Source organism: Mobula birostris, chromosome 3, assembly GCF_030028105.1.
Source record: "Mobula birostris isolate sMobBir1 chromosome 3, sMobBir1.hap1, whole genome shotgun sequence".
Lineage (NCBI taxonomy): Eukaryota > Metazoa > Chordata > Chondrichthyes > Myliobatiformes > Myliobatidae > Mobula > Mobula birostris.
This window is the reverse complement of record NC_092372.1, coordinates 149,987,797-150,276,154: the sequence shown is the minus strand read 5'-3', so window position 1 is coordinate 150,276,154 and position 288,358 is coordinate 149,987,797. Positions and strand designations below refer to the sequence as shown.

The following is a 288,358-nucleotide window of genomic DNA, read 5'->3' as shown; positions in this document are numbered from 1 at the left end:
ATTCTGAGAACAGAAGGGGTGATTTTGAAAATTTTGGCCTGCTCTGTTTAGAGTAGGAGGAACTAAATAATCTTTGATCTTAGGAAAAATAATACACCAGATGGTACCATTTCAGTTCCATTTTATATAAACACAACATTCTAAAATTCAAAGCTATTTTGATTGTTCACACACCACAAGTTATTATTACTCTGCAATCCAATGGATTTTCTTAGTAGCAGTTCTCTATATGTATTCAATTTGTTTTATCACTATTATCCAATAATCTCATCTGACTAATTTCCCTGGTGATCTAGGGATTACAAATCTAATCAATCTACCTGATATTATGGCCCATAAATTGTATCTTGGAGGCATTTTATATGAACAGAGAAAACTTTCCTTCCTTCTGCTTTTATACTTACTGCAGACAGGACTTCCAGAGCCAAGCAGGGATGAACTCCTTGTTCATCATCTTAATCTTCATTTAGAATAATAGTTATAGTAGCAGATTCTCATGGGGAATTTTGCATTGCATCTGATAAGTATTTTATTTAAACAGACTTCCTAAAAGTGAAAATATTCAATATGCTAGTGTTATAGTAAACATTGATATGTGGACTTTCAAACTGTGAGTATTGTAGGATCCAAATTCAACCCACCCAGTAAGCTTAGAGGCTGGGCACAGTTAACTTAACTCAACTTAGCTGTCAAACCACTGTGATCCCAATCACACTGAATTCCCCATCACCACCATCTGCTCCCTCTGCCTCAATCACCTTCTTGGGAGTGAAAGACAAGCTCTGACATCCACCGATGGTACTCAATTTCAACAGCTGAGTATCAGAGAGAGAGAGAAAGAGACAAAGGAAAAAGAACCTTATGCCTCCTTCACTGTCATCCCAATGGATGGAACCTTTGAACTTCTGAGATGCATAATTTCCATTCTAGGTATTGTAATTTATGAGTCTATGGAAGCCTCCAAGCTTGCTGGCTCTGGACAACGCTAAATCACAACAATACAACAAGTGGCAGTACTCCAACAACTGAAACAGAAAGTCGTGGGATCAGGTCTCATTCCAGAGGGGCCAAAAGAGCTGACCACTGCTTCTTTTTCCTGTGTTGCCACGGTCATCATTATATTCCTATCGGTGGGATATTTCTCTGCACCAGTTATTAGATTGCTTAATTACTCTGTTGGTTAGCTTCTGGTTCCTTGTGTAGTTTCACAGATATGAACAGCATTGCATTTATAAATAGAATCAATTATTAAGGAAGTAATAGCAGCACATTTGGAAAGTCGTACACTAATCTAGCAGTCAATATAGCTTAACAAAAGGGAACATTGCTTGCAAATTCATTAGGGCTTTCTGAGGAAGTCTTTACCAGAGAGGATAAAGAGAACCAGCAGAGAGATTATTTTGGGACTTCAGGAAGACAAAAAGCTGAGTCATAGTGAGAGAGTACATGATGTTGGGGATAAAATATCATGCAGATGCAGGATTGGCTAATGCAAAGGAAGCAGCAGATGGGGACAACTGAGGAGTGCAGTAGAACAGAATGATCTGGGAATACAGATCAATAGTTCCTTGAAAGTGGTATCACAAGTAGAAAGGGCCATAAATAGAGCTTTTGATACATTGGCCTTCATAAATCAAGTTATTGGGTTGAGATGTTAAGTTAAAGTTGTACAAGATGTTATTAATGCAGATCAATCTGATTCGTTGCTCTTTGGGAGGACAACACAGGGTAGGACTCATGGTAGGGCACTGAGGAGTGCAGTCAAACTGAGAGATCAGGGAATACAGATCCATAATCCCTTGGAAGTGGCTTCACAACTGGATAGCCTCATAAGGAGAGCTTTTGTCACACTGGTCTTCATAAATCAAAGTAATGAGTATAGGAGTTGATGTGTTATGTTGAAGTTGTCTGAGACATTGGTAAGGCCTAATTTGGAGTACTGGATGCAGATTTGGCCACCTACCTACAGAAAAAATATCAAAAAGTTTGAAAGTGTGCAGAGAATATTTACAAGAATGTTGCCATGAATTGAGGACCTGAGTTATAGGGAAATGCTTAATAGGTTAGGTCTTTATTCCCTTGAGTGTAGGAGAATGAAGGGAAATTTGATGAGTTATACAAAATTATGAGGATAAAAGCAAGCAGGCAGTTTCCACTGAGGTTGGGTGAGACTAGAACTAGAAGTCACAGCTTAAGGGTGAAATGTTTAAGGGGAAGCTCAGGGGGAACATCTTCACTCAGAGGATGGTTAGAATGCAGAACGTGCTACCAGCCAAAGTGGTGGATGCTGGTTCAATTTCAACATTTAAGAGACATTTGGATAATACATGGTTGGGAGAGGTGTGGGGGGCTATGGTCCAGGTGCAGATTGATGGAAGTAGGCAGATTAATAGTTCGGCATTAAGTATGTAGGCCGACGAGCCCTTTTCTGTGCTGTAGTGCTCTGACTACTATGAGCAGTCAGACAACTATGACTACCATGAGTCTTTTTCAGGTTCCGGAGGGATCAGTGCAGAGACCACAACTATTTATAATTTATGTTACCAACTTGAAGGAAGGGAAACAAACTTAAAAAACAATACAACAGTAGGTGAGAATGCAAATTGTGAGATGGATGCACACAATTTACAGAGAGATATTGATTGGTTAGGTAGGTGGGCACAAAAGGTGGCAGATGGAGTATAATATTGGCAGGCTGTGTGATGTTACTCATTCTGGAAGTAAGAACAAATTGAATGTATTAGTTAAATAGATAAAACTTGCAGAAAGGAATTGAAGCACAGAGTATAGAAAGTATTACAGAAGTAGAGCAGATAAATGGGAATAATGGAATGCTGGGTTTGGAATATAAACATAGGAAAGTCTTTCTTCAGCAGGACAAAGCACTAGTGATATCACATCTAGAAAAGGCAACTTATCCCGGTCACCCTATTTAAAGAAAAATAACATTGTATTGGAGGTAGCTCTGGAATGCCTCATGAGCATTATTCTGGATATTCTGGGAAACAGCAACCGTGGCTGACAAAGGAAGTCAAAGGCAGCATATAATATATCAGAAATTAGTTTGAAGGATTTCAAAGCCATCAGAAGGCAACTAAAAGAGACCTAAGGAGTGAAAAGATTAAATATGAAGGTAAACTAGCCAATAATATAAAAGAAGATACCAAAAGACTTTTCAGATATGTGAAGAGTAAGAGAAAGGCTAGACTGGATATCAGAGCACTGGAAAGTGAGGTTGGAGTGGTAGCAATGGGGAATAAAGAAATGGCAGATGAACTTAATAAGGATATTGTGTCAGTCTTCACTGTGGAAGACATTAGCAGTATGCCAGAAATCTGATATTGGCAGGGGGCAGAAGTGAGTGTGGTTGCTATTAATAAGACAAGATGCTTGAGAAGCTGAAAGGTCTGAATGTAGATGGACTAAATGGACTACACCCCAAAGTTCTGAGAGAGGTAGCTGAAGAGATTGTGGAGGCATTAGTAATGATCTTCAAAGAGTCACTATTTTCTGGAATGGTTCTGGGGGAATGGAAAATTGCAGATGTCATTCCACTCTTTAAGAAGGGAGGGAAACAGAAGAAAGAAAATTATAGGCCAATTAGCCTGACTTCAGTGGTTGGGAAGATGTTGGACTCCATTATTAAGGATGTGGTTTCAGGTTATTTGAAGGCACATGATAAAATAGGCCAAAGTCAGAATGGTTTCCTTAAGGGGAAATCTTGCCTGACAAATCGGTTGGAATTGTTTGAGGAAATAGCAAGCAGAATAGACAAAGCAGAGTCAATGGATGTTGTTTACTTGGATTTTTAGAAGACCTTTGACAAGGTGCCACACATGAGACAGCTTAACACAATTAGAGCCCATGGTATTGCAGTAAAGATACCAGCATGGATAGAAGATTGACTGGTTGACAGGAGGCAAAGACTAGGAATAAAGAGGGCCTTTTCTGGTTGTCTACCGTGACTACTGGTATTCCACAGCGGTCAGTACTGGAACCATTTCTTTTCACATTATATGTCAGTGATTAGAATGATGGAATTGATGGCTTTGGTGCCAAGTTTGTGGATGATATGAAATAGTTGGAAGGGCTTGTAGTGTTAAGAAGGGAAACTGCAGAAGGACAAATTAGAAGAATGGGCAAGGAAGTGGCATATGGAATGTAATATAGGAAAATGTATGGTCATGCACTTTGGTAGAAGGAATAAAGGTGTAGACTATTCCTAAATGGAAAGAAAATTCAAAAATCAGAGGTGCAAAAGGACTTTTCAGAGGGCTATGGGTAACCCTAGGTAATTTCTAAAGTAAGTACAAGTTTGACACAGCATTGTGGGCCGAAGGACCTGTACTGTGCTGTAGTTTTTCTATGTATTTATGACTTGCGAGTCCTTGTGCAGGATTCCATACAGGTTAACTTGCAAGTTGGTTTGGTGGTAAGAAAGGCAAGTGCAATGTTAACATTCATTTTGTGAGAACTAGAATAGAGCCAATGTCTGCCTTTATGACATACCGGACATAACCAAATCAAAAGCTATGGATGAACCACAAGATTCATTAACTGCTGAGGGCTAGATCTGTGGCCTTCAGGACCAGTGATCCACAACCGTACAAGAAGACTAGGTATGTCCTACTGAGGGCTAGCTGAAGGATAAAGAAACAATTCCATTTGAAGTTAAAGAAGTGTCAGCTCGGGCAGGGCTTGGAGGCCATTTCTTTCATCATGAATTGCAATGATGCTTCATGCACAGATGAGCTCAACACCTTTTATGCATGCTTTTTAAGGGAGAGTGAAACAATTCCTGTGCAAATCCCTGCAACATCCCGTGACCATGCGATCTCTATCTCAGAAGCCAATATCAGAACATCTTTCAAGAAGGTAAACCCTCACAAGGCGTCAGGCCCTACTGGCGTACCTGGTAGGGCTCTGAAAACCTATAGCAAACAACAGGTGGGTGTGTTCAAGGACATCTCCAATCTCTAACTGCTGCAGTCGGAGATTCAAAAGGGTGACAGTCATACCAGTGCCCAGGAAGAGCAGAGTGAGCTGCCTCAATGACAATCACACAATGGCACGCACATCTACATTGATGAAGTTTGAGAGATTGGTGATGGCCCTGCTGAGGCAAGGAGCTGGACCCACTGCAATTTGCCTATCGGCCCAATAGGTCTACAGTGGATGCAATCTCTCCTCTGCAAGCCCTTTGAGAGATGGATTGTTTCTAAGGCCCTGCAACCCAAAGTAGTAACATCTCTGGGCAGCCTGTTGGCATCCAGGCCATTGGAAGTGGTGGCAATGGACTTCACAGTGCTTGAACCATCTTCAGATGGGCAGGAGAAAGTGATGGTTTTGACAGATGGATTCTCCAAGTTTACTGTCGCTCTGCCAAATTATGATCGGCAGGCTGCCACTGTAGCCAAGTGCTTGGTGGACACTGGATTCAGCCGTATGGGGAGCTGGCTCGCATACACTCAGACTAAGGGAGGTGTTCCAAAGCTGAGGTGGTCCAGTCCCTGTGTAAACTCTATGGCATCCAGAAGAGCAAAACAACTCTATATCACCCCTGCACAACGGGCAATATGAAGGGTTTAACCAGATGCTTCACGACCTCCTTTGCACCCTTTACCCAGAGAAGAAGAAGAAATGGGTGGAGCATGTGCCTGAGGTTGTCTTGCCTATAACACCTACGAGCATCAAAGCACTAGGTATTCTCCATATTTTCTCTTCATCAGACAGACTCCCAACATACCCCAAGACATCATATTGGGAGCTGAAGAAGATGACTTTGTGGGGGAGGAGTGGAGGAGTGGATTCAGCAGCACCAGCTCCAATTGCAGGCGGCCGATAGCCAGGCTGTGCTCAGCTGGAAAGGTAGCAGAGCCTGGGTATCAGTGCTCCAGGCACCCCAAGATAGATGCAGAATTGCGCCCAGGACAGTTAGTGTATGTGCGGAATCGGCAATTCTCATTGGCTCTCCACTCAGCCTTGGATCACCTGGACAATAGTATTAGTTACGTCCAGCTGCTTTTTACTGACTACAGCTCAGCCTTCAACATAATCATACACTCAGTTCCAATCAGCAAGCTCTAAAACCTGGGCCTCAGTACCTCCCTCTGTAGCTGGATCCTTGACTTCTTCACTGAGAGACCATAGCCAGTGTGAATCAGAAATAAAACCTCTTCCTCTCCGACAATCAACACGGGCACACCTCAAGAATGTGTGCTAAGCCCATTGCCCTACTCTCTCTACACCCAAAACTGTGTGGCTGGGCACAGCTCAAGTGCCATCTATAAATTTGACAATGACACAACTATTGTTGGCAAGATTTCAGATGATGATGAGGAGATGTACAGGAGCAAGATATATCAGCTGGTTGAGTGCTGTTGCAGCACCGCAAAAAGGTGGCATCCATCATTAAAGAGCCTCATCACCTAGATCATGCCCTCTTCTCATTGCTATCATCAAGGAGGAAGTACAGGAGCCTGAAGACACATGCTCAAAGTTTCAGGAACAGCTTCCTTCCATCTGCCATCAGATTTCTGAATGGACAAAGAACCTAAGGACACACCCCAGTATTTTTCCCTCTCTTTTTGCACTACTTATTTATTTTTTATGTTTTTTATTGTAATTTATAATTTTTATTATTGTGTATTGCAACATACTGCTGCTGCAAAACAACAAAATTCAAGACCTATGCCAATGATATTAAACCTGACTTTAATAAACCTGATACTGTATAAGGCATTAAAATGACCACACCGCACTTGGAGTATTGCGAGCAGTTTTGGGCCTTTTATCAAAGTAAAGATGTGCTGGTATTGGAGAGGGTCCAGAGGAGGTTCACAAGAACGATTCCAGGAAGGAAAGAGTTAACATATGAGGAGTATTTGATGGCTCTGGCCTGTACTCGCTAGCATTTAGAAGAATCAAAAGGGATCTCATTGAAACCAATCAAATATTGAAAGGTCTAGATAGAGTGGATGTGGAGAGGATGTTTTCTGTAGTAGCAGAGTCTAGAAGCAGAAGGCACAGCCTCAGAATAGAGGGATGTCTATTTAAAACAGAGATGTGGAGAAGTTCTTTTTTAGCCAGAGGGTGGCGATTCATTGCCACAGATGGCTGTGGAGGTCAAGCTATTGAACATATTTAATGCAGTGGTCGGTAGGTTCTTGATTCATCAGGCTGTCAAAGGTTATGAGGAGAATGAAGTTGAGAGGGACAATAAATCAGCCGTGATGGAATAGTGGAGCAGACTTGATGGATCAAATGGTCTGATTCTGCTCCTGTGCCTTATGCTCTTATCTTCAGAGGTTGCCCTCTAGAGAAAAGTTGAGCAGATTGGGGCTCATTGGAGTTTGGGAGAATGAGGGGTGATCATAAATGTATATTATCCTTAAAAAGGAAGTATGATAAATGTTGGCACCCATGTTTCCTCACGTGGAAGAGCCCATAACCTGAGGGCATGATTCCTCAGAATTTTTTCTTTCCTATGATTATGAGTCTTTAGAAGTCCTTGCTACAGAGATCAGTGGGGATATACCTAATGCTGAGCTAGGTACACTTCTAGTGATTCAGAGAAGCAAATGTTATGGGGAAAATGGTAGGGAAGTGGACGAGGAATATCAGATCAGCCGTGATCCTATTGAGTGGTGAAACATGCTGAAGGGGCTAAACGTTCTCTCCTGTTCTTCTACTCATGATCTTGCAGTTCAAAAAGTCTTGATTATATACCAGCAGGGCCATACTTGTAGGAGAGGTCAGTACCAATGACAGCAATCATTTTATTGCTGTTTTTTTAGCGAGCAAGAAAACTGAAAGCTGGTCAGAACAGAAGTGGAAAATGTCAGCCAATATTATTAGCACAGTTCTGGTGCATAATATGTGTATATATATCAATGTTTTCATTTCAGAAGAATATTTTTTAAATGTTCAAAAGAAATCTTAATTATAAGATCTTCAAATTTCCACCTTTGATTTATTTTGAATGAAGTCTCCATGGTAACTGCTCAATGTACTGAGACTACAATGTTATTTTACTGCTTCCCCAGCTCTTTCCCTCACTGTCACAGTGGCTTGACTTTACATTTTTGCATGCCCTGTTGTACTTTATTTCACTGTTTCAAAGTTGTAAGGTATGAATGGAAAGGGGGCATTTGGTTCATCTTCTAACTCAATTGCCATATAAAAAATCTATTCATATGATGTGAATGGCCTTGAATAAACTGAATTCATCTATTGATGTAGCTTTTAATGGTGTGGTAAAACACAAACACAGAAGAACATCCTAAGTAACAATGCTTCAATTTTCTGGGTACGAGTTTCTAACTAGTGATGCATAAAACTAGCTAATAGAAGTATGAAATACACACTGTAATTCTGAGGATCATAAATTAGATTTCTGTGAAACCGATTATCAGTGTTCAATACACCTGTGTAACTACATTGTACATTTAGTACATACTGTATAGAGGAGGCTGAATTTCTAACTCATGGAGCTTCTGCAGATCTCCTGCTAAATTTATGCTGGGCAGCACATTGGTTCATATGCTTACATTTACTGAGACAGAGTATGCATTTCCTCAGGACACTTACAAGGACAAACCAATCATGTGCATGTATTCTGAATCTGAAAAGATTCCGGTATGCTTCTCAGACGTAAAAGGATGCCAGTTGTGTTTCTGTAAATTTTACACTTTTACCTCAAACTGGTGTCTGGAAATTAAATTTGTGCATTGGAGATCATTTCAGTAGTTTTCAGAATAATTTTTTAAATGATATAAGTTGTAAAGAGAGAATTTTTACCTTTTTTCCAACTGTTTAACTGTTTTAAAAACATAGCTAGGATGAAGAATTATTTAAGATGAATTATTGTAGGTAGAGCAGAGTTAACCTTTAAATAAGCAAATTCAGTGTTTTGTTCTCAGCAAAATTCAACAAAGAATGAAATAGTTGTTCTAGCCAAACTGCTCTTGATTAAGGAGGAATGTCTGCCAGGCTATCAAAACAAAGCCCTTTGCACTTTAGGTAGCATTGCCAGATCATGAACGATCATTGTATCAGGGAGAGTCTCAGTTTGATACTTTAATAGCATCATAGACAAAGTCATAGAGCAATCCAATATGGATACTCGTTCTTTGGTCCAACAAGTCCATGCTGACTACAGTGCCCAACCAGCTGGTCCCAATTTCCTGTGTTAAACCCATATCTCTCTAAGCTCAACCCTCCATCTACCTGTCCAAGTGTCTTTTTAATGATACTATTGAACCTGCCCTAAACACTTCTACTAGTAGCTCATTTCATATAATCACCATCTTCTGAGTGGGAAATAAATGTCCCTCAGGTCTCCCCTTCTCTGGGAAAAGTCTGCCACTATCCACCTTACCTATGCCTCACATAATTTTAAATGTTTCTATCAGGTCACCTTTCACTCTGCTGTGTTCCAAGGGATAAGGGCCTAAGCTTGACAAACCTCTCCCTGTAGTCCTGGCAATATCTTCGTAAATCTTTTCTTAACTTTTTTCCAGCTTAACCACCTCTTCCTTATAAATTTAGTGTGTTTTCTGAGTTAATCATATTGCAATGCAAAACCAACAGTGCTAAAAAAAAACTGATTTAATAAGGATGTACAAACATGCAACCATCCAACTTAAAAGCAAGAGTACAACAATCAAGCCAAACGACATTTAAGGCCCCCAAACAAAAATGCTTTCAGAAGGTTTTATTTTGCACAATGTTATAGCCGTTCTTCCAAACTATACACGTTTAATGCATTGTTCCCCTCATGAAGCACACATTGTACCATTTTTATTAAAGAAGCAACATGCTTTAAGGAGTATTTGATGACTCAATCATTGAGTCTCACAGCACAGAAAAAGATCTTTCAGCCTGCTATCCACATGCCGGCCATCTGTGCTAATTCATTCAGTGTCCACATTATTAGGTACTCCTGTACACCTGCTTGTTAATGTACATACCTAATCAGCAAACGTATGACAGCAACTCAATGCATGAAAACATCCATACATGGTCAACGGCTTCAGTTGTTGTTCAGACCAAACACCAGAATGAGGAAGAAATATAATCAAGATAACTTTGACCATGGAATGATAGTTGGTCCAGACAGGGTGGTTTAAGCATCTCCAAAAATGCCAACTTCCTGCAATTTTCACACACAGCAGTCTCGAGTTTACACAGAATGGTGCGGCAAACTAAAAACATCCAGTCAGCGGCAAATCTGTGGGTGAAAATGCCTTTTTTACTGAGAGAGGTCACGGGGGAATGGCCAGACTTGCTCAAGCTGACAGGAAGGCAGCGGTAACTCAAATAACCATGCATTACAGCAGCGGTATGCAGGAGAGCATCTCTGAATGCACAACACGTAAAATGTTGAAGTGGATGAGCTACAGCATCAGACACATGCCCATCCAGATACTCAACTATTGTGAGAGTCTCTGCTTCCAACACCTCTGTGGCCCACTCTTACCTATATGCGGATCTAATGAAATTCAGCTAGTGGCTGAAGGCTCATTATTTTGGTTAAGCTTGACTTTGTGCCCATTTGCCTTTCTACGTAAAATTAGATATTTGAGTTTCTCACCCTCCATGATGACAGAGTACAGATCAGAGATTACAATATGGCAATATGGTATTTGATTTTGAGTGGGCGTCATTTCACTCAATCGGATTCCTAAATGCCAAGTTGTTGCAAAACCTGCTGACACCTGGTATTTCCATATTTTATACTAAATACATTTTGTTCCAATTCATCCTGAATTCATTGCTCTGCTTGTATAATCATCAACTGATTTCAATGTTCTTGTAATGTAGATGATTGCATGATCCATTTGTCCCAAAGTTCTCAGGATCTCAGAGGAAGTGCATCCATGTGATAGCATTCTGATCAATCATTTCTTTACAGGAGTAAGATTAATATTTTTACCAGTTTCTCAATTATCATCACCACTAGTGGCTTATCTAATATTCAAGCTTCTGTCCTGATATCACTCATCAAGCTCACTGATGTTTGCACCTCACTTCTGTAGCTTTCTACAATAATTATTTCCCTTGTACTGGTGGCCATCCTAGTTTACAGTGTCAATCTCACCTTGCATTTGAAGGTTATGTACCCTTGCGTCACTGATAGCATTTTGCAGTTCTAAACTGACGGGCTTGAGTTGAGTGGTTTCCATGGCAATGGTAGCAGTATTTTCTGCCGTAGTTATGTTTTGCCCCATTTGTGTACACATGACTCAGACTTTATGTCGGAGGGTCTGCAAATTTTCCTGCCATTGGTCCATAAACTCCCCTTTCACTTAACACTTGTATATCTCTCTCTCTCTACATTTTTAAACATCATTTCCATAGATATGGCTATCCTGCATTGCCAAATTAAATGTGCAATCTTGAACATTTAGTAACTTGTTCAGGATAACTTAGTCTACACACAAAACTATCTCACAGCACTGGTAAGATGGCAGTATGCTCAGTGGCAGCAAACACTCCAGGTCCAGTCAAAAGGTGATTTTGTTCATCTTATAGGTCTTTTTTATGATCACAGGTCACTGCTAGATACTAAGAAGATCAAATACTGCAGGACTATCCTATCAGCGAGTTGCTCGATTTTGATGGAGCCAGGTTTATTGCGTACTGTTGTTGTGTTGTTGCCTGGAATTGTTGTGCACCATTGTGCCAAGAAAGTCAGAACAGTGATTGTCTTAGACAATTTATTTGTGATTGTAAGACCCTCTTGGACATTGGTAACGTAGAATACTACAATTCCAGTTTACTGGTTCATTGATGATACCAACAGTGGGGAAGCTGCATTGTCTTCGTTGTAGCAAAGACTAGGCCTAGGCCAGGGCTGCCTATGGTAGGGGTCCCCAACCCTTTTTTGCACCGCGGACCGGTTTAATATTGACAATATTCTTGCGGGCCGGCCAACCGGGGGGTGGTTTTCAAGCAGGGTTAAACTCACCTCAACTTGTCAGTTACAGTTAGGTTTGCCAACTTTCTCACTCCCAAATAAGGGACAAAAGTAGCAGTCAAATACAGGACACTTGGGTTTACCCCGAGAAAGACTACCATGATCACGAAGCCTTGCACAGGCACTTGTGTGCGCCTGCGTGATGTGCACATATGTGACGTGAGCATGCCCGTACGTGCCGATTTTTTTCTCACAAATAGGTTTTGGTTTAATCTTCCCAACTACACTGTACATACATTATTTCTACTTTATATAGGCTGTGAATTTATCATATCATTCCTGCTTTTACTATATGTTAGTGTTATTTTAGGTTTTATGTGTCATTCGTTATGATTTGGTAGGTTATTTTTTGTGTCTGGGAACACTCAAATTTTTTCCCATATAAATTAATGGTAATTGCTTCTTCGCTTTACGCCATTTCAGCACGAAGGGTTTCATAGGAATGCTCTACCTTAGCGGGGGAAATACGGGACAAAGGTGGTCCTGTATGGGACAAACCAATTTAGCCCAATGTACGGGATGTCCCGGCAAATACGGTTCAGTTGGCAACCCTATGTTCAAGTTCAACAGTGCATGACAGGCAATGAGGAAAGGTGCAGCTGACTCATATCGTTTCCTCGCCGCCCGGTAACACGTTTTGCGGCCCGGTACCAGTCTGCAGCCCGGTGGTTGAGGACCGCTGGCCTATGGCAGTCACCCAGGAGAGGAAATGCTGTGGTAGTACTGCCCTCCAGTGTCTGCTCACTGGAAGAGCAAGCCGGAGCAAGATAACTTTCCATCAATCTAGTTATGCTGAACAGGGACTTGGGCAATATTATTTTATTTTCTCTGTGTGACCGTATCTTTTTTTTCTGAAATCATAACTATTTGTGCTGTGTGCTATGTGCAATATGCTGTGTGCTGTCAATACGCTTTCCACCTTGGCCCCGGAGGAACACTTTCATTTGGTGATATTTGTGTAAGGTTGAATGATAATTGAAGTTGAACTTTAACTTGAACATTCCAAAATTCCTCAAGCTATCCTGCCACTGTGGCTTTTCAGAACAGCTATACAGTATGTTAGTCATCTTTCCTGTTCTCTCATTGTAGGTCTGGAGCTTATAACCCTCTGTGATTGAAGAGATTTTGCAAATCTCAATTGCTTTGTAAATGGTTATTGATTATCCCACAGGCACAGATAGACTTGCCAGAATCACATAGGCACCAGGTCGTATTCCTTTCTACAAACTTTCATTTTCATATTCACATAGAACCACAATATGAGCCTCCTTAACCTTGCCCCCGTTCCAATAATACCATACACCTGGAAGAAGCTCTGTGGTTTTTTTGCTATATAAATTGAAGGATCCCTCCACCTTGAAAGGATTCTCAATATACCCAGTCTAGGACTGTCTGTCAATTTGTATTGAATACCACTTGGGCAGTCCAAGACTGGTCTATTGCATGCAGTCAATTTTGATCTTTAGGGGTTGTGCTTGGGACCGCACCTCAGCTCATGATAAATGATCAGTATTTTTCTGGACACACCTTACTGACGCAGAATACTTTGGTTTGATTTTATGCCTGTGATTCCTTGTCCTTCTGTTCCTGTTGCCAGCATAGAAAGTATGTTCTTTCTGGATTCCCCAAATCCACAGATCCATTGTGCAGCTAACTACAAAGAAAACACACAGACTTTGAGACAAGGCATGATATTCTTGCAAAAATAATCCTCTCAGGTATTGCATCCCAGAAAGATCATGAAATATAGGGCCAGAATTAGGCTATTCAGCCCATTGAGTTACTCTGTTGTTTGATCATGGATGATTTATTTTCTCCCTCAACCCCATTCTCCTGCCTTCACCCCATAAGCTTCGGCACCCTTACTAATTAAGAACCTATGAACATCTGTTTTAAATATAATCAATAACTTGGCCTTCACAGCTATCCATGGCTACGAATTCCGCCTTCTGGCTAAAAAATATCTTCCTCCTGTCTCTGATCTAAAGGGATGTCCTTGTATTCTGAGGCTGAGCCCTCTGGTCCTAGACTCTCCCACTTTTGGAAGCATCATCTCACATCCACTCTATCTAGGCCTTTCAATATTTAGTATGTTTCAATCAGATTTCCCCCTCATTGTTCTCAACTCCAGCGGGTTTCTTAGATATGGGTCCCAAAACTGCTCACGATGCTCCAAATGTGATCTGACTAATGCCTTATACAGCGTCAGCATTACATCCTTGGTTTTATTTTAATATTCTTGAAATGAATGCTACCATTGCATTTACCTTCCTTACTACTGACTCAAACTACAAGTTACCCGATAGGGAATCTTGCACTAAAATTCCCAAGGCCCTTTGCACTTCCAATTTCTGAATTTGCCCCCAATCTAGAAAATAGTCTACTCCTTTATTCCTTTTACCAAAGTGCATAATCTTATACTTTCCTACACTGTATTCCATCTGCTACGCCTTTGCCCATTTTCCTAATCTGTCCAGGTCCTTCTGCAGATTCCCTGCTTCGTCAACACTATTTGCCCTTCCAGCTATTTTTGTATCATCCACAAACCTGGCCACAAAGCCATCAATTCCATCATCCAGATTATTAACAAATAGCATGAAAGGTAGTGGACCCAACACCAACCTCTACTTCCTGAGGAGACTGAGTATGTAGGCTTCTTCTTTACATGTTCTACCAGTCTGTTATCACCAGTAGAATCTTCCCTCTGCAGTGGTGTGCTGGGGCAATATCATCAACATGGGTGATACCAACAGGCTCAGTAAACTGATTAGAAAGGCTGTCTCTGTTATAGGAGTCAAACTGCACACGCTAGAGGCTGTGGTAGAACAAAGGACCCTGTAGAAAATCCTGGCAATTCTGGACAATGTTTTTCACCCTCTGCGTGCCACCTTAGCTGAACAGAGGAGCACCTTTAGTAAAAGACTAAGACAAATGCATTGCCCCAAAGACTACCATATGAGGTCATTCTTACTCTCGGCCATTATGCTCCAGAATGAGTCAACACAGAGCCGGGGAAGTGGTGACCCCATTCTGTTAGATTGTTTGAGGTAACTTATTTTTATTCTTTCTACTTTTCTTCTAATATTTGTATATATGTGCAGTTGTAATGCTATCGTGACACTGTATTTCCTTTTGGGATCAATAAAGTATCTACCTACCTACTTATCCATCTATCTGACCCTCTGGAACACCACTAGTCACTGGTAGCCAACCAGAAAAGGATCCTTTATTCCCACTCTTTGCTTTCTGCCAGTCAGCCAAGCTTCTGTCTATGTTAATATCTTCTCTGTAATACTATGGGCTCTTGTTTAGCCACATGTGCAGCACCTTGCCATAGGCCCAAGTTAACAACAGTGCATCACATCTGCCACTTCTTTGACCATTCAGCTTTTCTGACCTACTGCAGACTCCTTACTTCCTCTTCTGTCTATACCAATATCTTTCCTGTAATACCATGGGCTCTTATCTTGTTTAGCAGTCTCATATCTTGTCTAATGCCTTCTGAAAATCCAAGTAAGCAACATCCACTGACTCTTCTTTGCCTATCCTGCCTGTTATTTCCTCAAAAAAATCCCAGATTTGTCAGGCAAGATTCCCCATAAAAGAAACCATGGTAATTTCAGCCTATTTTTATCATGTATCAGGTATGCTGAAAACTTAATAATGGACTTTAACATCTTGCCAACCACTGAAGTCAAACTAACTGGCCTATAATTTCCTACCTTTTCCTTCCCTCTCTTTTTACTTGACACAATCCTTAAAGAACTAATGCCCTTAAAGTAGTTGCATAATGCATAACCCAAAAGATTACAGCTGCCTTTTTAAGTTTGAAGATTAAGAAGTACTTCCTCAGACCCAGGGTGGTGGTCTGTTGTTCTGTTTCTCAAAAAGCTGGTGAGGTTGAGTTAACTAAGTTTGATAATAGATTTTTTAGGTTGTATGTATTAAGAATCAAAATCAGAATCAGAATCTGATTGTTAAGACTGTGAACAAAGTCACTGGAGAGACACTGAACTGGGGGAAATAGAAGTCTTTATGCAGCAAAACAAGCAGGCGTCATTGGAGACACTCTCAGCGAGGCCTCCTTGACCAAATATTAAAAATCAAAGGTAACAGTAGGACAATGCTTCCTTTGCATTACATATAATTTTCAAACACCTAGATCTTCACACAAACACCTCAGTCACCTGAAATGAATGTCAATCGTAGTTGTTTCTGAGCTGCATTCATGCACATGCAGACATCTCAGGTCTATGAGTGTTCCTTGGTTTGCAATCAACACCAATCTGCAGCTCCAAGAACAGCATTGTTGTGAGCTGCATTTTAAACTCAGTTCACAATCAGGCCTGAAGACGAGCTGTAGTTGAAATTAATATTTTCTATATTCCATAACTCCAGTGTATGCCCTAATAATTATTACTGACATATGTCATGAAATTCAGTGTTTTGTGGCAGCTGCGTAGTGCATGACATAAAATTGCTATGAGCTACAAAAACAAATATATAGTGCAAAACAAGAGTTTTGGGGTAGTGTTCATGGACTGTTCAGAAATATGACAGAGGGGAAGAATCTGTTCTTAGCATGTTGACTGTGTCTTCACCCCCATGGAGGTAATATGAAGAGGGTATGTTCTGGGTAGCAAGGGCCCTTATCGTTGGATGTCACCTTCTTGAAACGCTGCCTCTTGAAGATGCTGTCAGTGGAGGGAAGGGTCATGCTCATGATGGAACTGGTTGGGTAAACAACCCTCTGCAGCCTCTTGTGACCCCGTGCCTTGGTGGCTCCATGCCAAGCTGTGATGCAATCAGTCAGAATGCTCTACAGTGTACATCTATAGAAATGTTCATGAGTTTTTGGCAGCATATCAAATCTCCTCAAACTACCGTTGAAGTAGAGCCAGTGCTCCACCTTAGATAATGGAACCAGTTCAAGTAAATGAATTAAAATGCAAATCTGCCATCAGATAACTGAATTTAAGGCCAAGTCAGAGTGTTGGATGCCCAGTCTCTGTGACTATTTTCACAAGGAATATAACGTACAGACCACAAAATAGGTCATCTATTTAAATTAACAGCACGACATACCTGTGCAATTGAACAATGAATATTGGCCACCTTCAGGACAGTTGAAGATGTTCTGCGCCTGGGACTCTGCTGGATCAAGATGTAACAGTAAACAAGACAGAGCCAGTGAATTGATATCCCCAACTGTAACTTTCACAAATCTCATTCGCCAGGCAATGCTTCTCAATCGTGAATTCTGGCACATAATAATGTTCCAGGCCACAAGACCAACCTGGAGCACTGTGAAATCTTAAGATCAATTTTAACTTATATTTTCTTGTATTATAGACAAGATTTAACAATAATGTCCTGTTATTTTTATGCCTCACCTCATGAAAAGAAAAGTGGGAAAGGTAAGAGACTGTGACAAAGGCCTATCACTAACTACAGACAGCACATGGCAGACTCAGTAAAACACTCATCCCCAGCAGCAATAGTGACTGGGTCTGAAACAGAGCTGCTACATGGAGCTGTCTCATATAGAGGCAGCAGCAACCTGCACAGGTGTGCAGATGGTGGAGGATACCATCTTTAATTAGATAATTGAGTTAATTAGCTTTTGGTTGGTCTGGGGGAGGGGCTTAGCAGTTATAAGCCTCAGGTTACCAAGGCTTTGGGGTTGATTTAGAATGTATGTCTAGTGTACATTCTGGAGCAGAGGGTGGTGGTAATGCACCATTAGGCTGGATGTCAACTGCTGTAAAACAAGATACAGACAGACAAGGTTTTGGGGTTAGTTCTTTTTTGTGTTTAGTTTGAGGGTGGCTTTATATATATCTTGTTTTCTTCCCCCAGTTTTTGTCTTGTTTTGAGGTAAATAAAAGCACATCAATTTATTTTTGTGACTCAAGCCATCTGGTTATTTTTCTTAAACAATTGACTCACAGTTTTTTGTGACAGAGGCCAAACTATAATGAGCTGATAGCAACCACTGAGCAGTGGCACAGATAATAGAACTCAAACCTTCAGTGACTTGGGTATGATGTGACATCTTTTGCTGTCTGTGGGGAGTTTGCATATTCTCTGGGTGCTGCAATTTCCTCCATATGTGCCTTGGTAGGTTAATTGTCCACTGCAAATTGCCCCAGTGAGGAGCTGACAAGAGTAAAATGGCATCAGTTTAAAGTGGTGCTTGATGCTCAACCCAGTCTCAGTGGCCTGAAAGGCTGTTTCCAGGTACTATGACTCAAACTCACTGACCCTCGCCACAATGCTGGTATAAATACAAGCAATTTAGTATTGGCAGGCACAGGAGTACATTCAGCCAGAGACTCATTCTACCGAGATGCAGCACTAAGCGTTGTAGGAAGTCATTCCTGCCTGTGGCCATCAAACTTTACAACTCCTCCCTTGGAGGGTCAGACACCCTGAGCCAATAGGCTGGTCCTGGACTTATTTCATAATTTACTGGCATAATTTACATGTTACTATTTAACTATTTATAGTTCTATTACTATTTATTACTTATGGAGCAACTGTAACAAAAACCAATTGCCCCTGGGATTAATAAAGTATGACTATGACTAAATATTATGATTATTACTTGGAAATGCCTGTTTCACTGCTTTAGTTAGGCATTCATGACAAATATAGTAAACAAGTCCTTGGCACTCTGAGATTGTTGCCTGAATGACGTGGCTGAACATTGAGAACTGATATAATTCCTGATGTCACGTGTAGGGGTTTGACAGTATTGAACGTTAATGCAGCATAACTCTGAATGTGGTTGGCATAACATAATTTCTAATTGCTTTGCATTCAGGTTGTCACCTTATCTTGACAGAGATTGTGTTTCATTTCCCTGTCTGAACTCTACCTTCTGAAGCATGCAGTTGGAATAGCAATTGTTTGAAGTCAGGTCAACAGATGATTTCCTATCTCTGATCTCGCAAAGCAAAATATATATCCCTGCAATTCTGAATGGGACAAGGGCAAACCGCATGAAATCTTTCCCTCAATTCCTGCATTTATCATGCAGAGCTTGCAGTTACTAAAGTAACAAATGATCTCTACTGTCAAAATGGGATTAGTAAATCTTGTTTGGGTAATGTTTGTTGACTAAAATGAGTCAGAAACACTGACTTGTACATTATGAAATGTGTTAGTTTTGCAGCAGCAGTACAGAGCAAACACATAAAATTGCTAAAAGTTACAAAATAAATGAATAGAGCAAAGAATAAAGCAATAATGGAGTAGTATTCATGGATTCATAAATCATTCAGAAATCTGATGGCAGAAGGGAAGAAGTTGTTCCTAAATTGTGATGAGTGGGTCTTCCTCAATGGTAGCAGATCATACACACTTTTCTTTATGAATTAAACGAGACAGCATCTGTAAGGTATCAACAAAAGGTCCCCTTTCCCCTATCTTAAGCATTCCTTAGTCTGCTTATGAACATAAGGGAACTTGTATCTGTTTCTCATCCTGGGTACAACTTAAATATGTTCCAAGGCAGCCAATGCTATTTTTCCCAAATGCCAGTGAAATTAAATTCAAGTCACCAATATACAGTGCTGTGCAAAAGTATCAGACGCCCAGGAGTTTTAAAATAAAGTTTGTTATAGATGTTTAGTGTTTTGTCTTGTGCATTAGTGTGTCAGTAGAAAAGAGCAAATTTTAGGTTTCTGAGCATTCATTTTCCAAAAAAATTAATGTCACAGAGAATTTCTTTGTATTTCATTAAAGAAGGTAACATATTAAGTAATAGACCACATTTCAAATAAAAACTTGATCTCCTTGTAGGTATGTAGCCCAGTACATGATTAAACAAAGATAACAAACAGGCACTAGTTATCATTGATATAATAAGTTGAATGAACTGAACCAAACCAGAAGGGGTGTAGAAGGAAACAAACTGGGAAAAGGACAATCAAACTAAAAAGAGAGGGCGTGGCAGATGGGACAGTTCAGATCATCAGTTCTTATACCATGGCAAGAGTGAGTAACAAGACACAAGGTGGTCATCTGCATCAGGAAGGTCTCTCTCAAGCAGAAATTTGCGGCAGCAAGTGTTTCAAGATGTGCTGCCCAAGCTCTTCTGAAGAAGCAGAAAGAAATGAGCCAGGCTGAGGACTAGAACTGCAGTGGTCGGCCGTAGAAACTGAGTGCAGCAGATGAGAGATACATCAAACTGACATCCCTTCTAAATTAGAATAAGTCTGGCACTGTTATCAGCTCTGAATTCTGAAATTTTTAAGATACTGAGAGGGATAGACAGAGCAGAGAGCCAGTATCTTTCTCCCAAAGTTGAAATATCTAATACTAGATGGTGTGTGTTTAAGGTTGGATGGGATAAACTCAAAGAAGATATGCGGGGCAAGTTATTTATACAGAGAGAGGGTGGTGGGTGCCTGGTGGTAGTGGAGGCAAATGTGATAAAGGTGATTATGGGCACATAACTTTGTAGAAAATGGGGGGAAGCAGATATTCATATTGTAAAGGCAGAGGGAATTAGTTTAGTTGGACATTTATTTACTAATTCAATTAGATTGGGACAAAATCATGGGCTGAGGAGCCTGTTCCTGTGCTATGCTGTTCTGTGTTACCCTCACCTGAAGGCATGTACACACAAGGCTTCACTGTTCAGAATCAGAATCAGGTTTATTATCACCGGCATGTGTCATGGAATTTGACAGCAACGGGGATTGGCTTGAAATTTCCCAGTGCTATATGCACCTAAATTAAGCTTAAGCCTTTTCATACATTACTGGTGAGTGAGGGTAGCTCACCACTGTCGAGTAAGTCTGTCCAAATTCAGAAAAAGGCTTCACAAACTATACTGAAAGTAGAGGTGTTAGATACACGAGTTAAGACAACATGAAAAATGGTTGCAGTTACTTAGCATTTTAGTACAGGGATGTTTAATCGGTGTGTCAAAAATCAAGCGTACAAAAAATTAATGAATATAATGGAAAGAAAACTGCCAATATTTACAAAAGGTACCTACCAGAAAACAAAATAATAGCTTCATGCTTTGTCCATTATGGACTCCTGGCAGCTCCAAACTCTTTCCCCTACTGAGGGTGAAGAGCTCCTTTTTTTTAGGGACTAAGACGTATCATCTTATAAACCAACAAAGTTAACTTAAGACTAGACAACACAAGAATTAGAATATGGTGCACCCCACTTACAAAATAAACAGAAGTATCTACCTTAAATACAGTGTACAAACTACATATTCTCATTTACACATCCCCATTACTAAAGAAGTGGAATATTGCACCATGTATGGTGGGAAAGGCATTGTTAAGCCAACCCAAGCACATCAGCTTGGTTTAGGGCCCATTATGAGACAATATCGGGGAAGACTTTGGAGTGCACACACTCTGCGCTGCGAGAGCAGAATGACAAGGCAACGCTTGTTGGTGTTTGTATGTGTGTGTGTGTATATATAAGGAGTTTGTTTACCACGTGCTCTCTATCACAAGAGGTAATATCAGAGTTAGGTCGATTCCCTGTATGACTCTACTTCCGACATAAGAATGACAATACACAACTCTCCTCTGCAAAATTTGTATTGCGTGTAATTGATTATGCCAAATTTATTCTAAATTATTGCAACATTCAGATTTCCTTGACTGTGAATTATCTGAGATAAACATGATAAATTTTCTGCCATTTATTTACATTGCTCTTCCTTCCTAAGTAAAAGCCACGCTTACACTTTTTTTTGTAGATTTACACACCATGCCAATGACCTTTTCTGGGGTCACTTGATTGTGATGGAGCTAACATTCAAATCCTTCTTCTATGATGTGGCACTATATTTAAATAAAATGCTGACAAATTCATTAAGCTTGAAATAAATTTAATTCCTGCAGTGCTAGCCGTCCTATCAACCCGAATGGTCTTCCTAGTGTAATGTGTGGTAATGGCTGGAAAATGGAAGGACAGAGGCAGGAAGCTCTAGGAGGAGATTCTTCAGCCATATGATGGAAGGCAACTATTTCCTTATACAAACATTTGTACATCTACCATTCTTAGTGTCACTTCGCTTTTCTAGTCTAATTGTCAACACCAAAGAATTTTGAAGGCAGGTAGTATATGCAGAGGAAATATTTCATATTTGATTCATTATTTCAGATCATTTTTTTCTCCACTTCATTAGAACTTTGCAGAGTATAGGCATTGCATCTAAAACTTTGACAAATTTCCATAGATGTGTGGTTAAGAGTATATTGACTGGCTGCATCACAGCCTGGTATGGAAACACCAATGCTCTTGAATAGAAAATCCTACAAAAAGTAATCAATACAGCCCTGGCCATCACAGGTAATGCCTTCCCCACCATTGATTGCATCTACACAGAGCATTGCAACAAAATGCAGCATGCATCAGTAGGGACCTCCACCACCCAGGTTATGCTTTCTTCTCATTGCTGCCATGAGGAAGAAGGTACAGAAGCCTCAGGGCTCACACCACCAGGTTCAGGAACAGTTATTACCCCTCAACCATCAGGCTCTTGAACAGGAGGGGATAACTTCACTCAACTTAATTTGCCCCATCACTGAACTGTTCCCATACCTTATGGACTCACGTTCAAGGACTCTTCATCTCATGTTCTCAATATTTATTGCTTATTTACTTACTATTATTATTTTCTTTTGTATTAACTTTTGCACATGGGTTGTTTGTCCATCCTGTTGGATGCAGTCTTTCATTGATTCTATTTCATTTCTTGCATTTAATATATACACCTGCAAAAAAATGATTCTCAGGGTTGTATATGGTGACAGGTATGTATTTTGATAATACTTTTACTTTGAGCTTTGAAATTTGAATTACAGTGATGATGATGTTCTGACTAACAATATAGATACCAAGCTTATGTGCAAATGTTTGGGTTGTACTGTCGTTGCTGATAACTGGAATCAGAACATGTGCACACTTTTGACTCAATCATACTGTATTTTACTTGTGCAATGGCGGGTGCAGACTCGATGTGCCAAATGGCCAAATTTTGCTCCTGTGTCCAATGGTCTCATTGGTCCAACAGCGCTGTCACCACACTGTTCTGAAGCCAGGACAGAAAAATGCTATTTTTATACAGAATTGGCTTTTCAGTTATGGATATTGACCATTTGGTAAACTCCGTATGTTTGATTTCCTTACTTGCAAGATGATTCCCCATTCACATAAAGGTGTTCAATGTCAACAACTAATGATACTTTGAAGTTAGTAAAACAATTGTCCCTTAGTCGTTGGGTATGCTTCACATCCTTCTGTTATATTCCTTTCCCGTATGTCTCCAGCACTCCTTATTGTATAAAAAGAAGCAATGTTCTTCAAAGACCTTTCTGGAAAAGGTCTCACTTCAGATGTCCCATTCATCTAGGTTGATTGCCCACCACTGCAGTCATCCTCGCCCAACTCATCTGTAGTAAGCAGGGGTGGCTCTGGTTGTCTCACTTATCTAGGTTGACTACACACCACCACTGTCCTCCCCACCTGGATGTTGCCTTTAAACTTTGCTTTACTGCACATCCCACTTCCTCCATTTTGTCCTGTAGAGGACAACACAAATCTTACTGACTTTCAATAGCACAATCTCTGAAACTCTGTGCAGTTTCATCAGGGGCAATTGGCCGTTGTACCATGATGGAGGTAGCTGCTCTGTGGGCCAACATTCCACAGAGTACTCTCAGATGGAGATTAAAATGGATATGGCAACTAGCAAAATGACAACTCCCATTGCCCACTGTACAAAGGAGTTACCCCAGCCCCCTAGTAAAGACTGAACCCAGCTAAAGGGTCCCCAAGATAAGAATGAAGTCCTGTGCAGCTCCTTGCCTATTGCCCGAACCTTATCTGCTTCTACTCAGATGTGCACAGCTAAATTAGTGATATTCTCAGACATGTCAGGGATGTACATGGAACACCCCTGGCCAATGATGGCACAAGTAGCACCCTTCTTTGTCCAACAAAAAGACTAGTGCTAATCGACTTTGAAGGACCACAGTACAGATTGCCATTATTTCAGCAGTAGCGTCATTAAAGGCCAGGCTCATGTCATGTCACGCTAAGGATGTGTTAGCTTCTCCTGCTGAACTGAGGCCATGTCAATACGTTCACAAGTGAGTCTAACAGGTCCCCAATCTCCTTTCAACAGTCTCACTTGTCTGGCTTGACTGCACACCGTCGCTGTCCACCACACCTGGATGTTGTCTTTAACCCTTTCCTTGCCACAACTCCTGCAGTATGATGGTTCGCAGGAGCGGGCCTTATCTTTCCTGCCTCTGTGGTTACTGTCATCACTTGATAGATATCACACACTCTGTAAGTAACTACCAGCAAATTCTAAAGCAGTGTCAAATGAACATGGTTTACCTACACAACATTTGAACTTTAAGTTGAATAACTTAACCTGTGTCAGCTTTAAGGCTTAAAAAAAATTGTGTGAAACAAATGTATGAGTACTGGGAGCATCATGGAGTGTTTTTCTTTCACCAGATCATCAAGGACCAGAAGCTGCTCATCATTGTCGGTGGGATGCTTCTCATCGATCTCTGCATCCTTATTTGCTGGCAGGTTGTAGATCCTCTGAAGCGGACTGTAGAAGACTATCCTTTAGAGGTCAGTTTACAGAGAGTAACTGGAAACGCTGGAGTCTGGGTTGATACGCCTTTCGTGTCGGGGTGGATGCAATTGATCATTTGAAATATAAGCTTAACTATAAACTGAAGAAGACAAACTACCTGTAGAATGTTCTCAGGTGACCTAAACTCATAAATAAAACCAAAATGCAATTGTAAAGTGGAAAATGTGGAGAATTAAAAGATCTATTTAGGATTGGAATTTGCAAAGCATAGAAGGCCACGGGCCAAGCGCTTGGAAATGGGATTATTATAGATAGCTACTTGATGGTTGGCATGGACAGGGTGAGCCAAAGCATGTGTTTCTGTGTGGTATGACTCCATGCCTCTTTAAGCATGATTCTTCATTCCACCAACTTCTTTGATTCTATTTTGCAGCATTAAAACTACATTACAGTACATTGCTGGGTATAATAAAAAAGCACTAGGAAATGAAATTAAAGGTTGCAAATCTATTTTAATGCACTTAAAAATGATCGCTCAATTCATCTGTGTATTAGGAATTGGCAGAAAATTACCCTGAGAGAAAGCCAATTGATGCTTACTTCTAATAGTCCCTTTTTATAAAAAGAAATTAAGCAATAAAGCTTGTAACCAGTATTTCAAGATTGTCCTCAGTTGCACAGGAATGCTGTCAGTTGAGGGTGGAATGATGATCGGAAACTTCTGAATTGTTGAGTTAGTCAGAAGTAGACATACGTTAATTCATCCTTTGGAAACTTCAAGAATTCCCCATATTTATAATGAATTTTGGGAGATGTAGAGGTTAGGCTGAAAAAAAGTCCCTGGAGAAGGGAGTAAAGAGGAGCGAGGCAGTGAATCTTAAAATAAGTAAACCTTAACATGGTTCACTGGAAAATAAACAGTCAATAGAAATTCTTGGCAGCAGGAATAATTAGTATGTGGAAAGGTGTGAAGGCACTACGCAGTGTTGCAAGAGTTCAGGGGTCAAGCAAAGTTTATAAATAATGAAAGTCATGTTATCAAGGAGACCATTTGAAAATTTATTCTCAAAAATGATAAGGGATTTTAATGGGGATTGGGTTAAAGTATAACCAGATGTGCACAATATTTCAGCTGAAAGACAGCTTTAGAAATGGATTGGATATGAGGTTAAAGCTCAGATCAGTGAAACAGAATGACTATATACCCAGTGATATATATAAAAGCCTAAGTATGTTCTTAGAGATATAATGTGGCAAATTTTCAGTGATTATACCAATTTCCCAGAGTTTTGTGGCTCACTGAGTAAAGATATAGTACTTGAACTTGTTCAGTAACTTGCCCCGCCTATAAACTAGAGCATAGTTACAAGATAAAATTACCACAACTGAATCAAATATAAAAATACAATGAATTGCTTCATTAACTTACTGAGTAAATCAGCAATTTTTAAAGGGATGTTGGACAAAACTGATGAAAATTAGAAGAGTTACACATTTAAGTTTAAAATATCCAAGTATTGTCAATATCAAAGAGAAATCATTCCAGGATTTTTACTACAGCTCAACTACGAATCTTTATGGCACTTTTAATATGATAAAATGTAACAAAGCCTTTGAATGATAAGTTGTATTTCACAGTACCAAAAAGCCTTCAAGGCAATTTTATAGCTCCATATACATAAAGAAAATGATCAAGACAAAAATTGACCTTGTGCCTGCTTGCCTGCCATGAAAAAAAAGTGAGCAACTTCTGACTGAAACAATCCTCAAGGTTAATTCTAATTTTATATTAAATCGGTATTTAGACATCCCAGGAAATCAAAACTGATACAAAATCTTTAGAATACAGCGATGAAGGTCTCAAACATTTTTCAAGGAACTTTTTCTTATGATTTGTTGCAATTGAGCAAAATTAGTACCAGGTTTACAGTGCCCAGTTTTGTGCACCATAATACCATAGCCATTCATTGTGATCTTAGTCTCCAAAATGAGCAGATGGCTACACCTCACTAAGCAACCAATCAAAATTCTTCTGAACCTGATATATTTAAAGTCAAAGTAAAATTTATTTTCAGGGTGCATACACGTCAACACATACTACCCCAAGATTCTTTTTCCTGCGGGCATACTTAGCAAATCTATAGAATAGTAACTGTAAACGGGACCGATGAACAGCAAGCTGTGCAAATGCAAATATAAATAAATAGCAATAAGTAATGAGGGCGTGAAATAACAAGATAAAGAGTCCTTAAAGTGAGACCATCAGTTGTGGGAGCATCAGAAATAGAATGAGTGTAGTTACCACCTTTTGTTCAAGAGTCTGATTGTTGAGGGGTAGTAACTGTTCTTGAACCTGATGGTGCAAGTCCTGAGGCACATATATCTTCTACCTGATAGCAGCAGCGAGAAAAGAGTATGGCCTAGAATGTGAGGATCTTTGATGATGGATTCTGCTTTTCCACACCAATGTTCCATGTAGATGTGCCCAATGGTTGGGAGGGCTTTACCTATTATGTACTGGGCTGATTCCACTACCTTTTGTGGGATTTTCCACTCAAAGGCATTGGTGTTCCTATACCAGGTCCTAATGCAGCCAGTCAAGCACTCTTTCCACCACACATCTATAGAAGTTTGTCAAGGTTTTTGATGGCATACCAAATCTCCCCAGATTTAAGTTTTTTTTTAAATCTTCTGCAGTGTCAAATTTAATATGTTTAGAAATTTATTATTTCTGCAACATTTAAATGGCTATCAAGGAATAATATCCTACTAGGTCAATCTTATTAGTGCTATATAATATATATCTAATTACCACATTATGAAAACCTGTTCCCAGTGAAGTATCCGGTGGCATGTTGTGTGGAATTTCTAATGAGCATCTAAATTAATGTTGATTTCTCTGACATGATTGGCCATACCGAAGAAACTGCAGTAACAATGGCCAGGTCAGAAATTATTTCTCATTGAGGAAGGAAAAGCAGCTTGAAAAAGTATAGATAGTTTCTTCAGTTTGTATCTCTGTTGCTAGTATCCTATATTCTGAGTCAGAAGAATATGAGTTCAAGTATCACTCCAGGAACTTGAGTTTAAAAATCTAGACCAAGTCTCTAGTGTCACATTTCAAATGAAAATGCCACATCTATTCACTTTATGAGATTCCACAACACCATAATGAAGAAGGGAAATTATCCCAAAATAGCAGATTGTATAAGCGTAATAAAATTGTTGTTTGTATTAGATTGTTATGCTATGTGGTGGCTGTGTTTTCCACATTGCAATAGTAGTTGTGCTTCAAAAAGTATTAATTGGCAGTGGCCAGGTTTGGGATATCGTAGGTTTGTGAAAGTTATAAGTTCAGATCTTTGATTTCTGTCTGAAAATTGCTGTGAAAAAGAAACACATTAGAAGATAAATAACTGATCACAGTGGAGAGGGAACTATCAAGGGCTATTTGCTGAAGCAGAAGTTGATTGGTATTCCCTTTCAGTCAGTGATCAGTAACCCATCAGAGAGAGAAATATGCTTTACTCTCTGGTGTGTTGAAACCAGGTGTGCTTGCATCTTTGCCTGTTTAGCAGCAGAAATCGTTTGTTCACCCTCTTACTAGGATACTAATTAAACTGAGAAAAATCTCTGAAGTGAACGAGAAACCAGCTAATGAAAGGTGTGCGTAAGTACTCGTATATTGACACTTCAGAGTGATACTGCTACTAAAACAAATTAATGAAAATGTCACTGGCACATTTTATGTTCCAGGGGAATTAAAGCACTAAAATAATAATCAATCTGCAGCATTTTCTATTCTGTAGTTATTTCACTGATGTTATTAGTGGAATATAAAGAAATCTAATCATTGTATCCAAGTTGGACATTGTCCCCAAATCTCATATAAAAGAACAATGCCAGCAGAAAGTTATAACTATACCTGGAACTCCTCCAGCGGACCCAGATAAATTGAATTACTGGTTGAACAGCAAATGTATAAGCTATCAATGAACCCTATAATTCGATTACAACTTAAAGCAGTAAAGCTCCATGAACAGTGGTGGGTCATTACTATGAAAGACAATGCCATCCACTAGTTGCAGTGCCCTCAAGTTACAAGCACTAAGGTCCTTATTACCAGCATGTCATGCTGCAGGATGAGGAGTAACGTGGTAAAGTAGTCTCTCTCAGACCTTCTGCTCTGGCCCAAATCCACCATTAATAGTGGAGACACAAGAGACTTCAGATGCTGGAATCTCGAGCAACAAACAATTTTCAGGGCCTGTAGTAGAGAGTTTTGACCTGGAATTTCCACAATTCCTTTCCTCCCATGGATGCAGCTCGACCTGCTGAGTTCTTCCAGTAGATTATTGCTGTAGCATTGATTATCCAGTCACTTAATCTAGGGGCTAATCTAGGGGCTAAATTAGTCAACTCAGATTCTGGAAAGCACCCAAAATGCATGCACAAATTACTTAAGATCACATAAGCATATCAAAGTTCAAGAGTGCCGCATTCTAGCTGTAAAAAGAAGAGAAGGAAGATGGTCCCAAGTTCAGGTCGAAATACTGGCTAGGATGAAGTTGACTTGTAAATTGGGTGGAAATCTACAGTTATCACTTGATGTTCTTCTTTTGATGTTACAGTGCCTATAAAAAATATTCACCCTCCCCCTTGAAAGTTTTCATGTTTTATTGTTTTACAACATTGAATCACAATAGATTTAATTTGGCTTTTTTAACACTGATCAACAGAAAAAGATCCTTTCGTGTCAAAGTGAAAACAGATCTCTACAAAGTGATTTAAATTAATTACAGTGGTGCATTGTGTTCATATTTGAGCATTAGAATGGCCTACTGGTAAAGCAAATGCACATAAAAGTTGCTGGTGAACGCAGCAGGCCAGGCAGCATCTCTAGGAAGAGGTACAGTCAACGTTGTTTGTGTGGTAAAGCAAATGGTTTTGTTCTGCATAGTGTTTAAGTTTTTTAGTTGCAGCTGCAACCATCCAGGTAAATAGGGAGTTCTTGTGTTACAAAATTATATGGAGGTTTAATAATCAAATAGTACCACTCACTTGCTTATGAAAGTGGAAGCAAGCTTTTCCCAACATCCCAAAGTTGTACATGTTGGAAGGTTATTTGACAGCTAGAAATTATCCTTAGTGTGTAGGTAAGCAAAAAAGTTTGGGAAGAATTGAATAGAATGTGGAGGGTTCTACCATAGCAGTGTGCAGAGGATCTCAGATCCTATTGATTTCAAAGGGTGTATCTGTGGATATATAGCCAAGTTACTATTTCTAAAAAAATCGTTCAGTTTAGATTTATATTTAATGCAGAAGTTGGTGCATATGTGGAACAAGCTCCACAGAAATTAGTTGAGTCAGATACAATAACAGCACTGAAAAGATATTTGAATCAGTACCCAGACAGGAAAGGTTTACGGTTATAAAAAATAGAAAATAGAAAATCTACAGCACATTACAGGCCATTCGGCCCACAATGTTGTGCCAACCATGTAACCTACTCTAGAAGCTGCCTAGAATTTCCCTAGCGCATAGCCCTCTATTTTTCTAAGCTCCATGGACTTATCTAAGAGTCTCTGAAAAGACTCTGTTGTATCTTTATAGTTATATGGAGCAAATGTGGGAAAATGGGAACTAGCTTAGGTGGGTGCCTTGGTCAGGATGCGTTGGGCTGAAGGGTTCTGTTCCCAAACTGAATTACTATATGACTTTAATTGTTTATGTGCTTTCAGATAATATTTCAATCTGTACAAAATATATACTTCTAATATGTGTTTCATTATAATGGTTTTGAAATACTATAAAACATGAGAGCCATTTTAAAAACTACTGAATGGCCCTCAGAGCTTGGACTGCTGACAAAGTTGCGATAGAATTTTGGCAGCTGGCAAAGAGTTCAGGGACAGGGCTTCCTTGGTGCACTCGTGAAGGTCCTGCACCACTTGATACAGCCTACTTGACTTTGGGATGCTTGGAGTCAGCTGCATACAGCTGTGCTAAGTTTAGTCTACATATGTGAGTATAGGTATGGAAAAACTATATCCGTAAAGTTTGGGCAGAAGGACTGAACCAATAAGATTTGTTCCAACAAATACTAATTTTAAAAGGAATTATTTTTAAGAAATGTTTGAAGATTTTAAAATTTTTGAATAGTTAAGTGCAGTGGTCCCCAACCTCCGGGTCGCAGACTGATACTGGGCCACGAAGCATGCAGGGATGCAGTGGTAGCCGGAGCACACCCAGCACATCTTTAAGAAAAAAGCAGAAATAAACAAGCTAATTAATTAGGTGCCACCCAGAAGCCAGTCTTCATTAGAGGAACTGAGGTGGAGAGGGTCAATAATTTTAAATTCTTCGGCATTAAGGATCGACGTTTCTCTCTCTGAAAAGTGTCAGAGGATCTGTCCTGGGACCAGCACGTAACTGTCATTACAAAGAAAGCACAGCAGCGCCTATACTTTATTAGAAGTTTGTGTAGATTCAACATATCACCTCGATCCTGACAGCCCTGTCTTTTCAACCTGTCTGGACTGGTGTTTAAATTGACCAAACAATGGAACAGCTAAAGGCTCCAGCGCCCTGGAAAGAGGAGTGAACATTGTATAGAGCAAGTGAAATCAGCAATTGCCTCTGATCTGGGCCGACATTTACATGCTGGGCAGCACTAATTAATTAACTTGTTTATTTCGGCTTTTCTCTTAAAGATGTGCTGGGTGCGCTCCGGCTACCGCTGCACCGCTGCACCCCTGCGTGCTTTGCGGTCTGTGTCCCAGAGGTTGGGGACCACTGGTTAAGTGGATTATAATATTAAATAGTATGTCTGCTTCAATTGTCATGTATGAATTCGGTTGAGATCTGACAAATTTTCAATATACAATTGTGACACTGCTCCTATAGAATGATTTCATTTGCATTAGCTTGTGCTGTGGATGCCTTTGCCAGTAAGATACAGGAAGGAGAGTGTAAAGGAAATAAAAATCAAATAAATTATTCAAAACAGCTTTCTATACATCATATCCTGCTGTCCAATGTACATCTGTGCTAATTAAACCACCTGCATCCATCAAAATCAGTTTATAGTTACAGTATATATAAATAATAAAGCCTTGTATTTCAAGGGTATTGAAATATATGAGTATTTAAAGGTCTGAAATGTTTTAAAAATCAAACATCGTTATAGGAATTGTCTGTTATAAACGATCTCCGGACTTCAATCTTCATTGAATTTCCATGGCCATGTGTTCATACATGATAATGCTTTTCAGGATTAGATCTGAGTTGCAAGCAATGACATTTTTATTCTGTGCATGTATCTAGTGAAGCCTCGGATTACTAAATTTGCTAACTGAAGCTGAATTAACCCCTTCCATTTCAGCAAGTCTATTAGCTTAAGTACAATCAGGGTAAAGAGCTGATTATTCATTATTTAACTTACTCCTGTTGACATTTTTTCAAAAAGGATCAGAGAATTTAATTGAAGATTTCGCCTTTCGGTGTTCAGTAGTTTTGCTCCCGTGATGTTTCATATGTTCTTCACAAACTCACGGTTACTTCAGTTAGATGATCCAATTTCTTTGTGGTCTCTCAGCCTGGACATTGAGATCTCTTTTTTTCATGAGATCCACTTACTGATATCTTAATTTTCCTCCACATCAGGTCCTCTCTATTTGCCTCTCTTTAAAGCCACCTCAGTTACCTGCAGCCGACTCCCAAAACTACAACTTACTGCACTGAAAACACATTTTTATACCATCTTTGACTGCTGCCCCTGTTCCCCTCAGGGGCCTTTGAGTATGTTTCTACCTCAGCTTGTTGCTCCAGTGTCGCAGTGTTCAGAGGCTGAACCACTTCAGAATTTTGCTCTTGATGAAATGTTTTGATTTCTCCCTCTGGGCAGCACTTCAGATCTCCATGATTCGGTCAAAAATCCAAATGACACTCCACTTTTTCATTTTTGCATCCTTTTAAATCCGACCTCAGGAATTTGAAGCTGAACTACATGCACATACTACTGAGCTGTAAGTTAACTGCCCAGCAATAAACCACATTAAAATACTGTACATTCCAATGTATCATAACGCTGAAAATATGTCCTAATCCTGGGACACAGGTTAGACAAGAGGAAGAGAATTGTTTTTTTTCTCTTTTATCTTGATCACATTGACGCTAACAATGGGGTTGGTGTTAAATTCAATACGTATCTTTATTTGGAGGGCCGCGAAATCCAAATGAGGCTAACTTCCAGGATAACTTCCTTGCATAAAGGTAGTATTCAGTCTAGGAGTGAAAGATCATTTTTGGGTTTTACCTTCTTGTTTAAATTATTGATTGGAGGAGTTTTGAAGCAATGAGGAATGAACTAAAAACTCAAACCGGACGGAATTCTTAAATGCCATTAAGCTGCCATAATGTTTCAGAATGTTAAACAAGGGGGGCTGATAAGCATCTCACTCATTACTGGCCAGTGGTGTAGTGGCATCAGCACCGGACTTCGAGACCAATGGTCCTGGGTTTGAATCCAACCGGCTCCCTGCATGCTTTCCATCTGTGCTGGGTTGAGCATCGAGCTAGCAACTCGTCCTTGTAAAAAATGGACAAATGCTAAGGAAATGGCAAAAAAGGCGCCTGATGTGCCACAAGGCCCAAAAATGAACAACAGTACAAACTCTGAGAATGAAAAGGGAAATAATGCAGAAGTTGGTGCTTATGTGACAAGCTGACATTTCACATGAGCCTCATCGAACAGAATGAGGAAAATTATTTTTTTAAATAACTGCACGAGTTGGAAATCTGAAATAAAATCAGGAATGCTGATAATACTCAGCTAGTCAGGCAGCATTTATGGACAAAGATATATGTAATGTTTCAGACCTGACACTACTCATTAGAACAGAGAAAAAGAGAAATCAAGTTAATTTTTAATTGCAGAGAAGCCGGTTGAAGGATAATAGGACAAAGGAATAAAATCAAATGTAAATCTAGCAATTCGAGGCAGATTATATTTCTTTGTATAAGAGATGCTCGTAGCCAAAAAGTAAGATGTGATCAGCAGCCAGGCTAAGCTCATTGAGCTGGAAAACTGAACCAAAACCATGGATAGATGGACCGTGTTGACCATTTCTGATTCCGAGAAAGAATAGGGTGCTTAGCCAAAGCTGAAGCCCAGGGAAATGACAAGGTCTTGTTTCTCAAGACTGCATTGGGCCTCATTGGAATGATGATGATCAAAGTGAGAGTGCAATGAAGAATTGCAGTAGCAAACAACCAGGACCTCAGGGTTACTCCTACAGGCTGCATATATTTAAGGAATTTTCTTTCCTTATAGACTAATGCTGCTTTTCAAGGCTTATTATTAGCCAGTTAGAAATAGACCAGTCCTAATACAGAGCACAAGGAAATAGCAGGGGAAGGCCCCAAGCTCCTGAAGTCTGCCCTACTATTCAATATTCAGTGTGAGCATACCTGATTAACTCCAAGCCTCAACTGCTTCTCCATGCCAGATCCACAGAGCCCTCAAGCCCCCAGCCCCCAAGCTTTCAAAATATTATCTCTTCCACTTGAAATACATCTAATGAACTTTCTCCCGCAACTCTTTAGGGGGCAGAATTCCAGAGAGTTGTCACTGCCATCTGTGAGAAAACAAATTCCACATACTTCTGTTTTACATACCCTGCCCCTTACCTTGAAGCTCTAACCCTCATTCAAGACCCTCCCACATGTGAAAACATCTCCATCTGTGGTGTCTCCTTAGGATCTATATGCTTCAGTAAGAACACCCATCAGTCTTCTAAATTCTAAACAATTCAAACCCAACCTCGTTAGCCCTTCTTTAAAGTTCAATCCTCTCATCCCAAAAATTAGCTTGATGAATCACATATGGACTGCCTCTACTCTCTTCTTAGGATAGGTGACCAAAACTGTGCACATTATTCCATGTGTAGAATCATCAATCACTCAGCACAATTGTAACAAATCTCCAGTCCTTTTGTAATAAAGACCAAAGTGCTATTTGCCTTCCACACTACTTGTTGTACGTCAGTTGACTAGCTTTGACTCAGGGATTTCCTGATTTTAAAAGTGCACCTCAAGCAAAAGGCCCAATGCCAACCAGGAGTTTGTCATTTCAACTCATATCACCCTGTGTGCAAATTGTTCGCATTTGCTTGCCTGCACAGGCATTCCTGCTTTTGAGCAGAACAATGTTGGGATGGTATTGGTTAGGTTTTATCTATATCCCTGGAATCTGGGGATAATTGTTCGTCCTGTCTGCACAAAATGATTTTTGCTTTTAAGGTACTACAATTGTAAGAATTACCTCTCATGGATGACCTCTGATGATTTACAAGTGCTACACTAGAATACTGAGCAGAACAAGTCATTTCCCATTCATGAAAGGTGAGACCACAAGAGGAACTCAGAGGCTTGAGCATAAAATATGGAGGTGGTGGGGGCGGGGATGATTGAAGTGGCAATGACAGTTCTTTTCCCCCTACAGATTTTTTGATAATTCCTTTCCTGGCCTGCTCATTACAGTCAACTCTCGGTGCAAAACTAAACAAAGAGTTTTGCACATAGAGATTGATTCATATATCAACTTACACCATACTTAGCAATGTTTGAACATAATTAAAACCATAAAATAAGGTTTAGTGAAAAATCATTTAGAAACAATGCTTTCTTTATAGCTATCTTTAGATATTGGAAAGCCTGGTGTACATTTCAAACATTTCCTGTTTTTCAGTCAATAAAATATGGTTCTAGGAGTTAGAAACTTGAAAAGTTCAAGCTAGGTGTATCTATCCCGGCTTAATTTCTGGATTATTCCTGACTGTGGATTCTAATACTAGTCTCACTGAAGTACACAGGTCAGGGACAGGTTCTTTTCCTATGATGACAGTGACATATGTCAACAGGTCCAGAATAGATTTAGGGTAGCTGTCTAATGAAAGCAAACTGACACACTGGGTCAGTCAACCTCCTTGTGCGAAAAGGCCACCCTTCTCCCATTCTGTCCATAACGCTGCTTTTTATCAGAAAGCTGAAAGTTTTGCTCAGAATGGACACTTGCCTTGATTCTTGTTCATGTATACATCCTTCGGTTGTCCAGTTTACCTGAATGTCCAGGAAAAACCTGGGCATCTTTGAACAAAGGGATATAGATTTTGGGAAGTTTCTTCCTAGCTCACTCATCCTAACATAAAAAGTCTCCAATAGAGTGAATAGATGATTTTCTCTGATAAAAACCAGTGGAAATTATTTCAGTGAACTGGGAGCTCCTATGCTTGGATGCTGATCTAATTCTTGGATCTTTGCCATGGTCACTATTTGAAAAGATATGCTTTTTCAGCTTCAAGTACTTTTTAAAGGAACATATGTGTGCTGATTAAACAAGTAATCACAAATAAACATACCCATAATATTGGCAATAATAAGTTTTATGCTCTTTTGTCTCAGATGATTTTCTTGTATATGAAGTAAAGAGTCACTGTTTGTGTGTGACCTTTGATAAGTAGCTGCATATAAGCTACACGTTGGTTCATAGGTACAAGTATAATAAGCTCACTAATTTCAGGAGGAACCAACAAACGCATAACATTTGAGATTTATGTGGATTGATGTTAGTTACTCTTCTCATGGACGTTAACCATTCTAATATAAATTGTACAGCCTTTCCACTTAACCACTTCATGTATTTGTTAAAAGGTGCTTCCATTATGAACTTCAATCCACAACCTGGCTGGTGATCTACAAGACATGCAATACATTGAAGTAAATTATAGTGAAACTTCATTGCCACTTGAGTAAAATATCGCCAATTGTTTAACCAGTATGCAGACAAAGCTGAATAATATCAGTGCCCAGGAGAACTGTGCCCTTTTTCTCAAAAAGAACAAATAGCTACCTAAGTTTTGAAAATATGAAAATTCACAAAGCAACAACTGACATAGTCTGTAGTACTTGGAGAACTAAAAACTGCATGTATCTGCAGCAATTAGATAGCTAGGGACAAACTGCATCAAGACATCTGTCACCGCAAGTCTCAGAAACCATTATCTCGTCTTAAAATATGTCCACCTCAGGATTGTGTGTTACAGTTGTGAGAAAGCAGTATTTTATTGAATCAGGAAGTGTCTGCTTGTGACCTTCCAATAACCTGATACAAAAGCAAAGGCTGTAAATCCTGGAGAAAAAGCAAAAGAATATTTGTTGTCTTCACAGCTTCACCTTAATCACCGTTTATCTCATGAGGCCACAGTTGGAAAATTGCTGGAGTATTTGAAGGTGGATTTCATCTTAATGATTTCCACACCTCTTAACTTCCATGTCACAGTTCCTTCCACGTTTGACACGCCCTGTCACCATTCCCTTAAGCTTGTCACAACTGTGAACTAACCATGTGGAGAAATGCAAGGAGCGTGAATTTGCATGCACATGTTCCATAATACATTAATATACGAGCATGCAGCATAACCAGAGCACCCAGTCATCATTATGTTTGTAACGTGCAAGCACAGTTGAAATCACAGCTGCGTTCTCTCTATATGCCGACTCCAGGGTCAATGAAGTTTTATTACGAGATCTGTCAGTGAATGATTCTGGAGCCATAGTGACTAGTTCTCCTCCTGTCAGCCATCTGCATGCTAATTAACCTTCCCTACACAGGTTAGCTCAACTCACATGTTCTCAGAATCAATACAGAGCTTGCAAATCCATCCATTTAATTTCCCATAAATGCTTTTTAAAGATGATGCAGATTGGCCATTCAACTTCTTGACAAAATTGTCTGAACTACCTTAAGCTCTAACAGACCTGGAAATATTTTAAGGCTTTCTTTTAATGAAACAAAATTATATTCCAAGTTTTAAATTGCAAGGTATATAATCTATATGAAAGAATTATGTCATTATTGTTTCAAACAAACATTTTGATGAACATAAAAGCAATTTCTATCTCCATATTCTGCCTCTCTGTTAAATGAGTGTTTTAGCTAGTTTTATATTTCAATTTTAAAATATGTTATTTACGATTTTGAAAACCAGCTCTTTGATATTTTTAAATTCCTTCAGATGTTAGGGATGTTCAATAATAATTAAACATCCTCAGCTGTTTCAGCTGACAAACCTAGGACTGGGACTCCACTGAGCTGTGGGAGGCCCTGACAATAGGAATCCAGCAGACTTCAAGCTAACAAAATAGGCTCCTGCATCAAACCAGGCAAATGTGGGTGTTGGGCAACCAAGGAGATGATGGCTTTTGTAATGTGCAAGTAAATTGCTGAAATAGAAACCAAAATACTAGAAACTCCTAGAAACATGTTGAAATAATTTATTGTTAAAATGCATTTCTGTAGAAATTAGGAGATATGGTGTTTTTGTTCAAAGTTCAAGGTAAACTTATCATCAAAGTACAAATATGTCACCATATACAACTTGGGCACGTGACCAAGTAGTTAAGGCATTGACTAGCAACCTGAAGGTCGTGAGTTCGAGCCCCTGCCAAGGCAACGTGTTGTGTCCTTAAGCAAGGCACTTAACCACACAGTGCTCAGCGATGACCCTGGTGCCAAGCTGTATCAGCCCTTGCCCGTCCCTTGGACAACATCGGTGTCATGGAGAGGGGAGACTTGCAGCATGGGCAACTGCCGGTCTTCCATACAACCATGCCCAGGCCTGCGCCCTGGAGAGTGAAGACTTTCCAGGCGCAGATCCATGGTCTCGCAAGACTAATGGATGCCTTAAAGATACAACATGAGATTCATTTCCTTGCAGCCATTTGCAATAAGTACATGAATCACTATAGAATCAATGAAAGGCCACACCCAACAGGAACAAACAACCAATGTGCAAAAGTCAACAAATTGTGCAAATACAAAACAAAAATAAATTTAAAATAAATAAATAAGCAATAAATATCAAGAATATGTGACGAAGAGTCCTTGAAAGTGAGTCCATAGTTTGTGGGAATAGTTCAGCGATGGTGTGAGTAAAGTTGTCCCCTTTGGTTCAAGAGCTTGATGATTGAGAGGTTGTAACTGTTCCTGAACTTGGTGGTGTGGGTCCTGAGGCTCCTGTACCACCTTCCTTATTGCAGCAGCAAGAAAAGAACATGGCCTCGGTGGTGAGAGTTCTTGATGGTGGATGCTGCTTCCCTGAAACAGTGCTCCACATAGATATGCACAGTGGTAGGGTGGGCTTTACCCATGATGGACTGGGCTGGTTAACTACTTCTTGAATGATTATCCGTTCAGAGACATTGATGTTTCCATACCAGGCTGTGATGTAGCCAGTCAATATACTCTCCACCACACATCTATAGAAGTTTGTCAAAGTTCTAGATATCATGCTGAATCTTTACAATCTTCTAAGGAAGCAGAGGTGCAGCCATGCTCTCTTCATAATTGCACTTATGTGCTGGATCCAGGACAGGTCCGCTGAAATGATAACACTGAGAAATTAAAAGTTGCTGATCTTCTCCTCCTCTGATCCCCCAACGAGGACTGGCTCATGGACCTCTGGTTTCCCTCTCCCAAAGTCTATAATCAGTTCCTTGGTCTTGCTGACATTTTTAATCTCCCTCCTATATGCTGATTCGCCATCACCTTTGGTTCAGCCTGTGACAGTGGTGTCATCAGCCATCTTAAATGTGACATTGAAGCTGTGCTTAGCCACAGAGTCATAAGTGTACAGCAAGTAGAGGAGGGGGCTAAGCACACAGTCTTGTGGTGCTCCTGTTCAGATGGAGATTGTGGAAGAGATGTTGTTTTCAATCCAAAATTACTAGGTCTGGAAGTGAGGAAATCGAGGATCATATTCCACAAGGGGTATTGAGGCCAAGTTCTTGAAGGTTATTGATTAATTTTGAGGGCATGATCATATTGAACGCCGAGCTGTAGACAATAAAGAGCATCCTGATGTATGCATCTTTGCTGTCCAGATGTTCCAGGGTTGTGTGAAGAGCCAATGAAATGCTGTGCCAGTCCGCAGCAGTTGCCATTTCAGTATATACTGTATACTGGGGTTTCTGCAAAAATTAAAACATTCATGAAAGCCAGGAATGTCAAGAAGTCCACGGATTTTGTTCCAGCTTCCTTCATCCACGTGAGGTGTAACACCTGTTGAGCCTTGCATTCCACAAGCATCCGTTAGACACCAGATCCAGCAAGTTCATTCACAGTGGGATGGTCCGTCTCACAGAGCCTCAGGATCAGCCATTACCTTATTGAATAGTGGCTGCTAACACAAGGGGTTGTCTGACCTTGCTTGTATTTCTTTCATTCTGAAGTTAAGTCCACAAGACAGTTGTCAGGGTTTGGTTTGGGTGCTGGGTTTTGGGTAGTATTATCAGTGATCAGAAATCGTAGGAGATACAGGCAGAGGGTTTGGATTTGGGGAAGAGGGTAGTGTGGGGGGGGGTGTCAGTGGTCCAGTGGAGGGGCAGCATTAGCGGATCAACGGGTGAAGGTTTACGGGTAAAACAGATAAGTAAGTTACACAAAGGGAAGCTCATCAGCACAGGGAGTGAAGCAGGCATCACAGATACTGTGGAATGATTAATGGCCAAGAGACTTGATTGTCAAGCATGTGGGTGAAAATGACAGAAGTGCTACCTGGCTACGTGTTCCACTGCACAGTTTGGGTTGTTCCATATCAGGCGCATGTTAAGTTTTATATTTTCAGTTGTACTCTTCACTGAAATTGAATCATGCAGGCAAGTTTTTATTTATGTAAACTTCAATGATACATAGGGTTGGTTTATGTAAAATTGGTTTGACTTGATGTTATTTTGACCAGAGATACTTTTACAATGTGCAACAATTTCTCACTCACTTCCTGCTCACCTGCAATATAGAGGTTAAGTGGTTTGTGGTGTTCTCCATATTATTGCTCTGATGTGGGAAAGGAGGATAAAAAAATTGCTTGTGTCCATTTGTCACAATTTGCTTGTCGGGTTTGGGTAATTTAATAGGGACCAGAATCAGAACTGGCATGCACGATTGTGGACAAATTGACTGAAATAAAAATAGCTGACGCTTTAAGCTCCTTAAATGCTAACAAGATCTCAGAAGCAGATGGCTCTCATTGGCTGTTGTGCAAGTTCATAAATAATGTGGGTAACCTTTCTAAAAAAGTTGAAATTTTGCCTTGCAAGTAGGACAGTATAATTTGACCTATTTTTGAATTGCTGCCTAGAACTGTTCTTACTGAAGGAAATTATTCATTGTTCATGTACTCCGTGATTAAAGGTTTTTAGTGTCTTAGCATTCCAGCATAAAAGTGTAAACCTCATTACCCTGCTGTGCCATATAATTTCATCACTCTCTGAGGAGAACTCCAGAAGTCAAGACATTACCAGAATATCCTGAAACTTATTGAAAAAGGTTCTATGGTTGTCAAAACTTTTCAGTTTTCAAATGCCAGTAGCAAGGTTTATTCTAATTCCAATTTGATTACTCTGCTGAAGATTCCTCTAGTCTGGGGTCAAATCTGAATCATTCACAAGGTGCCAAAGGCTTTTGCCTGCACACTCCTTTATGCCAGGTGCTAAGAGCAGAGGCAATACTTTCTGTGTCTCAGACCCATCTGACAGGGAGATCCCAAATTGATTATTAATCTTAGATGAATCAATTACTTTTTGATTTGATCTTGTGAAATTTCCACAGTATATAAATAGTAAATTTGTCTCTCAAAGTCTGGACCAAATGGCCTTCGATGATCAGAAAATGATCATCACCTTGAAGTGCTGTGGTGTTCAGTAAAGGGACGTTGGTGTTACGGAACATTTTAGATAGTGAAATATTATTGCTAGAAACTGGACTCCAGAATCTTAGTACAAAAAGCTGAGAATTGACATTGAGAGTTATTACTTTGAATAGAGCACGTGTAGTTTTCATTAATCAGGCAACGATTCTCTTTTTATTCACCATGTAATACCTAGCGGAACAAAATACACTCAGTGACCACTTTATTAGACACAGAAATAAAATCCATTCTGGCCTTCTGCTGCTGTAGACCACCCACTTCAAGGTTCAACATGTTGTGCATTCAGAAATGCTTTTCTGCACACCACCGTAGTAACGTGTGATTATTTGAATTACTGTCACCTTTGTGTCAGTTTGAACCAGTCTGGCCATTCTCTTCTGACCTCTCTCATTAACAACTTGTTTTGGCCCACAGAATTAACATAGAAACATAGAAAATAGGTACAGGAGTAGGACATTCGGCCCTTTGAGCCTGCACCGCCATTCAGTATGATCATGGCTGATCATCCAACTCAGAATTCTGTACCTGCCTTCTCTCAATACCGCTTGATCCCTTTAGCCACAAGAGCCATATCTAACACCCTCTTAAGTATAGCCAATGAACTGGCCTCAACTGTTTCCTGTGGCCGAGAATTCCACAGATTCACCGGTCTCTGTGTGAAGAAGTTTTTCCTCATCTCGGTCCTAAAAGGCTTCCCTTTTATCCTTAAACTGTGACTCCTCGTTCTGGACTTCCCCAACATCGGAAATAATCTTCCTGCATCCAGCCTGTCCAATCCCTTTAGAATTTTATACGTTTCAATAAGATCCACCCTCAATCTTCTAAATTCCAGCGAGTATAACCTTATTCAATCCAGTCTTTCATCATATGAAAGTCCTGCCGTCCCAGGAATCAATCTGGTGGACCTTCTTTGTACTCCCTCTATGGCAAGAATGTCTTTCCTCAGATTAAGGGACCAAAACTGCACACAATGCTCCAGGTGTGGTCTCACCAAGGCCTTGTACAACTGCAGTAGCACCTCCCTGCTCCTGTGCTCAAATCCTCTTGCTATGAATGCCAGCATACCATTCGCCTTTTTCACCGCCTGCTGTACCTGCATGCCCACATTCAATGACTGGTGTACAGTGACACCCAGGTCTCGTTGCACCTCCCCTTTTCCTAATCGGCCACCATTCAGATAATAATCTGTTTTCCTGTTCTTGCCACCAAAGTGGATAACTTCACATTTATCCACATTAAATTGCATCTGCCATGAATTTGCCCACTCACCTAACCTATCCAAGTCACCCTGCATCCTCTTAGCATCCTCCCCACAGCTAACACTGCCGCCCAGCTTCGTGTCATCCGCAAACTTGGAGGTGCTGCATTTAATTCCCTCGTCTAAGTCATTAATATATATTGTAAACAACTGGGGTCCCAGCGCTGAGCCTTGCGGTACCCCACTCATCATTGCCTGCCATTCTGAAAAGGTCCCGTTTATTCGCACTCTTTGCTTCCTGTCTGCCAACCAATTCTCTATCCACATCAGTATCATGCCCCCTTTACCGTGTGCTTTAAGTTTGCACACTAATCTCCTGTGTGGGACCTTGTCAAAAGCCTTTTGAAAATCCAAATATACCACATCCACTGTTGATTGCCACTCACTGGATGTGTTTTTTTTTTTATTTTTGCACCATTCTCTGTAAACTCCAGAGAATGTTGTGCATGAAAATCCCAGGAGATCAGCAGTTTCTGAGATACTCAAAGCACCCCATCTGGCACTAGTAATCATTCCCCGTCACTTAATACACATTTCTTCCCCATTTGGATGCTTTGTCTGAATAGCAACTGAGCCGCTTGACCATGACTGCATGGTTTTGGGCATTGAGTTGCTGCCACGTGATATTTGCATTAATAAGCAGGTGTACCTAATAAAGTAGCCACTGAGTGCATTTGACAAGCTTTTGCTTGTGTCCTTGCTGCTTTTTGCATGTTTCAACAATTGTTATAACTTGATAAAGAAATGTAACTGGATTTTTCATTGATAATTTCTTTGTACCGTTGATCAACTTTGCTCCTAAAAATGTTTAAGTTCAGATGAGAATTTTACCAAAATTAACTTTGGACAGTCCCCTAACTATTCTGTGTTGGGCACATGGCCAATTGGTTAAGGCGTTCGTCTAGTGATCTGAAGGTCGCTAGTTCGAGCCTCAGCTGTGTCCTTGAGCAAGGCACTTAACCACACATTGCTCTAGTGTCTGTGTGAGGAGTGGTGCCCCACACAGACTTCCAATCTGTGCCTTGTATGGTATGAAAATGCCCGACACAGGCCTCTCATGGTCTGAGTTGATGTTCCCTCACTCCCCCTCCCCTCCCTAACTATTCTCCAGTCTGCTTGGCTGTATCTCCACTACCAAGATGATAACTAATAGAAATTTATTTTAGTTGAAATCTGGTGTTGGCTTTGACTGGGGAGAAAACTTGGGCAAGCTTGGAAATGTGAACTGAGAAATTGAGCTGTTTTTGCATTGCATTTCCCACTGGTGAAACCAAGTATCTGAAATTATCAGTCCCTGCACATGACATAAATTTTAAAAATTGTGCAACAAATATTGCTCTGCTTTATAAGATTAGAAATTTAAATTATTTCTTCAATGTATTTCATTAACTGTTTGCACTCATTGGGTGATGCATTTGGCATCTATTTGAGAAATACGATCGATTGACTATACTATAGCAGTATTGAATGTTAGAGGTGCAGGAAAATTCACAGATGCTATTATATGGTACAGTTTGTGTGAGTGACTAAAACCAAGTGTCTACTCTGTTACAAAATGCTATAGATATTAACTCACTTTGAAAGATATATAATTCAAATATTACGTGAAGGAGAATATTGCAACAGAATGGTGTCACATTTAAGAATTAATGTTCTGTTTTCCTGTACTAGAGAAGCCACCATATGATGGAACTGAGGGTCAATATAAATTAAACCAGAAATCTCATCTGCAACCAACCTGCTTACCTCAAATCCCACTGCAGTGCAGATGGAGTCTATTATGAGTCCATTAGGTCTTAACTGTTAGCTTTTACATTACATCCTTTGTAACAGTTTGAAGGATTACTTTGTTTTTAGACCTTTATAGCAATCAGGAATTGATTACTTGTTCAAGTACTTGTTGTGACAGTGTGGTTGGCTGAATATGTAAGAGTAACTTTTGCAGGTATGTTCAGCAGATTTTATTCAGGTTTGTTTTCTTTGCTTAATCATGTCAGAATGATCTTCTTCTAACACTCCTGTTTAATTTGTAGGGGTTAAAACTTAAATTAGCTCACATGAGAACCCCTTTCCAAAGGTACATTAAATTAAAATTCAAAGTAAAATTTATTATCAAAATAGATATATGTTGCCATATACTACTCTGAGGTTCATTTTCTTACAGGCATTTACAGAGAAACAAGAAATAGTATAGAATTTTATGAAAAACTTCTCATAGAGAATAGCTGACTACAACCCACATACAAAAGAAGACAAACTTTCCAAATTAAAATAATACTAAGAACATGAGTTGTAAAGAGCCCTTGAAAGTAAGTCTGTAGGTCATAGAATCCGTAGGGTCAAAATAGCGATGAATGAAATTATCCATGCCAGTTCAGGAGTCTGATGGCTGGTAGAGATGCTAACTGTTCAGGAACTTGGTAGTATGGGACCATTGCAGAATAGTATACCAGAGAGGGGTCATCTCATCCACTCCAACTTTTTCAAAGAACATTTTGGTTTTATCTCCCTCCCTCCCTGTATTCCTGCAATGTATAAAACATTTTTTCCAAATCTTTTCTGAAGCTTATCCTTAAATCTGTTTTTACCATACTTTGACGCAGAGCATTCCATTTGTTGGGTGAAAAATATTATCCTCTTCCCCTTTAGTTCTTTTGTCAATCACTTGAATCTGATCTCTCATTATTGTCTGTTAATAATTGAAAGTTTATCTAAACCCTTTGTAATTTCTAACGCTTCCATCAAATCTCCTCTGAGCCTTCTCTGCTCATAGGACTGCAACTTTGAATTCCCAATTTGGTCACATAATTGCAATCCCTCAACCCAGGAATAGCTTTGGTAAAATAGCAAAAATCTATGGATTCTGGATTGCAATGCATCTCTGCTAAGCCCTCATATTCTTTCTGAAAAATGTTGCCAGTATGTAATGCAGCAGTCAGCTGGTGTGGAGGGAATGCATTGTTTTCAAGTGACACTGGATAAAAATGCTCATTCTAGCAATAGTCATGCCTTATTTGCTATTGGTCCATTTTTATTTAAAATATATTGAACCAAGCAGACTTGATTCTTAAATAACCGCAATTATTTTGAAAATTGGCTTGACTGGATGTACACAAAATCTGGCATTATGGCTTGCACATTATCAAAAGGGAGAATGATCCTTAATTTCTATTCCCTTACATTAATTGGAAAGAAAAACAAGGCGGTTATTTTCCAGTTGAATTCTGTTGGTCTAATTCTTTACTTCGATAGGTAATAATCAATTAAATCTGAGTGGATTTGTTAAATTTGCCATTTATTCGGAAAATATTACCACATTATTATTTGGGAGTTGCATGTATTTCTCAGTCCCGTCATGAAAGAGAATGATAGATAGTCAAGGGGATAGATAGATAGATAGATGTGTGTAGATAGAAATTCTAACTTGAGACTTCATTCAGATCAGACATAAATGAATAGCAGAGGAGGTTTGATAAATGAATGGCCATCTCCTGCTCATTGTTGATAAACTTGTAGCCTACTAATGAGAATTCGGCATTTGGTGGTAGCTATTTGGTGCTAGTCTTAGATATTCCTTGGCTGCCTGAGGGATCCTCTCAGAAATACCACTGAGGACACCATCTATTAAGAAAATAGATAGTGCTCAGGAACAAGTGAAGGCCTTGTACAGAAAAATCCAGTACTAATTACTCTATTGATTAACTGAGGACATTGTGCAGCAAACCTGTTTCTTGCTGATAGTTGTATGGTTCTTTGTTTCATCTCTGATTTGGTCACTTCAAATCAAATGCAATTTATGGCTTTTGTTGGTCAAAAAAAGGTACTAGGACCCTGTAGGATATTTAATATTTCATTATTGTTGTAAAATATATTATTTGTTAAGCATTCTTCATTGTTTACATAATCCATTACGGGTTATATGTACGAAATACATGAATGCATACGTCATTAAACCACCACTTCTCAACTGTTCACCTCACTAAAAGTAAAAGTAAAACAGATGCACATCTCCCAGTTCCTCATGCTTTACTTTCAATTAGTTGTAATTTAATGAGTTACAAAACAAAACAGTGGTGATTAGTAAATTTTGAAATGAACACAAGATGGCAGCCGACCTGTTGAAGCAGTGAGATGTTCAAGTCTTTAAAAAAAGTGCAACATATTTTTTTCACAAGAAGAGAAGATGGTCATTTTAAAAAAGGCTGAAAACCAACAAAATTCATGGGTTCATAAACAGTATTGGGTGATAATAATCGGGAATAAAAATAAACAGAAATGGATAACGGATAGCTACATCAGAAAGATAGATGCATTCAATTGCGCGAGGTAACTGGATATTATACTCTGAGTGAATTGAGCAGTATTTTGAAGAAAATTAAATTACCAATGAAAAGCAAGTGCCACTTTTGATGAGTGCATTGGGTGGAAAGACATACAGTTTGCTTAGAAGTTTAATTGTTCCAACTAAACCAGCCGAAATGAGCTTTGCTGATATTGTGAGAATAATGCAGGAACATTTAGAAATAAGACCATTGTTGACTGAAGAAGGCTTTAGGTTTCATAAGCAGAATCAAAAGGAATTGGAGTTCATTTCAGCTTTCATTGCTGAACTGAAGGCATTGTTTGAGCATTATGAGTTGAGTAAGTTTAATGATGCACTGAGAGATCATTTTGTTTCTGGAATCTTACAGGAAAGCATTCAAAAATGGTTCCTAACTGAAGCACAACTCACATTTAACGAGCAGTTGAAATAGCTGTGTCAATGGAAACAGCAATTAGAGACATAATTGAGTTGCAATCAGGAATAAAAGTGAGTGTGAACAAAAGTGCAATGTCTAGACAGAAACCTGCCTGGCTGAACAAATTGTATTACTGATGTGGCAGAGGCTCACATACGCCAGAACATTGCAGATTTAAAGGCAAAACTTGCAGAAATGCAACAAAATAAGACACATACAAACAGAATATCGGGCAGACAAGATAGATGGACTGCACAGGGAATTGAAAAAGTTAAAAACTCAAGTTACAGGCTGCATGCTACTGATGAAAAATCTGATCATGATGACAGTGACACACAATTGGATACCCTTGAGATTTACAATATGAAAACTAACATTAAACAGGCAATACGGCTGATACCAGAAAAGAATGGCAATTTAATTAAGATGGAATTGGACACTGGCTCAGTTGTTTCACAAAATGAGTTTGAAGGGCCTTTCAAAGTTGTTGAACTGAAGCTTGAAGATATCCAACTAAGAACTTATGCTAGAGAAAAGATAACTCCTGTGGGAATGACATTTATAACAGTGAAATATGACAACCAGCAGGCCACATTGAGCTTGTATGTGATAAAAACAGGAGGACCAGCATTGTGGTGGCATGATTGCCTGAGACAACTACAATTTGATTGGAGATCCTTCAACCACTTACATGCTACATCTCCTGCAACAGAGTCAACTGAATGCAAATTAAGGAAGGCACTGGATGATGCCACAGCAGTGTACAAGGATGGCATTTGAAACTCAAACATATCAAGGGTAAAACAATGAAAATGCTACACCCAAGTTTTACAAAGCTCATTCTGTTCCTTAGTCCATCTGTGATCAAGTAGCCAGTGAGCTAGATTGCATGGAGAGTGAACTAATTCTTTTCAGGATTGATTGGAACTCATGGGCAACACCAGTTGTCCCAGTAACTAGGAAAAATGGGTCAGTCAGGATCTGTGATGATTTTAAGGTCACCATCAACCCAGTACTGAGATTAGGTAAGTACCTACTGCACAAGATATCTTCGCAAAATTTTCTGAAGCAAAACACTTTGGCAAAGTAGACTTAGCTGAGGCCTACTTACGGATGGAAATGGAAGACAAGCCCATAGTGTTTCTCACCATAAACACTCACAAAGGGCTTTATTGCTGTTGTAGGTTTATTTTTGGAGTAGCTTCTGCACCTGCACTCTGGCAGGAAGCTGTGGACCAGGTGCTGCAAGGCTGCCCAGGCACTCAGTGCTACCTGGATGACATCATTGTTATCAGTAAAGATGACAAAGAACATCTCCAAAATCTCAAATCAGTCTTAAAAAGATTAGAAGATTATGGGGTCACAGAACAACACAGCAACTGTGAATACTTTAATCCAAGCATCATTAACTGTGGTCACACTATTGAAGCACAAGAATTACACAAGTGTGCTACGAAAATCCAAGCAGTGGTGGATGCCCCAAGGCCAAAGGATGTGTCACAACTGGGATTCTTTTTAGGATTTGTCAATTAGTATAAGAGACCCCTGCCAAAACCGGCTACTGCGCTCCACCCCTTCAACTCATTGCTACAGATTGGGAGGATATGTTAGTAGACAAAGCAGTGCAATGTGGCTTTCCAAAAGGTAAAGGAAATGGCGATGAGAGACAGTGTACTCACACATTATGATCCACATCATACAGTGAAGCTTGCCTGTGACATGTCATGTTGTGGTATAGGTGCAGTCATGTCACAAGTTATGAGTGATGGAAATGAAGCCTTTGCATCACGTTCCCTTACCAGTGCAGAGAAAAATTATGCACAGATTGACAGAGAGGCTTTGAGACTTGTTCTGGTGTAAAATGTTTGAACCAGTATTTGTATAGAAATGAGTTTACCCTCTTTACTGATCATCAACCACTAGTGTCCATTTTCAATCTACAGAAGGGTGTTCCAAATAGCAGCAGCTCGAATGCAGAGATGGGCTCTCTTTCTTAGAGAACACAATTACAAGATTGAAATTAGAGGATGACTGATCATGGAAAAGCTGATAGATTGTTCCATTTACCTTTGGAACACGAATTGCCTGAAAAATTTAAAACAGAGGACATCCCACTTGATGTATTCTCCCTAATGTAAATCGAATCACTTTCTATTACAGCAGAGATAATCAAAAGAGAAACCAGAAAAGATCCCACACGCTCTCAACTTGACATGGCCAGCCAAAATGGCTGGAACGTGCAGTGGAAATTCTAGTTCTCCATTTTTACCAGCTCCAGGATGAACCTACCCTTGTGGGGATTGATATTTGTTGTACCATACAAGCTGAGAGTTAAAGTGCTAGAGGAGCCACAAGCCTGTCATCTAGGCATGATCAAAATGAAATGCTGCCTTGAAGCTTTTGCTGGTGGCCTGGGAAAGGTTAGCAGATCAATCAGCTTGCCATGTACTGTGAGGGATGCCAACACATGCAGTAGTTGCCAAGAGCAGTACCCCTCCATCCCTGGGAATGGGCTGCATTGCCTGGCAGAGGATTCATGTGGATGTTGCTGGAAATTTCTTGGTAGTAGTGGATGCAACTACAAAGTGGCCAGAAGTCTTCCTGATAGCCTCCTCTCCAATCTCACACACTGTTGATGTGTTAAGAAGCTTCTTCTCAAGGATTGGCGTTCCAGAGCGCTCAGTCAGTGGCAATGGACCACAATTTGTTGCAGAACAGTTTCAGTCATTCCTAACTATGAATGGAGTAAGACATATTACATTTGCACCATACAACCCTGTTACAAATGGTTTGCTGGAAAGGTTTGTCCAGAGTCTAAAGAACGCACTGCGAGCAATGTCAGCAGAGCACACTACACTGACACCGAATTAGAAGCTCACCAATATCCTCCTTGCATATCGCAATGCAACACGCTGCACAACCAACAAATCATGAGCTGTGCTGTCCCTGAGTCACCTCTTGCGCTCACACTTGGACTGCAAACCCACCTCTGAAGTAGTACAATCACAAAGGAGAGAAAATCTGCAGATGCTGGAAATCCAGACAACACACACAAAATGGACGTCATCGGGTCTCGGCCCAAAACGTCGACTATACTCTTTTCCATAGATGATGCCTGACCTGCTGAGTTCCTCCAGCATTTTGTGTGCGTTGCTCCGAAGTAGTACGCAGGAAAAGCAGTTGAGACAAATTGAGACCTCCTCAAATAAGGAAGTTCAATGTCTCACTCCTAGACCAGCAGACTTGGTGAGGGACTACAGAGATGATCAAAAGTGGGTACTTGGAAAGATTAAGGGGAGTACTGGACCACTGTCCTCCACAGTGGAGATGGCAACTGATGTTATCTGCAGGAGACACATCAATCAGTTGAGGAAAGTGCAGTTAATTGTTAGAGGAGAAAGTTGTCCGCGCTGTCAGAACCACTCCTGTAGTCCCAGAGTCAACTCCTACAAACACCATGGAGTAGGCCCCAGAACCCGTGGTTGTTTCACAGCCACAAGTCTCTCCAGAGACAGGAAGACAGGAGTAAGAAATCCTCCACAACGATTAAAGCTTTAGACCTGAGTGGGACTGTTCAAAATTTATTGTACTGTGGATGTCTGTATAATTGTTGTATTACATGCTATGCGGTATGTATATATGCATATATAGAGATATATTCTATATTGATTTGGAGTTTATAGCTAAGGAGGGAGGAATATTGTCTTTAATATTTCAGTAATATTTGAGTAATATAAATATATTGTTTGATTAAGCATTCTTTGTTGTTATTTCAGGTTTATATGAAGTACATGATTGGCATATGTCATTATGCCAGCATGTCATAAATTTTTATAAGTAAAACCAAACTAGGCTCTCAGTTACTGGTTCTCCATATTTTCCTTTGATGTACACAATAATGTAATTTGTTAGAATGCATGCCACATTCTAGTTTTACTGAACAATGATTTCTATTTTCAGTTGTCTTTTTAAGACAGTTGTATAATTCATCAGTGGTTTATTTCAGATCAGGCAGGGCAAAAAGAAAATGTTGGCCTTCTTACTACTTTAATGGTCACGTTACATTTTCCCTATGCTTCCTTCCTCAACTCCTATCAATCCTTTCACGCCCATCTCTAAGGAATGGTGAATATACTGGCTCTTAGGAGTTCCTTCCTGTCTGGTGGCAAATTGACAAGTGCCCTCAGATTCTTGTGGGAGTCTAATATGCCAATGAACTGAGCATTCAACTAATCATTTACAATAGTCTTTGGGAAAAGGGAAAAAGTACTTCCATGTCCACAATAAGTACTGAAGTAAGTTCTGAATCCTTGCAAGGACCGAGTTTTAGCAATAAATGTTTTAAATGAAATTTTTGGAGCAAGTACAGTGCAGAAAATTTCCAATAGTCTCCGATGAACTCGAGGCCAGCAACTGGGACAACAGGTCACAAGTTTGTCAACAGTTATACTCTCCTCAATGCCATATGCCAATGCTAGAGCCTGTCAAGAGATGAGATTTTGCTTCAGCTAACCTGATACAATTTTCCTCTGGACTACCAAAGCACACATTCTGTTGTGTTACATGTTATGCATATCCAGAATGTGACAGACAAGTGGTGAGGGGCACAGAGGATCTGCACCATTACATTCATTATTACTTCAAGCTGAGCAAGTATTTTATCATGATCATTAGAGTTTCAATTGCAATGCAATCAATATACCATTAAATACCTTGTGATTCATTACTAAATGACCAAGACTACTTTTTAAATGTATTTTGGTTTTTCTTGCTTTGTTGTTTTTCACTCTTTTAACATTCCCTCTATTCATAGCTAACAATTCATTCATTTTATTCAATGAAATTAATTTAATTGCTTTTAATACCATGGTTAAATGTTATAGGCATTCCACAGTTAGTTTACTACATATAATATTAATGTATTTTGTTATGTTATTCCAGATTTGCAAATGATGTGTTCTTTAAATAATACTTGTGAAAATGTGAAATGTCCAATAGAAGACAAGATGCACAAGTCTTCTTAAAAGTACACAATTCAAAATATTGTCAAGCGAGTATGAATTTTTAAGTAGTATAATATTAAATTATAAAAAAGGCAAAGACATTGACTGGAAGAAGGAATTGCTTATTTAAAGTACTAATCAATAATGCAACAGTTGCCCACTCAGAATTCACTTAGCTGAACTGGTATATAAATGAGATTTTGTCAGAATTTGGACTCAGACTTCATCTACTCTAAACATGGTCATCCATTTGATAGGGTAGATGGATAATGAAAGCAGATACCTTAATTCTCTGTTTAATCAATGACTGGCGAGTTAGCTGTTGATGTGAAGCGGGTTACAAGCTAACATCCAGAGGAAACAGCAACTTGTGAAGCTCATGAAGAAGCCCAGCTCGGGCCAGGATGGCATTTGGCATTCACTGTACTTGTTTGCCTGTTACATTAAAAACCACATTAATCTGTTCAATGTAAACATAAAAATACAGGTTTTCAATCTAGCAATCTGACTTTCCATTTCTTTAGGAAGTAATATTGCACCATTTCATACCAGTATCATTAATTTGAAGTGGAAAGCAAGACTTTGAGATCATGTATACACCAGTTAAAATGAATCCTGAATTATTTACCCTAATGAAGTTCCTGAACTGGGCACCAAACTGCACTTGGCTAAGTACATTCATCGGAAATTACCCTCTTGGATAAAATTCCACTTACCTTAGCTGCCGCTGGGAAGTTTCATATTCATTTTCTTGCTGTTTGCTGCCTGCTTGCTCTCTTTTATTTATCGATTGCTTAATTGAGGTATAGTGTGGTGTAGGGCCTTCCAGCCCTTCAAGCTGTGCTACCCCAGCAACCTTAGCCTAATCATGGTACAATTTACAATGACCAATTAACCTACCAATCAGTATGTCTTTGGCCTATTGGAGGAAATCAGAGCACCCAGAGGAAATAAAATATCATGGATAGTTTCCATGCCAAAATTCTGATAGAGAACATATAAGCTTTCCTCCTTGTGACTTGTTGAAAAATGAGTAAAGTCAGTTTTTTTTAACACAGAGACCTCAGAGGTCGCTACTTGGATAAATATGAAAGACATTGCAGTACCAGGAAAATGTGTAACCGAAATGGTTGGTTGATCCATCTAAGTTTCCTTGTTGTATATTAGAAAGGCTGACAGGTTTAGCATATTTGAATAAGTAGCACAAATTACCTGCAAAGCTTTACCCTTCCAGTAGTTACTTGCCCTATAGGGCAGTGCAAAATCCAGACTATGAGTCAAGTGAAAAAGAATATGCTGATTTAAAACCAAGTGGCTCCATTTAGTTTGGCTTATTTGTCAGCTTCTGATAAATTAAATGAGTTGCTGAGAGTATGGGTAACGGAATTAGGAAAGAGTTTCTGTGGGCAAGAAGTGACCTATATCTGGAGTGCTGGTATTTCATTAAAATGATATGATTGAGGGATAACTTGCGAATGTTCAAAGCAAGTTCAGCCAGATGGGAAAGATGACTGAGAGCTTGAATCAGTGTTCACAAATAAGCAGATGGTCTATTGGATGTCATGCTCTAAAGTGACTGTCCATTGTAAGAGAGAAACAGTTTGGACCAGAAAGTGCTGAAGAGCATCAAAGGGATATAATAGGTAAGAATAATGGGGTGGAGGTGATGGAGTCAAGATGACAGGAATGTATGTAGGTGGTGTAGGTAGAAGATGAAATAATTTATTCTGTTTGAGGATCTTAAGGGTAAAGATAGAAGCTGAATATTCAGGTTCTGTTAATTGTGTATTGAATTTATTTTGCAACATCCAAATGTTTGTGAAATATTTTGTATTATTTTAATAGTGCAAGATAGATTATCTTTCAGTTACTTATTGCTCTCCTCACCAAGAATCCAATCACTTGCCACGTTCTTGCAATCTGCTTTTATGAAAGTTTGCAACACAAAACACTTCCTTGCAAAATGTGTTGTTTACTTTAAGAAAACAATGTTCAGCCTCAGTATTTTTGAATGGATTATGTGTTCTCCATTAGGCTGCTTTAAAACAAAATAAGATTAGTTGCATCAGACATAAATAGAGGGGAAAAAAGATGAAATGTAATTATACATTCCAAAAGGTGGCAACACAAACGTTCACTAAATTGATGCCTATATCCCTAGTGATGCTGAATTAGATTTAATCCAGATAATTATGACTTGAAAAGCTGGATTCCTTTGAGATCAATGGTAGATCTGGCAGTGGAAGAGGTTGTTGGATGCATAAGACAGTGCCACCTCCATTTTGAAGCTTTGTTGCTGCGATCATCACTGCTGATACGTCATTGATGTCGGGCATCATTCCTGCTGGCAAAAGAGGAACGTCTGGTTGAGAACAGTAAGAGGCAAGAACCAAGACAGATGAAGTCTGAACAGATGGCTGTTTTCTAAAGCTACTTTAAATGTAATATGGAGCTTAAAAATAAAAGGATAATATCAGTTTCAGGTATTTCAGAGAACTATGAACGTCAGAGGAGGATGAAAGAAAAGTCATCCTAGAAAAATGAGGTTATAAATAGTTTTCTCAGTTTTATTGTTGCTTGTAGCATTCATTGCTGATTAACACATGAACTAAGCTAATATATTATCCCACAAACCAGGTTTAAATGCAACTGATAGTGATTGGATACAAGGTTCATCTATTCAATAGTGTAAGCAGTGCAATTCCTAGTGGAAATATGGCCTCTGTTAAAACTCCTAGCATTTTGGTAGAGATGAGCATTCTCAGTCAAAAAGCTTCTCAGAACAGGTAATGTCAGAACTGGAAAAATTCATAGTGCAACAGCGGTAATTAATTATCCTCTGTTTACAAATAAATATTTAAACTCAAGGTTTGCAATTATGTTTCATGCCAGTTATTTCTTAAACCAAATATTTGTCTCCTGAGTTAAATTATTTATATTAGCACCTGTGAATTAAATTTTTCCTCATATTTATGATTACAATAAAACTGCAATAATATTCTGTGCAAATCCCACTGGTTCAGTATCTGCCTCACTGCACTTCCTTCACATTCTCTGAGCCCCAGCTCCCATGCTCTCTTTATACTCACCAGTAGGGGGGAGAGCACAGTAACTGTTGTGTCTCTCTTTTAATTTCCTCCAATCTCACTGTCTATTGCAGGTGGTTTGCTTGGAATCATTAGTTTCTGGTCATTGAATTTGCAGTAAGTCCCAGACTTCTGCATATGCATTAAAGTCTAGGGCCTGCAGTCAAATTCACAGATTCAAATTTGTCTGCTTGTTCTAGAGTGGAACAGAGGTAACCGGGCTTGTTGGGATTTTGCAACATTGCACAGGGGAATTAATACCCAAGACTCCCCCAGTTTCGGTGGTGACTTTGAAATGAAAGACAAAACAGAAATGTAACTTGATGGTTCTACTTACATTACTTAGACTTTGATGTGCTTAATGACTGATGGGTGATATTCGACATTTTAACTTTTGAAAATGCTTTAATGTTTTTATTGGAATAGTTTTAAATTCTGTGTATGTTACAGATATTTATTAACCTCTAAATATCAATAACAGTGTTTGCAGCTGTCAAATTCAATCTGGCGTGTTTCAGGAGTGACACTGTCAGTGATGCGGCCCCTCCTCATCCTGACCAGTGCAGACTTTGGGGAACAGAGGATGATGTCACCAGATTGAGGGACTGGGCCAGAAGGATCTGTTCCCTTGACTAACTGTGATCTGGATAATTGATCAGAGTATTCATAATTATAAAACCAGGTTGTTTCATGTGAAGAGGGAATATGGGAGCTTCAATGTAATAAAGTTTGAGAAAAGGATAGCAGCAAAGGCTTGAAAAGTGATGAAGGTCAATTTTACCAGACTATAATCTAGCATAGTCCTGGGTATGACTCTAAACTGCAACCGGTGATGAGGCTCTGATTGGGGACTTTCAGAACGTTGGGGAAAATGGAGTTATCCCTTAGTCATTCATTGCTCCCAGGGCCACTCTGACCCGACATGATAGCACCTGCAAGGGTAGAATGGTGCAAAATGAATAATCAGGTCATTATGAATGCCTACTTTAAAAACCATTCAAGACACTTTTGGACCTGGAAAAGTCCAGGTGATAACACCAGAAATCAAATTGATTTTATTACTATAAACCAAAGATTTAGAAACTCAGTTACTCAATGCAAAACATATCCAGGTGCAGACTGTAATAGTGACCATAACCCAGTAGTATGCCATGTAAAAGTAAAACTTAGAAAAACTAAAGAAGCAAAAACTTGAACAATTCCTTGACTACTCGCAATTAATTAAAGGAGAAAACTTAAGACAAAAATTTATGATTGAAGTAAGGAATAGATTTCAAAGTCTAGAAAAAGAATCTGTTGATGATGATAGCAATCATGTAGAAATGAAGGTTAACTCTCTACAGGATGCCTTGGTAGAATCAGTGATTCCTAAAAAAGAAAAAAGCACAAAGAATAAATGGATGACAGATGAAATCAAAAATCTAATGGAAGAAAGGAGACAGAAGAAAGCAAATCCTATGGAATATAAGTCCTTAGATAAAAAAGTTAAAAGCTGATGTCAAAAAGCCAAAGAAGAATGGTTAAACTAGGAATGTGAACAAATAGAAAGAATCCCTATTACTGATCCAAAAAGGTTGCATCAACAAATCAAGAATATCACTGGTAAAAAGCTCTTCTGTTCTTCAGGGGGATGTTTGAAAGCAAAGGACAGTACCATTATCATGGAAAAAGATGAGATTATGAACAGATGGACTGAGTATATTTAGGAATTGTTTGAAAACGATCAGGCGAGAAACCAGAAATTAAGAAGAACATTGAAGGTCCAAGTATTTTAAAATCTGAAGTTCGTAATGCAATAAATAAGATGAAGAAAGGAAAGGCAGCAGGTCCTGATGAATTAATAATAGAACAAATTATCGCCATTGAAGATTATGGAATTGAAAAACTTACTGATTTAATCAATGACATTTATGAGACTGGAATAATACCAGAAGAGATGAAAAAATCAATATTTATCACTCTTCCTAAGAAACCTGGAGCAATACAATGTGAATTACATAGGACCATAAGTTTAATGAGTCATATCACTAAGATGCTTCTAAGAATTTTGATGACAAGAGCTAAAAGTAAGATACAAGCTGAAGTAGGTAAAGAACAATGTGGTTTTGTGAAAGACAAAGGTACAAGAAACGCAATATTGATGTTAAGGATACTATCAGAACGAGCTATTCAAGTGCAAAAAAGATTTGTTTGTTTGTTTTATTGACTATACAAAAGCTCTCTCTCTCTCTCTCTATATATATATATATATATATATATATATATATATAAAGACTATATAAAGTGAAGCACAAAAAGTTATTTGAAATATTACAGGAAACTCTAGATCTATATTTGAAAGACATCTGCCGAATCAGAAATCTGTACTGGGAACAAACTGCCGCTGTAAGAATAGTTTACGAAAATGAAGAGAGGCATTAGACAAGGGTGTGTTTTCTCCCCTGATTTGTTTAATGTGTACAGTGAAACAATTTTACAAAAAATAAGAGACATCTTGGGAATCAAAGTTGGCAGTGAAAACATCAATAATTTCAGATACGCGGATGACAATTTGTTAATTGCAAGTATGGAGGAAGAACTACAAAACTTAATTCATATAGTTGTTGAAGAAAGTGCAAAAATGGGTCTATCAATTGCAAAAAGACAGAATGTATGGTGATATCCAAAAAGAAGGAGAATCCTATCTGCAGGCTGAGAATAAATGGGGAAGACATAAAACAAGTACAGAACTTTTGCTACTTAGGAAGTTGGGTGACATCAGATGGCAAGTGCAACATGGACATCAAAAGAAGAATAGGGATGGCAAAAGACACCTTTACAAGAATGAAAAGTATACTGACCAATACTAAACTAGGCATGACAACCCGCCTCAGAGTACTGAAATGTAACGTTTATCCAGTTATGTTATATGGCTCAGAATGTTGGACATGAGGAAACGAATTGAAGCAGCAGAAATGTGGTTTATGAGGAGGATGCAAAAAATATCATGGACAAAACAAATATCTAACAGGGATGTCATGAACAGAGGAAGCACAAAAAGAGAAATAATGTATGAGATCAGGAAAAGGCAAAATAACTTCATTGGACATGTGACTAAGAAAGAGGAATTAGAATGCACGGTAATTATGGGAAAGATTGAAGGGAAGAAAGCAAGTGGAAGGAAAAGACAAATGATGATGGAGACAGCAGCCAGAGAATTGGAAATGAATACCAATGAATTGATCCACTTGACATGAAACAGGAGTGTGTGGGCCATGGCAGTCAAAGCTCAAACTGGGCATGGCACCTGATGATGATGATGATGATGATAACCTTGCAAAAGTGGACATGTAAGTAAATTATTCTGAAAGGAACAGGGCATGCTCTCGGAGACAATTTGGAAATTCTGGCTGAGTTGAGCCCACAGGAGGATAGGTGTGCCAAATCTGGAGTTCTGTGTATGGTAAGGTGCATAAGAGACTCGGATCAGGCAAATAAAGGAAGCTTGTGTCAGACACCAAGTGTTCAATACTTAAGGAATCATAACAGGTTATTGCAAGTGTAGGAGTGGAATTAAAGGGGAAATTCATCATCCAATTAAAATCCAAAAGTGATTGGTAAGTACACAAAGAGCAAAACGATATCTAAGGGAAGAAATAGTGTCTATTAGAGCCTAAGACAATAATCTGCATGAGAAGGCTTAGGAGTCCTAAATGAATATTTTCATTACTTACTGAACACTCTCATCACAAAAGAAGGGGACAGTTCTATTGTTGTAGTTGGAAGGAAGAATGTGAGATGTTGGATAAATGCCACAAGGAGTAGGTGTTAAAGAGTTCAACATCTTTGAAAGTGGAAAAAATTACAAAGTCCAGTCAAAATATCCCTGGCTGCTAAACGAAGCAAGGGAGGAAATTGTCTTGGTTCTGAGATTTTTCATATTCCCTGGCTGCAGCAGTATTGTCAGAAATTTAGAAAGCACTGATGCTGTGCTACTGTTTCAAAAGGAGAGGAAGGGATAGAATGAATAATTGCAAACTAGTTAGTTTATCTTCAGCAATGGGTATATTATCTGAGAGACAGTGCAAATATTTAGAAAGGCACAAATTAATCAGAGACAGTCAAACTAGATTTAATAAGGTGCGCTAGAGGAACTCAGTGGGTCAGGCAGCATCAGGAATTGTCAATGTTTCAGGTCAAAACATCAGCAGATTATCTGTTGCTCGAGGCTACGGAATCAACAGTTTCTTGTGCCTCACTAGAAGCTGACAGGATCCAAGGGAGGGTGGCAAAAAGGATATGAAATTGGCTCAATGGAAGTTAAAGGATGATTGTTAACAGGTGTTTTTCATCCAGTAGGCTCACACAGGACTCAGTATTCAGTTCTTGCATTTTGTAATGTAAGGGTGTGATAAATAAGATTGCAGATTGTGCAAATATTGCTCATGTGGCTGCCAGAAGGGAAGGAAAATTTAGAACATAGAACATAGTACAACACAATAAAAGCCTTTGGCCCATGATATTGTGCCACCCTTGTAACTCCAAAATAAATCTACTGCTTCCCTCCCTCATGGCTTCCATTTTCCTCTCATAAGACGTAAGAGTAAAATTAGGCAATTCAGCTCATTGAATCTGCTCAACCATTATATTATGGCTGGTTTATTATCCCTCCCAACTCCATTATCCTGCCTTCTCCCCATATCATTTGACACCTTTACTAATCAAGAACCTTTTAATCTCTGCTTTAAATATATCTGATGACTTGGCCTCCACGTGTGTCTGTAGTAATGAATTCTACAGATTCACTATTCTCTATCTAAAGAAATTCCTGCCCATCTCTGTTCTAAAGGAATATCCCTCTATTCTGAGGTTGTGCCCTCTGGTCCTAGACTCCCCCAGTAGAGAAAACATTCTCTCCACATCTCCTTTATCTAGGTTTTTCAATATTCAATAGGTTTCAATGAGATTCCCCTCATCCTTCAAAAACTTCAGTGAGTACAGGCCCAGAGCTGTCAAATTCTCCTCATATATTAATCCTTTCATTCCCACAATCATTCCCATGAAATTCCTCTGGATCCTCCATGTGGCTATCTATGAATCTTTTAAATAACTCTAATGGATCTGATTGTACCAACCTCCCGGCTGCACATTCCATGCAGCCACTGTAGTATATTCAGTAATATTTGAGTAATATTGTACGTATATTGTTTGATTAATCATGTTTTCTTCTTTACATAATTTATTACAGGTTATAAATTATGTAAATAAGAAGAACGTGAATGTCATAATATACGTCATTATGCCACCATTTGGAGCTCATTAAAGTAGATACTTTTGCCAGCTCCCGTGCTCTTCTTTCAACTAGTTTTTAGTTACAAAACATAACAGTGGCAATGAGGAATTTTAAAATAAACCTGAGATGACTACCTACCTGTTGAAGCGCAGCGCATGTTTTCTTTGGAAGTTGGAGAGAGAGAGAGACATTTGAGTTTTAAAAAAAAAGGCCGAAAATTGACAGATTTCATGGCTTCATAACAAGTGAGTACCAGGTGACAATAATAATAAATAAACAAGTAGCAGAAATGGCTGGCTACTTTAAGAAGATAGATGTGTTTGATTGCCCAAATGATAACTGGATGATATATACTGAACAAATGGAATGTGTTTGGTACCACTTTCGCTTAACAATTCCACACACAATGGGCCGAGTTGCCTCTAATGTTGTAAATATATATTGTTTCTATTAACAATTACAGTTAAACCTAATTATGGAAACTTACTGTTCATTTCTATTAACTGCGGCGATTTGCAAAAATTAATAGGCAGATCCATTTCTTGGGCTAGACTATTATTATTGTCAAATCATTTAAATTATACCATGAAACCATATCAATGGACTGTTTTACTTCAGTAACTATCACTTACTTTTAATACATTTATTATTCTGGTTCAGCATGCGATTGACTTGGTTCCTGGAAATTGCTGCAGAATTAGTTTGCAGTCTATAATTGATTGGGTTGATTGAAACTGGAACCTCAGAAAAGATAGTATATTTGGTGACCCATTCCATTGTAATAAGGAGCATGTTGACCATAGTCTTGGGAGGGTGCCCAGGGTTCATTCTCCCGTGCTTGGGCTCCCATATGATGACTAGGCTGGCAGGTAGCTCAGGGTGGCTTAGACAGTGCCCCGATAGTTGCAGTCTTCTCGCCTTGATTTTAGTGGTGAGTATCGGTAGGTTGTTATAGAGCTCAACGTTCGTCATGTGCTGTTGCCAACTCACGTCAAGAGCCATCCAGAACATTCGTTTAAGATGTTGTTAATAGTCTTCTAATTCTGTTTAAGTTCAAATGTGAAGAATGGCCAGGGGTTGGAGGGTATTTGATACCTGCACAACCAGATAACAACTCACGAAAATCAAAAAAAAGCTTGCAGGTGCTGGAAATCTGAAATAAAACCAGAACATGCTGAAATACCCAGCAGGCCAGGCAACAAATGTATAAAAATTTGAGTTGCTTGGAAAATCATTGAACAACACAATGGTAATCAAACCTGCTGGGAAGTATATTAAGCTGAAGAAGACTTGAGAACCATTACAGTCATGGATCAGAAAGAAAGAAATAAACAAAGTATAAAATAGTAAAATCTTCATATATTTGTTAGTATTTTGATGATATTGTTCCCTTAAGATGTAGTGAGTTATTGAACCATGCAGACTAAGGTGCTCTTACTTAGAGACTGTCTTCAGAAATTAGCTGCTTCAGGGAGATGATCCTTCTCAAACGAATGTGCTTGGCAATTCACATTTCTATATATATCAAGTAATCGCACGCAAAGATAGTTTCTATCCTGCTGTTATCAAACTCTTGAACGAACCTCTCAGATGCTAAAGGTGAATTCTTGATCTCCCAATCTAGCTCATCTTGCATTTTATTTGTTTGCCTGTTCTGTATTTTTTTCTGCAGCTTTAAACTACACTTAGTGGCCACTTTATTAGGTACAGGAGGTATCTAATAAAGTAGCCACTGAGTGTATGCTTGTGATCTTCTGCTGCTGTAACCTGTCCACTTCTAGGTTTGACATATTGTGTGCTCAGAGATGCTCTTCTACACACCACTGTTGTAACAGGTGGTTATTTGGGTTACAGTCGCCTTCCTGACAGCTTGAACCAGCCTGGCCTTTCCCCTCTGATCTCTCTCATTAACAGGTGTTTTCACCCACAGAGCTGCCATTCGCTGGATGCTTTTTGTTTTTGCACCATTCTCTGCAAACTGTAGAGACTGTTGTGTGTGAAAATCCCAGGAGATCAGCAGTTTCTGAGATACTCAAACCAGTCCGTCTAACACCAACAATAATATCACGTTCAAAATCATTTAGATCGCATTTCTTCCTCATTCTGTATTTGGTCTGGACAACAGCAGAACATTTTAACCACGTCTGCATACTTCTCTGCATTGAGTTGCTGCCACATGATTAGTTGATTAACAAGCAGGTATACAAGTCTACCCAATAAAGGTGGCCATTAAGTGCATATTCTACATTCTGTTTTCTTTTTACCTCATTGATACTCTTATGATTGGCATGGGAACAAATATTTTTCATTGTATCTGGATAAACAGCACATACAAATAGTAAATGAACACCTGTACTACTGGAACAAAATCAGCAATTGAATGGCAATGGCATACTGGCTAAGCCTTCACTTTGATTTCAAAAGATACTTTTGGTTGAAGGTTAGGACTTGTAAATTTTACATACAGTGCAATATTTAATCATGCCATTGATTACTTCTCATTTACTGACTAGGAGAAGATTGAAAGGCCATAAAAGACCAGTTTATATATTGCTTAGTTTTGTAGATGGGATGCTGCTGATGAATGTTCCACAATGTCTGGCAGATACAAATTACATATCTGCACTCCAACAGCTTGGCTATGTCATTAGCTCTAATAAGTAAATATTCTGTTCTACAGGCAGAATTTTTATCATAATCTGCAGATTGCAATATCTGTTGTGGTCAGTCATTTTTCAACATGGAGCGAAATACATTAATTAAATATTGGGTATCTTGGAAAGTGGCAGGGTTGAATAATTCATTTGTTCTTTTGATAGAGAACATTTGCAAACATTTTGGCTTCAAGATTTATTGTAGATCTTTCTTGGAGGAAGTTTCTTAGCCTCTGCTATTTATTGACCTGTTCTGTGTGCTATAAACTCAGTGTACAGCCATCGCAACGGGGAAGAAGTGACTTTGACCATGGAATGATTGTTGGCGCCAGACAGGATGTTTGTGTATCTCATTAAGTCCCCATTATCTAGGCCATGCACTCTTCTCACTGCTGCCATCAGAAAGTAGATACAGAAGCCTTAAGACCTGCACCACCAGGTTCAGGAACAGTTATTACCCCTCAACCATCAGGCTCTTGAACCAAAAGGAATAATGTCACTCAACTTCACTCGCCCTATCACTGAACAGTTCCCACAACCTATGAACTCATTTTCAAGGACTCCTCATCTCATGTTCTCAATATGTTTTGCTTATTTTATTATTATTATTATTACACTTCCACAGTTGTCTTCTCCACATTTTTTGTCTGCCAAGTTGGCTGTGGTCTTTCATTGATTCAATAGTGTTTCTTGTATTTACTATGAATGTCTGCAAGAAAATGAATCTCGGGGTTGCATATGGTGATGTATATGTAGTTTGATAATAAATTTACTTTGAACTCAGAAACTACTGATGTCCTAGGGTTTTTCACATGCAGTAGTCTGTAGAATTTACAGAGAATGGTATGAAAAAGTTTTAAAAACATTGAATGAGCTGCAGTTCGAAGGGTGAAAACACCTTGTTAATGAATGGTCAAAGGAGATTGGCCAGACTGGTTGAAGCTGACAGGAAGACTACAGTAACTCAAATAATTAAGTGTTACAACTGTGATGTGCAAAAGAGCATCTCTGAACGCATATGTTGAACATGTGGACAGACTACAGTAGCACAAGACCATGAACATGCACTCATTCTGTGTGAAAAGGGCGGGAACTAGGCAAAATAGAGAATATATGTGATTATTTTTCATGCCAGAGAAAATCCTGCTGGAATTTGAACAATAAATCTATCTCATATTTGTCACTCTCTTGATAAATGTGACATGATAAATATCCCACTAGTGTGCCTTAGAGGTTCCTATGGCAGGACGGTTCCACAGCACCGTAACTACCGCTCACTCGGAGAGCAGTTCCGACTCCAGATGTAACATTTAAATTATGTTATGACTCTGGTGGCCTGCCCTGTGACTTTGAAGCAATGTCCTGCTGTGTGTACTGGGTCCATAGACAATAAGAATAATCTAAAAAGAGAAGATGACAGCTGTTGACAAATTGCTTATCTCAATGAAAAGCTAAAACATAGACGCAGTCAGCTAATGGCTGATCTCATTGTGTTTCAGATGGATATCCTTGTCCGCTCTCTTGTCATTAATTCCTTTGTCATCCAAAAATCTGTCCCCTCAGTCGTCAATGACTCAAACACCAAAGTACATTTATTACTGAAATATGTTTAGTGGACACAACCTTGAGATTTGTCCCCTTGCAGGCAGCCACAAGACAAAGAAACCCAAAAGAACCCTTTTAAAAAAGAAGACTATCTATAAGGAAGACCCAATGTGCAGAAAGAAAAAAAACAAATCTTGCAGAGAATATACGCAAGAAAATAGCATACTGAACTGAAGTCCATAAAGAGAGTCCATCCACGTACTCTTAGTTCAGTGGAGAGCGGAGCAGTGAGCTGGACAGGCCTGTCCCTCACTACAGACCGCAATACCCTGACCTTTTCAATTATGGTCAGCATCTAAATCGCCGTCCAAACATGGGGTTCAGTCGCTTCAATATGCACTGGGGCCTGGACCCCATCACCTCAATTCAACCTGTACCCAACATTTCCAATTCGGCCCAGTGCTTAAATCGATCAAACCTCAAGTCTTCCTCAGTCTCTGCTACGAGCCTGTTGACTCACCTCCATTCATCGAATTTCCTCCAAGTCCAAAGGGAAGTTACAGGCTATTGTTTGCAATGATCGTTTACCAGAAAAAGAGCAATGTTGTTTTCTTTGTTTCATTGGCCAACAGCCAGAAGTCGCTGAGATTCACCAACACCATCTTAAACCAGAAGGTAACAGATCAGTGATGGATAATAGGTAAAATTTATGATCCATCATACAGAGGATTGAGAGGATTAACAGGCCCAATGTTTTCATACATATATTAAGGTATCTCATTAATAACCCGAGTTCAAAAATTGAAATTACTGATTAAAAAGCAAGTAATTTTAAAATATCATCAGACATACATGCAATATTTTCAGGCTGGAATAAAAAGATTTCCTTTTCAGCATGACATTTATTGACTTGAGACAATAAATTCCAACTTGAACACTAAACTGTCTTAGTAGCCTGTATGTCCAACTCTTATAAGTTTCTCCAGACTTGCTAAGAATATAAATTTGTGAAATAATACAGGTTAGCATTTGTCATGTTAAATGCAGCCAACAATAAAATCTCAAAATGCATTTTACAGAAGGAGTGATGAAGTGAAACTTTTACAGACTTTTAAATTAATAATTACATTAGATATTATAGAAATCATTATTTATAATCAAATGTATTTTGATACAAATTATTATCTTGTAATGAGTGTCCCTTATTAGGGTGAGTGTCCATGGCTTTTCTCTGGTTTTTCTCTCCTGAAGTTAATAATCATCTCCTTGTTCTTGCTGACATTGAGTAAGATGTTGTTGCTCTGGCACCACTCAGCCAGATTTTCAATCTGTTTCCTAAATGCTGATTCACCACCAACTTTGATTTGGCCTACAACGGTGGTATCCTCAGCAAACTTGAATATGGCATTGGAGCTGTGCTTAGCCACACAGTCGTAAGTGTAAAGTGAGTAGAACAGGGGGCTAAGCACACAGCCTTGTGGTTCACCTGTGCTGATGGTGATCGTGGAGGAGATGTTGTTGCCAGTGCAAACTAACTGGGGTCAGCAAGTGAGGAAATCGAGGATCCAATTGCATAAGGAGGTATTTAGGCCAAGTTCTAGGAGCTTATTGATTAGTTTTGAGGGGATATTGATATTTAATGCCAAGGTATAGTCGATAAAGAGCATCTTTATGTATCCATCTTTGCTGTCCAGGTGCTTCCAAGATTGAGTTAGCAACCAATGAGATGGCATCTGCTGTGGACCTGTTGCACCAGTAGGCAAATTAGAGTGGATCTCAGTTGCTTCTCAAGCAGGAATTGATATGTTTCATCACTAATCTCTCAAAACACTCCATCACTGTGAATGTAAGAGCTACTGGATGATAGCTATTGAGGCAGATTACCACGTTCTTCTTAAGCACTGGTATAACTGAAGCCTGTTTGAAGCGGGTGTATACCTCAGACTGACAAAGCGAGAAGTTAAAGGTCTCTGTGAACACACCAGCCAGTTGATCAGCACAGGTCTTTAGTATCTGGCCAGGTACCCCGTCAGTGCCAGATGCTTTTCATGGGTTCACCCTCCTGAAGGCTGCTCGCACATCGGTCTCAGAGACTGAAATCATAGGATCACCGGGGGCTATGGGAGTTCATGATGGTTCCTCCTTGTTTTGATGTTCAAAGCAAACATAAAAAGCATTGAGCTTATCTGGAAGTGAAGTCTATGTTGCTTGATTTAACAAGCCCTGCCACAGCTGCTGAACATCCTTCGTTGATTCAAATTTAGTCCAGAATTGCCATTTCGCATGACTTTCCAGATATCATTCCTGAACCTCTTGTAACTTTCTTGAATGCCTCTGACCTGGCCCTCAGCAGATTACAGATTTCCTGGTTCACCCACGGCTTTGAATTGGGGAAACCTCTGAACGATTTTGTGGGGAAACTACAACCATTTTAATAAAGTCCATGACAGCCATAGTGTATTCAGATCCACAGATGAGTGCCTGGACATGGCCCAGTCCACTGACTTGAAGCAATCCCATAGCTACTTCTGTGCCTTTCACAACCACCTCTTTGTTGTCCTTACCTTTGGAGATTTTCTCTTTAGCCTCTGCCTGTATGCAGGCAGGAGAAGGACAGCCAAGTGATCAGATTTAACAAATGCAGTCTGGGCATGAAATAGTAGACATCCCTTATCTTAGTATAACAATGGTTTGGTTTGTTGTGACTTCTGGTGCTACAGGTTATAGGCTGATGGTAATGGGCAGGAGTTTCTCCAAACAGAATTTCAGGGTTTTATATGGTGATATATGTGTATGTAGAAGTATTGTCCGCTGCCCACAGAACATCGCCATAGTTAACCGGCTTCATGATGAAATAGGTGACAGAAAGTAATAAGTTAGTCTGGGGAGCAGTGAAATGTGAGTGAAACCAGAGCAGTTTCTCAGATAGAGTGAACAGAGGTGGCAGATAAGAAAGTATTTCTGATATGGTTCTGGCATATTGGGACATGTTCAACAAGCCTGACTATACACAGAGGAAAAGAAGAGAGGATGGCAGGTAGAAATCGTCCTTGTGTAGACAAGAAAAAAGCTGTTTTATAAAATGTTAGAGATTTCAATGTTAAGTCCAGAATGCTGCAATCTACAATAGCAAAGTACATTATCAGAGAAATTCCTTTAGTTTCATCCACATCTGTAACGTCTTATGTGATATCTCTGGATACACGAGTAGTAACATACATAGTTGTTTACTATATCCAATTTGGTATAATTGATTTGGACAGTATATTCTAAGAATGAGTCATTTACCAACATGAGTTAATGTATAACATATTCACTAGTGTAGAAGAAATATTAAATTAATTTTCTACAAGGTATATTGTATGTCACATGCACATGCAAAAGAAATATTGCACTGGGTAACAAGCATCTCTCTGAATAGTTATTTAACTGGGTGCAATTGGGAGGTCTGCAAACATAGTGTATAAAAACAGAAATCCTGAAAACACTGAGAAGATCAAATTGTGACTTTGGAGAGAAGAGCATAAATTGAAGTTTAGATGTTTCACTTCGTCTGTGATTGGATTAGCAGTTTAATAATTTGCTTGGCCTAACAATGCAATGTTGATAAAACTGGGAAGTCTACCATCCAATGGACATTTGTGTGTGTGTGTGTGTGTGTGTGCAGCTCAGATCTCCAAAGAACTACAGAATTCACACAAAATCAGAAAGGGATGACGGACACAATTTTCTGTTCTCTCCTGGAAAGCGGTGGTGTTTATTTACAAGCCTGACACTTGCAGCTTAAGTTAAAAGTTTCTTCTCCATGACAGACTTTGGAGATCTACACCATTCATCAGTTTTACATAAAGTAGGTGGTTTTCTCCTAAACTTTCAGGTGTTCTTAGCGCAGTGTGGTACTGGTGCCTAGTGTCTTTTCAGTGATATTGTCCTGGAGTTTCTGTGTCATGTACTTCCTCTATTTCTGTGGCTGTGAATCAGTTTAATTTAATAAATCTGGCCAGTAGTTTGGTTGTGGAAAAAAAATTAAAGATTTTCTAGCTCTGGATTAACTAATGGTTCAATAAGCATCTTTTATAATTTTTTTGAAAGAGTACATTGTGCTATTACGGCAAAGAAAGGTATATGCTTTGCCTCCGTGGAAATTAGATCAGCTTGAGGAAAATGTTGCCGTGAGTTAGAACAGATTTAACCATATCATCCTGTGGTTAATTTTTTATGCAGAATTTTCATTCCTTTAAGACTTAAACGCAGTGTGAAGGATGTCAATACCTAATCACATAATTTGTAGGAATAAGGCATTTATAATAAAATGATTTAAATTATCTTCTATGAACAAGATCACTTTGGCCTACCACCTAATTAACAAGAAATCACAAATGCTAGAAAAACGCGTACTGGAAACTGTCAACAGAGGGAAAGACACTGTGTCTGAGAAAACAGACTTTCATCAGAACTGGCCCAGAAATTGTTGCAAAATTCAAGTGCTCAGGAGGCTAAAAGCATTGTACACAATGGAACAGTTCAAGTTACAGTATATGTAGATGGAGAGGTGTGTCCTCTCCTCCCCACATTGGCAGAGGCCATAGGAGAGGGTGTCACAGTGGAGAATGATTAGGTGGGCTGGATGAATGTAGACTGGGGGCCTGAAGCTCAAAAAGTTGCTTAATCTGTTAGTGACTCTAAACACCAGTCTCAGTGGTCAGAACCTGGTCAGGCAGGCATCGTCTTCCCTGAAGTAGGTGTCAAATTTACTTTAAGCCCTGGTGACATTAGTTCACTCTGATAGCAAGTTATGTATACTTAAATCAGATTTACAGAAGTTTCTCTCACTGTTATAACTCATAGAAACTCTGTCTGAATAAAGGATATGAGCATTAATTTGATGCCTATTTCTGATATGTTGTAAGTTTTTATTTCAAAAATACATTTCATTCATCAAAACGTAGAAAACAACATGAGTACACAATTTCTCTACTTTCATTGTGTCATTAAATGAGGATATTCTCCTCCATTAGTAGGGTGGGTGGGGTGAAGATACGTCTGTACAAAGGAGGTGTAAGGCACTCCTGCCTTCCACAAGCCTGCAGGTCACCCTTGGACAATGTGTAGCAACTGCTTAGCATTCCCCTCCCCCCCAGTCACACTCACGTGAAGCCATGGGAGCAGGTGGTGGACAGTTGTACGAGCAGTTGGTGCATATCACAAGTCCTGGTAATGCAACCACTGATGCCAGTCAGACAATCTCTGGAGAGTATTGATAATGACTGGGGTCACCCATCTTGTAAGAAGGCAATGGCAAGCCACTTCTGTAGAAAAATATTGCCAAGAACATTAGACCATAAGATCATAAGACATAGGAGTAGTATTAGGCCATCTGGCCCATCGAGTCTGTTCCACCATTTCATCATGGCTTATCCAATTTTCCTCTCAGTTCCAATCTCCTGTCTTCTCCCCACATTTCTTCATGCCTTGACCAATGAAGAATCTACCAACCTCTGCCTTAAATATACATGAAGACTTGGCCCCCTAAGCTGCCTTTGGCAAAGAATTACACAGATTCACCACTCTCTGGCTAATGAAATTCTCCTCTTCTCCGTTTTAAAAGGTCTCCCCTCTATTCTGAGGCTGTGTCCTCTGGTCTTAGACTCTCCCAACATAGGAAACATCCTCTTCACATCCACTCTATCAAGGCCTTTCACCATTTGATAGGTTTCAATGAGGTCACCCCTCTGAATTCCAGCAAATACGGGCCCAGAGTCATCAAATGCTCTTCATACGACAAGCCATTCAATCCTGAAATCATTTTTGTGAACCTCCTTTGAACCCTCTCCAGTTTCAGCACATCCTTTCCAAGATAAGAGGCCCAACACTGCTCACAGTACTCCGTTAGGCTTACCAGTGCTTTATAAAGTCTCAATATTACATCCTTGTTTTTAAATTCTAGCCCTCTTGAAATGAATTGCATTTGCCTTGCTCTAAAGCCAACCTACAAATTAACCCTTAGGGAATCCTGCACAATGACTCCCAAGTCTGCTTGCATCTCAGTTTTTTGTATTTTCTCATTTAGAAAATAGCAATTTCTTCCTCTAAAATGCATGACTATAAACTTCCCGATACTGTATTCTATCTGCTATTTATTTGCCCATTCTCTTAATCTGCCTAAGTTATTCTGTAGCCTCTCTACTTCCTCAAAATCACCAGCACCTCCACCTATCTTCATATCATCTGCAAACTTTGCAGCAAAGCCATTAATTCCATCATCCAAATCATTGACATATAACATAAAAAGAATCAGTCCTGACACAGACCACTGTGGAACACTAGAAAATGCCGACCAGAAAAGGTTCCCTTTATTCCCACTCTTTTCCTCTTGCCAACCAGTCACTGCTTTATCCATGGTAGAATATTTCCTGTATACCATGGGCTTGCAGCTTGTTAAGCGACCACATATGCAGCACCTTGTCAAAGGCCTTCTGAAAATCCAACTGATTTTCCTTTATCTATCCTGTTTGTTAATTCTTGAAAGAATTCCAACAGATTTGTCAGGAAAGATTGTCCCCTGAGGAAAACATACTGACTATGGTATATTTTATCATGTGCTTTAAGTACTCTAGACCTCATCCTTAATAATCAACTCCAACATCCTTCCAACCACTGAAGTCAGACTAACTGGTGTAAAGTTTCCTTTCTTCTGCCTCTTTCCCTTCTTGAAGAGTGGAGTGACATTTTTAATTTTCCAGTCTTCTGCAACCATTCCAGAATCTAGTGATTCTTGAAAGATCATTACTAATGCCTTCAAGATCTCTTCAGCCACCTCTTTCAGAACTCTGAGTGTATACCATTTGGTTCAGATGACTTACCTACCTTCAGACCTTTCAGTTTCCTAAGAACCTTCTCTCTAATATGTTAACTTCACACACTTCATGATCCTTGACACTTGGAACTTCTACCATTCTGCTAGTGTCTTCCACAGTGAAGACTGTTATAAAATACTTATTCAGTTCATCCGCAATTTCCTTGTCCCCCATTGCTACTTCTCCAGCATCATTTTCCAGCAGTCCAATATCCACTCTTTGCTCGCTTTTACGCTTTATATATCTGAAGAAACTTTTCATAGTCTCTTTAATGTTTTTGGCTTGCTTGCTTTCGTATTCCATCTTTACCGTCTTAATTAATGTTTAGTTGCCTTCTGTTGATTTTTAGATGTTTCCCAATCCCCTAATTTCGCATTAATTTTTGCTGCATTATATGCCCTCTCTTTGGCTGATATGTGGGTTTTGACTTCTCTTCTTAGGCAAATTTGTGTCATCTTTCCTTTAGAATACTTCTTCCTCTTTCAAATGTATATATCCTGTGCCTTCTGAATTGCTTCCAGAAATTCGCACCATTGTTGCTCTGCCGTCATCCCTGCCAGTGTTCTTTTCCAATAAATTCTGGCCAACTCCTCTCATGCCTCTTCTCACCCCTTCCCTTTTGAGTCACAGAGGCAGACTCAGTGCCAGAGACCCGACCACTGTGACTTTTCTCTGTTAGATCATCCCCCCCCCCGTCAGTATCCAAAGTGATATTCCTGTTGCTACAGGGGTACTCAGCCCTGGCTCCTCAACCCCCTTCCCCTTCGTGTCACCCAGTTTCTTATGTCCTGCACCTTGGGTGTAGCTACCTTTTTATATGCCTGTGCCTTAGCCCCTCAGCCTCCTGAATGATCTGGAGCTCATCTAGTTCCAGCTCCAACTCCTTAACATGATTTGTCAGTAGATGCAGTTGGTTGCACTTCTCGCAGTTGTCGTCGCCAGGGCCACTGGAGATCTCCCTGACTTCCTACATTCTGCTAGGGGAACATTCCATTATCCCATTATTCTGCCTGGCATCTCTTCTGCCCTAGTTGAGCAGATATAAAGAAGAAATCGAAAAAACTTGAGCTTTTCTTTCCCTTGTTTGCTCTGACTGAAGCCTCTCTTCACGGAAGCCTTGAAGAGCTAAAGCGTCAAGATCATCACTCTGACTCTGTCCACTTTGATGACACCACTGCACCAATGGCTGCTGCTCTTGCTAATCAATCCCAAATGCCGACTGGTCACTGGTCAAAGCTCTTTATCGCTGTATCAACACACTACTGCCTTTTATCCTTGGGCAGCGGACCTGATTGAAGTCCCCTCCCCACAAAACTTCTGATGTCTGGACTGGCCACTGGTCTGCTGTGTACATACATCTATTGATGCTTCTGGACACATCTTCAGTGATGTTCCTGGAATCATCGGGTGTTTCAGGTCTTTCAACATCATACAACCTCCTCCAGGTGACCCAGCCAGGGCTGATCAGACCCCAGCTTGTGTCCAGATGGCTAGCTACTTATGACTCCGTGGCTCCCCTCTTTTGAGCCACAGCCATCTTGAGGCCCTCTCTGCCGCATCGGTGGTACTGCGGATGGCTCTCCTCTTCCTCCCTCCCTCGATGCCCAAAATGCTGATGGCTCTAACTAAAGAACGGGCTACGAATCCCCTACAACCAACCTCCACTGGGAGACACCTCGCTCTCCATCCAGCCTGCTGACAGTTGCTGACCAGTCCTGCGTACTTGGAGGGCTTCCTTTCAAAGGCTTCTTCCAAGCTATCTTCCCATGGGACTGTCAGCTGCAGCAGCACCACTTGCTTAGTAGACTCAGACACTAGGACAATGTCTGGTCGCAGGGTGGTGGCTGCGATATGGTTGGGGAACTTCAGCTGCCCTTCGAGGTCCACCAACAGCTGCCAGTCCCTTGCAGAGGTCAGAATGCCTGCAGATGTTCTTTTAGCAGGTATTGGCTGCTCCCCAGCTCTGACAAAGGAAATGGTCTGCTTGGAGGGTCGGGACCGCTTCGCCCACTCAACTCCTGCGCTGACGGCTTCAGCGATGGTCTTCAGGACTTGATCATGCCTCCAACTGTACCGTCCCTCACCAAGTGCCCTTGCGCAGCCGCTGAGGATGTGCTCCAGGTTTCCTCACTTGGAGCACAGTGGGCACGCAGATGACTCTGCCTTGCCCCATGTGTGCAGGTTTGATGGGCTTGGAAGCACATCGTACACTGTCTGGATGAGAAATTGGATGCGGTGTGGTTCGGCTTTCCAAAGGTCAGCTCAGGTCACTTTCCTCTCAACCGCATTCTCCCATCTTGTCCAAGCTCCCTGTTGCTTCATTCCCACCGCCTTGCAGGCTCTCATCTCCTCCACTACTGCTCTCACCTCCTCCTGAACTAGACAACGCCTTTCCTTCCCTCTGGTGTCCATTTGGGGAGTTGGAAAGGATCCCAACCCAGCTCGGCCTCGTGTGACCACTCCCACCAGCCTCCTGTGACACAGCCTCGCCTCTGCCTCCTGAACAGCTTCCTCTGCCCTCCACTTCCTGCCAGTCCTCACTTAGATCCCTGCAGTAGCCACCTTCGGGTCACTTGAGTCCCTATACTGTAGCACTTCTCTGGCTCTTGTTACCTTGAATTCTTCCTCCAAGGATTTGAAGGGCAGTTGCAGTTTGTTGTGCTAGCCATAGAGTGCGATGCTGCTCAGGCTCTTTGGCAGCCCCAGCCATCTCCTAAGGTGGTTGCTAACCCTCCTCTCTAAGGTTTCGACTGTCGAGATCAGAACTGCATAGATGAGGAGGGGCCACAGGATTCTGGGAAGAATGCCATGCTGATAGACCCAGGCTTTAAACTTCCCAGGTAGACCAGGCTTGTCCACAGATTTCAGCCAGCCATCCAACTCGGTGCAGGTTGCCTAAATGGATGTTGTGTCCCTTAAAGAGCTGTCAAAAACTTTGCCTAAGCTCTTGACTGGCTTTTCTGTGATGGTTGGGATGACTGTGCCTGCGATGCTGAACCAGAACTTGTTCTCCACCTTCCCTTTCCTCAGCACCATCGATCTTGATTTGGCAGGTTTGAAACGTATCCGGGCCCACTCCACCAGTTTTTCGAGCCCTTGCAGAATCCTCCGGCAGCCTGGGACTGATTCTGTGGTGACTGTGAGGTCATCCATCAATGCCCTGATAGGTGGTTGACGTTGAGTGGAATTCATTCTGGGCCCTCTGCACCCTGGTTCAGCAGACTTAGTGAGCATGTTCATGGCTAGAGAGAACAGTGTCACTGAGATAGTGCACCCTGTGATGATGCCGATCTCCACCTTCTGCCAGGATGATGTAATTGCTCCTGGAGAGACCCTCATCCTGAAGTTGCTGTAATAATCAGCAATAAGCTCTCTGATTCTGCTGGGGACGTGACATTTGGTCAGTGTGAGCTGCACCAGCTTGTGTGGAATGGAGCCATACGCATTTGCCAGGTCGAGCCACAACACTGACAGGTTGCCCTTGTTCTCTCTGGCCTCCCTGATGAGCTGTGTTACCACACTGATGTGCTCCAGACAGCCTGGCATCCCTGAAATGCCACCCTTCTGGACTGATGTATCAATATAGGTGTTCTTTGCTAGGTAGGTGCACAACCGGTTGGAAACTGCACTGAAGAAGATCTTCGCCTCGACACACAGCAGGCAGATGATGCGAAACTGATCTAGCTGGGTGGCATTTTCCTCCTTCGGGATCCACACCCCTTCAGCCAATCTCCACTGTTCTGGGATCTTCCCCCTTCTGCAGAAGATTTCTCAGGATCTTCCACAGATGCAGCAGGAGTTTGGGGCAGTTCTTGTACACTTTGTACGAGGTGTTGCTTGGTCCTGGAGCCGAGCTTGCCCTTGCTTTGCAGACGACCTCTCTGACTTCCTTTAGTTGCAGCTCTGACATGTTGAACTGCGCATCTGGTTCAGGTGGGTCTATTAGGATGTCGCACTCTCCCAACTTCTGCTCTCTTTCAGGATCATTATATATCTTCTTCAGATGTTGGTCTATGTCTTCCTGCGAACAGGCCAGTTTCCCACTGCGCTTCTCCCCCAACAACTCCTTGGTGAACTTGAAGGGGTTGGCGATAAAGGCAGCACGTTTTCGGGCCCTTTCACGACGCCGCCTCCGATGCCACTCTGCCCGGCGGAGGACCCTGATCTTCTTTCGTAGTATGCACATCAGCTGGGCCGAGCCAATGCGCTCCTCTTCTCCTGCCTCCTTGTATTGGGACTTCAGCGCTTTCATCTCCTGCCTGATGTTGTGGATCCTCAATGCTCTTTCGTTCTTGGAGTAAGATGTTTTGGAGCCTTCCTTCTCCTCTTCTCCGAACCGTTCAGCTGCGATACTGACAATAATTGTTGTCATGGCTTGCAGCTTCCTATCAACCTCTCCCTTCGCCGTTGCCTCCAGAATTTGGTTAACATCTTCATCAAACTGCTTCCACAGTGAAGTCATGTTAGCTGCAGGCCATTTGATCCGCCTCTTTTTAGACTTCATGTTCGAGGGATTAGTTTGCAACACTTGGAGGTTCCGGGCACTAAGGGGTGACTCTGGGCCTGGCCCCTCCTTCGACTCACCAGGTTGGACACCTGCGCGTTGTGCGGCTCCTGCTCCCGCCAAACACTTCATCCTCGCTTGGTGGATCTTCAAGCCGTGATCGTGCTTGCAGATTTCGCCACATGCACACTGCTTCCTCATCGTCGTTTGTTCATTGCCTGGGTCTGATGTCGTTGTGTCCATCCGACTGGGGTGCTCATCCTCCCCCCCTCTCGGGCACCCCGGGGGTATCTTTTCCTCAGATTCTTTGTAGCTTTTGTGGGGGTCCTCCTCTCAGAGGACGCAGATTGGGTTGCCAGCCCGTTCTGCCGTGGTTGCTGTCTCTCCGGGCTGTCACTGACTCTCCAGTCATCACCACTCTTTTTGTAGTTGTCACCCAGTCTTTCCTGGATGTCGCTGATTAACTCAGGGTGTAAGCTGTGTACATACATCTATTGATGCTTCTGAACACATCTTCAGTGATGTTCCTGGAATCATCGGGTGTTTCAGGTCTTTCAACATCATACAACCTCCTCCAGGTGACCCAGCCGAGGTTGATCAAGCTCTTTTTCATAATGATCATGATGATGATCTCCTACAATGCATCAACACCACTGTTCCCTCCCAACTGCAGTAAGTTACCTGTTTAGTGATAAAATTCTATTATAGACAAATGCATGATCTTGCTATAAATGGAATTTCTTGTTCTCACCTTAATATGCTAGAAAATTAGATACAGTTCTTAATAATATCAACTTCATTAGTTGTTCTTTATTACATTCCCAAAACATATACAGACAGGATACTTCTGCGTATTAAATCTCAATTTGATGATATTACAATATTAGTAGTTCCATTGCAGTTTAGATCTAATGGTCTTCTATCCAAATGCTACATAATTCAAGTTTCTTGCCTGAGGCAGCAAACATTGAGAGTGCAAACATGGATCATGTCTGTTCCATATTATGTATAGCACAACTTCACCTGGAAATAATCTTCAGCCTAAATTTTCTCTGGCTACTCTAAACTTCAAATTGGTAATGCTGGAAAAAAAACTTAAAGAACATTGGCCTAGACTTCTTTCAAAGCATCTTTGTGTCACTACTTTTATTGAATGGTTGCGCAAAATAGAACATTATGCAAATAATTTCGATAATTGTAATTAAGGATGCCACATTTGCACTACTGAAAAATGTTGGGTCTTCATGTCTCACTTTGAAAATAACAGAATATACAGATGTTTCAAGAAGAATTCACAGTTTTTGAGATGAGCGAAAAAAACCTGGTTGGTGACATGAGGGCACACGCTTGCAAATGGCGGGGGCAGCAGCCTGTACCAGAGAAAGGGCTACAGCCTGATGCCATGGGCAATGTCCTGAAGAGCAACGGGAGGAAATGTAGATTGCCAATCCAACATCATCAGTTCCATCCCCCATAGTACACAAGTAAACATACAGAAAAGACTAGTCTGGTCAGCACGGTAGCACAGTGGTTAGCACAACACTTTACAGTGCAGGTGACCCAGGTTCAGTTCCCACCACTGCCTCTAAAGAGCTTGTATGTTCTCCCTGTGAATGTGTGGGTTTCCTCCAGGGGCTCTGGTTTCCTCCCACAGTTCAAAGTTGGTAGGTTAATTGGTCATTGTAAATTGCCCGTGATTAAACTAGGATTAAATTGTGGGTTACTGAATGGCGTGGCTCAAAGAGTCAGAAGGTCTTATTCCACACTGATTCTCAGTAAGTTAAAAAAAAGTAGATGATGTGTACATTCCCCTGCATCCTGTTGTGTTGGTGCATGTCTCTAAGTGAACCATTAATTGAATTACTTCAGTGGCTTGCTCCAACATCTGTCTTTCTGGAAGAGTGGCACCTGGCTTAAAGAACTCTGACCTGAAAATACACATTTCCCTTGGTAAACTTCCACTCTGCAGCTGCAGACAGTTGCCAAGAGCTTGAACACTCTGGATGGCTGTCCTCCATCTGCAGTAGTTGTTTGCCATTACAGCCAATGCAGCTGAGAGTTGTGCACGACACATACCTTTTAATCAGATTATAATGCAAAGGGTAAAAATACCCGTGGAAGTCCAGGTTGACCCCTGATTATTATGAGGGTCATTGCTAGCCTGTTGAGATGCTGTTTTTGACTGAGGGTTAGGTTTAGAGTTAAGGTCTTCTCCTTATAAGGTGAAATTATACCCTTATTTCAGCGCATGAGGCCCCATTGTTTTTCCTGCTTTAGCTCAAGTGGAGGAGGTGAAGGCCTTGAATCATTTTTCTTTTAACCCTACTTTAGCTTTGACCTCTGGGTAGAGCCCGGCTCACTTAGATGATCATATTCACATGGCTGATAGTGCAGAGAATGGGTTGTTTTGGGGTCTGTCTATGAGTATCTCGGATTTAACATGTTTGTAAGAAAGAGTGGTATGCTGTTCTTCTGAACTTATCTATTGAGGCCAGGGTATATAGAAGGAGATCATTTGGCCCATTGAATCCATGCTAGTTCTCAGAGCTACCTATCATTTCCCTTCCACCACTCATTTGCTGTAACAGACCTCACTGATTCTCCTACCGTCAGTTTTTATGGGGTGGTGGGGTGGGAATCATTGAGATTTCAGAAGTAACTATAGAGAAACCCAAGTGATCACAGGGACAAGGCACAAGTTCCACAGACAACCCTTCCTGTCAAGGTGAAAGTCAGGATTATTGTGATATGTACTGTATAAGCACAGGTGCAATGAGAAACTTACTTGCAGCAGCATCACAGATATGTCTTGTCAGATAAGCAGCATTCACAGGAAAATCATAAATTAAATATAAGCTAGGCACATTTTTTACAGGAAAGAATACTATTATAACAAAAAAAAAACAAAGACCATTTTACATCAAGATTGATCCTGAATCATTGGAGCCTTATGTCCTTCCATGATTTAAAGCAGCTTGTGTTGCTCTGAACCTCTGAGTTGTATGATACCATTGCAATTTTAATAAAGCATCCATTCGGGTCTGACCTCACTCCTACACATACCTGAAGAACGTCCACCATTTCTTCTGCTGTTCGCCCATATACCTGTTTGCATTACTGCTGCATGTAGATCAAAATTGGACAAAAGTGTGTATATGTGTGTGTTATAATTTCGTATATAGCTGTTCAAATGGTAGATCTACCATTTTCATTATCTTAGACTAAATGAACTCATCATTTGGTCCACATTACACGCATGTAGTTCAAATGGTGAAGGAAGTGAAGAAATGGATCATGGAAGATTAGTCAAATCTCATAATAAAACATCAAATTGCAGTATTTCACCTTGACTAACAGAACAATGCACTCCTGCAGGGACGCTGGTGCACAGAAGACTCAGCATGCGGTCGATTTTCATTCAGTCCAAGTTGGAACAAACAGTAGTTCCCACAGACAATCATCACTACATAAGCAACGAGAGAGATTAAAAAAGTTTAGTGCACAAAAGGGAATTTTTGTACTGCTAACACCTGGCAGGTTAAAACCTCTAGAAAGTGTCCACAGCAGAGGTGATTGATAAGTTCATGGCCTAAGGTAGAAGGAGATGAATTATACAGCTGTCATTACATGCACATGCAGTTCAACTCTTTGAGTGATTATGCAGAAAGGTGAAGTTAATAACTCATCAGTTAACCGATCGGGGTAATTAATAAGTTTGTGGCCTAAGGTAGAAGGAGATGGGTTATTAACGTCAAACTTTCTGCATAATCACTCAAAGAGTTGACCCACTTGTGCATGTAGCGAGAGCTGCATAACTCATCGCCTTCTACCCTAGGCCACGAACTTATCAATCACCCAGCTGTGGACACTTTCTGGAGGTCCAAGATCTGTATGCTCTGCGACCGCTGGACTAAGTGTGTAAATGTAGGAGGGGGCTATGCTGAAAATTAAATGTGCTAGGTTTTCTAAAATTGACTCCTTCTACCTTACCCCTCATACATGGTTTTAAGAGTTACCTGCTAAAGGTTCGTGAGAGAATCAGAAAAGTCCAAATAGACTACTTGTCCTAGCATTAAAGACTCAGGAGAACAGCTAAGAAAACTTTGAATTGGAAGATGTTCCTGAAGTGAACCCCACAATTGTTCAAGAAGAGCCAACATGTTCTAGTTCTGACAAAAGCTGAAGGTGACTACATTCTCAGATGCAGTAATGGATAACATTGCAAAATTGCTGGTGAATCTGAAAATTTAACGAAGTAATATTATTGGTATTGCTAAGTATGTGCAAAAACTCATGATTTTGGTTAAGTTTGCTAATATTTTAAATCCAGTTATTCCTTTTAAAAGGTAGAAAGATGCAGTGTATGTAGCATTAGTTGGGAACAACCTTTATTGTATTAAGGCTCTGGCCCGTATGAAGATTGTGACTCAATTAAATGCTCTCTAGCCATCAAAAACATTCACTGGAAGTTCTAGAAGCAGTTTGCCAAGAGCATTTAAAATACCAAATCACATCTTGATTGAGCTCATTGTATCTATAAGTCTTTGAGGATTAGTGCTCCTGGCATGTTATGTCCAGTTCTCAGTCATTAATGCTGATGATTTGTTTAGAAGCCTCAAGATGGGATTTAAGTGAAAAACTGTAGAGTGCTTGCTAGCCGATGAGGTCTTTATTATTCTGATAGCCACAGAGAATAGGTGTTTTCAGCCCAGGAAAGAATGGAGCCCGGAATAATTAAAAATATTGAAAGAACTAGGCTGCAACAATATGGATAACCTTTTTGTGATAGGTAGGATTATAAAAATAGCCTTGGGTTGCATGAACAAAGCTTAGATGTTTGTCAGTAATATAATGAGTTTCAGTGACCTATCTTAATTTTGAATTGGTTTCAACATTCAAAAATCAGCTGAATGAATTTCTCAAAAGTACTAAAAGTGAATGTGTAAGTAAGTGAGAACTGGGTTTGTACCTAATCTTTAGGAATTGGTTTCTGATCTGTTTGGGGCTCTGAGAGCAATACACCCAGTTTCATATTTCCCGAACTTTGAAAAGATTAATTTCAGTATGTTTTTTCTGGTCATTCCCAGGAGATTACACAACGACTACTGGAAGTGAGCAATGATAGTCATGGTGTTATGTAGTGCAATGAATGTTTTGTGTGAGCACGATGAACCAGCAGTCTTTTCCTTACCAGCTGTTTATGTGAACCTCTGGTCTTCTCTAACACAATAAAATAGTGATAGAGCTGATTTTAAAAATCTGTCGCCACCTTCCCATCACGACCTTTTATAGCAGAGACTGATCAGAACAAAAATAAGATTAATACAGCTCTGTTCAATGCAAGAAAGCATGAAGTTGCGTATTCCTAAATCAGCAATTTAGTTGATTATGGCATCACTATGTAACTCTGTCCTGAATTAAGCTTTCACAAAGGAACAAGCTACAAAATCCTATTAAAGAACCTCGCCTAAAGACTGAAGTTGAAATACCAATTTGAAGAATAAGCACTTCAGACCAATTGGTTAAAGACCTGAATTCTGCTTGCATGTCACATAATATCAGAGCATCATGAACTGTTTAAATCACTGGACCTGATGTTGAGAATTTATTGCATTTCTCTTCCATTTCCCTCAGCATTAAACTGCCCTAATGTACAAAACTGACATTTAGAATGGAAGCACTGAATTTGTCAGTGACATTGTTCCTCAATATTTAATTCAATGCACAGTGACATTGCAGTGCAGCAACCAACTGTTACAGAGAAGACACCATCTGCTACCAGATATTTGCATAGATTTGCATTGAATTAAAAGCTCAGGAACAAACCTCTCTTCTCAAAAGATCTGTCCCAACATGTGATTCTCCACATGGCATTACTCCACATTACTTCATCTCAGTTTTTCATAATATTATTCTATTCCTTTCTTCCTGATACTATCAGCTGCTTCCTCTCACACAAAGTGATGTTACTCACTTCAGTAATTCCACACTGCAGCAAATCCCGCATTGTAATCACAAAGACCTTTTCATACACCATTATTGTTAAAGCTCCTAGTTTTGAAATCTCCCAATTTTCTTATTGTATTCAAACTTATAAGTAATATCAGCTCACCTTAAATTTATTTAAGCTGATCTACAATCTCTTAAGAAAGGAATACAGTGGAAAGGAGCACAGTGAATTCTTCCTGAGATTGAATCAGATCTTTGAAGAGAATTTATCTGTATTTTCCAGTCTCAGACCAAGGACAAAAAAATGAAATAAAAATGTTTATCTTCTCTTCATGTGAATATGCTTAGAGCTTTGGTCGGCAATTATATAACGCTGTAAATAATATTGACACTTATTGCACCATCTACATATGGAGTATGGTTGAAAGGTGCCAGCAAACAATATTATTAAAAATTCTAAGAGTCAAAGTCAAAGAAGCAATTTACTGAGACTGCAAGATATGGCAGTGCATTTGAAACCACATTAATTTATGATTGGTCTAAGCATTTATTGATAACTAATTAGAACATTGACTACTCCATGCACTCAATCCCACTCAACACCATTGCATTTACTAACCAGGCTGTCAGAGCCATTTAATTGAATTTAATTGAATTGTTCTTTCCAAATGCTTTCTCTTTTGCTATTGTCCTCTGAAGAAATATATTTCTAATGGACTCTAAATCTCAAACTGAATGCCCATACTTCTCAAGTGTAACTAAACACGTGCTCTTGCTAAAAATGACCTAACATCAGTTGGCAATGCAAAGGGGAATTGGGAAATGTTGGCCAGGAAGGCTCATTGTGACGTTTCTGCCTGCCTTGTTTTCCTCTCACTTCACTCCAGAAAACACAACCATCTGACCCTCAGTTGTAAAAGGCTCACCGGCAAGCTTTCCACTCGTTACATTACTGCTGAGAAAGGCAACAGGAATAAGAGGACACCTTCAGAAGAGCCGCTGCTGAGCACCAACTCAGAATATTAGGAAAGCCTTTCTTAAAAAGCCAATAATCCTTTAAGTCAAAGCTTTTTGGTCCATGTAAATTAACTTCCTTCCCTTCTGGAGCTCCATCTAAAACCTCCCACTCTCTTGAAGTAACTGTTCATTTTAGTGGTGATGAGCCTACTAAAAAGCCACCACCCCTAAATCTTTCCAAACCCCCACCTCATCCTTCAAATCTCATTGCTGTATTCATACCCCCAACACCCCCCTTTCTCTCTCGTAACCCCCATTTCTCTTCTATCGCTCCTCACCCCCCCTTCATTTACTCTCTTCTCCATAGTTCCCACCCTGGCTTTGCAACCTTTGGCCATTTTCTCTCTCTTGGGATAAGATGACTTTCTGACCATCAGCAATTCTCCTCCTGGTCTAACAACTGTATTGCTCATTGCCTGCAACCAGGCAAGAATGGCCATGAGACTTACCCTCCTCCAAATCCACCTCCTGCACCCTCCCCCAAACCCCAACACCCCTGAGAGGACCGCAGGAAATCATCAGCATCCATGCAATGACGTGTGATATTGCTAAGCCACGGCCACCCTGAGCTCTGTCAGTGAGCGATGAGTTTTGCTGAAGACAGCTTCCATCCGCAGGGCTGACAGCCCAGCACCACCTGTCCCATTTTGCGACCTTCACCTCCATCCTCCATTTTCCTGCACTTAAAAGTTGTGACATAGCATTGCACCAAGCTGCGCGATCCTCAATGTTGTTCGATTTTTGCTCCCAAATGAGAGAAAAATGTGGACAGTTCACGACGTTGATGCAATTTAAATGTGTAAATGATTTTAAACTGGAAGAGGAGGCGGGCAATATAATTGAATTAAAACTGGTTTAATATAGAAGGATGTAAACTAAGCACAGGTAAAAATCTAATTATCAGTGCTTGTCATTACTAAGCTGTGTCAGTATTGCAAAACACCAAACGAAAAAGCTCGACTCCCAAATGTCTAAGTTCGCATAGTAGCAATCGACAAAGCAAATAAACCAAAAAGTACAAAAAATGCTGGAATTACTCAGCGTTTTCTGATCTTGCTTCAGCCTTCCAGCAGCATCTTAGAAAGTAAATGCTGATTCTGGAGGCTGATCTAAAACACTGATGTTGGAGCGACTCATCAGCTCGGCAGCATCTGCAGAGTTAATGGTTCAGCTCAATCACCTTTAATCAGGAAAGTTGTAAAGTTTGAAAAAGCCTTTAAAGCAAGTTTTGCTGAAACAATATATCATATAGTTAGAATTATAACTATATAGTTCGAGCATCAGTTCAAATTTTTCCAGTGAGGTTCAGGCAAGTTAAATAATGGGTCTAGAAGTGTATTTGCGTACTATGCTGAGAGACATAATTAAAACCCAAAGATAAGTCAACAATGGCGCTATACAAAGTTTAATTCATTCTAGTTCTCTGTGCTCATTCAGTGGTTTCTGAAGTTCCCGATATCATTCCTCTGGCCCATACAATCTGCAAATTTGTGAATGCTATCATTTTTCTCTTTTTTTGTAATCCTGAATTCATGTCATCCATGATGCAGCCTTTGTATACAGAGTTATAGGTTTCAAGGGAGAGATTTAATTGATTCATGATCTTTGATTGGATTCCTGATGTCATCAGCCTTTTCAGGCAATAGATTCGCACACTCAACTAAGTTTGAAAGAGACGACTGTTCTCGTATTCACCCTTTTTGCCTATTTACGCTGCAATTTCATAATGTCTTTCTAAATTAGCCAATTAACTAAATAGCACAAGTACTTATTTACTTAAAATATCAAAATGTGCACAAAACACAGTGCAAACTGAGTTAATGTCCATTGCTTTTGTTAAGCTATACTTCAACAAAATTCCTTTATCACTTTTATTGAGTTCCTGAACTGTAAATGCAATTACCCTAGATTTGTCCCATGAGGAACCGCACTGAATCTCTCCTCACAAAATAAAATGGTCACATGTACATTTCATCACATGCTTATCCATTCCCAGAAGTTACTCTAAATTTCCACAGCTTTGAGTCTTAACAAATTTTCCAACCACTTTAATATGAAATCAGACTTAACCCAATGAACTTGAATTGTGATTTCCCCAAATCTGTAAAGAGGATATAATGAAGAGGTCTCTCCTCTCTTGAAGTTTTGTTCATATCAGATGTTCACCACATGGGAAGGAGTTATAATTTTTTAATACTGTGTTTTGTGCACATGTTGATATTTTAAGTAAATAAGTATTTGTGCTAATTAGTTAATTTGGCTAATTTAGAAAGACATTATTAAATTGCAGTGGAAATTGCTGAATAAATTTAGGAAATAATAAATAATGAATAATTTGAATGAGATTGCAATCTATATAAGCCAGATTTGGTACTGGCAAAATTTTAAATTGTATTGTCCTGTTTAAGTATAGAGCAACACTTATGTCCTCAGGCCATTTGCATTATTTATAGTTTATTTGAAATTCTGGAATTTTTAATTTAATAAAAATATTTATATGTTTACTCAGATTTGGTATATTATATTAGGTCATTCTTAGATACAGAAAGTAAAAACAGAAAGTATACTTATATCATTTTTTATGTGGAAATTTCCTAAATAATTCCATCTTTCTGTTTCAAGTCTTAGAATAATAGAGCAACATTAGAAAAGAAGTAGGTCATTTAATCCCTCAGGTCTATTGGACAATTTAATATGATTTTGATTGATTTGTGACGTCAGATTCCTGCCTTTTAACCCTACATTTTTTTTAATTAAAAATTAACAACAATGCATTTGAAATTGACAGAGCAGAATTTGCTGCTTGCAAAGGAGACCTCTGTCTTTTCACTATCCTCAGAAGGTAGAAATTTAAACCGTTTGCTTCATCATAGATTTTCAGTCAGCAGAGAAAATATTCTTTGTGTCAGCTTATCAATTCCACTTAACAATAGACTCTCAAACTTCTATATTCCAGACTTTGTAAACTCCTTTTGCAGTTTAACTCTGGTATGATTCTAATAAATCTATTTCCCTGTAAGTTCAGAAGCAGCCCAGCCAAACATTTGTGTGACTCTGTCAAAACTCATAATCCTTCCTTGCTGTAAAGAACTTTAATATTACCGAATTTGTTGGGATCAATTACATCAGAAGACATTTGACTTGCAGTGATTCCTGCTTTGACCTGTGGATGGGGAGGGTCTGATATTGTATCACACATGAGACCTAAAGCACTGTGAGACAGAATCTCCTACCTCTGTTTAAATCATGGACCAAGTACAATCAGGTGAGAATCTCCACTGGACTATGGGCTACTTGTCTTCATTAGCAGGACATTGATTATAAAATCAGGGTGATTATGGTGTAATTTTTTTTTAAATAGTTAAATTACAATAAATATTTTAAAACCTCCAGAAATATGAAATGAGGATAGAAAAATGCTAAAGCACACTCCAGGTGTGTTCTTGGAACATGTGAAATATATTTTCTTTCCCTAACTGGTGCCTGACGTGCTGAGTATATCTGACATTTTATGTGTTTTATATTGGCTGAGTCACAACTGTGCACAGCTCTTGCACCACACTATGGGAAGGATGTGATGGCACTGGACAAAGTGTAAAGGAGATTCTCGAGGATGTTGCCAGTGCTGGAGTGTTTCACTTAGGATGAAAAGCAGGGTATGCAGGTTTCATTTTCCCCGGAGGAAAGGGGGCTCACTGGGGACCTGATTAAGGACTGGAGGGTCAGAAACACAGTAAATAGTAAGAAACATTTCCACATAGCAGAGGGGCCTGAAACCAGAGAGCATAGGTTTAAGGTAAGATGTATGAGGTGTTACGACATGCATCTGACCATGCCTGCCTCCAGGGTTCAGACACTCTGAATCTTCAGAATATGGCTAGCTGGCACAGCTCCTTTAAAGATTCAGGCCTGCCTCACTAATTGGTGGCCATGTCTTGGCACCAAGATTTTAATATTTAAAGAGCTCCTGAACTGAGTTTCAGTGTTCAATTATCGGCTCAACTTTGTATTCTTGTCTAGTGTCTAGTTTAGAACCCTGTCTACATTTCAGTCTCGTATTGTGTATCAATTCTAATCTTGGATACACTAGCACTTGGGTACTAACAATCCTCGCCTAGGTCTATCGTCACAGGAGATTTAGAGAAGGAAATGAGCACATTTTCTTTTTAACTAGAGGCTGGTTGGAACCCAACATGCACTGTTTAACAGAGTGGAGGCAAAGACTATCAGAAAATATCTGGATGAGCACATGAATGGCCATGACATTGAAGACTATGGACCATTTGTTGGTAAATAGGGTAGGTATAGATGGGTACTCAGCAGCCAGTATAGGCATCATGAGCTGCAGGGTCTGCTTCTATGCTCTTAACTCTGCGATCTACTCAAAATGTGGGTGTTGACAACTTTAGAAATGCTGTAACCACTGCACCAAGCGAATGATTATAAAAGTACTCTTTCTCAATGAACCCAATTTTTGAATCATAGGCTGCGTACATCCTATTTATGGGTTTCTTCAAACCCTGTCCAACAATTGGTGATCTACTAATACCTGGTAAACAGTGATTTCTTCTATTTGTATTTTCCTACTTGTGTTTAGTGGTTACACTATTCTCCCTAAAATGTTCTGTTTCAGATTTGCTTAGTTTTATATTATGTGCAGAGGATAAAGTCATCCTGGAAATGTGCTTAAGGATAGGTTTGACATGCTCAAATGAAATGGGAAGAAATAACTCAGGGTGTGTGAGCCATTAAGTCTTCACCCAAATTCAAGAGCAAACTAAAACCTGTTCCTGTAATTCGTAATTTTGTCCGTAAATAGGTTTTAATTTAAGTTTGCATCTGGAACACAAAAGGTCTTCTAGTTGCCCAAACCTTAACAGATATGTTAAGTTACTTCAGGATTGCTATCATCTTGTTGTCTTAGAAAAGCAGCATCCATCATCAAAGATCTTCACCACCCAGGCCATGCTCTTTTCTTACTGCTGCCATCAGGTAGAAGGTACAAATACCTCAGGACTCTTACCACCATATTCAAGAATGGTTGCTACCCCTCAGCCATCAGGCCCTTGAACAAAAGAGGATGACTACACTCATTCTATTTCTGGTGCTCCCACAACCAATCTTCTCACTTTAAGGACTCTTTACATTGTTATTTCATGCTCTCGTTATTTATTGCTATTTATTTATATTTGCATTTTGTTACGTACCCCGTAACTGGGTTGCCAAATCAGCAGAAATCAGCAGTTGGAGTCTGGGTTACTAGAACTAAGAAAGTTTTATTAAAGAAACAAACAACACAGTAATCAAAAGGATAATAAATGCAACAGTTCAGCAATGATAAACACACATGTGCACAGAATTAAGATAACAGCATCAATCAAGCTCTATCGTTGTCTAGGGGTAAATGACCAATTTCAAAGTGACACAAAAGTCCAGTTCGATTTAGTTCAGTTCGCAGTAATCGTTGCCATGGCGATGGACAACGTGGGGGGGGGGAAGGGAGAGAGAGAGAACGAGAACGGCTGATCATTTAGAACGGCTTCCACTCACAGACCGGCGATATTGCTCACAAGCAGCTTTCGGGTGAGTCCTTTGTGATGTCACCTGAGGTCACCGACTGTGACCCCTCCTCCAGATGCGGTCGATCCTCTGCAGTGAACCTGGCACCCAAGCGAGGGTGGACACACACCGGGTTCCCGCTGATCGTACCTTTCCACCCTGTGCGTTTAAGGTCCGGTACTTCCCACCGACTCGTGAGAGGCGCACCGCTTCCAGGGTCTCGTTACCTCGGGTGTCGTGTGTGTCCACCTTAGCGAACCTGTCCCTTTTTATCCCCCTGCTGGGGTATCGCCTGTCCATCACTTCAAACAGTTCAGGGTTCAAAGGGGGAGCCGCTCCAGACAGCTCTCTCTCCCGTCCCTTCATTACACATCTCCAGACGCTGCTTCATTGTTCCTTATCTCTCCTTCCCCTGAGGACAGGTGGCAGACCAACTGCTGATGCCACTGATGCTAGCCCAGGCCAGCAAACATCTTAATTTATGTGTATTCTCGTCACAATTTGTACAGCTTGTTGTCTTCTATACTCTTGTTCGTTCATTGATCCGGTTTACAGTTCCTATTCTATAGATTTGTATTCCCATAGGAAAAAGAATCTCAGGGGTGTATCTGTGACATGTGTGTACTCTGATAATAAATTTTGCTTTTACTTTGGAACTTTGATCTGCTCAGGACCCAGCTCAATGAACACCTTGGCAAGTGAATTCTGAAAACCATATGATTTCCTTTCCTCTGTGCTCTCACCCATTATTCATAGCACTTAGACTTTCTAATCTAGAGTCACAGTTATCCATTAATAAAACATGACTCCATTTCAAAATCGGATGTCTTCACGGCTACACTGAATAATTCACTATTTTCTCAGCCATGTATTCTTCTGAGACCTGGTCCTGAGAGGGAGAAGAAACGCCAGGAATTGCAGCAGTTTCCAACATAAAGTTTGCTCTCTTCATTGGTAAATAAGTTATGGAAGAGGAAAAGAGAATAGAGAGAAAGTTAACAATCAGCAGGATTGGATGATTGCAGGTTTTTGTTCACCGTAGATGCTCTAAAAATATTGGGAAATCCAAGATAGAAAATCTAGTAATGAAAGGTGCAGGAAATCATGGGGTAGATCAATAAAATGCAGATGCTATTAGAAAAAATGTTGATATAAGTTATTATAAGGAAGTTTCCACTTGTCTATCAGGTGATTGCTAACACTTTATCCAAGGATAGAACAAATCAAAGCTTGATTATTTTTGAAAATATTTACTATAATGATTAATATAGTTTGCTTAAAAATACAACATGAATGGAAAAAATGGATTTCCTTTCCAAAAACAATCACTTTACATTATATCTTCTGAGAGAATTGGTAGGCTAACACTTCTATCGCTGGGGCAGAGGTTTACAAAATTTTTGGGGGCATAGGTCAGGTCAGTCTTTTTCCTGCAGTAGGAAAAGTACTAGAGGGCTTAGATTTAAAGTGAGAGGAGTGAAGAATTAAAAGGGATATGAGGGAAAAGTTTTTCACAGAATGTGGTTGGTATTTGGAACGAGTTGCCAGAGGAAGTGGTAAAACAAGGTACAGTTCAATGTTTAAAAGATATTTAGATCAGTATAAGGATAGGAATAGCTCAGAGGGGTATGGAACAAATGTAGGCAAATGGGACAAAGTCAAGTTGACAATTTGTTGAGAAGAATAAGGTGGGCAAAAGGCCTGGTTGTTCTATGCAACCAATTTTACACTTGGAGCAAAAGTCTGTGAAAGTGGTTGTCTGGTGAATAGATGTCCATTTATGTGACATTGGAAGAGGTACAACAGGCTGCACACACATCATATCTTACAACTTTACATTTAAAGTTTATGATTGAGACAGTGAAACATAACTACAATCAATTTACAAGTGATAATATTATTTCCAAAATTCACCCTATCTTCAGCAATTTACGGGGATTATTCACACTGTATTCACACTGTGGCCAGTGCCTGAACCTAACAAAAGTTTCACCTCCCTAATATTACCAGTCAATTCAGCATGTTTGAATATTAATGAATATGGTGTCAAGTCTTAATGGATTTTGTTCTTGCAGCTGGACCCTGCTGGGAGAGATTTTTCAATTCGACCATTACTAGAGCACTGTGAAAATGCCAACATGAGTATCTGGCTGGGCATTGTATATGCATATAAAGGGCTTCTTATGGTATGAATTGTATTACTCATATTTCTGCATGGTTTTGAGATGATTCACATACATTGTATTGTCCTATTAAAGTGTAACTTCACATGTTCTTTGACGTTCCTCACTATGGTTAAAAACTTCAGTTCAATTTGTGTCAGAGCTTTTGATCCTACACCCTTTTCTGTGTATATATCTGAGTTAACCCAGCAGTGTGTACCTTCCAAATCTGTCATTCCTATGCAGTCTGAGCATTGACCCCATCCCCCATTCTTCCACCACACACAGTGCCCATGAAGTCAACTGGAAACTAATCAACACTCCATTGCCGCAATTTTCTCAGCAGCGCTTTCTGTGTACAGGATTTCAAAGGTCTTCTGACCTTATTACAAGTTTCAAACAAACTCCACCCAGTTTTGTTCCCCTTTCGCAATTAGTTCTTTCAGCCCATTTTTTCCTTTCATAGTCTAGTTCCACATATCACCTTTCTTACAGATTCCAGCACCTGCTGCTGCTTGTGTGTCCTCTAGCCACTAGCCGCCTTCTAGCCTCTGTGTCTATGTCCACACACTCCTAAAGCATCTGGTTCCATCCCCAGTCTCTTCCTCCCCACTACTCTCCCCCTTCCAACCTGTCTTCCCTTTCCTTTCTCTTCCCTTCTTGCCTCTCCATTCTACTCAGTCAGGAATGAGGCCATGGAGTGACAGAGACCAGAATGCCAGAGTAATTACTTAGTCCACAGGTTTATATTATCTAACAGCATTGCCATATTCTTCCATTACATTATGCATAGATATAGAATGCTTCCTCCATTCACTATGCCTGTTCTATAATAAGTTTTAAGGAATTGCATTAATTCACCATTATAAATGAGATGAACATCTTGAAGTTCAAAGCATAACAATTGGAATCAACAAAACAAAATGAGCAGGATTGGAAAGTTGTGAAGATGACATAGTCTGCAGATAGGTTGAGTGAGCGGCAGGAGGTTGTTTGGTGGGGTATAATGAGGGGAAATATGGGGTAATCCACTTTGGAAGGAAGAATGTCTAAGGAAATTAATGAGACTGCAAAAATGTTCTACAAAGGGATCTGGGGTTTTGAGTACATGAGACAAAAAGTTAATTTTCAGGTATAATTGGGGAAACAAATGGAATGTTGGCTGAGAAACGGGGTATAAAACAAGGGAATGATGGCTTTGGGCCTGTATTCATTGGAATTTAGAAGAATGAAGGGGTGACCTAATTGAACAAATCGAATGGTGAAATGCCTTGATTGAGTGCATGTGGAGAGGATGTTTCCTATGGAGAGAGAGAGAGAGTCCAGGACCAAAAGACGCTGCCTCAGAATAGAGGGGTATCCTCTTAAAATGGAGATGAGGAGAAATTTCTTTAGCCAAAGAGTAATGAATTAGTCGAATTATTTGCCACAGGCAGCTGTGGAGGCCAAGTCTTTATGTATATTTAAGACAGAGGTTGATAGGTTCTTGATTAGTCAAGGCATGAAAGGATAAAGGCAGAAGGCAGAAGATTAGGGCTGAGATGAAAAATGGATCAGCCATGATGAAATGGTATAACTTTACTCCTATATCTTATGGTCTTATGGAATGTTTTGAAATTCTACTGGACATTGGAAAGAACATACATGGAATACCACATGGAGGTATGGTCACATTAGAGGAAGTGTGTGCTTGCATTTTTGGTTAGCACAGAGAATGTTTATTGGATTGATGTAAAGCCAGGGTGTGTAAATCCACAATAAATTGTTGCTTGTTTCAGCTAGAACTGAGGCCAAGTTACTCCTCTGTGGTTCTATGATTCAAAGTGTTTTGGAGGCTGTGATTGAATACATTCAAGATGGACTTGATAGAAAAGTTAAACAGTAAAGGAATCAATAAAGTATAGCAAGAGAAGGGAAAAGTGGTGTTGAAACCGAGATTGTATCATCCATTATCTTACTGAATGGCAGGAATGTCTTGAGAGGCCAAATGCACTGTTCCTATTTCTTACTTTCTTTGCTACTTAATCCTCAGTCATCATTGAGCATCCATCTGTTTAATTAAACTAAATTCGCTGTTAAATTAATGTATTAAGCATATGTCTAATAATGATGCAATTTATAATTTCTGAAGTTTACATTAATACTGAATTAAAATTTAATTTGCCTTCCATTTTCAGTTGTTTGGATGTTTTCTTGCTTGGGAAACTCGGAATGTGAGCATCCCTGCCCTAAATGACAGCAAGTACATTGGTATGAGTGTGTATAATGTGGGAATCATGTGCATTATAGGAGCTGCTGTTTCCTTTCTAACTCGAGATCAGCCAAATGTCCAGTTCTGTATTGTTGCTCTGGTCATCATTTTCTGCAGCACCATCACTCTGTGCCTGGTGTTTGTGCCAAAGGTATGTGGAATAAGAAATTGAAGTAAGTTAATGTCATATTTGTGCTATCATAATTTCATATTGCACTCAAGTAGTTTTCTAATGCCCCCAGTTATAAGTTTAAACTGAACATTCAGTGACAGGGCCTCACCTGTTTGTGAATGCTGGACAGCATGAAAACAAGTGCATCAGTACCTCCTCCTCGAGTGGAGTTATTGAGGAAAATAATATGTATCTACTTTGATGAATACAGAGTTTGCCAATAAAATTTTACATTTCCTTGTGGAAAATTCTGCAGAGAAGTTAGAAACAGTTTACATTATTTGCAGAAACTTGACCTTGCAGGTATAAATAATGTTGTGTTAACTTTATATTCCATGCTTCCACAATGGTATTGTCATCCCTCATGTGGTTCACTGAAGCAACATGCAAAGTGTGTGGAAACAAAGAGTTGTAAAAAGTGTGTCTGCTTCATTTAAAGTTCTCAGAATGTACATTGCAGGCATTGACCTTATCCCTATTGACATATACTGAGTAAACTCGTTTATGACACCTGTTTTTAAATATTGATTGTGTTGATTCTGAAACTCAGTAGATGAAGATGTGACATCCATCTCTGGCCTCAATTCGTAACTCTCTTCAGTCATCGAGTGCATCAACTCCTCAATTGTTGGAGATGCTTCAGAATATTTATACTTATGGTCTTTTTCACTATTTTTTAAAGTATGTTGCAATTGATGAGTAATTGTTTCCAAGTTTCTCTCCTATTGCAATAACACTTAGTTATATCTGAACCAACCCAAAAATAAATCACAATGATTCCCAAAGTCAAATGCTTGGTGTCTCTGCCAACTTACCCTCAACCAACAGATGTGTTCCTTCACTGGATCACCATCCATGATAAAACCATCCTGAGTTGAACTTGCAGGAATTTTGCTGCTAACCATAAACCAGGGGTAATTGGGTCCTGGGCAGTTTTCTAGGGTTTTGAGTATATTCCAAAACTACAGTACACCTGAATAGCCACAATATTTTACAATAATACTTTGACATATTGCTTTAAATCTTTCCTTCCTGATTTTCTTCCTGCAGCTGATTACGTTAAAAACAAACCCAGATGCAGCCACGCAAAACAGGCGATTTCAATTCACCCAAAATCAGAAGAAAGAAGATTCAAAAACATCCACGTCTGTAACAAGTGTAAACCAGGCAAATACATCTCGACTTGAGGGATTTCAGACTGATAACCATCGTCTGCGAATGAAAATCACAGAGGTACTTACTTTGCTCTCAAAAAATATCTGCTTTTCTTCAAAATGGACTTTGCAAACAGTTTAAAACCAAAGCTGTTGTGATTTTTTAGAGACTATCCTTGAAGTTTGGAAACTGGTAAGAAAATTATCACGAATATCTATGTGATAGAAAAAGGATTAACAGCTACACTGAGGCAAAGTGGATACAGAGATAACAAATTTTATTAAATTCCTTAAAGTCCGCTTGAAGGAATAAATCAGGAATTCCCATGAGTAAGTCCATTGGCCTTTGAAGGTGCACTCACACAGATACATTGTCAGGAACTGCTGAGCTTAATTAATTAATCAACATGTAGCACAGAGTAGGGCCTTCCGTCTCATTGAGCTGCGCAGTCCAGCAATCCGCCAATTTACTCCTAGCCTAAGCACGGGACAATTTACAATGACCGAATAACCTACCAACCTACCAACCAGTACATTTTTGGAATGTGGGAGGAAACAGGAGCACCGGGAAGAAACCCACGCGGTGACAGGGAGAACATACAAACTCCTTACAGTCAGCGGCAGGAATTGAACCTGGGCTGCCTATACTGTAGAGTGTTGTGCTAACCACTATGCTGTCATGCCACCCCGTACTAAGCTGATAGGCAAATGCTTGTTCTATAACGGTGCTCTGAGAAAGCTGGAAATATTCAGGAGGTCAGGGAAGAGAAAAAAAGGGTTAATTTTTCATGTCAGGTAGAGAAAATATATCATAGATTGAAGCAAGTACCATCCAGGAACTGGGAAGGGGATGCAGGAACAAAATCGGAGCGAGTAACTTGCAGAAGTGATAATAATCTAAGGCAGGGTTTCCCATCCTGGGATCCACGGACTCCTTGGTTAATGGTGGGGGTTAGGACCGCCTGGACTCTAAGGCAAAATGGGATAGTTCTGATGAAAGGTCATCAGATATAATAATGACTCAGCTTCTGTGTTTTTGGATGTTGCCAGCCATATTTTTCTGCTTTTGTTACAGATTAAAATCAAACTTTGGGCCAAAGTGGGATGTGCATGAGCAGTTAGGCAAATGACAATTACAGTTAGTGCTTGGAAAATGTAGGCATAGTGATTATGATCTGAACTTAGTGCTGGATCTGAAAGTTTGTAAATTGAGAGCTTATGCCATGCTTTATTGGCTGATTGGAAGACTGATGTCAGAGAGCAAGCTAGATATAGAGTAAAAAAAATTAAAGTGTCAGGCTATTGAAGGTTTGAGATTAGGCGTGTGCACTTGGCGTAGGTGTTCCAGAAGTATTTACATTTGATCTCCCCACTTTCTTTTCATTAGTGTGAACTTCAATAAAAGAAACATTACAAAATCATTGTTTTGCATAGATGTGGTGTTCACGAGATAAGAATGTAGATATTCAAAGCACTGAAAAACAGATGTTGCATCTTCTGTATCAGTACAAGAATATAGGTGGGAAGGAATTAGGTTGTTGGAGGGGCTAGGCAGTTAAGTAATGTGCTCTTTAGGGAATGATCCCTGTGCTGAACTGCTAACTTGCTCCATCCCTCTTCCTCTGAATTTGCAGCACCCCTTTCTCTGAAGTCCAACCTACAGATCAACACAAACCCTGTTGACAAAGAGTGCCACTGCTGCTATTTGGAGAAAAATGATCTCTACCCTATAGGGGCTAGAATCTTTCTAATTCCTCTTCCTATCTCCCTATGGATCACAATTTCACCATTAAACATCAAGCATCTTTTTCCAAACTGTGGCTGATCTCATTCACAGAAATTTTTTTCCTGCATACTCCACAGTATTCTAATCCTAAACATGATCCATGAAGTATGTGCCAAGGATGAACTTATCTGCGGAGCTTCTCTCTTTTCAATCCCATTTGTTCTGCCTTTTTCAATTCTCTTTTAATCCAATCCATTACTTTTCCATTTGCCCTCCATTTCGTCCACAGGTTCCAATTTCCTTGCCCCATTTATATTCTTGCCATCATTTACATTCAGTCTTCAGAGCCTCCATCACTCAGCTTCTTCCCTGAAGAGATCCAGAGAGTTCCCATGCACCACCACTCCCAGCCTGTTATACAGTTGTTCTCACACTGAACAACTTCTCCTTTGACTTCAGCAAATAATAGGTACCATTATAAGAGCATAAATGGGTCCTAACTAAATCTGTCTTTTCCCAGACTGCATGGAGCATTGTTCATTCCTGTCGCACCCAGGCCTCCGTCTCACTACTTTCCTCAGAATGAACATCCTCTTTACTTCCCATAGCACTCATTGTTTTTATTTCAGAAAGCCTTTACTTTGTTTATATTGACACACATCTGTGGAACATGGATATTCCTTAAGCATAAATTCTTTTCATATAACATAAGAATATAGGAAATAGGGGCAGGAGTAGGCCTTCTGGCCCATCGAGTCTGCTCCACCATTCAATACAATCATGGCTGGATCTGACTATGAACTCATCTCCACCTACCTACCTTTTCCTCATAGCCCTTAATTCCCTAATTCCCTTACTTTGCAAAAATCTATCCAACCTTGTCTTGAATATATTTACTGAGGTAGCCTCCACTTCTTCATTGGGCAGAGAGTTCCACAGATTTGCCACTCTTTGGGAAAAGCAGATCCTCCTCATCTCCATCCTAAATTTACTTCCCCGAACCTTGAGGCTATGTCCCCCAGTTCTAGTCTCACCCACCTGTGGAAAAAATTTTGCTGCCTCTATCTTATCTACCCCTTCCATAATTTTATATGTTTCTAGATGATCTCCTCTCATCTTTCTGAATTCCAGCAAGTACAGTCCAGGCAACTCACTCTTTCCTCATAGTCTAACCTCCTCATAGTCTAACCCCTCATCTCTAGAATCAGCCTGGTGAACCTCCTCTGCACTGCCTCCAAAGCCAGTATATCCTTCCTCAAGTAAGGAGATCAAAGCTGCTCACAGAACTCCAGGTGAGACCTCACTGGTACCATATACAGTTGCAGCACAACCTCCCTGCTCTTAAATTCAATCCCTTGAGTAATGAAGGCCAACATTCCATTCGCCTTCTTGATAGCCTGACCTCCTATTGTTAACCATCCTTTTGCGATTCATGCACAAGCATTCCCAAGTTTTTCTGCACAGCAGCATGCTGCAATCTTTTACCATTTAAATAATAATCTGCTCTTCCATTTTTCCTTCCAAAGCAGATGACCTCGCATTTACCAACATTGTACTCCATCTGCCAGACCCTTGCCCATTCACTTTAGCTATCTATATCTCTGTGCAGATTTTCCGTATCCTCTGCACAATTTTACTTTTCCACGCAATTTATTGTCATCAGCAAACTTAGACACACTACACTCGGTCCCCTCTTCCAGACCGTTAATGTATATCGTGAACAGTTGTGGGCCCAGCACTGACCCCTGCAGCACACCACTCACCCCAGATTGCCAACCAGAAAAACTTCCATGTATACACTCTCTTCTCTCTTTTTTTCACACACTTGAAAAAGCTTTTACTATCTACCTTGATATTGTTTGCTAGTTTGCTTTCATATTTCATCTATTCCCTCCAAATGATTCTTTTAGTTGCTCTCTGTAGGGTTTTCAATGGTTGTCAAACAACTCGATCGGGAAGCTGTAACAAACATGTTCCTCCTGATCAGTAAGAACAGAATCTGGAGTTCAAACTCGACACAGCGGCGGTCAGCTGAATGGGGGGTTCAGGGGAAGGCCAGAGAGTGGGGAGACTGTGAAAGTTGGAGCCACAGGAGGAGGATGTGAAGAAACTAACATGTTTGAAGAAATGATTATACAGAAATGTTACACCTGTCCATTCATCTCCTCTCTCAGCTCCATTCGGGGCCCCAAACAGTCCTTCCTGGTGAGGCAACACTTCACCTGTGCATCAGTTGGGATCGTCTATTGTATCTGGTGCTCATCTACATTGGTGAAACCTGACGGAAATTGGGGGACCGCTTTAGACCATAATACCATAAGACATAGGTGCAGAATTAGGCCATCTAGCCATCAAGTCTGGTCCGCCATTCAATCATGGCTGATCCTTTTTGTCTATCTCCTCCTCAGACCCGGTTCCCGGCCTTCTCCCAATAACCTTTAATGCCATGTCCAATCAAGAACCTATCAATCTCTGCCTTAAAAACACCCAATGACCTGACCTCCCCAGCTGCATGTGGCAACAAATTCCACAAATACATCACCCTTTGGCTAAAGAAATTTCTCCGCATCTCTGTTTTGAAAGGGCATCCCTCTATCCTGAGGCTGTACCCGCTTGTCCTGGACTCTCCCACAATGGGAAATATCCTTTCCACATCTACTCTGTCTAGGCCTTTCAACATTTGAAAGGTTTCAATGAAATCCCCCCTCACCTTTCTGAATTCCTGCAAGTACAGACCCATAGCCATCAAACACTTCTGGTATGATAGCCCTTTCATTCCTGGAATCATCCTTGTGAACCTCCTCTGGACACTGTCCAATGCCAGCACATCTTTTCTAAAATGAGGGGCCCAAAACTGTTCTCAATACTCAAGGTGAGGCCTCACCAGAGCCTTATAAAGCCTCAGCATCACATCCTTGCTCTTGTATTCTAGACCTCTTGAAATGAACTTTAACATGGCATTTGCCTTCCTCACCACCGACTCAACCTACAAGTTAACCTTTAGGATGTTCTGCACAAGGACTCCCAAGTCCCTCTGCATCTCAGATTCCTGGATTTTCTCTCCTTTTAGAAAATAGTCCACACATTTATTTCTACTACCGAAGTGCATGACCATGCATTTTCCAACATTATATTTCATTTGCCACTTTCTTGCCCATTCTCCTAATCTGTCTAAGTCCTTCTGCATCCTACCTGTTTCTTCAACACTACCTGCCCCTCCACCAATCTTCATATCATCTACAAACTTGTCAACAAAGCCATCTATTCCATCATCTAAATCATTTATATATAGCATACATGAAGTAGTCCCAACACCGACCTCTGCAGAAAACCACTAGTCACTGGCAGCCAACCAAAAAAGGATCCTTTTATTCCCACTCATTGCCTCCTACCAATCAGCCAATGCTCTAACCATGTTAATAACTTTCCTGTAATACCATGGGCTCTTAACTCGGTAAGCAGCCTCATGTATGGCACCTTGTAAAAGACTTTCTGAAAGTCCAAATATACAACTTCCCTTTATCTATCCTATTTGTAATCTCCTCAAAGAATTCTAACAGGTTCGTCAGGCAGGATTTTCCCTGAAGAAAACCATGTTGACTGTGTACTATTTTGTCCTGCATCACCAAGTACTCCATAACCTCATCCTTAACAATTGACTCCAACATCTTCCCAACCACTGAGGTCAGGCTAACTGGACTATAATTTCCTTTCTGCTGCCTTCCTCCTTTCTTAAAGAGTGGAGTGACATTTGCAATTTTCCAGTCCTCCATGCCAGAGTCCAATGATTTTTGAAAGGTCATTTCTAATGCCACCACAATCTCTAACACTACCCCTTTCAGAACCCTAGGGTGCAGTTCCTCTGGTCCAGGTGACTTATGTACCTTTAGATCTTTCAGCGTTTTGAGCACCTTCTCTCTTGTAACAGTAACTGCAATTACTTCTCCTCCTTCACACACTACAACATCAGGCATACTACTAGTGTCTCCCACAGTGAAGAATGATGCAAAATACACATTTAGTTCATCAGCCATCTCCTTGTCCTCTTTTATTATTTCTCCTGCCTCATTTTCTAGTTGTTCTATATCCACTCTCATTTCTCTTTTATTTCAGTCCCCAGTTGCATCCAGTGTATTTTGAGTATCCCTGATAAGGCTTATGGTTATTGGAATTGTTTCAATGAATATGGCAACATACTACCTATGTAATTGACTTAAGGAATAATACGGACCAGAATGACAGTCTGCATTCCAAATTCATGAATTTGTGAAGCACTCCGAAAAATGAAAAATTCCAACTCTTGTCTATAACTTGGACACATTACAAATTGCACCGCAATTCTTTGAAGCGTCCAGTGCATTGCAATCCTTCTATGCTTGTAGTTTAGGGAAAGGCACTATAATTCACATTGACTTAATTGAGGTTAAAGTGCATTCACTGAAGATGCATCACTTCCCTCTACAGCTTGACAAGGAGCTTGAGGAGGTTACCATGCAGCTGCAGGACACACCTGAAAAGGCACAGTACGTTAAACAAAACCACATTCAGGAGCTCAATAACATTCTGAGCATGCGGAATTTCACAGATGGAAAAGGTAAGCCCATCTGTCTTTAATAACTTCAGAAATATTAGTAACACATCAAAGGAGATGGAGCCAGTGAGCTTTGAATATTGTTCAATTAATTTCTCATGTACCGTGGCAACTGTGGGTGTTACTTCATATTTAATCACAAGTAACTTTATTTAATCCAGATTTTCTGAAAGATTCTTTACTGAAATTAACACCAGAAGTTTCCAATACACTATGTATAAGTTTTGATATAGTATATGAAATACTGCAGCCCGGTAGATTAATTGTATTCCGAGTCCGGTTAGTCACAGTTAATACTAGATAGCAAGGGAAACATGAATTCACCAGGAAAGGATTGAAGAAATATCAAAACCCAATATGTGTTTTTTTTTATATTTGTTGTATATGCTGTTGCAATACTAGGGAATTGGAATGAGATACAAGTAGGAGTTATGAATCTAACTTCACCAAGTAGCCAGGAAAACATTCCATCAGTACAAAAAAAGTTCAACAAGATATTCCCTTATTCTGTTTTAAGGAGAACACAAAGATATTCTATTTAGGAATTAAATACATCTTAGATAGTGTATATTCCAATTTAATTGTCATTTCCCTGCTTTTGATGTAATTAGCCAAGGAAGGTTATAGTGGTCAGGTCTCTGGCATTGAGTCTGGCTCTGTGACTTTTGAAAGGGGATTCGTTAGTTAAAGAAACAGAATGAAAGTTCTGTGGAAGAGAATGAGATTCCTGGATGATTTATTGCCTCCTGGGTGCCAGAGTCTGGGGCATCTTGGATCAAGTCTTCAGCATTCTTAAGTAGGACTGTGAGCAGCCAGTGGTTGTGGTCCATATTGGTACTAAAGACATAGGTAGGAAGAGGGACAAGGTTCTGCAAAGTGAGTTCAGGGAGTTAGGTGCTAAATTAAAGGACAAGACCTCCAAGGCTGTGATCACAGGATTGCTACCCATGCCACGTGTGAATGAAGCCAGAAGTAGGAAGATGTTACCATTTAACATGTGGTTAAGGAATTGATGCAGGAGGGAGGGCTTCAGATTTTTGAATCATTGGGCTCTGTTCCAGGAAAGGTGGGACATGTTCAGATGATGGTTTGCACTTAAACTGAAGGGGATGTAATTGACTGGTGGAAAGGTTTACTGGTACTGCATGGGGTGAGAGAGGTTTAACTACACTTGCAGGGGGATGGGAACCAGAATACCAGAACACATAGTGGAGTGGTTGTGGGGACAGATGTTGTTAAGACCTCTGCCAAAATCAAGAATCAAAAGGTTGAGTATGGTGAGACTAATATTCTGAGTTGTGTAAGAGGTATCGTAGGAAAGGCAGGTGAGCTGAAGGTATGAATCAACACATGGAATTATGATATTGTAGACATTAGTGAGACATGGTTTCAGGAAGAGCAGGACAGGCAGCTCAGTATTCCGGGGTTCCATTGTTTCAGGTGTGATAATGATGGAGGGATTAAAGGGGAAGGGGTGGCATTACAAGCCAGGGAAATGTCAGGAAAAATGACAGTGCTCAGATAGGACAGACCGAAGAATGTGTCTAGTGAGGCTTTATGGTTGGAACTGAGGAATATGAGTGGTATGACCACATTAATGGGTCCATATCATAAACCACCCAATAGTCTGTGGGATTTAGAGTAACAAATTTGTAGAGAGATAACAGACTGTTGCAAGAAACATAAGTTTGTGATAGTAGGTAATTTTAATGTTCCACATATTGACTGAACTCCCATACTGTAAAAGGACAGATAATAAAATTTGTCAAATATGGTCGGGAATGTTTCCTTAATCAGTACATAAGGGTCTCAACAAGAGAGTGTGCAATACTTGATCTCCTGTTAGGAAATGAGGCAGGGCAGGTGACAGAGCTTGCATGGGGGAACACCTTGCATCTAGTGATCATAATGCCATTAGTTTCAAGGTAATTATGGAAAAAAATAGGTTTGGTCCTCGGGTTGAGATTCTAAATTGGAGAAAGGCCAATTTTGATGGTATCAGAAAGGATCCGGCAACTGGGGATTGGGATAGGCTGCTTACCTGGCAGAGGTGTACTTGGTAAGTGTGAGGCCTTCGAAAGTGAAATTTTGAAAGCACAAACTATGTGCCTGTCAGAATAGAAGGCAAAGATAGCAGGTTTAGGGAAGCTTGGTTTTCAAGAGATATTGGTTAAGTAAAAGAAGAAGGTGCATAGCAAGTCTAGCCTGGGATGAAAAAATGAGGTACTTGATGAGTATAAGAAGTGCAAGGGAACACTTAAAAAGGAAATCAGTAAGGCTAACAGAAAACACGAGGTTGCTCCAGCAGACAAGGTGAAGGAGAATCCTAAGGGCTTCTACAGATATATTAAGAGCAAAACGATTGCAAGGGACAAAATTGGTCTTCTGGAAAATCAGAATAGTCATCTATGAATGGAGCCAAAAGAGATTTTAAATGCAGATATAAAAATCTGCGTTTACTCAGAAGTGAGAAAAAAGGAACAGCAAGAACATAGACCCTATACAGATTACAGAGGAAAATGTGTTTGCTGTCTTGAGGCAAATTAGGGTGGACAGATATTCAGGGCCTGAGAAGGTGTTTCCTCAGACCCTTTGGGAGGCAAGTGCAGAAATTTTGGAAGCCTGAGCAGAGATATTTAAAACATCCTTAGCCACTGGTGAGCTGCCAGAGGATTGGAGGATAACTCATATTGATCTGCTGTTTAAGGAAGGTTTTTATAAAAGCAGGAAATTATAGACCAGTGAGCCTGACATCAGTGGTGGGAACTTTATTGGAAGGTGTTCTAAAGGACTGGGATATATGAGTATTTGGATAGTCAGGGACTGATTAAGGAAAGTCAGCATGGCTTTGTGCATGGCTGGTCAAGTCTAACAAATTTTATAGAGTTTTTAAGGAAGTTACCAGGAAAATTGACGAAGGCAAGGCAGTGGATATTGTCTACATGAAGCTCTGCAAAATGTTTGAAGAGGCCCCACATGGGAGGGAGGTTGTTCAAGAAAGTTCAGTCACTTGGCATTCAAAATGAGGCAGTAAATTAGATTTGACATTGACCTTGTGGGAGAAGCCAGAGAGTGGTAGTAGACGGTTGCCTCTCTGACTGGAGGCCTGCAACTAGTGGAGTGCCACAGGGTTCGGTTCTGAGTCCATTGTTGTTTGTCCCCTATATCAATGATCTGGATGATAACTGGACCAGCAAATTTGCGGATTCCACCAAGATTGGGGTGCAGTGGACAGCAAGGGGGAGGATGTTTATTGTGCTATTTGTGGTTACACCTTCAAATTAACATCTTTTGTTTCAGTGGCTTTAAGTCAGATGCATGTCAGTAAATGGACAAGCTGCAGCCACTGTGTTCTTAATGGGTTGTGCTATAAAATGTGTAATAGTGCCTCCAGGTGCAGAAATGGCCCAAGTGCGGAGTGAGAGACACTGAAGCAGGTCGATAGATCACAGACTTTAATGTGAATAATGTTAAAGGGAAAAGAAAACAATAAACGCTAGGCCAAACAGGACCATTAACTAAAACACAAATGGAAAACAAAGCCTACGCTGCGGCTGAAAAGAGCAACTAAGAGTGAAATGAATATCGTTAGTCTTCAGAGTCAGTTGAATCGAGAGTCCAGTTTCTCAGGCAAGGCTGAGTGCAAGCAGCGAAGCGTAGCTTTGTCTGTGTCCAAGTCTCGACAAATACTACGATGGAATGAAAGGAGTTAAATACTATCACAATTAAATAACAATTATCCGACACGTGCATACTCATGATCGCAATTGCCAAATCTGATGCGCTGCCGAATCCGTGGTTGTGACAAATAGTGGTTAGATTTTCAGATGTACATTTCACTTAATGATGTGCCCCCGAGGGAATGGTTTTGCAAAAAAGGGAGTGAATACACAACAAGGTTCTGGAAAACTATAATAGAAAATTATAGCTAGGGTCACTGGTGAGTCACACATTTCAACTCAACATTCTTTATTTTCCACATTCCTATGTGAGTCTTCACCTTTTCTCTCTCTTCCCTGATATCACAAGGGATGGAGGGGGCACTGAGGCACAACCTGAATGCCAATAGCGTGTTTTCCCACCTGTTCCCATTTTGCTTTACAAGAGAGTTGCTAATGAACTCCATGTATTTGTCTGCAAAATCTATCTTGATGCAATGATAATCATTTGAGTTAGGCTTCTCAAATATTTTTCTCTTTGATTTGAGTGTAAAAGCAGCCCTATTCATCACACATAATGGCTACATCATCTAAAGGTAACTTTTGCTTGGTATGTAATCAGCACAGAGTCTTACCAGAGAAGAGACAGAATGAAACAGAGCGTTAACATTCTGGAAAAAATTCAAGGATCTATTGTATATTCCTGTCAAGTGAGGCCGTCCTTGGAAAATTCATCTTCTAATGCTACTCCTCCCCCAGTTCATTTCATCCTTCCATCATCCCTCCCCATCTGAGCCCATCTGTCACCAACATTCATCTATCCCACTCCATCATCAAGCCCACCCACACCTCACCAACCTCATACTGCTACATACTGGCAATCTTTCCTCTTTCTCCTCACTCCTGATGCAAGGTTACTTACATTTTTTTGCCCCTGCAGATGCTGTTTGAGTAGCTGAGATATAGTCATAGAGGCATTGAACACTACAGGACAGAAACAGACATTTTGGATCCCACCTCATGTACCTAGTCCCATCCTAGTCCCTGCAACCAGACCATAGCCCTCCAAACCTTCCCCATTCTTATCTAAGATTCTCTTACATGTTGTACTTGACTCTGCATCCACCTCTTGCATTGGCAGCTCATTCTACATACTCACCACCATCTGAGCGAAGAAGTTCCCCCTTATGTTGCTGTTAAACATTTCATATTTCATCCTTAACCCATGACCTCCAGTTCTAGTCTCACCCAACCTCAGTGGAAAAAGTCTGCTTGCATTTCAGAATCAGAATCAGGTTTATTATCACCGGCATGTGACGTGAAATTTGTTAACTTAGCAGCAGCAGTTCAATGCAATACATAATCTAGCAGAGAGAGAAAAGTAATAATAATAATAAATAAAATAAAACATATAAATAAATAAGTAGATCAATTGTGTATATTGAATAGATTTTTTTTGAAAAATGTGCAAAAACAGAAATACTGTATATTTTTTTTAAAAAGTGAGGTAGCGTCCAAAGCTTCAATGCCCATTTAGGAATTGGATGGCAGAGGGGAAGAAGCTGTTCTTGAATCACTGAGTCTGTGCCTTCAGGCTTCTGTACCTCCTACCTGATGGTAACAGTGAGAAAAGGACATGTCAGAGCAAACCTGGTGGGCTAAATGGCCTAATTCTGCTCCTATATCTTATGGTCTTATAAAATGCTTCTTCTCCAGATAGCCACAAACCAAGAAAGAAAAGAACGGCAATACGATCATCAACTCCCAAATCCACCCCCTTTTCACATTCATCTCAATGTTTCAATCTCCCTTATCACTTCAATCAGCGAGCAATCAGTGAAATGGAGTTGAACATTACCTCCTCACCATGAGGCTCGTGCTCCCTTCCCCGGCTCCTGGAATCCTCCCGGAGACTGCAAAGTGCTGAATCATCCAAACAATCTCCAAGCTGCAAATCACAGGCTCCAACAGTTCCAGAACCACATTCAAGATGAAAAACAAATGTCAAAGACATATGAGGGGCGATTAATAAGTTTGTGACCTAAGGTAGAAGGAGTCAAGGGAAAACGAGATGACTTATATGGCTCTCGTTACATGCACGTGCAGTTCAACTCTTTGAGTGATTATGCAGTAAGTTTGAAGTTAATAACTCATCAGGGGTGACTGATAAGTTTGTGGCCTAAGGTAGAAGGAGATGAGTTATTAACTTCAAACTTTCTGCATAATCACTCAAAGAGTTGAACTGCACGTGCATGTAATGAGAGCTGTATAACTCATCTCCTTCTTCCTTAGGCCATGAACTTATCAATCACCTCTCGTAAAAGAAGTGAAATAAATAGTTTTGTGGTCTATCCAGAAGATGTCGACTGTGGGAGTGTTCTACATAGGCACCATCTTGACCGGAAGGTTACTTAGAGCCTTTCTTAAACAGCAAAGCATGAGCTATCCTCCAAGCCTGTGCCCCTCAGCTATGTGGAGTACTTCGCCATGTATTCAACCTGAGCCTGAGGCTCCAGAGGGTTCCTGTACTGTGGAAGACATCCTGCCTCATCCCTGTGCTGAAGATGCCGCGCCCCAGCGGCCTCAATGACTACAGACCAGTGGCATTGACCTCCCACATCATGAAGACCCTGGAGAGACTTGTTCTGGAGCTGCTCCGGCCTATGGTCAGGCCACACTTAGATCCCCTCCAGTTCGCCTACCACCCCAGACTAGGAGTTGAGAATGCCATCATCTTCCTGCTGAACCGTGTCTACGCCCACCTGGACAAGCCAGCGAGCACTGTGAGCGTCATGTTTTTAAACTTCTCCAGTGCGTTCAACACCATCCGCCCTGCTCTGCTGGGGGAGAAACTGACAGCGATGCAGGTGGATGCTTCCCTGGTATCATGGATTCTTGATTACCCGACTGGCAGACCACAGTACGTGTGCTTGCAACACTGTGTGTCTGACAGAGTGATCAGCAGCACTGGGGCTCCATAGGGGACTGTCTTGTCTCCCTTTCTCTTCACCATTTACACCTCGGACTTCAACTACTGCACAGAGTCTTGTCATCTTCAGAAGTTTTTGGATGACTCTGCCATAGTTGGATGCATCAGCAAGGGAGATGAGGCTGAGTACAGGGCTACGGTAGGAAACTTTGTCACATGGTGTGAGCAGAATTATCTGCAGCTTAATGTGAAAAAGACTAAGGAGCTGGTGGTAGACCTGAGGAGAACGAAGGTACCGGTGACCCCTGTTTCCATCCAAGGGGTCAGTGTGGACATGGTGGAGGATTACAGATACCTGGGGATATGAATTGACAATAAACTGGACTGGTCGAAGAACACTGAGGCTGTCTACAAGAAGGGTCAGAGCCGTCTCTATTTCCTGAGGAGACTGAGGTCCTTTAGCATCTGCCGGAAGATGCTGAGGATGTTCTACAAGTCTGTGGTGGCCAGTGCTATCATGTTTGCTGTTGTGTGCTGGGGCAGCAGGCTGAGGGTAGCAGACACCAACAGAATCAACAAACTCATTTGTAAGGCCAGTGATGTTGTGGGGATGGAACTGGACTCTGACGGTGGTGTCTGAAAAGAGGATGCTGTCTAAGTTGCATGCCATCTTGGTCAATGTCTCCCATCCACTACATAACGTACTGGGTGGGCACAGGAGTACATTCAACCAGAGACTCATTCCATCGAGATGCAACACAGAGCGTCATAGGAAGTCATTCCTGCCTGTGGCCATCAAACTTTACAACTCCTCCCTTGGAGGGTCAGACACCCTGAGCCAATAGGCTGGTCCTGGACTTATTTCATAATTTACTGGCATAATTTACATATTACTATTTAACTATTTATGGTTCTATTACTATTTATTATTTATGGTGCAACTGTAACGAAAACCAATTTCCCCCTGGGAGCAATAAAGTATGACTATGACTATGAATCCTCCAGCACCTTACCTGTGGCTAAGGATGTTTTGAATATCTCTGCTAGGGCTCCTGCAATTTTAGCAACAACCTCCCTCGGGGAATGCAATGCCATACCCAAGGAGTATATCAAATGGCAGGCAGTGACTAGTGGGGTACCGCAAGGCTGAGTGCTGGGACCCCAGTTGCTTACAATATATATTAATGACTTAGACAGGAGAATTAAATGCAGCATCTCCAAGTTTGCAGTTGACACGAAGCTGGGTGGCAGTGTTAGCTGTAAGGAGGATGCTAAGAGGATGCAGGGTGACTTGGATAGGTTGGGTGAGTGGGCAAATTCATGGCAGATGCAATTTAATCTGGATAAATGTGAGGTTATCCACTTTGTTGGCAAGAATAGGAAAACAGATTATTATCTGAATGGTGGCCGATTAGGAAAAGGGGAGGGGCAACGAGACCTGGGTGTCATTATACACCAGTCATTGAAAGTGGGCATGCAGGTACAGCAGGCGGTGATAAAGGCGAATGGTATGCTGGCATTCATAGCAAGAAGATTCGAGTACAGGAGCAGGGAGGTGCTACTGCAGTTGTACAAGGCCTTGGTGAGACCACACCTGGAGTATTGTGTGCAGTTTTGGTCCCCTAATCTGAGGAAAGACATCCTTGCCATAGAGGGAGTACAAAGAAGGTTCACCAGATTGATTCCTGGGATGGCAGGACTTTCATATGATGAAAGACTGGATCAACTAGGCTTATACTCTCTGGAATTTAGAAGAATGAGGGGGGATCTGATTGAAACGTATAAAATTCTAAAGGGATTGGACAGGCTAGATACAGGAAGATTGTTCCCGATGTTGGGGAAGTCCAGAATGAGGGGTCACAGTTTGAGGATAAAGGGGAAGCCTTTTAGGACTGAGATGAGGAAAAACTTCTTCACACAGAGTGGTGAATCTGTGGAATTCTCCGACACAGTAAACTGTTGAGGCCAGTTCGTTAGCTAATACTTAAGAGGGAGTTAGATATGGCCCTTGTGGCTAAAGGTATCAAGGGGTATGGAGAGAAGGCAGGTACAGATTCTGAGTTGGATGATCAGCCATGATCGTACTATATGGCGGCGCAGGCTCGAAGGGCCGAATGGCCTACTCCTGCACCTATTTTCCATGTTTCTGTGTTTCTATGTTTCACCTCAAGACAGCAAACACCTCCTCCTCTGTAATCTGTATAGGATCCATGACCTTGCTGCTGCTTTGCCCCTTGCAATCCTTTTGCTCTTAATATATCTGTAGAAACCCTTAGGATTCTCCTTCACATTGTCTGCTAGAGAAACCTCATGTCTCCATTTAGACCTCCTGATTTTCTTTTTAAGTGTTCTCTTGCATTTCTTACACTCCATGAGTACCTCATTTGTTCCTGCCTGCCTGTACCTGCTATGCACCTCCTTTTTCTCAAACAAGGCCTCAATATCGCTTGAAAACAAAGGATTCATAAACCTGTTATCCTTGGCTTTTATTCTGACAGAACATACAAACTTTCTACTGTCAAAATTTCTCCTTTGAAGACTTCCCACTTACTAAGTACACCTTTGCTAAAAAAAAGACCTGTCCCAATCTGCACTTGCCTGATCCTTTCTGATACCATCAAAATTGGCCTTTCTCAAATTTAGAATCTCAACCCGTGGACCAGATCTATCCTTTTCTACAATTACCTTGAATCCAATGGCATTATGATCACTAGGTGCAAAGTGTTCCCCAACACAAACCTCTGTCACCTGCCCTGTCTCATTTCCTAATAGAACAAGTATCGCACACTCTCTCATTTGTATTTTTATGTACTGATTATGGAGACTTTCCTGACACATATGACAAACTCTTAACTATCCAGCCCTTTCACAGTATGGGATTCCCAGTCAATATGTGGAAAGTTAAAATCACCTACAATAACTGCCTTATGTTTCTTGAAACACACATCAAAGTTGCTGGTGAATGCAGCAGGCCAGGCAGCATCTCTAGGAAGAGGTACAGTCAACGTTTCAGGCCGAGACCCTTGACGAAGGGTGTCGGCCTGAAACATCGACTGTACCTCTTCCTAGAGATGCTGCCTGGCCTGCTGCGTTCACCAGCAACTTTGATGTGTGTTGCTTGAATTTCCAGCATCTGCAGAATTCCTGTTGTTTATGTTTCTTGCAATAGTTTGCAATCTCTCTGGAAACTTGCTCCTCAAAAGCCCGCTGACTGTTGGGTGGTCTATAATATCCAATTAATGTTTCTTATTCCTTATTTCTTCCCATAAAGCCTCACTAGACAAGCTCTCCAGTCTGTCCTATTGAGCACCACCAGGACATTTTCCTGCCAAACCAACCCCACCCCCCCAGTCCTTCCTGTTCTGTCACATCTGAAACAATGGAACCCCAGAACACTAAGTTGCCAGTCCTGCCTCTCCTGTAATCAGGTCCCACTAATGGATACTCTGTCATAATTCCACGTGCTGATCCATGCCCTCAGATCATCGTCTTCCCTACAATACTCCTTGCATTGAGATATACGCGGCATAGAACTTTAGTCACACCATACTCGATTCCTGACCTTGTCTGAGGTTTTTCTCCACAACCACTACACTATCTGTTCTGACACTCTGGTTCCCACACCCCTGCCACTCTAGTTTACACTCCCACTCCCATGCAGCACTAGCAAATATTCATGCAAGGATCTCACCGTCCCTTTGGTGCAGGTTCCACCTTTCACGGAGGAGAGCCAAATGATCCAAATAACCCTCCCTCCTACACCAACTCCTTCACCGCATGTTAAACTGCATCATCTTCCTATTTCTGGCCTCACTATCACATAGCACAGTTAGCAATCTTCAGATTACAACACTGGAGGTTTAGTCCTTTAACTTCGTACCTAACTACCTGAGCTCACATTGTAAGACCTTGTCACCCCTCCTACCCATGTCATTGGACCACAACCTCAGGCTGCTCACCCTCCCACATCAGAATGCTGCGGACTTGCTCTGAGATGCCCTTGACCCTGGCACGCCAGAGGTAACAAACCATCCAGGAACCTCATTTTTGTCAACAGAACCTCTTTTTTTGTTCTCGTAACCAATGAATCCCCCATTACTGCAGTTTGTTTCTTCTTCCCCCTTCCCTTCTGAGCCTCAGAGCCAGTCTCAGTGCCACAGACCTGACCACTGTGGTTTTCCTCTGCTAGGTCATCACCCCAACAGTATCCAAAGCAGAACACTTATTGTTGAGGGGTCCAGCCACAGGGGTACTCTACACTGGCTACCTATGCCCTTTCCCCCTCCTGATGATCACCCAGTTACCTGCGTCCTGCACTTTGGGTGTTACTATATATCCTGTCTGTGAACCTGTCAGCCTCCTGAATGCTCTGGAGTTCATCCAGTTCCAACTCCAGCTCTTTAATGTGGTCTGTTAGAAGCTGCATCTGGATGCAGTTCTCGAAAGTGTAGTCATTAGTGACACTGGAGGTCTCTCTACATTCCCATATCACACAAGAGGAGCATTCCAGCATCCTGTCTGGAATCCCCACTGCTCTAAATATGAAATATGAAATAAAGAAAGAATAGACAACAAAAAAAAATCTACCTCGGGCCTAGCATCTCCTCACCAAAGCCTGATGAAACAAAGCCTCGTCTCCACACTCCAACACCGGCCCACTCACACAATGGCCGCTCCCACAATGACCATTCAGCTTAAACCTAATTTTTTTTATTGGTCCTTGCCTGGTGCCTAATTATGCACAATCCAATGTCACCACGGGACTGTGGCACATGATATACGCTGACTGATCCATTTGCTTCTTTTAAACTCTCTCTCCCTCTAAGCAATCCCATGTCTCTTCAGGACTGTGGCATGCAAAATATGCCACCCATCTCCACTCTCTTCTTTTAAACTCTCTCTCCTTCCAAGTAATCTGGTGCCTTCTTGGGACTGTGGCATGCAAAAATGTGCCAACTTTCCCCGCAAGCTTCTTTTAAACTCCCTCTCCTCCTAATCAATCTGCTGTCTCCTTTGAGACTGTGGCATGCAAAAAATGCTGACTGCCCCCGCTCACTTCTTTTAAACACTCTCTGTCTCCAAGCAATCCAGTGTCTCCTTTGTGTGCAAATTGTGTCGACTGGCCCCACTTGCCTCTTTTAAACTCTGTCTCCAAGCAATCCAATCTCTTCTTGAGACTGCGGCATGCAAGAAAAGATCTTTTAGCATTCTGTTCCTCATTCCTCATTCCAGATTCCAGGATCTGCAGCTTCTTTTGTCTTCATACTGTTAAGCCAGGTTTATAGATATATCACTAAATTATGTCACATTCAATGAGAGTATTGAGAAAGGTAGAGAGAAATAAATAAATGTTGTTAATTCTAGGTTTATTGATAATACTGTATGTATAACCCTCTCACCGTGGCTCGTAATAAACCAGGCTCATTAGCTAACTCTGACTCAGCATTGCATGTATAATGGCGACAAGGCCATCTTCAATAAGCAACACACGTCTAGGGTCAGTGTGATTTGGGTTCACCCAAACAGGAAAGCTGGAATGTTCCGATGAGGGAATGGACATTACGGTGAACGCTGGGTAAATGCTGCCCCATTCAAAGTTATTGTTCAACAGGAAATAACGGACCTCACACCAGTATAAAATTAAAGTGGAAGTGTTATTTACAGATATTCCAACTCCAACAAACAGTTAATAGGGGAGAAGCAGAAAAGGTCCCAGTACACTTAAACCAGTCTAGATGTGCACATAAATATTGGAGCTCATTTCTGAAAGGGTACTTCACTTTGATTGTTCACGCGCTGAACTCATGTTCTGCGTGAAAAACACCAGCCGCAGTTCGAACTTCCCTCGAAGATCATTTCAAATGAACTGGCTAACTCAGGAATATCGGCACTTCCTCCTAGGAACCATTCACCTGCACAAAGCACTTCTTACAACAGGGTCTCTCCTTTGAGCGGCATTCGGCGGGTATCTTCCCTTGTGCCCTGCTCCACACCTCCTGCCAACAAATGCCTAAGACCAGACTACTGTCCCTCAGAAATCTGAACCCACCCAGCTCTCTTGAATGTTCCGTGGCATCCCACAGGACAGAATGTTACAGCCCGTTACCAAGACAAACCCGGTCATCTGACACTGGTCTGAGCAAATGCTCCTTTTCTCAGCTGAAGCGAAAACACTAGTCTATGAGGCTTAAATAACAGAACACACTGCATTTGCAGAAAAGTTTGCAGAAATACAATAAAACTGTTTCTTAACCAGGACATTACATATGTAAAACACGTATACCTTTACTGGAATATCCAGTCTGGGGAATCTAGTTGAGAAGTATTTAACTAATGAAAACAGAAGAATGATATGGACCTAAACAAGACAAATGAGATTAGTGCAGATTGGCATTATCATCAGCATCGATGAATTGGGCAGAAGGAACTTTACTGCAGTGTTCAACTCTATCTGTCTTGCTGTGACAATGAGGAAGACTAGAATGAGAAGTGTTGGACTTGTGTTATTTCAGAAATGGCCCTACTCTACAAGATTCCCATCATTTGCTTACCATATCCTGCTTATCTGCAGCATTGACCCGCTTCAAGTATAGTACTCTGAACATCTCTGACATTACTCCGGTCAGTAAGCAACACTACCCTGGGGCAACATCATCTGGATGGTCCACAAACTGTTTGTTTCAATTACTTTACATTTTATTTTTCATTTAAATGTGGTTCTGGTACTGTTGGAGTCTGTGATCTACAATTTGAAGGCGTGTTCTCGGGCTGATTGAACGATCTGTTTCTTTGCTGTCTCTGAGTAGATTCCAGCAGTTGAGGCCCAGAAGCTTAGAGACGAGTCCATGATCAACTCCATTTCTTGCCGATCTCAATGATTAAAATGTCAGGGAAGGCCCTTGCATTCGAGTGGTCTCTCTCTCTCTCTGTTGACACTGTCAGAGGATACTACTGAAATTCTCGGTCTGCAATTTGAGGATTGGACTCTTTCGATTTTGTGTTTTTATATTCTATGTTTTCACTTGTTCGTTCTTGTTGCCTTTTGGGCTATTTGTTTCTTTTTGCGCATGGGCAGGGTTGATGATCTTGTTGCCGTTTACAAAACTTGTTTTTTTGTGGGTATGGGGGGAGGTTGATATTTTTCTTTGAATGGGTTCCATGGTGTTCTTTGCCTCATGGCTACTTGGAGAAGACAAATCTCAGGGTTGTGTACTGCATACTTATTTTGATAATAAATGTACTTTAAACTTTGAATTTTTTACTTAATATTGGTACCAGGTTTTAGCTGCACAGCACTAAGAATGCAGTCTAAGGCTTGTTTTGGAGATTTTTAGGACTAGAAGTATAGATGGGGGGGGGGGGGTCAGAACAATGGGCAGGGGTATAGCGGGGAGGATTTTGGCCTGGCAACCTTTGGATGGTTGGGCTGGTTGAAGGAGTCAGCATGATATAAAAAGGATGATTATTGTGGTGAGATGGGATTATTTATTGGGCAGACTCTGGAGGATTGTTTTTTCAGCAGTATTAGGATATTGGTTGGATCAGGAAAAGGAGCATCACAGAGCAGGTAGCATCATTGGTCGAGGTGAATTGCGAGGATTGGTGTTAGAATAGGAAGTCCTAGTGAAAAATGCCATTGAAAAGTTGAAAGGCTAGTAGACAAAGGCTGAGTTTAGTGCTTAAGCACGTCATATTGAAGAAGTCATTGGTTCAAAGAGGAGGAATGATATAGTAGATCAATTCCTTAAGGGCTTATTTTGAGAGTTTGGAACATGTTTTCTGTCACTGGGACACAGTGTTTTGGACTGGCTAGACTAATACAATGGGTGCAGTCAGTGCTCATGAGTTGTTGGGGGTTGAGTTGGCACATCTGTGAGTAATAGCAGTCATGATCTTGTATTTGGGATGGAGCTCACTCTATGGGGATTGGGACTTCCAGGCAACTTACCTTGGGTGAGATCTACCAAGGCCGGATTCTTTTCAGGTACCCTTTAATGAGATGGAAGCAGGCTTCACGCGCACATGAAAGCTGGGCTTCCATCATGGCCTGTGGGTTGTGTGAGCTAGGCATGACTAATTGAAAATTTCAGGTGTACATTTCTCACCGTGGTATATCATTGTACATGTCCAGTCTTTGGTACATCAGTATATTTGATACCTGAAGGACCTAGAATGAAAATTGTAAACTTGATGCAGCTCTTGAATTTTCAGTTCTATTGTGCTTGTTCTTTGAAAGTCAGTCAGAAAGATTGCATAAAGAGAGCCATTTTCTGGTTGGCTACCAGTGCTAACGGTGTGCCGCAGGGGTCGGTGTTGGGACCACTTCTTTTCATGTTATATGTCAATGATTTAGCCAAGTTTGCAGATGACACAGAAATAGGTGGAGGGGTAGGTAGTGTTGGGAAAGCAGAGTATCTGCAGAAGGACTTAAACAGATAGGGGAATGGGCAAGGAAGTCCCAGACAGAATATACTGTAGGGAAGTGCTAGTCATGTACTTTGGCAGGAGGAGTAAAGGCATGGACTATTTTCTAAATGGGGAGAAACTTCAAAAATCAGAGGTGCAAAGGGACTTGGGAGTTCTCGTGCAGGGTTCCTTAAAGGTTATCTTGCAGGTTGAGTTGGTGGTAAGGAAGGCAAATGCAATGTTAGCATTCATTTCAAAAGAACTAGAATACAAAAGCAAAGATGTATTGCTGATGCTTTATAAGCCAATGGTCAGACCAAACTTGGAGTTTTATGAGCAGTTTTGGATTCCTTATCTAAAAAAAGATGTGCTAAAATTGGAGAGAGTCCAGAGGAGATTCACGAGAATGATCCCAGGAAGGAAAGGGTTAACATATGAGGAGTGTTTGATGGCTCTGGGCCTGTACTTGCTGCAGTTTAGAAGAATGAGGGGGATCTCATTGAAATATATCGAATATTAAACGGCCTAGATAGAGTGACTGTGGAGAGGATGTTTCCTATAGTGGGTGAGTCAAGGATCAGAAGCCACAGCCTCAGAATAGAAGGATGTCCACTTAGAACAGAGATGAGGAAAAATTTCTTTAGCTATGGGATGGCAAATCTGTGGAATTCATTGCCACAGACGGCTGTGCAGACCAAGTGACTGGGTATATGTGAGGCAGAGGTTGATAGATTTTTGTTTAATCGGGGTGTCAAAGGTTACGGGGAGAAGGCAAGAGAATAGGGTTGAGAAGGATAATAAATCAGCCATGATAGAATGGCAGAGTGGACTTGCTGGGCCTAGTGACCAGCTTCTGCTCCTATACCTTATGGTCTTAGGATCTTAAAAACGTGGGATATTGAAATGCAATTTCTAGGCATATGTTTTTTCTGTTGTGTGGTGCCCAGAAATGAACAGGTAGGGATGCAACTGCCACGTACATTTTCTTTCTCTATGTTCTAGCTCTCTTGGATCTACCTCTTTTTTTAATTAGACCTTACTTAGCTGTGTGCATGCTGACATCTGTCTTTCAAATTGCAGATGAGTGAAAGGACATTGAAATTCTTTAAGAATCTCAATTTTAAAATAAATTAGCATCTGAAAGTTGCCCATTAGGATAAAGTTATGGTAGAAGTTGGGGTGGGGGGGACAGTTGATTTGAATGAGGGTAGAATAAAACATAAAAACTGGGGTCAATATAGGATTAGTGTAAATGAGTAATTAATGGTTGCTCTGGATTAGGAGGGGTTGAAGGCCCTGTTTCTGTGCTGTTCCCTCTCCCTGATATAAAATGGAGGGACTGGGCTGGGGAATTTAAGGCACAGTTTAAAAAGACTTGAGGGTTAATAGGATGTTGTGACTGAATGGAAATAAAAGAACCAAAAGTAGTGTTGTGTTTTAGGAGCAGGTGGAGGACCGAGGGACTATTCAGGTGGAGAACTTGAGGCATAATAATGTAACAGGAGTGATTTATAAAGTTTAAAATCAATATACCTGCACGAGGGTGCAGTGGAAATGAATGGGAATAATGAGGATGGGGACCATTGAAGATGTTTTTTAGGGTAAATGACAGTCAGCAGAACACATTCAGACCAGTGCTGCCAATTTTAATTAGTTTTAACTAAGGCTGGAATTTAGTCACAGAGGTTACAGGGGTACTGTGAACTTTAATAATCCCTTTAATATTTGCTGATCTCCATGAAGCTTATGACTGATGGGGAAAAAAAAACTTTTATGTATTTTGAACTCATGCAGCCTCCTTACTTTACAGAAACAGATGGAGATTTGTTAGTGACAAAGCATGCATTGGGGAAGGTTGAGAAAAGATCCATCACTGAGCATTTTTTACTTGAGTAACGACTACAAATGGTAGTGCACAGTCAATAAATTGATGTGCATGTACAAAATTGTAATTGTTCTCCCCATACAATTGTGTTTAGCATTTGATGTGCATAATTGAATATTGCTTCCCATGACTTCATTGTCCCTCACGTCAAATTTTCAGTGATTTTGGCACAAGAGATGTGTTTCAAAATTCTAGATCAAATAATAAGAATTCTGAAGTGAAGTTTAGTACCTGCAGCAATAATCTGAAAGAATGCTGTTTTTCTGTGGATAGTGCAGATTACTTGGCCAAACATTTAAACAGTGTGCAGAGCTGCTGCTTCACCACTCCAGCAGTCTGGCTTCAACCCTTACCTCCAATGATTATGTGAGTGGAATTTGGTCATTTACCCGAGTACCATCCAGGGGTTCTGGTTTCTTTCCACAACCCCAAAAATGTCTGGGTTGGAAGGTTAATTACCTTCTGTAAATTGCCCATAGTCAGTAAATGGTGGAATCCAGTCAGACGGGAGAGTGAAGAAAATGTGTGGAGAATTTTAAACAATGGGATTAATATAAATTTGTGTCTGATGGTTGGCACTGGTTCAATGGGATGAATGGCCTTTGTGACTCTATAATGGAAATATTCAAATTTAAAGAAGGATGAGAGAACCACATGCATTTAATCATTGAGGGGTCTGAAATGAGAGACCCTGAGGGCAAAGTTAAATGAAAATGTATCTCTGCATAGGAGTTGAGTATTGTGAAGGGTGAAACAACGTGATTAAAGTGTGTTACTTTATGAGAAAAGTAAGTTATATTTCAACTACTTGAATCTGTTACAGGAGGCATTACATAGAACTGAATCATTAGAATAACCTTTCAGACTCTTCGGTTATCTCCAGATTTTCTCACCATGTTCTTCATGCGATGTGCAGTATTAGCTTTGACCACAACAGCAATTTTGTTGAGCAGGGGTGGGGATTGTTGGTTCTTAGAGTAGACGAGGTAGAGATAGAACAGGGAGCATATGTGATCTAAGTGCCTTTTACTATAGAATGTTTGTTGGTGCCAGACGGGGTGGTTTAAGTATCTCAGAAACTGCTGAACTCCTGAGGGTTTCACACACAGTCTTTAGACCAAGGGCTCCCAACCTTTTAAATGCCATGAACCCTTACCATTAACCAAGGGGTCTGTGGACCCAGGCTGGGAACCCCTGCACTGGACGTTACAGAGAATGGTGTGAAAAACAAAAATAAAACCGTCCAGTGAGCGGCAGTACTGGGGGCAAAAAGCCCCCATTAATTAGAGAGTCAGAGGAGAATGGCCAAACCGGTTCAAGCAGACAGGGAGGTGAAGTAACTCAAATCATCACACGTTGCAACAGTGGTGCTCAGGAGAGCATCTCGGAACACACAAATATGTCGAACATTGAAGTGGATCAGCTGCAGCTGCAGAAAACCATGAACCTACACCCAGTGGCCAATCTACTAGGTACAGAAGATGCCTAACAGTGTGGCCACTGAGCATATATAATGAGCAGGCGAGGGAACACAGCTCTCCATGATCAGTGCTAAGCAAGCAAAAAGCAAAAGGGATCTTTTATCCATCTTCAACTTATTGGTGCAGGGGCTTCTGTTCTTTATCTGATGGCTCTAGAAGGAAGGATTTGAGATACTGAGTTACAATTATTAATGCACTGTATTGAAATGGCCATAGAGAGTGAGTAGGAGCTGGTGACTGTGATCTTTTGGCATGGCTGTCCTACTCCTAGAATTCCGATTAGATTAGAAGCTTCGGCAGACAGACTCAGCAATGTAAGAATAATGTGCCGCTTTCAGAACCCGCAACTGGTAGTGCCCCTCCCCCCTTGATGGCAAAGATTACATGTACATCTGATAAATGCACTGCATTTGATAAGGGTTACAATCAGTCATAAATCAGTGACCTGTAACAATGCAATGTGTCAATGAAATGCTGAGAATCAGGGAACTCAAATGTTGAATATTACCATCATAGGGGTTTGATTAGCCTGCATGTAAATAACTTCTGTAAAGAGATACAGCTTTACAGAGGCATGAGAGAGGAGGTGGCCAAAGTTGATTGGAAGGGGACATGAGCAGGGATGAAGGCAAAACAGTAATGGCTGGAGTTTCTGGAAGCAATTGGGAAGGCACGAGATAGATACATGCCAAAGATCAAAAAAGTATTCTAAAGGAATGATGAGGCAACTGTGACTGACAAGAGAAGTCAAAGAAGCTTGGGAGAAGCTGGGAAGAAGCTGGGAAGCTTGTAAAAACCAACAGAAAGCAACTGAAAAAGCCTTAAGGAGAGAAGAGATAAAACATAAGGCGGATATGATAGGGTCTTGGAGGCAATTGCAACAGGTTTTTTCAAGAGACTCCTGGATAGATACATGGAGCTTAGAAAAATAAAGGGCTATGGGTAACCCTATGTAATTTTTAAAGTAAGTACATGTTCGGCACAGCATTGTGGGCTGAAGGGCCTGATTTGTGCTATAGGTTTTCTATATTTCTATGTTTCTATGTAAAAGCAACATGATCCTCAAAACTTTCTATTGTTATACTCTCCATGTTACAACTCTCCTTACCATTATTTTGCTGTGAATTTCCCTAGCAGACATTCCTGGACAGAAGGCACAGAGGAACATAATTTCCTGAACCAGAAATTTCAAGCACCTAGTTTTCTGACTGAAATTCAAACTGTGATTATCTCAATAAGTATTTGCCGAATCCAAATCCTCAACCCTACTTAATGTAAATATTTGATGAACTTGACAACAGTTTATTCCCATCCACATTCATTCATTCAATTCCACTATATAAGCATCTCAATCCTCCCCCCACTGGGTAAGCTTGTCTTTGAAACATTCAGCATTGATTTAGCAATCTGCTATTAGATATTAAGCTATCCTTCTAACGCTGAGGTAATTTTTGTTGTTTAAAGCTTCAAATTAGCTCCTTAAGCACTGTATTGCAGCACTCTTAGTTTATCTTGTTTATTGGGAACTGATGATGCCCGAATGGATTGATTAACTGAACATGGTACTGCTTTTACATGAAATATTTGAATGATGCTGTGTGCCCTGGCTGCTTATTTTTCAAAATCGCATTTATATTTGCAGAAATAATCAATGTCAATAATAAATGAAGATGAGAATATTACAGTGTCAGAATATATATTTCAACAACAGACTTTGAAAAATAGATCTTGCACAATTCTATTTATCGTAGAATCACCAAATTGTTACAACATAGGGGAAGACTATTCAGATCCAAACAAGCTCTCTCCTGGAGCAACATTCTAGTTTCAGCCCACAGCCTCCTCTATAGCTTTGCAATTAATATCAGCACCATCTATTTATCCAATTCACTCGTGAAGGCAAAATAGAACCTGACTCCATTTCCCCAGAAGGCAGTGGATTCTCTCCAATGCCTCCACCATCAGAAGGACTTAATTGTACTGGAGACTTTTTTTTTGCTTTATTGTCCTCTGTATCTCTTCTATTATTCAGAGAACTCTAGATTTGATTGTTCTTCCCTTTTCCCATTTCAGGACTATGCTTAAATTGAATCTGAACCTTCGCTTTCTTAAAACCCATTGTTCTACTACAATTTTGCCTTTCGATCTTTGGTCCCTATTTACCAGGTTCTGTATTCCTTTGAATTTAGATGAACGGGAGAATGAAGCAGGCATAAAATTTACAAGTCTTTACAAAACAGGGGCAGAGTCGCCTTATGCCCTGGAACCAGGTCAAAAAGAATTGGGTAGAAATATCTTCATCTGGAGACCAACTGAACTTTGGGATTCTCAATTCAGGAAGACTGTGAAGGTCCATCATTGAGTACACTCAAAGCATGGGGATTTTCAGTTTCTAGCTATGAAGAGATTAAAGGAAAGTGTAAGAGATTGATGATAAGGTAAAAGATTGGCTTTGTTCTTATTGAGTGGCGGAGCAGACTGGAGGAGCTGAATGACTAATTTGTGCTTCTATTTCTTAACATCTAACCTGATCTTACACCTCCAGACTTGTTCAAGCAGACGAGGAATACAGTGCTGCACAATATACCATAAAACTCACAACAGTAGCACCACTGGCAGTACTCTGCACAGCTGCTGAGATTTTCTGGAGAAACTGCCACCAGCTTGGGAACCTGAGCTGTTCATTTTGTTATTTTCACATACTATTCAGTAAAGCAGTTTGCAGTTGTGACTAATTCATTATATGCCTTGGGAAATCTACATAAACACCTGCACTAGGTTGAAATTGATTTTAGTGGGTGGAATAGTACAAAAACAATGTAGTTACTGATCTCAGCTTTTATATTGTTTGAAGTTATTTAAGTATTTTAAGTATTTCTAGTGAGTAAATTCTTCAAGTTTTTCATACTCTATATGAGAGGAACTTAGATCATGTGTAAGTAGAAGAGATTAGTTTATTTTGGCATTGTATTCGCCAGAGACACCTTGGGCCAAGGGGCTGTTCCTGGGTTGTTCTGTTTTATGTTATATATGTTAGTAATTTGAAGAGTTTTCAATAGCTCCCAGATATTGGAACCGTTTGGCTTCATAGTGGTTTAGACCATGGTTTAAGCAAGAAAAGCAGCATGGACAACTCTCAAACTTTGCTTGTTGTTTTGGGTGTGGCTCTCATCCGTATACCCCTTCCACCCAATTCTCTCCACCTGATCTCATTAGATTGTAAAAGGCATACCTGTAATAGATGAGACAGCTTTAGCCACAGGTTCCTGCTTGAGTAAACTTAGCTTAGCAAACCAAAGTATGTGCTTCAGAACTCAGCTGTGAGCATGAGTGGTCACTGCTGACTATGCATACTGGCCTCGTGTTTAACGATTAATGTGTATATGCTCCCTTGGGGAATAATTGTAAAAAAACAAAGCATGATATTCAGAGTCCAGTTAACGACGACACAGGCAAAAAGCCTGAACACAGCATTGGCTATCTGTGATGGGTGAACACCCAATATCAAGTTGGATGCTTTTCTGGATTAATTTTGATTCACAAAATTGGCCCTAAAATGAACACATTGCTGTCAGATTTATACCCCTATGTGAGTAGCATTGTCAACTGCACGAGACACCGCAACAAAGCAATCATGGTGGAAAACGATAGCTAGAGTTACCACCTATCCCTGCCACCAGATTTCCTAAGGATGCTGATGCCAGTTTTATTTCCCACATGGAACTTCAGTGGAGATCAGCTATCGCTAGCAAACTGAAGATTGAACCACCATCAGAATTACTTAGCCACTCCCCTCACCATGTTACTTAACTGGAATAGCAGATTTGAGAGAAAGCAGTGCGCAATAAGAAAGCAATGGGGTTGATTTCAAATCTACCACTCCTATGGTGTGGATATTATCCAGTGCAGTGGCAAGAGCAGTCAGCAAGTTCTTTCAAGACTAGCTTGCGGAATGGTAGGGCTGAAGAGGGGAGGAAAGGATCAGCCATGATTGAATGATGGAGCAGACTTGATGGGCCAAATGGTCTAATTCTGCTCCTTTGTCTTGTGACCCTCATCAAGCGAGATGGAGAGATAGACCACTTGAACACAGGGACCTCACAGCTCCCGGGAGAAGGCCGCTGCTTTTGAATGGTCTCTCTCTCATTCTCGCTCAATGCTGCTGGAGGATTATGCCAGAATCTTAGGACTTGGGCAAGGTTTAGATGACGTGGTTTGTGGATAGGACTCTGTAGTTCACGTTATGATTTGTTTCTGGTTTCTGTTCGCTCCTTTTTTTGTTGCTATTTTGGGTGACTTGGATCGGGGCGGCCTGAGGATGGTGACTGACACAGAGCCAGATTGAGCTGAAATAAACTGAACGGAATATGCATTGACTCGACGGTTTCTGTGTTTTTATATTGTGTTTTCTGCTTGGTTTTTTTTGCCCCACTTATGTGATTTTTTATGCACTGCAGGGTGTTTGATGTTTTTCTCCGAACGGGTTTTCTTTGTTTCCTGGCTGTCTGCGGGAAGACAAATCTCAGGGTTGTGTACTGCAACATACTTTGATAAAAAAAACATACTTTGAATTTGGAACTTTGGACTTTGAATTCATTTACTTCAGAAGAACCCTAAAGCTAATTATTGTTGCCATGATTTCCAGTAACATTATCATATGGAAACTAGCCTGCTGGGAGCGGTCAGTTTTGGAAACTGCATTCTCAGAGCAAACCAAAGAACGATGGCTGGAGCTTTTTGAACATAGACAATAATTCAGATTTAAGACTTGTTACAGAAGAGTGACAATTTCAAAAATTGCATTCCTATCCAAAACAAAAACTGATTGGCCTCCTGCCAAAAATCTTAGGACAGAGTAAAAATAATTGCTACTTCCAGAAATATAGTTGTAAATAAAAGCCAGAAGGAATTGGTTGCACAATATTTACTACCTCGCTTGGCATTCAAAATGAGGTAGTAAATTGTATTTGACATTGGCTTTGAGGGAGAAGCCAGAGAGCGGTAGTAGGTGGTTGCCTCTCTGACTGGAGGTCTGTGACTAGTGGAGTGCTGCAGGGATCGGTGCTGGGTCAGTTGATATCTGTCATCTATATCAAAGATCTGGATGATAATGTGGTTAACCGGGTCAGCAGATTTGCAGATGACACCAAGATTGGGGCTGTAGTAGATGGTGGGGAAGACTATCAAAGCTTGCAATGGGATTTGAACCAGCTGGAAAAATGGCTGAAAAATGACCAATGGGATTTAATGCAGATGAGTGTGAGGTGTTGCACTTCGGCAGGACCAAACAGGTTAGGTCTTACACGGTGAGCGGTAGGGCACTGAGGAGTGTGGTAGAAAGGTCCAAAATTAATTCAAAGTGGCAGCACAGATAGATAGGATTGTAAAAAAAAGCTTTTGCCACATTGGCCTTCATAAATTAAAGTATTGCGTACAGGAGATGGGATGTTATGTTAAAGTTGTGTAAGACGTTGTGAAGCCTAATTCAGAGTATTGTGTGCAGTTTTAGTCACCTACCTACAGGAAATATGTAAATAAGTTTGAAAGAGTGCAGAGAAAATTTACAAGGATGTTTCTGGGATTGATGTATAAGGAAAGATTGAATAGGTCAGAACTTTATTCCTTGGGACCTAGAAAATTGAAGAGGTGATTTCATAGAAGTATACAAAATTATGAGCGGTATAGATAGGGTAAATGCAGGCAGGCCTTTTTCCACTGAGGTTGGGGGATCAACTAAAGACCATGTGTTCAGGGTGAAAGGTAAAATGTTTAATGGGAACATGAAAGGGAGCTTCTTCACTCAGAGGGTCATGAGAGTGTGGAATGAGCTGCCAGCACAAGTGGTGCATGTGAGCTAGATTTCAGTGGTTAAGTGAAGCTTTGGATAAGTACATGGACGGCTATGGTCCAGGTGTAGGTCGATGGGACTGGGCTAGTTAAGTGGTTTGGCATGGAGAAGATGGGTTGAAGGGCCTGTTTCTGCGATGTATGTTTCTATGACTATGACTAATTCATAGAACCATTGTGATTCAAATTTTAGTGATGTAACAAAGTGGATTAGTGTTGGCAATGTTGTGGATGGTGCTCTTTTTGAACGTTTAACAGGTTGACAATGTATTATGTTACAAATTGTTCATAAATTGAAGCCTTTGGGAATAAAGGAAGAGTGACTACAAAAATTGACTTAGAGGGAGGAAGTAAAAAGTAGAAGCAGATTATTATTTGTGTGGAGCAAAGATTCCAATGGTGAAATCCTGTTGGTGCTGGAACTGTTACTCTTTTTGATATTTGTGAATCATCTGGACCTGGGGATATAGGCCCCAGGGGATGTTAATGTTTACTCACAAGACCAAGCCAATGTGGTTGTCCAAGGGGATGCCAGATGCTCTACAGTAGAAGTTAACTTGCAGCTATGGAGTACAGTTCTTTGAAGTGGGGATGCTGGTGTCAAAAGCTTGTGGATGTTACCCTGGACCCCCGGTGGAGGAGGTGCAAAGTGGGAGATGTGCTCAGCAGGCTCCCTGGTCAGTTGGACACTGATGCTATGACAGCCAATGTCAGAAATCGTGCTCTGCAGACTAGAATGAACTACTGCCAGAAAAGGCCGATGAACTCAAGTCATCAGGGTGACAGAATGCAAACTCAACAGACAATGCCAGAGCTCGTGACCTGAGCACTAGAATGCACTGCTGCCAAAAACCCAGTTAACTCAATAGTCAGGGTGGCAGAATACAAATTCAACAGACATTTCTCACCTACTGGTATTGGTTTATTATTATCATATTTACTGAACTAGAGCAAGAAACTTTTTGTTTGTGTGCCTTCCAAATAGATCAATCCATACATAAGTATATTTAGGTAGTAAAAAGGAAAACAGAATGCATATTATGGTGTTACATTTACAGAGAGATTGAAGTGCAGGTAGACAAATAAACCTCTCTTGTCCATTTTCCTATATCCCATCAAGCATTACCAGCAATTGCTATCAAATAGGACTTGAATGTAACCATTGAATTAGCTGTACAAAGTATTTACTTTGTGTAAAGTGTTGCACAAGAGCAGGATATATTCAGAGCAGGAGTAAGCCAGCTAACCCTTCAAGTCTGTCCCTTCATTCATTGTGATTTTTCTGATGCTGGCTCTCAATCCCTCTGTCTCCACAGTTGCTACCTGACCTGCTGAGTTCCTCCAATGGCTTCATTTATTCTCTCCGGACCCCAGCACCTGCAGTCTCTTGCGTCTCCCTTCCGTATGGTTTTGATGATCTCTGTCGAGTCTCGACTGCGAACCCGTCTCAGCTCTAGATTGATCTCAGTTCACTGATCTTTCAGAAACTCATCTAGTTCTCTTTTAAGAACTCAAAATGATATATCCTCCATAACCCTTTGTGTGTTTCCAGATAAACTTTGGGATTCTCTAGATTCTGTTAGAAGATTGGAGTGAAACAGGATGGGAGGAAGGTTGATAGAGTTGTACAAGAAGCTAGGTGGCATAGATAGAGTGGATAAGCAGGGACAGAAATAGCTCCTACAGGGGGGCATAATTTTAAGGTGATTGTAGACAAATATAAGGGGATGTCAGAGATTTTTTTAACAGAGAGTGGTAGGTGCATGGAATACGCCACAAAGGATGGTGGTAGGGGAAGATACATTAGGACCATTTAAGAAACGCTCAGATAGGCACATGGATGATAGAAAAATGGAGAGCTATGTAGGGGAGAAGGGTTAGATTGATTTTAGAGTAGAGTAAAGGTGGCACGACATTATGGGTCAAAAGGCCTGTACTGTTCTGTATTGTTCTATGTTCTAAATTCCATTGCTTCTCAGTTCTAACTAACAGCCTATTGTCATTCAATTCCCCCCCCCCCATCAATGGAAATAACTCAACATTCACCCTCTCAAGACCCCTTAGGATCTTAGATGTTTCATTAACCTAACCTTCAAAGAACACAGAAGGCCAAGGAGATCATTGTGGACTTCAGGTATGCTAGCAGCTACACTCACGTCCCCATCTACATCAACAGGGTTGTAGTGGAGCGTGTATCAAGCTTCAAATTCCTTGGTGTCCACATTTCTGAGGATCTCACCTGGTCCCTGAACTCCTCCATCCCGATCAAAAAGGCGCAACAGCGCCTTTATTTCCTGCGGATCATCAAGAAAGCTCAACTCTGTCCCAGGATACTGATGACTTTTACTGCTGTACCATTTAGAGCATACTCACCAACTGCATCTCAGGGCGAAAAATATTATCAAGGATTCATCTCACCCTAACCATGGACTTTTTACTCTCCTCCCATCTGGTAGGTGCTACAGGAGCCTCCGCTCCCGCACCTGCAGGCACAGGAAGAGCTTCTTCCCTGAGGCTGTGACCCTGCTGAACCTCACATCACAGCACTAAGCAGTATTGCACCCATATTGTACTGTCTCAGTTTTTTTTATTTGTGTGCTGTAGCACTTACTTTTTATTCACAGTTATTTTGTAAATAACACTATTCTTTGCATTTCTGATTAGATGCTAACTGCATTTCATTGGCTTTGTATCTGTACTCAGCACAATGACAATAAAGTTGAATCTAATCTAATCTAACAATTTTTTTAGCCATTTGTGATTAGGACCACCCTCATCCAAGGAATCAGTCAAGTAAAACTATTTTGCAATGATTCCAATAGTAGTGTTTTTTTCATAAGTAAGCAGAGCAAAACTGAGTGTAGTACTCCAGGTATGGCTTCACAAACAACCAATTGCAACTATATTCAACTTTTGGTGTTTCCTGCTTCAATAACACTAGATTACATTCAGACTGTTTAATCAGAAATTGAAAGAGTAATGGACACTAACCTGGCATTACCTTTAAAAAATGAAATTGCTAAATGGAAAACTTGCAAAGTCCTAGAAAAGAGCAAGGGAATAGAACTAGTTGCATTATATTTTCAAAGAATAAGATTTTTTGTAACGGGCTGAAAGTCCTCTGTATTTCATTATACTTACAGCCCTTTTTTAATTGCATTTATACTCAGTAGTCAAATAGGATGAAGCCTTGCAGGGCACAAAACTCACATAATCACTGTGTTTTGCAGATAGTGACAAGCCTCTAATGAAAAACCAACATGATTCACGAGCACAGGTTCCTTGGGGAACCACATTGGAGTCTTCAAGAACAAACAAAGATGTCATAGAAGATATCAATTCTCCAGAACAGTAAGTAATGGCACAACAATATTATCAAAATTTAGAGGCAATCTTGGCCAATATTACTGGAATCTTGCAGAATAATATCAAGACTAAATCTTCATGACAAAAATTGCCTTTAAGTCTCCAATAATTTAGACTATTATTTGGTCCAATTTTTTCAAAGTTGTCTCAGTTGTCAACACATCTTAATGTTGCAGCATGAAATTCACTGGGCATTCCATCTTTTATGTTATTGTACATTAACTGAAATTGGAATGGCTTTTCAAAGGAATCCTTGATAGCTGATTTTGTTATCTGATTCCCCAGACTAGGATAAAATCAGAGGTTTACAATAATTTGATGCAATTTCACCTTGGATGTAAGAAACCAATAGTTTCAAAACAGTGAAATAGTTTTTTTCACATAATGCCCTATGTGTTGATGATCTTGAATTCTCCCATCCAGCCAGCTTAACCACTTGCCACTGTAAAAAGGGATGATGACCATGTACTTGGCTTGAGATTGTTCGGTATGCACTGATTTTTATGTATTTGAGGTATAATACAAGCTTTTGATAACACTGGTTTCCTTGACTAGAGTGGCAATGATGGGATTAGTGCATTAGTAAGATGAGCAATATAATGTTCCCTGTAACCATTTGACAATTCTATTGGTGGACGAATGTTAGAAAACATGATATAGGAAAACTTAATTTCTCCACTGTACATGAGTTGTTCACAGAAAAGTAATGTTGAAGGAATTCAACAAATTTGCATTTAAATCCTCAATTCTCTTACTAACTGGTATATCAGGAGAGCCACTTTGAACAAGTTCCACATTACAAAGAAGTCATCCAAATGATTTTAGTTGGGAAGAATTTTTGTGGGGACATGTGCTCTCCCAAGTTCCACAGAACCACTGTGATTTGCTGGCACTCACCTTGCAGACCTGTGTTCCTCAACACCAAATGCCAATGGCATTTGTACAGGTGGGAGCAACTTCCTACCATCTCAACTGAGGAAAATGTTCTCCTGAAATTTCTGTCTCTGAGGAAGAAGTTGGCAAATGGAGTAAACAAAATAGAGTGCATTTTTTGGGGGAATTTGATGCACAATTAGTGGACTATGGTAAATACATTGTCAGCAACCTATCAGAGTAAGTGAACAATAGTCCCCACCACTGCACTACATTGGTAACTAGTGATGCTCACACACTGTTACAAATCTATCTCTCTACTGCCTCTGTATTTCTGATTCATCCTACTGCCGGGGTTCCCAGCCATTTTTTATGCCATGCACCAATGCCATTAAGCAAGGGGTTGGTGAATCCTAGGTTAGAAACCCCTGCCCTCCTGTATCCTAGATAACGAGCAAAGAGCAGTTAAACTCACGTAGGTCATACTTAACAGATAGAGGGGTTGCAGTTTTAAGGAGGGAAGCAATGAAAAATAGAGCACAAATGATAAACAGATGGATATTCACTGAGAAAGAAAGTGGGATATGTTCTTAAAATAGTGAGAATGCACAGGCAAATGGCTTTGATAGTATTGGTGATTAATATCACTGCATGATTCAAAGAAATATGTCAGTTTTTGTGAAAATAGTAAGCAATTAATCAAATAGATTTTGCCCTTGGAACTGGTGTATGTTTCATTATCACTAAATTTTAATGTGTCACTTAAGAGACGCTTAACTCCTTTTATTCTCTTTTGCAGTATACAGCGTAGACTGTCTTTGCAGCTACCCATCCTTCATCATGCCTACTTGCCATCAATAGGTGGAGTTGACGCTAGTTGTGCCAGTCCGTGTGTGAGTCCCAGTGCCAGCCCTCGGCACAGACATGTGCAGCCATCATTTCGAGTCATGGTTTCCGGCCTGTAGAGAGGCTTTGTAGCCCGAACTGATGAGTACTCAGCATCTGGATTGCGTACTCCACCTAGTTCTCTGCTACGTACACAACGCACACTCCCCTTTCCACAGAGGAATGAGCATTTGAAACAGACACTGCTGGGTTCCTGAGCAAGGTTGTGTGGTCATGGGGAGATGTCCAGAATCTGACCTGTAGCCTTATCTGTGAAGTTTTTGTTTCTGCATAAACTGGATGTGCTTTCCTTCCCAGAAAGAGTGACAGGTTTTCTTAAGGATGCAGGGAGTGAAATTTTATCAAAACTGAACAGTTGTTTTATAAATGCCACAATCGTGAAGGGAGAATAATGAGCTGCTATGCAAAATTTGATATACACTAATGGTTCACACTTCAAACAAAATTCAACTATTAAATTGAAAAATTTATTTGTAGCATAAAATAAATACCACTACTTCTGCACACAAATGCACAAAAGAAGCAACCTGTACTAGACCCCTAAATAAATTTTGCTATGGAGAATGAAACTTTATAATCAATATGTCTGATATAGGAATATGTTTCTAGCAGAGAAACATACAACTGATTTTGGAAGACACATTCAGAGGGATTTTGAACATGGTAAGTGAACAGTGTAGAATTTATCTTTTTACTAATTTGATAGTGAGATTTGTGAGCTAAAACGTTACTTCCCAAATATTTAAGTCTGATGAAAACTCTGTTATCTCTTGCTTGCTAATTACTGATTCTGGTTTTTGGTGCTCATATTTTTCAGTACTACAGACTGAAACTGGTGCGCGTTTACTAAATTAGAAACTGATGAACATGAATGCAGTCGATTTCTGAATGAACAAAATAAATAGCAAGTGATTAGTTTCCTTACTCTTTGAAAGCAAGAGATAATCAGTTTTGATGTGTACATACTTATTATATCCTTGGGGAAAGCGTTGCATATCACTGGTTGAAGGGCTTTCACATGTGAATAAATTGCCTCCATTATTTCCCCTTAACTGATATCAACAGTAAAGATACTTCTGTATATCATGTCACCTGACAAGCGATTATTGTGCTGTTGTGACAAGGTGCACTTTTCAGCAGTGCAAAAGGATATGAAACAAAACCTACTTTGAAATTGAACTTGAGGCCAAGGGTATAATAAGACAAAAATGCTTGAGTGCAAAGTGAGCTGGTGTGTAACTCTGGAACTTTCTTTGTGGTCAGCTGGCTAATTTGTATATGTGAGAACGATCATCGTGTTTAAAAACTCTCCAATTCAAGTAACAGAGTTCCATATAAGAAGCTGATATGTGGAGTATATTCTCTCCACATTGTAGGGAAACTGCATCTGCCTACACCTACAGAGTTTAAGAGCAGAAAAGAAATAGCAATGGCTTAGAGATCTCCAAACGTGTATCGGGGTAGTGCTGGTCTTCTACTGGATAAAGCTGAGTATTGGTAAGCTTTGTTGCTTGTCAGCTATGGACTATCTACTTACAGGGTTATCCAGCAGCAAGCTCGAAGAATCCCTACCCCTCTGAGAACCAATGGAGCTGATGAACAATTTACAACATTTTACAGTACTGTGGGCTACTGGCCCAGGTGTGCTCGGAGTATGTTTTAAACGATTGACTCTTAGCTATACGTACATTAACCTGGAGCCAAAATAAATCCGATTAAAGTGCTTCCCGTGCTCTACATGAAGAATAGTTCCTAGTTGGGCTGAGTGAGGTTTTGAGCCACTGCTCACAGGCTACTCCCAACAGAGTGAAGGGTCTAAAGAGGAGATCTGTATTCCTCAACAGCTACCATTGCAGTTAATAGATGTATGTCATAACTTAGATTCTGATCATGTCCAAAAGCCCCACTGAAGCTTAGGTATGCACTGTCCCAAGCCAGATTTGTATTCTGTCAAGGTTGCACAATTCCATGTTCATCAATGTCAAAGGAGCATGCTTAGTGCACTGATAAACACGTCCTAATAAGCTTTTAGTTAACATTGTGAAGACATGCTGTTTTCTGGTATTCTGAATGGTAATACTGGCTATTAACGTATTTCCCTGCCTCCTTAATTCAACTAATAACCAGGTTTATTTTTGAAGACAGTTCATCATATGGAGGGAGGACTGAATACTGTATATAATGTATACACAAGTTCTCTATAGAAATATTATTCTTAATATAGCAGGAAACAAACTAAAGTATTGGGCTGTTGGAGGTGAGCGTGTATATCTGTGACTGTCTGTGAATACTGACTGTGTGCAATTTATTAGGTTTAAACCATGCAGTACATTTCCGTCTTAATGATTATGTAGATTTTCCCCATAAGGAAACATTTTTAATTTCCTGCTAATATCAAAGACCCACAAAGTAATATAGTTATTTAATGTTTCTGTTCTTTTATACAGCAGCAAAAAAGGGTAGATTTATGGAAAGGTGGTGCCTCTGGTGGCATTCTCCAAATCATATTAGTGCACAAATGCTTTAAGTAAGAACTGCCAGGGCAACCTGGAAATGGATAGAAGGTTTCTTGTACCCTTATACTGCATGAATAAATTTTTAATAAAATGTTGCAAATCTGTTTTTATGAATAAAACACAAAAAACTGGTATTTCTTGCATTCTTCATTCCTGTGAAGTAACTTCACTCTTACGGATTTGAAACTAGTATGTTGTATTTTGTAACACATCCCCTGATACATGCCTGCCAAAAAAAAGCAGTTACAGCAAAAGTCACTTTGGCACCTGAGGTCTGTGTAATGGCTATGTCTAATGTAAAAAAAATCTGATCGACAAAAGCAGTTCAATTATTTCCATTAACTCGCAGAATCCCAGTTTCAAATATACCTGTACCTGAATCGTAAACAAATGCTCTGTCAGTATTGGGTTATTGGTCAGTATAGGGTGCTTCATCTCCCCTGAGGCAGGTAAGCTACATTGAAACCAATGGAAAGTAATCTGTGACCAGGTCAGTGGAATTCACGTTTGGGGAGATCGCTGCTGGTGTAGGAGTGATTTGCATGGGGTGGAGAGGAAAGAAGCAACAGCTCACTTTATTTGAACATGACTTAAAAGAAGTTCATGAAGTCTTTAATGATTGAAACAGGTTATTTATCAACCCAAAAATGTGTGCTTTGGATCTTGTCTCCACCATATCATCGGTACATCAATGTAAATCCAAGGCTTTTTACTGAAATTCCAAAGCACAAAATCAGGAACAAAAGGAAAGATGCAGGTAGTGTTGACATCTTCAAGCAGTCTGCAGAGTGAGATTTGAGTCAGTGTGGTGCTTTGAGGAGCGGTTGGTGGCAGACGACAAGAAAGAGAGAGCTTATCCAAGAAGGAACACTGGTATTGAGGTGAATGAGCCCCTCCAGTGCTGATTCCTACACTTCAGGGCAGCTCTGCTTATGCATTCCAGCTAGCTAGTGCTTTCAGTAGTCAGCAGCAGAGGCCAGTGATTACTCACCTGCCTTCAGTTGCTAGAGCTTAGCAACTAAGAACCAAGTAGAGGCTATTCCCCAGGAGTAACACTGGGGAATTAACATGATTTCAATGGAAGAATACAGTCTTTAGGCAGGTACTGGTATTTTAAAACATTTAATTGTCTGCCCTATTCTTTAACTTTTCTATCATTTTTTACATTGTTAAGTGATTTTTTTAATCATTCTGGAATATTTTTAATTTCTTCTAAATGCCAAAAGTGTGGCCTTCAACACTCACATGGACAGAGCTTGTTCTGGAAACTATATTTCATGACCCCTACTCTGCTACCTCCATGACTAAATTTACTTAGGAATTACTACAGGAACAGTTACTACCCCTCAACAATCAGGCTCTTGAATAAAAGGGAATAATGATGCTCACCTGCCCCATTATTGAGATTTTTCCCACATCTAATTATCTCACCTTATGGACTCTTTAACTCATGCTTCTGCTATTTATTGCTATTTATTCATATCTGCAATTGTGGTCTCCTGCACGCTGGTTGATCTTTCATTGATCCTGTTATAGTTACTGTTCTATAGATTTGCTGAGTATACCCACAGGAAAATGAATCTCAGGGTTGTATGTGGTGACATATATATAGTTTAAATATAAAATTTGCTTTGAACTTTTGAACTTTGAGTTAATGTGTTGTGCTGAGTTTCCAAGGGAAATAATGGTAGTCAGGTAAAGTGAAAAAGAAGGTATTTGCATTATTTTCTCAGAAACCAGCTGGAATGTGGACAGTAGAGAAACCAGCCCCTAATCTCTGCCAAACCTCAATCAAACTGGAGTTGGTAATCCCGGGTGCAGAGTGCCAGGTCAGTGCCCAAATCCAGGATATTTCTAGAAATATAGAAAATCTACGGCACAATACAGGCCCTTCAGGGCCACAGCAATATAAAGCTGTGCCGAATATGTCCTTACCTTAGAAATTACATAGGGTTACCCACAGCCCTCTATTTTTCTGATCTCCATGTACATGTCCAGGAGTCTCTTCAAAGATCCGCCTCCACCACCGTCGCCGGTAGCCTATTCCATGCACCCACCACTCTGCGTAAAAAACTTACCCCTGACACCTTAAAACTGTGCCCTCTCGTCCTAGCCATTTTAGCCCTGGGAAAAAGCTTCTGATTATTTCTGTTTAGTTTTGGACTAAAAGCTGAAGTAGGGGTGTGGCCTTTGTGTCTGCTCATCCATTCAATATGGGTGTCACTTGTCATTTATCTTCAGCAATTCTTTCTGGAAAGGATGTCTAAAAAATTTATTAATCTGCTTGAATACATCCAAGTCCCCACCGTCCTCTTGAGTAAAGAAGAGTTCTTATTTTCTCAGTGAAGAAATTTCTTCTCATTTGTCCTGAATGGTGAATCCCATTTCTCAGACACTTCACTCCGTATGATCCCTATCAAGCTGCATGAAGGTTTTGTCTCTGAGCCCCCAATCCTGTAAGGAAAATGGCTCAATCTACTTATATTCCAACTGCCCATTTCCAGGAATTAATTTGGTGAACTATTTCTAATGCAAGTATATCCTTCCTGAGGAAGATCAGTCCAGAACAGAAAATTCCAGATGTTGTCTCTCCTGGACCCTATATAATTGGAGTAAATTACCTTTACTCTTTTATTAAATTAAAAGTCAACATACTATTTGCCTTGCTAATTACTTCTACCTGCACATTTAACTTTTCCGGTACACTAAAGTCCCTTTGATTGCCATTAAAATGTATTGAAACATGAGAGACTGCAGCTACTGGAACATGGAAAGCAAACAGCTGGAGGAACTCAGTAGGTCAATCAGCACAAGAGATGCCTACCCTATAGAAGTTTAAATCTTCCCTTCGAAGAGAGTTAGTGATACTCTTTCTCTCACATTCCCTCTCTGTTGTCTACCACTTTGTGCTTCTTCCTCCCCTCCCCTCCCCACCTTCTTACTCTGACTTCTCTTTATTTCCAGTCCTGACAAAGGGTCTTGGCCCAAAAGAGACCGTCTACTCTTTTCCATACGAGCTGCCTGGCCTGCTGAGTTCCACCAGCAATTTGTGTGTATTGCTTTGGATTTCCAGTATCTGCAGATTTTCTTGTTTGTGATAAAATAATCCTTTCAACTTGTGTCTGTCAAAGTGGATAGATTCACATTTTCCCACATTGTATTCCTTCTGTCATATCCTTGTTTATTCCTCTTTGTCTACACCTCCATCCTCCCATTGTCCTGACCACCTCCCACAAACCCTTGTCTGTGCATCCTCCTGGCAGATTACAATGCCACTAGGAGTCATACATGTAGAATGCAAAATATGGATTATTCACAATTTTCTAACTCCTAGCAAAGTATTGCTGCTATTTCTCCCTCAACTTTTGCCAAGCAAACTTAAAAGGGCAGGATGCAAGGCTTGTCAGAAAGGATGGGAAGGCTGCAGGTACAGGTGATAAAGGGGCAGGGAGGTTTGGACTGTTTAGGATGGAGTCAAAGGATCAATTGAAGCTCAGTTTGAAGTGTGCTGTGGTGGAAATTTGTGGGAAAGAGTAAAATGTGCATGGGTGTTTAAATCAGAGGATGATAAAAGTGAGGAAATGTCGCAAGAAAGGACTTCAACTGAGTGTGCGATGGGCAGAAGTGAATTGAATGAGAATTGTATTTGCAGTGGCTAAGAGGCAATGTTCCTCACCAAGATGAAGTTCCCTTTACCATTGAAAAATATCCTTTATTAGGCGAATTTCTTTAGACGATTCAGCACTAAGCTAAATGTGTTGCCCTTTCCCATGATCCCTTGTGTTGGTTCAGTTCAGTGTCCCCTCAGTGTTGATGTGTGAAACCAAAGTTCACATCACCCTTGCAGTTCAGAGTTACCACTTTCTCCTAGAATTCAAATCTAAGAGAGATAGGGAGAGACGAATAACAATATGTGGAGATGTCATGTAGTCAATCCATGTGAAAACTATTCAGGAGGACTGTTAACGAGATTGGTATTCCTTTATAGTATTTAGGCTGACTGGCATTTTATACAGTAAATGCATAGGATACATGCTTAAGTTAAACAATTTGTGTGCCAGCCCTAGAAATTACAATCATGTTTTTAATTGCATTTTCCCTCTCTGGCTTTGGCCCGAAATTCGATTTTGCTTGGACATTTAGTGTAAAGAAAAGCATTTTGGTAGAGGTGTACTAGTTGCCTCTTCTGTGCAGGCAGTTTCTTATCAAACTGATGTGTTTTACTCATTGCTGCTTTTATGCCCCAAAGTGTAAGGTGTGATTTTCTCTAGTATATCTGGCAGCACATACAACACAAACAGTATCCATGGTGATATGCAAGAGCTATTAATATATGCTCCCAGTTAGCTTTCCTCCATTATAAAGTGCCAATAATTCCAACATCTCTTTTATTGCTAAACTGCCTTTCAATGCATATTAGTTTTTTATTTACAGAAACATGCTCAAAATTAAAGACCTCCTAAAGTAATAGAGGTAGAACAATCTGTTATGTAGCTGGGAGTTTAATATTTGGTATTTGTTTATGCAGATCATTACCATCTGTTTTCATTTGGTTGATCAGTCTGGCTGGCCATCAGAGAGATTCTGGTAATGACATCATTCTTCTGCAGGACATGCATAGCCTGGGATACAGCTACTGTCAGTTTGTAGGCATCTATGTTAGATCTGAATTCAATGGAACGTTGAGAAATTGTTGCAGAAATAAGACCCAGCCTCTCCCAAGGAAAAAGATCATTTTTAAAGACATTTGAAATTTAATTGTGAAGAAATATTTTAAATAAAATGAAATCAGCAAATGGGGAAGTTTAATAAAAACTAATTATTTAAAAATGATTTAATGAATTTGAAAAAAAATGACAAAATCGGCAATCCAGTGGTGTACTTGTCAAGCAATATACAATACCATTGAGAAGCTCATCACATCAGGAAACGTGATCCTTAAGGTTCTCACAAGTAACAGTTTTCCGGTGGTCACAAAAATGCAGACTTTTACATAGTTTCTTGGTATCTACTATTTGTAACTTAAAGATTAAAACATTCCATATTTGCCACGAATAACCAATGTGTCAGATTTGCTAAGTTTGATTTATGACAGTAACTGGAAGTGGGCTTGTCAAGATCCTTCAAGTGTGAACATCTTGAATTTGATTTAGCTGGGCATTCAGTACTTTTCCTAGAGTGAACAGGATATTGACAGTCTGGATAGTCAGAATGTGGATTCATTGCTGCTCAGCTTTTTACAAAGAAGGTGGTTAAAAAAAAAAATCAAGTACCTAACATCTCAAGCCAATGGAAAGATACAACATCTCTGTAAAATCCTCCAGATTCATGAAGAATAACAAACCGTCATTCACACCCTCTTCCAGTCCAGTCCCATGGTCCTGCTATGAATCCCGAGAAGAAGGGAATTCTCCGGAATTGCCCACTCAACAAGTTTTTCAGCCCCCTTATTTCCATGATGTTGTCTTTCCTGGTTGAGATAGCCATACCATGACATTACAGAGATGACACCTGAGCAGGAACAGCTGTTTACTGCCACCAGTTGGTGGCCACAATGATCCTATCACCAATCTTTGTTCTCCTGTTAGTGGGTTTTCAACCGTTTCCACTCTGGATAAAATGTCTTGTCAATCCACTAGCAGAACTGAAGTCTTGTTGTGCAGGCCAAATGGTAGGACACATTTGGCTAGACTATCTGTAAGTATCACAAACAGGTTAAACTAAGGAGACATTGAATATTATAGCAGGATCTATGATGGCATCTCAACTGATTGTGAAGGCGAAAGGAAGAAATTTGGCCTACTGTGGCTAAATGAGGATTCATTCTAAATGGTCCTATTTTTCTACCATACAGCTGTTGATTCTTAGAAAGTGCCAGACAGCACTTAAATTGGTAAGAGGATTTTACCTCCACTACCCTTTTAGTCAGCAAATTGATCCCCAGTAAATCGGCTATCTTTTCATATCTTCTAATACATTGGCCCCTCCAAATCTACACTCATACCCGGGATTTTCCAGTCCTGGCAACGACATCATAAAGCCCCTCTGCACCTTTGCCAGTCCTATTGTGTCTTCCCTGCAGTGTATTGTCCAGGAATGTACACTGATCTTTAGTTGTGCCCTAAGTGAGGGGTTTAGACTGTTTGAGCCTGACTTCCGTCCTCCTATATTCTATGTCTTAGCCAAAAGCTTGGTGAAATTAATGATATTAGTGCACTGTATGAATGCAAGTCTGAATTATCTGTGTCAAGTCATTGGCAAATCAAGTTGTAATCAAAGTCAATGGTCATGTGCATCTGGAATGACTGTCAGCAAGTTAAAGAAATCTGAGAATGACTGAAAGGTTTTGATACAAATTTAAATATACATTTCTCTTCTATTTTTATTTGGAATACAAACATGTCATTGATGCTAAAATGATCAAGCAGCACCCTCTCTTGGTTTACAATGATTGCTGTCGAGCTCCAGCTAGTTTATTCTGTAGGCCACTTAAACAGCAGCCTTTACCAAAAAAAGCTTCTATTAAAAACAAAATGTTGTTTTGTGAATTAGTACATTTTCCACTCTAAAGCTAGAATTGCACTACAGAAATAAAATCAAAATTCGTCAGTGTTGGCAACGTATCAAATTTGCAAACCAAAAACATGAATGAGCTTTGTCAAGTAAGTCACACATAATTCATTAACCCTTATAGTACAGATGGGGTAAGAGGATATCAGTTATACTTTCAAGATGAACTGATTGAGAGAAAGAAATGTGGAAGCAAGCAGTATACAGGCTGAGAGTAATGAAAGAGAAAGAATAAAATATACTGTACACAGAACAAGCTGTGTACCATAAAGTGCAGAGAATAAATATTGTTCCAAGTCTAATCTGCCTTATTATGCTTAATAACAAGGCAACTGTATATTTCTTTTACTAGCACTGTAATTTTATACAGAACCCAGTAATTTATTTTTATTCTGCGTGGAGAAATTTACTTGATTACGTATACCTCAGAAAACGTTCCTATTGCTGTGTAATACGCCAGATGCTTGATTGCAAAGAGCAAGCAATGTGAAAAAAAAGTACCTGTTGTTCAAATGTAATTATTTGCACAGTAAACTGTTAAATAATTAGAACGTGATGGAAATGTGGGACTCTGATGGCAGCAATTCTACTGCATGAAAACAACCAAATTGCTGGTAACAACTACAGTGATTCTGGATCATTATCCAGTTGCTTGATGAATTTCAGAGTTTTATTTACACTGCAGACATAGTTTTCAAAAGACATTTTCTTGGTATCCTTTAAATAGACATGTACTTCTCTGTATGTGTCCCATTTTGCTGCATATGAGTGCAAGTGAAACTAGAAATGTTCAAGATCAAAAATCAAGAAAATTAGTGATATTTTATTCTATGTTATAGTGGATTTTCTTTCTTAGACTACCTATTGCACCTGGCTCCATCGTGTAGAGAAACATCATGATCAATTATTTTGAATGTTGCAAAGGAAAATGATTCATCTTTAAATACTAACATGACATTGTTTAAAATACGATTTGTAATTGTGCATCTGTATATGAGAAGCAGGCGGGCAAAGATTTCCAATTTAAATGCACCTTCTGGATCTGGCATTGCGAGCAAGCCAGACTTATTGATTATATCCTTAGAACCTATGTGCCTGGATGAGTAGTCAACCCCAGGCTACAGATGTCAAAAATGTGTGAATGAGAGACAGAGTGGGGTAAGATAGAGAATACAGAGATGGGTAGAATGGGTGTAATTAGAAAGGTAGACAGAGAGACACACAGAGTGGAAGTAGGAATACAGAGATAGGAGGAGGTAAAAGAGAATGATAAATGTAGATAGAGAGACAGAGGTAAGAGAGGGAAACAATAAGCTACATGGAGGCATATAGATAGAAAGAGGTAGAGACAGAAACAGTGTGATGGACATGGAAACAGGGCAAATAGGGAGCTAGAAAGAGAGCAACACAGACAAAATGCTAGAGGAACTTAGCAGGACAGGCAGTATCTATGGAAAAAAGTAGTTGACGTTTTGGGCCGAAACCTTTCAGGAGGACTGGAGAAAAACCTGAAAGCTAAAGAGCTGGCAAGTTGATTGGTGAGATGAGGTGAGATAGGGTAAAGGGGATGGGAAATAGATAAGGGCGGGGTCAGTTGGGGGTCATTACCGGAAGTTTGAAAATCAATGTTCATGCCATCAGGTTGGAGGCTACCCATACGGAATATAAGGTGTTGTTCCTCCAACCTAAGTGTGGCCTCATCACGACAGTGGAGGAGGCCAGGGATGGACATATCAGAATGGGAATGGGAAGCGGAATTAAAATGGGCTGCCAGTGGGAGATCCCACTTGTTCTGGTGGATGGAACGCAGATGCTCGGCGAAGCAGTCTCCCAATCTACATCAAGTTTCACTGAGGACACACCGGAAGCACTGAACACAGTAAATGACCCCAACAGACTCATAGGTGAAGTGTCACCTCACCTGGAAGGACTGTTTAGGGCCCTGGATGGTAGTGAGGGAAGAGGTGTAGGGGCAGATGTAGCACTTGTTCTCTTGCAAGGATAAATGCCAGGAGAGAGATCAGTTGGGAGGGACAAATGGACAAGGGAGTTGTGTAGGGAGTGATCCCTGCTGAAAGCAGAAAGTGGTAAGGAAGGAAAGATGTGCTTGGTGGCGGAAGTTTCGGATAATTATGTGCTGGTTGCGGAGGGTAGTGGGGTGGTAGGGGAGGGCAAGAGAAACCCTGTCCCTGGTAGGGTAGCAGGAGGATGGGGTAAGAGCAGATGTGTATGAAGTGGAAGGGATGCTGTTGAGGGCAGCTTTGATGGTAGAGGAAGAGAAGCCCCTTTCTTTGAAAAAAGGAGGACATCTCTTCGATTCTTCATTCACTGTCAATTTATATCCCTATTGTGTGGATACCCCTACACATCACACTTTTTGCACAAGGGAAACTTTTTGTTTTTATTATTTCAAATGCTTTATTCGAGACGAGTTAAGTTTAGGAACACTATTTTACTCAATTTTAGAAAACATCTTATGATGACAACAAATTTTTTTTAAAAACTCCTTGTATACTAATTTTCAACATTGGTAACCCCATTCACGCTAATGGTGTCTCAGTTTTTCCAGCAGCCAATTCTGGATTTTAAACACATCCAGCACTAGACAGACTGGTCCACTGCATTCTGTGCTGAACCACCCACTCCTAAGTTCATGATCAGCTGAACTGAATTCCACAGCTAGTCTGAAGCAACCTTCAGCACTAGTGGCTAAAGGAAAGGGTAAAGCTGAATTATTTTCTTGTCAGTGCACAGACTGGTAATGCCTTCTCAAACTGTTGCTGTAAATAAGATTTCCTATCACAGAAATAAACAAGGCACAAGAAGGGAAAAGTACTGCAGATAGAAAATCTAATTTGCTGATGGTACTAAAATCTGAACCAGCTGTCTGAGAAAGTTATCTTGGGTCCTCTATATTTTTGGTATTAAAATACTATTGTCAATAAATACCTGGAAATATCAAATCTTTACTCAATTGATTTACTGAACTCACCAGGTCCAGCATTACCTGTGGAGGTCAGCCTTTTGGACTGAGACCCTACGCCACAACTGAGGAGTGTAAATGGGAGATAGCTAGCATATAGAGGTGAGGGCAAGGGGCTGATAGGCAGATGGAACTAAGTAATGGTACATAGTTTCTGCTCTCTTCCACAAAACCCATGGCAGGATGTCCTACAGTGGCAAAACTGTGTAATGTTTTTGAGTCATACAAGTTGTAAGCAAATGGTGTCCAAAAATTTGTACAATACTTTTCCATATGTTCATTTAAATAGTTGCAAGTTAAATAAATGTTCCTTCACTTGGGCACCAGATACAGGTTTCCAGACATTAGAACATATTTTCATTATTTGATGGCATTTTCCCACTTAGCTAACAGGAATGCAAGAAATCTTTATTAAGGTTTGCTAAAGTGATGATCTATTAATATTGAAAATATTGAGACCATGATCAGCACCACAACTTGCTAGCTGTAACCAGTCACTGTTATCTTCATATTTATAACCTGCTCGCCCCACACGTTGTCTCCAACACAGTCGCTTCACTGTTAGAGTGTGGCATTGTCTGATACCATGGCAGTTAGGGAATATAAGGAATAAGAAAACAAGTTAATGAAGTCTGTAAGGTTCTTCGAATTATGAGTAACTTCCCCTATTCACACCAAGTCAGGACGCTTCGATTCAGTGGTGTCAACTGTGAAAGACAGACTTGGCAAGAATAGAGTAATCAGTCTTTAACAGTGTGACAATTTATAATTCCATTTTGCAAGTTACTCCATATCAAACCTCAGCTTGAATACATTATCAATTCCCACAAAACTATGGCAGTTGTACAATGTTACATTACTTTTTGAAGATTCAGAACTCCAGAAATGACAGGAGAATTGATTTATTTACCTTCATTATATTCCCAGTAATATATTCTAAGTATTTGTGTTGAATAGAGGCCAATCAGCAATCGGAATCATGAGCAGCTCACTTAGGTTCACCGATTGTGTGTGCAGCAGTTTGGTTCTCAAACAGCGGCTAATTAGCGATTGGGATTGATTGGCAAGAACAAATAAAAATAAGGCAGGGCCAAGTGCAGCCGCCACTGCTGGAGTGGACAGTGTGATAGTGATTATTTGAGGCTTTAGTCCTTCGAGGCTTCAGCAAGGAGAGGCTGGTCTGAGAAAAGGTGAAAAAGCTGTAGGTAGATATTTTCCCAGTTTGTTTTCTTCTTTATATTTGCAGTTAGAAGAGTAGGGATGTCAGGCAGGATATCTGAATGCTCCCCTTGTGGGATGAGGGAAGGCAGAGAGCCCTCCAGTGACCCTGACGACTACATCTGCAAGAACTGCATCCATTTGTAGCATCTAACTCTTTGTGTTAAGGAGTTGGAGCTGGAACTGGATGAACTCAGGATCATTCGGTTAAACAGTCAGTGCAGAGTACCCCTGTGGCCATCTCTCTCAACAACAGGATACTGTTGGGGGGTACGACTTAGCAGAGAAAAGTCACAGTGATTAGGTTTCTGGCACTGTGTCTCAGAAGGGAAGGGGAGGCGCTGTGGTGATAAGGAGTTCATTAGTCAGAGAAACACCAAAGGAGATTCCATGGATGAGAACAAGATTCCTGGACGGTAAGTTGCTTACCGGATTGAGTCCTCAGCATTCTCAAGTGGGACTTCAGAATGATCCATGTAGCTACCAATGACATAGGAAAGAAGATTGACAAGGTTCTGCACACAGTGTTCAGGGTGTTAGTTAAAGAACAGAACCTCCAGGCTTGTGATCTCTGGATTGCTATCCATGCCACGTGCTAGTAAGGCCAGGACTAGGAAGATCATAGTTTAACACATAGCTAAGAAGTTGGGATAGGAAGGAGGGCGTCAGAATATTGGATCGTTGGGCTCTCTTCCAGGGAAGGTGGGACCAGTACAGAAGAGACTGTTTGTAGCTGAACTAGAGGGGGACTAACATCCTAGTGAGAAGGTTTGCTAGTGCAGCACAGGGGGTATAACCTAAAGTTGCAGGGGGATGGAAACCAGAGTGCCAGAACAGTTAGTGGAGAGGTTGTGGAGGCAGATGTTGTTAAGACCTCAGACAAAGTCAGGAATCAAAATGTTGAGCATAGTGCAACTAATGTTCTGAGTTGTGTATATTTCAATACACGAGGTATTGTAAGAAAGGAAGATGAGCTCAGGGCACGGATCAACACATGGAATATTGATAGTGTGGCCATCAGTGAGACTTGGTTACAGGGAGGACAGGACTAACAATATTCCAGAGTTTTGTTGTAGACGCGACAAAGCAGGAGGGATTAAAGAGCGAAGAGTGGCGTTACTAGTCAGGGAAAACGTTACAACAATGTTCACTCAGAATAGACTGGAGAACTCATCTAGTGTGGTGTTATGGATGGAACTGACAATAAGAAATGGTATGACCAAGTTAATGGGGCTATATTGTAGACCACCCAACAGTTCACAGGATTTAGAGGAACAAATCTGTAGAGAGATTGCAGACCATTGCAAGAAATGTAAGGTTGTTATAATAGGTGATTTTAACTTTCTACACTTTGACAGAGACTGCCTGTAAAAGGACTAGATGGGATAGAGATTGTCAAATGCATTCAAGAAAGTATCCATATTCAGTACATAGAAGTATAAATGAGAGAGTGTGATATACTTGTCCTCCTATTAGAGAATGAGACAGAGCAGGTGACACAAGTTAGAGTGGGGGAACACTTTGCATCAAGTGATCATAATGCCATTAGTTTCAATCTAAATATGGAAAAAGGTAGGTCTGATCCATGGGTTGAGTTACGAAATTGGAGGAAGGGCAATTTTGATATTATCAGAAAGGATCTGGCAAGTGTGCATTAGCACAGACTCATGACCCTCTGGCTAAAGAAATTCCTCATGAGCTCTTTTCTCTAGGGACATCCTTCTATTCTGAGGTTGTACTATCTGGTCCTAGACTCTCACACTGTAGGAAACAACCTCTCAACATCCACTCTACCTAGGCATTTCAAAATTCAACGAGATACTCCCCCTCCACGCCCACCATTCGTCTAAACTCCAGTAAGTATAGGCCCAGAGCCATCAAATGCGCCTCTGTTAACCCTTTCATTCCCAGGATCATTCTCTAAACCCTCTCCAATGCCAGCATATCTTTTCTCTGATAAGGGGCCCAAACTGCTCACAATACTCCAACTGCGAACTGAGACTTAAAAAGCCTCAGCATGACATCCTTGCTTTTATATTCTAGTCAAAATGAATACATTTGTTTTTCTTACCACTGATTCAATCTGCAAGTTAACCCTCAGGGGTACACCCTACACCCCTGATTTCTGAATTTTCTCCTCACTTACACCTTTATTCTTTCTACCGCTTCTTTAACAATTCTCCTTATCTTTCGAAGTCCTTCCGCAGACGCCCTGCTTCCTCAACACTATCTGTCTTTGTATTGTCCGCAAACCTGGCCACAAAGCCATAACCCTCTCTTTTGCATTTTTGTGGCTTATTTCAGATTTTCGTCAACAATCTGAGTTGGAAAGAGGAAAGGTGAGAGTAGTAGGAATATCATTACATGTTTAATGAGCTACAATCTATTTTCACAAGCTGGATTTGGCTGTATGCACTCTGCACATTAAGTAACAGTGCAAACTACAAGCTTTAAAAGGCAAGTTCAGTTATTCTGTACACCACTGGAGCTATGGAATCATGCAGAACAAGCAGACGCTTTGGCCCACTGAGCACTCGTGCATATTAACCAAAATTAATAGATCAATTTTTAAATTTTTGCCACATTTCCATCAACCGCTCCAGATTCCACAACTGCCTAATTTGCACTAGGGAAATTTACAGTAATCAATTATATACCAACTGCATGTCAGGAGAAAATCTGGGTATGCCGCAAGAACATACACTGCCACATGCACGCTCCACAAAGACGGCACTGGAGATCAGGACTGAACTTGGGTTATGGTACACATATTTTATTTATACAAGACTAATTCAACAACTGGTTCCTCCAAAAATTATTCCACTTAAGGAAGGAAGGAAATATTACAAACAGAAACAATGGATCATTCAGCTCTTCAATTTTAGTATTAACCAAAAAATTCACTAATCTGGATTAAATATACTAATCATCCGAGTCACTGGCATCTGTAATTCAAAGGGCCACCACACTCTGCTTGAAAAAAAGCTCATCTTATCTGACCGCTGAATGACCAATTGATTAGTAAGAGCATCAAGGGTTACTGGGAGAAGGCAGAAGAATGGCGGTGAGAGGGATAATAATTTAGCCATAATGGAATAGTGGAGCAGACTTGATGGGCTGAATGGCTTAATTCCACTCCTAAGTTTATGGTCTTTATTGTCAAACCAAGCAGTGAATCTTGACTCCAGACCACCAAGCCAGGGGAAGAATCACCTCTTCATTTACACTGAAAAGCCTCATAATTTTGTCTTATATATTTCAATGGTATCACTTTCTCATTCCCTGAAATTCCAGGTAGTATAGAAAGATTTGCTTAATCTCCTCTCAGAGAACAAATCTACCATCACAGGAATCAACTTTGTCAGTCTCTCCCATCATTCTGTTATCTTCACTGTTATTAAAAGAATCAAGAATTCATAGAACTGCTCTCCTTCAATCATATTATTCAGGAAAATTCTCCTTTGCTACCCACAGTCTAGAACAACTCTTGGCGCTAGTTAAAATCATTTTGGTAATGATCCACTCATGAGCTTTCATTGCAAAAAATATAAAATCCTGCCATCATAAAAGAGAAAACTGGCTTAAATTTGATTTAGAGTACAATTTGGAGAAAAGCATTGTTTGCAGAAGACGCCAAAACACTAACATTTATAGCATAGTTGACAGTGAAGAAGGTTATTGAGATCACAATAGGATCCAGACCAACTTGGCAAGTTGGCTAAGGATTGGCAGATGAAATTTAAATTGGACAAGAGTCTTGTTCCGGCAAATATGTCTTAATCAGCATGGACAAATTGGAAGGCAAGGCCTGTCTCCATGCTGTATAACCCTATGATTCTTTGGAAGATTTATCCATTACCTGGCTGATACAGTTGTTGATTGTTTCTAAAGAAAAGATAGAAAATTTGTTTAAAATATAATCAATATTAACAAGCTACTGAAACAGGAGAACTGTAATTGGCATTACCCACAAATCCACAAATATAATTCCAAGCATGTGATTTCTAAAATGGACTCTGATATTCAAACCGAGAATTCTCAAAGTGAACTTGTTTAAAACATAATGAAACAGTTTGTCAAGCTATATATGCTGATGGTTAACACTGAATACTTTCACGTAACTTATTTCAAAACAGTTTCGTTGCACAGTTGAATCAGCAAACAGCAGTTAAATTATTGACTTAAGTCTATAGATATAATAGTAAAATTAACTTTAAAGCAGCAGTTATTTTCAATAGGGTACTTAGAGTTTAGTTCATATCAATCTAGTTTCAATCATAGATTTCCAATTAAACCAAGTATTTTCAAGTTCTTTTCATTGGAATGGAATAATAGCATTAAGTATTTATAGCTTGGTTAACTATAGTATTATTTCACACAAAGGATACGATTTGTCGAGTTTCACACATTTAGCCCAGTCAGCATTTGCGGATGGATTTGCATTTGGCTTCCACTTATATAATGATATGTTTCCACAGTCCAAACCTACTGCAAGAATATAGCTGCCAGAGAGAAAAGAAAATCTGATTTTACAATAGGCAATGAAAATGATGTCAATTCTACTTTCATCAAACATTATTAAAACATGCTAATCCAAAAATATTTACCAAAAGGTATAATGAAAAACCAATGATACTGACCCAAAAATGATCAATTATCTGCCTCTACTACACATTTGTATATTGCACAATTAAAACAAGCTGTCATAATGTGAATATGATTGATTAGGAGATGTAAAAGTTGTGCACATGACTCAGCACATCACACCAGAGAAACCAACTTCCCCTCCAAGGACTCTTGTCTACACTGCTCACTGCCTCAGCAAAGCAGTCAATATTATCAAGGACGCTGCCCACCCACGACATTCTCTCTTTTCCCTACTCCCATTGGGCAAAAGAAAGGAAGGCCTGAAATCACGTACCACCAGGCTCAAGGACAGCTTCTATCCTGCTGTAGAAGACTTCTGAATGGCCTTCTAGTATAATAAGATGGACTCTTGACTTCACAATCTACCTCATTATGGCCTTGGACCTTATTGAACCTTCTCTATAACTGTAACACTGCATTCTGCACTTTTCTCTAGTACTGATGAATTGAAATGTATTGAATTGGTTTATTATTCCCACATGTACTGAGGTTCAGTGAAAAACTTGTCTTGCATACCGTCCGTACAGATAATTTCACAACATTGCATTGAAGGAGTTCAAGGAAAAAACAATAACAGAAAGCAGAATCAAGTACAGAGGCGAGGTCAGTTTCTGTGACATGCTGAGCTCTGTCCACAGCTCTCTGCAAATTTTTTGCAATCATAGACATGGTAGTTGTCATACCAAGTTGTATTGCATCTAGAGAGAATATTTTCTAAGGTGCATTGATAAAAATAAGTGAGGGTCAAAGGGAATGTGCCATATTTCTTTAGCTCCAGGAGGAAGTAGAGATGCTGGTGAAATTTCCTTCCCATGGCATCTATGTGGTTTTACCAGGACAGGCTATTGGTAATGTTCTCACCTAGGAACTTAAAGCTATCAAACTTCTTAACCTCAGCACTAATGACGTACACAGAAGTATGTACATCAACTGCAAACCCACAACCCCCCCAACTTCCTGAAGTCAATGCCTATAAGAAGTATTCAACCTACCTGGAAAACCGTTAAATTAGTTTATCATTGTCAGTATATTTCTAAGGTGAGGACATGTTTGGCACAGCTTTGTGGGCCGAAGGGCCTGGATTGTGCTGTAGGTTTTCTAACTTTCTATGTTTCTATTTCATGTCTTATTGTTTTACAACATTGAATCACAGTGCATTTAATTTGGCCATATTCTTTCCATTTCATGATGATTGACTTAACTGTACTCCAAGGGATATTCAGTGACTTGGAAATTTTCTTGTATCCATCTCCTGACTTGAGCTTTACAACAACCTTTTCGCAGAGTTGTTTGGAGTGTTCTTTTCTTTTCATGGTGTAGTTTCTGCCTGGATACTGACTCCCCAGCAGTTGGACCTTCCAGATACAGGTGTATTTTTACTATAATCAATTGAACCACCTTGACCGCATACAGGTTTCCAAAATCAGATCTCTATTTAACTAATTATTGACTTCTAAAACCAGCTGGCTGCACCAGTGATGATTTGCTGTGTCATATTAAAGGAGGGTGAATACTTATGCAATCAATTATTTTTTTTTTATTTGTAGTTAATTTGGATCATTTTATAGAGATCTGCTTTCACTTGGACACAAGAGTAATTTTCTGTTGATCAGTGTCAAGAAAAGCCAAATTAAAACAATAAAACATGAAAACATCCAGGGGGTAGGGGGGGTGAATACTTCTACACTGAAGGAAAGACGATTGTCGTAACACCATGTCTCTAGACTCATTTTCTTTACTCCAACTCATTGTTATTAATTGTAATGAAATAAATTGATGGTATGCAAACAAAGTTTTTCCACTGTACCTCAGTATATCTGACAATGATAAAGCAATTTAATAACTTAATCAGAATTCTTTGGAAATCAGATCAAAGTCAAATAACTGTTCTTGCCTTAATGAACAAACAATTAACATGTTTAGAATATAGTCTTCTGTCTTACTGCTCAGGCATGCATGTTTAGTATAAATCACTGCAAAATGTATTGCCATTCAGCAGGATTAGACACTTATTTTCACTAGTAAAAACAGAATCTAACTGAGAGAACAAAAGGGAACAACATTTGAAGCCAAGCTGAATATTCCCACACTTTTTCACACTGTTATCAGTTGAACCAGAAGTTGTTATTAATTAAAATCTTGGCTGCACTAAACATTGTGGCGTCCTGTTTCGAAAGTCAGTCCCCGCAATTATAAGACTTTACAATGACAGTCAATAGCCTTGTCATCCTGAAGGTGCTTTCCTGTTTTCTACCATGAAGGTGAACATCCAACACAGTGAAAATATTTTAAGCACCAGACGCAAGATGAAAATTTTGCAAATTTTCAATTCCTCCTGTTATGCCACAGTAGAAGTACACTTATTGCATTTAATTCCTTGGAATTGTTAAAGAACTTGTGCAAATGATTAACTTGTCAATAAAAAATCAACCTGATTTGTAAACTGAAAGATCATATGAAATATGGTCTGAAAGGGGGGTAATCTTTCAGGGAAATTTGAGATGAATCTGATACAGAGCACTCAAGACAAAACAAGTGCATGTTCCATAATTTTTTGAGCAGACAGAATTTAATTAAATAAAAAAATGCTGGATTCATGAAATAAAAATAGCCTTTGTATTCCTTTAGCGGTTAAAGAAGAAATTTATATGTAACCCTGATACGAAAGTCAAAGACAGTTATGCTCCAAATAAACTTTTGAATTACAATCACAATTGTACTTTTTCTTCATAACTGTTGACTTGCAGTGACTGTTTGAAGTGTAGAATCACCTCAACTTAATACATACCTCCCATCTAGACTTGTAACAGGGCTGAAGCTGACAGCTGTCACTGCATCCCCTGCATCCCACACTGATGAACAGGGTTTTACAATACCAGGGCTTCCTTCAATTCTTCCAACTAAATCCATGTCACCCCATACAACCAACTAGCAAGTAAAGTGGAAACCAAAATAATTACTGAAAGGACCATGAGAACATTTCAATAATAATTAACAATTTTAAAGTGTGTAGGACAGAAAAAGATTCTTAATATTAGTAAACTAACATTTAGGGCAATGATAAATCAACATTTACTGAACTTTGCCTTCAGTAATATTTGCTAAATTGAGTACATTGGGTAAAACTACGCAGAAGTACAAAAATACAAAGACTTGAAAAAGCAATACACACAAAATATTGAGGGACTCAGCAGCCTAGGCAACATTAGATTAGATTAGATTAGATTAGATTATGAGGACACTCAGTCCTCGTTTACTGTCATTTAGAAATGCATGCATTAAAAAATAATACAATATTCCTCCAGAATGATATCACAAAATAAAAGGACAAACCAAGACTAAAACTGACAAAACCACATAATTTTAACATACAGTTGCAACAATGCAAAGCAATACCATAATTTGATAAAGAGCAGACCATGGGCACGGTAAAAAAAAAGTCTCAAAGTCCCGATCGACTCATCATCTAACGCAGGTGGCAGAAGGGAGAAACTCTCCCTGTAATGAACCTCCAAGCGCCAACAACTTGCTGATGCATTGGAAGCACCCGACCGCAGCTGACTCTGAGTCCGTCTGAAAACTTAGAGCCTCTGACCAGCCCCTCCAATACAGCCTCTCCGAGCGCCATTCTCTGCTGAGCGCTTCAACCCCGCCCCGGCCGCTGAGCAACAAGCAAAGCTGAGGACTCGGGGCCTTCTCCTCCGGAGATTCCGAACCACACAGTAGCAGCAGCAGCGAAGCGGGCATCTCAGAAGTTTCTCCAGATGTTCCTCCGTGATCTCACGTCCATCTCCATCAAATCATGATTGTGCATGGCACCCTACTTGACAAATAACAGACATCACCGGAGTGGCTGCTGCGAACTGTGTCGCATCGCCATCTTCTCCTCCCATCTATGGAAAAGAGAACAATCAATGTTTTGAATTGAGACTTTTCGGCAGGACTGGAGAAAAAAAGATGAGGGGCAGAGTTAAAAGTTGGGGGGGAGGGGGTTAGTAGAGGGAAAAACACAAAGTGATAGGTGGAACCAGGAGAGGGTCGGTGAAGTAAAGATCTGGGCTGTTGATTGGCAAAAGAGATACAGGGCTGGAGAAGGGAGAATTTGATAGGAGAGGACAGAAGACCACAAAAGAAAGAAAGGTGGGGAGGAGCACCAGAGGGAGGTGATGGGCAGGCTAGGAGATAAGGTGAGAGAGGGAAAAGGATATGGGGGATAGTGAGGGAGCTGGGAGTGGCATTACCAGAAGTTCGAGAAATCAATATTCATGCCATCAGGTTGGAGGCTACTCAGACAGAATACAAGGTGTTGTTCCTCCAACTTGAGTGTTCCTCCAACGACAGTGGAGGAGGCCATGGATAGACATATCGGAATGGAAATGGGAAGTGGAATTCAAATAGGTGGCCACTGGTAGATACCGCTTGTTCTGGTGGATGGAGCATAGGTGCTTGGCAAAGCGATTTCCCAATCTATGCTGGGTCTCACTGATATACAGGAGGCCATACCAGGAGCATTGGACACACTATATGACCCCAACAGGCTCACAGATGAAGTATTGCCTCATCTTGAAGGACTGTTTAGGGCCCTGAATGGCTGTGAGGGAGGAGGAGTAGGGGCAAGTGTAGCATTTGTTCCGCTTGCCAGGATAAATGCCAGGAGAGGGATCAGTGGGAAGGGACGAATGCACAAGTATATGACTGATTTTGGGGTAATATATTGTATCCGGTGCTCCTGGTGTGGCTTCCTGTAAGTCCCAACATAGACTGGGAGACCCCTTTGCTGAGCACCTATGCTCCATCCACCAGAAAAAGTGGGATCTCCCAGTGGCCACCCATTTTAATTCCACTTTCCATTCCCATATTTCTATCCTATCCACTGCCTCCTCTACTGTTGCAATGAGGCCAAGTTCAAGTTAGAGAACAACACCTTATATTCCGTCTGGGTAGCCTCCAACCCGATGGCATGAACATTGATTTCTCGAACTTCCGGTAATGGCCTCTCGTCTTTGTCACCATTCCCCATCCCCTTTTCCCTCTTTCACCTCATCTCCTTGCCCGCCCATCGCCTCCCTCTGGTGCTCTTCTGTGCCCCCCCCCACCATTACTTTTTTCCATGGCCTTCTGTCTTCTCCTATGAGACTCATCCCTTCTCCAAGCCTGTATCTCTTTCAGCAATCGATTTCCCTTAACCTCATCCTTTTCTTCCCTCCGGTCCTGCTGAAGGGTCTCGGCCCAAAACGTCGACTGTACTCTTTTCCATAGATGCTGCCTAGCCTGCTGAGTTCCTTCAGCATTTTGTGTGTGTTGCTTGGATTTCCATCATCTGCAGATTTTCTCTTGTTTAAGACTTGAAAAAGCAATTTTTGTCAGTTTGGGTGGTCTCTAAATTCAGCTAACTACTAATAATTCTTGAATTAACAATAATCAACATGTGTTAATTTAAAGTTTAATCTTTGATTTGCTTTGCAAAAAAAATGGTTTAACTTGTAGACGTGACTGACTGTTCCACTAAAAACTGAGATTTTCCTAATTTTCTGTTAATCTGTGTTCTTGCTACACAAATTAAACAGAAGTAAATTCAATTCTAGCATGGAATCTGGAACTACACTTAAGGGTAGTAATATCACATGATCCAACACCAAAATGATAACAAGTCTGAAAAGAAATCATGAGCCACCTGTGACCTTGAAAGGGGACTAATCAATCAAACTGCTTCTTCCTAGATAATGTTCACATTCTCAAGCACAGTCACAGCTGACCTATTCAGGTGAGCATCAAGCATTCAATCTTATTCTTAGTTCAAAGCTTGTAAAGAGTGGAGATTATTAGAGAGTTGTCATTAACAATCAGACTATCTCCCGATGAAATAACTTGAAATGTTATCTCTGCTTCCCTCCCTTATCTATCAGTTACTTCCAGCATTTCTTGTTTTTATTTCAGCCTTCGGGCGTATTTAGTTTTTGACTTTTCAATCAGAATATCCTGCCTTTGGTTTGCTCATTTAACCATACAGTTTTAGACAATAAGCCAAGTGAGACACGAATTGTGGGGATGGGGAGCTTTGTGATAACGGTGACACAGAAGATAAGGGAGAGATGAGCAGTCTTGGTTTACATTCTTCAATCATTTGAGCTGATCACAAGCCGGCATTAATATGATATGTTGTCTGGTGATGCCGATTAATCTGAGGCTGCTCGGACCGCATGCTGTCCGTTGTCAAATGCCACTTTTCTGTTAGAGGTAGCTGATCTTGCCTTCCCCCTATGTAGTACTGATCACCATCTGAAGGATAAAGAGTATAATGAACTGGGAATTGAGAAGTTCATATAAAAATACTTAGCAGGATACTTAGTAGTGTGGAGGAGCAGAAGGATCTCGGGGTACATGTCCACAGATCCCTGAACGTTGCCTCACAGGTGGATAGGGTAGTTAAGAAAGCTTATGGGGTGTTAGCTTTCATAAGTCGAGGGATAGAGTTTAAGAGTCGCGATGTAATGATGCAGCTCTATAAAACTCTGGTTAGGCCACACTTGGAGTACTGTGTCCAGTTCTGGTCACCTCACTATAGGAAGGATGTGGAAGCATTGGAAAGGGTACAGAGGAGATTTACCAGGATGCTGCCTGGTTTAGGAAGTATGCATTATGATCAGAGATTAAGGGAGCTAGGGCTTTACTCTTTGGAGAGAAGGAGGATGAGAGGAGACATGATAGAGGTGTACAACATAATAAGAGGAATAGATAGAGTGGATAGCCAGCACCTCTTCCCCAGGGCACCACTGCTCAATACAAGAGGACATGGCTTTAAGGTAAGGGGTGGGAAGTTCAAGGGGGATATTAGAGGAAGGTTTTTTACTCAGAGAGTGGTTGGTGTGTGGAATGCACAGCCTGAGTCAGTGGTGGAGGCAGATACACTAGTGAAGTTTAAGAGACTACTAGACAGGTATATGGAGGAACCTAAGGTGGGGGCTTATATGGGAGGCAGGGTTTGAGGGTCGGCACAACATTGTGGGCCGAAGGGCCTGTACAGTGCTGTACTATTCTATGTTCTATGTTCTATGTAAAACTTAGTTGTATTTGAAAAGACTATTGGTGAGCAATTTGTACTTCATAGCAGTACTATTCACTTATTCCATTACCTTGTTAATATTTGGGAGGAGATGGGATCAGGTAACAATTGGTCACGTTAGGGTTTGCACCACTTGTTTGTGTACTGGACAACATTTCATCAGCTAATTCATTTAATCAAACTAGTTCGTCTTCTTACCAAACTTAGCAAAATTCAATATCAAAGAAAAGCATTTGACAAAACTAATTATTTATTATCAACTTGAACACTGAACCCCATTACTGTCTGGGTGACTTTTGTACATTCTTCCCTGTGGGTTTCCCTAAGGTGTTTAAATTTTCTCATTCATCCCACAGACTTGCTGGTTGGTAAGTTAACTGGCTACAGTAAATTGTCTCTAACATAGGCAAGAAGAATCAGTGAAGTGTTTATGGACATGTGTAAGAGAATGGGTTATGAGAAAATAAGTGGAGGAATGGAATTGGTGGGATTACTCTGAATGCCAACATAGACTTAACGGGCTGAATGAGTTCCTATTGTGTTGTAAGGAAGACATACAATAAAAGTACAAGAATGCAGTTAAAATACTTCATATTATGCATTATCTGCACAGTTAGTATTTCAGGCTGATGACCTCAATTATTTATTAATTTCACTCGCTGGTTCCAAAATATTGAGCTGCGACATACAAACCTATTCTGGATGTATGCCAATGATATTGTAGAGCTAGATTTTAGAAGTATCACTGAAATTGTAGTAACACATCCATGTACTCTTGTACTAACACACAATAATAATCCTTAGGCAAATGTTATTCAAAACTACTAATCTTCTGGTAGTACTTCTGCAAAAATTCCTACTAATATCACATAATAAACTTGCTCTATCTACTCACCTTCTTGTCACGACTACCAGTGACAAAGTACTTGCTGTTGAAAGTCCAATCACAGGACCAAATAATTCGGCTGTGTATAGGTTTATTTTTATCACTGTGCGCAAAGAGGGAGAAAAAAGGATCTGAAAACAAACAACACAGATTATATAAAAGCCACCAATTCATTTGAAATAAACTCACTATGGACAACTATACTGTTGCAATCTCACGGCTTCCAGCCATCTCTCTCCAAGTGTCCAATAAGTTGGAGATGGAGCTTTTAACAAGCTGCACGTCCTTGAGCTATCCTCAGTCAGTGCTCATATACAGCACTTCCAAATAAGCTTATTCATTTTTGGGATCTGGATTTGCTTGCAAGGCTAGTACTTATTGCCTGTCTCTAAATGCTCCTTGAGAAATTGGGAAGCGATGGTCACAACTGAATTACTTGCCTGGCCTTTTCAGAGACCTGTGTGTCTGGAATAACATTTCAACCAGCAGAAGTAAGAATGGCAGATTTCCTTCTCTGAAGGATAATGGTTAACCAGATGGGCTTTTTGCAACAATCTGGTAGGTTTCTAGTCATCTGAGACAAGTTGTTTCAGATACTGGAAATCTGAAATAGAGAAAATGCGGGAAACACTCAAGGGACGACAGCGTGAGTGGAAAATTATGAAGTCATCGAGATCCGCAGTACAGACATAGGCATCTCAGTTCACCACATCCATGATGACCTCTTTAATCTATCTGATCTTATTTGCTTTTATTGTGTCTGTATCCTTACATGGCTTGTCTATTTAAGTACCTGTCAAAATTATTTTTTAACATGGTGATCATATCTGATTCAATCACATCTTTTGGCAACAAGCTCCAGAAACCAACTACTGTGTTTTAAAAAAATCCCCTCAAATACCCTCTTCAGCCCTTCCCTCTCAATTTAAGCCATGTTATTTTAATACACTATACCCAGAAGCTTAATCATTTTAAACTAAAGTAAAAATCAATAAAATTAAAGATGATTTAAAAATATTAAAATATAGGTAATTATCGTTAAAATGAAGCAAAATAGTTAAGAAAAACCATCCATCTTCCCCTGCTTTGTATAGCTACAATCCCTATTGACGTGAAAAAAGGGATTCAGATCCTATAACAGGTCTGCCTGGTGAGGAAACTGACAAGTAAATGCTGGTGAATCAGAGCAATGTTGTCTAGCGATAAAGCTTATTGACAGAATTGGTACGATTTGTCACTCATTCTGTCCTATTGTCAGTGCACGGCACTTGTGTGTGTCTGTCCTTCGCTATAAAAGCTACACCAAGCAAGATATCCTCCATGGCATCAAAGCAGAAGAATTCAATGATTGGCCACTGCTCAAACACCTCAAATTGCCAATAGTCAGAACCGTGAAACATTAGTAAATGCCATATTCCCTCAGTTATAAATATAATTGTGACATTCAGAAATATTGTTTAAATATTTTCAATCCTCAAACTATTTTTTACCTTGAATTTAAGCTTCCAGTTGAATTCTGTCAATTCAAATACACAACTGATTCTCCTGTTCAAACCAGAATTAGTAAAACTCACCATATGGTAAGCATACTAAAATAGAATGCCCTAATTTGCAAGCAAAGTATCTAATTTGCCTGAAATTACTACATCCATTTAAATTATGCAACTTTTATATGTTCCCATTCATACAGCAATATAATACATCTGTATTAGTCAGTTGGGGATAATGCATCACTGATTCTCTCTTTATTTCAAGCATGCAAATTGCATACAATGCAGTTGATGTTTCAAATTGTTGATAAGTGGGACAAATGCACCCAAGCCAATGCCAGTGACTCTGATGTTTCAGGAGGACTCCCTGCATAAGATTTTAAGGGCATTTCATTTCCGTAGAAGTTTTTCCCAAATGGCACAATGATAATTACTCATTCAAGATCCAAGTTGTAAATGTCCATCCTTCCTAGTTATATCAAATATTGATTTAATATTCATTAGCACTTTAAGCTGTGAGATGATGCAATAAAAGTTAAAGGGCAAAACACTACGCAGATACAAAGCAGGCACTGGAGGAGCTGAGCACCGTGATCAGCAGGCATGAAGCAGTGCACCTGAAGCCTTCCCTATCAGGTCAGCTTGAAGAAATTCTGAACAACTACCATCAACATTATCATCTGTGGAGCCAGAGGAGTCAACAAACATGACGAATGTTCCCTCTAAGGTGTGCGTGTGCATTCATCTTTTGCTCCTAGCACACAAGATAATTTAAACTGCACACAAAATGCTGTCACCCTCTACCTCACTGGCATGTTAAGTATATTTCAAAAATGTACACAATCATATTTCCTTCATGCTCTCTGATGCACATGGTGTTGACAAGGTGGAGTTTGTGATGATTTGTCTGCAGATTTTAGAACTGGATCACTTGTACTGTTTTTACTGAACAAATTATTGATTCACTATGTCAAATTCCAAAGAAATAAAGGGCTTGAAGCACAAAACAACTGCTAGTTCATTTAAAGTGGAATGGCTTAATGAATCAGTAGAAACTGTTACACTGAAAGCTTATGAGGTCAGGAATGTGCAGCTATGGGAAATATTTATGTACAATACAGACACTGATGTTACCTACATGTATTGTCATTATGCAAAAGTTGCTGAAAAATTTGCAAGTGGGAAGAAGTGGTGTGGTATTTGGAAACTTGAATTTTTAAAGCAGCATTTAGCAAGCAAATCACATATAGACAGTGTGCAAAAGCTCCAGCAAGAAAATCCTTCCTTACCCACTACAGGCCTGCTACACGTTTTGTGAGAGTGCAGATGAATGAGAGGGAAAACTATCAAACCCAGAGAAGATCAAAGTTCTTATTGAGAGTGTTTTGCTAGTTGTTAAAATGAATACCTTTATATGTAAAATTCAGTATGCACATGTTGCTGGCACTGGGCAAAAAAATTGCACAGTATAAGATTTTTCCGCACTCTGGTCATTATAAATTAGAGGGAACATTGCACTTGACCACTGTTTTACCACCATCAAGAGCAATTACACGTCATCCCACGCCCACACTTTGATAAGTCTACACCTCGCTATACTTCTACTCCTGGTGTATGTGCAGAGACTAAAGACTACAGCATCAGTAGTGAGGATGAGAAAGGTACGTTCAAGGGAGGCAGAGAAGTGCAACAGAACTGCTTTCAGTTGGTAGACTGAACAATATTCAGGGACTCATCTTCAATTCTGAGTGAATACGCCACAGTTGTTACCAACTTCATCAGCACTTGCGTGGATGAGTGTGTGCCTTTGTGAATATAATTGACATACCCAAACCAAAAGCTATGAATGAGCCAGGAGATTCATAGTCTGCTGAGGGCTAGACCTATGGCATTCAAGACCAGTGATCGAGAACTATACAAGTCCAGGTATGACCTACGGAAGGCTATTTTAAGAGTAAGAGAACACTTACAATTGAAGTTAGAGATAGAATGAGATGAACATCAGCTCTGGCAGGTTTGGAGGTCATTACTTCCTACAAGGTGAAACCTAACATCATGAATGGCTGTGGGCATCACTCACAGATGAGCTAATGTCCTTCACGCATGCTTTGAAAGGGAACCTACACCTGTGCAAATCCCTAAAACATCTGATAACCCTGTGATTTCTGATTCGAAGGCCAAAGAACCCTTGCAAATTATCATACTCTGATGCTGTACCTGATAGGGTAGCGCCAACCAACTGGCAGGAATGTTCCAAGGACAACCTCAATCTCTCACTGCTGCAGTTGAAGGTTCTCACTTGATTCAAAAGGACAACAATGACACCAATGCCCAAGAAGAGCAGGGTGAGCTGCCTCAACTACTAACGCCCAATTGCACCCACATCTACTGTGATGAAGTGGTCTGGTCATGGCCAGAACCAACTTCTGCCTGAGGAAGAACCTGCACCTGCTGCAATTCGTCTATCGCCACAATTGGTCTACATCGGATGCAATCTGACTGGTTGTCCACTTGGCCTTGGATCATCTGGACAATAGCAATGTCCAACTCAGGCTGCTGTTTAGTGATTACAGCTGAGCATTCAATACAATCATACCCTCAGTTCTAATCAACAAGCTTCAAAACCTAGGCCTCTGTACCCCCCTCTGCAACTGACATCCTTACCAGGAGACGACAGTCAGAAATAACATCTCCTTGCTGATAATCAACACTGGCGCACCTCAAGGGTGAGTACTTAGCCCACTGCTCTACTCTCTAGAGCCATGACCATGTAGCCTGGCACAGCTCAAATGCCATCTATAAATTTGCTGATGACTCAACTATTGTCGACAGAATTTCAGATGGTGACGTAGAGGCATACACGAGTGAGATATATCAACTGATTAAGTGGTATCACAACACCAACTTTGCACTCACCATCAATAAAGCCAACTAACTGATTGTGGACTTTAGGAAGGGGAAGTTGAGCAAACATACACCAGCCCTCATCGAGCGATCAGTAGTAGAAAGGGTGAGCAGTTCCGAATTCCTGCAGTGTCAACATCTCTAAAGGTCTATCCTGGGTCCAACATACTGATGCAATTATGAAGAAGGCACAACCGTGGCTATATTTCAATAGGAGTTTGAGGAGAGTTGGTATGCCACCAAAGACTCTTGCAAATTTTTACAGATGTACCAAGAAGAGCATTCTAACTGATGCTTCACCATCTTGCATACAGGGGCCAATGCCCAGGATTGGAAAAAGCTGCAGAAAGTTGTAAACCTAGCTAGCTCCATGATGGGCTCTAGCCTCACCTGCATCGAAAACACCTTCAAAAAGCGATGCTTCAGAAACGTGCAATCCATCAATAAGGAACCCAGGACATGTCCTCTTCTCATTGTTATCACTAGGGAGGAGGTACAGGAGCCTGAAAGCACATACTCAATGATTCAGGAACAGCTTCTTCCCCTCCGCCATCAGATTTCGGAATGGATAATGAACACTACCACATAATCTTTTTGCTCTCCTTTTGCACTATTTAATTTCATTTTTATATATATTTTATATTGTAATTTATAGATTTGTTAGTATTATGTATTGCAATGTACTGTTGCTACAAACCAACACATTTCACAACATATGCCAGTGATATTAAACCTGAATCTAATTCTGATTCTGGATTTGGGGAACTTAGAACTACAGGAGGAAACATAATGGACATGTCACAGCATAGGTATGATAAAATTTTCAAGTTGTGGGTGTAACCCACTTCCCTGAAATATGAAAACTCAATCCTTCAACCAGCATTACAAGTAGTACTGGAGTAATAGACATACAGGAAACAATCACCCTATCACACTCATGTCAGTATCAAACACCTATCCTCTTGTACCCTGGCTATTTAAGATTTGTCTAAATCAGGGGTTCCCCTACCATTAACCGAAGGGTCTATGGACATCTAAATGGAGTGACTGCATTTGATTCAACCATCTGCTCTGGGATGTGTTCCAGCTATCAACCACTTTCTGTGTAAAAGAAAAGTTCCCCTCAGATCTCCTTTAAAACTCCTTCCTCTCATTTTTAACCAACACGCTCTTGTTTTTGATATCCCTGCTAGTTAATCTTTTTCCTATCTATACTTTATAATCTTTCAAAGATTAAAAATGCATTTATTATCAAAGAATGTATAAATTATACAACCTTGAGGTTTGTCTGCTGACAGGCAGTTGCAAAGCAAGGAACTCTAAAGAACTCAATTTTGAAAAATGCAGACCAACCCATAGAGAAAAGAAAAAAAAACAAACAAAACAAACCATGCAAACAACGGAAGTGAGCAACAACAACAGCATTCCGAGCAAACTGAGTCCTTAGATCCAAGTTCCCGGAGCAGCTCAGAGTAGGCCCAAAGCCTCGGTATTCAGTTCATTATATTAGCGAGGCAAAACACCACAAAGTTCACAAACACGAAACACATCTGCCGAGGGCAGTATCAAAACCTTATTGTCGGGGTGAAAGAGGAACTCTCAGACTAACTGAGCTGGCGTTTAAGTTGTCCAAACCTCGCGTTAGGATTCACTGAGGCAAATCGCTCCAGGTTTAGAGTTCACTGCCAGAGCAGCCATTCTTGATCTCTCCAATCACAAACAATAGAAAATTTGCAGGTGCTGGAAATCTAAGCAGCACACACAAAATGCTGAAGGAACTCAGCTCTACTGTTGCGATGAGGCCACACTCAGGTCAGAGAAGCAACACCTTATATTCCGTCTGGGTAGCCTCCAACTTGATGGCATGAACATCAACTTCTTGAACTTCCAGTCATGGCCCCCCCTCCCCTCTTCACCATTCCCCATCCCCTTTTCCCTCTCTCATCTTATTTCCTTGCACGTCCATCACCTTCCTCTGGTGCACTTCCCCTTTTCTTTCTTCCATGGCCTTCTTCCTCTCCCACAGATTCTCTCCGCCTTCTCCAGCCCTGTATCTCTTTCACCAATCAACTTCCCAACTCTTTACTTCACGCTCCCTCACCCAGTTTAACCTATCACTCTGTGTTTCTCCCTCCTCTCCCCCAACTTCTAACTATGACTCTATTTTTTCTTCTAGTCTTGCTGAAAGGTCTTGGCTCTAAACATCGTCTATACTCTTTTCCATAGACACTGCCTGGCCTGCTGAGTTCCTCCAGCATTTTGCATGTGTTGCTCCACCTCTTTAAATTGGCTTGGTGCTCGGAGTGATACAACCTCGCCCAACTCACAACACCCTGCCTTTCTAGTCTATCTGGGCCAAAGTTGAAATTTGATATAAATCTATCAAGTCACCTCACAGCCTCCTTCTTTCCAAAAATAAAAACAAGGCTAGCCAATCTCTCTATACAACCGAAGTTCTTCAAGTCTGGTCATCATCCTGATGAATGTCGTTGGAACTGCACTTTCTCCAATTGATATTCTATGCCTTATATATGAAGGCAAGAATACCATACCCTTCTTCACCAGCCTATTTACTCATGCTGCCACTTTCAGAGAACTATGGACTCTGTGTTCATCAACGATTGTTTGTGCTCTACCATTCACAGTCAATGCCCTATCCTTATTGACTTCACAAATGCACCACCTCATACCTGTCAGGAATAAGTTCAGTCTGCTAATGTTCCACCCAACTTGCCATCTGATCGATATCCTACTGTTGCCTCAGGTAACTTTGAAGCCTTGCTATTCACAACCTAGCTAATCATATCTCCTACATTCACACCTGAGTTGTTAATATATCACAAGCAGCAAAGGTCCCAGCACCAATGCCTGCAGTGCAACACCAGCCTCCAATCTGAAAATCATCTCTTCACCACTATCCTCTGCGTTCTATCACCAAACCAATTTGAGATCGAATTTGCTAACTTGTCTCGAATCCATGTTCTTTAAAACCTCCTGAATCAGTCTATCATTGCTGTAATACAATCCATATATAAATCACCTTGTCTTCAGCCATCCTTTGTTACCTCCTCAAAAAAAAAACTCAATCAAATTAGCGAGGCAAGATTTTCCCTGTAACATGTCCTATGCTTACTGTTCCTGATCAGTTCATACCTTCCCATATGTTAATAAGTCCTATTATTTTGATATTTCTCTAATAATTTCCCTACCACTGATGTAAGGATCATTGGCCCTGTAGGTACCAAGCATATTGCCGCTGCCCTTTAAAATAAGGGAATGACAATAGCTATCCTAAGTCTACTTGCACCTCATCTGTGGTTAATGAAAATACAGAAATCGTTAGTGACCCAGAAATCTCCTCCCTTGATTTCCATGGTAGATCACACCTGGCCCCAGGGAATTATTCACAGTTACGCATCCCCAGACCCCTAACCTACAAATGACCTACAATTTATTCCATAACATGCTGCCTGTGGTCACAAAGGGACATCTAACAAAACTTGGCTTTACTAAATGCATATCCCACATGAGGAGCCAGCATTCTGGTTGGAGTTTTTTGTGAAAAAGCTCTTGATGCCAACAGGAATTTCCAAGGCTTCAAATTGTAGCTAGTAAGGGTGACACAAGCCCAACTCGATAAAAAAAACACTAATTGAAAGCATGCCCATCTGCCCAAGCCAGAAGTGTCAGAACATCAAAAATTAAACTTTCCTGACAATGAAAGGTACTCATAAATACAATTCACAATTCTGTAAACAAGAGGACCTCAGATCACTGAAGGTTTAATTACTTTAAAGCTATGATAGTTCCTCCAAATAAATCCTGCTCATGAAGGTTCTGTCCTTACCTGTATTGGATTCAGCCATTTCACGTTGTTTCCAGAGAGACCAGGTTCGGTCGCGTGAAACTGCCAACAGGAATCGATCATTTGGAGAAAATGCCAACTGGGTAATAGTTAGGCTGTGCAACGGCAAATGCAGTAGTTGTTTCCAACTGGAGGTGCTCCACAAAATAATTGCTGCATGTTCAACTTTCGAAGCCTGTAACCAAAAAAAAACATACAGAAACATTAGGGAAGATTAATGAACTTCAAGTTCTATTTTACAAGAAAGGCAAATGAATAATGTGTGATCTCAAATGAATAATGTGTGATCTCTTCTGTCATGCATGAAAATGTTAGCAGATTAAACACAAATCTTCTCTAATAAAAAAACTTTGAGTATCAATATCCTCAGTTTAGAAAAAAATATTGCCACAATCCTTTACACCTATTCAAAAAAATTGGTCATGTTAATCCTGAGATTTTTACTCTTATTCTTCATAGAGAAAAATTGGGAGTGTGGTAGATTTAAATACACCTTCAAAAGAAGTGATCTACATATTTTTGTTACAGAAATCAGCAGCCATTGATCCATAAAGGTAGGCAGGCCAGTAAGTGGAATAGCACAGTTGATTTTAATTTGAGTTAATTGTTTGGTCTCAAGCCCGCTCTCCAAGATGAGCACAATTATTTTTAGGGGAGTCCAGAAGTTTTTTCCCCACAATGAAAACGGTTTGGAAGCCATTTACTTGAGAGATCAATGCATAAATCGTTAACAGAGTAGATATCAGTTTTCCTCTCAACTACTCTTTGCAGCTAATGATACATTTTGGAAATGATGTCAACATTGTACCAAATGAGATGATGCATTGTTCTTGAAAGAGATAAATGATCAGATATAGCAAGATACTGGTAATTTGGCATCCAAGGGATTTGATGATGCTGGACTCACAGATTTTCAGGACTACTGGGTATTTCTTCTATTAATATACCAATAATTTTTAATTGACTTTTTTTTAAGATGTTACACAGTAGGTTAATAAATTTTCCAGTCAACAGCTGAGTCTAAAATAAGCACAGGAAACAGGGCTCAGTAAATTTGAAAGGAGCATGTAATGTTGAAAGAAAATTATCTGTGGAAAAGAAATGGGTGAACCAAGTGGTAAACAATTGGGATTTTTAAACAATATGATAATCAATCTGTTTTAGTGATGCAGTTTGAATAATAAATATACACAAAAGCCATAGGGAAAACACTACAGATTTTCCAACAGGATAGAACAGAGAATCTTACCCAAAATTCAGCACCTCCAATCATACAGCACTCTAGCAAATTTCCAATCAGCTGACGGCCAAAATTATAAAGTTTCAACTGAGACTTGACTTGAAATAACTGTCTCCCATCAGACATGAGTTTAACTTAACCTTTACCCTTCTACAAAATTTCCAAATAATATGAAAATATCTATTTTCCATTGTGGCCAAGGTCAATCATAAGCACTGCTTACTGTGACCCAAAATCAAAAACAACAAAAAACATCTCAGCAATTGATTAAACTCCCCTATTTTCCAAGTTCTTATTTTTTTGCACAACCAGTGAATTAACAGAAAAATCCATTTATTCACATAGTGCATTTTCAAAGTCTATACATTAGCTTAAATGTAAAATTGATGACATTCACCATCATTACTGCTGGTAACTGACAGCAAATTGCCTACAATAAGATTTCTGTGCAAGCATGGAAGCTACCATCAGTGATTCAGTATTGGGTTGCCATATACAAGAGCAGGGATGTGATGCTGAGACTTTATAAGGCACTGGTGAGGCCTCACCTTGAGTATTATGTACAGTTTTGGGCTCCTCATCTTAGAGATGTGCTGGCATTGGAGAGGGTCCAGAGGAGGTTCACAAGGATGATTCCAGGAATGAAAGGGTTATCATATAAGGAACGTTTGATGGCTCTGGGTCTGTACTCACTGGAACTTAGAAGGATGAGGGAGGATCTCATTAAAACCTTTCGAATGTTGAAAGGCTTAGACAGAGTAAATGTTGAAAGGATGTTTCCCATGGTGGGAGAGTCTAGGACAAGCGGGCACAGCCTCAGGTTAGAGGGGCATCCATTCAAAACAAAGATGAAGAGAAATTTCTTTAGCCAGAAGGTGGTGAATTTGTGGAATTTGTTGCCACATGTAGCTGTGGAGGCCGGGGCGTTGGGGGTATTTAAGGCAGAGACTGAAAAGTTCTTGATTGGACATGGCATCAAAGGTTACAGGGAGAAGGCCGGGAAATGGGGTTGAGAAGGAGAATAAAAGGATCAGCCATGATTAAATGGTGGAGGAGACTCGATGGATCAAATGGCCTAATTCTGCACCTATGTCTTATGGTCTTATATGCAACCAGACAGTGGGCTCATCACAGAGTTTAGAATTTGAGTGGAAATAAACTAATACAGCAGTTACTCCAGGTAATGCACACAAAATGCTGGAGGAACTCAGTAGGCCAGGGAGCATCAATGGAAAAGAGTACAGTCAATGTTTTGGGCCGAGACCCTTCAGCAGGACTGGAGAAAAAAAGGCGAGTAAATTTAAAAGGTGGGGGAGGGGAAGAGAGAAACAAAAGGTGATAGGTGAAACTGGTGTTGTTATAAGGTGTTGGTCCTCCAACCCGAGTGTGGCCTCATAGGTGAAACTGGTGTTGTTACAAGGTTATATTGGCGAGACCCGACGCAGACCGGGAGACCGCTTTGCTGAATACCTACGCTCTGTCCATCAGAGAAAGCAGGATCTCCCAGTGGCCACACATTTTAATTCCACATCCCATTCCCATTCTGACATGTCTATCCACGGCCTCCTCTACTGTAAAGATGAAGCCACACTCAGGTTGGAGGAACAACACCTTATATTCCGTCTGGGTAGCCTCCAACCTGACGGCATGAACATTGACTTCTCTAACTTCCACTAATGCCCCACCTCCCCCTCGTACCCCATCCGTTATTTATTTTTATACACACATTCTTTCTCTCACTCTCCTTTTTCTCCCTCTGTCCCTCTGACTATACCCCTTGCCCATCCTCTGGTTCCCCCCCCCCCTGTCTTTCTCCCCAGACCTCCTGTCCCATGATCCTCTCATATCCCCTTTGCCAATCACCTGTCCAGCTCTCGGCTCCATCCCTCCCCCTCCTGTCTTCTCCTATCATTTCGGATCTCCCCCTCCCCCTCTCAAATCTCTAACTCTTCCTTCAGTTAGTCCTGACGAAGGGTCTCGGCCTGAAACGTCAACTGTACCTCTTCCTAGAGATGCTGCCTGGCCTGCTGCGTTCACCAGCGACTTTGATGTGTGTTGTTATAAGGTGTTGGTCCTCCAACTCGAGTGTGGCCTCACTGTGACAGTACAGAAGGCCATGGATTGACATATCAGAATGGGAATGAAAGTGGAATTAAAATAGGTGGCCACCTTATATTCCATCTGGGTAGCCTCCAACCTGATAGCATGAACATCAATTTCTCAAACTTCTGGTAATGCCCCCCACCCCTTCACCATTCCCCATCCCCTTTTCTCTCTCTCACCTTATTTTGTCTGCCCATTGCCTCCCTCTGGTGCTCCTCTCCTTTCTTTTTTTCCATGGCCTTCTGCCTTTTTCAGCCCTGTATCTCTTTCACCTATCAACTTTTTTCTTCAGTCTTGCCCAAAATGTCATATGCACTCTTTTCCATAGATGCTGCCTGGCCCGCACAGTTCCTTCAGCATTTTGTGTGTGTTGCTTGGATTTCTAGCATCTGCAGATTTTCTCTTGTCCAGGTAACCCACCATGTTTATGCTTTAATCCAAGATCTTCTGATACATTATTAATTCATAAACACACCTAAGTCCCCTACAAGACTTTTTTTAAAATTCCTTCCTTTCACCAAGTTTATTTATAGAAAACAGAACAAAGAACTATGCTTTAATTTTTAACTGTTAAAGAACCTTTTGATACCCTTAAGCATTCACCGTGTTCTTACACTTTGATAGTTCTAGTTAATACTGTGAAGTATCTTAGATGACAATAAGTACTTCCCACTATTATGAATGTAGTAAGTTTTGGTTATGTAATGCTCATCAAGAGAGAGAATGCCTCATTATTAAGAATCCTCCAGTTGATCGATTATAAAAGAGAAGGTAACCTTTAGATACCGAAGTCAGTGCTCAGTGCCATCAGTTCATCACTGCTCAGAGGTTCCAAAACATTCCAGGTCAATAAACTTCCAATCAAATTAGAACAAAAACTTCTGTGAAGAGAGGACAAAACTGCAGAGGCCCATATGGAGATATTTTGCTTCATCTTTAGCCACTGGAAAAGTTCCTAAAGGCTAGATTATGGGTAATGTTGTTATATTGTTTATAAAGGGTAGCAAGGGCAAAGGGTGGTCATTCTGACATCAGATGTGGGCTAGTTATCAGAGGGAATTCTGAGGGGCATGATCTGCCAGCATTTGGATAGTCAATCTGATTAGGAGTCAACATAGCTTCCTGCATAGGAAGTCATGCTTTATGAATCTTTTTGGTTTTTCGACTAAGTAACCAAAACGGTAGATGAAGTTGGACTTTAGCAAAGCCTTTGACAAAGTACCGCATGGTAGGCTGGACTGCCAGGTTTGGTGCCATGGAATCCAGGGACAGCCAGTTAGGTGGATTATCCTCTGCTATTGAGCATAAAGGTTTCATATCATAACACTACTCACAAACAACAGCTTTTTGTAGTAAGAATTTTGCCTATCTCCATTACATTTCCACTAGTCTATTCTTCTTCTTCACTTGTACAGTCATTAGATTTGACCATGTTAACTATGAACACTTACACACCAGCCAGTTACACCAACAAAGCTCTTCTGTGATAAGTTACCACGAAATGGAACACGAGAGCGCGGCCCTTAAATATTAGTTTGTGATTTGTAAACGCTACATTTCTGATTGAAGAATGGCTTTAAAAACATGCAAAAGTAATTCACCAAGTAATTGTAGGTTCAGATAGAAGTCCATGACAATTATAAAACACAGGTAAAACAGTAGAGCCTCATAATGGAAAACCAACATCAATGGTGGTACAGGATTTTCCATTTATATTTAAGTAGAGTTGCTCAATCTTCAGCCAGAGAAATTATTCCTGAGGGAAATCGCTAACTACCGCTGAAGCTAAAGGAACACATCTATTCACAGTGAAAGACATCATGAAGTAAACTCTGAGTATTAAGTTGATTTACCTAACAATGTGGAATTAATATTTTCAGTATGTAATTATTATTTTTCTAATGTAATTGCTTGATACCTTACATGCTGAAGCCACCACAGTCAACGAGGAATTGCAAGCAACACAGAACACTTCATAGCCATGCCCGTATCTGTTGAGGGAAGGAAGACATTTGAGATGTGTATGGTAACATTTCAGGCCTCTCCTGCCATCACACTTCAACAAACCCCTCGTCAGCACTTTGCAAAGTTGTGTCAAACTCCTGATTTTGCAATTGCCCAAGCCATAACACCAAATGGCTGACTCTATGATTGCCCAGGTCCCAGGCTCCAATTTGATTCCTTTTAGACACCCAATACTACCATGGTCTAAATTCTTATCCCTTCCTTCTGCGGTCTAATCATCTGAACAATTGGGCTGAATCGCCTTCATCCAAACATTTAGTTTATTCGGCACCCCCCAACATCCCTACTGTTCTCAACTCTCAACCATGATGCTTACTCAGCTGGACTTGCTGCATTTGGCTATTTGGTAGCAAATCTCTGATGTTAGATGGCACATTTTCCGTACCAAAACAGTAGTTTAGAGATAACTATAGTTTTCAATGACAGACCAACAACTTAAACACAAACTGCTGCTGAATCCAGCAAGTTTAAAAATGAAAGTGCAGGAGAATGAAAATACAGGCCGCTTAAACTAAAGTATTCATAAAAGGCAAGCTATTTCTCTTTGTTGATGAACAAACATCATGTAAAAGAAATGACAGTGTTGCTACTGAACAGATTGATGGATGTGCTCCTAGGGAAAAAAAGATAGGAAATAAAATTTAAAATGAAACTCTAAAAATCAGAAAACCTGAGCAAAATGCATTATGAGAATATTGGTACAATGTAATACTACACAGCAATACAAAATTGTAAATCAAACATCATTCCTGAACGAGTCAATGACATTATTACAAAACTTCATAAATTGTACTTTTGTGAATAGTATTCCATATTTACCTTGTTATTATCCCATTGCTGTAAAGCACAAATATAAACAAGACAGCCAATCCATAGTTTTGGCTTCACTATGCAAAAAAAAAAATAAGACGTACATTTATATTTAAGGGCAAAACAACTCATTACATGCAAGCACAGTTTCTGGTCAGAAGGCTGTGGGAAACGGGTTCTGATTCTCTGATTACACTTCCTGAAGTGCCAACTAGTTAATCTTCATGCAAGCACACTTGCTAACAAGCAGTCATGGGGAAAAATTACTAACTAGACGTTTTCTCCTTTTTCTTGTTATCTTCTCACTTTGAGGAGTAACTTTGCTTCTGGAGGTACTGATGAAAGTTCTGTGACCTGAAACACTGACCCTGCCGTTCTTTCCAAAGAATGATAACTGACCTGTTGAAATCTTCCCGCATTTTTGGTTTTTGTTTCAAATTTCCAGCATAAGTAGTTGTATTTTTTAAACTGAACTTTTGCTAGTGAGATGTGCGAGACAGAAATTTTCTCGATACAGTTTATCTTCATGATGAAGTGAATGCATGCAATCATAATCTACAAGAAATTAAGTTTACAAAATAAGCTTGCAAAAGCAGATAATCTATTTTTTGAAAGCTTTCTTTCTCTCAAAGGGGGAAAAAAAAGCACCAAATGGAGAAAGAAAAGAACAATTGAGAAAATATCACCTGTAGCAACAGTGCCAATTTAAAGCACAAAACATTTTTGAAAATATTCACAAATAACATGCTTAAATATTTTGTAATTCTAATTCCTCTATTTAATCTGTAATACAATTTTCTTTCCACAATGCATAATGCCTCAAGAAAATTGATGTTCAAAGTATCACTGTACTGCAGCAATCAAGATTTAAAGGCATCAGTTACTGACAGCAATGGTAAAAGATTAATTACTTCCACCAACATCTCACAAAGCTCGTCCTTAGATCATCAATTCACATGCTAAGTTTGAAGTTAAATCCATGCAGTATAAGAAAATCAGTGCAGATAAGGTGGTGTAGAACAAATGGAAGTGAATTAATGGATCTTTGTGCTATTGATTGCTGAGCTGCTGTTTGTGAAGCTCACTGCAGTACTCAGCTTTCAGGAGTTCAGGCTGATTTGGGCCTTTGCGTCACATACTTTGATGCGACAAGTCAAATTACAACATTCAGATCTGTACCTCACTAAGAAGATATTTTTATTAACTCATCAGGCATTAGTGTTCAGTTGTAGATCAAAAGAGTAAATAAGAGTAGTGTTGAACTAATAATGCATAATAATAGCTGGCAGTGAAGTTACCAGACAGTACCCATTAGAATAAACTCAACTTGAGCTTTCTTCCTGATATATGATGACTCTGAATGCTCATTCAGCATCACAACATTACAGTTAAGATACCAGAACTAGTCATCTGAACTAAACATAAATCCTTAGGTAAATATCAGAATACAGTAGTAGATAAAAAGTATTTTCTTTTAGTTAAACACAGCCCTCTCAGGAAGTAAACTGGTGTAGTAAAAGCTGCAGCATCAATATCTTGATCATTCACAGCCAAGGTCTACGTGTGCTTAAATACATTTTAAATCACTTTACGAACACATACAACTGCCTGCTGCTGAGCAAAATCCCCATTGGAAATTCACTGCCTTTTTGTGTGTGTTGCTTTTCAATATACATAATAGTGCATTACAATGTGTAAAAATATTCAGAAATTGTAACCTTCGTTACTGATATGAAAAATACTGATTTAAATCTTCACAATTCTAAGACACGTTTAACTAGCTTCAATATTATATTTTAAGCAGAGAACCCTACAGTAACCAACATATATTTTGATTGAATCTACTGAAGGTAAAAATCTGAAATGCTGCCTCCACTGCAACTAATTAACCTAGTTCTGTCATTAGAACCAGCTGCTAATCCATCCTGAAAATAAACTCTATTGCAAGATCTAACATTTATCACAAGCATTTTAACTTCCTTCTTTAGGTTGGACCTTGCATCTTCAATTATCATAATGTTACATAGGATTAGTAATTTAATAATCTGAGATGACATGATGATCATTAAAAATGAGATATTTTATTCAAAATTATGGAGTAAAAAGATGAGCTTTATTTGTCACATGTACATCAAACACATGGTGAAATGCCTCGTTTGTATCAAATGAAATCAGTGAGGATTGTGCTGGGCAGTTCAAGTGTTACCACGATTTTGGCACCAACATAGCATATCCACACTCATTAACTCAAATATCTTTGGAATGTGGAAAGAAAGCGAGCACCCAGAGGAAACCCATGTGGTCACTGGGAAAATGTACAAACTCCCCAAAGGCAACTGAAGGAATTGATCCTCAATCAGTGATAGCTGGCACTGTAAAGTAGCAAACTAACTTCTATACCAGGGGCCGGCAACCTTTTTGCCTCTGTGGGCCGGACCGTGTACGAATGAACAGACGGTGGGCTAGATAAATGCCATAAAAAACTTGAAATATGGTAATTATCCATTTAAATACATCTAGTTATGTTTTGCCTCAAATTAATGAATAACACATGCTAGAAAATCATTTGTGCTTAACCAAGGATGCCAATTAGTAATCAAAGAACTCAGTTTAGTTGCAATTTATTTCAATCAAGGCATCTTTTGAATCTATTAAAAGGACACAAAGAATCTTTAAATATAAATCGTATGAACATGATGCATTGAATGGTGATAAATTAAGTATAATAAAAAAGAAAATTTTAATGCAGTCGATAAATCAACGTGAAACTTGATGCTGTTTGTTGCTTGAAAGCTTCTCAATATTGGGTGTCAGACTTGTTGATGCCAAGAGCAAGATATTATCCAGATGGGCATCAGTTAATCTTGTTCTCAAATGGTTTTTGGTGTGTTTCATTTTTGAATATAATTGCTCACACAGATAAGTGCTGCCAAACAATGACGCCATCTTTTTTGCATGGTCCACTAAGTTAGGATACTTCCCACTTGGATGAATATATTTTCTATAGAAGTCAAGCACTAACACATCTTCAGAATGAAATTTCGATCTCAAAATGTTGTCACACTGTATCTCGATCAATTCCATTTGAAAAAATTTCTGATACAGTGTCCACTTCCACATCAAATGGAGTAGCAAACAGCTTGAACTAATTTGCATGTAAACAAAAATCAGCAAAATCTAGGCAAATAAGACAAACTGGTTTCCCAGCTTGCTCGATATAAAGAAGTAATTTACTGTAACCAAATGTCTCGGAAATTTCGGCACTCAGTGTCTACCTTCCTGCATTTTGCATTCATTGCCATTGGAAATTTTTTCTTCGATTTTATTTCGAAACGCATGTTATTCAACAAGTATCATAGCACATGTAAATATCTGGATATTTAGCGTGGATTTCTTGTTGAAACATAGTGACGCTGTTTCTGTTTACAAATTTGAACAATCCCATCTGAAAACCTGCGCGTTCACGGAGAGTATCTAATACATATTAATAAGGAAGTCTGCCTTCCCGTCATTCATTCAGTGTTTGGTTTGGAAATAAATGGAACCTGGGGCCAGTGTAACAAGATGCCATACATGTCCATCAGTGTGGTCAGGTGAAACACTCAGAATAAGGAAAAATTGCTTGCAGGCCGGATAAGCATAGTATCTCAATATTTGTTCGTGGGCTGTAGGTTGCCTACCCCTGTTCTATACTATACTATCACACCACCCCTGTAATGAATGCACACAATCAGTGAAGAAACTCTCCTGATGGCAATACAACACTGAGCTCCGGGGTATATTCAGTGCTTTTGAGATGGTCTTGCACCTTTCACCAGATGTGTGCTTCTCTATTATCATTTCCCTGACTTGTCTTGAATGCTCTTTCACCTTCATTTTGGTTTGGGCAGTTGAAAAACCTAACACGCTGCTCATCCTTACAGAGGGAGAATTTACTCTTATGAATTCATTGGAAACAGGTGATCCTCCAGTTTTCTACTTTAAAAAGTTGGGTGAGTTGCTAAGGTAATATCATACTGCACCTGAGTGGATGAATACTTTTTCAGCCTCATAATTTTAGTTAATTTTTAGTAAGTTGTTGACAAAATGTTTGATTTGACATGATGCACAATGTTTTGTAGATTAGCTCAAAAAATCCTACTTCAATATATTTTAAATTTAGAAAACGAGATAGTAAAATGCAAAAATAGTTGGGGGGGGCTGATTACTTTTTCAAGGCACTGTATCTTTAAGCGTATAAGGAAGTAGCTACATCTGATGGATGCTTAGCTGGCTCCTCATCATGCTAGAACCAGTAGGAGCCCAAGGTGCTGGCCCTGAATTTGCAGCTGTATCTGGGTCTAATTCTTCTGAAGTCGCAACAGGTTCTTGATCAGGTTTCCTGGAGTCCACTGGTGCTTGCTGTGGGGTGTGTCCATCTGTGTTCCACAATATACTGTTACTGTATCTCCAGTTCTCCTTGCTACCCTCCCTAGATTCTCCATCACTCTGTGGATGACCGTCTTGTCCACATTTGGACTGACTCTGCCTCAGGGCTTCTCTGGCCAGACTCAGCATGTCACTCAATGGTGATATGTCACCACAGCCTGGTACAGAGAGAGAGGGTTGTGCAGCAGCTTCTGTTGAAAGGTGAGCCACTGATGCATTTGGTGCACTGCTCAGTCTTTGTGTGCTCCTATTAAATGGTGAACACACATGTATTTCCAAGTTAGGTCACCTTTGAGCACTCTCACCTTAAATGAGAGTTCATCTTTCTTTGGGTTTGAATGTGAAGCAGAGGGCACAAGTTCATGAGGACTGGGTAAAAAAAAATCTGGTGCAAAACTTGACAAGAAGCTGGTTCCTATCTTTGTCTGCTGCTTTGATTTCATCCTCTGCTGAGCAACTACATTTTATTAGAGGGCTTCCATTTAGAAAATGAGACAGTAAAATGTGAAAATGATTGTTGGGGTTGAATACTTTTTCAATGCCCTGTATGCGAGTCACTTAGTAACGAAATGTCAAATCTTAAGTGTTAGTGATAAACAACTTACAGCTTCTGAACTTCAGCCCAGAGTGTGTTCTGCAGAAGGTGATCTTCTGATGGGGGCTCTGCAGGAAGTTAGTGGAACACAATGAGTCAAATGAAACTAAGGAAATTACATCATGAGGATCAAACTATAAAATGGACCAAATATATTTTTTCCCTCACTGACTGCTTGTATTAGAACTCTGCAGACCTATAAGTTTACAAAGAGTGTTCTTTACACAACTTTCTCACCTTAATTTAGAATGTGACAAACTAATTACCATTGCAACTCAAAACATGGCAAATTAACAGAAAGACTTATGCAAACTACCCAAACTGCTATCATTTTAATAAGTCTTTATCCTCTCCAAAGTCTTTTAAATGTGGCACCCAGTATTAGGCACAATATTCCAAGTGTGGCCAGTCCACAGTTTTATTAAGGTTTTGTTTTCTATTTTCTATTTTTGTACTGGAACACCTCCAGCTGAGCTACACATCCTGCCCAGCAGTTACCCCAAGAGTCTGTGAGAACACGTTCTGGTCTTCTCCTCTTCATAATCAGCAAAGTCCCCAAATGTCACAGCATTCATTAACATTTTGTCCTTTAGTCTCTATAAAATTCAACACATGAAATATTCTGCTGTCCATTTCCAATCACACAACAGGTTCTCCGCTTCCATTTGGGGCAAATTTTCGTTACCTCTCAGTTGCTCATTAATTCATTTTAAAAATTTTGATCCTTCTGTTTAAACTCTTTCCTGTATCCTGACTCATAACTTTTTCCAGCCTAACCAATTTATTCCCTCAAAATTCTGTATCCATTGTTCTACTTTATAATATTCCCACTTTTCATCACATCACTGCTGTCATAAGCTTTATCTAGATCCCAAGTTTAAAATTTGCTTCCAAAAATTTTCCATATTCATCACTTTCCTTGAAGTCCTTAAAAAAACCTCATTGTGACCAAGATTTTGGCCAACACCCCTTTGCTTCAATTTTAAGTGCACCCTCAGAGTACTTTGGATGTATCCATAAGACCAGAAGACCTGAAGACACCGGAACAGAATTAGTCCATTCAGCCCATCAAGTCTGCTCTACCATTCCATAATGGCTGATCCTGGATCCCACTCAACCCCATCCACATGTCTTCTCACCATATCCTTTGATACCCTGACCAATCAGGAAACAAGCAATTTCCGCCTTAAATATACTTACGGACTTGGCCTCCACCACAGTCTGTGGCAGAGCATTCCACAGATTCACTACTCCCCAACTAAATAAATTCCTCCTTACTTCTGTTCTAAAAGGTCACCCCTCAATTTTAAGACTTTGCCCTCTAGCTCTAGATACCCCACCACAGGAAATATCATCTCCACATCGACCCTATCTAGTCTTTTTAACATTCAGTAGGTTTCAATGAGATCCCCCCCCCACACATTCTTCTAAATTCCAGTGAGTACAGTTCCAAAGCTGCCAAACACTCCTCATAGGATAACCCCATCACTCCCAGAATCATCCTCATGAACCTCCTCTGGACTCTCTCCACTGACAACACATCCTTTCTGAGATATGGAGCTCCAAACTGTTGACAATATTCCAAGTGTGGCCTGACTACTGTCTTATAAAGCTTCAGTATTATCTTCTTGCTTTTATATTCCAATCCCTTTGAAATAAATGCCAACATTTCATCTGCCTTCTTTACCACAGACTCAACCCGTAAATTAACCTTCTGAGTCTTGCACGAGGACTCCCAAGTCCTTCTGCATATCTGACATTTGAACCTTCTCCCCATTTAGATAATAGCCACACGATTGTTCCTTTTACCAAAATGCATTATCATACATTTCCCAATACTGTATTCCATCTGCCACTTTTTTGCCTATTCTCCCAATTTGTCTAAGTCCTGCAGCAATTGCATGCTTCCTCGGCATGAACTACCCCTCCACCTAACTTCATATCACCCACAAACATTGCCATAAAGCCATCAATTCCATTATCCAAACCAGTGACGAACAATGTGAAAAGTAGCAGTCCCAATACTGACCCCTGAGGAACAACTCTAGTCACCGACAGCCAACCAGACAAGGTCCCTTTTATTCCTACTCGCTGCCTCCTGCTTGTCAGCCATTCTGCTATCCATGCCAGTATCTTTCCTGTAATGCCATAGGATTTTATGCTGTTAAGCAGCCTCATGTATGGCAACTTATCAAATGCCTTCTGAAAATCCCAATAAATGACATCACTGCCTCGGGTTTGTCCACCCTGCTGGTTACTTCCTCGAAGAACTCTAATCAATTTGTCAGGCAAGGTTTCCCTTGACAGAAACCATGCTGACTTTGACCTATTAAGTTCATCTGGCATTTATTTGTCCCCCATTACTACCTCACCATTTAGGACATTTTTCTATAACCATACGAAGCAACTTCATGTTGTACAGATATTAAAACATAGCCATATTTTTCAATCTTACCATAATATTTTTGACAATATACATATTGTCACTTTAACATAAATATTCACTTTAACAATTCATTGGAATTTCAGCAAAGAAAATTTGAAAGATAAAAATAGTTTACTTTGATTCCAAATGTACTGTACATCATTCAGAAAAGAACTGTTAAGTACAACTACTTGTGGTTAAATGTGAATCTTTAAATTAGATAATCTATTAAGAATCTCACAAGGATGCAGTAAATATCTTGGTTGTTTAAAAAGGGTTTATGCAACACCTTCCACCGTTCGTAAATTCCATTTTAATTTTGAATTTAAAACTTGCCATAAATTTTCAGAATAACTTTCTTGAGCTACTAGAATCACATACCTGTAAGACTGATTGGTTGAAAATAAGCCTGGGGATACTGGTCGGCAGCACTGAGAGGCAATGCACTTGGATCCCTTTTACTTGCATTTGCAGTTATTTCTCCTGTTCCAAAGAAATTTATATTATTTTAAAGAAAAATCAGATGACTCATATGTATTAGCAATATTTTATTTAAACTGCAAGTTTTTTAAAACTGTATTTCACCACCTTCAATACATACAAGATAAAAACTTTAAAAATTGATTTAAATTAAATCATATTTAGTTTAGAAAATATTCCCTTCTAAGATTATGCATAAGTATTTTCATTACAATCGCATAATTTTATATACTAATTTTGCATAGTGAAAATGAAGATGCCTGACAAGATCATATTAATTTGAGAATTTATTGGTAGAGAAATCTAGTATAGTACAAACACTTATTTACTCGACTAGCAATCAGTCAAACAGCTGCTACATGTGTAGATACTTTGCACAAAGATTTAGAAAGTGCAACAATAATCAAGCAATGTTTTTTTTTTAAGAGCATTTAATGCTGCAGTTAGCCACAAAGGTTAATGCTACAAGTCTAACAGCAAATTCCTACTGATTTAGCTGATGCTCTCAGGTCAATGATGCCATTAGCACTAGTTGGTTTCCAAAGATGGCAGGGATTGGTTGCTAATGAAAATGAGTTAAAACTGAGAAATGAGAGGATAGGGATTTTGCATGGTTCCTAATCATGATCATTCTCCATGAACACAATGGGACAGAGTGGGCATGAGACTGGCATCGCTGTGATTTGTGCCATTTCATACTATTTCAGAGGACCTGTCCTGGACCCAGCACAAAACTGCAATTGCAAAGAAAGCACGGCAGCACTTCAGCTTCCTTAGGAGTCTGCGGAGATTCAACATGACATCTAAAACTTTGACAAATTTCTATAGACGTGTAGTGGAGAGTATATTGTCTTGCTGCATCACAGCCTGGTATGGAAACACCAATATCCCTGAATGGGAAATCCTTCAAAAAGAAATGGATTCAGCGCAGTGCATCTCAGATAAAGCCCTCCCAACTATTGAGCACATCAACACGAAACACTGGTCATAGGAAATCAGCATCCATGAGCAGAGGTCGCCACCACCCACGTCATGGTCTCTTCACACTTTTGCCATTAGGTAGAAGGTACAAGAGCCTCAGGACTCACACCACCAGGTTCAAGAATAGTTACTACCCATCAACCATCAGGCTTATGAATAAAAGGGAATAACTACATTCACTTGCCACATCATTGAAATGTTCCTACAACCAATGATCTCACTTTAAGGACTCTTTATTTCATGCTCTTGTTATTTATTGCTATATATTTATATTTGCATTTGCGCAATTTGCTGTTTTCTTCACTCTGGTTGATCTTTCATTGATGCTGTTACGATTACTGTTCTATAGATTTGCTGAATGTGCCCATGTGAAAATGAACCTCACGGTTGAATGTGGTTGATATATATGTACTTACATAATAAAATTTATTTTGAATGTTATTGCTTAGCATGATTTGTACTCAGGCATTTTGTAAAGTCGTCTTTAGATGCAATATTGACTCGAATACTTCACTGGCATTTTGAAGCCAAGGAAGAGAAATTATAATGTGAAAAAGCAGAGAGAAAGAAATTAGATGCACTGTGCAAAAAAAAATTCTTGCATCTGTCAGTTTTTTTTGGAAAATGGTATAATAACAGCATTAAGCAGAGTCAGCATGAGTTTATGAAAGAGAAATTGTTTTTTGATGTAATGAGCGTAATGTATTTGGTTGAACCAATGGGTGTGGGATTTCAGGAAGTCTTCAACAATGTGCTATACAAAAGTTTATGAATCAAAAATGGAACCCCAGAGATTGGTGATATTATACTGGTATAAAATGAGGAATGGTTAACAGACAGGAAACAGAGAGTAGGAATAAGTGAGACTGAGAGGGTCTAGCTGATGAGGTTCCAGAATGATCTATGCTGTTCAGGCTACATTAATGATATAAATGAGGTGCTGACCAAATGTAATATAGCCACTATAATATAACACTTTTGTATTCAAATCCATTCTGTAACAAAGGCCAACATACCATTGATCTTCATAATAACATGATGTACCTGCTTGTTAACTTCCAATAACTTGTATACAAGTCCATCTGAACACTACCAGCTTTCAATTTCTCACTATTTAAAAAAAAACTCTGCATTTTAAAATTTTTCAATCAAATTGTATGACACCTGTTCTACATCATCTTCTATCTGCCATAATCTCATCCATTTATTTAGCCTATTTGCCACTTTATTAGGAACAGGAGTGGAACCTGGTGTGGTCTTCTGTTGTTGTAAACCATCGGCTTCAAGTTTTGACGTGTTTTGCATTTGTAGATGCTCTTCTGTACACCTGTTATAGCGCATGGTTATTTGAGTTACAGTCACCTTTCTGTCAGCTAATATAAAAATTAACCATTCCTTATTGCACAATACTATATTTAAAATAGCCTGTGTTGTGTTTTCTCAACATACCTTATGGGAAAATGAACTCTAATATATTGTTTTATGGATTCAACATTCACACTACTGCTAAAATAGTTCGTCAACGCTACATTTAGACTCAAGTCCTCAGTGATCACTCTATTGTGCATGATATCTGTTCATGTAATTTCCGGAGTTCTCTTCTCTTCATTCACACCTCTGCTTGGGGGTCATGGACAACTTCCATCCATATTTTCTACCCAAATTGATTTTACTTCTTGTACGTGTGTGTTAAGATACTTTTCCTCTGCTACCCTTACCCTGTTCTTTATTATCAGGGCGACCTTTGCTCCTTTCCCATTTTGCATATCTCTTCTGAAAATGGAATATCCTATGCTGTCCATGGTCCTGATAGACCTGCTGATCACTACCCATTTTGCTACTCTGCATTATTCTTTCATCCCTTATACTTTAACTGCGTTGGCGCGTGGCCAAGTAGTTAAGGCATTGGTCTAGTGATTTGAAGGTTGCTAGTTCGAGCCCCAGCTGAGGCAGTGTGTTGTCTCCTTGAGCAAGGCACTTAACCACACATTGCTCTGCGACGACACCGGTGCCAAGCTGTATCGGCCCTAGTGCCCTTCCCTTGGACAACATCGGTGGCGTGGAGAGGGGAGACTTGCAGCATGGGCAACAGCTGGTCTTCCATACAACCTTGCCCAGGCCTGCGCCCTGGAAACCTTCCAAGGCATAAATCCATGGTCTCACGAGACTAACGGATGCCTATTATTATACTTTAACTTAGACACACTTTCCAGAGGTCTTCCCCAACTATTTAATTCAAAACCTCATTTGCTAACAAGATGTATTGGAGCTTTGTGAGCCAATAGAGGCTAGTGCTGAGACTAAAGAGGAAAAAAAGCATGGTACGTAAGGATACTATAAAGCCATCTAGAAAGTATAAAGAGTAGTGAAGCTTTAGAATCAGTGTCATGAAAGTATTGACAGAGCTTTTGATGTAACATAAATGAGCAGACACACGTTATGCTGCATTGAAACAAGTACACCATTGGGCCCCATAATCTAAGCGGCAGAGATTAATGAAATACATGCAAACGAAAAAAACCATGATGTCATAATTTATTAAATACGATGAATGTAAAATAAAAAAACAAGGCTGATTCAATATCTTCAGTTTACCTACTCCAAATAAACTGTACCATTGAAATCAGGATGCCCTAACGACCTCCCACCACACCCCCTCCAACTAACACCAACATAATACACACTCAGCGACAAAGAAACACATTCAATTGAAACATATAGCTCAAAGTAGAAAAATTGAATACTTAAAAGTACCTTGAAAAACCGCCTTGTTTGACAAGCCTAAAGCAGGTACACTGGCACCTTCAGGGATTTCATTACCTAACTGGAACAAAAATCACAGAGATAAAAGTCAGCAATTTCTCACAATGAATGCAACATTGTATTACAAAGTAAAATAAATGGAGGATAATCATAAAATCACCAGGATACAGCACAGTAATGGGTCCTCTGGCCCACTTAGTCTACACCAATTATGAACCACCCATTTTAAACCAATCAATCCTACATAAATCACAATTTCTAAAAAATTTTCCTCATTATCTTTTCAACCTCCTCGGATTTTCCACTCACCTACACACCGGGGAAACTGAAAGTGGCCTACCCACACATCTTTAATTGCTTTGAAAACCCAATACCCCTCAGGCAGTTTTCAGGATTTACAGCTAGCATAAAAAACAGAAGTTAAAAATATTCAGCAGGTTAGACAGCCTCTGTGGAAGGAGAAACAGTTCATGTTTCAGGTCCAAGATCCTTCGTCAGAGCCAGCTTGCTATGTTTCCAGCATTTTCTGGTTATATATCCTTGATAATTTTAGCTCACATTATAGCTAATAGCTAAGTTTGGCTTTTAAATTAGATCTCACAAGATGATCAGTATTTTGCTTATCTGAAGGTAGAGAATGCACATTGTCTTGTTAATTAGTTTATTAACACATTTTTAAAAAATACTTCAATAAATTTTGACTTATCCGACCTGACTTAAAAACTGAAACTGAACTTTAACCCCATAGGTAAGTAACTCAACCAATGGATTATATTCAATCTCTAACTAGAAATATTTTAAAAGTTTGCTGACATATTCCGTTTAAAATTTCCCCAAGTAAAAAAAAATGGAAAAAATGGAATATTATTTTCTTAATACATGACTACAGTATAGGTACAATTGAAATCTTCAGGCTTATGTTAGGAGGCATCCCCACAAAGAACAATGTGATCAATACCCAACAAGATTTTCAGGGTAGGACAACAGAAACAATTCTAGAAACCAGTTAACTGGGCACTGGAATAGGGAAAAATTACAGTCTTCAACAGTAAAATGGCAAGAGGGATTGAATAGCTCCCTTCCTACACAATGATTTAAGACAAACTGATTATAATCATCATTTACAGAATAACAAAAGATGTAAGATTTCAATTAAACAAATCACTTTCTGACTTATCAGAAATTAAAGCTTCACAGATAATCTATGAACTATTCAGATGTACTATAATCAATCAGTCAGATATAACGGGTTACTATAATGCAAAATCCTAACCATTAAATAGAAGTCAGGCAGGTCAGAGCAAGCTTCAATTCTCACTTTTTAGTGCACAAAACATAAAACATTCAAACAAAAAATTCCAATTTAAAAAAGCCCCTTTCATTCTCAAATAATGTTTTTTGATACCAATGGAATAAGTGGGAAATTTGGATTTCCCATGAAATTTCTTAGAAGGATAACATCTATTCTGCTTAAAAGAGAGAGATGATCAGTTGACTGACAAGTGGCATTAAATTGAGGTACTCGTAAATTTATTCAGGCTTGGTGGAAAATTGGCCAAACATATCCTTACCCCTTATGAGCATAAATATCATGACATTGTTACAAATGACTTAGCACAGTGTGTTTTCCTCAATTGAGAAAAACAAATTCCTCAGTTGAGGAAAGATTACATTGAACAACAAAGATTTTGCTTCCTGAATACTTCTGAGTGTTACTTATGGAGTTTGGGCTGCGGTTTATGAAAACCACCATGAACTTTCCCTATCATGCACTATTTTTTGAAATCGCCTATATTTCTTATTTCAATTCATAATTCAAGTCAGAATAACTGATGCCAAGATTAAGGAAAGCATATTTGTTGGTCATCAATGATGGCAATTCGAAGAGCTTCTAGTAGGTCCGGAGAATATCGCATGGAAGGCATTCAAGGATGTTGCTGAAAATTTTCTTGGCAACTACAGAGCACCAAACTACATGCAGCTGGTTGACAGCATGCTTCAAGAATACAAAACCATTAAGTGCAATATGTCACTAAAGATTCATTTTCTGTATTCCCATTTAGACTTCTTCCCTGCCAATCCTGGTGCTGTCAACGACTAGTATGGTGAAGGGTTTCATCAGGACATTGCAGTCATGGAGAAACAGTATCAGAGCAACTGGAATCCACCAGCGTTGGTTGATTATTGTTGAACACTTAAGCAAGAAGCCTCAGACATCGAGTACAAATGAAAATCATCAACAAAACATTTTAGATTAGTTGGACTTTGGCAAACCTCAGCACTGCTTTGCAATTAAATGCATTATATTTCAATAAAAGTTTTTTTTTATTTCTCCAAATTCCTCCGTGATACAAGTAGTCTGAAATTGTATTTGTGTTCAGCTTCAAGTGGTCTATCATAAACAAAGAAAAAATTTGGGGAAGCAACATTTTCAAAAAAATTTGTTGTCCAGTGCAATGGGTTTCTGAAAAAAAAACTGGATTCTACAATAGTCTTCCACAAAATGTTCAAGGGAAGGCTGAACTGAGCCCACTGGGAGGTTTTAGGCCTGGGGATAACTGTAAGATTAACTTGCTCCACCAATAGGCTCATGGGTCAGAGAAATATACCAAGCATACGGATGTAATTACAAAGAAGGTACGTCAGCAGCTATAATTCATTAGGTATTTGAGGTGATTTAGTTTGTCACCAAAGACCCTAGCAAAGTTCTATAGATGTACCATGAAGAGCATTCTAACTGGTTTCACCACCATCTGGGATAAAGGATCAGAAAAAGCTGTAGGCAGGTGCATACCCAGCAAGCTGCAATGGGCACTAGCCTCCCCAGCAACGAGGATATCTTCAAAAGGTGATGTCTCAAAGAAGGTGGCATCCATCATTAAGGACCCCCATCACCCAGGACATGCTCTCTTCTTGCTACTACCATCATAGAGGAGGTACAGAGCAACACTCACAACACACTGGAGGAACTCAGCAGGTCGGGCAGCATCCGTGGAAACGATCAGTCAATGTTTCGGGCTGGAACCCTTCACCCTGACGTTTCCACGGATGCTGCCTGACCTGCTGAGTTCCTCCACCGTGTTGTGAGTGTTGCTTTGACCCCAGCATCTGCAGAGTATTTTGTGTACAGAGGAGGTACAGGAGCCTGAAGACACACACTCAACATTTTAGGTATGGCGACTTCCTCTTCTTATTGTAATTTATAGTTTATTAATGTATTGCACTGCTGCTGCAAAACAGCAAATTTGACAACATATGTCAGTGATATTAAACCTGTTACTGGTTCTGATGTTTAGGGAGACTCCTGAATCTGTCTGAATTTCACTCATGGCTATCTAAGTTCTGTTTTTCCATCAGTAGGCATTACTTTACATGCCAAATTTCAATGCTATTATTCTGCCCACTAACATTTGTCCTACTTTCTACTTCCCAAATCAGCCTCCCACATACAACTGTCTCTCCTGCCTCTGTATTATCTGTAAATATGAAAGATGTGTGTCATGTGGAAGAATCAAAGTTTTTGAAGCGGATTAGAAATTTCTAACAGCCCCACTGCTAATTCACAGGATACATTATTAAATCCTTTCTCCCTAGCATAATTCTTCAAACATGCCATCTCGTTTACTTTCTCTCAAGCAATTAATTTTTCCTGGATTTCCTTTGAATCCCTGCAGTCTCGTGATTAATAAATACTAAGCCAGAAATTGGATGCACCTATTTTTGGTGTATCAAAACATAACAGAATTTAGGTCCAGTGGTAAATCAGAACCTGTCAAAGAAAAAAAAATGATCAAAGACCTGTTTGAAACATGATAGAGGTGGTTACACTAACAAAGAAGTTTAACACATTTACTGAGCAGTTTTTAAGAAGCCTACACTCAATTCAGAACAACTCTGGGCAAACTGGTGTTCAAGAGTAACAAAAAGTCAACATCTCTTAAAGGTACATGTGTATAGCAACTAGAGAGAAGTTATACATACTAAGGGTGTTGAAGGGCTGCTAGAACAAAGGGGAGAGGGAGAGAGAGGGGAGGGAGAGGGGAGGGGGAGAGAGAGGGGTGGGGGAGGGAAAGGGGGAGGGGGAGACACAAGAGACACTACAAGGTTTCAAAGGATAGAGGCAGGCAAAGATAGGGGCCATGCAAAGTCTATCTACCTTTACATGCTCTTTCCTAAATTCAGGTAGAGGGCCAAGGTCTGCCATATAGCAACAGTCAAATTGCTGTCAGCAGATTGAATGTTCAATGAACACAGAGGAGGAACTGATCAACAGCAATGGGATGCCTTCTTTCAAGCAGTGGGCTGTTTTTCCACAACAGAGTGATGCTGCACATTAACAGATGCTCTTTTGCATGAGCAGCGAGGTAACTCTAAAGCACAGATTGGTTTCGTACAAGAACAGAGATTTGGAAAATGGAACTCATCACTTTTTTGCAAAATTGGAGGCTTACTTTCTCCACTCACACATCTTCACTGACAGCTGAATCCTGCATGGATTATGCTGAGAACTGACATCACAGGGAAAAGTGGAAACAGCAGGGCCCTGTCTGCCAACTGGCTCAACTCCTGCTCTGGAACTGAAACACTGGGTTTGCAGTCTGACTCACATATCACTGTCCACTCAATGTGCCTTGAGTTTCACTGCAACAGAGTACACAGAAGTCACAAAAGCACCAATTCAATTTGAACTACAGCCTCTCAGGTACATACGTCACACAAGCACAAGAGCCAACAGTCCCAAAAGACCCCTTCAACAGTATTGAGATGATTCTTACATTTAGTGCACTAAGTGAACTCAGAGAGAAGGGGAGGGGTGGTAGGCAAACCTCCAGCAACCCCAAAGAGGATACTTCAATGTAGCATGTGGACATGAAAACCGACTTCCAATGTTGTTAACATTTTAAATTCTTGGGAATATAACTTAAGAGACAAAAGACAACATTTTCCATTTATGCATTATTTGATACCACTGTCTTACAAGTGATTCACAAAACTCAAGAAATATTCAAATGTTTTCTTAGTTCAGGCAAATAACACAGCTTACATTACAGAGGTAAGTCACACTGCTATGGCAGTTGCTACTTTGGGACAGTGACATTTTACTTAGAAAGGTGATTACGGTCAATTATGCAAAGTCAACACATGCAAATAAAGCCATAATTGCTTGTTATGGAACTTTCAATACACAGAATCACAAGACAAAGCCCTTCTCACCATCAGGAACATCTTCAAGAGGTGCTGCCACAAGAAGGCAGTATTGTTCTTTAAAAAGAGGCCCCCCCCCCCCCCCCACCACCATCTGAGACATGTCCTCATTACGACCATTGGGAAGGAGGGCCAGGAGCCAGGAGACTAACACCCAACATTTTAGGAACAGCTTCTTCCCCTCTGCCATCAGGTTTCTGAACAGCCCATGAACACTAACTCATTACTCTTCTTTTGTGCTTATTCATTTCTGTAACTTATAGCAATTTTAAGTCTTAGTGCCGCAAAATGACAAATTTCACGACATATGTCAGTGATGATAAAACTGATTCTGATTCTTAAAACTAAGTGAAGTTTCCCCTTATAACGTCACTGCAACAGACCACCTGGTGAAATACTTCAACAGCCATGAGAGCACACACGTTCCATTGTGAAGCTGATCACTATATCACGATGATCATTCCTTGTTTTGCCTACACTAACAATTCTTATTCTGATAATGTGGGGACTCCTTCAAAAGAGTGCGAAGTCTGAGGAAGGCCAGGTAGTGAAATGAAACACCTACTCCTCTCCATGCATTCTGACAAATCGTCCATAATACATAAGACAAAAATAGGTGAGATTGCATTAGTGAGAAGTGATCATTTCTGCAGACAGCTATGACACATAAATTCTTTCCAATTTCTGTGAGCTGAGCAAAACCAGGTGCTTCTACCTATAATCCATTCATCTGTTGTCTCCCAATGTATGCCTTGAAATGGACAAATGATACTGTCAATATCTCTGAGGACTTAACCTGGATGCAACATATTGATAAAGCTATAAAGAAGGCAAGACACTGGCTACAGTTCATTAGGAGTTGAGGAGATTTGGTTTGTCAACTAACACACTCAAAAACCTCTACAAATGTACCATGGTACCATGGAGAGTATTCTGACTGGCTGCATCACTGTGTGTTATGTGGGGGGTGTGGCCTACTGCACAAGATCAAAGTAAATCGCAGAAATTTGTAAAATTAATTAGTTCCATCATGGGTACTCAACCTCGTAGTATCCAAGACAATTCCAAGGAGAGATGCCTTAGGAAGGCGGTGCCCATCATTAAGGACCCCCACCACCCAGGACGTGCCTTCCTCTCATTGTTACCACCAGGAAGGAGGTACAGAAGCCTGAAGGCACACACACAGCGATTCAAGAAGAACTTCTTCCTCTCTGCCATCCGATTTCTAAATGGACATTGAACCCATGAACACTACCTCCCTCCCTGCTTCCCCTCCCTCAACCCCTTACTGGTTTTTCACCTGGCACCTACCAGCCTTCTCCTTCCCACCCTCTCCCCACCTTCTTTATAGGGCCTCTGCCCCTTCCCTCTTCAGTCCTGATGAAGGGTTCCGGCCCGAAACGTCGACTGATCGTTTCCACGGATGCTGCCCGACCTGCTGAGTTTACAACATATGTCAGTGATATTAAACCTAATTCTGATAAAATGAATCGCAAGTAGAAATTCATGAGGGGTTTTCATCATTGAATAGTACAGAACTCACCAGCTGAAATGTGAGCCTACCATTTCTATCTATTCTGCACCAAACTGTTGAATATTCAGTTATGTGCATTACTTTAAATTGCTACATATCAAATGGCTACTACGAATACTGGACACTACGAATCAAAGGATTCCAGATCTGACCATCACTCAGCACTGGCTACCATGAGTTCAAGAGAATTACATAAAGTACTGAGATACAGTCCATATCTGGACCCTAGGCTTCAAGTTATGCCTAGTGCATTAGCCATAACATTCATTAGACCACAATCACAGATGCTCAAAAAGGTAAGTGAAGCTGTGTCTTTGTTACCTTACTTTAAAAATTATTGATTTTAATTGCTTTATACAACTTATGTATGTTATTAAATAGCTTTTCCCTCCATTTTCCACTTTTTAAAATTGTTTCAATAGGCCCTTGCATCTCTGATCATAAGGCAGAGTCTATGTGGTCAGGAGCTCAGTCAGTGCCTGTCTGCATTGATGGAATGGCAGCAGTGCTGGCAAGTCACAATGTCGGCAGTATCACTTCGTCTCCATGGAAATTAAGAAAGGCAAAGTAACTCCCTTGCAAGTAGAATGCCTTGCTGACTTGCCTTATGCTGCAGTGAACAGCAAATTGAATATAGTACAGAACCTGAAGTTGTCACTTGGAAAAAATTCAATGGCTAGGAATTTGAGAATCATTGTCATCTATAGCTGAACATGGAGAGCAGGCCAGACTCAAGGGAGTGACTGGAGGTATCCCATAGGACGCCATGTATGTTTTGTGATGACGGCCTTCCAAAACATGAGCATGTGAAAATACAGCTCTTCAAAGATCAATGTGTGTATATCCTCTACTTTTGCCTCCTGCGCTGCAGTCCTTAACCACCACCCACCACCAATGCCCCCTCCCACCACACCAACAGTCACATGACTGACTTTCCTCCGCTAAGTTCAAAGCTCCCATGCTGCCAACAGTGTCAGTACTGAGGCACCCACTGAATGAGCAAGCCTGCAGTTAAATGCTGGGAAAAAAAGCAACTTCTCGGTCCAATCTGTTATCAAAAACTACAATAAAAAAGCATGTGGAGTTAAAAACTTCAATGGCATTAAGAAGCGAGTGTTAATTTAAGATGATCACAGACTCAGTGGAAGGGAAGCTGAGGTTGTGGTTCAGACTCAGTTGATTTTTAGGTTTGTAAGGATGGTTTTGGGGCAGCACGGGGAGTTAGAGGACAGTTTAAGAACCAGTGATGGGGATTTAAGAGTCAGGGGCAGGAGTCAGAGTCCAGATCAGAGCACTCCACAGTCAAAGGCCAGTGATCACCATGCTGGGTCGGCAGGCCCTGAGACAAAGTCCAGTAGACTCCGTGGATGAGGGCAGATGACTCCCCCCACCCCCCACCTCCAGGACCGAAGCCCTGTGCGGACAGGAGCATGAGAGCAACTGACTCTCCAGATCAGCAAGACCCTGAGGTGGAGGTCCATGCAACCCCAAAGTCCAATGATCACCAGATCCTGGGGTCAAAACCTGAAAGCTGAAAACTTAAGTCAGTGAGCTTTGAAGTTGAGGCCTGATTTCGACAAGTCTGGATGTCAGAGGCCCAACGCCTGCAACTCTACGAGTCTAAGCCAGGGACAACCCTACGAGTCCAAGCCAGGGACAACCCTATGAGTCCAAGCCAGGGACAACCCTACGAGTCCAAGCCAGGGACAACCCTATGAGTCCAAGCCAGGGACAACTCTACGAGTCCAAGCCAGGGCCAACCCTACCAGCCGGCAAGACTCAGGGCTGGAAGGCCATGCAAAAGCGGAGTTCAAGGCCCAGAATTCAAAGTCCCCTGACCAGTAAGTCCTGCAGTAAATACCGAAGGTCAAAGACCAAAGTCAGAGAATCCACATTGAGGCCCCTGGGTCAGCCAGACAGAAAGATGTCTCTGAATCTTCGAGTACTGGCCAGGGACTAGCAGCTGAAGGCCTGGAGGTGGCCTGTCCTAGGATTGTAGGCCTGCCTGTTTGTGGAGTGGGGGGGTCGATGAGAGGGAGAAAAGGGACTTATTTTGCTGCTGCTGTTTTGTTTTTTTTTGCAGTTCTTGTGTTGTTAATGTTGCTTTCATTGTTCTGCTGAACACTACAGATGTGCTATGTTGTCAACAGAATGTGTGGTGACACTTGCCGGTTGTCCTCAGCACATCCTTAGGTTGTTAATGACAATAACACATTTCACCGTTCAAAGTTCAAGGTAAAATTTATTATCACAGTATATACAGGTCACCATATACAACCCTGAGATTCATTTTATGTGGGCATACTTAGCAAATCTATAGAATATAAACTGTAAACAGGATCTGTAAACTTAAACTGCAAATGCAGATAATAATTAAATAGCAATGAACAACAAGCATGAAATAACAAGATAAAGGAGTCCTAAACGAGTGTAGATGTCCCCTTTTGTTCAAGAGCCTGATGGCTGAGGGGTAGTAACTGTTCTTGAACCTGGTGGTGCAAGTCCTGAGGCACCTATACCTTCTACCTGATGGCAGCAGCGAGAAAAGAGCATGGCCTGGGTGGTAAGGACTTTTGATAAATGCATGCTGCTTTTCTACGGTAACGTTTCATGTAAATGTGTTCAATGTACTAGGCTAAATCCACTACCTTTTGTAGGATTTTCCACTGAAAGGCACTAGTGTTCCCATATCAGTCTGTAATGCAGCCAGTCAGCACAGTTTCCACCACACATCTATAGAAGTTTGCCAAGGTTTTTGATGACGTACTGAAGTTAACAGGGGGCTAAATGTACATACCCGAGTGCTCCTGTGCTGATGGAGATTGTGGAGAAAATGTTTTTGCCAATCTGAACTGACTGGGGTCTACATGAGGAAATACAGCATCCAATTGCACGAGGGGTATTGAGGCCCAGGTCTTGGAGCTTATTGATTAGTTTAGGGGGGATGATGGTGTTAAATCCCGAGCTATAATTAATGAAGAGCATCCTGATATATGCATCTTTGCTGCCTAGGTGTTCCAGGGTTGTGTGCATGTAGCAAATAAATGAATCTGAAATAAATGGATAAAGCAAAGGGGTTGTACAATAAGCAACACCTACAAAATTCTGGGGGAACTCAGCAGGGCAGGAAGCATCTATGGAAATGAATAGTTAACATTTCAGGCCAAGACCCTTCATCAGGACTAAAAAGGAAGGGGAAGACACCAAAATAAACAGATGGGGTGGGGGGGGGGGTTGGTAGGAGGCTCGCTGGAAAGTGATAGGTGAAGCCAGGTGGCTGGGAAAGATAAAGGGCAGGAGAAGAAGGAATCAGATAAGACAGGAGAATGGACAATGGGAGAAGGGAACTAACGGGGAAGTGATAAGCAGGTGAGAAGAGGTAAAAGGCCAGATTGGGGAATAGAAGAAGAGGGGAGTGTGAGGGAATTTTTTTTAACCAGAAGGAGACATCGATATTCATGCCATCACCAGGAAGTTCTGCTTTTGGCAGATGTAGAGGAGGTGCATGAAAAAGCGGTTCCCCCCCCCCCCCCCATTTACAAAGGGGCTCACTAATGTAGAGGAGGCTGCATCGGGAGCACCGGACACAATAGATAATCCCAGCCGATTCGCAGGTAAAGTGTTGCCTCAACTGGAAGGACTGTTTGGGGCCCTGAAAGGAGGGGAGAGAGGAGGTGAATGTGTAAATCTAACTGATCAAACTAAACCGATAATAGATGCAATCCTGAAGAAGCCGCATCAACACCACTACTTTTTAGAAGCTTGAGGAGATTTTGGCATCTCACCAAACACTCTAACAAACTTCAACAGATGCACCTGTAGGCAATATCCTGATTAGTTGCATCATGGCCTGGTATGGTAATTCCAAGGCACAGGAACAGAAGAGGCTGCAGAGACCTGTGGACACAGCCTGGTAAAGAAATGAACAGCACTCACCAGGAAAGCATCTACATGAGGCAATGTCTCAAGAAGGTGGCATCTATCGTCAAGGATTCCCAGCATCCTGGCCACGATAGGAGGTACAGAAGCCTGAAATCCCACAGCACCAGGTACAGGAACATCTACTCTCTGACAATTATAAAGTTCTCGAACCAACCTGCACAATCATAATCACTGGCTCAACAACAGAATACTGCAAACCATCCCTTGCACTGTCATGGACTGCTTTCTAATCATGTTTTTGCACTGGTTTCGTTTTGCAGTCTTTTTCTTCATGGTCTTGTATAACATGTTTTGCGTGTTGTCTGAACTTATGTGCCTGCAATGCTGCTATAAGCAAGTTTTTCATTGTAAATGCACCTCACTCTATTTGTGCATATGACAATAAACTTGACTCGACAACAATCTTTTCCATAGGATTTAGAGTATCTGGTAAAAGAAATGAATTTGGCAATGAGGAAGATTAAACCGAATGCAGGTTTTATTCCACAGGATCAAGAAATCTGAAGGAACCAGAAGTCTGTTTTATAGAGCCATATTCCATAATATAAGGAAACAGATCAAAGTATACAGATAAAAAGCACATTTCAATATGACCATGAATAAGTCTACAAAAAAATGCTGAAGATTATAACATTTGTACAATAAAATCAAGGAATGCAAACTAATCTTCTAGATTAAGAAATTTTAACCAAAATCACAAATGGTCGTCTTCTATGACCAAAAAACAACTAAGTTATTTAACTATTAATTACAATTTCAGTGTACTTACTTTTGCAGAAAGAATGTCCTCAAGTGGCGAGCAGGTAATGGAACTGAAGTTTTCTATAAAATTTTTAGTGGCAGTGAAGACTCGAAGCACTTTCTCATCAGCACCAGAGACAAATTGAAAACGACCAATCATGGTTATGCACTGCATATCATATCCATGTATTTGTGGTCGTGCAATTTCATGCCAGGTCACCTGCATAAAAATATAATAAAATTGCCAGCATACCAACAATCAGTTGAGTCTAAACTGCATCAGCATTGGCAAGATTATACTTAAACACTGTGAATGAAAATGCAATTGCCTAACACCTTAAACATTCATTTCTGGTTCCTTTGAACACCATAATCACTTGTTACTTTTTTTCCTCTAGTGCACTGTCAAAACCCATTCAGTCATATGCTTTTGCAACTAGAAATTCTCTCTCCAAATTACAGTACCTGCTGTCTTTCACATTATTCTCAAGTCTCAAATACAGTTTTCATAAAATCCCTCAGCTTTTCTTAAATTTTCGATTTCTGTTGTGCTATCATGTGAAACACGTAAATTGTTCTGACCTTCAGAAGGCACAGTTCATTTTGTATGAACATCACTTCCTGTACACAAGTTGATTTTTATATTATTTCCTGCACAGGTTAATTCGATTTCGACTTAAAACACACAGTGTAGAAAGACGTCTGTCCTCATTCCCTCTTTACTTCAAAGTTGAAAGTAAATTTATTGTGGAAGTACATACACTGTATATGTCAACATAAACATCCTGAAATTCATTTTCTTGCGGGCATGCTCAATAAATCCATGAAACAACAAAATCAACGAAAGACTGGACCCAACAGGACAGAAAACAACCAACGTGAAACAGACAAAAAACTCTGTGGATACAAAAGAAGAAAGATAACAAACAAACAAACAAATAAATAAATAAGCAATATATATCAAGAACATGAAATGAAGACTCCTTGAAAATGAATTTGTGGGCTGTGGGAACAGTTCAGTGATGAAATTGATTTAAGTTATCCTCACTGACCCAAGATTTGATGGTTCAGGGGTAATAGGTGTTTCTGAACTTGGTGGTGTGCGTCCTGAGACTCCTGTACCTCTCCCTGGTGCCAGCAGAGAGAAGAGAGCATGACCTGAATGGCGGGGGTCCTTGATGAATGCTGTTTTCCTGCAACAGCGCTCATGTAGATGTGCTCAATGGTGGGAAGAGCTTCATCCATGATGGATTAGGCTGTATCCACTACATTTTGTAGGATTTTCCATTCAAGGGCATTGGTGTTTCTACAGCAGGCTGTAATGCAGCCAGTTAATATACTCTCCACCACACATCTATCAAAGTTTGTCTAAGCTTTTAGATATCATGCCAAATCTTCACAAACTTCTAAGGAAGTAGAGGCACCCCTGTGCTTCCTTCGGAATTGCAATCACATGCTGGGCACAGGACATCCTTCAAAATAATACTGAGGAATTTAAAGTTGTGGACCTTCTCCATCACTGATCCCCTTTGAGGACTGGTTCATGGACCTCCAGTTTCCTCTTCCAGAAATCAATAATCAGCAAAAGTGCACGCAGCAGCAGCTGACTTAAGACAGTGGTGGTTGTCTCTGTGACAAGCTGACTGAAGAATTGACCATTGGTGCAAGCCCTGTGATATGAAATGGTTGCTCAATAGAGTTGAAATCCAAGCAGAAGACAAAGAGAGGAACCAGCTTCCTGTCATGCTTCACCCCAAATTTTTTTACCTAGTCCTCCTCCAGAACTTGCATCCTCTGCTTCAGATTCAAACCCAAAGAAAGATGAATCCTCATTAGAAGCAGATATTGAGAAGTGCCCAAGGGTGTCCAACTTGGAAACACATGGGTGTTCACAACTTAAGAGCACACAAGGGCTGAGCAGTACACCAAGTGAATCAGCGGCTCACCTTTCAACAGAAGCTAACACAAAAAAAACTGCACAGCTCTCGATCGCTGCACCAGGCTGTGGTGATAAATCACCATTGGAAACAGCTTGAGTGAGCTGCTGAGACTGGCCAGAGAAGTCATCCACAGAGTGGTGGAGAATCCAGGGAGGGTAGCAAGGAGAACTGAAGAAACAGTAACAATATATTGCAGAACACTGATGGACACACAGTGCAGCATACACCAGTGGACTCCAGGAAACTGAGCCAAGAGCCTGTTGACTCTTCAGAAGAATTAGACCCAGTTACAATTGTAAATTCAATGCCAGCTATTACTGTTTTTAGCACACCCACAGCAGAGAACGATGCGCAGCCAGCTGAGCATCCATCAGATGTAGCAACTTCCTTATACATCTAAAAGTATATTCAGGAACATTTGGAAGAAGAGCCAGCAGATTTGTCATGGAGCTAAAAGAAAGGGTCTGTTTATCCCTGCCAACCCTCATTGAGTTCAACGATATTCCCAGCAGAAATGAAATCCTAACTCCTGAAGCTGCATGCAGTCATTTACACCTTAAGGACAAAGTTGACAAGATTCCCCTCTCTTGACTCTGCTGTTGCTTGGCTGAGACACCATCTGAACACATAAGGTACATGAAGAGCCGTTGGCATGCTGTACCTTGTGGCCAACGACTGGATTTGGATTGGGATTGGGTCATAGTGGGTGAAGTCTGCTCAATGGTGCTCATCAGTCCACTGCCAGTGCATTTAAGAGTAATATTCTGGAGAATGGCTGCCCAAGTCATTTCAGACCCTGTGAAAGTAGTATTTATATGAAAGAAACAATTGTAGGATTAGCCAAAAACAGCCTTTGCAATTGTTGGCACATTTGTAAGCAACCCCTTAGTACAGAGCTTCTGAATTGGGCAAAGGTTAGAATCCCTCTTGTTCAAAGTCAGGTGTTTGCAGAAGAAGTGCAGTGCAACACAAAGCAGGAACTTCTCCCAATCCAAAGTTCCCTCTGTGAACTCTGTCCCTTTCTTGACTCTGAAGGGCTACAGCGAGTTGGAGGATGTATTAAAAGAGGCACAGCTCACTTCAGATGTGCTTCACTCAGTCCTCATTCTGGGTGAGCTTCATATCACCGCCTTCCTCATCAGACATCACCACGAGCAAGTCTGTTATCAAGGCCAACAATTTCAAAGCAAAAATGATTAAAGACTGTGTATTTAGATTGTTTTCAAGACCAGTCTCTGAGAAAGTCCTTTTGCCAAAGAGTTACTGAAATCATTTGACTGTTAGCTTCAGTAGTTGGGCATGTGACCAAGTGGTTAAGGCATTCGTCTAGTGATCTGAAGGTCACTAGTTCGAGCCTCAGCTGTGGCAGCATGTTTGTGTCCTTGAGCAAGGCAGCTAACCACACATTGCTGTAGTGTCTGTGCGAGGAGTGGTGCCTTGTAAGACTTCACAGACAACACAGACTTCCAATCTGCACCTTGTAAAGCATGAAAATGCCCGACGCAGGCTTCGCTGAGTCGACGTTCCCCTCCCTCCCTTCAGTAGTTAAGATGACAAGCCATGGATGCCAGCCAGGGAGTATTCTGGATTCCAGAGGTGCAGTTTGCTTCGTACGTAGTTCATTTTGTATGAACATCATTTCCTGTATGGGTTTCGACTTACTTTTGATTTCGACTTGAAGCACAGTGTAGAAAGATATCCCCCTCACCCCCTCTTTATTTCCCCTTGAAACAGCAATATCTGCGAGTTTTAAGCTTTCTTAATAGTAGTAAACATTTAGTAGGTATATTTTGAAGGAAGTATTATGTTTATTGTTTATAGACATTAAGCTATCACTGCACCACGAGGTCACTCTGGTCTATGGAGCAAAGTTATAGAATGTCACGTGTGTACATTACCTTGATTAATACTGATCATGAGAATAATCAATAGTATATTCAAGTGTATGCCAATTCCATATTGAATTTATTATATATTTTACTTAACATTTTGCAGTTTAATAAGTTAGAAATTAAAAACCTGAAAAAAGCTTCTGGCTTGGGTGATATTTCAGAAGGTGTTTAACTCCCTCTCCCTGCCTAGCATTGTGCATGTGCATTGCAAGCAGACAAGACTATTTCTAATATGTTGTGAGGAGCCCAAATGGAAAAAAATCTTCTTTCCGGTGAAGGGGTATCTTTAAAACACAGTCATCTTTTCTGGCCATCTTTTCTCTTATATATTCTTTTGATTAGGGATCCTGATATTCCATCTCCTCTACTTGGATAAAAAGCAGATTTACTACATATCTGATATTGAAAGCCACCAACAGTGTAATGATAAATCACAATTACTCTCAGTTCCTTTTCTGAATTTTCCTTTGCCTGCTCAACTCCAGTCTTTACACATTCATGTGACTTCTGTGTTTTCAGGTCATGTACATTATGCATCAGGGTTAAATTTAGAATTTGCCTTATGAACTGCACATCTTGTTAAAATTTTTTATCTGCATTCAATATGGTTCTATGTATTTTTCAGCACAGTGATTTAACAAGCATGTGTTTTATTTTCAATATTCATGTCAGTTATATAGGTTATACATATGCAGTGGTCTAAGTAATAATTCTGACATGTTTCAACATATTTTCCAATTGCAAAGAATTCTTTAGATGTTCAATGTCAGTGTGGCTCAGTTCTCTTAGTTCTTGATAGCAATTTCCAGATTTTGGATAGGCCCAAGTGACAATGTGCTCTCTGATCACAATTTTTTGAGGATGGCTCATTAGCATAGCTCGTAAGATTTGGCAGATGGTAAGGCGTACATCTGTTACAAAAATGGCAATTTGCAGCAAAGTAAACTTGTTGCCCTGAAAGCAAAGATTTGAAGCTTAAAAGCAATAGAAAATTTGTAGTCATTGCATATCTTGTCTCTAATCATAAGCTAAGTATAAGCACAGATAAAAATACAAGACATAAGATGTTAAAAATAAAACTCAGGAACTAATTAGCTTTTTTAAATAAATTATGGACCATTTCTTGTATCATTTCCAAGATAATTGGCTGATGAAATAATCTGGCTCCAAAACTCTGTAAGTACTGTTACACATCATCAACAAATAAAAATCAGAAATGGGATGATTTCCTTCCCTTCAGCAGAAGAAATACAATCAAGCATTTCCTTGCTATCTCCCTGATGAGGAATTTACAACAAGGAACGCATTATGCAAGCTAGAGACAGGAATGAATTAGTATTCTACTAGGATTCAGGAGACTAACATAATGGTTCATCTCTCTTTACCTTGTTTTGATACAAATATATTTTGTGTCATCTGCTCAAAGACGAGCATTTGGGATATTATGTCGATGTTTAAGACTTCAGTCTGGCCAAATTTGGCATATTTTGTGCAGTTCTGGTCACCTACCTACTGGAAAGATATCAAGAAGATTGAAAGAGTATAAAGAAAAGTTACGAGGATGTTGCCGGAACTTGAGGATCGGAGTTACTGGTAAGGGTTGAATAGGTCAGGACTTCCTTGGAGTGCAAGAGAATGAGGGGAGATTTGATAGGGTGTATAAAATTATACGGGGCATGGATAGGGTAAATACAAACACAGCAACAAACAAATTGCTGGAGGAACTCAGCAGGTCGGGCAGCATCTAAGGAGAAACAAAGACAGCTGACATTTTAGGTTGAGATCATTCATTAGGTATTTGCAATGCACACAGAATTTTTCCACTGAGGTTGGGTGAGACCTAAAATAGAAATCATAGATTAAGGGTGAAAGTTGAAATATTTAAAGGATCTTGAGAGGGAAGTCTCTTCACTCAGGGGTTGGTATGAGTGTGGAACTAGCTGCCAGAGGAAGTGGTGAGTGTGAGTTCGATTACAACATCTATGAGGTTTGGGTAAGTATATGGATGGGAGGGGTACGAAGGGCCAGTTGTGGGTCAATGGAACTCAGCAGAATAACAGTTCAGCGTGGTCTAGATGGGGTGACAGCCTGTTTCTGTGCTGTAACCTCTATGACTCTCTGACACTGTAGCTATCAAGTAAAAAGTACATATTTGTTAAATAGTATAATTTAACTTTGAAGAACTATAAAAATCAGATTTCTTTTACCTCAGTCTTTCTAACTGCATTCACTTCTAATGCTGATAGCATCATATTGATTACCTGGTCACATCCTGGCCTTCTCCATGGCGCAAATAATCGGGTTGTTTGATCAGCACCAACACTTAAAATAAAGTCTCCCTCAGGATCCCAGATCAAATCTTGGACAGAACCAAAATGTCCAGAAAGCACAACTTCTGGGCTCCATTCTCCCTGAAAGCATTTGAAGATAAATTATAATGTAAATCCAGGGGAAAGTATTATTAGTGAAAATCATGTTGTTTTAAATATACAAACATATCTAATCCACTTGAAAATTTCTACATTCACAATTCATACAATTTTAACACTGAAAGATCAAGAATACAAAATGCAAAATCACACCATTTTCAGAAGATGACTCCAAATTGATTTACCATATTGAACTTGTTCTTACGCCAGAGATGAACAGCTCCATGAAATGCATGAGCTAATATCATCGATCCATCAGGACTAAATTGGCAGCCGTAGAATCCCAGTGTATTTCCACCCACTTCTCCAACACGAAGCTAGAAATTGATAGAATGACACCTTTCAACTTCTAATCCATGCAGAAATTTTAGGATTTAACTTGGGTCTAAAAGTGAGCATTAAAACAACTTCTATGTAGATATATACACAAAGACATCAAAATTGAGAAGCATTTGGATGAAAGAAGCTGAGAATGTTTGTCAACATCTTAAACACAACAGGTGCACATCTCACACACAGGGTTTTTTCTTTTGCTTTCGAATAAAGAGATGATATTCCCAACCATTATTGGTTGTCAAATTTTGAAATGGACAACTCAATGAGAAAAATAAATCAACACCTTTTCCTAACATCTTAATTATGAAACAACGAAAAGTTAATTATGGGTAAATCACACATAGCTAACTGAATTCTCTACTTCATACAATAGCTCCAGTGCTGCTTGGGAAAGTTGTGTGGAATGCAGTTGCATAAGTCTATCCAGCAACTGCAGCAAGTGTACTAAGCAGCTCTGCAGGGTGCACTTTCTTGTGGCTTATCAAACAGCAGTATTGATCAACATCTTTGGCAAGGAATAATACTCAGAATTAACACTAATTGATGAGTGAGCCTTCTTCCACTAAGGAAGTCTTGAATAATTTGGTGGCTTTATGTTTTCTTGGAAGTTTTAATGTTTTTCTGTAATCTTTCTCAATGCTACAGTACTGTGCAGAAGTCTTACGCACATATATATAGCTGGGGTGCCTAAAACTTTTGCACAGTACTGTATGTTGTTAAAATAGGAAGGTGGTGGGAAACAGAAATAAGAGTACTTAGCTTTGTGTTAGCTCCGTAGTGTTAAGTGTTATTAGGTAATGGGAAAGACATAACATACAGTACTGTGCAAAAGTCTTAGGCTTCCTAGCTGTACCTATGTGCCCAAGACTTTTGCTCAGTACTGTATCTGCTTGGAAATCCGTCAATAAAAGCTTTGAAGAGTGCTTTGGAAAGAATGAATGTAAATAATTTTTAACTTGTATTCTTATAAATGACAATGCTTTTAGATTCTAGGGATAGCAAGATTTGCTGAATTCAACTCACACAAATTCTCATTGTGGTATATATATTCATTACACCTGTGTTAAATGATTGGCACCATTACAAAGTTTACTGCATGGCAGTGCAATATCTTTCTTGCTCAGATTTAGTTTCAGAAATAAGTTTTTCTAGAGCAAATTTATTAGTAGAAAATAAAGTTTCGTTCATTGCGAAGTCTCAAAAGGCTACCTGATTATTTACTCTTTGGTTGTATGTCTGAACTTAAAAACAAAACTTCAGATAAAGTTCAAATATACTCTTGTTGGACTTCAGCCGGGTGCAGGTATAGATTTTAACTGACGTTTTGATGACAAACTCTGGCCATCTTCATTAGGGATGATCCCTGGGCACGTCTAGTCCAGTGGTATTTAGACGACCGTTTGTCCATCCCTCCTGATTGGTTAGTCCTCATCCAATCAGGTTTGGGCTGTCCCACCTTGTTTACAATCAAAGCAACATGCACAAGATGCTGGAGGAACTCAGCAGACCAGGCAGCATTTATGGAACAGTCGATGTTTCAGGCCAAGACCCTTTATTAGGACTGGAGAAAAAAAAAAGATGAGTCAGAGTAAGAAGGTCAGGAGAGGGGAGGAATAATACAAGGATGGTGTGGGGTAAGGGGTGAAGTAGAGCTGGAAGTTGATTGGTGAAAGAGCTACAGGGAATCTAATAGGAGAGGACAGAAGGCCAGGGAAGAAAGAAAAAAGGGATGAACATTAGAGGGAGGTGATGAGTAAGGAGATAAAGTGAGAGAGGAAAATGGGAATGGGGAATGGTGGGAGGGAGTGGGGGAGGAGGGCATTACCAGAAGTTCAAGAAATTGATGTTCATGCCATCAGGTTGGAGGCTACCCAGCCAGAATATAAGGTGTTGCTCCTCCAACCTGAGTGTGGCCTCATCGTGACAGCAGACACCATGGTCTGGTTATGTCAGAATGGGAAGTGCAATTAATGTGTTTGGCCACTGGGATCTCCAGTTTTTTCTGGCAGACGGAGCACAGATGCTCGGCGAAGCAGTCTCCCAGTCTATGTCAGATCTCACCAATATACAGGAAGTCACTCTGGGGACACTGGATACAGTAGGTGACCCCAACAGACTCACAGGTAAAATGTCACCTCACCTGGAAGGACTGTTTGGGTCCCTGAATGGTAGTGAGGGAGGTGGTGTAGGGGCAGGTGTAACACTTGTTCCGCTTGCAAGGATAAGTACCAGGATGGAGATCAGTGGGGAGGGACAAATGGATAAAGGAGTCATGTAGGGAGCGATCCCTGCAGAAAGTCGGGGGGGGGGGGGGGGGAGAAGTTAGATTTGCTTAGTGGTGGGATCCTGTTGGAGACAGTGAAAGTTGCAAAAAAAAATGTGTGCTGAATGTGGAGGCTGGTAGGGTGGTAGGTGAGGACAAGAGGAACCCTACCCCTGGTGGGGTGGCAGGAGGATGGGGTGAGGGCAAACATGTGCAAAATGGAAGAGATGTGGCTGAGGGCAGCATTGATGGTGGAGGAAGGGAAGGAGGACATCTCCTTAGTTCTGGAACGAAGAGCCTCATTCTGAGAGCAGATGTCAGTGGGTTTGTAATAGACATCAGTAGAAAAGCTGTCTCCAGCGAAAGAGAGATCAAGAAAGGGGAGGGAAGTGTTGGAAATGGACCCTGAGGACAGGGTGGAAGTTGGAGGTAAAGTCGATGAAGCTGACAAGCTCCGCATGGATGCTGGAAGTAGCACCAATGTAGTCGTCAATGTAGCATAGGAAAAGCTGAGAGTGCTGCAAGCACTGATAGTCTTCCTCGCTGTCCTCTACATTCCCAATCTCGGTGATCCAGTTAAGTACATTATCATCCAGATCATTGATATAGATGGCAAAAAACAACAGACCCAGCACAAATCCCTGCCGTACTCCACTAGCCACAGGCCTCCAGTCAGAAAGGCAACCATCTACTACCACTCTCTGGTTTCTGCCACAGAGCAATGTCTCATCTAATTTAGAACATCATCTTGAATGCCAAGCGACTGAACTTCCTTGGGCAGCCTCCCATGCAGGACGTAGTCAAATGCCTTGCTGAAGTCCATGTAAACATCATCCACAGCCTTGCCTTCAACAACTTTACTGGTAACTTCTTCGACAAACTCAGTAAGATACGTTAGAAGAGACCAACCACGCACAAGGCCATGCTGTCTATCCCTAATCGGTCCATGTCTATCCAAATACTCCTTTGAATACCTTCTAATACCTTTCCAACTATTGATGTCAGGCTCACCAGCCTATAATTTCCTGGTTTATTTTTAGAGCCTTTCTTAAACAGCAGAACAATATTAGCTATCCTCCAGTCCTCTGGCAACTCACCGAAGCATGATTTAAATATCTCTGCTAGGGCCCCTGCAATTTCTACTCTTGCCTCTCACAGAGTCCGAGGGAACATCTTGTCAGGCCCTGAGGATTTATCCACCCTAATTCACCTTTAGACAGCAAACACCTTCTCCTCTGTTACAAAGAATAGTGCTAAAAACAAAAAAAACATCCAGTGAGTGGATTTAACAAGATGTTTTTGCTCAGAGACAGCCACTCGTTGGATGTTTTTTTGTTTTTGGCACCATTCTTTGTAAACTCCAGAGTCCGTTGTGTGTAAAAATCCCAGGAGATCAGCAGTTTCTGAGATACACAAATCACCCTGGGCGGCACCTAATTAATTAGCTTGTTTATTTCGGCATTTTTTCTTAAAGATGTGCCTGACGAGCTCCGGCTAGCACTGCACCACTGATAAAGGGCATCAACGTGAAACTTTGACCGTCTATTTCTCTTCATAGAAGTTGCTTGACCCAATGAGTTCCTCCAGCAGTTTAACTGTTGCTCCAGATTCCCGTATCTGCAGTCTCTTGTGTCTCCATAATGTCAGCACAACCAATTTCTTGGTTCAAAGACGTTAATCACTCCAACTTCTCAAAGGCATAACATAATCGAAGATAGCCTTGTCAGTGATACCAATCAATGTATGCAAACAAAATACATGAAACAAATTAGGTTCTATTCAGAACATTGATATCAAAAACTTGGGGAAGACAAAAGCAACAGAATCTGTCAGTGCATTCCAAATATTAAAATGTTTTATTTATTCAGCATACATTAATACAAAGCTTTTGTATTTCTGAAGGTATTCTCTTGCACATATCATGTAAGCTAAATGAAATACTTCCTCCAGTGAGCAGCAGAGCCAGTTACAGTATAATGGTCTCAGGTTTAAGACCTTTGACGATTTTCTGCGCTGAATAAATTGCCCAGCCCAGAATTGGCACAGCTTCTGTAAATAATCAATACCAAACAACTGCCACATGTACCCACCCACTGATCTCCCTCCAGGCACTTACCCTGCATGCGAGACAAGTGCTACGCTTGCCCTATACCTCTCCACTCACCACTAATCAGGGCCCCCAAAAAGTCCTTCCAAATGAGGCGACACTTCACTTGTTGAGTATGCCGGGGCTACCTATTGCACTGTGATCTCCTCTACGTCAGTGAGACCTGACATAGATTTGTCAAGCACGTTTGCTTGTCCATCACAAAAGACACATTTTCTCCGTGCGCCCACTTCAATTTGACTTCCTAGTCTTGTTTCAACATGTCGGCCATCCACTCCTCTACTACCACTAAGAGGCCACACTCAGGTTAGAGGAACAACATCTCATATACAGTCTCAGAGGCCTCCAACCTGGTGGAATAAATACTGATTTCTCTAACTTTCAGTGATATCTCCCTACTCCCCCTTCTCATTTTCAATTGACAGATGCATTTCTTGCTTTGGACACTTTTGGGACATGCAGCCCAATGTGTTTATAGCACGCTTCACGTTCTCAGTTATGGCAGACCCCCAATGAGAACGTAGATTTCATCATAAGACTGATCCAAGTGGCACAGGAATGCAAGCACACAGATATTCCCTCGAGCATTTCAAAATGATCATTATCTAAGCGTTAATTGTTGGAATCCAAAGTGGGAGGACACAGGAGCCTCCTGTCCAAAACCATGACTTGTCCTGGGATAAAGCATGCTCCACAGCTTGCCACCCCCATCACCACTGATTCAGACAGTAATGGAGCAAGAATCCATTCCTGAAAACGACAATATTTGACAGGGAATACCAACCCGCAACCTACAGTCTCCACAGAGATGCCATCACTGTGGAGAAAGTCATTCCCAATGGACTGATTGCAAGCATCAAAAAACAGTCTGCCGTTTCTGTCAGAAGAACACCTCAAGAAGCTGTGCTTTACAAAGCAAGGCACCATGAGAACTCAACCATTAACTCCACACAAGGAAAAGGCCAAAACAAAGAAATGGGCTCTATTTATCAAACCCATGACATGGGCTACCAAAACCAGCTTCCTTATTTGGTTACACACACAGTGGACAAACAGCCCATGAAATCTGAGCTGGATACAAGGTCAGTCATCACCTTGGTAAGCGAATTATCTGTATACTAGATTCCAAAATTATGACCGCTGCTCTCAGTGTTCCACAGCAACACTGGAGTTTTGTGTGGATGTGCATGGTATCTTTACAGCTGAAGTGATTCACCAGGGGGACCGGTGTCACTTACCCGTGCATCTGGTCAGGGGAAGCCAACGGCACAGTATGCTGGACAGAACTAGATTTAAAAAGACACTATTGGTGCTGTCCTGCATCAACCACATTGTGAGGAATCTCGCATTGAATGCTCTATTATAAAGGCATCAGTGCGTTTTACAAGCTGACACTTCAGATCAATATCATGCTCCAGCAGCTAAGTTCAAGTTTATGGAGAATTGCCAGCTACAGTCTTTCAAGGCCTACCCAGTGCCACATACAGTGGGTCCAAGGGTACAAAAACTTGACCGGCCACAGACAGCAGGTCTCCTACTGCCAGCCATCTAGGAGTAAATTTGCAGCAAGCAAGAGGTCACAACACAAACATACAATATGCACACCAGGCCACAGACGTTTGGTGCCAGTGACAAGGTCTACATGCACATCTTGCAGGAAGAAAACTGGCTACCTGCTGCTGTCTGGTATTGTCATGGTCAAGTAGCAGAAATTGAGCTGACAGGCGTATGAATCGTCAGGCAACATTTGGATCATATATGCCAGTGAACTGACGGGGGAAGTTGCAGAAGCATCCTCTGCTGATGAAACTAGCACCCCAGCAGATGAAACAATGGGTGTTTCATTAAGACAAGTAAATTTTCTGCACTCTGTTCTCAAATTCAGCTAACAGGAAGACATAGAGATAGAAGCTGTGCCCCTGCGGCAGTCCACAAGGGTGAATCGGCTAGTTGACTGCTATCAAGCAGGACAGTCAGTTCATTATTTTTCTCAGCTTACCTTACTGATTCAACTCAATTCATTTTATTTTCCGTGAGGAATGTGTAGTGGTACAGACAACATCACAGAAACATACACCGCACATAGTTAAACACAATATAAAATACTCACAATAGATAATAAATACTAAAAATGCATGTGATTTAAAATACAAATACACAATAAAACTGACTCTTTTTACTGTCATAGCTGCTATGCATACTATATTTTCAAAATTGGGTGCTGACGAGTCGAATGGAGGAAGGCAAAAAACTGGATAGGGCTTTTCTGTTGCTGATGAGCAGGGACCTGTAGCAGTGTCCAGATGGCATAAGAGTATGTGTGAAGTGTGTGTGTAATGTCCACTACCATTTGTTGAGCCTTCGTTATTGTCCGTCTCTTATGGACGTTGCTGAGTGATTCTTGTTCCTGACCAATGATTTTGCTACATTTTCTGACGGTTCTGTGGAGTGGGTTGAGGTTGATAGTGCTCAATGCTCTGAACCATGCCCTAATGCAAGCTCATATTGATTCAGTGAAGCATTTATAAAATGTCTGGAGAATCGATGGCTGGACCTTAAGTTTCCGTATCTTCCCAAGGAAAAATAGCTGTTGTTGGCACTTGGAAAGTATCAACCCACCATTTGTCTGAAAGGTGATTTTGTTATCTATAGTTGTGCCAAGGTACTTGTATTCTCCGACACGCTCTAATCCCTTCTGCAGTTCCCATCCATAGGGGGGGAAGGATGAACTGTACCAGATCGGTTACGGTCGATCGATGGCATGGCCAATCAATGGAGGGTACTCTCTTTTAGGCGCAGGCTTTCAGGTGTGCGAGTCTTTCGTCTCAGTGGGCCCAGTTGCCCAGCATGTACCGTTACTAATGTGACTCATTAAAATGTTTAATTATTATTGTAGCTCTTGCTCCACCATGTGTAACATACAGTGCTATCTCATTATTTCCAAGAGTTCAAACAGATAGACTGTTAACTGAAGTTCTCAGTCTAGCAGCTGACAATTACACAATATGCAAAAAACACCTTAGAGCATTTAAGTTTCTAATATGACAATTGTACAGGCTAAGTTTTACACTCCACCTGACAATGAGACATGATGAGTGTCACTCACTAAACTTGCGATGTGATTTATTTTCAAGTGGTTGATCTGAAATGATAGTGCCATATGTTTAACAGTATTTCCAAGCTCCATAGTTCAGGTATAAATTTCAGATTGTTTGATCTTGGAATTTAAAGATGATAAGGAACTGCAAGAGTAAACATGTGAGTTTACCACAAGAGAAACCAATCAATATTAAAAAGGCAGAGACAGAATGAAGTCATTCAGCTCCTCTGGCTAGGCAAATCTGGACCTCGTCAATTCCATTTATCCAACTTTCTCATGCATTCCTTACTTATTTCAGTTTTATCTGCATCAGTTTTAATTCATTCACTTAACTTAGCTTTGGCAACTGAGGGAGTAGTTCAGATTTCCATTACTCTTTACATTAATAAGAACTTCCATAAATCAGCTTTCAGAAACCATAAAAGCCTTAGATCCAATTTATTTTTTAAAGCTATTTCTCATTGGAATTTAAAGTTGTACACCACAGAAATAGGTTCTTCAGCCCACCACATCTATTCTGACCCGTCGGCACGAAGCCCACTTGCTTGTATTAATTCCATATTCCTCATGCCTTTTTTCAAATTAATTACCTATCCAGATACATCTTAAATGCTGTTACTGTTCCTGCCTCCACCAACTCTTCTGACATCTTACTTCAGATATACACTCCTTTTCATGTGAACAATTTACTACTCAGTTTCCCTGTAAACCTCATACCTCTCACCTAAAACCAACAGCCCCCAGTTTCAAACATCCTTTACCATTGAAAGCAGACTCTAGCTATCGACTCTTTCTCCGCCTCCAGGGGAAGAAGTTTTTGCTCCATTTGCTCTTTGTAATACTTCAACTATTTCAATGAATATTCCCTTCTATTAACCATACAACCACATAACAATTACAGCACAGAAACAGGCCATCTCAGCCTTTCTAGTCCGTGCCGAACTCTTACTCTCACCTAGTCCCACTGACCTGCACTCAGCCCATAACCCTCCATTCCTTTCCTGTCCATATATCTATCCAATTTAACTTTAAATGACAACATCGAACCTGCCTCAACCACTTCTGCTGGAAGCCCATTCCACACACAGCTAATACTCTCTGAGTAAAGAAGTTCCCCCTCATGTTACCCCTAAACATTTGCCCTTTAGCCCTCAACTCTTAACTTGAGAGAATAAGAGCCTGATGTATAATTCTGGTCAGAGATCCTGCAGATGCTGGAAATCTTGAGCAACACACACCAAATGTTGGAGGATCTCAGCAGTCCAGTCCTACTGAAGGGCCTTGGCCCAAAATGTAAACTGTTCATTTTCCTCCACAGATACTACCTAACCTGCTGAGCTACTCAAGCAATTTGCATGTGTTACATGCAATTTACCCTTTTGAGCTTAACATTAACTTTCTGCTGACACTGGCACCATGCAGAGCCACCAGATCTATTCTATTTTGTCAACAAGCCACCAATGACAAGCCCCTCATATTATGTAACGTGACCGCAATACTTAAAAAAAAATGAAGGAAAAATATAGTTTAACCACATAACCATATAACAATTACAGCACGGAAACAGGCCATCTCGGCTCTTCTCGTCCATGCCGAACTCTTACTCTCACCTAGTCCCACCAACCTACACTCAGCCCATTAACCCTCCATTCCCTTCCTGTCCATATAGCTGTCCAAATTAACTTTAAATGACAACATCAAATCTGCCTCAACCACTTCTGCTGGAAGCTCGTTCCACACAGCTACCACTCTCTGAGTAAAGGAGTTCCTCCTCATGTTACCCCTAAACTTTTGCCCTTTAACTCTCAACTCATGTCCCCTTGTTTGAATCTCCCCCACTCTCAATGAAAAAAGCCGATCCACGTTAACTCTATCTATCCCCCTCGTAATTTTAAATATGTCTATCAAGTCCCCCCTCAACCTTCTACGTTCCAAAGAATAAAGACCCAACTTGTTCAACCTTTCTCTGTAACTTAGGTGATGAAACCCAGGTAACATTCCAGTAAATCTTCTCTGTACTCTATTTTGTTGACATCTTTCCTATAATTTGGTGACCAAAACTGTACACAGTACTCCAAATTTGGCCTCACCAATGCCTTGTACAATTTCAACATTACATCCCAACTCCTATACTCAATGCTCTGATTTATAAAGGCCAGCATACCAAAAGCTTTCTTCACCACCCTATCCACATGAGATTCCACCTTCAGGGAACTATGCACCATTATTCCTAGATCCCTCTGTTCTACTGCATTCTTCAATGCCCTACCATTTACCATGTATGTCCTATTTTGATTAGTTCTACCAAAATATATCACCTCACATTTATCAGCATTAAACTCCATCAGCCATCTTTCAGCCCACTCTTCTGACTGGCCTAAATCTCTCTGCAAGCTTTGAAAACCTACTTCATTATCCACAACTCCACCTATCTTAGTATCATCTGCATACTTACTCATCCAATTTACCACCCCATCATCCAGATCATTAATGTATATGACAAATAACACTGGACCCAGTACATATCCCTGAGGCACTCCACTAGTCACCGGCCTCCAATCTGACAAAAGTTATCCACCACTACTCTCTGGAATCTCCCATCCAGCCACTGTTGAATCCATTTTACTACTTCAATATTAATACCTAACGATCGAACCTTCCTAACCAACCTTCCGTGTGGGGCCTTGTCAAAGGCCTTACTGCAGTCCATATAGACAACATCCACCGCTTTACCCTTGTCATCATTCCTAGTAACCTCTTCAAAAAATTCAATAAGTTTTGTCAAACATGACCTTCCCCACACAAATCCATGCTGACTGTTCCTAATCAGACCCTGTTTATCCAGATAATTATATATACCATCTCTAAGAATACTTTCTATCAAGTTACCCACCACTGACGTCAAACTCACAGGCCGATAATTGGGTTTACTCTTAGAATCCTTTTTAAACAATGGAACAACATGAGCAAAACGACAATCCTCTGGCACCATCCCTGTTTTTAATGACATTTGAAATATTTCTGTCAGAGCCCCTGCTATTTCCACATTAACTTCCCTCAAGGTCCTAGGGAATATCCTGTCTGGACCCGGAGACTTATCCACTTTTATATTCCTTAAAAGCGCCAGTATTTCCTCTTCTTTAATCATCATACTTTCCATAACTACCCTTCTTATTTCCTTTATCTTACACAATTCAATATCCTTTTCCTTAGTGAATACCGAAGAAAAGAAATTGTTCAGAATCTCCCCCATCTCTTTTGGCTCCACACATAGCTGTCCACTCTGATTCTCTAGGGGACCAATTTTATCCCTCACTATCCTTTTGCTATTAATATAACAGTAGAAACCCTTTGGATTTATTTTCACCCTACTTGCTAAAGCAACCTCGTATCTTCTTTTGGCTTTTCTAATTTCTTTCTTAAGATTCTTTTTATATTCTTTATAGTCCTCGAGCATCTCATTTACTCCATGCTGCCTATATTTATTGTAGATATCTCTTTTTCCGAACCAAGCTTCCAATATCCCTTGGAAAACCATGGCTCTCTCAAACTTTTAACCTTTCCTTTCAACCTAACAGGAACATAAAGATTCCGTACCCTCAAAATTTCACCTTTAAATGACCTCCATTTCTCTATTACATTCATCTCATAAAACAAATTGTCCCAATCCACTCCTTCTAAATCCTTTCGCTTCTCCTCAAAGTTAGCCTTTCTCCAATCAAAAATCTCAACCCTGGATCCAGATCTATCGTTCTCCATAATTATATTGAAACTAATAGCATTGTGATCACTGGACCCAAAGTGCTCCCCAACACAAACCTCCATCACCTGACCTATCTCATTCCCTAACAGCAGATCCAACACTGCCCCTTCTCTCATTGGTACCTCTATGTATTGCTGCAAAAAACTATCCTACACACATTTTACAAACTCCAACCATCCAGCCCTTTGACAGTATGGGCTTCCCAGTCTATGTGTGGAAAATTAAAATCTCCCACAATCACAACCTTGTGCTCACTACAAATATCTGCTATCTCCTTACAAATTTGCTCCTCCAATTCTCTCTCCCCATTTGGTGGTCTATAATACACCCCCATTAGAGTTACTACACCTTTCCCATTCCTCAATTCCACCCAAATAGCTTCCCTAGATGAGCCCTGTAACCTATCCTGCCACAGCACCGCTGCAATATTTTCTCTGACATGCAATGCAACACTTCCCCCTCTTGTCCCTCTGATTCTATTACACCCGAAGCAATTAAATCCTGGAATATTTAGTTGCCAATCACACCCCTCCTGTAACCATGTTTCACTAATAGCTACCACATCATACTTCCAGGTATCAATCCATGCTTTAAGCTCATCTACCTTTCTTAAAATACTCCTAGCATTAAAATAAATGCATTTAAGAAATTTTCCACCTCTTACTCTCTGTTTATCACTAACGGTGCAACTTTACTATTTTGTTTTTCTTCCTTCTTCCCTACATCTGTTCTTACACTCTGGTTCCCCTCACCCCTCGTACCTAGTTTAAATCCACCGGCGCCTCTCTAGCAAACCTACCTGCAAGAACATTTGTCCCCCTCCAGTTCAGATGTAGACCGTCCCACCAGAACAGGTCCCACCTTCTCCGGAAAACTGCTCAATTATCTATAAATCTGAAGTCCTCCCTCCTGCACCATGTCTTCAGCCATGAGTTGATCTGTGCTATCTTACTATTCCTAAACTCGCCTGCACATGGCACTGGCAGCAATCCTGAGATTGCTATCCTGGAGGTCCTATCCTTTAACTTGGCACCTAACTCCCTAAACTCACCTTTCAGGACCTCCTCACTCTTCCTACCCACGTCACTGGTCCCTACATGGACACGACATCCGGCTGCTCACCCTCCCTCTTGAGAATACCGAGAACTCGATCTGAGATATCACGGACCTTGGCACCAGGGAGACAACAGACCATCCAGAATTCTCAATCTCTTCCACAGAACCTCTTATCTGTCCCCCTAACTATCAAATCCCCTATCACTACTGCTCTCCTCTTTTCCCTCCTTCCTTTCTGAGTTGAGGGTCCCATCGTGGTGCCAGAGACGCAACCACTGCAACTTGTCCCTGGTAGGTTGTCCCCATCAACAGTAACCAAAATGATGTACTTATTACTGGTGGGAACGCCACAGGTGCTCCGCTCATTCTGTCTATTCCCCTTCCCTCTCCTGACAGTCACCCAGCTACCTGTCTCCTGATTCTTAGGGGTGACTATCTCCCTGTAACTCCTCTCTCTTTCTGCCCCTGCCTCCCGAATGATCTGAAGTTCATCTAGCTCGGTTTGTCAGGAGCTGCAGCTGGATGCACCTTTCGCAGGTGTAGTTATCAGGGATGATTGTGCTCGCCCTGACTTCCCACATCCTGCAAACAGAGCAATCAACTGCCCTAACTGCTGCCTCCATTACCTACTCCTAAGGTAATTACATTTATTAAAGGAACTTATCCAACTTTACCTCACTTGGAGCGAAGCTCTTCCTCAGCCTCTGCTCGTCAAAGCCGCTCGAGCCAAAGCCTTCCTACTCTGTCTCCCTCTACTCCGTCGCCTGCTCCGTTACTCTGCTCTCTTTTAAATACTCCCGCTGCCTCACGGTCCGACTTACATGCGCTTGCGCAGTCGTGCCCCGTTCAACTGCCGAAGAAAATGACAAGTATTTTCAACAGAAGAGAGCAAAAACAGTTAGTTTTCCCTCATGGGAGAACTGCAGACAAGCCAAAGAGCTATATTATAATATAAATGACTGGTCATTTAAACCACCAAAGAGCATAGAAACTTCTTCTTAGAGTTGTAGATCTCTGGAATTCTCTGGCTCCAAAATATACAATGGATATATTTAAAGTGGAGATAAAAACTTGAAGGATCCAGAGATGAATTGGCACGCAAGAGGAGTTGAAGCTGACACAGATCATATCAAACGGGAGGCAGGCATGAAGGGCCTATTCTTGCTCCATTTTCTCAGTTTCTTTTTTTTTGGTGGGGGGGAAGGTCTTGTTGTGCAGAAAGCATATCCATGTGCATATTTCTGCTTTTATGATCTGAATAAACATTATGAAAATAAAATTAAGAAAATAAACATTAACTGCTTCTTTCTTCAGAGAAGCTTCCTGGCACTTCTGAATATTTTCAGTGCTGGCAAATTTTAGATCATAATTCCATCTTTGATAATACTTTTAAAAACCATAAACATATTTTTCTTTGTACTCAGTCCACCATTACTTTGGTTAATCTTCATACTCCAGCAGTCATGGCTTCCCTTCCTCACCAAACTGCTGTCTTTTCCAGTTCTATCTCCGATGGAGTAGAAAACTTCCCATCTTTGTTCTGCAGCATCTCTTTGTGAGGTCACATGTCAATTCCAATCTATGTGAAGAAGAACTACAGCAATCCTCATGCATGGGTGCGCTTTGCCAACATTAATATTTTAGGATTCTTTTTAAAAATGCATGAAATTCCATTACAGTAAGTACATTTCTAACGAGTTGAGGGGAGATCCGTATGGGCTCTTTGTATGAATTTTTTTTAATTTTTAAAAAATTCCACAATTGCGACCTACTTACAGAAATCTGCTTTGCAAGTGAAAACATCAAAACTGCTAACAACTTGGATTTATTCGATGAACAATTAAAAGTGACAATTTACAGGTTTTTAAAGCGTGATACATTACAGAAAAAAATGCCAATACAGAGAGAAATGGTCATTAAGTTATGAAGTCCAGAGACTAGGAACAATAAAAGAAAGTTTGATTAAGAAGGAAGTATCTGCTTGCTTTCTATTGCTGAGTATTTTTCAGGCTGTAAATCTGAAACGTACTCAATTAACTTTGGTGCAGAAATAAATAGAAAGTGACAGCAGGGTTAGATGTGAAAAAGCTACTTATTCTCCCAAAGCACTCTATACTAAAAGTGATTTTGATGAACTTACATCCCAACAGCATACCATGGGAAAACACAAACATAAATGGGCAGATTTCAAACTACCTTGACAAAGGTAATATATAAACATAGCTACTAACAGAAAACAGAGCAAGATTAAAAGGAGCATTGTAAAGAGTGTCAGTCAGCAGAAAATTGTATCCTACAGGGTCCTGTGCAGGGGCATCAAGTATATGTAATCCAAACAGATGAAAAGACTAATGTAATTTAACTGACAATGGCTGGGTTGGCAAGTGTGAGGAGAATATAAAGTCTTTGCAATGGGATATAGACAGGTTGAGAGTGAGGTTATCCATCTTGTTAGGAAGAATAAGAAAGAACTGGAGTGAATCTATAAAATACTGCTCCAGTAAAATATCTGGGCAACCAAATACATGAAACACAAAAGATTTGCACGCCGGAACAGCATGCAATTAGGAAAGGAATATAGAGCATTAGAGCTTTCAAGCAACTTCGTAGGGCACTATTGAAACTCACCTGGTGTATTGTGCATTGTTTTGGTCATGCCATCGTCTTCCTGCTGAACCGCATCTACGCCCACCTGGACAAGCCAGCGAACACTGTGAGGGTCATGTTTTTTGACTTCTCCAGTGCGTTCAACACCATCCGCCCTGCTCTGCTGGGGGAGAAGCTGACAGCGATGCAAGTGGATGCTTCCCTTCTATCATGGATTCTTGATTACCTGACTGGCAGACCACAGTACGTGTGCTTGCAACACTGTGTGTCCGACAGAGTGATCAGCAGCACTGGGGCTCCACAGGGGACTGTCTTGTCTCCCTTTCTCTTCACCATTTACACCTTGGACTTCAACTACTGCACAGAGTCTTGTGATCTTCAGAAGTTTTCAGATGACTCTGCCATAGTTGAGAAGAGGCTGAGTACTGGGCTACGATAGGAAACTTTGTCACATGGTGTGAGCAGAATTATCTGCAGTTTAATATGAAAAAGACTAAGGAGCTGGTGGTAGACCTGAGGAGAGCTAAGGTACCGGTGACCCCTGTTTCCATCCAGGGGGTCAGTGTGGACATGCTGGAGGATTACAAATACCTGGGGATACGAATTGACAATAAACTGGACTGGTCAAAGAACACTGAGGATGTCTACAAGAAGGGTCAGAGCCATCTCTATTTCCTGAGGAGACTGAGGTCCTTTAACATCTGCCGGACGATGCTGAGGATGTTCTACGAGTCTGTGATGGCCAGTGCTATCATGTTTGCTGTTGTATGCTGGGGCAGCAGGTTGAGGGTGGCAGACACCAACAGAATCAACAAACTCATTCGTAAGGCCAGTGATGTTGTGGGGATGGAACTGGACTCTCTCACATTGGTATCTGAAAAGAGGATGCTATCTAAGTTGCATGCCATCTTGGTCAATTCTCCCATTCACTACATAATGTACTGGGTGGGCACAGGAGTACGTTCAGCCAGAGACTCATTCCTCCGAGATGCAGCACAGAGCGTCATAGGAAGTCATTCCTGCCTGTGGCCATCAAACTTTACAACTCCTCCCTTGGAGGGTCAGACACCCTGAGCCAATAGGCTGGTCCTGGACTTATTTCATAATTTACTGGCATAATTTACATATTACTATTTAACTATTTATGGTTCTATTACTATTTATTATTTATGGAGCAACTGCAACGAAAACCAATTTCTCCTGGGATTAATAAAGTATGACTATGACTATTTAAGGAAGAATGAGCTTGCACTGAAGGCAGAGTAGAGAAGGTTCACCAGATAAATTCCTGGGATAAAGGGCTTGACACATGAAGGAAGGTTGCCCCTATATTCATTGATGTATTTGGAGAGGCACTGACAGGGCAGACGTTGAGACGTTTCCCCACAGCAGAAGCATAGTTTCAGAATAAGTGGACTTCATTTAAGACAGACATACGGTGGAATGTCTTCCTTCAAAGTGTCAGGGACCTTTGAAACTTTCTATCCCAAAGAGCTGTCAGGACAGTCATGAATGTATTCAAGGCAGAGATTAACAGACATTTAACATACAGGTGAGTCAAGAGGGATAAGGAAAGAATTGGAGAATGATATGTTGTCTAAAAGAAATAACCTAGAATCCTTATAAATTATATCTGAAAACTGGAAAGGTGAGAATCATTAAGATTCAGGAAGTACATAGAATATCCTGTATAACTATAGGAAGCAGTTGAAGAACGGAACATCTAAGCAATGGTGAAGTATCAGATGTGGGAAATCTTACAGTACTTTGGTCAAATTTTCATTTGGATGGCAGTATTTGACTTTACAGCCCAAAGCACAGGAAGATATAACAGCTTTAGAAGGTTGGAGTATATAGAGCCACCACAATAATATATTAACTTTATTAACATTAACAAGAACTTGAAAGGTCAAGAAATTATCCAGCTGAAGTACTAAAATCATTAAAATGAGTAAAAAGGGATACATACAGAGAAACCATGCCCTCTGATGGCTGGATCAAGAATAAGAGGCCACAGTGAACCATTAGCACTTTTTCCAACAACAGGTCCAAGAAATTTGTAATACTCACTGCCTCCCCCAAGTAGCTGTGAGCATTACGATAAATAGAATTATCATGGTTGAGGTGGAATGAGATCCGTTAGGCAATGGCTAAGGACAGTAAATGTAATTTAGGTGTCATCATTCACAATCTACTTGAGTGTCAAGTAAAATTGAGAAACTGACATACCCATTTTCATGTTCATGCTTCCAAAAGGTGAATTTTAGTTTAGAATAGAGCTATACATTTCTAAATTAATAATACTTCAGCATGCGTAATCAAAGTGGAAAATTCTTCATGAAGGGGAAACACCCTCCCACCCAACTTTTCTGCCCCAGGGCATGCTGGACCTGGAATCTTCTATTACTTAACAATTGGAAGCCTCCCTTGTGGCAAAAGCCAACTCCAACCAAGCTGTCCGGAGTTCATTAAAAATAATTTGCATGCTCGTTTAAGCATAGAGCAAAGCCACACTCTTGCTTTATTAACTCTCAGAGATCTATTCCGTTGCCCCGGGCATCAGGGAGTACCTGTGGTAGATAAATAGCTCAAAAGACAACTGATGTATTGTTTCTTTCACTGACCCACCATTTACACGCACTTCTCCTCCAGCAAAGGGGGAAAAATAAGGATACATGAAAACCCCAGATCCACAAAAAGCCCATTGATCTTGAGAACGACACTCCAAGGAATAAATGAGACAAGCAACAGCTGCTCCAATACACTGCGCTTTCCAAACATGAACGAGTTTAACAAAAAACATTTTTTTTTAAATCAGAAATGACAATTGATCTTCAATTAGTTGTGGTCAATTTTTAATTGTTTTTATAAAATCTCACAACTTGCTGTCAATGAACTAAGGAAAACAGCATTAAAATATAATTGATCAGAAAAACTCACCTGTTCTAGCCACACACCGGATTCTTCATCTGAAGTCCAAAGGATCATTGTTTTATCCATTGATGCTGATAACAAGGATAAGGGCTGTTCAAGTCTGCTATCTAGAGGAGAAACAAGTGCAGAAACAATCAAGTCCTTCAAGTCAGGCTGTACTGAATGATCATATAGAAATAGTTGCATTTCACTACATAACACTTGAGCTCAAGAATTAACAGAGCATTTTTTTAAAAACTGATAACTAACTAAATTAAAAATTTTCATTCTAAAAGCACTTAAAACAACAAACTCAAATAAATTATCAAGAAAAATTAGTTACGCAGTTTTGAGTTTCTGATCCTCAGGTTATCACAAAGATTAATATGTAACTCTTAGCCCCATCATTTGCATTTAGAAACAACAACTTCAAAGTCTTGGCCTAATTAGATTAAGCCTTCAGATACAGTCAACAGGTAGGCTCATAGAGCATCCAGACATCTACCCACACTCAATCCCATTCTCATCACAATAAACATTTCCCTTGCCAACTTGACAGGATGAATTGAATTAGCCCTCTGGATGTTGCAGCCATGTTACAAAGCCAATCAAACTGATCCACAATGCCTCTGGTCTTTGACAGGCCATTACTGTCAAAAGTTTTTTTTAGGTATACTGTACACAAACCAGGAAATAGCTCCAAGTAGACTTAGGTAATGAAAGAATAAGCTTAATTAAAGTATCTTAAGCAACCAGAAATTAATTAAAAATATAGAAATGCATAGGAAAAATAAGCAAACCACTTATTTGTATTTAATGAAAACTGGTGACTATTTAAAATGGGTTACACCAATAACAGTACTTGTGCATCTGACAATACACGCAACTTTCATGCTGCCATTGACTTTATATTCCACGGCATTCTTTAGTTATTTTAAAATTTTATAGCTAAAATCTTTTGAAAACATTTTTGAGATCACTGATTAAAACTTGGATTAAATATATGGTAAGTACAGAAAGGGCATAATTCCATTTTCTTCCAGATTAAACAATCTTGGTTAGAGTAGATCAAAAGCTGCCATATAAGAAAATCATAACCATTACTTAATAAAGCAAAATACTGTAGATGCTAGAAATCTGAAATAAAAGCAGAAAATGCTCAAGATATTCAGTAAGTCAGGAAACATCTGTAGTGAACAAAGCAAGAGTTGATTTTTCACCTTTGAACTGAAAACCTTTGTGAGCGTACACAAAATTTGTTGTGAATACTTTTCATATCTCACAACCAGAAACTCTTTCTGAAGCTGGCCATACACTACAAAACATGTATTCGTTTAACAGTGGCGGTACATCATTGTCCTATTAATTTTCTTTTGCTGGTTCATTAATGATGTACACCAGGAAAGATTTCATAACCTAGTCTTAAAGTGGCCAATGATATTCATAAATGCTCTTCATTTACAAAGTATGCTAAAAGCAGTAAATGTAAAATATTGCAGGACAACCAAATAAAAAATGTATTAGCTTCTAAGCCCCACTTTATAAATAGAACCTCCAACACATCAAACATTTATGACTACACAAAAGCACATAAGTAAACCAGCTCAGGCTGTATTTTTAGCATTTTGTTCACATTACAGCAGACATGCACTTCATGTTAATTATAGATAACCAGTATTCTGAAAAGTTTAATAAACTTTAATGGAGAAAAACACTGGGAGGTAATAATAAATGATGGCAACAAAACTAACACTTTATTTAGTACAAAGATGAATTGCAGAGATTGAACAAAGAGAATTGCATGGAGCACGTCAATACAGGTGTGCGCTGCTTAACGTCCATTCGGACAACGTCCAATCGCATATACGTCTGCAGTCCCAATCGGAGAACGTGACATAGCGGACGTAACCAATCTCGCGTATCGCGTGTCTCGAGTGTAGTAGCGTTATCTCTGTTTAATTTTCTTTCAAAAATATTTCCATAAAGTGCATCGTGGCTTCCAAACGCAGGTTATTCGACTCGAAACACTTCCAGTGGAACAGAGGAAGTTGAGAACAGTGATGTGGATGATCTTGATCATCTTTGATAAATTGTGTGTGATATAGGCTAATAAAATGTTTACATTAAAGTTTAAAAAGTGAAAAAAATTAAAAAGGTTAAAACGAAAAAAAAAATTATAGTGTACGTATGTATGCATTATAGTGTACAGTATACAGTTTTAGTGTAAGTTCTTGGCTATATAGTCAATACAGGTACACCACAGAACTCCATATAGGTTTGCTAAGTATATAATATGGTGGTCGCACAACATCTAAATCACACAACGTCCGATTTCACAGAACTTATCATGGACGTTAAGCGACACATACCTGTACTAAAGTAAACATAACCAATTCAAATACATCAGATTCTGGTTAATTGGGTAATCGGTTAATCAGGGCTACTGCTTTTATAGGAAAAACTCTTAAAGAAGAAAAATTAATCGATAAAATACCGATTCCCTTTGTTTACTTCAGACACTATGCTGCTTAGCTGGAGGAGACTGTTGCTCAACAGTTTCTAACTAGCATCAATCGTGCACTTGTGCGGTTGTTAGACACTACACTGTGCTTCATTTGAGTTTATAAATAGCATCAGTGTGTGTGTTTGTTGTCAAAAAGCTGTGATTTTTGCACTGACTGTTGGCAAGAAATAAGCAGTAAACCAAATCAGAACTGTTTTGCTCACTGTGGTTCTAAGCATCCTGGCTTGTAGATGTCAGAAATGGCCAGGAGTGAAACTGAAGTGATTTTACTTCAATCAACAAGTTAGGTACTTCGAAGGTACTGACAATCATCTTGAATGTTACAATTAAAATGAAGATTTGGAGGATGCAATCGTGGATTTAAAATCTGGCTGAATAGTGTCATAACAATAACTTTCACTCAATATTAGCAAGACCAAGGAGATAATTATTGACTTTAGGAGGAGGAAACTGGAAGTTCGTGAGCCAGTCCTCATTGGGGGTTTGTAGGTGGAGAGCGTCAGCAACTTTAAATTCCTCGGTATTATCATTTCAGAGGATCCATTCTGGGTCCAGTATCTAAGTACCATTACAAAGAAAGCACAGCAACGTCTCTACTTCCTTAGGAGTTTGCACTGTTTCAGCATGATATTTAAAACTTTGACAAATTTCTATAGACGTGTGTGATGGAGAATATATTGACTGGTTGCTCACTGATATGAAAACACCAATGCTCTTAGACAGAAAAACCTACAGTATGCAGTCGATACAGCCCAGACGATCTTCATTGAGCACATCTACACAGAGGGCTGTTGCGGAAAAATAGCATCCATCAAGGACCCCCGCCAACAATGCTCACTTCTTGTTGCTGCCATCAGGTAGATGGTACATGTGCCTCAGGACCCAGGTTCAGGAACAGTTATTATCCCTCAGCCATCAGGCTCTTGAACTAGAGGAGCTAACTTCATGGAAATTCACTTGCCCTATCACTGAACTGCTCCTACTGAAATGGACTCACTTTCAAGGACACTCCATCTCATGTTCTCAATATTAATTGGTTATTTATTTGTTACTATTATTATTATTTCTTTTATTTCTGTTTATGTATTTGCAGTTTGTTGTTTGTTTTTGCACACTGGTTGTTGTCTGCATTGTGGGTGTGGTTTTTCAATGTTTCTGTTATTTTTCTTGTAATTTACTGTGATTGACCACAAGAAAAATCTCAGGGTTGTATATGACAACATACTTGTACTTTAATAATAAATTTACTTTGAAAGGATTGTATGCAGGTAGTCCATTATCTGCACTAGGGTGTCTGCACTGATTTTGTTCATTAGCACTCAAAAGAAAGCGATGTGGATGAATTACTCCATCAATAAGTATTAGGAATTAATACACCATCTTATAGTACTGTAGTAGTATTGGTAGCGTTCTAATTTTCTCTGCATTTCATTTAAATACATAATTTGCTGCTCAGTTTGTCTTTTTCATACCTTTTTATCTACTTTTGTGAAACTTCAGCTAATTAGGGTTGCCACCAAAACATACTAGTCCCAATGTGTCCCAATTAACCAGAATCCACTGCATCTTTTTCCAGTCATTTAGTATCCACATTCAGCACATTGCATCACAACACTATGCAGTAATCAGCGTTCCTGCTTTTAATTAGAAATTACTATTTCATGATTATGTGAATATATAGATCAACTTTATGTCAATTTTAAAACTATTCTTCTACAATCATAACAAGAAACTGAGGTCCCAGAACATACCTTGTCATTTCCTTAAAAATGCAATGTGGATTGATTTTTGAGCCACACAAGACTAAAATAACCAATTTGGAGAGTATGTTTCATGCCAGCTCAGACCTAGCACTTCCCTTTGATTTAGAAGGCTACTGGAATTTTACCAAGGCTCAAAATAAATAAATAATGAGTGCACGCTGCATAAATATAGCTTTTATAAACTTGAATTTAGACTCAAGTGATGATCTAGTCACGACATTTAACATACTACAGGGATTTAAAGGAGGGTATACAGTGAAAGCATTCCATTCTGTGGGGTGAATTCAGAACAAAAGAGCACAATCTTCAACATGGATGCAGGCAATGCAGGAATTAAATCTGGAAGCACTTACTCATTCAAAATAGATTGGAAATTTGGAAATCATTCCGACAGGTTGTTAATTCTGGTACAACTAAAATTTTCAACATTCAGTCAATAGGCTAGTATATGGAATATGAATCCAAGGCAAGTAAATTGGATCTGACGTCTAAACAAATCCTTTCCACCCACAGATGCCACTCAACTTGCTGAGTTTCTTCAGATTGTTTGTTGTTCCAGATTCCTACATCTGCAGTTTCCTGTATCTCCAGGACATATGTCCATGTCTTCATCTGAGGTGTCAACTCCAAATTCCTTGCCAAACCTCTTTTTCTCTTTCATTTAAAAACCTACTTATTTGATCAAGCTTTTGATCATCTGACCTATTAACATGATTTTAGTGACAAGGTTCACCTCAGTGACAACTTCCCATGAAGTCTGAGAATTACAAAGTGGAGCTTTGCTTGAACATACTATAGGATACAGACCTGGACACTCTGCAAAGATCTGTCACCATTCTAAGCAGTTAAAAGATGTGTGTCAGAAAATGGATCAATTAGCACTGATTTTTAACATGCTAAATCCTGCAAATACTCTTTATAGCTCATAGTACAACCATTTACAAGCGTATTGGTGCCCATCAGGAGACTGAACTTCCTGGCATAATAATGCTGGAGCCCCCGACATTTTCCAGTCATCAAATGTGCACCCAATGGTATCACCATTCATGCATTCCCATTTTACTCTTTCAGACATCAGATGGAGCCAAAAGGCATTGCCTACAATAATAGGAAACAGTCTCAGAGCTTGTTACTGTTTTTGACTTAAAAGCAGAAGCTATTGACATCAGGAAACCTGACTGGGCATCCTCAGAAGTAATTGCAGGCTGCACGACCTTCAGATTCCAGAGAGTGTGTCACCACCAGAGGGCTTTCTCCAGTATTCAGCTTCTAAGATATCAGTGGGCTCCCTGTGGTGACAATGCTGAGAGAACACACCACTGCAATGAGTGGGCACTATCATGGCAAACCACAGGTGCATTTATCAAAGTAATTTCAAATTTCTATCTTTAACTTCACATATATGTGATGCCATGAGTTGTTGGCCAGTTTAGCTTGGTGTAACATCTGAGGCCTGGCAGGTAACTGACAAGGTAACTATAGTTATGAAGGGAGGTAGAACACGCTCAGTGAAATACAGATCTGCCAATTCAACTTTAGTAGCTTACGAAATGATGGAATCAACATCAAAAAGGAAACAAAAATTTAAAAAAACAAAAGAGTCAAGTTCATTCAAAAGGGTAAGTCTTGCTTGATCAACATTGCTAACTCCTTAAAAAGATAACAGAGTGCAGACTATAGTAATATTGAGGATGCAATTCCTTTTGAATTCTAGAAAGATTTTGGTAGGTACCACATAATAGATTAATAGACCACTAACAGAACCATGACTCTGAAAATCTTTCTGCATGCCATTACTGTTATCAATGTTCACCAAGTCAACACCACCCAATACAAGGATCTATGACCCTGGTGGATAGACACCCAAGATACGATTCTGAACTCTAACAATTAGATTTCAGGGTCAAAGGCACCATTTTTACTCTATTTTTATATTCTGCCACTAAATCTTCAGTTGACGAAGTTGTACTTTTAAGTAACATACTAATCTCAAAATAGCTACAATTTTAGATATATTGCCAGTATAATTAAAAACTGAAAAAGAGCAGGAATAGTGTTATGACAGTTATCTATTTTGTGAGCAAATGTGTTCAAATTTTACACCTTATTCCATACAAAACTAAATTGAAGAAGTCAGGATTTGGCTGAGTTCTAATTATCATGAACCCTGATGAAGGTAAGAAAGGAAGAGATAATAGATACACAAGAGACTTCAAATGCTGGAATCTGGAGTGAAAATGAGCTGCTGGAATAAAATCAATGGGTTCGGGAACAGACATGGAAGGGAAATGGACAACTCATGTTTGGGTCAAGACCCTAGAGAGATAGGAAAAGAGGATATTAGCCTCCCCACAGTTTTACTTTCATCCTTCATCCCAACAAGTATAAGATTACTACATGAATAAGAATAAAGAATTATTTGGCAGATATCAGCATCATTTTGCACATTGAGTGGTAAAAGCAATCAAAACCTGTAGTAACTCAGTAAATTGATTTTTTCCACAATATTGATCGAGTAGCAAGGAGGTTGGCAAAGTTATTATCATTTACAATCAGTTTCAATAACACAGAATTCCAGACTACCACTAATAAATGCTACTTATTCATACATAAATTCCTATAAATTCTGGGTAGAATAATGGAATACTATTAATATGGACTGAATTTGCAAGGAACTCTGGTTTGTTTGTTTTACGTCAAAATTATCATGGTTAATTAGTTGAAGTCTATGTTACAATAATAGTGGAACTTTACAATACATTTTTTAGATACACTCAAATAAAAACCTAATTATGTTAACAGCATTGTGAAATCATACCTTTGTAAATCGGAGGATGCCAATGTAGTCCATAAACCCAATTTTCATGGCCAGACAACACTGTTTCTAGTGTTACTGCATAAGTCACCTCTTCCTCTAAAGGAAAACAGAAGTGACTGTAAAATAAGCAATCTTAATAATTCAGTTGAAGAAAGCAATGATGATCATTTCATCTGCCAATAGTTTTAGGAGTTGAATCAGTCTAAAACAATTTTCATTTATAAAATGTCTCAATTAATCAAAACATGAGTCAGCATGAGAGGAGAGTTAGCAAACAAAACTAATTCATAAATACATATGGATATATTAGGACTATCTAGGCAATAAATAAACAGATGAGGATATTAATAATAGACAGGTTGAAATATTTACTGATGCAAGTGATGGTACAGAGGAGTAAATGGGTCATCTTAATAATAGCATTAAGTTATACTATATACAAATTAGAACCAGTAGAATATATTCCTAAAGGATGACGGAATCTATATATAAATATATATTTATGGAGGACTGTTGCTCTATTGTTTAAGAAAGGCTCCAAGATTCCTCCCTTACCACCATTCAGGGCCCCAAACAGTCCTTCCAGGTGAGGCAACACTTCACCTGTGAGTCGACTGGGGTGATATACTGCATCCGGTGCTCCCGATGTGGCCTTTTATATATTGGCGAGACCTGACGCAGACTGGGAGACCGCTTTGCTGAACATCTACGCTCTGTCTGCCAGAGAAAGCAGGATCTCCCAGTGGCCACACATTTTAATTCCACATCCCATTCCCATTCTGACATGTCCATCCACGGCCTCCTCTACTGTAAAGATGAGGCCACACTCAGGTTGGAGGAACAACACCTTATATTCCGTCTGGGTAGCCTCCAACCTGATGGCATGAACATCGACTTCTCTAACTTCCGCTAAGGCCCCACCTCCCCCTCGTACCCCATCTGTTACTCATTTTTATGCACACATTCTTTCTCTCACTCTCCTTTTTCTCCCTCTGTCCCTCTAAATATACCTCTTGCCCATCCTCTGGGTCCCCCCCTCCCTTGTCTTTCTTCCCGGACCTCCTGTCCCATGATCCTCTCGTATCCCCTTTTGCCTATCACCTGTCCAGCTCTTGGCTCTATCCCTCCCCCTCCTGTCTTCTCCTATCATTTTGGATCTCCCCCTCCCCCTCCAACTTTCAAATCCCTTACTCACTCTTCCTTCAGTTAGTCCTGACGAAGGGTCTCGGCCTGAAACGTCGACTGTCCCTCTTCCTAGAGATGCTGCCTGGCCTGCTGCGTTCACCAGCAACTTTGATGTGTGTTGCTCCAAGATTAAGTTGGGAAGTTAAAGGCCAGTGAGTGACATCAATTGTAAATTATTGGAAGGTATGACAAGGGACAAGATATATAAGCACTTAGGTAGAAAGAGCCTGTTTAGGGGTAGTCAACATGGCTTTGTGTGTGGCAGGTCACATCTGAACAATCTTAATAGTTTTTCAAATAAGTTACCAAGAAGGGTGATGAACAGAAGGGGGTGGACATTTTCTACATGGACTTTAGCAAGCCCTTTAACAAAGACCTGCATGGATTAAATCACCTGCCATTCAGAATGAAGTATCCAATTGGATTCAACACTGGCTTAGCTAGAGAAGCCAGAGAGTGGTAATAAATGGTTGCCTCTCTGAATGGAGGCTTATAACTAGCAGTGTTCCACAGGGATCAGTGCTGGATCTGTTGCTGCTCGATGACTTTGAGAATAATATGATAAACTATATTAGCAAATTTGCAGATGATACCAAGATTGTGGGTATAGTGGACAATGAGAAAAACTATCAAAGCTTGCAGCATGATCTGGACCAGCTGGGAAAACTGGCTGAAAAATGGCACATGGAATGCAGACAAGTGTGAAGGATTGCATATTGGGAGGATAAATCATGGTAAGACTTACACGGTCAATGGTGGTGCACTGAGGTATGTGGAAGAACAAAAGGACTTAGGAACACAGATTCATAATTCCTTGAAAGTGGCATTACAGCTACTGTAAATAGACTCATAAAGACAGCATTTGGCACATAGGTCTTCATATATCAGGGCACTGCGTACAGGAGCATGGATGTTATATTGAAGTTGTATAAGACATTCGCGAGGCAAAAATTAGAGTATTGTGAGCAGTTCACTGATTTTACTAAAGGTGGCTCACCCTACAAAGGCACATTGAACCAACAACAGCAGCTTTGGGATCTGCATGTGAAACACACACACAAGCTATACCGCCAAACTTCACATTGAGTGCTTATCCTTTTACCATCAGCACTACTACCCTGAAGTCTGAACTATTAGCTTTACGTGTCTACCAACCTTTAATACTTACGATTACTCTGGACACTAAACATATCTTCCTTCAATTTAATTATCTCGTTGTCAGAATCTTTGGAAGTAGATACTATTCTAATGAATATTCTCCAAATGCGAATCAAGCAGTCCTGTGAGCAGCTTGCTAATAAGAGGCTTCCATCTATTAGGTACAAAACAAATATAACTCATAGTCAGTTATGAATCTTTTAGTATATTTAAAGATAACACAAATGTCATATTACTCTATTAGAACGTGACATTTAATTCAGCAGCTTAAGTAAGTGATGTTGAATAAAATATTACAAATAATAAAAGTAAAATACACTGGAAACACTAAGCCACCAGGAAAGCATCTGTGGAAAGAGAAACAGAGTTAATACTTGAGAACTGTTCTGATGACAGACTTGTCATGAAAATATGCATCTGTTTTCCTTCCTATGGATGCAGCTTGTCCTGCTTAAAGTTTGAAGCATCTTGTGCTTTAATTTAATATTTCCAGCACCTGAACTTTTTCATCTCAAAGATGTTCAAAAGGGACAGGGCAGGAAGTGAAAGAGGTGGGGGAAGTGTCATTGCTAATCAATATAGCATTGCAGCTGCAAAACGGGAGGAAGTCATGGAGGGATTGTTCACTGAGTCAGTGTGGGTGGAAGTCAGAAACGAGAAGAGTGCAATCACTCTATTGGGAGTATTCTATAGACCCGCCAACAGCAAGAGAGAGATCAAAAGGCAGATTTTGGAAAGGCACAAAAATAACAGGTCATCATCATGAGTAATTTCAAGTTCCCTAATATTGATCAGCAGCTCCTTAGTACAAAATGTTCAGATGGGGGAGATTTTGTAAGGTATGTCTAGGAAGGATTCCTGACACAATATGTGGACAGGCTAACTAGAGGAGAGGCCATACTGAATCTAGTACTAGGCAATGAAACTAATCAGCTGATATCTCTTGGTGGGTGAGCATTTTGGAGGCAGTGACCGCAACTCCCTGATCTTTACTATAGTCTTGGACAAGATTAGGAACAGACACTATGGTTAAAAAAAATAATTGGGGAAAACAAATTATGATGCTATGAGGCAAGGACTTAAGAGCGTCAATTGGGAACAGATGTTCTCAGAGAAATGCACATTGTTCAGGGAGTAGTTACATGGGATTCTGGATAGACTTGTCCATTAGTGGCAGAGAAAGGATGCTAGAATGAAGGAACCATGGCTGACAAGAGAAGGGGAAAATCTAATCAAAGGAAAGAAGGATCACAGTCAAGATTAAGAATGGGACAAGTCTCTTGAAAGTTGTATGGCACAGGAAGGAGCTTAAAAGGAAACTTAGGAGAGCTAGAAGAGGACACAAGAAGACCTCGGCGAGTAAGGTTTAAGGAAAACCCCAAGCCATTCTGCACTTCTGGAGGATGACTTAAGTGAGCGTAGGACCAATCAGGAATAAAAGAAAAAACATGTGCCTGGAGTTGGAGGAATAGGAAAGGCCCTTAACGACTACTTTGCTTCAGTATTCACTGGTGAGAAGGACAGTGACGAATGTGAGGTCAGTGAAAAACAGGCTGGAACATGTCAACATTAAGAAAGAGGATGTGCTGGAACTTTTGAAAAAGCATTAAGATAGGTAAGTCCCCAGGGCCGAACAGAATATAGCCCAGGTTACTATGGAGAGCGAGGCAACAGATTGTTGCTCCTTTAGCAATTATCTTTGTATCCTCATTGGATACTGAAATAGTGCCAGGGGATTGGAGAGTGGCAAACGTTATTCCTTTGTTCAAGAAAGTAATGGGGATAATCCTGGGAACTATAAACTAGTGAGTCTTACATCAGTAGTGGGCAAATTACTGAAGAGGATTCTTAGAGAAAGGATTTATGAGCATTTGGAAAAGCATGGGTGGTTACAGGGCTAGTTAGCATGGCTTTGAGAGGGGTAGATGTGTCTCTTGAGCCTGACTGACTTTTTTGAGGAATTAATATAACAAATTGATGGAGATAGAGTGGTGGATGTAGTGTATATGGATTTTAGCAAAGCATTCGACAAAGTTCCTCATGGTGGGCTCCAGAAAGTCAGGAGGCACGAAATCCAGGGAAGCTACAGAGATTCAGAATTGACTTGCCCACTGAAAACAGAGATTGGTAGTAGATGGAGCACATCCTGACTGTTATGGGAGTCCTATTTGTGACGATGTTTATAAATGACTTGGATGATGAAGTGGAAGGGTGGGTTAGTAAGTTTGCAGATAACAGAAAGGCTGGTGGTATTGTAGATAGTGTAGAAGGTTATCATAGGTTACAATGGAACATTGATAGAATGCAGAGCTGGACTGAGAAGTGGCAGATGGAGTTCAGTCCAGAAAAATATGAAATGATACACTTTGAAAGGTCGAACTTGAAGACAGATTACCAGGTTAACGGGCAGGATTATTGGCAGTGTGGAAGAACAGAAGGATCTTGGGGTCCATGTCCACAGATCCCTCAAAGTTGCTAAGCAAGTTGATTGGGTGCTTAAGAAGGATGAAAGGTGACTTGACAGAGCTGCTTAAGATGATAAAAGGCATAGATAGTGGATTGCCAGAGATTTGTTCCAATGGCAGAAATGACTAATGTGAGAGGGCATAATTTTAAGATAATGCAGGAAAATATGGGGGGGGGGGGGGGGGCAGTCAAATGCAAGGTCTTTTTTTGCACAAAGAATGACCTGTCTGTCATAAGGTGGTGGCTGGCTACAGACCCAAGTGCAAGACACAGACACTGAAGTACTAGGGACAGGACTACAGGGTGAGGGCTAGGACATGGACACGAAAACCGGTAACCCGGAACGGGACTGGACAAGAGAGCTAGGAGCCTGGGCTTGGGCTCCGAGCCAGGGACTGAACAAGGACCCAGAACCTGGGTCTTGCCTCTGGCTCGTATCCCAGAACTAGGCAAGGACGTGACTTGGCTGGCAGGCAGGACGAGGCTGGAGTCCTCTGGCTCCAGGCGAGGCTGGAGACCGGAGACTTGAGACTACAGGCCCGAGGCGAGGCTTGGCTAGAGACCTGAGGTGAGGCTTGGCTAGAGGCTTGAGGCGAGGCTTAGCTAGAGGCTTGGGGTCTTGAAGCTCCTCCTGGGCAGGGCGCGGTACTCCTGGGCAGGGTGCGGATCTCCACCCAACAGAGGCAAGGAACAGGAAGGGACAGAACCAACTGCAGGGTAACAGCAATCTGGCCTGATTTACGCGACAGAGGCAAGGAACAGGGAGGGAGGTAGGTACAGGGTGGCTCCAGGACAAGACTGCAGGCGAGACGAGGCGAGAGTTACCAGCAAGACAAGCCAAGGCCTCGGGCAATGCAAGGCGAGACAAGAACTTCAGGCGAGGCAAGAGTTACTGGCAAGACAAGGCAGGGCTTCAGGCGAGGAAACAGAAGGCAGGGGAAGGGATACGAGGAGTAAGGACAAGAACAATCCAGCAGCCACACCCTGGTCTCTGAAGGTATTTATGCAGCCAGCCCCAACAAGAATCAGCTGCCTAAATTAGTGCTCCACAGGAACAGGAACAGAAACAGAAACAGGGTAGACAGGAAAACCTGGAGCACGGGTTGATGGACCCGACCGTGAACCGGAATGCGGACTTCACAGACCGGACCATGACACTGCCAGGAGAGGTGGTAGAGGCAGATACATTAGGAATATTTAAGAAGCTCTTAGATAAGCACATGGATGAAGGAAAAATGAAGGGCTATGTGGGAGGGAAGGGTTAGATTGACCTTGGAGTAGATTAAAGGGTTAGATTGACCTTGAAGTAGGTTACAGGCACAGCACAAAATTGAGGGCCATATGGCCTGCACTGTGCTGTTCTGTTTCATGTTCTTTTTCAAATTTAAAATAAATAATCTAACAGTTTGATTGGCAATTGGTTATAATCACAATTTATTTAAATCTAAGTTGAAGACATATTACAATCCTAGTCAACCAAAGTTCCTTACCACATAAAGCCCATTCAACTCCTCGAATCCAGTCTTCATGGCCCATAAGTGAATGAATTTTCTGAAACTGTTAAAAAAAGATTATCCCACCTGATCAGTGCATGGTTGACAAGTTATTTTCCCCAATGAACCAACATCTATTCCTTTCTTTAGACAAATCAAAATATTCTCACATCACTGAAGGATGAACTTTCTACACAAACTTAAATCGAAAATACAAAATGCCTTCTACAAAATGTTAACAATATACACTTATTTTCCTATTTTGGCAGTGTAAAGTTTAGTCTAAGAATTTAATAATTTAATGCACTCACTTCCTGCTTTTTCTAGTCTTAACAGGGAACAGGGAATTCTGAAGATTCTCTGCCCTACATGTCACCAAATTCCTTCTCCTCTGTCCTGAATGGCAAAACCGCATATTGTGAGACTACAACCCTTAGTGTTTAACACACATGACACGAAGAGCATCACTCTACAGCCAACTGATCAAATCCCATAAGATTATGCAACTTCTAATATCTCATTCTTCTAAAATTAAGAGAGTACAGCGATCTTCAGCCACCATTCCGGAACCAAACTAATATACCTTCACTGCATTCCGCTATCCTAAACAGGAATCCAGTGAAGACAGGAGGGTAGGAAGACCAGTTCTGTCCACATTATCTAAAGTGTTAGTACATCATATAATTACAGCAAGACATTTCAACTCGTAACTCAATCTCTCCTTTTATAAAGGCCAATGTACTGTTTGCTTTCCAAACTGATTTTTCGAACTTTTCAGTCTCTCTGAACACCAACACATTTGAGCCTCTCACCACTTAAAAAAAAATCTACTTTCTTTTTTTCCCTAACAAACTGTTTATGCGTGTATTTTGGGTGTACTAGCCAAGTCACAATATGCGAGATTAGATGGAAATTATTTTTAATTTAATTCAATTCAATTGTTAGGAACAACACAGAAATTTAAACGGACTGCAGAGCAGGAACTGGTCACTCCAGAGCTTGTGCTGCTTTCTTGCAATGAAGAACATACTTGGAACTGATCACAACTTGGGGACCAGGGCTAATCACAGGCACGTCAATTAATTGCAAATATCCTGGGTGACAGGAACAAGCATTTCACAAGTGTCAAGCAAGTTCTGTCCAATTTGAGTAAACCACAGGATCCCTGAAGCTGAAGCAGATTTAAATGACCTCAAAACGACAGAGGGAAAAGATAGAACATCGTTGCACATTCTTCACTTGACACTTTGAAAAATAAGTGAATAAAATTCAAATAACAAAGAATGCTTTTTTTTATATTTCAAATATATTTAATTCCAAATAATATGTAACAAAAACGGTTTACCTCTCAAAGACACTAAAACGCACAGTTGTTACTAAAAAGTGACAGTGACTTTCAATGTAATTCCTCATTTACAAATTAGAAATTATAACAACAGCTGCAATTCACAATTTGCAATTTTCTTCAGATATGACAACTTACTTGTTCACCTTCCTGTACAAATAAATAAACATTGCTGTCATCGCCACCACAGGCCAGAATCACAGCTATAAATAGATAAAGTAACAGTGAGATATACAATAATATAAACTGAAATTCTTTAGTATCATAAGAAATAAAATTGACATTGTTACCTGGAATTTCTACTGCTACTTCAGTTACAATCCCATACTAACCAAATGCATAAAAGATGATTTTTCTTTAAGACAGATAATTTACAATTTTTATTAAAAGAACAATTCTAACATAAAGCATGTCCACTACAATTGACATTGTATTAAATAGCCCATCTTACTTTCAATAAGAAAATGATATCCTTTTACTCCCAGGCATCAATGTGGCTTCCAGGTCGCAATTAATAACCTGAAATATATTTATGATCATGTCTACCCTTTCTTCTTGACCTTGACTTTGTTACTGAGATTTCCTGGTGGTGGCTGATGGAGTAACAGCAATCTGCCGTTGCTCCAACTTTAATTATCTTACTATTTCCAACCTGTCTTGAAACTTCTTTTTTAAGTGTGATATTCTTTCATTATGGCTGGGAGGAGTGCCAGAGGTACTAAAAAAGATGATTTTCCTGCCTCTTTGGATTCTATTATGGAATTGCTGCAAAGTCATACACGAGAAGCCTCTGAGAAGTTTCAACAATTCAGCACTGAATTTAAACAAATAGATGGTAAATTGGACTCTATCCAACAAACTCTTAATGAACACGATAAAAGTATTAAAAACAATGAGAAAAATTTGTTAGCTCTGGAAATGGAAGTGGATGAATTGCAGCTTTGTGAAAAACGATCGAAGTCCAATGAAAAGTAAGACAGAAGATTATCAACCTAGAAAATAGAAGTAGAAGGAACAACCTACGGGTTCTGGGTCTCAAAGAATTAATCAAAGGTAACCATCCTACGGAGATTTTTGCAAACCTTTTGCAAGAATTATTTCCGGAGATTTTGACGTCTGTGCCTATGACCGATCAAGTTCACAGATCTCCTGCGCTTAGACCTCAACGCTCAAGAGACCAAGATCAGTAATAATCTGTTTTCAGGAATTTAAAACAAAGGAACTCTGAATTCACGAATCTCGTCGAAGAGGCATGATTGACTATAATGGTCGCAAGATTAGAATTGCTGAAGATTATTTGCCTGAGGTTATGCAGGAATGTGTTAAATTCAAAGAAGTTATGTCCGAGCTTTTTAATATGGGTTTCAATCCTTCCCTTCGCTACCCAGCCCAACTGAGAATCACACTTAAAAATGGTTCTTTCAAATGGTTCCACTCGACTGTTGAAGCACAAAAGTTTTAAAATCCAAAGATTAAATCTGAAGGCTAACTGTTTAGTTTCTCCTTACATGAAGACACAAGATTAAATGAGGAACATTTAATTTGCAAATCCCGTCGAATGGGCATGATTGGTTATAGGGTGGAATACTAAGATTCTCAAAAATTATTCGCTTGAGGTTATGCAGGAATGTGCTAAGTTTAAACAAGCTCTGTTGGAATTTTTTTAACAAGGGCTTTAACCTGTCCCTTGGTTACCCAGTTTGACTGAGAATCTCATTAAAGATGGATCCTTCAAATGGTTTTGTTTGAATGCTGAAGCACAAAGATTTTTATATTTGAAGGCTAATTGCTTAGTCTGTTTTTCCATGAAGATATAAGATTAATGTTCAATGTCTATCTGTATGCATAATTGTATCTTTTACTCTTGGTAAACCTTTGTAACTAATTTTCTTTTGTATTTTTTAATACTGTATTTTTGATATACAAGATTTGAATCTCTTATTTGGGTACTGTTTCGTCTAGGTTGAATATAAATAACCTTGAAACTAATTGGAGTGATCACCAGGCTTTTTGGGGGGCTATCCATAGTTTGTAGATGCCGACTTTCTATTGGTCAGTTTTCTTTCTTTGGGAGGTGGGCAGGGTTATTTTTTTTTCCCAGAAGCTGTTTTCGAATTTTTAGCCAACTTGTTGCTTGGTTACCATTTCTCAAGGTTTATGGCTTGGTTTTCAACTTACATTTTAACCCTTCCTTTAAATAATACTAAAAATGGACCAAACTATTAATTTACTCAGTTTTAAAGTGAAAGGGTTAAATCACCCTGTTAAATGTAATAAGATTTTTGCTTATATTAAGAAATATAAGGTCCCAATTACCTTTTTTTTTATGAGAAACTCAAATACACAAATGTGATCATCTATTTTTTTTTAGCCGTTGGAATGGACTTTGTTTTCACTCTTCTTTTCAGGCCAAGTCCAGAGGTCTGATTAGTGTCTGATACTAATGGACGTTTTGTTATAATTTCAGGAAAACTAGATAATAAATTAATAGTATTTGCCAATGTGTATGCCCCAAATGTAGATGACCCAGGATTCTTTGAACGCTTTTTTTTCATTTTTACCAGATCTGAATCTTTATTCTTTGGTGATGGGAGGAGATTTTAACTGTTGGCTGGACCCAATCTTAGACCAATCATCTTCTAAGCTGGTGTCTCTTAATAAATCAGCTTTGTTTATTCAATCCTTTTTATTGAAGTGTGGTACAGTTGATGTTTGGCATTTTTTACATTCTTTAGATAGGGAGTATACATTTTTTTCCCCATGTTCATCACACATATTCTAGGATTGATTTTTTTTTTAAATCAATAGTCAAATAATTTCATCAGTTCATTCCTGTGAATATAAAGAGATTGCTGTTTCAGATCATGATCCTATATTTTTATCTTTAAAAGTCCCTGATCTTCTTCAAACCAACAGATTCTGGTGTTTTAATACAACTTTGTTATCTGATAAGGAATTTTTAAAAATTCTAGAGAGGCATATTATTTTGTTTTTTGAAGAGAATAAAAAGGAAGAGACTTCTAATCTTATTGTATGAGATACTTTCAAGGCCTATATCAGAGGACAAATTATTTGTTATACTGTGAGTGTTAAGAATAAAGCTAATAAAGAATTGAATTAGCCAATCAATTAAAACAATTAGATCAAAAATATGCTAAAGCTCCAGATCCTGTTTTATTTAAAAGACTTGTTGAAGTTAAAACTAATATGATCTTGTTAACATATCCAATTGAAACTCAACTTCTTAAAGATAAAACTCAATTTTACATTCACAGAGATAAATCAGGCAAAGTATTGGCCAACCAATTAAAAACTTCTGTAGTTAAACGACAAATTAAAGAAATTTGCAAAACTAATGGTGATAGGACAACTAATTAGTCTGAAATAAATGATACCTTTAGAGAATTCTATTCTAAACGTTATAGTTCTGATTCCCCTAAAGATAATATTGTAATGAATACTTTTTTTAGATCAATTGAATATCCCTGCACTTTTTGCAGATAATTGCAAACAGATGGATCAACCCATTTCTTATGAGGAAATCGCCGAGGCTATACGTTCATTACACTCGGGGAGGGCTCTGGGTCCAGAAGGATTTTCTGGAGAAGTTTATAAGGCTTTTTCTTCATTAATTATACCGCAGTTACATTTATAGTCTTTTTGGATTCTTTCAAATTGGGTAGTTTGCCTCAATCTTTTTATGAAGCTTCTATTTCGCTTATCCTAAGACAGAACAAGGATCCAACTGAATGCTCTTCACATAGGCCAATTTCATTACTTAATGTAGATACTAAAATTCTTTCTGAAGTTCTGGCTCGTAGGATTGAAAATATTTTACCCTCTATTATTTCTGATGATCAGACTGAATTTATTAAAAACCGACATTCCCATTTTAGTATACGCTGTGTATTAAATGTTACTTACTCTCCTTCTCAGGAGATATCGGAATGTGTGATATCCTTAGATGCTGAGGCCTTTGATCGGGTTGAATGGAATTATTTATTTAAAACCTTAGAAAAATTTAGTTTAGGACCAGATTTTATTCAATGGATTAAATTACTTTATTTATCTCCTTCTGCTCGGGTTCTAATTTTCAAAATTCCAAACCATTTAAACTTCACCGTGGAACTAGTCAAAGCTGTCTGTTGAGTCCTTTGCTTTTTGATTTAGTTTTAGAACCCCTTGCCATTGCTTTTCAAGAATCTAATGATATCTGTGGTATTTTAAGGAGAGGTATCACCCACAAAATCTCGCTTTAGGCTGATGATATATTGCTTTTTATCTCTGATGTTCAGACCTCGTTACCTTGCGTACTTTCTTTAATCTCCCATTTCAGCCAGTTTTCAGGATATAAATTGAACCTACATAAGAGTGAATTATTTCCTCTATCAATTAATACTAATCTCTCTTTTAAAATTGTAAGGAATCAATTTACTTATTTGGGTGTAACAATCACTAAGAATTACAAACACCTGTTTAAAGAAAACTTTCTTACTTTATCAAACCATGTAAAAAAGATATTATTAAATTGGTGTCAGTTCTTTCAATATCGTTGATTGGACGAATTCATTCTAATAAAATGAATATTCTACCTAAATTTATATATCTTTTTCAGGCTTTACCCGTTTTTAATCCCTAAATCCTTTTTTGACTCTCTTGAATCTATTTTATCCTCCTATGTATGCAAAAATAAATGTCCTCGTTTAAATAAAGTTCATCTTCAAAAACCTAAAAAGTCTGTAGGCTTAGCCTTACCTAATTTTAGGTTTTATTACTGGGCAGTTAATATACCATACCTTACTTTTTGGCTATATTATATTAATCGTGTAGACCATCCGGTATGAGTTTCTTTAGAAGCTAATTCCATTAATAAATTTTCTATTATTTCTCTTCTTGGACCCTCACTTCCTTTATTTGTAAGTAAACTAACTGATAATTTAATAGTTAAACATACTCTGAGGATCTGGATACAATTTAGAAAAAATTTTGGTTTATTGAGACTTTCCCTTTCTAGTCCCATTTTTTCTATTTTTTTTAAACCCTCCATGACTGATAGATTTTAAAATAGTTTTTAAAGAATGGGACAGGTTTTGTATTAAATATTTTTGGGATCTGTTTGTTGGAGGAAATCTTTTTCCATTTGAACATTTGTCAGCTAAAGATAGCCTACCCAAAACTCACTTCTTTAGATATCTACAAATCAGAGACTTTCTAAGATCTCAATTATGCACATTTCCTATAAACTCAGACAAGAATTTACTAGACGTAATCTTTAATTTGACACCTTTTTATAATGGTTCAATATCTAATATTTATGGTTTGTTACTGGAGACGAGGAATGTTCCTTTAGACAAAATTAAGAATCTCTGGGAACAAGATTTACAGACATCAATATCTGAGGTAACCTGGAATGAAATTTTTAAACTGGTTAATACTTCATCGCTATGTGCTCGCCATTCTTTCATACAATTTAAGGTGGTACATAGAGTTCATATGACTAAAGATAAGCTAGCTCGTGTTTATTCCGATATATCTCCCTACTGTGATAGATGCATTATTGGAGAAGATTCATTAGTTCATATGCTTTGGACTTGTCCATGTCTTGAAAAATATTGGCATGAAGTTTTTCTAACTTTTTTTTACTTTTCAAAGTCAATTTTAAGCCTAATCCTCTGACGGCCCTATTCGATATTGTTGCAGGACAAGATATCAAGTTGAAGACATCTGATTTACATATTTTGGCCTTTAGCTCTCTTATAGCTAGGAGGGTGCTTTTGTTTAAATGGAAAGAGGTTTCTCCTCCTACTCATGCTCAATGGTTATGCGACGTTATGTCATGCTTAGATTTAGAGAAGATTCGTTGTTCAATTTCTGAATCTCATCAAGACTTTCAAACATTGTGGGAACCCTTTCAGAATTATTTTCAAAACTTTCAAAACCCTCAATTCGTTGTTTAAATTAGATGTTGGCTATTATTAATTTTTTATTATACGAGAAGGTATTTTACTTTTTTTTCTCCTTAATAAACAGCTTCGGCCTTGGTAGGGGTTAGACTCTTTTTTTGTAATAAATTAGTATATTTCAATATAACTTTGACTAACCTACATGAATACGGGGTAATAAGATTGTTATTATGAATTGACATAATGTAATTGGTATTTGTTTTTTTTCGACCTTTATATATACTTTCTTGTACTCTGTATTCTTCTATGTAGAAACTAATAAAAATATTAACAGTCATAGTCATAGTCATACTTTATTGATCCCAGGGGAAATTGGTTAAATTGGTTAAAAGAGACTTTGTTACTTTTTCTGTGCTATGAATTTCCAGTAATACTCTGTTAACATTTATATTGTTAAAATGCATGGAATTATTTATAAAGTCACCCCTTGTCTGCATACTGCAGTCAATGTTCTTGTCTTCGAGAGTATGTTATCCCAGTTGTTCAGGCCTACCAGAAGTTTTACAGGCTATCCTCACATTATGGAGAGGTTGCATTCCCAGAAGTGAGTCTAGGTCATAGTTCTAAGTCTGTTCTTTGCCAAAACCCAGCTAGTCCCGGAAATGTAAACAAAAATCTCAGTGAAGCAAACCTGCACTCTTCCTCCACGAGGCATTATCTCTGATGCACATGACTCATGGATTAGGAAAGTTTAGGAAGTGGGGAGAGCAAGGAAAGGGATGACATTTGCAGATCAGGCTCTTGAAAAAGGTGATTTGTAGGAGTTCAACTACAGCAAAGTCAGTTAAATTAGAGTGACTGAGAAGTGAAGTAAAGGCTGAGGAATACTTTAAGGACTTAGCCGTGACTCATGTGGTTCCCCCATGATACAGCATCAGAAAAAAAATGCCTCACAGATGCAGAGCACATCAGTGATGCACTCTGAAACATCTGCTCACATCCTCATACTGGAAAGGATGTGGCAAAGGAGAGACTCAACAGTGACTGCCAACCCAATCAATGTAGTGTGGTCATATCCAGCTCTTATAGCCCTGTAGAATTCAGTGACTAAAAGTAAAATTGGAAAAATATTAATACAAATTATCAATAAATTAAAAATTGTCACTTTCATTTTTTGTGTTTAGATTTTTCTCACTTAAGTTCTGCAACAGCTCATTTTAATTCACATCTCAAATTTTTGCCAGGTCATTTCTAAACTCCTTAAGTTAAAATTTACGTAACATTAATGGCCATAACGCAGGAGTAGCTTGTGTTCCTTTTTAGCAAAATTTAGTTCATTTACTTGATCTGAATTGCTACATCCTCCACCTTGTCCACTGCTACAAGAGCCAAATGTACATTTGAGGAAAAACATCTCAAGTTCTACTTGGGTAGCTTACAACCCAATGACATGAATATCGAATTTTCCAATTTCAGGTAACCCACAACCCCAGTTTTATCTCCCACATCCACTACACATTTACCTAGTTTGCTTCTCCCAATGTTCACCTTTCCCTCCACCGCAAACCTGGCTCCACGTATCACCTACCAGCCTCTGCATCACATCTCCTTCATAGTGGTGATCTTTTCTTGTTCCTCACAGTTCTAATGCAGGGTTTCAACCCAAAATGTTGACTTAAACCTTTTGCCACAGAAGATGTTGTCTGATTCACTGAATTCTTCCAGCGCAATGTTTCTTGCTGGAGCTGAAAATTGTTTACAATTTTTGTAGCACCCGTTATTTTTCTTTCTCTTCTTTGCTTAGTTGTAAATTACCTCCTACTGTATAACAAGGTTGTCTCATCTCTAAATAAGAATTGTTCTCTCTTGTGAGCCTCATTCCTATTCATTTTCTGCCCCAATCCATCTCAATATTTTCCGACTCGGATTTGCTTGCTTCCTTGTATCTCATATTCAGAATCTCTTGCCAACTTCACAGTTGAACCATTACTTAATTTGTCAAGCTACAAAGATGCTTATGCAGCATTACCTGTATTCACATAACTTTGGAATGTAAGTGCCACAGTAACGGTGAAAATGCAGGATCAGGAGAGGAGACAGGAAGATGACAGGCAGCACCCATCAACATAATCTCTCCTACTGTTCAGATGAACAGGTAACTAGCCAAAATAATATTTTATTAACAACAGTATAAAGGCAGTAACATTATCCTTTAAATTTTTAAAACTGCATTGCATTTATTCTCTTGATCCAAAATAATGCCTTTTTTTCCTTTAGTGTTAAAATAATGAAATCAAAAATATTGAAGTGGATCAGGGCAGAGTCTGAGTGGAACTGAGGCTCAAGGGAGAGAACAATTTTTATTTTGAGATGAGAAGTCTATTATATAAGAGGAGCTGGTTTACAACTAACAAAGGCAGCCAAGGGAAAATAAGAGGAACAAACCAAAATAGTAAACAATTTTTAGCTTGAGCAAAAAAAACAGATCACTAGAAAATTTTCAATTTGTCACCACTTACCATCGCTGCCTGGCAATCGTGCTAGTGCAACAGCCATCATGAAACCACTTCCAAAGGAGAGGGTCTGTAAGCATTCACCTAGACAGAAACAATTTATGTAATTTAGTTTTGTAAGCGAAAAATATAATACTTTATTAAAAAAAATGAAACAAAAGACACTTAACTGAATAATTAATCTTCGTCCAACATTTATACATATCCATACTAAAATAATCACCTTAATATTGTCCCAGCTCTGTGTGAACTGGCTGCCATGATTTCTACATCAGAGCAGTAAAATTTTAAAAGTATCTTTTTGGATATATGAAAAATGAGGCTTTAGAAGGCATTGATCAGACCACACTTGGAATATAGTGAGCCGTTTTGGGTGTGCTGGCATTGGAGAGGGTCCAGAGAAGGCTCACAGAATGAAGGATGTGCTGGCATTGGAGAGGGTCCAGAGAAGGCTCACAGAATGATCCTGGGAATGAATGCATTTATGTATGAGGAGCATTTGATGGCTCTGGGCCTGTACACACTGAAAGTTAGAAGAACAAGGGAGGATGTCATTGAAGGTTATTGATTTTTAAAAGTCCTAAATAGAGTAGACATGGAGAGGATGTTTCCAATAGTGGTGGAGTCTAGAACCAGATGGCGCAGGTCAGAATACAAGGACGTCTCTTTAGAACAGGGATGAGGAGGAATTTTATCAGCCATGATGGAAATTTGAAGCAGACTCGATGGGCCAAATGGTGTAATCCCACTTCTATGTCTTACGGTGTTAAATGTAAAAATTCAAGTCTTTCCAAAGATTACATCATATAATCGGAAACGCTCATTCAACTTTATTCTTCCAAAATCACTAAACTTATTTTCAAAAGCACACTCAAAAACATCACAACTTATTCAGTGCAGCAACAATCAATTGCCAACTCCGTGACAGTCAACAAGAATACATATACCTTCTATGAACTCGGTAGAAATTAAGTAAAATGGACATAACAATGCTTAGCTTCTGTAATCATAGTTTTAAAAAAGCATCTTATTATCATATCTCAAGATATATTTGTATTTTTCACCTTATAAAAACGAAATTGCTGCAGAAAATTTAGAAGTTGGTTGGAACCTGAACTAAATTCATTTATTTAAAAAATGATCTTATTAGTATTGGGATTGAAAGCTTTTTATATAAATATTCTTGAATGGATATTTATTTCATTTTCATTTCATTTTAAAAATCTTTTTATTGATATATAATCTTCTACAGCTATAAGTACAGAAGTTCAACAAATTAGTATATATATAATCAATAAAGCTGAAGAAAAAAACTTAGCATTGTAGAAGGAAAGGAAAGGAATTTTTTTTAACATAAAACAAATTTAACCCAAATTACTGAAATAAACAACTTCATTGGACACTAGAAAGCCAACAGCTTGAAGATGCAGCTGGTAAAGAAGTGAGGGTCAACATGCTCCCTTGACTGAAAATCGCATTGAAATTTAATGGATTAGGACTTGTTTTAAAAATCTCAGCTGCATACATTTAACCAGTTGGAAATCAACTGAGATGTTTTTTTAAAAGCAGTTGTAAGTAAGGCCTACTGTTCACTAAGTCCACGCTGACCATCAACAGCCAGTTACACTAATCATATACTATAATCCCACTTGATCTCGGGATTACTGCCTTTGCCACGCGACAGTGAGAATAGGAAAATGAGGTGGAGGATAAATGCGTGGCTCAGGGATTGGAGCGGGGGCAGGAAATCAGATTTCTGGGTCATTGGGACCTCTTTTGGGGCAGGTGTGACCTGTACAAAAAGGACGGGTTACACTTGAATCCCAGAGGGACCAATATCCTGGCGGGGAGGTTTGCTAAGGCTACTGGGGAGAGTTTAATAGTCATAGTCATACTTTATTGATCCCGGGGGAAATTGATTTTCGTTACAGTTGCACCATAAATAATTAAATAGTAATACGTAAATTATGCCAGGAAATAAGTCCAGGACCAGCCTATTGGCTCAGGGTGTCTGACCCTCCAAGGGAGGAGTTGTAAAGTTTGATGGCCATAGGCAGGAATGACTTCCTATGACGCTCTGTGTTGCATCTCGGTGGAATGAGTCTCTGGCTGAATGTACTCCTGTGCCCAACCAGTACATTATGTAGTGGATGGGAGACATAGTGGAGGTGGCATAATGCTATGGGGATGCTTTTTAACAGCAGGAACTGGAAATCTGGTCAGGATTGATGGGAAGATAAATGCTGCTAAATACAGAGAGACCTGGATAAAAAGCTGCTAGCCTCTACCAGAAAGTTTAAACCGACGAGAAGTTCATCTTTCAACAGGACAACAACCTAAAACAGTGCCAGAGCAACCATGGAGTGTCTTTAATTGAAGAAAATTGATGTCCTTGAGTAGCCTAGTCAGAGTCCAGATCTTAACCCGATCAAGCATCTCTGGCAAGACGTCAAGGTTGCTGTTCACTGCCACTCCCCAGCTAAACTGAGCAATTTGCAAGGAAGAATGGGCAAATCTTGCTCCATTATGTTGTGCAAAGCTAACAGGGACTTATCCAAAAAGACTACTGGCTTAAAAGTTGTGAGAGGTAGTTCAACTAAGTACTGAGCAAAGGGGAGTGAATACAGTCAGCCCTCCTTATCCGCGAAGGATTGGTTCTGAGACCCCTTGCGGATACCAAAAATCGCGAATGCTCAAGTCCCTTATTCAACCAGTCTAAATGAGGTGGACCTTAGGACCCAGCGGAACCCTGGACCTTATTTAACCTGTCTCAGTGCGGTGGACATTAGGCGGTGGAGCTCTGAATCCGCAGCGTTTCTGTTCACGAAAATAATCACAATCGCGATTTAAAATAAAGTAGAAATAATAAAGCAATCGGAAAGAGGTGAAACGCCATCGGTCATTGGAAAAGTGTTAGGCTACAGTTGGTCAACGATCGGAACAATTTTAAAGGATAAAGTCAGAAAAGCCCTGCCCCAATTAAAGCTACAATTATTTTTTAAGCAACGCAGTGGTTTAATTATTGGTTTTTGGGGTTTTTGATTCTTCACATCAACCCGGCTGGCATGGAGAGCGCTCGGGAGCAGTCTGTCACCAGATCAAACTCAGGAATTTCCGTTCCCGAGCCTGGTGCTGAAGCATACGTTTCTTAAGTGTTTTATATGCATAGAAAGGTAAAATATATACTATATACTAAGACAAACGTTTGACTAACTGACACTAAATGATACCAAATGTACCTGTTCCGACTTACTTAGTAAGATAACTTCCATTTTTTCCATCCGGATCCACGATAACCTACGCACACCCTCCTGTATACCTTAAATCACCTCTAGATTACTTACAATACCTAATACAATGTAAATGCTATGTAAAATAGTTGTTATACTGCATTGTTTAGGGAATAATGACAAGAAAATAAAGTCTGTACATGATCAAACAACAAGTGCTAGAAGAGCACTTGCGGGTTTTCTCGACTCGCTGTTGGTTGAATTCGTGCATGCGGAACTCGCGGATAAGGAGGGCCGACTGTACTTTTGAACTGTTGACATTTCAGTTTTTGAATTTTTAGTTTTTCATGCTTTACAATTTTCCCTGTTTTTTTGGCCTCTACTGTGAAAAGGAGCATGTGATTCACAAATAAAAATCTCAGTTAAATTGATCAAAATCCTTGGTTGGAGGCTGAATACTTTTTCAAGCCACTGTAGTTACGGGTGATGTCAACTAATCTACAACCACATCACTTACCCATCGAGATTCTACTACTGATAATGCAGGATATGAATGTAGAGTTCTAGTGTGCAAAAGCTAGCATGTTGGGCTTACATTCCATTTGTTCCACATTCAATGCAGTGCATGACATGAATAACCTCGAACTCACTCTGCAACAATACTAACTCAAAGCTGTTGGGGTCAAAAATGCACCATTAACTACCTTGACTTTTCCATTCCTTCTTGTGCTCTAACCCATGCACATATGAACTCGCAGTACTTCATTCATTAGCAGCCAATCCGACACTGTCATCAAAATTGCTGGCAAAGGTGATGATTTTATGGTCTGGCGAACTGACCTCAATCTCACAAAGGCCAGCACTTGGAGACCTTCTATCTCCCTGTGGATTATGACCCCAATGCCCAACATCACGATAATGAAAGGCATTGATCGTGTGGATAGTCAGAAGCTTTTCCCCAGGGCTGAAATGGCTAGCACGAGAGGGCATAGTTTTAAGGTGCTTGGAAGTAGGTACAGTGGAGATGTCAGGGGTAAGTTTTTTTTACGCAAAGAATAGTGAGTGCGTGGAATGGGCCGCGGGCGGCAATGGTGGGAGGCAGAAACAATAGGGTCTTTTAAGAGACTCCTGGATGGCTACATGGAGCTTAGAAAAATAGAGGGCTATGGGTAAAGCCTAAATAGTTCTAAGGTAGAGATATGTCCAGCACAGATTTGTGGGCCGAAGAGCTCGTATTGTGTTGTATGTTTCTATGTTTCTATTAGTTCTTCCTGCCAGTTTCTAGCCTTACGGTGTTCCAAACCCACACAGCCTCCATCTCCTGCTAAAATTCAGAAGTATGACTGCGCTGACAGAATCATTGTTGCAGCCTGTTCTTGGCCCACCAAACCTAATTGTTCCTACATTGACTCTATCCTTTCTTCACTGGTCCAGTGCCTTCCTATTCACTGTATATTGTTCATACCTCTGGTGCCCTCTGTCATTTTGACCATATCCAATTACCTGGTCCCAACAGGTTCATCTTCACCATGAATGTACAATCCCTTTGCACATCCATCCCACATCAGGATGGATGGCCTGAGGGCCCTCTATTTCTTCCTGGAGCAGAGCCTTAAAAACAGTTTCATACCAAACATACTCATTCACTGGCAACTTTGGAATATAGTCTTATTAATACTACTATAATAAGTGTCCTACAAGACAAATGACTCAAAATCAAGAAACAAACATAATAATGTGACAAACTGGAGAAATAACAGATAAATTATCACATTGGACAACTCCTGCTTCAACTCCTCTCACTTTCTCCAGGTCAAAGATATAGCTGTGGGCACCTACAAGGGGGCCAACATATATCTATCTTTGTGTGGGGTATGTGGAACAGTCTTCAGTTCTATCTAACTCTTTGTTGGGTATGTTAATGATTGCTTCCATCCTGCTTCCTATATTCATGAAGAACTTACCAATTTTCATTACTTTTGCTACCAATTTCTACCCTGCCTCATCTTCACACGGATAGACTCCAATTCTTCCCTCCTTTCTCTGAGGCTCAATGAATTTCACTTTTTGATTAAGCAGCTTGCAATCTTAAGGTCAAGAATTACAAATCATAACCGCTGTTCCCTATTTACAAAGTGCTGGGTTACTGATTTGCTGTTGCAACATCTGGATAACTGGGTGACCACCTTTTGGCATCAATGTGGCATTTAAAAGTAAAAATATTTCTAATTCTAATTCCACCACATCATATCTCTGTATATACTTGTCACAACATAACCCTTTTGTAAACCTGGTGACAGCACTTACCTGAAAGGTAAACCCTTGTTTCACACTGTCTACATGGTGGCTGAGGAGTTAGGTGTATCAAGCATTTTCTGTTTTTGGCAGTGGACAGCAATCAAGTCTTTCCAGTAACAAGAAATTGAAAACTTTGAACTGTAGTGTTATTAGTTTGTTTATAACAAATGCCCACAAGACAAATAACTCTACATTAAGAAACAAATAACAGATAAGGTAGCATCGCGACAAACTGGAGAAATGACAGATAAGTGGCTCAGGGTGACAAACCAGAGATGAAAGAAATGTAGAGTCTGATCCACTATTTAATAAACCAGCCTACAGAGCTTCAACAAGTGTAAAAATGGAAAACACCATCAATGATATTTATGTAAAATATCAAGACATCTTCACAATTATACAACATTGTCAATACTTCCCTTACCTAACTGTATTTACTCCGAACAGTTGTCTTCCTCTGTTAATACTCTCTTCTGATATTTCACTGATTTGTCCCTCATGCCTTTTCAAGATCGACACAAATAATGCTCATTTCATACCCACCACTGGCTATATACTGATTCATATCGTTTTCAAGCCAATTGTTGCAATTTCACTTTTGTACCTACTCAAAGGAAGTTTTAAGGGAAATAAATATGAAACAATGTGGCACAGTAGCAAGAATCCTAAAGTCCACCATCTTGATATATTTTGAAAAGGAAACCTTGTAAATCCTTGGAGGATATAACAATGAGAGAATCAAAGTGGCAGAAAATATTATATCTCGTTCATCCTCCTCAAACCTTGGCAAGTAGTAGTTGGCAGGACATGATGATACTGTTGCTTCTTTCCACAGCATGTATATAACTCACAAGATGACTGAGAAAGTAAGAAAGCAAAGAATTCTATGAATGATACATCTGACACTCTGCTAAGTTAGAGGGATGGGTGCCGACAAATGACAGTGAGTAGAGACAGCTGTTGATGCCAGGGAAGAATCAAGAACTTGTATATCCAATTGGTGAGGCGAAAGACTTAACCAACTTCGCAAAAAGATGAATAGTGTTTGCTAACATTTAGAGCAGTATAAAAGTATGCAACATACAATGTTCAAAAGGTTAGTGAGGAAGAGATATCATTAGTGTCTGCATCACATTACTGCTAATCAAACCAATATAACCTTCAATCCCAGTTACAGAGACTCCCAAAATACTTGCAACATCGCTTATGGAAGACTGATCTGCCAAATCACTGGTTTCCTCAGAAACAATCATAAGAACATAGGATGTCATTCAGACATCCAGTCAATTTCAGCATACAACAGATTCCAGTCCACACTGGACACCACTGGATATCATACAAGGAGATCCAAAGGCTGGAACCTCTGCAAACTATTCCAGTAATAGATTGCTGCTCTAAAATCAATGCCTATAGTTCAACAGTAGCCTGATGCAAGAACAGAAAAAAACATGAGTAGTGGTCCTGCTTCTAATTGTGACATTGGCTATGGAATAACCAGCCACTCTTCCTCCGTGACAGTATATCGATGAGATAGCTAGCAGAGCCAGAATGAGGATGAAAGCCTCTTCAATCGTAAATGCATCATTCCAACAGAAATCCATAAAATATCCCTGTCACTGAACCAAAGCATGAAAACAGCATAAGGTCAAACAGTAAGAGTCAAACAGCACAGAAACAGACTCTTGGGTCCAGTACATACACACCATCTATTAGTATATAACTATATTAATCCCCCTCCCTACATTACCTCTATGTCCTCTTATGCTTTGGCTACTTCAATGCCTATTAAGGTGCCTCTTCAATGTTATTATTGTATCTGACTCCATACCTCCACTGGAATCATGTGCAATATCAACCATTCTCCAGGAGAAAAAATTTACCTCTGAACTCACGTCCTTTCACATTTAACCTAAGCTCTCGTTTTGGACAACTGTGAGAAGGTGGTTCTTAATATTTCCCCTATCCATGTCTCTTATAATTTTAAATGCCTCTATCAGATCACACCTCAGTTTCCCTGATCCAGGGAAAACAAATCCAGCCTATCCATCCTCTCTTGAATTTGAGCAACATCCTGATGAATCTTCTCTGCACCCTCTCCAGCACACTAGATTCAATCAAAGGGCACATCAGAGATATTATCTGACAAAAAACTATGCACAAAAATCATATCCAGGGAAACAAAAGTTGGCTATGTTCAGAAGCACACCTGTTTTATTATTGAATACTCCATCATCTGACACTAACAAATTTCTAACAACTTATTAGAAGGGAAAGGTGAAATGGTATTTTCATGAAAACATTGGGAAGTATCAAAGAATATTGTCTGTACAGCAAGTATCATATCAACTTAAAAATGGAGCTATTTGTCAAACCATCAGTTACCCATCAGACTCTCCCAGCTTCTTCGATCATTTTTTTTCTATTCTAATGCTCTTTTATTTTGGTGTATCAAAGAAAGGCAAAATGAGTTAAATGCAGCAATTTTTTTTTTTTTTTTTTTTTTTTTTTTTTACACAAGAAGTTCTGACAGTTTTGCCAATTCTCTGACTAGATATTGACTCCTGGTTTAGCATGCCAAGGCTGATTTGATGATGAACCTGAAAGATATACATGTATTATTCAAGTATCCTGAGCAAAATGTTTTGAACAGTGGAGTACTGTATTGGTTTCCAAGGAGTAAATGTTGCATTAAATAACTTTTTAAAATAAAATAATATTCATTTGGGTTGTTTTAAGCTAAAGTATAACACAGGTGAAGCTTTAAGCATTTACCCCTACATAAGATCATAAATCAACTACAGATGAATGAATAGAAGCCCAAGCTGATAAACATAAAGAGGTGCAGCAAGGCGACGGGCCCAGCTCCCCCACGGCAAGCCAGGACGGAGATAATGAGGGGGAATCGGTGACTCTGTCCTTGATTCTCGGGAGAGATTCGCGAGTTCCGACAAGATAACAGCAAACAGCTGGAAGATATTAAAGCAGAAATAGTAAAAACTAACTCGCAGATAGATGAAGCCGAAGCGAGGATTGTTGGAATTGAAGAGAAGCTACAAAACGCAGAGGAGGTGATAGCAGAAATGCTGAAGCTGCAAGACCAGCTCCAGTGGAAACTAATAGATCAAGAAGGCCGCTCGAGAAGGGAAAATGTGAGGATTTACGGAGTTCCCGAAGGAACTGAAGGTAAACCCGGATTGATGATTCCCTTCGTGGAGAAGCTACTTAGAGAGAACCTTGATATACCGGCCGCAAAAGACCTACAGATAGAAAGAGCTCACCGCGCGTTGGCACCACAGCCTCCAGCAGGCGCCCAGCCCAGATCGATTCTGGTCAAATTTCTCAGTTACAGAACGAAGGAAGAGGTGCTTAAAAGGGCATGGCAAAAGAAAGGTTTCATGTGGAACAACTGTAAAATCAGTTTAGACCACGACTACGCACCGAGGATTCTTGCCAGACGGAATGAATATACGGAAACACAGAGAGTCCTGAAGGAAAACAACATCGGATTCCAGACCTTGTATCCAGCTCGGCTGAGAGTCTTTTACGACGAAGGGACAAAAACTTAACGCTACGGTGGAGGAGGCAACATTGGACCTGGCGGACCGGGGACTACCTATTAAAGTTATCACCCAACCGGAGTCGCTAATGGAGAGGATTCGGCAGAAGTCGTGGCAGTTAGTGGGGCGAGGACGCTCCACACGAACCAGAGTGTCAAACTACAAGGAAAAGCTGCAAATATTCAGACGCGAATGTACAGAGAACACAGATTAATTAAGAGAAATGACTGAAAAGAGTAAATCGGACTTAAAGGTAAAATGAAAGCTGGTAGCTGAAAATAAACTAGACGGAATAACTTGAATGATAGCAATATGGTCGAGACATAAATAGGAGAAAATTCTCTATGATTATTCAAACTGCTGAGGGCCCTCTAACACAGGGTGAAGATAGAGGTTATCCCTCTGAACTGAGGCGGGTCGGTGCTCAGGCCTCACTGTGGGAAGTCGGGAAAAATTTTCAAATGTTGCACGTTCAAAAATGTCTAGGGTGTGGTTATATGTCTTGGTTTACTGTTGAGAAGGGATTGCTTACTGTTTGGTTAGAAAAGGAGAGTGTTTTTTTTTCCTACTAGAGAAAAATGCAAACTGAATTGGTAAAAATAACTTCCTATAATGTTAATGGGGTTTTGAATCCAATTAAAAGAAATAAGATTATGTCTAAATTGAAAAAAGAGAGGGGACAAATAGCTTTCCTCCAGGAAACACATATGAGCCAATCTGAACATGGAAAATTAAAAAGAATGGGCTTTAAGCATGTATTTTATTCATCATATAAATTGAGTCACAAAAGAGGGGTAGCTACTTTAATATCAAGTACTCTTAATTATGAACATATTTCAGAGACTAGAGACAAAGAAGGACGGTTCGTAAAAATCACAGGAAGAATAGAAGGTACAGAAATAACATTGCTGAATGTTTATGCTCCTCCAGGTTGTGAATGGTCATTTTTGACCTAATGGTCAGTTCTCAAGGGGTAGTAATTTGTGGAGGGGATTTTAATATTAGATTAAATCCTATATTAGATTCTTCAAGAATAGTTACTCAGAATAAACCTCTGACTCGGAAAGTGAATTCATTGATGGAGGAGTTGGGAATTATAGATGTCTGGAGGGAATTACACCCTACTAGTAAAGATTATACATATTACTCTTTCCCTCATTCAGCCTATTCAAGGATAGACTATTTCTTTATCTTTAATACAGATAGACTCAGGATAAAAAACTGTAATATTGCAACAATTGATCTGTCGGATCATAGCCCAGTCTCTATGTCTCTAATCCTGGAAAGGAAAATGAGGAAAACACTATGGAGGTTAAACTCACATATACTCAATAACCCGAAAGTAATGGAGAGATTAAGGGGAGAAATCAAAGAATATCTAGACCTTAATGACACAGGAGAAACATCACCAGTGATCTTATGGGATACATTGAAAGCTGTACTGAGAGGGAAAATTACTTCCATTACCACTCACATGAAAAAAATCAATGCACAAAAATTAGCAGACCTTCAAGGAAAATTAAAACAACTTCAAGTTGTAGATAGCAACAAAAGTAATTCAAATCGAAAACAGGAAATTAGGAAATTGCAAAGTGAAATTGACGATATTTATACGTTGGAAACTCAAAGAAATTTTCTTTACCTGAGACAAAAGAATTATGAAGTAGGAGGTAAATCAGCTAGATTATTAGCATATAAATTACGAAAACAACAAGCAGACAATACAATTCATAAAATAAAGAATGCAAAGACAAAGCTTGTGGAGAGTACAATAGGGAAAATTCAAGAGAGTCTTGAAACATATTATCAAGAGCTGTACTCCCAACCCTGGGCCCCCAATGAGCCCTATATAGACAGTGCATTGAATTTTTTAGATCTACCTAAACTTACAGATTTACAAAATGAAAGTTTATTAGAACCAGTAACTGTCAAAGAACTGAACGTGGCCATCTCTAGGTTAAAGGCTGGAAAGTCCCCGGGTTCTGATGGATTTACCTCAGAGTGGTACAAGTCCCTGAAGACACAGTTAGCCCCATTACTACTTAACACCTTTAATTGGATCTTGCAGAGAGGAGAAATTCCACCTTCCTGGAGAGAAGCGATTATTTCAGTTATTCCTAAAGAGGGTAAAGATAAACTAGAATGTGGCAATTATCGGCCAATTAGTGTTCTTAACTTAGATTACAAACTATTTACATCTATATTAGCGCACAGATTGGAAAAGCTTTTACCTGGCCTAATCCACTTAGACCAGACTGGATTTATTCAACAAAGACAAACACAGGACAACATAAGGAGAACTCTGCACATATTAGAACAGGTTAATAAGAACAAGACAGAGACAATGGTAGTAGGATTGGACGCTGAGATAGCTTTTGATTCGGTTAGTTGGGCATTCCTATACAGAGTGTTAGGAAGATTAGGCTTTCAAGAAAAGTTTATTAAAGTAATTCAGACTCTATATGACAGCCCTAAAGCCCGAATTAAGATAAATGGGGACCTCTCTGACTCCTTCATCTTAGAGAGAGGCACTAGACAGGGATGCCCAATTTCTCCTCTCCTTTTTGTGCTATATATTGAACCGCTTGCCCAACTAATAAGACAGAGCGAAATCGTAAAAGGTATCAAGGTGGCAGAGATTGAACAGAAAGTGGCGTTATTCGCAGATGATGTTTTGGTCTAACTGAGTGAACCAGAAAAATCATTTATAGGATTGTTTACACTGTTGGATGATTTGGGAAAATATCAGGTTATAAAATAAATGTAAAGAAAATGCAAGTTATGTCCCTAAATTATACACCATCCAAAAAATTGCAGGATACATATGATCTTAAGTGGGAAGCTAAATCATTAAAATATTTAGGAATAACCCTGCCGAAGGATCTTTCAACACTGTCACAGGTAAATTATGGGCCATTAATTTCAGAGATAAAAGCAGATATGCATAGATGGAATCTTATCCCCTTTTTAAGTTTAAATTCAAGGATAAATACTATAAAAATGAATATTCTTCCTCGGTTATTGTATCTTTTCCGTACTTTACCGGTGGAGGTGGATGATAGTCAATTCGGGGAATGGGACAAATGGATTTCCCGCTTCATTTGGCAAGGAAAGAAACCTAGAATTCGATATAACACCTTACAGTTAGGGAAGGAAGGAGGAGGTATGGTTCTTCCTTGCCTGAGAAATTATTTTTATGCCTCACAGATAACCCCTCTGTTATATTGGTGTAATAGGGAATATAAGGCTAGATGGAAGGAAATAGAATTTGGATTAGTTGACAGTTCTCCTGTTCAGGCCTCAATAGCTGACAAAGGATTGATGGCCCAGTTGGAAAAATTTAAAAACGCTTGGATAAGTCTTACATTAAAAGTATGGCAGAAGGTGGTTAATTCATGTGGAATTAATAACATGTTAAAACTCTTTAGATGGTGTGCATATGATACCGAATTCCTTCCCAACAGAGGAGAAAAAAGATTTGAGCTATGGATAAAGAAAGTTCTTACAACCTACCTCTCATTTATAGATAAAAGAGTATTACAAAGTTTCCAAATCCTGCAGGACAAACATGGCCTAGAACATAATGACTTTTTTAGGTACCTTCAAGTACGAAACTATGTTAACCAGAGTTGTAGATATACAGACCTATCAACAGTAGAATTAGAATTTTTCAAGATTCTGAATTCGGCTTGCAGTTCAATACCTAGTAAATCAGTTTCTCGATTATATAATGCACTCTCCCATGCTAAAAATGTAAATACACTGTATATTAAAGAGAAGTGGGAGAAAGAAGCGGGGTTGGTACTTTCAGAGGAGGCTTGGGAGAAAATCTGCAGCTTTCAATGGTCCTCGACTAATTCTTTGACTTGGAGAGAACATTGTTGGAAAAACATTATAAGATACTTCAAGACCCCATATCAGGAAAAATATAAAGATACAAATGTGATGTGTTGGAGAAGGTGCGGCTCCAAGGAGGCAAATCATTTTCATATTTTTTGGGATTGCCCTAAATTAAGTCTATTTTGGGAAGGTATTCATAGAACATTAGTTAAAGTACTTAGGTCCCAGATACCTCTGAACTTTGAGACGCTCTATTTGGGGCATGTATTGTTTCTTGAACAGAAGGAAGATATAAAGTTGCTGCAGGCCCTCTTAGCGGCAAGTAAGAAATCAATCACTAGAAAATGGCTAAATCCAATACCACCTACATTAGAAGATCGGTACGAAATTATCTTGGAAATATTTAAAATGGAAAAGTTGACTTACTCCCTGAGAACTCAAAAAGAAAAATTTTATCAAATCTGGAATAAATGGATTGAATATATAACCCCAATGCGAGCAGACTTTAGATGACTCTCCTAATGATTTATACTGCTCTTCTCATCAACACAGTAATATTGCTAACGTAAGCACCCCTAGTCTAAATGTTTGTTTTTTTTTTGTTTTCTTTTGGAAAATAGAGAATTAACACAAGTAAAGGGAAAGATTTGGGGAAGGGATTAATAAATGAAAAAATTAAGTAAATAAGTACATAGGGATTGGATAATTATGTCTGCAGGCAGGAGCAAGCATGAACAAATTAGGATATAAACACCTACAATGGTTGATAGATAGGCTTATATACAACATTTTGGACCACTGGAAATGGTCCAGAAGGGTTATATGGAAACTATTATTACCATTTTTCTTAACAACTAATTCCATTACTTAGCCTAATAGGTTAGATTTACCACAGTACATAATTATCTATTTAAATGTTTATTTTCCTTTTATATCATCTCAATGTGTACTTAAGAATGTATAAATAATTGTAGTTTTATACATATAAAAAAATGGAAAAGGATATATGTGTGAAAAAAGTACATGATATTTGTGAATTCCTTATCCAAATAAAAATAAAATTTAATAAGAAAAGTGAAAAAGAAAGCCCAAGCATTCTGTGAAGGAACAGATACAGGATTTTTAAAGACATAATTTCATTCCGTATCACTCGTGGGGTTTTACGAATCCTATGATTTATGGAACTGGGTTACCTGAATGCTGTCACTGCACTTCAATGAACAAACTAACAAAGGTACCTGCTATGATGGCAATCATTTAATTAAAACATCTGTGCACTGCAGAAGGACTGAGTGCCCTGCAGCACTACGGCATGAACCCAAGACATACAAGTGGAGAAAAGGAGTGACCCTTTTGGTTCCAGGAACCAAGATACTGTATAACTGTCCTAAAAAAAACCTGAGCCCAGAAAGCTCCCTGCAGCTGAGTGGTTGTTCAGAAGTCCTTTTACAGTTCTTGCTCGTACAGATTCATTGGAAGTATATCTAGTCTATGCAGTTATTTGACAGAACAATACAATAAAATCCTGTTTTTCCAACCACTGCCTGAAACCTTTCTCACTTTGCACACTTATCCAGTTCTCTTTTGAATATGTTTCCACAACTTTTTACAGATTGTCCATTCCAGAACATAGCAACTCACACTTAACATTTAACACTTCCTGCAGCAGCAGACTTTGAAACTGTGTCCTGCTTCTTAAATCCAATGTATTTACTCCATTACAGCGGAGCAAAGGGAATTACAGAGACATGAGAGAGGAGCTGGCCAAAATTGATTGGAAGGGGACGCGAGCAGAGATGATGGCATTTCCAGGGGATATTCAGAAGGTGCAGGACGGATACATCCCAAAGGTGAAGAAGTATTCTAAAGGGAGGATGAGGCAATGGTGGGTAACAAGGGAACTCAAAGACAGCATCAAGACAAAAGATAACATAGTAAAAATAGGTCCAAGTTAGAGGATGAGGAAGATTTAAAAATCAACAAAAGGCAACTAAAGGAAACATACAGAGAGAAAAGGTGAAATACGAAGGTAAGTTTGGCAAAAATATCAGAAAGGATACCATAAGTTTTTCCAGTTATATAAAGAGTAAAAGATTGGTTATTGGAAATAACACTGGAAGGGCAATAATGGGGGACAAAGGAATTTCTGGCCACCAGCAATTTGCCTGAAATTTGAGAGTGTTGGGGGCAGAAGTGAGTGCAGTTGCTATTACTAAGAAGAAGGTGCTTAGGAAGCTGAAAGGTCTGAAGATAGATCAGTCACCTGGACCAGATGGATTACATGTCAATGTTCTAAAAGAGGTGGCTGAGGAGATTGTGGAGGCTTTGGTGATCTTTCAAAAATCCCTAGATTCTGGAATGGTTCTAGAGGACTGGATAATTGCAAATGTCACTCCACTCTTTAAGGTAGTAGGGAGCAGAAGAAAGGAAATTATCAGCCAGTCAACCTGATTTCAGTGGTTGGGAAGATGTCGGGAGTGTTTCCGGGCACTTGGAAGAGCATAATAAAGTAGGCTGAAGTCAGCATAGTCTCCTTGAGAGGAAATCTTGCCTGACAAATCTGTTGAAATTCTTTGAGGAAATAACAGACAGTATAGACAAATGAGAGTGAGTGGATGTTGTTTATTTGGACTTACAGAAGGACATTGACAAGATGCCGCACATAAAGCTGTTTAACAAGAGCCCACGGGATTACTGGAAAGATACTAGCATGGATAGAAGACTGTTGATTGGCAGAAGGCAAAGAGTCGGAATAAAGAGGACTTATTCTGGTCGGCTGCCAGTGACAAGTGGTGTTCCACAGGGGTCAGTATTGGGACTGCACCTTTTCATGTTACACATCAATAATTTGGATGACAGAATTTATAGCTTTGTGGCCAAGTTTGCAGGCAATACAAAGATAGGTAGAGGGGCAGGTAGTGTTGAGGAAGCAGGGAGTCTGCAGAGGGAGTTGGACAGATTGGAAGAACGGGAAAAGCAATACAGATAGAAGTAGATAGTCATGTACTTTGGTAGAAGGAATAAAGGCAAAGACTATTTCCAAACCAGAGAGAACATTCAAAAATCAGAGGTGCAAAGGAACTTGGGAGACCTTGTACAGGATTTCCTAAAGGTTAAGTTGCAGGTTGAGTTCAAGAGGGCTATATTACAAGAGCAAAAATATGATGTTGAGGATTTATAAGGCATTAGTCAGGAGTATTGTGAGCAGGTTTGGACCCCTTATCTAAGAAAGGATGTGCTGGCATTGTAGAAGGTCCAGAGGAAGTTCACGAGAATAATTCCAGGAATGAAAGGGTTAACGTATGAGGAGCATTTCATGGCTCTGAGCCTATATTCGCTGGAGTTTAGAAGAATGGGTGGGGGGGGGGGATGTCATTGAAACCTATCGAGTATTGAAAGGGCTAGACAGAGTAGATGTGGAGAGGATGCTTCCTATAGTGGGTGAGTCTTGGACAAGAGGGCACAGCCTCCTAATGAAAGAACACCTCTTTACGTAAGAGATAAGAAGGAACTTCTTTAGTCACATGGGTGATGATTCTGTGGAATTCATTGCCAACGACAGCTGTGAAGGCCAAGTCATTGAGTATATTTAAAGCAGAGATTGATGGGTTCTTGGTTAGTCAGGGCGTCAGAGGTTACAGGGAGAAGGCAGAAGAATAAGATTGAGAGGGATAGTATATCAGCCACGATGGAATGGTAGAGCAGACCCAATAGGTTGAGTGGCCTAGTTCTGCTCCTCTGTCTTAAGATCTTATAATTTATTATACACTCAGTGGCCACTTTATTGGTACACTTTTCTGGTACTGGCACATTATTAGGTACACCTTTCTCGTACTGGGTAGGACTTTGCACCCAGAACAGTCTGAATACTTCATGGCATGGATTCAACAAGGTGCTGGGGACATTCCTTTGAAATTCCAGTATATGTTGACATGATGGCATCAGGCAGTTGCTGCAGATTCATACTACAAATCTTCTGTTCCACCACATACCAAAGGTGTTCTACTGGACTGAGATTAGGTTACTCTGAAAGCTGTTAGAGTACACCAAACGCAATGTCATGTTCATGGAACCAGCTTGAGGTGACGTGTGCTTTATGACATGACACGCCACCCTGCTGGAAGTATTCATTCGAAGATGGATTGACTGTGACCATAAGAGATACACAAGGTCAACAACGACATTCAGGTAGGTTGTGACAGCTAAAGCATTTAAGTGGAATTAAGGGGCCAAAAGAAACATTCTCCACACCAGCAGTCTAAACCATTGACACCAGGCAGGATGGATCCACATATGCATGTTGTTTACACCGAATTCTGACTCCACCACCAGCAAGTCACAGGAGACACTGAGATTCATCAGAGCATGTAATATTTATCCAATCTTCATCTGTCCAGTTTTGGAGAGCTTGTGCCCACTGTAACCTGAGTTTCCTGTCCTTAGCTGACAAGAGTAGAACCTGGTGTGGTCTTCTGCTGCTATAGCTGATCTGCTTTAATGGTCAATGTGTTGTGGACTTGGAGACGCCCTTTTTTAATGGAATGCACGAATTTGCATGTTATCCTTGCAAATCTTCTCTGTATCACTCCAATTTTAGTATCAGTGCTGCCAAAGTGAGCACCTCTTCACAGTGGGCTCCAGCACATGCTTATTTGAGTTACTGTTGCCTTCCTGTCAGCTTGAACCCGTCTGGCCATTCTCCTCTGACCTCTTGCATTAACAAGGCAGTTTTGCCCACAGAACTGCTGCTCACTGCCTTTTGTTTTTCACATCATTCTCTGTAAACTCTAGAGATTGTTGAGCATGAAAATCCCAAATCAGTACACAAACCACCCTGTCTGGCACCAACAAGCATTCCATGGTCTGGTCACTTACGTCACATTTCTTGCCCGTTCTGATGTTTAATTTTGAAAAAACAACTGAACCTCTTGACCATGTCTGCATGCTTTTATGGACTGAGTTGCTGCCACACGATTGGCTGATTGAATATTTGCATGCAAACAGGTGTAAAAGTGGCCACTGAGTGCATGTCAGAAAGCACAAAAACCCCACTACAGCCCCGGAGAACCTCACATATTCCTCTCGGAAGTCTAAATCTACCATAACTTTTTGATGCAAACACGAGGAAATCTGCAGGTGCTGGAATTTCAAGCAACACACATAAAAGTTGCTGGTGAACGCAGCAGGCCACGCAGCATTTCTAGCAAGAGGTACAGTCAACGTTTCAGGCCGAGGCATAACTTTTTGACTTTGGTTTTCAGTCAATTTTTCATCACTGTTGTATCACTCACTTAATTTACTGTGCTTTAATTTTTGTAATAAATCTATTCAAATGTCTATTTGCAAGGCCAATATCAACCCTTATAATCAACAGTTGCAGTTATATCAGTGTAGTAGATTAAACTAGTCAAACATAAATCCATGCTGACATCTTTGTCATTTTCATCTATAAAGTCTTTAAGTATGAACTGTTTCCATAAAACAGCCTTTTGGCCAATGTGAAGATGTCAAACTAAAAATAATTCAGAATTCACAACTGGAAGCACTTTGACTACTAAGTTCCTCAAACATTAAGAACAAAAAACCTAAAGTCAAAACAATAGATAACCATTCAAATAATTCTGTGTTCCAAAATGTCGTCCAGCAAATATGAATGCATGACACATGTCGGTAAGATAATCACAACATTGTTGGTCAATAAAGGTACTGATGCTAAGTGTCAACACAATGAGGCAATGAAATATGCATTTACCCTCCTATTCCTTGTGCATCAAATACACATATGCTTTCTGAGCATTACAGATCTTGCCCCACCTTTTGTGCGTCATGGATCATATGTTGACCAGAGAGAAGCAGGACAGAAAATTTCCTTTCCTGCAAGTCATTAGTTTCATGGCCACTTTTACTGATCCTAGCATTTTAATTCTAGTTTTTATAATTAACTTAACATTCCCAGCTGTCATGGTCGGGTTTGAACATGCCTCTAGATCAAATTAACCATTATATTACCATGTCCAACAGAAAAATTACAACACTTAATCAATATGGGTCGCCATGGTAACACAGTGATTCACGTGACACTATTGCAGCTTAGGTGTCAGAGTTCAGAGTTTAATTTCAGCGCCGTCTGTAAGGAGCTCAAACATCCTCCCTGTGAACGCATGAGTTTCATCCATGTGCTCAGGTTTCCTCCCACATTCCAAAGATGCACCAGTTAGTAGGTTAATTGGTCATTGTAAATTGTCCTGCAATTAAGGTAGGATTAAACTGTAGGGTGGTGCAGTTCATTAAGGCCAGAAAGGCCTGTTCCGCACTATATCTCTAAACATATAAAATAAACAGAAAGTCTTCCATATTCAGATTAAAGATTAAAATGAAATTTTTAAAACATATACAGAGCACCCACTGTAACATAAAAGAAAGTTAAAACAATAAAAAGACTGCTTCATATTCTGCTGATATTTTGCATGCCATATTTTCACAACTTTTGCAACATAAATTAGAAAGTAAAATTCATACATTACCCACACAACCTTGCTTTCTCCATATTTTAACAGAGGAATCTGCTGCTGCTGAGGCAATCAACAATTTTGGACTTTGATTTTGGCCATTCGTTTCATATATAGCAGTTACAGCACACACAGCTCCAGAATGCCCTCTCAACCAGGTGGATGCTGCAAACTGTATACAACAGTGAACAGTGTTGATGAAGAGGCACAACAATACAGCAATGAGACACTAAGAAACACTGTACAAGCGCAATACATAACTGGAGAACAATTTGTACATCAAGGTCTTTAAATTTGCTCCACTTGGTCAAACAGCATAGGCAGGTCAGTGAAATTAGAGATGCTGTGTGAGTGAGATATTACTTGTTGCAAAACAAATATTCAGGGAAACTTACAGAGTTTATGAAGGTGCATGCCAGGAAGGTGATGAAGAAGGTTTTGGAAATGTATGAAATGATAAAGGTGTCACCAAAGATTTCACTAAAACACCTGAAGGGCAAAGCAAGGAGATAGATGGAGGTCATTATCTTTTCTGGGTTATGTATTCACTTATTAATGAAGCTGGCCTGACGTTACCAAAACCTAATGTCCAGATGGCCGAAACAAGGAAGAATTTTTGAGGACCTCTGGATAAAGGATCTGGAGGAAAACTTTTATTTACCTAGAGGCAGGCAGGAGTGTGCAGAAGAGGTACAATATTGTAAATACACCACTTGGTATACTTCTTATAATGCGGAAATACTTTTCTAAGGGCCACAATATATCACTTCAGAAAAAGAAACTTGAGGAAATTCAAAGACATTGTTTCTAAATTCTGGTACAAAAATTTTTTATGCTATGTTGATTTGTATTTGTCATGTCTGTAATGTAGAATCATACTTTCCTGAAGTATGAGAATCCGATGAAAAAACGTAGATACTTCAAAACCTGAAACTCTTACTTTAGAATTTTGCAACTCCCAAACAATCAGACAGTTATCAGATGCTCCAGACACCAGCTCCACCTCCGGATCTGGAACATAAATATTTGAATTCAGTTCTCAGTAAATTATTCGATTCTAAGCAGAATAAAACAATAGACACAGACCTTAGCTTATTTCCTTGCATCAAACAATTACAGGCAGCCCCTGGGTTACATGGCCAAGTAGTTAAGGCATTCGTCTAGAGATCTGAAGGTCACTAGTTCAAGCCTCAGCTGTGGCAGCGTGTTTGTATCCTTGAGCAAGGCACTTAACCACATATTGCTCTAATGTCTGTGCGAGGAATGGCGCCCCACACAAGACTTCCAATCTGCGCCTTGTAAGGCATGAAAATGCCTGACGCAGGCCTCTCACGGTCTGAGTCAACGTTCCCTCGACGTCCTCATCATCCCCCATCCCCTACCCACCCCCCCCGGGGTTACAAACAAGATCTGTTCCTAAGTCTGTCTTTAAGTCAAATTTGTAGGTAAGTTGGAATAGGTATATATGGTACTTATTTAGCACCAATTAGTCAAATGTTTGTCTTAGTATATAGTATATATTTTATACTACTATATAGTATAATAATATAATATATATTTTATAGTACTATATATAGGCATATTACACTGATTTTGATCGTCTAACCAAATTATCAATATCCTTTCCATTTCAAGTCGGACGTTCTTAACCCGGGGACTTACTGTATAGCAAAACCTTCAGCATCAGATTCTACACCTGGATCACTGATCAACAATATTTATTTTTAAAGTACATTATTCCAGAGCAAACATTGCTTTCAGATCTAAAAAAAAACTTGAAACAACCACTTCCACATTATTGTATACAGTTTTTGGCTCCTTTGTTGCACAGAAATCATGGGAAATGTACCTATAGTCTCCTTTTTTTCCAGAGTAGGCTGCAAGCTCATTATATAAAATTCTGGAAACACATAACAGACAACAGGCTGAAAGGTTGTAACCACTGGTTAAAGATCCAAAGACAGTAAGATTTAAGATGCAATGCTGGCTCTGAAAAAATTCTTTACTCAGCAACTTGTGCACATCTGAAGTTCTCTACATTAAAGTATTGATGATGATATTTAAGGCCTGCATTCCCTACATTTATCCTCTTAAGCCATCCAGTGCCATGGGAAAGTTAAGCAGACATAAAAATTAAATGGAAATCCAAGCACAAGGAACACTAAAACCTGTCTCTTAAGTCCTTATACTCTTGACTAGGTAAGATATAAAATAAAACATCTAAAGGAAAAGTAAAGTTATTCTGAATCTCAAGTTCGTACTCTTGTAATTCACTAAATATTACTCCCAATGATACACTGTTGGAGGCGGGTCTAAGGATTGGGATCCAGTATGACCCAGTTGAGACAAAATGTCCATATGTCTGATGTAAATAACTGTATGAAGTCAGATATTAGTTGGATAATGTATTGGAAATTGCACAAGATATTCTCAAATTAGTCTCGAAGTTTATATTGAATCAAACATATCAAAGGAGATCAGAGCTTCATTATTTGATTAAATTTATTTTTTCTTTTACTTTTTCGATGCTCCTTACTTTTCTAAGCAGTTATGGTTAAACCAGAGTCGTTCTTTATCCAGCTGAGATATTGGCCACAATTTGCTTTCACCTCTATCCTCCCACCACACATGGACAAACAGATACAGAACCACAAGGTCACTTTTACAGTTGCTCAAAACTCCAGAGCCATCATGATTTAGACACCACATCACATTTTATGAATGTTCTTACTGGGAGAGCAAATGAGCAAGGGTGCAGCTTTTAATCAAAGTTAATGGCACTGATGACTGCAAAATCTGAACCGTTAATTAATTCTGACTCAGAACTCATAGGTAAATGTACCCTACTGTGTATTCAAAATACATTGTTCTGGACTGCATAATTCATCAAAATCATTAACAGGCATTAGATTTTTGGCAAATTTAAACAAATACCAAAAAACAAATTCACAAGCATTAGAAACTGTAAACACTGAAGGCCTGAAATAAACAATGCTGGAAAATCTTAACATGCGGCACATCATTCGTGGAAAGCAAAACAGAGTTAACATTCAATTTGAATTGTTAACTGTGTCTCCTTCCTCGGATGCTGTGTTGGCTAATGAATGTTGAGCATTTTGTTTTATTTCAAACACATAAATGATGTCTAAACTATCACAAGAATATTCATCAACGTTTATGGAATTTCTTAGAATCATGCTTTTTCCTCCATAAACACTAATCAGCAAAAATAAAGAATACAGGTCCAGTTTCAAAGTGATAATTCAAGAAAGGTTAATTTGTTCTGCTGTTAAAGCAGTAACAGCAGGAACTATTATAGACCAGATCACGCTGGCTTCATCTCCATGTCCAGAATGGCCACAGTATGATCAGAGACAAGGTGCCTTTCTCCAGTAAAAAAACCACAGGCCACAGCAAATTTGACAACCAGTAAAGCCCCATCTATAACTTCCCAGTTAGAAGTAATAAAAGGCTAAAAATATCTCAAAGCACTTACAAATAAATAAAAACGCAATTTAAAATAAACTGATTATGTTCACATTTAATTCTTTGCCCTACAATCCCTAGTGAAATGAATGAGTGTCTGACTTGACACAAGGTTTGGCCAAGCATAGAGCCCAAATGCTTACCCATTGTAAATGCTGCAGAATCTCAGTCATAATGGACTCCAATGAAATAACCTATGCTATGTCCAGCGACAATCAAACTGGATCTGCCTTTGAAATCTTATAGCTAATCCTAGACTTCCATATTTGATTGGACGTGTATAAAGTCTAGAGCTTACTGCCATTTCAATGACCAGTCTACAGTGGCACTGCTCCAAAGTGAAAGCAATAGTCAGCAAGATCTAGCCAAATATTCAGGCCAACGCTTAAGTGTCGAAAGTTTAAAATTTAGTTATGTAAACAATAATTGTAGATTATTCTATTATCAATATAATGTATTATGAATTTAGGATTAACTTTCAACAAAATTTTTACTTAAGATCTTTAAAAAGCTATCTATCAGCACTTACCACAACCCTCTCTGTGAACCCATTGCACACAGTTAACTCTTCCTTTATGTCCATTCAGAATTTCAGTCACACTTAGTTTCTGTTGGGTCAAAGATGCATATTTATATTAAGATTCAGTTAATAATGATTAGCTTACAAAACCTAAAAAATCATCAGATTTCTATTGAACAACTACCAAAGAGACTGAATGCACATGAGTGCACTCCCAATAACCAGAGGGGAAAGTACAAGTACACAAATTGCCCTGGATTACGAGTAAAGCTTTTAGAACACAGAACATAGAACAGTATAGCACAGTAGAGGGCCTTCAGTCCATGACTTGATTAAGGTACTCCAAGATCAATCTAACCTTCTTAAACACATAAACATCCAGTTTTCTTTCACCCATGTGCCTATCTAAGAGTCTCATAAATGTCTCTGCCACCAGTGGCAGGGCAGTGGGGTCCACACACCTGCCACACTGTGTAAAATACCCACCTCTGATATAGCCTTTATACTTTTGCCTGTAACTCAGCCTTCTCACTCTCAAAATAAGTATTAAATGCACATGTATTATATCCAGTCTTTGCATTTTTTTCCCTAAATTCAGGTGATTAACTAACTCTGGTCCATTACTCTTCTCCAAATAAAAAAAATCCAGTTGTTAATTGCCATTTGCAGATATACCCAAAACTACTGCCACTGTTGCTACTGTTATGTGAATTGTTCCCATTGGTCTCCATGGAGTTTTAATTTTCAGAACTTTCTGATTTTGCAGTTACTTCTTCAACATCCCTATTATTATATTTGCCAGTAAATCTTTATCAAGTCAAGACTCTTTTTCAATACTTTGAACCCTTCTTTCCAATTCCCTATCCTTTCGAAAGGTTATACAATTTGTTATATTTATCTTTCCATCTCTTCTAAAGTGCCCAGATTTTCTAAACAGCTAAGGAAACACAAGTTTCAAGAAAGTGAAATTCGCATTATTTCTTTCTCATATTACATGCAGTCATGCACAAAGCTAGCTCTCAGTTTTCTCACTTTTCATATACCTGTTCTTCTACTAATTTATGACAATAAAATTTCCGTATTCACACCACTATCCTATTTCCCTATTATATTACTTCCTGCAAAAAGCCATGGTGCCATATTAGTTAAGATAAAAGTTATCTTAACTTTGCAAAAAGTTGTTCTCAAATCTAAATTGAACTGAATTTATTACTTACATCCTTTATATACGAGGAATAAAAATCCTTACGTTACATCTCTGTCTAAATTTGCAATGTATAATAATTTATAATAAATAGTATGTACAACAGGACAGTCAATATAACATAGAAATACAATTGTATCAGCATGAGTTAATCAGTCTGATGGCCTGGTGGAAGAAGCTGTCCTGGAGCCTGTTGGTCCTGGCTTTTATGCTGCAGTACCGTTTCCTGGATGGTAGCAGCTGTAACAGTTTGTGGATGGGGTGACTCTGATCTCCAATGATCCTTCAGGCCCTTTTAACACTCCGGTCTTTGTAAATGTCCTGAATAGTGGGAAGTTCAAAACTACAGATGTGCTGGGCGGTCTGCACCACTCTCTGTAGAGTCCTGAGATTGACAGAAGTACAGTTCCCATACTAGTTAGTGATGCAGCCAATCAGGATGCTCTCAGTTGTGCCCCTTTTGAAAGTTCTTAGGATTTGGGGGCCCATACCAAACTTCTTCAACCACCTGAGGTGAAAGAGGTGCTGTTGTGCCATTTTCACCACACAGCCAATATGTACAGACCACGTGAGATGCTAGGTGATGTTTATGCCGAGGAACTTGCTGTTTACACTCTCAACCCCAGATCCACTGATGTCAATAGGGGCTAGCCTGTCTCCACTCCTCCTGTAGTCCACAACAAACTCCTTTGTTTTTGCAACATTGAAGGAGAGGTTGTTTTCTTGACACCAGTGCGTCATTAGCAAATTTAATTAGCAGATTAGAGCTGTGGGTGGAGACACAGTCATGGGTATACAGGGAGTAAAGGGGGGGACTTAGTACACAGCCCTGAGCTCCTGCGTTGAGAGTCAGAGGGGTGGAGGTGAGAGAGCCCACTCTTACCAACTGTCAGCAATCTGACAGGAAGTCCAAAATCCAGCTGCACAAGGCAGCGTGAAGGCCGAGGTCTCTGAGCTTCCTGTCGAGCCTGGAGGTAATTATGGTGTTGAATGCTGAACTGTAGTCCAAGAACAGCATTCTCACATAAGCATCCTTCTTCTCCAGATGTGCAAGGATGGTATGTAGACCAGTGGCGATCAGTTGTGTCAGTAGGCGGATTGCAGGGGGCCCATTTTGGGTGACAGCATGCTGCAGATGTAGCCCTTGACCAGCCTCTCAAAGCACTTGCTTATTATTGAGGTGAGTGCGACAGGACACCAGTCGTTCAGGCATGTTACCTTGGTCTTTTTTGGTATTGGGACAATGGTGGATGTTTTGAAGCAGGAGGGCACTCTACACTGGGAGAGGGAGAGATTAAAAACGTCTGTAGACACACTTGCCAGTCGTGCTGCGCACATCCTGAGTACCCGACCTGGGATGCTGTCCGGTCCCACAGCCTTGCGACTTCGCAGGAAACATCTGCGTTCTTCAGCCTCACAGATGACCAAGTTGCAGGTTGTATCAGCAGCTTTCTTCACAGGCTCAGTATTGGCAACATCAAATCAGGCGTAAAAAAGATTTAGCTCATCTGGGAGAGAGGTAGCAAATCCTTCCTATACCAAGCTTCTCTTAAATCAACATTATTCTAACTGTAGAATCTTTACTCATTATCAATATCCCAGTATTTTTCTCTTTCCTCTAAATTAGTCATCGATATACATGGTTGACAATTCCTAGATTTAATTTTTTTTCTTCTTCTCATGAGTACAATGGTGAGTCATGGCAGAATAGAAGTTTAGATAAGGTAACTAAAAGAAAGACAATTTCACTCAAAAGTGATCCCAGTTTAAAAAAAAAACATTTACATCAATCAAAAAGCAGCCAAAGTATTAGATCGCAACAAACTTTCATTATTGTTTTTCATGTAAAATTTAACAGCTTTGCTTTATAAAGTGCCTTTAAAATAATAAAACATTCTCAGAGCACTGTAAGGAAAAATCTGCCACCAGAAAGAACAAATTAAAACGAGCAGAGAGATTGACAAGTGTAACAGTCTGGGTGCAAAATTGAAAACTTTGAGACTAAGTATCTGAACTTACAGATCTGCAAACTAAAGGTAAAAGATGCAACAGACCAGAAAAGCATAGATATATCGTGGTTATAGAGCCGAAAGATTAATCAGTAAACAAAAAGGTTATAGAAGGATTTGAAATAAAGGACAAAAGAGTTTAAATGTAAGTGTTATCTGACAGGAATCAACGTAGGCCACCACCCACATGATGCAAGTTAGGAGTAGAGGCTACTCGAGCAAACCAACACCGCTTAGAGACTAAGCACGTGGTGTGGGGGGGGGGGAATTAAATCTTGTATGACATGTCTCCATTAAATGCATAGAAGGTTAAAAGGTTCCAAATCAAAGAATACATTCAATCATTTATTAAGAAACTAGCAAACCAAACAGTCTTGAAGTGATAAAACTAATGAAACTAAAACTAGTGATATAACAAAATAAAGTCTTAGCATAATAAACGTACTTAAGCTTTCTTCAGTGTAATTAAATGTAATTAGTGATTTTAAGCAAAGTTAACCAGTCAACAAAAAATATATCATTCCCAGCTGTCTCTAACTCTGACAAAGCATGAATACTTTACTCTTGGCTTTTTACCATGCCCCTACCCGTGTAACTAACTACTATAATAAACACATAGCACGAAATACGGTGCAGATAGAAAATAGACACATGGCTCCTCCATTAGGTTAGTGGCTGCAAAGTACTGGTTAGGTTGAAATTCATAGAGATGTAAGATGAAAGGCTGGCCTGAAAGACTTTTGGAATCAGATGATAAAGAAATGGATGAAGGTTTCAGCAACAGGTCTTCAGCAAAGGTGAAAATCGCAAATGTTTAGAAATAGAAGCTGCTGATGCTGAAGATGGTATGGGGGCCAAAACTCATCTCTGTGTCAAGGGGAATATCAAAGTGGTAAATGAAATGGCCCTTGCTGAGAAAAATGACGGGAGTCAATGTTTGTGTTGAAATACTGCGATAGGATCAAAAAAAACCAAGGATTTAGTCAGACGAAGTATTTTAAAAACTAGTGTTGGTCATGAGACAAGCACAACAACAACTCAAAAGGAATGGAGTGGTAAAAGGTAGTTGAGAGCTCCAATATTGGCCCACAAGTGAAATTTCATCTTCTAGTTTCAGATGATGTTGCCGAGCAGAAGTAGGAAGAAGCCATTCCACAGGACTCTCCCAGTACAAATATAACCTTGTTATCAACAAACTGTCACTATAGTTCACTATAATCAACTAATTATAACTTCACGTGTTAAATGATTGTGCAGTGTTTCTGATCACCTGAGATCGCAAGAGCCAAAAATTGATCACAAACCTTTCTTTGTCGCTAAGTGGCATTAAAAGTGCTCTTTATTGTATTTTTAAGAAGAAACATCATTGGGAAATTCTATGACATTAAGCATTCTATTATATCCAAGATGATCCTGGAGTTCCTCAAATTTAAGTTCAATGATACAGAAACCAAGGAATTTTAGATGAAAGGGAGTTTGCAGATGAACTTGAAGCTCAGAACATACAACAGCACAACATAGGAACAAGTTCTTCAGCTACAATGTCTGCACCAAACATGATGCCAAGCCAACCTCATCCCATCTGCCTGCATGCAGACTATATCCTTCCATTCCCTGCCTGTCCATGTGCCTAACTAAATGCAAACCAAGTGTTCAAAGAAAATTTATTATCATGTACTATCTTGAGATTCATTTTCTTGCAGGCATTTACAGAAAAAAAAAGTACAATAGAATTCCACAAGAAACTATACCTAAACAAACACTGACAAGCACCCAGTTTACAAACGATAAACTGTGCATATAACGAAAATTGAGAACAAGAGATGGAAAATCCTTGAAAGTTAGTCTAGAGGTTGTAGAATCAGTTCAGAGTAGTGGTGATTGAAGTTATCCATGCTAGTTCAGCAGCCTGATGGTTGTAAGGTGATAACTGTTCCTGAACCTGATGGTGGGGACTTAAGGCTTCTGTACCTCCTTCCCAATGGTGGTAGCAATAAGAGGGTATGGCTTGAATGGTGAGGGTCTATGATAATGAATGCTGCTTTCTTGTGGCTTTGCCTATGTAGAATGTTTTATCTGCATCCACCACATTCTTGGCTGCTCGTTCCAGGCACCTACCATTCTGTATAAAGAAAAAAAATGACTCAGAACTCTCCTTTAAACCTCCCCCCTCTTACCTTAAAATCAAATCTCCAATATTTGGTAATTCCACTCTGAGAAGAAAACTTGTATAACCTACCCTACTATGCCTGTCGTTATTTTATATACTTCTATCAGGTTGCTCCTCAGCCTCTGAATCTCCATTTTAAAAAAATAAGTTTGTCCAATCTCTCCTTGTAGCTAATCATCTCTAATCCAGGCCACATCCTGGTGAATCTGTACTGCACCCTTTACAAAGCCTCTACTCCTTACTGTAATACAACAACTAGAACTGCACTTGATACTCCAAATGTGGCCTGACCAAAGATTTATACAATTACAACATAACATACAAACTTCTCTATTCAGCACCCTGACTGATGAAAGGATTCACTTTCTCACCAGCGTTTATACCAGTGTCACCACTCTCAGGGAGCAGAGGACTTGCACTCCTAGACCAATCTGTACACAGATGCTCCTAGGGTCCTGCCATTTAATGTATACTTTATTCCTGCATTTGACCTCAAAAGTGCAATTTTTATTTAGAAATGAAAGCAAAAGAGCCTGTAGGTGCAGAAATGTGGAGAACAAGCAATCTGCTCAGGGAACTCAGCAGGACAAACAGCATCTGTGGGAAGTGAGGAATTGTCCACATTCCTGATCAAAATCTGTAAAAATGGGACAAGTTACACTTTAACTGGAACCACCATTCTGATCGGATTGCACTACAGACCCCTAAATCGCTATAGGGTCATTCAGTAGCGGATAAACAGGCAAGTTTTTTTTCTTTCCTTTCTTGGTTTCATGGCTACCCAGAGAATTGAAGAATTTCAGAGCTGTATACTTCCATAATAAAGGAACATTTGAAATTACGGAAAGGAACAAAATCAACAGGGTTATCACTATGGATGACTTCAACTTCCCCAACGCTGACTGAGAACTCCTTTGTGCAAAAAGTTCCGATGGAGCAGAATGTCAGTTCGTCCATGAGGTTTTCTTGAAGCAGGATGTGAACAATCCAACTCGAGGGGAGGCAAAATGGATCTTGTACAGAGCAATGAGCCTGGCCAAGTGACTGGCACATCAATGGGTGAACACTTGATAACCAGCAATCACAGCTCCTTAAACCTTGCGTCCTGGAGAACAGTCTCCGCCTGAAAACTGTTTATTCATTTCCACAGATGCTGCCTGACCCGCTGAGTTCCTCCAGCATTTTGTGTGTGTTACTTTGGATTTCCAGCATCTGCAGACTTTCTGGTGTTCATTCTTAAACTTCAGAATAGCTGTGAATAAGGGTAACAGTGGACCTTATATGAAAGTTTTAAGTTAGGGAAAGAGCAAATTATGAGGGCAGCAAACAGGAGGAAGTAATTGAACAGATTTGTTTACAAGCATATCCACATTTAACACGTGAAAGTTGTTTAGCTAGCTACACAGAGTTCAGGACTGGTTTGTTCCAGTAAAAGGGAAGGGCAAGGATGGCAAAGTATAGGAACCTTGGATGAGAAGAAATTAGTTAATTTAGTCAAAAGCTAGAAGGGAGTCAATAAGGTCCTTGACGGATAGGATTAAAGGGAATCCCAGGGTTTCTACACATGGCAAGATAAAATGGATAAGTAAGGAGTGGAGAACACCACGCAAGGGAACTTATGCTTGAAGGCGAAAAATATGGGCGATATCTTAAATGAGTACTTTGCATCAGAACTTAGCTAGAAGAACATAAACATTAGTGAGATCAGACTGAAGAATGCTCAGATGCTGGAGATACTTGAGATAAAGAAAGGGATAGTGTCCCGTTTCTTGAAGAAGGTCAAAGTGATTAAGTCCCCAAAGCTTAATTGGATATATTCCATATTATTGAGGTGAGAGATGAGATTGCAGGGGCATGGGTTTGTACTTCCCTGGATTCCCAGCACTCCTAGCCGCCTCTGAATGCAATGGACCCAGCTCCGATTTCTTTACCTCAGGCTGGTAAATCACAATGGAATGACAGGACGCGATCGCCACACACCCGCCTCGGCCCCATGACACCGCCTGCGGACTCCGGTTCGCACATCGCGCAACGTGCGCCCTCTCCACCACGGCCGCTGCCATCTTCCTTTCCACCTCTGACCCGCGACGGAGGGCGTGCGCGTGCACAGAAGACGAGCTGGCGGGAGCGCGCTCCGGGACGGTGAGGGATCTGGGCGTGCACGCGCTCGTGACACACGACCGAAATACCGTAGCTCATTTTATTCGGGAAGCGCGACGAATGTTGGAAATACTAGGCAGAATTAAGCGGAAGAGAAACGTTTATCGTTTAGCAGAATTTAGAATTTAAGATTACTAACTAATAACGTTGCAAATTGTTTTTTGGCTTTCACATGTGTTATTTTTGCAAAGTGAAAGGCCCACTTGGGTGTTTACTCTCCCAAATAGAGCCCCTAACTTTCCTAGCTTGGTGCCCCTGGGTTGTTCGGTTGGAGCAGGTTATCATTCTCTGACTCGAATCCCAGGATAGCCATCACTCTTGGCTGCAATCTGTGGAAAGAGAAACCAGTTAACATTTATAGCCTTCCACGGAACAGGAATGTGAATGAATTCACAGATCTTGACTCCGATGTAATATTTGTTAAATCTGCATCAAATTGGTCACATGCACACATTAGAGTAGAACTTGGTAATTCTGTGCACATGCTGTGTCTTTGTCCTTATGGATAATAAAGATAGAAAACTTATAAATTTGAACAGATGAAATCATTTAGACTATCAGATCCATGGCAGCCAACAAAAGGTCTTTCTGTGCTCATATCAGATTATAGAGAGAGTGAATATTTAAAGTGTCTGATTTTATGGTTTGGCCTAGAAGGTTCTGAGGTTCTGAGCTTCTTCAGTGTTAGAGCTGTATGCATTCAAGAAAGTTCAGAATGTTTTATCATTCTGATTTGGACCATATTAATTCATGGCATGATTTCAATAAAAGTAATCTCTGGTACCCTTATCACTTGTCTTTAATGAGTATTGTTTTTGATGGAAATAAGGAAACAATGGTTAGGTCTTGGGTTTATCTCTAGAGCTCCTGCACTGTTGCCATGGGTCTTCGCTGATTGCTCTCCAGCAATCAAATGAACTTCTTTTTGTGCTGGGCTGAAGTGAAGCTGGTGGACCATTTCAACGGATTCGCAATACCAGACATCCCACCTCTCCCGGAAGTTCCAGGAGTCTCCCACATATCAATAGTGGCTCCCTGAGACCCTGAAATTACATACAATATCCCGGAAATAGATTTTTTTGAGAGGGAGAGCGAGCATCCTGATTGATCTCTCTTTGTGCTAAGAGTGGTCCCCAACCACCGGGCTGCGAGGAAACAATATGATTTGGCAATATGAAACAATATGAGTCAGCTGCACTTTTCCTCATTCCCTGTCATGCACTGTTGAATTTTAACGCACGCAAGGTCATCAGTGACCCAAGACGTGCAAAGGAATGGGTCCGTGACCCATTTGTGAATGTCCCCGGTGAATCATCCATGTCAGCGCGGGAAAAAGATCAACTCCTCGAGCTTGCAAATGACGGTGGGCTGAAAAGTATGTTTGACATATCATCTCTGCCGGCATTCTGGATCAAGGACAAGGCTGAATATCCTGAGATAGCCACGAAAGCACTGCAAATGTTGCTTCCATTTCCAACATATTTCTGCGAAGAGGAATTTTCTGGAATGAATGCAATGAAAACTAAATTGTGGAATAGACTGGACATAAGGAACTCCCTTCCAATATTGCTGTCTCCCATCACCCCTTGGTAGGACCGTGTTGTTGCAGGTAAACAAGCCCAGGGCTCCCACTGATTCAGCGATATTGGTGTGTTGCAATGATTTTATTTGTTCATACGAGGAAAATATGTGCTGTGTGTTTAATATCCAAACGTTACTTAAAATGTTATGATGCTATTGACTCAAAAGTGACTTAGCGGTGGTCCCCAACCTCCAGACCACAAAGAATGCAGTGGTGGCCGGAACGCACCCAGCACATCTTTAAGAAAAAAGCCAAAATAAACAAGCTAATTAATTAGGTGCCCCCTGGCACGTAAATGTCGACCGAGATCAGAGGCGATTGCCGATTGTGTTGTCTCTGATCTGGGCTGAGACCTACGTGCCAGGCGGCATGGCGGGAACACTATATACAAAGCACACTGGAAATAAAAAGAACAGAAGTGAAACCGCGCCCCCCCATTATCCTAATTAGTATTAACTTACTTTTAATAATGCTCACATTACAACAGATGGGAAAATTTACATCTTTATCTTCACTAACCTGTAACTGAAATTCTCACCCCATCCTCCCGCCACCCCACTAGGGATAAGGTTCCCCTTGTCCTCACCTACCACCCCACCAGCCTCCGGATCCAACATATAATTCTCCATAACTTCCGCCATCTCCAACGGGATCCCACCACTAAGCACATCTTTCCCTCCCCCCCCCCACTCTCTGCTTTCCGCAGGGATCGCTCCCTACGCGACTCCCTTGTCCATTCGTCCTCCCCTATCCCTTCCCACCGATCTCCTTCCTGGCACTTATCCTTGTAAGCGGAACAAGTGCTACACATGCCCTTACACTTCCTCCCTTACCACCATTCAGGGCCCCAGACAGTCCTTCCAGGTGAGGCGACACCTCACCTGTGAGTTGGCTGGTGTGATATACTGTGTCCGGTGATCCCGATGTGGCTTTCTATATATTGGCGAGATCCAGCGCAGACTGGGAGACCATTTCGCTGAACACCTATGCTCTGTCTGCCAGAGAAAGCAGAATCTCCCAGTGGCCACACATTTTAATTCCACGTCCCATTCCCATTCTGATATGTCAATCCATGGCCTTCTCTACTGTCAAGATGAAGCCACACTCAGGTTGGAGGAACCACACCTTATATTCTGTCTGGGTAGCCTCCAACCTGATGGCATGAACATTGATTTCTCTAACTTCTGTTAATGCCCCTCCTCCCCTTCTTACCCCATCCCTCATTTATTTTTATTCCTCCCCCCCTTTTTTCTTCTCTCTCTGTCCCTCTCACAATCACTCCTTGCCTGCTCTCCATCTTCCTCTGGGCTCCTCTCCCCCTTACTTTCTCCCTAGGCCTCGTGTCCCATGATCCTCCCCTTTCTCCAACTCTGTATCCCTTTTGCCAATCACCTGTCCAGCTCTCAGCTTCTTCCCTCCCCCTCCTGTCTTCTCCTATCATTTCGGATCTCCCCATCCCCCTCCCACTTTCAAATCTCTTACTATCTCTTATTTCAGTTAGTCCTGACGAAGGGTTTCGGCCTGAAACATCGACTGTACTTCTTCCTATAGATGCTGCCTGGCCTGCTGCGTTCACCAGCATTTTGTGTGTGTTACTGAAATTCAGCATTTCCTTCAATTACGAATGTAGGCAACAAACTACAGTAGTATTAGCCATACTCATGACTTTGTTACCAACAGAAATCACAGATATTTTCATATCACATGACAGTTGTTACAAATATCTCAAAATATCATTTACGGTATTGTGGTAAACCATATATGTAGGTTGTAACTGGGTTAACTGTCTGGACACGCCCCTCTGCTGACTGCCCCTGTGGCTCCTCCCACAGAGTCCTGTATAAAGGTGTTTTGCCTTGCCCCTCCCCCTCAGTCCGGGGGCAGGCACACACCGTGGAGGTCGTGGAGATTGTATTATACAGCGAATAAAAGCCTTTCAGTATTTTACCAAACCTCAGTCTGTTGGAGTTATTGAAGGTGCTTCAATTTTATTCCCTGCACATCTTAAAGCATGGAACATGCACTGAGACCAGACAAATTAGACCTCAATCTGCAAACATCTGAAGCTGGATACGCTTTCGAACTCTGGCTGGCCTGCTTCGAAGCGTACCTAGAGGATATTAAAGCAATCGACCCCACAGCGAAGCACAGAGTTCTACTCTCCAGGGTCAGTCCACGGGTCTATTCGCTGATCAGAGACCAGCCAAGCTACAACGGCGTGATGAGCGCACTCAAAGGACAATACCTGCGGCCAGTAAACACTGTCTACGCGCGGCATCGCTTAGCGACTCGGCACCCGCGGCCCGGGGAATCAAGTGCTGAGTTTGTCCGGGCCCTACAGACACTCGTGCGAGCCTGCAATTGCCAGGAGCTGACGGCGGCGCAGCATGCAAAGCTCCTAGTGAGAGACGCCTGCGTCACGGGGACCAGGTCAGTGTACGTGCGCCAGCGGCTGCTGGAAAAAGCCGATCTTACCCTAAGTTTGGCGATCGAGCTGGCTGATATGCTGGAAGCTGCTCTGCACAACTCTGAGGCTCTCCAGGCACGTGATCCCCCAATGGCCTTGTGGGCGCCGCAGACCCCACAACCCGCCGGCGAATCAACCTCGGCTGCCGCCAGTCGTGAGTCCGCGAAGTGCTACTTCTGCGGACTGGAGAAGCACCCCCAGAAACACTTCCCGGCCCGACAAGCTACCTGCTCCAGCTGCGGAAAGAAGGGCCACTTCGCCAAGGTCTGTAAGTCAAAACCGCGAGCGGGATCGAGCAGCGCCGCGTGCGAGACGTGCAGGTCGCCATCTTGCCTGCCGCCATCTTCCCTGCACGCCGTCACCACGTGCGAGACATGGGGGTCGCCATCTTCCCTGCACGCCGTCACCACGTGAGAGACATGGGGGCCGGCATCTTCCCTGCACACTGCCACCACGTGCAAGACATGGGGGTGGCCATCTTGGTCGGTGCCAGCTGCCACTGCCTACGACCAACAGGTGCTCACGGGGCACCCCACCGCGCCGGACCAAGACAGCGACCCCACCCTGGCTTCCATGACCCTTGACTAAAGCGCTTCCCACCAGCTCGCAAAGTCAATGATGGACATCCTGGTGGAGGGGCACAGGACAAGCTGCCTGTTTGACACAGGCAGCATGGAGAGTTTTATCCACCTGGACACGGTGCAGCATTGTGGACTCATGATACGGCTGGTAAGTCAGAGGGTCACCATGGCTTCCGGGTCGCATACAACAGACATCCGGGGGGTTGTGTAGCGACACTAGTGGTGCAGGGCACAGAATATCGAGACTTTACATTACTGGTCATGCCTCAACTGTGTGCCCCTGTGCTGTTGGGGTTGGACTTCCAGAGCCACCTGAAGAGCGTGACAATGAAGTATGATGGGCCCCTCCCACCAATTACTGTCATTAATCCCCAGTTTTGTAGGAATACGTCACATACCCAGCTACTGACCACACACACACAGACCGACCGGCACATCCCACCCAACATCATGCCAACTGCCGTACTACTGACGCCACTTGCGGCCTCTCCACCCTCAGGATCCCTCCCCCACCGCTGTTCACCAACCTGACCCCCGACTGTAAACCTGTGGCAACTAAAAGCAAGAGGTACAGCGTGGGGGACAGAGCCCTCATTAAGTCGGAGGTGCAGCGGTTGCTCAGGGAGGGGGTCATTGAAGCAAGCACAAGTCCTTGGAGGACGCAGGTGGTCATTGTTCGGAACGGGGAGAAGAATAAGATGGTCGTGGAATATAGCCAGACCATCAATAGGTTCACGCAGCTCGACGCGTACCCGCTACCCCGCATCGCGGATATGGTCAATCAGATAGCACAGTACAAAGTGTACTCGACCATAGACCTAAAATCCGCTTACCATCAGCTCCCCATCCACCGGAAGGACCGCCCTTACACCGCCTTCGAGGCAGACGGCAGGTTTTATCAATTCCTGCGCGTCCCCTTCGGTGTCACGAATGGTGTATCTGTCTTCCAGAGGGCAATGGACCGCATGGTGGACCAGTGCCAACTGAAGGCCACGTTCCCATAACCATCTGCGGTCACGACCAGCAGGATCATGACAACAACCTCCAAAAATTTCTCCAAGTGGCCAAAGCTTTCAAACTCACCTATAACAAGGACAAGTGTGTGTTTGGAACCAACCAACTTGCTATCCTTGGGTGTGTCATGAAGAATGGAGTCATTGGCCCTGACCCCGACTGTATGCGCCCCCTGTTGGAACTCCCTCTTCTCAACACCCTCAGACCCCTCAAAAGGTGCCCGGGCTTCTTTTCATATTACGCCCAATGGGTCTCTAACTATGCAGACAAGGCCCACCCCCTGGTCAAGTCCACCACATTCCCCCTATCTGCCGAGGTCCGCACAGCCTTCAACCGCATAAAAGGGCACATTGCCAAAGCAGCAATGCATGCGGTGGGCGTGAACATCCCCTTCCAAGTAGAGAGTGACGCCTCCGACTTTGCGCTGGCTGCTACCCTCAACCAGGCGGGAAGACCAGTGGCGTTCTTCTCCCGTACTCTTCAGGGCCCTGAAATTCGGCACTCTGCGGTAGAGAAAGAGGCCCAGGCCATAGTGGAAGCTTTTAGGCACTGGAGGCACTATCTTGCCGGCAAAAGGTTCACCCTGCTGACTGCCCAGTGCTCAGTCGCATTCATGTTTAATAATCAGCAGCAGAGCAAATCAAAAATGGTAAAATTCTGAGGTGGAGAATCGAACTCTCCACCTACAACTATGACATCATATACAGGCCTGGGAAGCTCAATGAGCCCTCCAATGCCCTATCCCAGGGAACATCCACCAGCGCGCAGATCAACCTGCTATACGCCCGACATGTAGATCTTTGCCACCCGGGGGTCAACCGGCTTTTCCACTTCGTGAAAGCCTGGAACCTGCCTTACTCCCTTGAGGAGATCAGGATGATGACCAGGGACTGCCAAGTCTGCGCAGAGTGCAAACCGCACTTCTACCGACCCGAAAAGGCACAACTCATCAAGGCCACCCGCCCCTTTGAATGACTGAGTGTTGACTTTAAGGGCCCCCTTCCCTCCACCAACCGCAATGTGTACTTTCTTAACGTTATTGACGAGTATTCGCGGTTCCCCTTCGCCATCCCCTGCCCCGACACCACTACCACTTCAGTTATAAAAGCCCTGCGCAAGCTCTTCACTCTGTTCGGATACCCATGCTATATCCACAGTGACAGAGGGTCCTCGTTTATGAGTGACGAGCTGCGCCAATATCTACTGGCTAGGGGAATTGCAACCAGTAGGACCACGAGCTATAATCCCTGGGGGAATGGACAGGTAGAGAAGGAGAATGCCACAGTGTGGAAAGCCACACTCTTAGCCCTCAGGTCAAAGGGACTGACGGTCTCCCGCTGGCAGGAGGTCCTTCCCGAGGCACTCCACTCCATCCGCTCCCTGTTATGCACAGCCACCAATGCCACCCCTCATGAGCAGCTCTTTTCTTTTCCCAGAAAGTCGACCACTGGACCCACCCTACCAACTTGACTGACGTCCCTGGGGCCAGTGCTGCTCCGGAAACATGCGAGGAGCAATAAATACTTCCCGATGGTCGAGAGGGTTCACTTACTTCATGCGAACCCTCAGTATGCCTACGTGGTTTTACCTGATGGGCGGGAGGACACGGTCTCCATCCATGACCTGGCGCCCGCAGAAGCACCGGGCCCCTACCCTGAACACTGCGTGGTGACTACTGACCCCGTACCCACCAATGTATGTACCTACGAGACACCGTGCACTCCAAACCCTATACAGACACCACACGACTCTCCCATACCGGGCGCGACGCACACGCACGAGTTGGCACCTCAAGTCAGGCCAGAGCCAGCATAACCACCATCACCGACGCAATCCCCACTGGTGCTACGTAGATCACAGCGACGGACTCAACCGCCTGATAGACTTAACCTGTAAAAATACTTGTTGTAAATATTGTCAGTCACTACACCCCGCGGGACTCTTTTTTTTTAAAAAGGAGGGGTGAATGTGGTAAACCATGTATATATGTTGTAACTGGGTTAACTGTCTGGACACGCCCCTCTGCTGACTGTCCCTGTGGCTCCTCCCACAGAATCCTGTATAAAGGTGTTTCGCCTTGCCCCTCCCCCTCAGTCCGGGGGCAGACACTCACTGTGGAGGTCGTGGAGGTCATATTGTACAGCGAATAAAAGCCTTTCAGTACTTTACCTCAGTCATTTGGAGTTATTGAAGGTGCTTCAGGTATGACTCAACACTTCTTTAAAATTATGTACAGTAACTATTAGACACGCTACTAGATCAAATGTGGTCACAGTCCTCTTGTCTGCAGATGTTCATGCGAAGTAACTGGCCAAACATCAGGCAGCCCTGCGCCTAGCAGTTGTTCAGCCATCAAACGGTAAAGATGATTGTTCTCACATTTGTGACCTAGATATAGATATTGTCTCCATTATTCCCTATCTACAATTACTTGTTGATCAATGTGTAGAAGGAGGTGAGTCATTTTTATTCTGTGTTAAAGTTTTGCAAAACTGGACAGTTGAAATAAGAATTCTTAACTATCCATAAGGCCACATGGCCTTTCGTAATACCTCATGACTTCATGTGTCTATCCAAGTATTTAAAATCCATTAAAAGCGTTAAAACTAGGTTAAGATGGCAGCAGTAACTGGCGACTCTGCACGTGCTCTCCCGAGCAAACTGCCCTCTACACTACCCTATTACCCGAGAAACCCTTCTAAACCTTCAATGTGCTACATCTAGCAAGATCAACAACACCCTGGCAAAGCTACTGAGACCCAGCTGGAGATCACCGCACTAGAATTGCTTCTTAAACTCAGGACCGCACCTTGACCCGACCAGCGAGGCCTGGTCCGAGGCTCACAACGTTCCCGGAGACACGCGGTCTGCTACCGTGCCGGAGTGCTTGGAGACACAGCCCATTCCAACCAGCACCTCTCCGGAGCAGACGACCACACAGAAGTGACATCGGAGACCTCAAGGTGCCCCAGACGCTTCCCCAGAGCGACCACCGTAAAGCCCCGTTGGTGGACATCCACAGCTGCCGAAAATGAGGCCTCCGCCGCCGACCTTGGAAATCGAGCCCGAGGCTTGGCTGGCGTGGAGGCCTCCGCAACCATGACTTGGCTCACGGACTTGTTTCAGCCAGGAGCCCGGCCATCCGGGATTAAGTGTCGGCTTCGGGGCCCGACCCAATTGAGAGCCTGGGCCCCCGGCAGCTGGAAGTGGCAGCGGAGCCTCCCCCATCACTCGACCCGACCCGGAGCGCCCGACAACGTGACCCGCTGGTCAATCCCCGCGGGACGCGTCCATCAACCTCAAAGAGCTGACAACAACACACTACATCGATGGAAACCTGGAAGGATGCACTATTTACCGAGGAAGCATGGGAAAAGAGCTGGGCTGCTGGTCAGATTGAAGCTGAGGGGCTTCACGGTCCCTATGCCCACCATCCTATTAGCTAATGTGCAAGCCATAGAGAACAAGGTGGATGATCTTAAAGGGAGACTCACCTACTGCAGGGAGATGCAGAGCTGCTGTGTATTCTGTTTCACCGAGACCTGGCTCTCCCCTGCCACCCCTGACTGTGCCATCCAACTGGAGAGATTTTCGATCCATCAGATGGACCGCACGGTGTCTTAGGGCAAGACGAGGGGAGGTGGTGTCTGCCTACTGATCAACACTGCGTGGTGCTCGGACACAGTGGCACTGACAAGCTCCTGCAGCCCGGACCTGGAACACCTGTTGGTGAAGTGTCGTCCCTACTATCTGCCACAGGAATTCACCTCAGTCATACTGACAGCGGTCTACATTCCCCCCCAGGCGGACGTGGAGTGTGCTCTGAACATACTGTATGCCAACATCAGTGAACTTGAGACCAGGTATCTGGAGGCTTTGCTCATTACAGCCGGGGACTTTAACCAGGCCAACCTCAGAAAGGCACTGCCAAAGTTATACCAACGTGTCTTCTGCCACTAGAGGCCCGAATATACTTGACCACTGCTACACAGCAGTCAAGGATGCCTACCGTTCTGTCCCACGACCTCATTTCGGAAAATCGGACCATCAGGCCTTACTCCTCCTCCCGGCTTACAAACAGAAACTGAAGCTGGAGGTCACGGTGTCAAAAGTAGTGTCACGTTGGATGGAGGAAATGGATGAGGTCCTCCGTGACTGCTTTGAATCGGTGGACTGGTTAGTATTCAAGGACTCGGCAGCTAACCTCTGAGTATGCCTCAGCTGTCACGGGCTTTATTTGGAAATGCATGGAGGACTGTGTGTCTCACAAGATGATCCGGGTATTCCTTAGCCAGAGACCTTCGATGAATTATGAGGTCAAGTCCGTTTTGAAGGCTAGAGCTGTGGCTTTTAGGTCCGGGGATGCCAGTCGCTACACGGAATCCAGGTGTGAACTCCAGAAAGCCATTAAGGGCCCCAAGGGGCTATATCGAGCCAAGTTGGAAGCCCACGCTAACCAGAGGGATGCCAGTAGACTATGGCAGGGTCTAAATGAGATCACTGGGCGCAAAGAAAAGGCTGGGAATATCAATAACTGTGGCGCTTCTCTTCCTGACGAACTTAACGTATTCTACGACAGATTCGAACCGAAGAGGAGCGTCCTGCTCCCTCCTGATGAACCGGACCTGGTGGCATCGAGATTCATCGTCACTGAGGAGGACGTTAGAAGGGCCTTCCTGAAGATAAATCCAAGGAAGGCGACGGGCCCAGATGGCGTCCCGGGATGGGTTCTCCGGGCCTGTGCAAGCGAGCTAGCTGGAGTGTTTGCCAATATCTTCAACTGCTCCTTGCTTCAGTCTAAGATACCCTCGTGTTTTAAGGAGGTAATGATAATCCCAGTGCCGAAGAAGAGCAAGGTGGCATGCCTGAATGACTATCGACCTGTGGCTCTGACATCAATTGCTATGAAGTGCTTCGAGTGATTGGTTATGGCACACATCAACCACAGCCTACCAGTCAACCTCGACGCTTTGCAATTCACCTACCGGAGCAACAGGTTAACGGCAGATGCCATCTCTCTGGCCCTACATTCCTCCTTAGAACACCTGGAGAATAAAGACGCATACGTAAGGCTCCTTTTCATTGACTACAGCTCTGCCTTTAATACCATCGTTCCAAATAAACTGATTCCTAAGCTCCGGAACCTGGGCCTTAGCACTCAGATCTGCAGCTGGATCTTTAACTTTCTCACAGACAGGATCCAAGCTGTAAAAATAGGGGATAAGCTCTCCTCTACAATCACTCTGAGCACTGGTGCCCCACAAGGCTGTGTACTCAGCCCCCTGCTGTACTCACTGTACACTCAGGATTGTGTAGCCAAGTTTCCATCAAACTCAATATATAAGTTTGCTGATGACACAACAATTGTAGGCCGTATCTCGAGTAATGATGAGTTTGAGTAAAGAGAGGAAACTAAGAACCTGGTGGCATGGTGCGAAGACAATAACCTATCCCTCAACGTCAGCAAGAGGAAGGAATTGGTTGTTGACTTCAGTAGGAGTAGCGGACCGCACGACCCAATTTACATCGGTGGTGCGCAAGTGGAGCAGGTCAAAAGCTTTAAGTTCCTCGGGGTCAATATCACAAATGACCTGACTTGGTCCAGCCAAGTAGAGTTCACTGCCAAGAAGGCCCCCCAGCGCCTTTACTTCCTGAGAAAGCTAAAGAAATTTGGCCTGTCCCCTAAAACCCTCACTAATTTTTATAGAAGCACCGTAGAAAGCATTCTTCTAGGGTGCATCACAACCTGGTATGGAAGTTGTCCTGTCCAAGAATGGAAGAAACTGCAGAAGACTGTGAACACGGCGCAGCACATCACACAAACCAATCGTCCGTTCTTGGACTCACTTCATACCGCACGCTGTCGGAGCAGTGCTGCCAGGATAATCAAGGACACGACCCATCCAGCCAACACAATTTTCATCCCTCTTCCCTCCGGGGGAAGGCTCAGGAGCTTGAAGACTCATACGGCCAGGTTTGGGAACAGCTTCTTTCCAACTGTGATAAGACTGCTGAACGGATCCTGACCCGGATCTGGGCCGTACCCTCCAAATATCCGGACCTGCCTCTCAGTTTTTTTGCACTATCTTACTTTCCATTTTTCTATTTTCTATTTATGATTTATAATTTGAAGTTTTAAAATCTACTATTGATTTGTAATCCAGGGAGCGGGAAGTGCAGAATCAAATATCGCTGTGATGAGTGTACGTTCTAGTATCAATTGTTTGACGACAATAAAGTATAAAGTATAAAACTTTGGATAAATCGTATAACTTGCCTTATTTTGTTTATTTGGCATACAAATTTCTCGAAGTGTCAAGAAAATGAAGTATGATGAAAAGTATGTATTATCTGGTTTCACTTGCATTAATGAACATGAAAGGGCACAAAAGCCACAATGTTTGAAAGAGGAAAATTTCTTGCGAACCTAAGTATGAAGCCAGCAAAACTGAAAGAGCACCTCACATCTGTCCATCTTGAACATGCATCTAAAGATGCAGGGCTTTTTCATGCGAAGAAATCTCAATTCGGAAAAAATTGGGACAGTTTCAAAACTTGGATTTGCCACTTCACGAAAACTTTTCTTTAAAGCATCCTATAAATTTGCTTACCAGACTGCCAAACAAAAGAAACCCCACACAATCGGAGAGGATTCTGTAAAGCACTGTGATCTGGAAATGGTCGAGCTGGCTTGTGGACTGAAATAGAGAAAAAAGCTGGAAGCGGTTCCCCTATCAAATAATGTGATATGTTCTGTAGCAATTGATGCTTTTTTTAACAATTTGAAGCAGGTCATTGAAGAATTGGCAGCCTTGCAATTCTCATTTAGTATGCAACTGGATGAAACTACAGACATCTCTCAATGTAGTCGGCTCCTTGTTTTTGTTTGTTATGTGCATGCTGATGTTATCAAAGAAGAATTCTTACTTTGAGAGTCTCTTTAGGAAACCTCAAAGTCCATTGACATTTTGGAAATGGTATAAAGTTTTTTTTAGCCAATAAAAACTTTGAATGGAAAGAAAAACCTCATACTCTGAACAGATGGAGCTCCTCCCATGCTTTGTTAAGCATCTGGTTTTGTTACTTTAAGTGAAAAGGGAAGCTCCTCAGGTCACCATCACTCATCGTTTTTTTTTACACAGACATGCACTGGCAACAAAGACTCTTGCAACAACCCTGAAAGAAATTTTGTCAACAGACATAAATGTCATCAACTCCATTAGAAGCAGGTCTCTGAATAATCATATTTTTAAAAGACTTTGTCAAGAAATGGGTGCAGAATATGAAGGCTTCTGTACCACACAGAACTGTGCTGGCTTTAAAGAGAACAAGTCTTGAGGCCCTTGTTCGAAATAAGGACAATAGTTTCACATTTCCTGAGAGGAAAAGAAAACCCACTCTTGAACAGTTTGAAATAAAAAGGATTGTATCCATGGGTTGGCTTACCTGGCAGATATTTTTAACCATATGAATGAAATAAATTTGTCATTTCAAGGTCCTGAAGTCACCATTATGGATGCTACTGAAAAATTACAAGCATCCTTGGCTAAGCTGCCAATATGGAAGAAGAGAGTAGAGGTTGACATCTTTGCAAACTTTCAAAGAAAGTCCTTTATCAAGATGGAGCTGAGGTACATTTGCTAACATTGGAAACACTTCAGAATTCTTTCAAAAGTTATTTCCATCTTGATGGTATTAAAAATATAAACTGTATCGAAGATGTTAAACTAACCAAAAACGAACTCATTGATCACAGGACAAAAAGGTTCCTACAATTAAAATTTAACTCAAAAAGTTTTGAAGAATTCTAGTTTTCACTGAGGGAAGCCTGTCCTTGCCTTGTAAAGCAAGCTATGAAAGATTTTACATCTTTGCAAATCAGGATTTTCAATATTTGTATTCATTAAAACAAAAAATCAAAATGATTCAATGTCCAACATGACATGTGTGTTGCCTTGTCAAAAACCACCCGACAGATTAATGTTCTTATTCAGCTAAACCACAGCCTTCACACTGATATATCTTTAAAAAATAAAATTTAATTTTAATTTGCCTATATTTTAAATGTATACCCTTGTTATTTGATGTATTCATAAAGAAGCATATATATCACAATATCACATTGTGTAATATTTAGGTAGCTATATTTCAATATAACTTGAGTCCTGATGAAGGGTCTCAGCACGAAATGTCAACGATACTCTTTTCCATAGATGCTGCCTGGCTGCTGAGCTTCCCCAGCATTTTGTGTGTGTATCTTGGATTTCCAGCATCTTCAGATTTTCTCGTTTTCAATATAATTGTTTTGCTTGCTAATCCTGTGTATTTTATGTTATATGTTTAAATACATTATTCTGGCATGAGGTCCATAGGCTTCACCAGTGGTGCCGTGCTGCTGGAGCTCACCAGAGCGCTGTTCTGGCACCTCTGTAAAAAAAAAGTCAAAATAAACAAGCGGGGAACTTAACAGCGGCTGCATATTAAATAGAGGGAATTTTACAGCAGTGGGGTTTGGGGAGATGGGGTGGTGGCTGGTGGGGAAATAACATTAGGATATTTGATTGTTTTTGGTGAAATCCTGGAGCTGTGACTGTTTTGTGAAATTCTTCCTCACTCGACCCATTGTCCCAGCATGCCCTGCTGTAGCCTCCCACCATTTCACAGATCCTCAGTCTCTCTCCAGCACTTGTTGTTTGAGCATTGTTCACCGAGACAATAAAAATCTTAGATCTTTTGAAAAGTGGCATGTCACTTGCCGAAGTGGGCCGTAAGGTCAGTAAGAACGAATCGAGCATTTGCACAATAAAGCAGAAAGAAGCTGAAATACGTGGAAGTGTTAGTGCTAACCCTACAACGGCAAAATGGTCTCTCTGGTTTGTGATAAGTTCCTTGCAGAGACTGAGAAAGCATTAAGTGTGTGGCTAGAGGACATGTCACAGAAGCATATCCCTGTTGATGGCAAAATTATGCATGAAAAAGCACTTCGCCTCTATGAGCACTACTGTCAGGGGGTTGAGGAGAGCGCGAGGAAGGAGTTTAAGGCTAGTAAGGGATGGCTGGCTGGCCATGTAAAACGCTACAGCCTCAAGAACTTAAAGATCAGGGGAGAATCGGCATGGCAGATGTACCAAGTATCCTATTATGGAGCCGATCGAAGTACACGCTTGAAGTCTCTCAGAAAAATAATTGTTGATCTCAAACTATCAAAAGCTCACACTGCTGCTCTAAGTGTTGAAAATATAGCTAGTGAAGATGCTCTTGGAAAATTATGTGACACCATGAATGCTTCGCATCTAAAGGCAGCTTGTTCAATTTTTCGTTCTGCATATTATTTGACTCAGAATGGCAGACCATACTCTGATCACTTTGGCTTATTGGAACTTCAAAAAAAATGGTATTGACATTGGAATTGGACTGCATTCCTGCACTGGTGCTACAGAGATAATTAGTCACATAGCCATTAATATGAAAAAGAAAATTTGCCAGCATATCAAGAGGATAAATGGCAAATTTTCTGTTCTCATTGATGAATCAACAAGCCTGAGCATTAAGGCCGCCCTAATAGTTTATTTGAAATGTGGAAGTGATAAGGAAGGTGATCCCCATTTTATGTTTTTAGATCTAATTGAACTGCCTGATCAGAAAGCTGCAAATATTGATGAGCGTCTATTGAACTGTCTCAATGACCATGGGTTTGATGACTCTTACTTCACACAGAACCTTGTAGCATTTGCTAGTGATGGGACCAGCGTAATGCTTGGTGTCAAATCTGGTGTAGCTACAATTCTCTAGGAATATTACCCTGATGTGATAATTTGGCACTGTCTTAATCACAGATTAGAACTTGCAGTAGGTGATTCAGTGAGAGAAGTTCATGGAATAAATCATTTTCAATCATTTATGGACAAATTGTACTCTGTTTACAGTAGATCACCTCTAAATCAAAACGAACTGTCTGAACGTGCCTCTCAACTAGAACAACAAATTTGCAAAATAGGCAGTGTTCTGGGCACCAGGTGGGTAGCTATCTCGTTTCAAACAGTTTCAGCAGAGCAGCAAAATTATGAAGCACTGTGATTTCATTTTGATAAAGCAATGAAGGATGAAACAAGATCTGGGAGTGACAGAAAAACCTATGAAGGTCTGTTGAAAAGACTCTCCTCAGAACAGTTTCTATTATACTTAGCTCTAATGTATGACACGTTGCATGAACTTGGTTTACTGTCGGAGTGCTTACAGAAACACACTACTACAATTGTCTATGCAGACAAACTGATCCAATGGAGCATAAGATCTCTGCATGGACTGAAAGAGCAACCTGGTACAAAAACTCTAGAAGCTCAAGAGGCAGTTGAAAAGGGGAAGTTAGGAGAAATTACCTTAACAAGCAACAACAAAATTGTCTCCATTAATTGTCTACAGTTTCTTACTAGTCTTATAAACAACTTGCAGCACCGTATGTTCACGGCAACATCCTTGAAAGGTTCTCAAACTTCTAAACCTCAAAGTATGTATAAATCCCTGCTAAATGAAATGTGTGTC

General features: G+C 40.3%; 2 protein-coding genes across 5 annotated transcripts in view; one reads left to right on the top strand and one right to left on the bottom strand.

Annotated features, from left to right (window-relative positions):
- Positions 1 to 132,832, top strand: part of gabbr2 (gamma-aminobutyric acid (GABA) B receptor, 2) — a 1,055,299-nt gene extending 922,467 nt beyond the window's left edge. For all 3 annotated transcript variants that reach the window (XM_072253441.1, XM_072253440.1, XM_072253442.1), the window contains 7 exons: positions 24,494 to 24,616; positions 90,869 to 90,979; positions 93,133 to 93,357; positions 94,429 to 94,611; positions 100,723 to 100,852; positions 128,287 to 128,407; positions 130,095 to 132,832. In XM_072253441.1, coding sequence (XP_072109542.1) covers positions 24,494 to 24,616; positions 90,869 to 90,979; positions 93,133 to 93,357; positions 94,429 to 94,611; positions 100,723 to 100,852; positions 128,287 to 128,407; positions 130,095 to 130,260 — 1,059 coding nt within the window. In that variant the 3' untranslated portion in view covers positions 130,261 to 132,832. The remainder of the gene's footprint in view (positions 1 to 24,493; positions 24,617 to 90,868; positions 90,980 to 93,132; positions 93,358 to 94,428; positions 94,612 to 100,722; positions 100,853 to 128,286; positions 128,408 to 130,094) is intronic.
- Positions 132,833 to 137,578: 4,746 nt separating this feature from the next.
- elp2 (elongator acetyltransferase complex subunit 2) lies at positions 137,579 to 272,084 on the bottom strand. Of its 2 annotated transcripts, XM_072253437.1 has the most exons (23): positions 271,944 to 272,084; positions 264,639 to 264,717; positions 261,564 to 261,634; positions 260,639 to 260,795; positions 241,196 to 241,273; positions 232,912 to 232,976; positions 231,426 to 231,492; positions 227,480 to 227,623; positions 225,127 to 225,222; positions 218,049 to 218,149; positions 200,062 to 200,193; positions 199,709 to 199,858; positions 193,644 to 193,835; positions 182,185 to 182,254; positions 178,351 to 178,452; positions 175,555 to 175,612; positions 169,605 to 169,677; positions 164,326 to 164,518; positions 156,094 to 156,215; positions 150,924 to 151,063; positions 147,877 to 147,990; positions 142,730 to 142,848; positions 137,579 to 138,412 (listed from the first exon to the last, which is right to left on the bottom strand). In XM_072253437.1, exons 1-23 carry the CDS (start codon positions 272,073 to 272,075, stop codon positions 138,345 to 138,347), a joined length of 2,523 nt encoding a protein of 840 aa, XP_072109538.1. In that variant the 5' UTR covers positions 272,076 to 272,084; the 3' UTR covers positions 137,579 to 138,344. The 2 variants fall into 2 exon arrangements, with proteins under 2 accessions (XP_072109538.1, XP_072109539.1); XM_072253438.1 differs by lacking the exon at positions 137,579 to 138,412 and having other exon boundaries at positions 138,419 to 142,848.
- Between the last annotated feature and the right edge of the window lie 16,274 nt (positions 272,085 to 288,358).

What these genes read in the sequence shown, in the direction of transcription:
- elp2 (XM_072253437.1), bottom strand. Translation starts at nt 272,075, where the DNA reads ATGGCAGCGGCCGTGGTGGAGAGGGCGCACGTTGCGCGATGTGCGAAC. An exon ending in AAACAAGGCGGTTTTTCAAG is followed by an intron (nt 178,453 to 182,184) that starts GTACTTTTAAGT and finishes TCTTTGGAACAG; the next exon opens with GAGAAATAACTGCAAATGCA. An exon ending in TGGGCTGAAGTTCAGAAGCT is followed by an intron (nt 169,678 to 175,554) that starts GTAAGTTGTTTA and finishes TTCCCTCAACAG; the next exon opens with ATACGGGCATGGCTATGAAG.